The sequence below is a fragment of the Equus quagga genome, chromosome 9 (assembly GCF_021613505.1).
Source record: "Equus quagga isolate Etosha38 chromosome 9, UCLA_HA_Equagga_1.0, whole genome shotgun sequence".
NCBI classification, from domain to species: Eukaryota; Metazoa; Chordata; class Mammalia; order Perissodactyla; family Equidae; genus Equus; species Equus quagga.
In genome coordinates this window covers 91,819,989-92,108,346 of record NC_060275.1, presented here as the reverse complement: position 1 = coordinate 92,108,346, position 288,358 = coordinate 91,819,989, and the positions used below count along the sequence as shown (strand labels likewise).

The 288,358-nt window shown below is 35.5% G+C and overlaps 1 protein-coding gene and 1 pseudogene across 4 annotated transcripts; both read left to right on the top strand.

The window, feature by feature from the left end:
- Positions 1-8,234: 8,234 nt before the first annotated feature.
- LOC124244666 (MICOS complex subunit MIC27-like) lies at positions 8,235-9,155 on the top strand (annotated as a pseudogene).
- Positions 9,156-92,537: 83,382 nt separating this feature from the next.
- On the top strand, positions 92,538-287,211 carry NIPBL (NIPBL cohesin loading factor). Of its 4 annotated transcripts, none has more exons than XM_046672363.1 (47): positions 92,538-92,857; positions 177,523-177,665; positions 179,528-179,693; positions 181,569-181,696; positions 184,420-184,519; positions 185,093-185,244; positions 190,575-190,735; positions 191,671-191,767; positions 195,411-196,037; positions 202,091-203,719; positions 222,317-222,499; positions 226,975-227,172; positions 227,427-227,498; positions 227,594-227,683; positions 229,462-229,565; positions 232,332-232,418; positions 234,680-234,911; positions 235,707-235,858; positions 236,417-236,497; positions 237,223-237,323; positions 238,696-238,834; positions 240,543-240,625; positions 241,219-241,351; positions 242,220-242,363; positions 244,678-244,767; positions 245,812-246,026; positions 246,130-246,232; positions 246,850-246,948; positions 247,050-247,196; positions 249,407-249,541; positions 250,503-250,601; positions 251,425-251,478; positions 264,889-264,997; positions 266,507-266,643; positions 270,155-270,295; positions 270,399-270,492; positions 271,183-271,337; positions 271,839-271,929; positions 273,925-274,098; positions 274,507-274,697; positions 276,566-276,673; positions 277,142-277,342; positions 280,846-280,992; positions 282,667-282,941; positions 284,227-284,401; positions 285,487-285,716; positions 286,234-286,368. In XM_046672363.1, exons 2-47 carry the CDS (start codon positions 177,602-177,604, stop codon positions 286,238-286,240), a joined length of 8,100 nt encoding a protein of 2,699 aa, XP_046528319.1. In that variant the 5' UTR covers positions 92,538-92,857; positions 177,523-177,601; the 3' UTR covers positions 286,241-286,368. The 4 variants fall into 4 exon arrangements, with proteins under 4 accessions (XP_046528319.1, XP_046528316.1, XP_046528317.1 ...); XM_046672360.1 differs by having other exon boundaries at positions 92,539-92,857; positions 285,487-285,675; positions 286,234-287,211; XM_046672361.1 differs by lacking the exon at positions 226,975-227,172 and having other exon boundaries at positions 92,539-92,857; positions 285,487-285,675; positions 286,234-287,211.
- The last annotated feature ends 1,147 nt before the right edge of the window (positions 287,212-288,358 follow it).

Below are 288,358 nucleotides of genomic sequence, written 5' to 3'. Positions count from 1 at the left end.
AAGTCTCCCTACCTCAAGACTCTCTTTCTACCAATCCGTCTACACATACCACTCTCAGATTAATCTTTCTAACCCTGCTTTCACCATGAATCTACCTCTGCTCTAAAACTTTCCATGGCTCCCTGCTACCAGGAAAATATTAACTATATAACCCAGCATTCCAGGCCTTCCACAGTCTGGCCTCTTCAAGTCTGATAGCCCACTCCTCCCCTAAACATTCTGGAAAAAGCTGGAAATGAATGAATGCATGAACACAAACCCTCCATTCCATAAGATAAGTAAATCCTCTTATTTACTGTCACCTTGTAATGTGCCATGTATATGTTCATGTGCCCAGCATTTCCTCCTCCACCCATCTAAATCCAACCTTTCTTCCAGTTCCAACATCAGTCCTGCCTCCTCCATTCCTACTTTTCCTGGTTACCGAAAATATCTTATCTTACTTCACTCAACAGCACTTACTGTCTGTAGTACCCCATTTAGCACCTAAGTATGATATTTTTCACTATTTCTGTCTGTTGTCTTACTCCACAACCACATAAGCAGACACCTTGCATTATACTTCTTTGCAATCCCCATGACACATAATAATAACCAAAAACATTCATTGAGTGTTTACCACGTGCCAGGCACTGTGCTAAGTGTTTTCTACATTATCTCATTTAATTCAAATAACAATCCACCAAGGTAGGCACTATTATTACCTCCACTTTACAGATGAAGAGATTGAGGATTAGAAAGGTTAGGTAACTGGTCCAAAGTAACATAACTAGCAGAGCTAGGACTCAAACACAGGTCTGTGTGACTCAAATGTCCCTGCGAATAGCACCTTTCCAGAATAAGTGCTGAACATACGCTTGTGAATTAATTAAGGCTATGCCTGCCACCAAAGCAATTGAGGTGTGTGGCAGGCAGAATAATGGGGCCCAAAGATGTCCACACCTTGATGCTCAGGCCCATGAACATGTTACATTACACGGCAAAGGAAAATTAAGGTTGCAAATGGAAGTAAGTTGCTAATCAGAGGACCTTTAAATAGGGAGATTGTCCTGGATTATGTAGGCGGGCCCAATGTAATCACAAAAGTCCTTAAAAGTAGAAGAGGGAAGCAGAAGAGAGAGTCAGGAGTGATGCAAATGTAAGAGGAATCTGCCCTGCCACTGCTGGCTGTGAAGGTGGATGAACAGGCGTTAAGCCAAGGAATACTGGCAGCCTCTGAAAGCTAGAAGGGCAAGGAGACAGATTGTGCCCTAGACCTTGCAGCCAGGGGCGCAAATCCTGCTGACACTTTTTCACCCAGTGAACCTTGTGTCAGATTTCTAACCTAAGGAATTTGGTTGTTGTAAGCCACCAAACTTGTGGTAATTTGTTACAGCAACAATAAGAAACTAATTCGGCGTGTGTAGATTCCCAGCCAGCCCTAACTCGTCCTGATGAATGGGCAATGCCCAGGTGAAAGGTACATAGGCTGCTTTCTGTGGAACCCGATTATCTGTCTTCCATGTCCTTGGCAATTCTTCATAGGCAGAAACTGTACTACTCCCAGCATCAACTGTTTCCCGTCCTGACCCTCTCCCACCCTGTCCGTGCCCTATTCTGAAAATGGCCTTATCAAGAAGGACACGAAACTGAGTGAAAGCCACATGTTCGTGACAGAACTCTCTCAGGAAGATTATTATTACAATCAAAACATGTACTGTATCCTCTTAAAATATCATTACCTAGTGCTTTTATTTGGAAGCAGTTCCCATATAGCATCTCTGGTGTCTGTGCCAGCCCTTTAGTGTGCATAAATGGCAGTTTCCAGTGCACATCGTGGCTTTTGGATTGCAGTTTTTGAGCCAATTCCAAGAATTTTACTCCTAAGAGGCCCAAATAGCACTGCAGAAAAATGTGTTTTTTGAAATGGCAGGAAAACTAACAGTTTAGTATTTTTTGCACCGTTTTAAGTAAGCGATATGCAGCTGGCAGGTGACAGGAGACTTTAGTATAGATTCCCAGACTCATGGCCCTTTTCGCTGAGCCATCCTGACTCTGTGGTTTTACCTAGTTGGTTTGCTAGGGTCTTTAACCATGTGTAGGCTGTGGACACACTTGCAAAGGTGGTGGTGTGGACACCTGGATGGTTTGGCGCTGGGATTAACATGGCTATTCCCCATCCCCGTTGATGGATTTCCAGTCATCACCTGGACTCTCACCCGCTCTGCCACTTCCCTTGTAAATCAGTCCATTACATCTCAGCTAGGGTCAGTTTGATGTTTACGTCAGTAACGGAAACAATAACAGCTACCACCCTGCTATTTTCCAGGCACTTTACATACACATTATCAGTTAACACGTAGTTTAGCACCGTGGTTAGCGCGTGGACTTCGCAGCTAGATCCCCTTGTTTCCAATCCTAGCCCCTACCACTCACCAGCTGTGTGACCTTGGACACATTCCTTAACGTCTCTAGGACTCAGTTTTCCCATCTGTGCAATGGCAATTTAAAAAGTACTTCTTTACAAGGTTGTTGTGAGGATCGAGTGTTCAGAAGAGTCTCGTAACAGAGTCAATACCATCTAAGAGGGTTAGCACTTCACGACCTGGTGACGTAAGTATGAGAACACCGCAGCGCAGAAAAAGTATCAACTTGCCCAAGGTCACATAACTTGAACAAGAGGCAGAGACAGGATTCGGTGCCAGGTCATTTTGTCTGGAAGGCTGTGTACTTTCCACCCTGTTGCACCATCTCACTTTTGTGCCCGATTCCTTCTGAACCACCCCCGGCCCACCCTCATCCCGCCCATCCAAAGACGAAAACAGGCGGTTTCCCGCGCCCCATCTCCACCCCGGGAGCTCCCAGGAACGCTAGAGAAAACCAGGAAAATTGAAAAGTGCGCCTTCCCTCCCGCCCCAGGCGTGGCCTCAGGAGAAGCCAACAGGTCCGCCCTCCGCCCGCGTCTGCCGCCCCGGCACCTGGGCACCGGCCGTAGGCGCAGTGCCTCCCTCCCCGAGCCGCGCCCTGACGCCCGAGCTGAGCCTCGCCGGGGTGCGCGGCGCTCAGGGCGCAGGGCGCAGGGCGCGCACCGTGGGGCAGCCTCGCCGACTCCCGCCCGAGAGCTGCCTGGTGGGAATCCCTCCCCAGCTGGGGAGGAAGGCAGTTGTTTTCCTCCTGGTGGAACGTTCCACTTGAAATCGTTCCACAAGGGCTGTTCTCGCCTCCGACTCCGGGAAGAACTGTAATTAACACAGCAACAAACGCCCACGACGCTAACTGGCAAAGGGAGTGTAACACGAGCCGCTTCTCCAACCGAACTGGGCCAATTGCTTTCCCTTCTTGCCTCCCCATTTGGTCTGTTTCGGTTTCGCAGTCATCCAACTGTGGCGTTTCTTAAAACATGTCAGTGGCTGGTGTTTGTGTTTTGGGTTGAACAGTTTCACACACGTCGCTGGAGACGGTGCTCGACCAGCTGCTGCGCCGGGTCCTTGCTTTCTGCGGCTTCGGGAGCGTCAGGTAGAAAAATGAAGCGACTAGAAGAGTGGGAGGGAGGATGAGGAAGGACGCCTGCGTCCTCGATTGTCTGGAGTTGGTCGGCAGCCTCCTCCGGACGAGGACAGGTAAAACCGGTCTGCCAGGTCTCCGGGGGCAGCGTTGCAGACGTCCCGCGTGAGTCGCGTGGTCGGCTCGCGGCGGCGCTCACCTGGCGGCTGCGCTCCAACTCTGGCCCAGACGCCCGGGCAGGGGCAATGAGAGAAGGGAGAGGGGCCGGGGCCTGCAAACAGCACTGAGAGCCCAGCCAGGCGCGACCCCAGGCGCGGTAGCTTGGGGTGGGGGTGGGAGAGCGCTCTGACTTCTTTGTCTACAGTTATAAGGGTCTGATCTCTGATGTGGCCATTACAAATAACCGTGGTCCGGCCAAGTGTGGTCCAGCAAGTGTGGACTAGCAGCATTGGCATCACGTGGGAGCTTGTTCCATGCAGAATCTCAGGCCCTGCCCTAGGCCTGTTGATTCACAACGTCCGCTTTAACAAGATCCCTAGGTGATTTCTAGGCACACGAAAGTTTGTATAATGTATATACCTCTCTCTAACGTCTTTCCATCAGTGTTCTGTAGTGTCAACACATTACCGTCAAAATTTGTGGGAAAGGCATGGCCTTTGGAGAAATATAAGCCTGCCCTCAGCGAAAGGTCTCAACCAGTTTGATGCTTAGCCGCCGCTCTCTGCTAGTTACTGCTGTGCGGTAATGAGTGGAGGGAAGGCAGAGCCTGCTACACGGTCCAACCCAGAAACATTCAGAGACGAGATGGGGAGCCAAAACCCAAACAAGAAGAGCTAAATAACTGTAAGAGATAATGATTCGAGAGGTTACACAAGACAGAATAACTCTCATATGAGCAGCTTAAACAGTATGTGCTACATATTTAGTACATTCACTGGACTAAATGACTACCACCAATTTTGTAGATGTGTGCTCTATATATATACAGATTCATAGCTATATAAACATATATACGTATATGTGTGTATTATTTAAAGAGAGGCAGAGACACGGGGAGACAGAATACATATTCTAACATAGTGCCTTACACGTAGTTGATGACCAGTATTTATTGAATCAATAGCTGGATCCTGTTACAACATATTCTCCTGGAAAGAGAAGAATTTTGTGTTTTAAACCAAACCAGCATGGATCTGTTCCAAAATAAAATGTATTACCAAACCAACCGTTCATTTACTCTGTCTTTTAAAACAATTATACACATATCCACCATAGATACATGACCCCCATTTGAGCGTAATGGATTGTAGGAGCCCAGAGGGGCCCAACAGAGCTTCTTCAAGAATCCTGCTAAGTCCTCCCAGTCAGAATAGCCCAACATGCTACACGTCCATTAAGGCCTCCCAGGTCACAGTACCCTCATAGATCACAGACCGTAATCAGAGCCGTTTAAGTCTTATGAGCTATTGATCTGCAAGCCAAACATTTTCAAACTGGCTTCACTGAGTGGCCTGTACTAGCGCCAATTTATTCTGTCGAGTACTCAAAGTTCCCTAACTAGGCACTGAACCTTGTGAGTTGTGCATCTTGGGTACCAATGAGAAGCAGGAGGGGAGCATCCCCCTGTCTCTTGGTGGTTAGAAGGATCTTTACAATTTCTAAAAATCATTTATTTTTTTTTTTCTCTGCAATGGTTTGTTGGCATTGGCCCACCAAATTGGAGCTATTACAGGCCATGCAGAGGGATCTCCTTGAGATATAGGTAGAGAAGGGAAAGGATGATTCTGTCTTGCACAGTTAAGGCAGCAATTGGGAAAAAAAAACAATCTTTAATATTTACACCCTAACCAAATTAGGCTTTTCAGTTTTACAAGTTACACTTGTTTTATGATGAGAGCTCACTAGAGTTCACCAGAGCCTATGTGGATATACTATCTAACAAATACTATTGGACAAAGATGAGTTGTCAAGTGCCAATGAATAATGAAAAATCATTAGGAAGCAGTTGGCATGTACAGTGTTTACATTCTGAAAGCTTTCTTTGTCTCCACCCTTACATTAAAACAAAACTAAAATTTCTTCCCAAAACTTCCAGGAGAGCTGAGCAGCAAATATGCAAACTGGAAGAGAGTAATGCATTTCTGATGGCAGTCCATATGACTACTTTGCCTGGTATCATTTATTGTAAAACATTGGAAATCTTGACGTTGAAAGAATTCAAATCTGTTTCAAATGAGAACTCTGGGAACTGAGATTTGAAGAAATTGCCTCAGGGAATATTGTTGGTAAAGTTTACAATCAGCATTATTGATTTTCAAAAGTCACCAACGTATTGTCATGGTTTTGGTAGAGCCAGCGCTGTATCCAGAAAAAAAGACAAGACAAAAAAAAACCCTTCATCATCAGCAATCTTGAGAACCATAAAATCAATAATTAGATTTAGAGAAAAAGCCAGTGGGAGTTAAAACCATGGTGATGCAATCAGCTAATCTGGAGCTGGTTAAAATTCTGGCATAGCATGGGCACCAGTTGCTATCTTTTGCTGATACAAACTGAAGGAATAAGAAGCAAACACAAAGCCAATTGATAATAGTAAAGATGTCCATTGTTTCTCTCTCCTGGCTTTTCTGATAATTATTTTCCAAATGTGCCATGAAGAGGATTTTTAGTGCTATTAAGAGGAAATATTCTATAGAAAATGTGTAGGAAGAAAATCCGCGAGGACATTCATGAAACAACATTGAGATTAATAATGGAATTTTTTATCCCAAGCAGAATTTAATTTTTTGTAAGCAGAAAAAGTAAAGAAGATACATCTTTAAAATTAAAAACATCTAAATATTTATTCCAGGAGGAAGTATTAGGAATCAAATGCACATATTTATAGACTGTAGTTCTGCTATTGTCGTGGATGGACGTTTGCCCTTCCTTTTGGCCACCCAGCATCTGAACCTCTTTCCGTTGTCTGAAGAACATCCTTTCCCCAGTCCCATCTCCACTCCTGAGGCAGAACCCATTTCTCACTATAGAAGCTGAAATTGCCAGGCCCTGTAATTTCTCAGCCTTCCTCTGGTTCCATTCATTAGATGCATCGCCCTCAAACTTTAATTAAAGGAGGAAAGACGGTCCAAATTTATTCTGGAGATGGGTGTTGGTGGTGGCAGCAGCAATATCTGATTTTCAAAGGCAGCAATGACAACAGCTATGATGGCAGCAGCTGGTGGCACAAATGTCAGGGATCTGAGCAGTGCAAGCTGTAGGATCTGGTGCCCAGAGGAGGCACTTCTGCAGCATGATTTGGATATTGTTCTTGGCTTGTAGCTTTCTCACAGATTCTGTGAACTGCCCAATATCCTTTAAATGAAATTCTTCAGCTTCTGAAATCATCTAGGTTTCTTTGACTGGCACAATTATCAGTCACAAGACATGAGAAAACTGCAGAATGATTTGGAGCAATTATATCCATTAGAAAGAAATGAAAATGAACTTTCATCAAATCCCCTTTGAGATAAGAATATTCTAAAGGCAGTCTTTTGCCACCAAGAAAATTAAGAGAATAAACCAGGAGCGTAAACCTGTATATCCTCAAATTTAAGTATGGAAAATAGAAATGACAATTTTTATTTTTAAGCAAGTCTTTAATTCTCAGTAAGTTTTTTTTTTTTTTTTTTAAGAAAAGATTGGTACCTGAGCTAAAAACTGTTGCCAATCTTGGGGGTTTTTTTTCTGCTTTTTCTCCCAAAATCCCCCAAGTACATAGTTGTATATTTTAGATGTGGATCCTTCTAGTTGTGGCATGTGGGATGCCGCCTCAGCATGGCCTGATGAGCGGTGCCATATCTGCGCCCAAGATTCGAACCGGCGAAACCCTGGGCCGCCAAAGTGGAGCGCGCGAACTTAACCACTCGGCCCCGGGGCCGGCCCCCTCAGTAAGTTTTTTAATGACGATTAAATTTTTTTTCAAAATCTTCAAGATCAAGAATTTTTGGAGGGCCAGCCCCGTGGCCCAGCCCAGGTGCCAATCTTTAAAAATAAATTAAAAAAAAGAATTTTTTTTGTAATTGTTTAAAAAAAATGGTCAGAGAAATAGAGGAGGAGTTAGAGAATTCTAAATCCATCACTAAGTACAGTATTTCAAGCAGACCATGAAAGAGAGGCTTGAGTGAGAACCTCAAGGATGCTGTGAATGACAGCACAAAATAAGCAAAGGTCAGTTTAGTTGAATGACGTTGGACAAGATGCTTTACAGCATGAAATCCATTTGATCTCTCAAAGAAAAATTATCAAAATTGTGTCTAGAAACAGTTAAAAACCAGCCAAATGTGACACTTACTACCCAATAAATTATAGCGCGAAATAATAGTTAACACAAAAATAGCAACAGGAGAAACACTTTTCATTAGAGGATCAAGGTTTAAGCAAACATTCCCTAATTAATCCTTTCAACAGCATCAGGAAGCTATTATTTAGTATTTTCATAGATGGCACAATGTTTTCAAAGTGTTTTACCAACAATAATTAGTCGTTCTTCTCATCAATCTTTTGAAGTAGGTCAATATCATTATCCTCATTTTAAAGAAAAGCAAGATACTAAATAAACATGTCCAGAGTGTGGAGATCACCAACATAATCCTCATCTTAATTAATTCCCATTTTTCTACCACTCCCATCCTAAGCATAGGTAAAAGCACCTTTTTGAAATTGCCACATCTTAACCCCCATTAAAAACCCAGTGAAGGAGGGTCATAGATATGGCGGCCGTTAGGATGGGAGAGCTGACAACCATGCCTACAGGTCTGATGTGTGCTTCTATAAGTGTGTATGCGGCCAAAGAAGAAGAATCCAAAAAACGGCTAGTGAAACTACAGCAGCTCCCCAGATATCCTACACCACCTCTCCAGTCTAAATCTGTTAAAGAGCAGCCTGCATTTACAAATGAGCTTTGCATCCATCCGTGCTACAACTGGTCATTATATTGGCTGATGCAAGGGTGTGTACGACTTTGTCAAAAATGGGATGATGGATACAGAACAATTTGGAAAAGATGCATATGTCTATCTGAAGAATCCACCTCGAGATTTTCTTCTGAAAATTGGAGTCATTACAGTCTCAGGGTTGGCAGGCTTGGTTTCAGCAAGAAAAGGTTCTAGGTTTAAGAAAATTGCTTATCCAATGGGGCTGGCCACTTTAGGAGCATCTGCTTGCTACTCAGTTCAGTCAGTAATAATTGCGAAGGTAACTAGAAGAAAGGCATATGCTACAAGCAGCCAATTTACGAGGCAGTTAAATCATTGCAGACAAAGAACAACAAAAAAGAGCCACTTCCTGAACCTAAAGAAACAACTAAGCTAGGAAGGTCTGTTGGGATAGAAATACCTGCAAAAATGACTCACAACCTGAAACACTCAGTGCCTTTGCCAACAGAACTCAGCACTGAAACAAAGACCGAATCAGAATCCACCTCAGGTGCTACACAGTTTATGCCTGACCCCAAGCTCATGGATCACAGGCAGTCCCACCCAGAAGATGTAGATGTGTACAGCACTAGAAGCTGAAATAGTCTGCATGGAGAACTACATGATGTGTAAAGCTGCAAATAATGATGAAAACATCATGTGATGGGTAACTGTGATGCATAGAGTATAAATTAAACCAAGTTTTTCCCTCACATCTTCTAATGTACGGTTTGACCAGTCACATGGGTCATTAAAACACAAACTATGAACACAATCCAAACAATATTAAATGATTGATGAAAAGGCAGAGGTAGAAGTATTAGGATGCATTTGATGACTTTTTTTTTTATGAGGAAGATTAGTCCTGAGCTAACATCTGCCACCAATCCTCCTCTTTTTGCTGAGGAAGACTGGCCCTGAGCTAACATCCGTGCCCATCTTCCTCTGCTTTGTATGTGGGACACCTGCCACAGCATGGCTTGACAAGCATTGCATAGGTCCCCACCCGGGATCCCAACCAGCAAACTCCAGGCCGCCAAAGTGGAACGTGTGAACTTAACCACTGTGCCACAGGGTCAGCCCAGCATTTGATGACTTTTAAGGATTTTTATGAAAAAACAAAAATAGAGTAAATATATGAACACTGATGAGACTAAAATCTGAAAAAATATGTATGTGTCTATATACATATTTATACACATACACATATATGTTTGCTTTAGCTTTTCTGAATTAATGTTAGCTAAGTTAGAATGGTGTGTGGGAGGATGTGTTCCCTTCTCCCCTTTTTTTTTTTCATTTTCCAGAGCTGGAATAAAATATCTATACTTGGGGGGAGAAAAACAGTGAAGGAGGCAGAATTGCCTCCACTTTGCAGATGAAAAAACTAAGGTTTCATACATACATACCTACACACACTCCTCACATCAGAGAGGTGGCTGCCTACTTTGTCTGTGTGTAAGTCCTAACTCAATCATGGTCCCAGGGTCCAAGAGGACTGCGACAGGCAACCTCTAATTTCTAAGACAATTCTCTTTCAAAGGGAAAGAAGTTCCCAAGCATCTGTGCCACACAGTATAATGGATTTGGCAAGATCTGTTCTTACCATGAACAATTCGGAGCTTATTTTGTGAATAGCAGATCTGTGGACCCCCAATCCCCTCAGACTACTTTGAGGACCATTTTAAACAGAAAGATGGCACTTGTCACATATGAAAAGACAAGACAAAACTACCAGATTCGCTGATGGCTTTAGGAAAAGCAATCTTGTTGGGAATAATATGAGCTGATTGGTCTTTGAGAAGAGTAATTCAAAACTGGGCAATCAGATTCAAGAAAATAGTTTTGACCAAAACAGAATCAATTTAAACTTGTTTACAAAGTTTTTTGCCATATATGGTATTTCTTCACAGAAAACACAAAAATTAACCATACAAATGTATCTTTTTTTATTCTCTGTAATTACACTGGACTTCACATTTTCCTTTTATGAGAAGAAATGTCAACTGTATGTTTTATTTGTAATTTAGTTGGACTGTTTGCTAAATGTTAGCAATTATAGCAAAATATGAATAATAAAAAAGAAAAAGTTATCAGATCATAGTCTGACCTCCTTTTTTTCCCCCCACTGCATGAATTTTGACTGTATCAAAGAAAAATAAATTGGAATTAGTAACATGCTATTTTCCTTCATCTAACTGACAATTAAGCTAAGTGAAGCAAATTTAGCCTTGAAGTATATAAAATTATTCCACATTAAACAAAAAAGAGCTAGAGCCAGTCAGAGTATCTTCAGCCACTACTCTGTAAATGGTGTTTTGTTATCTCGGAAAAACTACTTTAGGAAATTTAAGTTTTAATATAGACTATTTTTAAAACTTGTCCATTCATTAGAAGCACATTATAGTAATTCTGGTCAAATGTTTATTTTCTTTAGTTATATCTTACTGAGTGCTTCATTTAAGGAAAGTACCAGTTGGAGAAGCCAAACATGAGCTATGACAGAATTCTACAAATAGAAAATGACTTAAAAGTTTACATTGGGGAAATTCCAAAAGCAAAGATATGCCAAAACCCAACAAATCAACAATACAGGAATTTCCCCTTGATACCTTCCATGAATTCTTGTTATTTAGCTTCACTTAAGAATTGAAGCCCAAGGCCTTCCATGATCCCTTTGTTAATGATTTCTTTTTCTAATTCAAGCACTCCAACTTTAAGCAGACCCATATAACTGGAAATTGCTCCCTTTGAGGGAGTTCTGAGAGCAATGCCACTCCATCCTCATCAGATTACCTTCTCTGGGCAGCTCAGTATGTTGGGCACCATTTGGGACACCATGAAAGAGCTTGGGAAGGGTTACACACCCCAGGAATGGTGAATAGTAGAAATCAACAAGAGTGAGGGGTCATGACCAAGGCGAAGGTAGCTGGATCTGTCCCCTTTCCACTGCGTCACCCTGGGGAGCAGCTGCATGTGCAGCCAGTTAATCATATCCTCAACTTTGCCTTGCTTCTCATTAAATTGTTTACACTCTGCAGACCAAGGCTTCTTGAAACAGGTGCTAAGTCAAGGTTCAAGGTTCATCTAACTCACAGAGTTGGTAAAGACAACACGATAACATGAGGCCCTCAAAAAAGGATAAAGTGCTGCTTATTTTAAGGCAGTACCATCACTATCTTAACATTCAGGGCCATTTACCCTGCTCCAGCTTGGCATGGGTACAAAGTAATAATAATAGCTAACAGTTGAGTGTGTAATGTGTCTGGTGCTACATAAATCTCGCTTAACACTTATAACACCCTAACGTAGGCATTATTCCACTTTTTACAGATCATAAAACTGAGGTATACAGGGGTTAAGTAACTACCTTGCTAGGATTGAACCTCATTTCTCTGGCCTCAGAACCCATCCCTTTAACCATATCCTAACTAAATATGCATATTGTCCTGGCCTGGGTTCCTCAGAAAGCAGAGCCTAAGGCAGAAGGCTATGTGATACCACTTTGTTAGCAGGCACAATCCAATGGAGCAGGAGTAGAGGAAAAGGGGAGGATGGCAGGGAAGTAAGGAGAACCAAAACAAGGCTGCATGATGGAGCTGGCCACCGCTAACTGCTCTTGATTGCTCAGTCTACAGAACTTTGCACCCAACGCATCATATCCACTGCATCTCATGATGAGAAAAAGGGAAAAACGTATCCACTGGCTCCTACCCTCTGTTGGTCCAAAGTTCACCACGTAGGGCACTAACTTCCCCACACCTCCAGGTTGCTCTTAGGTGGGCACAAACCCAGAGTTGGATGCTTTGATGGAATCAACAAGAGATGCCAGGGCTGGAGGTGAGAGGACTGTGCATGAGGTGAAGGTGAGGTGTTATCAGCTTGCACCTCAAATGAGAGTCTGTGCAGAGAGAGAGGATCTGAAGTAGTCGTAAGAGGGGTCTCATACACGTATATTCTATCATGAGATTGGATTTCCAAATGGAGCGAAAGTCAGAAATCACTCACACAAAAACCATTGAGCCATCTACAACTTGGAAGTCATTGATTGCTTCTGGAAGAACCACCTCGACTCTACCACAGAATTTAGAGTGGGTTAGGGCTGTATATACTCACACCAAAGTGAAATCGTCTCATATACTGATTAAATACATAATTTTACCCAATACTATTCAACTATGAAAGCAACTCAGAAATCACCCCCTCTGGGAAGTCTTCCCTAATTCCCCACTTATTACATATGGGAACAAACAAACAAAACCCCCCAAACTACCAGGTTCTCTGACAGCTTTATAAAAACCAGGGGGCCAGACCAGTGACATAGTGGTTAAGTTTGCTCCACTTCAGCAGCCCAGAGTTCACAGGTTCAAATCTAAGGGCACGGACCTACACCACTCATCAGCCATGCTCCATGCTGTGGCGGTGACCCACATACAAAGTAGAGGAAGACTGGCATAGATGTTAGCTCAGGACCAATCTTCCTCACCAAAGAAAAAAAGGAAAAACCAGTTTCACTGAGAATAATATGAACCGATTGGCCTTTGAGAACAATAATCCAAAACTGGGCAATCAGAGTCAAGAAAATAGTTTTAACTGAAAAGGAATCAGCTTAAACCTGTTTACAAAAGTTTTCTAAGTTCTGATAATGTCTTCTGCAAAGAGCTCTGCCAGTGCCCTTTTCGTCTTGTATGATAATTATCTGTTCATGTATCAGTCTTCCCCACTAGACTGTGAGATCCTTAAGGGAAGGGGCTGGTCTCATAGATCTTTGAATCCCCAGCACTGCGTTGTATGCTCTAGCACACATTAGGTACTTAAGGAATACTGTGTAAGGAAGGGGAAGGTGGAGGTGTGAGGACAGTGAAGGCCTGACATAGCCACTGTGGGGAGTGGGAAAGTGAGCAGCCAGAGAATGAGGGGACAGTGTTCAGGGGGTGCCAAGGGCCCACCTGGGGTTGGTGGTTGTGAAGCTGTGGTGGACACCATCTATTCACCTGTGTGACTTCTTCACCAGTGCCAAAGTGGAGAGGAGAGGGAGACTGGGAGCCAAGTGTCATAGATTTTGATGAGAGCCATGACCAGGAGGTCAGTAGGGAATAATCTAACAGGATGTTAAATGGTGTTTTCAGTTGTCTCAGGACTTTGGCTGAGACCCCAATCTAAGGATAATGGGTTATAAATGTTTACAGATTCCAAAGAAAGATGGTATCAGATGCCTACATCCAGGACTTGCAAAGAGGTAGGCCAAAGCTAGTCCTTCATCTCTTACCCATCTCTAGGCTACAAAAGGAAAAAGGAAGCATTTGTCAGAGAAAAATTCTTTAAAGAAAGTTGTCCTCTGGGGAAAAGCTTCATGGCACTTCACCTCACTTTTCAGGGGAAAAAGGAGGTTGACAGTTACTGCCCAAATGATGGGTCTCTCTTGGCCCACGAGCCCCACTGGGCTTGCGATTGTCAGAATTCTAAGATGACCCGTAGCCTTGTATAATGTCCCCTTGAGTGTGGATAAGACATGTAGATATGATGGAATCTCACTCCCATGATTATATTACATTATATGACAAGAGGGATTTTTGCAGATGTAATTACAGTCCCCTAGGGTCAGTCGAGTTCATCAAAGGGAAGATTATCCTGGGTGGGCCTGACCTAAGCAGTATACCCTTAAAAGGGGGTCTATGGTCCGAGATGTGCTCTTGTTGCTTTGGAAGAAAGTAAACAGCCATGTTGGGAACTGCCCATGGGAGCCACCTGGCAAAGAACTGTGTGTAGCCTCTAGAAGCTGAAAACGGTCCCTAGTTGACAGCCAGCAAGAAAATGAGGTCCTCAGTCATACAGCTGCAAGGAAATGAATTCTGCCAACAAGCAGTGAGCTTGAAAGAGGATCCCAAATCTCAGATGAGAATCACAGCCCTGGCCAACACCTTGATTTCAACCTATAAGAACCTAAGCAGAGGACTCAGCTAACAACTCCTACCTGGACTCCTGACCCATGATGACTGTGAGATGATAAATTTGTGTTGTTTGAAGCTGCTGAGCTCAGGGTGATCTGTTACACAGCAATAGGAAATGGAAACTGAGCCTAAGGAAAGTGTGGTCTAAGAATTCTTGGGAAATATTCATGTCTGTCCCCTAGAGTTGGAAAATGACAAAGGCTGGTACCTGATTCTTACCTGGAGAAGTCTGAGAGTAAATGGTTGTCTGAAACAGTTGTCTGAGATGGAATGGTGAGGAGAAGCCAGCACAGTGCAGGTTTATTCTGAGCCAAGTTGTCCCTGCAGAAGTAGCTGGGAGTGAGACTTCTCAAAGGGACTCTTCCCAAGAGAGCTGCCTGCTGGGGAAAGGCAGCCCCAGCAGCACAGGATTGAAGATGTCCATCAGAGAAAGGGGGGTGGGGTGGGGCGCGACGGTCAGGGGTCAGCCAGAGAGGGCATTCGTCTGCAAGGAATATGCAGTAGGAGGCCAGCCGAGATGTGAGATTCTGATCCTGCAGTGTCTTGGAGCAGTCCCATGAAGTCCCATCATGGCAGACAGGGGCAACTTTGAACTGAATGAGAGGTGTAAATATTGATGGGACTTTTTAATATCCAAATATGAGACTGTTCTGTTAACACGTGATCAAAAAAACTATAGGAGTCTGAGATTCCCTCAAGGGAGGGTCAGGGAAATGCAACTGAGTGTCTTTAAAGGCAGTTGGTAGAGAAACATTAAGGGATTTTCCGAGTGTATCCCACTGGGTTCAGCTAGTTTAATAAAGCTATTACAATGGTAGCAGGTTCAGAGAGAAAATGGTATAGCTGAATGGTGCAAGCCTCAAAGGAGCAGGGTGCTTTGCAAGAAGGTGGAAGTCTCTGTGAAGAATAAGGAAAATTCCCATTGCCTTGGGTCTGGTTCCCTAGAAGCAGAGCCTGAGGCAAGGATTCTTATGCAAGAGGGTCAGGAAGGGAATATGCTAAGATGGAATCCCTTCTTAGTTTCCCAGAGCTCCCGTAACAAAGTACTGCAAACTGCATGGCTCAAAACAAGAGTTTTTCTCTCATAGTTTTGGAGGCTAGAATCTAAACTCAAGACGTTGGCTGGGTTAGCTCCTTCTGAGAGCTCTGGGGGAGAATCTGTTCTATACCTCTTTCCCAGCATCTGGTGATGGCCCACAATCTTTGGCATTCCTTGGCTTATAGATGCGTCACTTCAATCTCTCCTCCATCTTCACATGGCACTCTCCCTATGTCCCTGTGTCTTCACTTTATAAGGACACCAGTCATGTTGGATTAAGAACCCAACCTACTCCAATATGACCTCATCTTAATTAATTACATTTGCAATGACCCTAGTTCCAAATAGGGTCACATTTTGAGCTACTGGGGGTTAGGACATCATCATTTCTCTTTTGGAAGGATACAATTCAATACATAACACTTCTTAGGAAACTGAGCATGCAGAATAGGGCAGAGAAGAGTTTTGGCCAAGGTATAGGTTCAGCTCAATTCCAGCCTCAGCCTGATCCCATGGGGAGCTCTGTAGCCTGAATGGCATCATGAAGTTGTTCCCTATCAATGGAAGGGGCTAGCAGACTTTTCTTCTCCATGAATCATCAGCCATTGGCTGCAGACAGCCCCTGAAAGGAAGATGTATCATCCTGGGCATTTCTGAATTGGGTCTCCATTCACCCTAAGGCAGTAGTCATCAAACTTTACTGTGCACCAGAAACATAGATGATTGGACCCCAATCCCAAGTTCCTTACTCAGTAGGTCAGGGGTGGGGCCTGAGAATTAGCATTTTTAACAAATAATCAGGTGATGCTGATGGTGCTGGTCCAGGGACCACAGTTTGAGACCCACTGATGTAGGGCAATTCTCAGAAGGGAGCAGCTGTGAGTGGTCAACAGCCCACACTTAGAGCAGCCAGGGGTGGGATGAGTGCATGGACGGGGAGGGAAATCTGGACAGGGCAGCAACTGTGTAGGAACTGTACTATCCTTTTTCACAAACCCAAGGTGTGTGAGGAGTGGGAAAATAAACCCAAAAGGGCTGTAGGGAAATACAGTGTCCTTAAGAGAGAGCCAGATTTTTGCAACAGCAAAGAAGGGAAAGAAACATCTCAGAAAAGGAGTTGTAGAAAGAGGGATGATACCACTGTAGACTGCCAAGTTGCTGGATAAGAAAGCCAGAAAAAGAAGTCTCTATGTTTTAAACAATCAGCTAGACAAGTTGGGTGTACAGTAATGATGCAGGTGATTTTAAAGATACAGAATCATTCTTGGATCTCATCTGTGTGTCTTGTGATCAAATTTTTCAATCTCTCTGGATCATTGGGCAGCCGTCAACTATGCAGCAATACCACTCAGTCATTTAGAGGACCTGAAGAATCCCATCAAGTGTGCTACAGTCTAGTTATTTAACTGGTAGAGACAAGGCTTTATGGCAGTTTTGAGCTGTGGCTGAAGCTTAACTATATGGCCCTTCTAGTCAGAGAGTCATCGAAAATTGTATAAAATTGCAGCAATTTTACTGAACCCAAGAAAATGTTCTGTGGTTAGAAAAGGAAAAGAAATTATTTCAAACGCATTATGTGAAAAACAAATTAAAACAGGCAATTTTAAAAATGGCCTAAAAATAAGTAAATGGAGTGCAGAATCAATTAGCCTTGATATCCACAGAGGTTGCTGGAAAAAGAATCTGGGAGTAAACTATGTATTAATTTAACAGCGTCAGACTGAATTATGAAAATAGATGTTTATAAAATAGCAGAATATCTTCAAGTTAGAAGCAAAGAAGATAGAGATTTTCTAAGCACTTCTTTTGATTTCAAGCTGAATAGAAAATAGATGGGAAAGTCCACATGAAACAAGAGGGGAGCTTCCTTTTGGGGAAGCATATTCGTCCAGAGATTCTGAATGTGGGACCCACATCTTTATTAGGAAGTCCCCCAACGAAGCCTTATGAGACAAAAAGTTGGAATTTTCAAATATCTTTAATGTTGTATTGGAAGGTTAGCTTTTCTATACATAAAAGGAAAATGCATCTTAGTGAAGTTACTAACATCCCTGAGCCTCATCTCATGCCTCTAAATGAATTAATATAAGCAATTAGAAAAGCATCTGGCAGGTAGTGAGTCTATATACCAGTTAGCTATTACTTATCTTAAGCAAATTCAACCTTGGGAGAGAAGGAAAGGGCAGTTCGAATCACATGAGCAATTTTGCCCATTGTTCCATTCAAAGAGCACATGCCTTGATTGAGAACAAGATGGGGAATACGAATCTGCAGTTCCCTCGGTGGAACTTGGTGCCCAGGCACTCTTGTGAAGAGTCTCATGTTTAAAGATAAATATTTTTCCTACAACATCACCTCTAAACACAAGCCAACTACTTCATCCGGCATCTCAACTGGAGAAACAATACTCTGTTCCCATGTTGGGGGAAAAATGTGCTATGTTGTTCTCTGATGTGGTACATTCTTAAGTGATTTTCAGGGGTCAATGTATCTATATGTGATTTTTGCCTTAAATTCTGATATCTAAGATGTCACTCTACTATATATCTGTATTCATGTTCTTTTGCTGCTATAAGAAATTGCTATAAAGTTGGTGGCTTAAAACCACAGGAATTGATTCTGTTACAATGCTGTAGACCAGAAGTCCAAAATCAGTTTCACTGAGCCAAAGTCAGGGTGTCAGCAGGCCTGACTTAGACCTAAGGCTCTAAGGAAGAATTCAGTCCTTGCCTCTTCCAGTTTCTGGTAGCTGCCAGCATGCCTTGGCTTGTAGCTGCATCACTACAATCTCTGCTTCCGTGGTCACCTTGCCTTCTCCTATTCAGTCTGTGTCAAATCTCCCTCTGCCTCCCTCTTATAAGGACACTTGTGATTGCATTCAGGCCCCTCTTCCTCCAGATAATTCAGAATAATCTCCCCATCTCAAGACCTTTGAATTAATCACACCTGCAAAGTCTCTTTTGCCATGTAAGGTAACACTCAAGGGTTCCAGGAATTAGAATATGAACCTATTTGGGGCCATTATTTAATCTACCAAAATACTCATTCCCATTAAAACTTTCTGTGTGTGTGTGTGAGAGAGAGAGACAGAGATACAAGGAAAGAGAGAGAATGAGTGAGAGAGAGACATCATGGATGAGACCAAAATTGTGGTTTGATTTGGGAACCATGAGCCAACCCAGCTCAGTTCATAGGTGCAAACTGATCTCCAGAGAAGAGAAATGTGTCGCTGCTTAACAGGCTTTTATAATCTGTTTTGAACACACCAGGTGAATTTTCAATTGCAACATTTCCCAAGCTTTAGCTTAACAAAGCAAGTGCTAGCTCCCCATCCTCTCCATGTGTTGTTTTCAGTAAACACACATTTGCTCCTGTGTGAATAAAGAAGATTTCTCAAGCCCTGATTCAGGATCCGTGAATCCTATCCCATTTGTCTGATTCCACCTCCCCCACTCCACCCTCGCTGGTTTTCAGATGCTTTAAGGAACAATCAGTTTTGCTGACACATGAAATCCAATTTTCCAAATTTTCTAATGAGATTAAACCCAGCCAGGAGAAGCCAGTAACTGCCTTTCATCAGAAGACAAGGATCACATGTCTCTACACATATTGTCAAGTATTCTTGAAAAAGAAAATGGAAAGGTGGAAAACTGGGTCTCAAACATATAATAATTGATCCATTTTTTTATTCCACACTCAATCAAAAGGAATAGATGCTCAATAATTGGTGCTAAATAAACAAAATAATAACAATAGTACATTTGGAGGATTATATCCAGAATATGTGCATGGAAAAGAACAGAAGTTTCTAAAATTTCCCTCTTAATATGAGTTATGCTAGTTGGAGAAAGTTCAAGAGAATTCAGGTTATAGCCCCATTTTCTTTCACTGGCCTGAGAAATAATATGAAAGAATGCAGATCTTGCAAAACTTCTGATTTATATTCATTTGAATTCAGAATTTGTTGTTTTAGAATCAGTTAGATCAAGATTGCATGTAGAAACTGAGTAGAGGAAAAGAAATGGTAGAATATGCGTAAATCAAGTTATTTCTAAGAAGTCTACAACAATAATCATAATAATCAGCATAAACAGAAAAGCTTAAAATAATACAGATAGATTAATCATAGATTGATCTAAACTACTTGTACACTTGGTAATATGATTATACTCCCTCTGCTGACCAGCCCTAACCTACCTGTCTATCCATGTCTCCTATTTGTACCTACCTTGAAACATATTAATATTAAACACCCCTCCCCCAGGAACACCCACTCCTTTTTTTCTCTCCGTTGGCCAATACCTACCCATAGTTCTAACTCTACTTCTTGTTTAAAGTCTTCCCAAATCATCCAGCTTATGTTAACTAATACACACACACACACACACAAATTGCACCTGATGGAATTCTATCAATTATTTTTATGAGTATCATACACTCCTTTGTATTATTTACTTACAAGGGTCACTAAATAGGTGATGAAGAAAAGGAAGTAAACCTTTAGCCACCATCTTAGGGTTGAGATCCCATTCATAGGCCAATTGCTTGAGAGCAGCTTCTCTTTTCAGAAACTGTGAGAAGGAGATGGACGGAGCAAGTGCATGATCTCTGGTCAAAATTTGAACCTAAAACTTTGGAAACCTTGGCAAGGAATATGGAAGCTGAAAAATTGCCATTTCAGAGCATCTAGCAGTTTGGTGTTGTGCAAAAAGTAGAGCTGCACCCATTTTTCTTTGTTCTGGAAAAACTACCTGGATAGTATATTTACAAGACCACAATCTGAAAAAATATATATATGTTTGAGACTGGACCCAAGGGATCAGGACCTAAGGCTACAGTGGATGATAACATCTGTGTGGTCGGCAGTTACAGCTCAGTAGAGTGATGTTCCCTGGAGAGAATGTATTCTTTCAAGTACACATTTGAAACTGCTCTATTGCTGGAAAGCTGTGGCTCATTGTCATGGAAGGATGTGAGTGTGGGTTAAGAAGATGCTGTCATGGGCTCAGAAACTGTGCTAGAGGCTAAAGCAGCTCTTTGCGTGAGAGAAATTGTGAGACTCTGGATCTGGGTGGAGCTGCTTTGAAGCCGAGGTCTCTTTATTATTATTAGCACTGCTCTGGTGCTCCAAGAAAGATGGCTTTGGGGAGGCAGTATCCCTGGAAAATACTGTGGGCTAACTACACAACAGAACTCCCCCCTTCTTCTCCACCAACAGAACCCCGATCTAATTTGGAGTATCAATGAGTGGAGCCCAAGGGGATGAATCCCGATGGACTAAGACAGTTATATTTATCCTGTTCCCCTTTACCAGATGACCACTTTCACAGACTTCTTTGAAGGTAGCGTGGTTCATGAGACCTAGTCCTGATCAATGAGATATAACAGGAAATCTTCTGAGTGTGTGTGTAGCAGGGGAGGAGGGTGGGTGGGTGTGTGACATCTACTGCTTCTGGAAAGAGTTTCTTCTGTGAATCAAAGAAAAGAAAGCACCTGCTTTAGATCATGCTGTCTAGAGTTGTGAAGGTCCCTTTATAGCCACTAGGTGACTTGTACAAGGACAAAGAGCCAACACACGAGGATGTCACACTAGAGAGATGCAAAGAGCCTGAGCTACAGATAACTGGTGAGCCAGTTTTAAACCTAGAACTCCTTTCCTCCAGACTTTCTCTTATGTGAGAAAACTAAATGTCTTCATTACAAAGATATTACTAGGTGGATATTCTGTTACTTGTAGCCAAATGTATCCTAAATAATAGAGAAATTCACTTTCATCACAGCAAATAGCAGCAGAGGCCATGCCCGGATGGCTTGGCCAGCAGACAGACTGAAAGAACTTGAGTGAATTTTTCCTGAACAAATATGAGACAATTTTCCAGGGACTCTCAGAAGCATAGCCAAGTTCTTATGCAGATAGTTGGGGCTCAAAGTCATCACAGTCTGGACCTAATATAAATATGATTTTAATTGGACTCACAGCCTGGCGAGTTACAGAGGGCAGACACTGACAGTCATATCTCCTGTGATGATTAGCTGATTATACCTAATCGAGTTGTCTTTCTCGGTACTACTCAAAGATCCCATCCGTGATGAGATATGGAGATTGCACCAGAATGTAGATCAATATACTGCCTCCTTCATCTAGAAGTCTTGCCACCAGAAGAAATAGAAAAGGTTTGAGCTGAAGTAAATGGTGTGCTTGGCAAAGTAGTTGATTTACATTCGGTGACAATCTCCTTATCTCTTTGCTAATTGGTAACAAACAGTTTGCAGGCGAATAGCTGGTCCACAGATCACATAGGCTAATGCATTAGAGGTCAGGCGCCTGGGTCACCTGCGTGTGATAATTTACAAGGAAAGAAACCCTATGATTCTACTCTGAAACCTACTCCAATGATGATAGTGGACGACTTGTTCAGGCTACCAAATTATGGTTCCTTTGAAATTTTCTTGAATAGTACTGAATAAGTGTATTTGTAGGCATCATCACCCACTTAAAAAAAAACAGTCTGTATCTCTCTAATTTAACTATTAAACCAATTTGAAATTTGTTCACAAATGAGAAGGTGGTAACTGTCTAGCCAAGCAGATGGTTGGAAGTAAAGAAATATCACGTACTGTGTGGCTTCCAATTAGATCTTTCAACTATACCCAGTATAGCACAGTTCTCTTTTTCATGAGATTTAAAAAAATTTACTAAATATCTAAGGTATCATTTAGAAATTACATTCAGCTATGAGAAATAGAAACTTGAAGGAAAAAAGAAAAAACCGCTACTAAACAAATTAAGAGTTTTGTTTTTCTCAGAAAAAAGAATCTCATAAAAGAATCTGGAGTTGGATGGCTCTGGGTTGGTAGAGTGGCTCTATACCAGGTCTTCTGTCTTTGCACGTGGCTATTCTTGCTCGTTGCTTCATGGTCTCAAGTTGACTACTCTACTATCAGATTCCTATTCCAGGTAGGAAGAAAGGAAAGGGCAAAAAGCAAAATGCACATGGTCACTAATTCTGACCTCTTTTAGAGAGTTTTAGCAAATGGTCCACCAAGGATTTTCCACTTTTATATCTCCTTGGCCAGAATGCAGAGGCATGGCCACCATGGTTGCAAGGAAACGGGGAAAAAAAAAGTTCTTTGTTGACCCCTTATATTAGTTTGCTGGAGATGCCACAACAAAGTACCACAGACTGGGTGGTTTGAACAACAGATACTAATTTTCTCACAATTCTGGAGGCTGGAAGTTTGAGATCAAGGTGTTGGCAAGGTTGGGTTCTTCTGAGGTCTCTCTCCTTTCATAGATGGCTGTGTTCTCTTTGTATCTTCGCATGGTCTTACTTCTGTGTCCTAATTTCCTCTTCTTATGAGGACCCCAGTCATATTGGATTAGGGCCCACTCTAGGGCCCTCATTTAACCTTAATTACATCTTTCATCACCCTATTTCCAAATATAGTTACATTATGAGGTACTAGGTGTTAGGATTTCAACATATGAATTTTAGAGGGACATAATTTAGCTCACAACACACTTCCAAACATAAACAAGGTTCTGTCAGTAAAAAAGAAGGGACAAATTGATATAGTGTAGACAGCAATGTCTGCCAAACCTACTATGTTGCTTGATTTTCTTTAAACAAACAAACAAAAACCTTGAAAATTGTCCCCAATTTAGTTTAGATATTTATAAACGTGATGCATGATGACGTCTACCTAGCTATAACAAAAGGCCTGCTTGTTTATTTAAGATATTTAATTTTTCTTATAATGAAAGACTTTCCCCAGTTGCCATGAGCTATGTTAGGAATGTGCTGAAAGATACCAGCAGGTGTCTGTTATGTTGAATAGCAGTAATCACAAATAAAGGAGAATTTGCTTCCTTGAGGATCACTATTCCTAATGTTTGCTAAGGCCTTTAAAATTCGATTTATAATTAAGCAGGGCCAATTGTTTCTCCGTAACCTTTTAGTGCCAGAAGATCTTTATTTCTCCTGATCATTAAGTGAATTAAGTACAAATCCTTGATTTTGTTGGTGGTATTTTTCTTTTATTTTTGTTAGGTTATTTATCATATTAATTAAATGAATATCAAGCTGCCTGTAATGTTGCTACATATGTGTGTCTTTCAAAGGCTTGGAGAAATGCTACATCTTGTAAAAAGTTTGAGAAATGATTTGTTAGGCAAAATTCTTTTGATATCTTGCTTTGACTTTTTTTATGTAACAGCTCTGTTGAAATATAATTCCACTTATCAAAAAATTCATTCTTTTAAAGTGTAAACTCAGTGATTTTTAGTGTATTCACAAAGTTGTGCAACCATCACTACTATCTAATTCCAGAACATTTTCATCACCTCAGAAAGAAGCTCTATTCCCATTAGTAATCACCCCCCATTCCCCTCATCCAGCCTTGGCAACCACTAATCTACTTTCTGTCTCTACATATCTGCCTATTCTGGACATTTCATACAACATGTGGTCTTTGTGCCTGAATTTTTTTCACTTAACATAATGTTTTCAGGATTCCTCCATATTGTCACATATACCAGACTTCATTCCTTTTTTGTGACTGGATGATATTCCATCGTACAAATCTTGCTTTGATTTTAAGATTTCATTACTATCAAGGATTTTGTACTAATTCTCTAATTCCCTGGAGAAGCAAAGAAAACCATCTTGAAATTCCAGTCCCAGTTCTGTTGAGTCCTTATGGACCTCAGTTGTGCCATCTACAAAATGAAATGTTTTCCCCTATATCCTTTAAGGACCCAGCTTCTAAGCATCTCCATTGAGTCCTAGGATTATTTTTTTTTCCTGTGTTAGAAGAAAATCTGCAGACATGTGCTTCAATTTTATCTAAATTAGATTTTTTTTTCCTACAAGGTGTAGAAAAATTTTGAATCTTCTTTTATTTTTCAACTGTTTTCAAAGAACTAAGCTTTCAGCGTCATCTAAATTCATGTCTGTAAATAGCCAGGCTTGGAGACAAATGAATAAAACCAGAATAGCTACGAAAAGTTTTAGTTCTCTTGGAAATTATCCATTGAAGGATAAATACGTCACCTAGTTGTGCCTGTCAAATGAAGAAAGAGGACACTGCTTTGAGTATTTCAATTTTCAGCTTTTAGTGAGGGAGGAATTTATTCACACAAACATACACGCAGTAAATGTGTGCTACTTCTGTTTGTGAACACATCTGGCTCAGGAATAGAAGAATCTAGTAGTCAGACCCACCCGAAAATTCCCCAATCTACACAAAAAAGACAAACCACACCCATCACGCCTAATAACAAATTCTTTTTGCATCTGGTTTAACTAAGCTTGAAATAGGATGCCTGTCATCATAGTGTGTATTCTCATTCCGGAATATCTCTCTTTCATTCAATTCTCAGGGGATTCTGTGGGTGGGGTTTGAGAGTGTAGATGTCAGATTGATGAACCCACCACTGTATGTTTTATAGTGAGAAAAAGATGAAGAACAGCTGGGTGAGAAGTAAATAAATGTAAGTAAATAAATATGTGTAGAATATCTGTGTATATAAATGAAAATAAAGGGGTTTGAAAAAATACATAAAATGGTTAATAGGACAGGAATGGCTTGGCAAGACACACGTAGCAGATAAATTCAGGGACCAGCTACTTCGGTGAAGTTTCTGGGAGTCCCGTAGGCTGGAACATCTCAGAATATCTCCTCAAAAAAGTGAAAGAAAAAGGGTTACAAGAGGCACAGTGCTTAATGGGCCCCTTGGGATTTGGAGACAACATATACCACATTTAGGGACATGGTTCCTGTTCATTTGCTAAGTGACCCTCGGGGCAGCCTGCTTTTACAGGAGCAGAGAGAAAGAGAAGCTCTCCTGCTGGGCTAGGCTAACATATGTCTCTCACAACAATACATCCAGTAGTTTGAAATGTCTATGGCAGATCTGAAAAGCTGCATTCAAAGAATCACCAGCCAGGCTCCTAGGGTTTCATTGGTAAAGTCATGCCCTCCTTAAAAATAGCTATTTTCCTTCTGAGAAACAGCTTTTGACTTGCTACTGTGTCCTCGTAGAGACTTAACACCAACCAGTGTTAGTTGCTGCTGTAACAAATTACCACAAACTTAGTGGTTGTAGTAGGCTGCATAATAGCCCCCCAAAGATATCAAGTCCTAATTCTGGAACCTGTGAGTGTTACCTTATAAGGAAAAAGAGTCTTTGCAGATGTGATCAAGTTAAAGATGTTGAGATGGCTTACTTGTCCTGGATTATCTAGGTGGACCCTAAATGCAATCACAAATGTCCTCGTAAGAGAGAAGCAGCAGGAGATTTGACAGAGGAGGAGAAGACACACACAGAGGAGAAGACGATGTGAAGACTAGAGCAGAGATTGGGGTGATGTGGCCACAAGCTTAAGGAATGCCAACCGCCACCAGAAGCTGGAAGAGAGGAGGGACGGATTCACCCCTGGAGCCTCCAGAAGGAGCAGGGCCCTGCCAACACCGTGATTGTAAGCCAGTGATACTAATTTGAGACTTCTGGCCTCCAGAACTGTGACAGAATACATTTCTGCTGTTTTCAGCCACGAAGTTTGTGGTAATTTGTTATAGTGGCCACAGGAAATTAATACAGTGGCTTAAAACAATGCAAATTCATTCTCTTCCAGTTCTGGAGGTCAGAAATCTGAATGAATTTCACTGGGCTAAAGTCAAGGTGTTGGCAGGAGGACTGGTTCCTTCTGGAAGCTCTGAGGGGAGGATCCATGCCTTTGGCTTTTTTTTTTTTTTTTTTTTGGCTTCTAGTGTCTGCAGCCCTTGGCTTCTAGCCCCTTTCTCCTTCTTCAAAGAGCACCACTCCAATCTCTGCTTCCATCATCACATCACCCTTTCCTCTGACTCCTGTTGGTTCTTCTTATAAAGAATGTTGTGACTGCATTGGGTCCACCCAGATAATCTAGGGTAATCTCTCCATCTCATGATTCTTAACCACATACTCAAAGTGCCTTTTGCCAATTAAGATAACATTCACTGGTTCTGGAGATTAGGATGTGGACATGTTGAAGGGCCATTGTTTAGCCTACTACACTAGCTAACCATTGGATTTCAAGTGACTATGCAACCTCATCTTCCCATCATGAGCTGAGGTGTTATCTGATGCAGCAAACCCTAAATTTGTGTGCAGCTGCACTCCATCCTCACGGAAAAAGATTAGGCTCAAGCAGGTTCTGAAGACACCAGGATTTTTCACCAACATGTGGCTTACATTCTCAATGTTCCTACTCCTGATGCACTGCCATAACCTCTTCATCTCACAACTAATCACTTATGACAGCTGCCTAAGGAATAAAAAACTTAAAGGTTTTCAGATCATTCTGCATAATATGTTGGAACTTTCTGTAAGGGGACTGCCTCAGCATTACAGGGCCACTCACAAGGGCTAGGAAGGATAATACATTTTCTTAGTGAGAAGAACTTTGAATCATACACGTATTTATCCTCTGCTGGGAAATAGAGATGCCCAAAAGTACAGGTCAACATTAATTCATGGGCAAGAGCTACCACTTTGGCTAGATGGTCAAGGTCTTGGAAGGAACAAGAATGAAAAATTAGTGATGAGGAAGTCAGGGGAAGAGGTATATGATGGTGGGGCAGATTTTTGTTTTCCAAAGGTGGCTACACCAATATATCCCATAGTACATGTACTCCTTATAATGTGACATCAACACTCTTTGAGACTGAGAGATGAGGTCTGTGTTCCCTCTCCATGAGTCTGGGCAAGTCTGTGACTATGGCAGAAGCAATGTCATGTGACTTTTAAGGCTGTCATAAAAGGCAATACAGGTTTCTACTAGTTCTCTTGGGATGCTCACCTTTGGAACCCACTGACTATGCTGTGAGGAAGACAAGAAGCCACATGGAAAAGTCACATGCAGATGTTCCAGTCTCAGCCCCAGCTGAAGACTCAGCCGATACCAGCATCCACCTCCAGCTGACAGCAGCATCCACCTCCAGATATGTGAGTGAGCAAGATTTTAGAATAACACAGCCTCCAGCCTTCAAGTCACTCACAGTGATGCTAAATAGAGCAGAGATGTGCTGTCCCTTTGAGACTTGGCTAAATAGCAGATTCATGAGCAAAATAAATGTTGTCTTCAGCCATTAAGCCTGGGATGATTTATTACACAGCAATAGATAACAGATAGATAAACTTTTAGAATTAGCTCAAAGTGTAAAATTATTTGTGCCTTTGTGAATGCTAACCAAACTCAACCACTGCAAATGAGGCTTTCAAAAACCTGGTGGACAAGTAAAACTGTTCGTGGGTATCAGTCAGACTCTTTCTCCAGCCACCCGGTACTTGTTCAATGGGCTCGTGAATAGGTAGCCATGGTGAGAGAGATGGACTTTCCCTCACCAAGGCTGACCTGACTACCCATTGCTGAGTACTTAATCTGCCAACACCAAAACCAGGAATAAGCCCATGATACAGTATCATAAACTAGTACCTAGTGGCAGGTTGCCTACACTGGAAACCTTCCATCATGGGGAAGCAGAGATTGTCCTAATGGAATAGAGATGTATTCTGGACAGAGAATATCTTTCCTATCTGTCATGTTTCTGCCAGTACTACCATCTATAGACTTACTAAATGCCCTGTTCACTCAACTACTGACCAAAGAGCTAAATGTACAGAAAAATAAGGTATGTGATGAATCGATGCCTATGGCAATCACTGATCTTACCAAATATCCCATCACCTAGAAGCAATCAGTCTTATAAAACAGTAGCATGACTTATTGAAGACTCACCTATGGTGTCACCTGGGAAAGAATACGATGTTATGTTGGAATGCTTTCCTATAGGGTGTGTTACAGGTTCTGATCAAAAAATCAAGAAGGGGCCAAGATGGAATAATAGGGACCAGATTTATGCTCCCATCCGTAACAACAATAACAAAAGGGCATAGTATTTGAAAAAACAGTTTGAAGACACTAGACATCAGGGAATGAAGGACAGAGATCCCTGAGAAACAGGAAACAAATGAGGTAAACTCTATGATTACCCTAGCTTTACTGGCTTCAGGGAGTTTCCAGGCTGTAGTTCAGGGAGGAGAAATCCAGGTGGAGCCAGATGGACTCCCTGAGTTAAGGAGACAGAACTAGGAGTCGAGGGAGACCAAGGTGATAGAATTCACACGGCAGAATACCAGATAGGAGAGAGATGCACTTATGAAAGAACCCCAGAGATCTACTCCTTTAGTATTCAGAGGAGTAATGATCAGGCCAAAAATATGTGGAAAGTACCTTAGGCAAACGACAGGATTAGAAAGAACAGTGCCTATTGCCCGCGCAGGGTCTGAAGTGGTGCCCACCAACCAGACTGGAAAACTTCATAATTCACAAAGCATCGGGTAGAGTACTTGGAAGGCTCTTGCCTCATAGTGGGAAATAACTAGCCCTAGACTAACCAAAGCTTAACAAGTCCTAAAAATCAAGACTCAAAAGAATCAAAATGTGTTCAAGTAACTTACCAGTGTTGAAGAACAAATCTCAAGAATATTTATAGAAACACAAGAATATCCGGCATCTGACAAGTATGCCTTCCCGTACTGCAGAGACTAGAAATCTATGAACAACATTTCTCAGATTCCGTAATAGCTAGAGTTCTGCAGGCAGGTTTTTATTTGGCTTTTGTTTTGTGTTATATTTTTGCCAACCAGATATATTTTCCTATGACTTGGAAGGCAGAAGTAAAGCAGAGCATTTTTCCTAGTGATTTGGTTGATTCTCCAGATGCACATACAGGTTTTATTCGGCAGCCACATTCCTCCATCCAGGTAGGAACTTTGTGGGTGTTAGAGCAGTGTCAATGGTGGCAGAGGCTTCCTGATTCATTTAGCAGAGCTCATTGAAGTCAGTAGTTCCAGTGAGAACTTCTCAATTTTTTGCTTTCCTAACAGTGGCAGACTAGCAGCTCCCCTTGCAGGTGAGTATAGTGGTATTATTCTGCAAATATGGCCTAAATACTATTCCTATAGTCCTTCCAGCTCCTTATATTAGACCTCTTTTAGATTAAAACAGCTGGAATTACTTCTTATTTCTTGAAAATAAATCTCATTATAGAAATTTGTATTAGTTATCTATTGCTGTGTAACAAATTACTCGCAAAACTTAGTGGCTTAAAATAACAAACATTTATTATCTCACAGTTTCCATGGGCCAGGAATTTGGCAGCAGATTCACTTGGTGCTTCAAGCTCAGAGCGTCTCCTGTGGTTGCAATCAAGATACCAGCCAAGGCTGGAATCATCTGAAAACTTGACTGGGGTGGAAGGATCCACTTCCAAGATGGCTCACTGACAAGGCTGTTGACAGGATGCCTCAGTTCCTTGCTTGCTATTGGTGGAAGGTGTCACTTCCTCACTGAGTGGGTCTCTCCACAGGGCTGCATGGGTGTCCTAGAAGCATAGTAGCTGGCTTCCCCCCAGAGCAAGCAATCTGAGAAAGAGAACGAAGATGAAGCCGTAGTGCCTTTTACAACCTTGTCTCCTAAATTGCATGCTCTCACTTCCACTTTATTCTATTCATTAGAAGTGATTCACTAATTCCAGGCAACACTCAAGGAGAGAGAATTTAGGCTCCACTCTGAAGGGAGGACTATCAAAGAATTTGTGAACATATTTTAAACCACCACATAATTCTCTGCAAATGTGAAAGTATGTTATTTTTGCATATTTTCTATGTAGTTTGCATATAAATCTAACATTTATAAAATACCTCTCATCATTAGTAATAATTCCAACAACCCCAAATCAGGTTATCTATTCTCTTTTGGCAACTGGTCACTTTTGTTTAATCTTTCCTCTGTCATCCTAGTTTTTCTTCTTCAAAGGTGTTTTCACGAAGGTCAGTTTGCCTCTCCTGACTAAAGGTAACGTAAAGATGAGATTTGTTCCCATAGTCACTATGAATATCATGGTTTTTCATACTAAGCAACTATCAATGACCACTGACCTATCTTTCTTATGAGTACAAAATAAAATTCTACTATTGTTTCATGGCAGGAGGCCCCAAGAGTGATTAAAATTAGGTAGGTCACTTTAAAAGTGTTAGGGTAATGGAGTAAAAAGAGCTTGAATTATCTTACTGAATTAATTGAAGAAGTGAATCAGAACATTTAAGGATCATTTGAATTCATTACATATTTTTAAAGAAGCAGTGAAATTATTTTTAAAGGGATCCCACCAAAAAAAGAATACTCTCCCTTTTATGAATGGAGACCACCCTCAAGTGACAGTAACATTTAGCAAGATATTTCAGAACCACTTGGACAGGGCAAAAGAAAAGTTCCTAACAAAACTACACTTATGTCACAGAAATGGAGATATTGCATTAACCGTTCATATTTGTTTTAATTTCTCAAATCATAATTTAAAAATGTAAAAATTTTAAATGTTAGATGTGTTACATAAACCATTTCCACAAGTCCCCACATCAGTAAAGGTGAAATAGCACTTAGTATGTTGTCCAGCAACAGGTATAATTATTGAGGTAGAGTAAGTACCCACTAAATTTCCATGCGTTAATTAATGGATTAATGTAGCTAATGAGAGCCAGATCTGGTCACCTGAAGAAGAATAGCATCAGCCTGACTGGCAGTCATCTCAAAGTTAATTAAAAATCTTCCAGGTCACTTTGCTTGATCTGACTGGTCTTCTTTTATGCCCTAGATGTGTGACCCCACAACACTTTTCAGGACTAATATGCAAGATACCACAAGATACAGCATATATCCCCACCTCCAACCTGCCTAATAAATGGAAAATACTAGAACATGAAAGATAATAGTCAATGAAGTCAGGATGCTAAATTCTAAAGATATATTCTCAGTGCAGGTATCATCAAATTCTTCTTAACCCTTGGTCTTTCCAAAGTACTTCACGCCGATCTGCCTATATTTGATTGGCTTCCTATCAGGCTGTTCTTGACTCCTCTTTACTCTAAATACATATATGTAGTTTTCATTTTAAAAGCTGTCTAAGATAAATAATGCTATAATGAAAAGCACTGTATGAAATATGAATGCATTTGACATGAGCTTTAAAGAATAGAAATGACCTCAACAGATACATGGGGACAACAGATGGCCTTCACTATAGAAGGATGAGGATAAGCAAAGTCATGGAGACTGGAAAGTGCAAAGCATTTTCAGCATCTAGATACCCTTTGATCCTAAGTAAATAATGCTACCAATTGTGAAAGGAGGTTTATTAAAACACAATTGTGGGTACACACCTGTTAATTTTGGAGAATGAAATAGCCTTGACTTATGTAAGCCACTCATCAACCAAAAAAGGGAACACCCAAGAAAATATGAGTCATGACTTATTCTTGACTGTTTAGCTGTAACGTTATTGGTCAAGCGTATTGTTTAACACACACCCACACACACCCCAATAATAAAAAGGAGCCATTTGCTTTTTTGACAAAAGGCCATTGTCAGGACTTGGACATGAAATCTGAGAAATCTGTAATAATCGTACTATGAATAATATCAATACCCGGGGAAGATACAGCAACTGGACCCACAATGTCCTCTCAAAACGGCTTCTAGAATCCAGTCTTCCCAGTAGGATGTGGGAAAACAATACACTTGACCCTAACTATAAGGAAGCTTGGAAATAGTCTACTATGTTCCAGCCACTGTGCTAGGCGATAGGGTCTGAAAGGAGAATAAAAAGGATGGATAAGACTGAATTCTTCTCTTCAAAGGAATTTACAGTCATACAAGGGAAAAACAAGGGAGGAAGAAAGCACGGGGGGAAGAAAAGTTCACCTTGTCCTCTCTGTCACTCTTTAAATGTATATTTTTTTATCTTTCTCAAAGATTCTTTGGACAAGTAGTTCTGCAAGGCTTTCCGTATCTCCTTTCATTTTCCATTTAATCAAGGCAAATGTGTCATCCTTCCAGAAGGCTCACGGAAGAGGCAGCACAGATTTCTAACATGGGGTTGATATGGACAGAGATGGTCTGTTTCTAGACTGTCCTAAAAAGGAGAGTTTGCTTGGGAATCACCATCTGGTCTAGATTTCACTAATAGAAAAAAAACCATTAATTTGTACAATACCAAACAGCAGAGTCTTACTTTCTGAATAGCATCTGGAAGGTACTGATAATCAAACACTCAGAAAATCCCCACGTAGATAATTGAGAATTGGCTCTAAGTGTATTGACATGTATCCTACAGATGACTGTAATTTCTCCTGACTCGTCCAACTCACATAGGAAGGTCATAATTTAGGAAATAAATTAGGAGTCAATCTTAAGTTAATGACATAAGCATGATACTTGTTTTGGATGTTTGAATTGATAATATGCCCTTCATCAGTAACAAAAGTATTGGTATTTTTAAGTATTAGAAATATGGACATATCTTGAGGAGAGATTTATAAACGATGTATATATTTCATATTTTATAGTATATATAAAGGTGCTACCATAGGTATTCATTTTACTTATTTTTTAAAGCTTTATTGATATACTTGAGAAATAATTCATCTTATTTATATGAAATGCATTCCATCAACTACCACCTACCTTCTTCACACCAAACATTGTGCTAGGCACTTTGCAAACACCAATCCATTTTATTATCATGACAACTCTTTGAATTAGGGATACTTGGGTCCATTTTGTTACTCAAAAAACTGAGGCTCAGACTTCTGGGATAAGATGGGAGGTTGAAACCTCTTTAAAGAAATTCTATCCTACTTCAGCTAACAGAACAATCAAAAAAATTTACTAGCAACCACCAAAAAAGAAAAGATGTTTAAGTTAATGCTGCCAACCTCAAAAATAGGTGTCGAAAGAAAGAAACAGGAGATTCTGGAGCTAACCAGAGGAGCAACTGGCTCAGCTCCTAACACGACCTCCACCACCCAGACACCGTAATGAATCCTGAAAATTCTCACTGATCTCAAGTCTGGAGAAAAGCAAGTTGAGTAGCCACCCTTGTCTTTTTCCTCTTTCTTCTTCTTTTTTTAAATCCTTCTTTTCACTAAAGAGTAATGGAAACTGGAAAAGATGAGGATTAAACAGGGGAAGTGAATGACAAGGTGGGTTTTCTTTAACAGCAGTGAAGTCCTCCATGCTTTGTGCCCCGCTGAAATGATATCACACCCTGAAGAGGTGGAGTGAAACCTGGTATTCAACAAAATCTAGATAGGACAAGGACGCCACCTCCTCCCCAGCACATACACACATTCACGCTACATTTCCTCAGCGATAGAAGAGTCGAGGGAGAACAAAACCCCCAGGCCCACATCACAATTCGGAGGGAAAAAGTAGCCTCAGATACAGCAGAAAGAGTCAAGAAATCACTTACACTATATTGGAGCAAATAGAATGTATGCCTGGACAAAGCCAGGCATGAAAAAGAATAGCATGACAACCACAAAAACCTACTCTGGAAAATTTTAGAAAAGAATGAAGAAAGAATGAAAATCAGAAAAGAGAGGAGGGGGGCCGGCCCGGCCTGCAGCGGTTAAGTTCACAGGTTTCGCTTCGGCGGCTGGGGTTCACCGCTTCAGATCCCGGGTGTGGACCTATGCACCATTTGTCAAGCCATGCTGTGGCGGGCATCCCACATATAAAGTAGAGGAAGATGGGCACAGAGGTCAGCTCAGGCCCAGTCTTCCTCAGCAAAAAGAGGAGGATTGGCAGACGTTAGCTCAGGGCTAATCTTCCTCAAAAAAAAAAAAAAAATGAATAAGAATATAAACTAAAGAAAGCAAGAGATCAAATGAAAGATCAAAGTGAAATAAAAAGAGAGCTTGCAGATCTAAGGGAAAATTGAGGACTAAAATAATATCAAAAAATAAAAATATAAGAAACAGAATAGTCTCTACTAAAAAACTAAATTACTGACATAGAGGAAAGCCCTGAGATAATCACAACACATCTTGACGAAAATGGAAAGAAGTTAACACAAACAGAGAGAAACTGAGATGGAAAATAAAGACAGTCAAATACAGGAATAATTTTTCTCTCTTAATTAGAAAATCAATGGAGCGTCCATGAAAATGCACCACTCAGATCTCCTACTGAGGGGAGTGTAACTTTTAATATTTTTCCTTCTACTATAAATGTAGGCAATAAAGCATAGTCGCATTTGCTTTACCTGTGGCTTTGTCACCGAAGGAAATTAGATATGTTCATATGATATTACAATTAGTGCACATGTGTGAAATATCCTTAATGTTAATTACTGCTTCAAAATTATAGTAGTATTAGTCCCATCACTGGATCTTATTATTTAATGCATTAATAAAGAAGCACATATATTTCTGTGTCACACATTTTTTAAATTTTTGATAATTTTTCTTTAATATAATTGGTTTCCTTTGTAATCCTGTGTGTTTTACTTTAAGCTTTTGAAAACATTATTCTGAGAAGGTGTCCATAGGCTTCACTAAACTGCCAAAGGGATCCATGACACAAGAGGTACCCCTCCAGTCATATCCCAGAAAAGCGTGCAGCTCTACTGACGTTACATCACACATGGAAAGGACCCACGTAAGTGAAGGATCCGGAAGCTGAATCTTCAGTAGTTTTTCAAAAAATTGATCACTGGTTGTAGCTGAAATAGCTGTTTCAACTGAGGGAATAGAAGCTGTGTGTTGATAAAGTCAGAGTAACAAGATAGGGCTCCTCATACCATGGAGTGGTCATACTGTCACTAGAATGCCTCTCCAGATCTCTGTGTGGGAGAGAAATTATCTTGCTTAAACTACTGTATCTGGGGTCTCTTTTTGACAGCAGCCTAATCCATTCCTTAACTAATACATCACCTTTTCAATATAACTCCCAAGAGACAGAGTAACAATTCCCCACCACTGGCAACAGAGAGATGGATAAGGAAGGAGAAAGGAGCAGAGTGTGGGGCCAAAAAGGACCTTACCAACTATCATAACTCAAAATTTAACCCAACGCACAGAGTCCTAATAAATGGTAGAACTGGAAAAGAGCTATATATTCATTAGTAGTATTTTCCTTTATAGTAGCTAATTTCCTACAAATACCTAATCTCTTACAAATACAAATATTCAAGTGAAAACTTTTTTCATATTAACTATAAGTGCAATGAAAAGTATCCACTAATTTTTTAAAATTTTCCATCAAAATAGAAAATGAAAAGGATCTTCAACCTATGTTTAGCCCCACAACAAATGTAACCCCATCACCCCCTGCAGAAAATTCTCCAAAATCTTCATTTTATAGTGATGCTTTAAGAGAGGAAAAGACTTTATATAAATCAGGGATTTTTTAGATGAAAAATCAGAGCCTGAATTCATACCTTGACCAAAGTTGTTTGATAATTGCTTTTGAAATTTGAACTCTAGGTATTCTGCTCCTTTAATCAAAATGCAATATACACATCAAGTTGATTTTGTACTTATGCTTTGACCCTCATTATTGTTTCCTGTGAGTGTTACTTTCAAATTATGCAGTTTATCCATTAAAGTCCTCAATTCACGAGAAATAAATGCCTACATTTTTAGAAGCTACACATCAGAGAAATTTTCTCAAAGAGGAGTTAACTTTAAAAAAAATGTTTTTTTCCAAAATGCTAACTTTCCAAATGGATTCTCTTTCCCCAACAGCTGTCAAGGAACTCACATGGAGTCTTTTCAAGTTCACAACCAGCCCAGCAATGTTTACTTGCCTAAAAATGGAGATCTCAAGAATCACAGCTAGGCAGAGAGGACATTGTGGTCTTTCTGCCTGAAATACCCCTGCTAGACCTCCAGCTTGGAAATCTCCTCTTTATCTTTCAGGACCTTTTTGTTCATCCATCTTCAATGGCCCCAGGTAGAATTAGCTGCTTTGTCTTCTGCTTCCGTGGCACTTCAGTTAGATTCCTATCTTAGCACTTGCCAGCTATTATTTGAATCTGTTGGTACGGCTGTCTCCTCTACTAGATTATGAGTTCCTCAAGGTTAGGGCCAGAAATGTCTGTCCTCTCAGTGAGGCAGGGATAATACAGGTATGGAATCAACAAGACAGAAACCAAGATGAACAAAGTTTGATAGAGAGACTGGAGGTAGAGCCCAGAGTTACTCCTGGAGCCAACCTTCACCTGCAGTGACTTTTCCTTTTAATGTATTCAGGGTTTTTTTTGTTTGGTTTTTTGCTGAGGAAGATTCACCCTGAGCTAACATCTGTTGCCAGTCTTCCTCTATTTTGTATGTGGGCCACTGCCACAGCATGGCCACTGATGAGCGGTGTAAGTCTGTGCCCAGGAACCGAACCAGGCTGCCAAAGTGGAGTGCATTGAATTTAACAACTAGGCCACTGGGGCTGGCCCTAATGTGTTCAATTCTAACACAGAAAGTGAAAGGAGTAGGGTTCAGGGCCAAAAAGAATCTTAACAACTATAGTAAGATCATTTTCGTGCAAGAAAATCAAGGTCACTTAAGGTTTATCTCCGACTGTGCCTTTAACCCAGGCTGACTCATCACACATTGTGTAACCAGCACAAGCGCTTAATGAAAGTGAAAGCTAAGTCCCATGTTTCCTCTTCTAGAAATTGTCTTTCACCCTTTTGCATTGCTTTTCCCACGTTTGCTCTTTGCTCCCACCACCTACCCCATACCCATCTCAGTTTGTCACACTAGGACTTCTTGACTTTTTCTGCTGGGAATCATGGGGAGGGAACCCAGGTCCATTTTGAGGCTTCACAATGCAGCTTTGAAATTGAAATCCCAGTCCCAGTGATTTGGAGGAAAGCTGAAGAGGTGGCATTGCTCTTCTCCTGCAGAATAGGTTAGGCAGAGATGGATGTCCTCACATGGAACATCAAGCCCCACTAGGAAGGCTCCATGAGTTTCCTGGTCTTATTATGTGATAAGTACAATATCTTCACCCCGATGGACGTGGTCGTCCCACTGTACAGTTGAGGAGGCAGGAACTATGACTCCAGTGCCAGGGACTCACAGGAGACTTAAAGAACAAAGCTCCCGTTATGGCTTCATTGGTGTTCTCCCAGGAGTAGACTAAAGACAAGGATTTGGTTGGAACTAATTTATTTGGGAAATGAAGACAACACCAGTAAAGAAATGAAGAAGTGATATAAATAAGGGAAGGTAAAGCAGCCAAGAGAAGAAGTACTATTAGCACAGCTGCCACAGTGGGAGCTGGAGCTCAATCCCCCTGGGCTGGAAACCCTTGGAAATAGTGCAAAACATATGTCTCAGAACTACCCCAGCTTCAAGGTGGAGAAGCTGGAGTATTTTTATGTAAAATCCTGAGTCAATGATTGAGGACTACTCAAGTGAGGCAGCAGAATGTTAACTTCTCTTTGCACTTCCAGCCTGCTGTATTTGGGCAATGTGGTTTTCCACAGTTGTAGTTGAGGGGTGGAAGGAAGAGCCCTCAGGCAAAGACACAGATGCTAGCAACAGGAAGTCCAGGAAAGCTCACTAAAAAATCCAGGGACATGGATAGGATGCTGACAACATGTGCTACACATTATCTACTACAGGCTAAATTAACCCTTCTTTGCTTAGGGGGAAGATGCAGCGATGTTGTGCTGGTGCCTTATTCGGGCTATTACATAGACGGTGATGGAGGAAACAGGCTCAACCCTACACCCTGTTATCCTGGCCTCAAAATGAGCCAGAGAGTGGAGAATATCCAGAGTAAACCTACAGATTCACATAAATAACAAATTCCAGGGCCTCAAAGAGCTTCCTGGACCAGGCTCTGGCCCAAGACAGCATCAATCTGGGTAGAGTCAATTGGGTAAAATGAACTGAGAACTCCAGCCACCTTACAACTGGGGAGAGATCCAGGCATCCGAAAGAATCTAACTGTAGTTTGTGCTACCCTTCTTGGAAGTCTCAGAACCATTCCTTGGGGTGGGCTTGGTAATGTAAACAGGCTCAGGAGGAGTCCTGTGAACAAGAGAAATGTGCTGTGCTTATGTGAACCGAAACTGTGTTGTATGCTTTCTAGGTGAGATCACTTTCCTTCTTAGGTAACTGATGAAGAAATCATGCATTGTTTTCAGGGATAGGGAGCCTCATATGGAATCAGAGCATCATCTATTTCCTCTACTTAAATGAGCAGATACCATTTCTTCCTCTTCACAGGTAAAGCCTGGGTAAAGCAGAGCAACTATCAACATCTAGTCAAACCTGAGGCCCTGCAGTCTGCATTAACAGTAAGTGCTGAACTCTCTGAACTGCTCCTTCCTCTGGGGAGGAATAGTGAATACCACCTCAGGGTCTTAAAAGAGGGGCTTGTGAGAAGAAGATCAAGGATTTGGGTAAGAAGAGAGAGTAAGGAGGAGAGAGGGCTTGGCAGAGCAAGAGCCGTCGTGTGTGATAGCCTTCTTCTGAAGGCCCAAGCCTGTGAGGGCTCCTGCCCCTTGTGGTACAAAGGAAAAGAAACATTTAAAAAGTCATAACCCCTGGTTCTCCCACACCGTTCTGTTCTGGGAGGTCTGCCTTCATCTCCATCATCATACAGCATGTGACCATCTGGGAAAGGCAGGAGCTACTCAGGAAAGGGCCATTTACTGTTTCCTGACCATCTTGCAGGGTGTATTAGTCAGAGTTCAAACAGTGAGGCAGAACTAGTATGATATATATATATATATATATATATATCTCCTTGTGTGTGTGTGTGTGTGTGTACAATTATGGAGCTGGCTAAGCAAGTGCAAAGTCTGTAGGGCAAGTAGTCAGGAAGGGAAGATCACAAACAGGCTATAACTTGGCTGTTGCTTGTTGTTCACAGGTGGTCAGGAAGGGAAGATCGTAAGCAAGCCAGAACCCCTTGGGCACAGGCCATCTCTCTCTCCCTCTCTCTCTCTCTGCCCTTCTCTTCTTCCCTCCCCAGGGAATCCCTATGCCCTCTTCTGAATTCTTCCAACTGGCTAGGTCAGATTCATCCGGAATAGTCCCCCTTTCAAGTGATTAAGTCAGGCCCACACAGGCTAATCTCCCTAACTTAAAGTCAACTGATTAGGGACTTTAACTGAATCTGCAAAAGCCCTTCACAGAAGCACTTAGATCTATGTTTGATTGAATAACTGAGAGGTTTGTGTATGCTACAAAACAGCTGGTGCTTCCCTTCATCCTCCAACTCTCACAAGAGAATATCTCTTGTAGCCCACCCTACCTTGTACTGCACTAGAAAGAGAATACTGGGAAATGTAGTTTAACCACCACAAAGCCATCATAGAGAGATCTGGCAGAGGTGGGAGGGGTACCAGTTATCCCTTTGAATTACTAGGTGGAGTAACCAGTAGGTATCACCCACCAAAGAAGTTCCCACTAGGGAGAACAACTGCAGATATGGAGACGGTAGGACTGAAGTCTCTGATTTCTACTCCTCACTCAGATTAGGGAGAAACACCCCTTCATGCTCAAACAGAGGGTCCCTACTGCAACCTTAATTAGGGGCCCTCTACTGGGTGGGCGGGTGGAATGTCATCCATGACATCAAATGCAGAGGCCTGGTTTGGGAATCATTCCAAATGATTGGTATGGTCCTTCCTACTCGTCTTTGCTTTCATCTGGTGAATCACTCAAGTTTTGGTGCACAAAACTAGATCTCTCTAGTTATTTTTTTATTTTAAAAATCTTTCTAATTGTGGTAAAATACGTATAACATAAAATTTACCATCTTAACCATTTTCAAGTGTACAGGTCAGTGGTATTACACACATTTACATTGTTGTATAACCACCAGCAACATCCATCTCCAGATCTCTTTCTATTTTGCAAAACTGAAACTCTGTACCTATTAAACAATAATTCCCCATGCTCCCTCTCTTCGGTCCTGGCAACCGCCATTCTACTCTCTGTCTCTATGAATTTGGTTACTCTAGGTACCTTATATAAATTGAATCATGAAGTATTTGTCCTTCTGTGTCTGGCTTATTTCACTTAACATGATGCCCTCTAGGTTCATCCATGTTGTAGCATATGTCAGAATTTCCTTCCTTTTAAGACTGAATAATATTCCAGAGTATGTGTATCCCACAGTTTGTTTACCCATTCATCTGTGGTTAGGTTGCTTCCACCCCTTGGCTATTGTGAATAATGCTGCTACGAACATGGGTACAAATATCTCTTCAAGACCCTACTTTCAATTCTTTTGGGTCTATACCCAAAGTGGAATTGCTGGGTCATATGGTAATTCTATTTTTAAAATTTTTGAGGAACTGCCATACTATTTTCCACAGCAGCTACACCATTTTACATTCCCACCAACAGTGCAAAAGTGTTTCAATATCGCCACATCCTTAACACTTGCTATTTGTGTTTGTTTTTCTATAGCAGCCATCCTAATGCATGTGAGGTGGTATAGTTATTTTAAGCAGGAAGAGAATTAGATACTTAAAAACTCTGTGAAGCACTGGAGCAGCCAAGTCTAGAGTGGGCTTCCAGAATGACTCCCAGAACACCATAAACTAATCCACTAGGGGAGCTATTGCATTTGTCACAATCACAAAAGGGAATCAAAAGGCTGTTATTGGAACTACTGAGTTCAATAATAAACTACGATTACTGTTGTATCAGTTACTATGGCTACAACAATGATGCCTAACAAACAACTACAAATCTTCATTAGCCTTACAACAATAGGTTTTTATTGAGCTCATGAGTTTGTGGTTGGCTGATCTAAGCTGGGCTTGTTAGGGGCAGCTCCACTGAGGCAGCTCTGCTCCATGTGTCTCTCCTCCACCTCCTGGGACCAACAGGCTTACGGAGCATGTTCATCTCATGGTGATGTCAGAAAAGTGAGTGGAACTTTAAAAAAAAAAGTGACAGAACTTAAAACACAGATTTGGACAAAAATACAATGCAAAGCAATAAATATTAACATAGCACCTGTTATGGTTAAAGGGTTCAGTAGGAACAATTTTTAAAAATTATTTTGTTTTATTTTCCAATATTTAACTATAAAATGGATAAAACACTTGAAATTTTTAGAAAGACTTTCTGGTCCTAATTTTACATTGTATTATTTAAGCATTCAATAGAAAGCTAAATTATTAATAAATTAATTTATCAAAATCAGGTTTCATAAAAGTTGCTTCTATAAATGACCTTTCTATGGAAGTATGATTCTGAAAAGAAACAAAGAAACAGGTCTAGAAATCTAGAATGAGTCTTGTTTCAGATAATGACTACTGATTGTTTCTGATAACATAAAAGATAACATTGTATATCTTAATTTGAATATTTGACCATTTTACAATAGCAGTCAAATATGCGTAACATATAAATGGTTATTAGTATCACTAATATCATCTAATATTTGGAGTGAGGAGAAACTCCTGTGCTTTCTCACATGGGCTATAGTATCTCTAAGGTCAATGCCAGCTCAAATTGTATAGTTGGAGATACTAAAAAATACACGACTGTGATCAAAAAGTTCATTAAGATATATGTTGCCCTTTGACAAGAAATGGATTTGTGTATCAGCTAAAACCCACTCTAGTACACACAAATATTGTGTCCAGAAACTATTCTTTGTTTTAAAAGAAACAGCTTTCAGACAAATTCCAGATATTGGTGAAGTTGAACACTATCTTTTAACACTTTGAAACTGGGACTTTCCTCTGGCAGCACATTTTACTTGGATTTCCATCCAAGTCCCTTCTTGGTTATATTTCACATTGAAATCAAAAAACAGATTCGAGCCTGTTTCAGAATGTAACCAGTTGATCAACACAGAAATGGCGTTCATCTCAGTACCAAGATTCTTCTGGGCAGGGAATGGATGACTGCAAAACACCTAATAGCAAGACAAACCAACATATAAAAACTGTGCTGTGTCTGGTAATTAAGATCCATTAGGTGCTCTGAGTGAGTTTCAAAGATTTATCTTCAGGAAATTACAAATAGGATAGTTTCCAGAGAAAGCCCTTCTTCACTGTATTTTCTTCCTGACTCGATTTTGCAGAAACCTGCTGGCATGACCTTCAGGGCATGGAGGAAACATGCTGCCTATAAATCTAGTTTTTAATACGTTTTAATGTAATGATCACTGCTGCTCCATTTTGAACATTATAATTATGTTATTTTAAAGCTGGCTTCAGGGGACACCAACATTATTAGCTAACCCTATAGAGTAAAGGCTATAAAACTCCAACTATATTTAGCTTAAAAACGATTTTGCCTGAACCTCTAAGACATCTTGATAAACTCTAGGTTAGTTAAAATAAGCAGAGCAGTCAACGGGATATTCTAGTATCTGGTCTCTCTCATCCACAAACTTTTGCTCATGATCATCCTAAACAGAATTCCATACAACTGTCTCTTTGCCCGATCACAAGCTAAACTTTTTTAAAGGCAACTCAAAGTGTGAACTGCATGCGTGCGTGTGTGTGCGTGTGTGTACACAGACGCACATAGTGTTCTAGCCAGGACTGAAAAACACAGATATCCAAATAAGCTACCCCCAGTGAAGATACATTTATGGAAAGTGTATAAAAGAATCTCATGAAATGTGAGGGTAGGAATACCAAGCCTGTAAAAAACTGTTACTGGGGGATGGAAAGTTAATTGGAACCAAGGCTACACTCTCTACTTCTCAGGAGCCATGTGACCTTCTCCTGGGTCCTCTGTCTCTTAAGTAGAGTCTTCAACTTATCGGAACGTGATCATCAGCCATGACTTCATAGCTTAGTTTCTCGGCTCCAGTGACCACCACCAGCTAGAATGTCCCTCTGTGTTTCTTAGTCCAGTTTCTGAGAGAGGGACTATGATTAGGTCAACAGTGTGATCTGTGATGGGCCCTCTGGAATAATCAATTAAATCAAAGAAGACATATCACAAACACGTTCACATAGGCATCATGGGCAGGACGTGCAAACACAGATATGTGCAGTATGCCATCTGTGTATATGTATCATTATTACTTGTATGGCACATTATAGCTTCACAATATTACATTTTAAAATTTATTCTTTGTCTTAATCAAAACCAACCAGAAAACAGAAAATATATTTACAGTAGGTGTTTAACACAAGAAATTGATAACATGGAAGATGTTAGAAGAGCTGAAAGCAAAACAGGAGACAGTGAGGCAACCCAGAGATTAGTAACAGCAGAAAGCTACTAGCACCCCTCACTTGAAATACAAAAGGAGGAGGAGGTGATATTACTGGAACTCAGGGCCGTACTTCCCCAGAGAAGCTAGAAGCACAGTCAGCCTAAATACATGGAGCTGAGGTCATGAAAGAGGCATAACTGCTACTGGAAATGCTGTTGAGGCAGAGAGAAGGAGAGAAATACTCTGGCTTTTTCCTTCCTCCCACTTTTTAGTCTCCTGTACCTGCCATTGGCCTGACTCTCCTGACATGGGAAACTGGTGTCTTAGTCACCTCAGGTTGCCATAACAAAATACCATAGACTGAGTGACTTGAACAACTGAAATGTGTTACTCACAGTTCTGGAGGCTGGGAAATCCAAGATCAAGGGGCCAGCATGGTCAGTTTCTGGTAAGACCTCTCCTCCTGGTTTGTAGGCAGCTGCCTTCTTGCCATGTCCTCACATGGAAGGGAGGGAGAGAAAGATAAAGAGAGACAGAGAGGCCACTGTCCTACCAGATTAGCCCCCCACTTATAACTTTATTCAACCTTAATTACTTCCTAAAGACCCTACCTCCAGATACAGTCACATTAGGGTTAGGGCTTCAACATATGAACTTGGAGGGACACAAGTCCATCCATAGCACCCAGGAACCGCAGCCACTTGCCACCCTCACTCCACTCTCATATAGAAAGGGTAAGAAATAGATCTGAGGGTAACAGGACAAGGACTGACGCACTCTTCACAACACTGCAAGGTAGATGTTATCATTCTTACTTTACAAATTAAGAAGCAGACACAAGTTAAACAAACTTGTTCAAGGTCACAAGTTGGTAAACAACAGCATCAGATTCGAATCCAGGTCTTCTAATTTCAAATCCAGCTGACAATGACTTCCATTGAAACTTCAACATGTATTTCAACTACCCTGAGCTTGTTTTGCTCTGAATTTCTATACCACTTTTATTCTTTACCTTGCAATTCATCATTGATTACTATCTTGTTTTATTTCCATCATTCTTGTGAGAAATATTCCATTATTCCATGCCTCTCTGAATGAACCAAAAGAACCTTAAGATCAGGGATCACGTAGGTCTTCAAACAGCATCCATTCCATTGCCTAGGCACACTAAATAACTACTTTGATTGATTGCTTTTCTCCCACAACATTTGCTACAGTATTATTGAGGAAGATTCTACTATTTCATGTTAATAAAATCCTTCATCTATTTTCTAAAATGCCATAGTTCTATAAACACCAAGAAAAATTTTCTGTGACTAAAGGAAATTATCTATATAAATATTGTTTATTATTTTAGACGTAATCCCATAGAATGGCCTATTGGTATGAATCAGGATTTTTAAATACTTTCCAATTTCCCTCTTAACTGAGTTATCTGTCAAGGTTATCTTTTATCTTCTCCATTATTCATCCTTATTGTGAAACTGCCATCCTCTCTTGTCATAACTGCCCTGCAAATATCTAGCTTGGTCACTATTGATCAGCAATATGTCATACCATCCTTTGCAGATAAAATTTATAGGAAAATCAGAAATTTCTTTAAAAATGCTCCTGAGGGTAAAATGATAAAGACTTCTTTCATCGTCACCCTCTATGTTATGAAATATGCCATGTATTTTGAAATCACTCAGAATATTAAAAGCATAATGAGATGTAAAACAAGACCAAACTTTATAGTACTTCTATTAAAATATCAAAATCCTCCTATCTTTTACTTTACCCTACCTCAGCTGCCAGTTCCTGGACCCTGTTGTAACTAGTAAATCTTTTCTTTAAGTCTCTAACTCCCTGATCACCAGCAATTATTCTTCCACGTTACTTCTGCACCACCGCAAAAACTCTTCACCCCTTCCAGACCACCAGTGCCATGACCCAGCCACTTTCTCCCCATCCACGACCACACGCCCAACTCCCTCTTATCTTTACTGCCTTCCTTGCCCCAAACGTTCATTTTCTGCATCTTTATTCAAGCTGCTGAACATTCTTGGAGAAAATAACATAATCAGGCTAAATGATTTCTGTGCTTTTGCCTTTTTGCGGGGAGGGAAGTTGGTTTTATTTTGTTGTGGGTTTTTTTTTGTTTTATTTTGTTTCAAGATTTTATTTTTTCCTTTTTCTCCCCCAAACCCCCCGGTATAGAGTTGTATACTTTTAGTTGTGGGTCCTTCTAGTTGTGGCATGTGGGATGCCACCTCAGCACGGCTTGATGAGCAGTGCCAGGTTCGTGCCCAGGATCCCAACCAGCGAAACCCTGGGCCGCTGAAGCAGAGCGCGCGAACTTGACCGCTCCGCCACGGGGCTGACCCCGAGGGAGGTTGTTTTGTCTTTTATTTTTGTTCTTGTTTTGAGAGTGATGAGAGCTGCAGCTTCTCCTAAGTTTTAGGAAAGGTTGATGGTTCCTGTCAGACCCAAACTATACTTAATTTTTAAAAATTTTACACTCTCCTAGTTTACAAATTCAAGTAATACGAAAGTGTGTAAAGGGCAAAATAAGTCTCCCTCCAACAGCTGATCCTCAGTACCCTGTGTCTCCTCCTCAGGGGCAACCAGAGTTTTCATTTTTCTTCCTCGCCATTGCAGAATCATATTATACTAGTCAAGATAGGCTGGGTTATGCAGCAGCAGCAAATGTAACCCCAAATCTCAGTGTGTAGACACAGCAAAGTTTTTTGTTTCTGCATCAACCTATGTGTTTAAGTTGCATCACCTTGTGACACTTCCATCTCAGCATGTGGCTTCCAGGAGGAGAGAACTGGAAGGTTGCACAGGGATTTTTCTCTCCTACTTGGACTCACACCGGACAGCTAATCACATGGTCCACTTAACAGCAAAGAGCAATCTTCTGTGTGCCCAGAAGCAGAAGAGAACCAGATATCACTAAACACTAATAATCTCTATTACATAGGGGCTTACATGTGCATTTGACACAAATGGGAGCATACTAGACACACTTTTCTTCACTTTGCTTTGCTTTTTCCACTTTACAACATATATTGAATATAGTGGTTCCCTATGTCTGGCCATGCCATAATTTATTTACCTAGTACTTAATTAATGAATATTTAGGTTGTTTCTCATCTTTTGTGGCTTTAATAAACATCCTTGTAACAGTAATAGTAATAATAACTGACATGCATCAAGACCTCACTATGTTCAAGGGACTGTTAAATGCCCATTGCATGTTTTAACTCATTTAATACTCTTAGCAACCCTATGTGAGACATGACATAATTTGACATGACAGGTGCCTCATTTACAGTGACAGAGCCTGGCCTTAAACCCAGACAGCTGGCTCCACGGTCTATCAAATCCTCATAGACATTTGCACCTATAAGCACAAATTTCTGTAGTATAAATTCCTGTAAGTGAAATTTGTGGATCCCAAAGAGTTTACGTTTTAAATCCTACCAGATATTTCCAGAAGTACTAGATACCTTTTGTGGGCCTTTTCCATTCCACTCTGCTCTGAGATGACCCATTCCACACCAAGTTCTACAAGCTTCATGCAGATGCAACCTGACAGCACCTTTTCTTGTCATTCTCAGCACTCATGCCTGGGAAATCCAGAAGCACAGGGAAGTTTAATGCCCATGGCACTACCTTGACCAATGGGAACCAACTGACAAATGCTTCTCTCTTTTTCCCCAGATTGAAACTTGTGCAATGCATTTCCGAAGGCTCCTTAGAAGATCTCACAGAACCAAGCAGCAGTTTTCCGAAGCAGCAACCAAGTGAAGAGTGCTTCTTTGCACTGACTATCCTTCCTCCTTTTGCACTCTCCAGTCCCACCATTGCTCCCTGGGATCACTTCCCAAATAGGCTATCTACAGCAAAGCATTTGTCTCCACTCTGCTTTCTCTTTAAAAGTAGTAAATGCAGTTGTGCGCCACCCAGATCTCCCCTTCCGGCCCACAGCACTCATTCCAGCTGCTGCCAGGACCCTTGCCTGCCAGTGGTTCACAACTGAGTACCTTTCATTATGTTGTCCTGGCCAAAGGGAGCTGCTTCATCCAAGCTGACAGCCCCTCCCACAGCCTAACCCAATGGCTGGTAGATTTGGGGGTAAAGTAGCCTTGCCTCAATTTTAGACATCTCTGAAGGGCAAGCTCAGCTCCAGAAACATCTAGGGGATCCACCAAACCCTTTGTTGCAGCTGCATCACAGTTCAACCTCTCCCTCTGCTTGCTCCTGCTTTCCTTACTCCCTTACAGCTGTTGTTCTCGAGAACACATCCCAATATACCTCCTGCATGTAAATATCCACCCCAGAGTACATTTCCTAGGAAATATGATCTAAGACACTTAACCAAGACAATTGGTACCAGTAGTAGCCTAAAAAACAGACCCTTAGGATGAGATTTTGGAAGAAAATCACTCACAGACAACAATAAGACCCCACTGCAATTCCTGAGACTCTCAGTTGTGAGAGGTTGAAATGAAGTGCAGGTGGAAGGTGAAGGGCTAGGAAGCAGTAGCCATGGTAGGTAATGGTGGTAAAGTTAATTATAATGATTGTAGTAGTGGCCTGAAATGTTTTTGATTTGAAAGGTTTTGTAGGGACTAAACAGGTGGATTGTGCAGAGATATGATAGGGATCTCTACTCCTGAATTCTCTAAGTGTTGATGGAGGTGATAGTCACTGCATTTTCTGTGGACTGTGGGATTACTTCTGATTCATTTTCTTAGCTGAGGGGTGAGGGGGACAGTTTCAGAGGTTTATAGAATGACTGGTCTCTCAGCACCACAACCAACACAACATTACCATTTTACAGAGACAGGGGTGTGACAGTGGGCACATGAGCACAAGATACACTAGTTTTATCACATACCTCTTTACCCCAAAGCATCTAGCTTATTAGATGGTTACATGACCTTTTATAGGTTCAGGTAACTCTCCAATTCAAGGACAACATTCTGGGAACAGGAGGGAGAGCACAGCCTCGTTATATATATATAATGGAATATTATTTACCCTTAAAAAGGAATGAAATTCTGATACATGCTACAAAATGGATGGACATAGAAGGGATTACACTAAGTGAAATAAGCCAGACATGAAAGGACAAATATTGTATGATTCCACTTATATGAGGTACCTGGAATAGGCAAGTTCATAGAGACAGAAAGTATAATAGAGGTTATCAGGGGCGAAGGGCAGGGAGAAATGGGAGTTATTATTTTAATGGATAGAAAATATAAAGTTTCTGTTTGGGATGATGAAAAAGTTCTAGAAATGGATAGTAGTGAAGCTTGCACAACGTTGTGAATATACTTAATGCCAATGAATTGTGCACTTCAAAATAGCTAAAATGGTGTTTTATGTTATGTATATATATATTTGTGTGTGTGTGTGGGTGGGTGGGTGGGTGTGTGGAAGATTGGCCCTGAGCTAACATGCGCTGCCAATCTTTCTCTTTATGCTTGAGGAAGATTGTCATTAAGCTAACATCTGTGCCAATCTTCCTCTATTTTATGTAGGGTGCTGCCACAGCCTGGCTTGACAAGTGGTGCTAGGTCCATGCCCAGGACCCAAGCCTGCAAACCCTGGGCCACCAAAGCAGAGCACACAAACTTAACCATTATGCCACCGGGCTGACCGAAATGTTACATACATTTTATCACAATAAAAAAATTAAGACAATTTACTGAAGTTTTCCATTTTTGTTCAATATTTGAGTGGCATAGTCTTCTGGAATGCAAGCTAGAATATGGTTAAAAGAATTCCACTTACCTTGCTTTATTTCTTCATATGAACACACTCCATAGTATTAGAGTAAGTAATCATGCAATTAAGGTGGAAAGTGATAACAACATTATTCACTGAACCAATGTGTATTTTATTTACTCACTAATCCAGCTATGGAAATTATACACGTCAGATAAATATGTGTTTTGCCAGTCTTGCAACTTTTAGGGCATAGGCAGTCTTGCAAGAAATTCCCATGAGTAGTTAGTTCTCTTCTGTATTCATATACAACATAATAAGTTCTTAGTCTAAGTGCATCATTATATTTCCTGGGAATCCCCTCAGAGATTGATAAAAATGATAAATTAGCCATTGATGCAAGATCTGTTACTTTTCTTTTGTGTAATTCCACAGGAAATTTCAAAATAAAACTCTGCCATATAACCTGTAATAGTAGAAAATATCCAAATGCACTCATAAATTGGAGCAGAGGATGTGTAATTAGATAAAGTGGAAGAATTGATAAACAATATAAAAAAGTAGGTTTTGTTTTTATTACTTAACTGAAAATTCACAGCGACACAATCATTGCTTTTGCAATACATGCAAGTTATTGTTTCTGTATTTAGAATTAGTATTTTCGGGCCTGAAATATTGATTATTATTTCCCCTGAGATCATATAAACCATTTTAATATGCTTATGTGGTTCATATTTCACTAAGGTAATACTTATTTCTTATGCATTTATAACTCAAATAAATCATTCTTTTTAGCATGTTGCCTTATTGTCTTATTCTGTGCAATTTACTTTAAAATTACTGCCATCCTTTGTTTTTTCTGTGATTACACTACCTTTACTTTTGACTTTTTTTTTTTAGATAAAATACATGGAATATAAAATGAAAGTGTTTCAGATGAATTCTCTACACAATAGCTTTAAAGTAAAACATATTGACTGAGGCCCACAAGACTCTTCATGCTCAAGGGTAGGACACCTGGGAACTTCTGCTTCTACATTTGAGTTTTATGCTAACCAAGAGTCAGTTGTTTATCCTCAAGTCTGTTGAGGCCAGTTGTACGAGTTATCATAATTATATAAGCTAATTAAATGTTGCATAAAATGAGAAATGTGAGTGTAAAAAAAGTTAGGCTTTGATTCTACAAAGACCAAGTCAAATGCTTGAAAATGTTTTAAAAGTGCGTTACTAAAAATATTATTACATGCAAGTGAGGCAATTGCAAAAAAATTTTTTAATTATAAAAATTTGGAAGGATTCTGCACTCAGACTGCTCTGCAATGTCTTTATGTTCTATCTTCATCTTAATGAAATGGAAACCAGAACATTGAAGATAATGCAAATGAGAGGATGATTTATGAAAAAAAATTCAAAACTCCTATTAGGGGGCTAAAACTCAAAGGAAACAACTTGGCTCCACTGAACATTTGGTGAATGAGTGCACAATATACAAGATTTAATTTTAAAACATGTTATGTATTTTTGTATTATATTTCCCTTTCAACCACTTTTTTTTTTCTTTTTGGTGAGGAAGATTGGCCCTGAGCTAACATCTGTGCCAATCTTCCTCTATTTTGTATGTTGGATGCCACCACAGCATGGCTTGATAAGCAGTGTGTAGGTCTGCAGCCGGGATCTGAAGCTGTGAACCCCAGGCCACCAAAGTGGAGCATGCGAACTTAACCACTACACCACCAGGCTGGCCCCTCAACCACTTTTTTGATTAACCAACTTAGCCCCAGCAACTAATGTGTCAGCAAAGAGTGTCTACTCTATGTCATTCTTATGACCAGTGTTCTTATAAAAAGGAGAAATTTGGAGATACACACAAACACAGAGAAGGCAATGTATGTGTTGGGGAGGGAGATGGGGCAATGGAAGAATATATAGGTAGATGTAAATTATTGCTAGTGTTTCGGTTCTTGGCTTGGGTAGGTATTCACCATACTTATTTTGGGAGGGGTGGTAAGTAAAAACGAATTTAAAAAATAAAATAAAAAGTAAAATAGGACAATAAAGAAGGATCATTCATGTACCAATGATGACTGTATTATGCCTAATTAAATTCTGCTTACCTGTGATCCAAACAAAACATATTATGTACATAGAAATCAGTAAAAGAATAGGATCAATAACTTCCAATCTACCAGAATAAAAAGAAGCAAAATTTGAGAGAGAAAAGGGAAAAAGCACCCAGAAAAATCGATTACTTTTTTCTGTTTTGGTTTGGGTTTTTTTGTATATTTCTCTTTACACTGCAGACTAGAGAAAATTTCTTCATGCACCAGTTACTGGAAACCAGTGACCTACCCTGAGCCCCCCAAAGTCCCAAAAGAGTTAGAATCTCATCACTCAACTTCACATAGTGTCCTTGAAATTGGGGCAAAGGGTTTTTATTTGTCTTCTCTGAGTCTGTATTCTGGAAAATGAAAATTCCAGTGACCATAAGTACTAATCTTATCGTGCCTTAGAAACACATGGCTTAGGATGTATGTTAGCAGAAACCAGTCTGAAGATGTCACTCAACAAAAACATTTCCAGAAGCTTAGCACTTAATTGGCCTTATTAGCACCATCTGCTCATCAGTCATGCTTGTGGAAAAGTGTTTTCATCAGATAGCAACAAGTTGAAAACAAGGCAGATCACCACACTTTGTTTTGAATTTGACACCACATCTTGCCTGCTTCTTATCACACTTTTATAGCATCACATTGAGTAAGTGAGTCGAATCATAGCACTTGCATTACATGTTGAACCCTGTTTTTCTCTGATCCCTCAGGCATGTGCTTATGTCCAGAAGTCCTTTTCTCCCCAGCCCTGCCTTCGTCAGATTGCTTAGCCAGACATTGGAGAAATCTTTTAATGGTGATATTTGAGTTAATTTGTTCACATACTCTGCTTTTTCATCCTACAAATCAGTTTGTTCTAACTCATCAGGTGCAGAGGATCTTGCAGAAATTAAAATCAGATGCTGGGTGAAGATTTGAACTAAAAATCACTCGTATTATAAAGGCATTTTGATAACTAAGCGCTAATAGTAAGAGAAGTTATCATATGGATTTCCTGCCTTCAATTTTTAATATTACTAATTTAACCATAAAAAATACTATGGTTAATCATTACAACGTTCATTTCAGAATTTGACTTGAAATTTAAAAGAAGTTAAAATTAAGTCTTCACTTCCTTAGACTTATACATCACTTTTTACATGGAAAAATGTAACAAAAAGTGATAATTTGCCAACATGCCAATTTAGCCAAAGCAAACATAAAACTATTAAGGAAGAGAATGTAAACAGAAACTTTCTTTCTTAGCCATCTTGGCTGTTGGTAGAACTGTTTATATCACACCAAATTAATGCTTTTTATTGAAAAAATAAAATGATAAATCAAAAAATTGAAACTATCCTCAGAGCTCTATCCAAAAATAAAAGACTCTGCTGGGAAAACAGCAAAAACTAGCTTTACAAATATGTAAGTTTAAGTGTATTCTTTTTTTTTTTTTTTAATAAGAAACACACACACGCATAGCCCCTTGAGTTTAGTATACACTACGGCATCAATTAGGGCAATAAAATATAGCATTTTTGTAGACTGATAAAACCAAAGGGATTTAGTATAATGACTAAAAGCTGCTTTGTTTCCAGTCTATAAAATGTTAATAATTATATCTCCCTCTTAAGGTTGTTGTGCTAATTACAGGAGATATGTGTAAAAGATCTGGCACATACTCAATAAACGGCAACCATTACTATTGTAAAGTATGCATTAAAAATATGTAAATAAGTACCGTAAATAAGCATTGAGCTATTTCAGGATATTTCCTGTTTCTATAACTAACCATTTTGGCATTTCTCACCGAACACTTTCTTAGTTTTACTCCACATTGCAGCAAAGACTTAAGACTCACTGAAAAGGGAGGCGGGCGAAAGGGATAAAGGGGCACATATGTATGGTGATTGATAAAAATTAGACTACTAGGGTGAGCATGATGAAGTGTATTCAGCAATTCATAAACAATAATGTACACCCGAAATTACACGATGTTATAAACCATAATGATCCCAATAAAATTACTTGGGGAAAAAAAAGATTTACTGAAAAGAGTTCATATTACTAGAATTTCATTATCACCTAGATGAAAATAATATAGTGCATTTATTAGTCTTGTACACTGTAAACACAAATACTTTAAACCAATTACATTCACACATTCTGGGTTGCATCATTCTTAATTTTAAATTTGTCTATGAAAATATGCAATCTGCCAATCTGCAAAGGATTTTCTTATTCATGACAATTAGTACAGTATAACAATTCAACTCATCTGCAAAGGATTTTCTTATTCATGACAATTAGTACAGTATAACAATTCAACTCATATTTAACAGTTTTGAGTAAAATTGCATTATAAGCAAAAATATATATATTTAAAATGTAAATTACTGAAATGAAACATAGTTATGGTAATACATTTATTAAGAAAATCTAATATCTGTTCAAATTAATCTTAACATCATCTATGTAGTGCTCCTACAAAAATGTTTAATGTGCATCTAATCATGACAGGAAAGATCATATTAATCTAAATTGAGGAACAGTAACAAAACAACTAGCCTGGACTCTTTTATGAGATCAATGTTGTGAAAGACTGAAAATGCTGGGGAAGTGTTCTAGATTAAAGGAGACTAAAGAGACTCGACAACTAAACGCAATGTAGGATCAGTGATTGGGTTCTGAAGCAGAGTTAAAAATGATTTACATTGGATATTATTGGGACAATTGGGATAATCTGAAAATAGACTGCATTTTAGATAATGATTATGGATCCATGTTAAATTTATTGTGTGATAATTGGATTGTTATTATGTAGGATATCTTTATTCTTGAGATATACATGCTGAAGTATCAGGATGTCTTCAAATAACTTTTAAAATAAAGCAAAAATGAAAATATATATAGAGAGAAGTAAATATGACAAAATGTCAAGTTTTAACCTATGTGAATAGTATCTGTCTGTTTATTATACTAGTTTTTCAACTTTTCTATAGGTTTAAAATTTTTCAAAATACAAAGTTGAGAGTAAAAAGAAAGCTAAACTACCTAATTTAAAAAGAATATGATATCTAACAATAAGTAGGCACTCCCTCCTCCTTTCTCACCCATGCCCTCCTGCCCACATGTCCCCTGATGGTACCAGTTGTCTATTGGTTAAATTGTCCTGTCATTGCCCAGGATTGCTGTTGCCACAAAGAAACCACTCACACAATAAATCTACTGTGGCCATAGACATGGTCTCTTTCATAAGATGGTGTTCATTCTCAAGTGTGCATGATTTATTTAGTTCAGACCATCTGCGTGCATACTTTTTTTTATCTATGACTACACACACAAGAATTTGTATGTTATTCTAATTAGAATAAAAATTTTATAAAACTCATAGGGAGGGGCTTTATTAAAAATAAAAAATTCTTGGTTTCTCAGTTTTCTATCTATAAATTAAGGGAACACTATCTGCCTCACAAAATTGCTGTGAGGATTAAATGAACAAATATATGAAAATACTAAGCCAAGAGTCTTGTATTTGGTAAACTTATTGACATTTAATAAATTGTGACAACTGTTATTACCCTAACCTTAATTTAAGGAGCAGAGTCTTATCTGTTGTTTGTGAAAAAAATAGCCAGGTACTATGCATGAGAATTCACAATTAAGTTCAAATCTATCATTTCTAGTGAGAGTAAAGCCTCATAAAATATTCTACTCTGAGCTAAATGACCTCTTGTATAGATGTTACCTGGTCAGTAGAAAGCAGGTATTATGGAAATTCACAGGTAATATTAAAGTACTGTAACTCATTGCATCTACATTCTTTAATCCTAAAATCTTTCTTGGAAAAGCCCTACCTCTGACCTGCAGAGGTAGTATGCAATGATTCTTTTTCCTTTTCATGCCTCCAGAGCTAGTAGATGCAAATAATAGATGCTCAATAACCGTTTCCAGATTGAAGTAAAGATGAGAGAACAAAATAGAATGTTTATGTGCTAATGGGAATGACCACGGAGAGAAGGAAAAATTGCTAATGTAGGAAAGAGAGGGAAGAACTCCTGGAGATGTACTTAATAGAGAAGATGAGATTGCTCTTCAAAAGGAGCCCATTCTGTTCATCTGAAAGTAACATTTCACTTGAGTGAGGATATGAGAGGAGATGTTGGAGGTTTGAGGAGAGAATCGTGTTAGATAATGAATTTTCCAGGCCTTTTTTTCCCTTTCCAAAATATAACGTCATATAACATACTTACATTTCAATAACGTTACTCAGCGAAATGATAAATATATTGCACATAAAGTAAATTTTGAAGAAAATAAGTATATGGTACACTTTAGTGCATTTCTCATTAATACTTAACTCTCAAAAGTCACTGCCTAATCTAACCTTCATTTGCTCAGACTTGATTAGAATGCTTCCTCTTAACTTAACCTCTGTCAGTTAACTTTTTATACTCTTTGATTTATGTGCTTTGGTTTTGCCAATCATTAGCCTAAATAATTTTTTAAAACTCTAGAACAAATGAGAATTAATCAATTATTTTAAATCACTTTTTAGTTCTTCAAAATCATATTTTAAATGATTATAGTTTCTCAGATCATGCACACACACACACATACATAGTCACATAGACGCATACTTAAATAGTTGTCAAAAAAAACCCAATAACTAAAATTTAGGTTGAGCTTGTTTTCCATTATAAAGCCCAGTATGCAGAATTCGATATTCTATTTCAAAACACTTAAGGTTAAGTTTTTAAAGCCTTTAATACAGATGGAATGTCTTTCATTTTTGAGAGAAAAGGAGATTAAAATCTTTACTGTTGTTTAATTGAAAAGAACATTCAAGCGAATCCCTAATATCGGGCCATTTTCCAGGATTTATTTTCCAAAGGTAAAGTTTTAATTTAAAAACACAATATTACACATTGTTGTCTCTTTCATATTTCAGGAAAGGATGATCTTGTTAAAACAGTTATTAAAGTTGAAGAGCATTGCATTGCACTAATTATTTTGAATGAATAGCAGTTTCCAATTTACTTAAATGAAATTTAACTTCCTCATAACATGTTAACATATATCTATTAAGATATTACAATGTCAGATGAACCAATATCTATTTTTCCAATAATGTTCATGTCAATAGAGCCTTTAATGTTTAAAATGTCAATAGTTATTAAATATAAACTCTATTTCTGAAATAGAAATTCAATTTTTATAAAGTAAAAATTTAAATAACCTTAAGTGTGTTGACATGTATATTAATATTCAATTTTACTCTTCTGAAATTGTTACAAAAGAAATAAAGTCCTTTGTTTCAAACAACTTTAATGAGAACAAAGTTGAAAGCAAAGTCTTCCCAATTACAATAATTTAGATTTTAATTTTGAAATAATAAACCTTGAAAGTCTAACATTAGTCTCAGAAAGGGTTAAATTCATTTTTCATCATTTTGCAATATACATAATTAAACAACAGTAACTTTGTCCTACGTAGGTGTTAGGCTGACATTTCTACTCATTATTATCTGTATGTATTATGTGCAGTCTTTTAAGCCACTTCAACTATTTTTGGAACAAAGCAAAGCATAAAATAAATAAATACATTGCATATATGGCTGACATATCTTTTTCCAATATGTCTGAATTTCCTGTGTGATCTCCAGAGGTGAAGATAAAAGCAAATGTTCTAGAGTACAATTTACCATAGTCTTTCATGTGAGTTGTAAGAAGCTGAAATAATAGTTTGTTTTATATTTAAGTAGAAGGTGGTAAGATACTAAATTATTGTGTTAAGCAATCTTTCAGGTAAGTTCTGCAAGTAACTGAAGGTTATTAGCTTACAGAAGACATTCCAAGCTTCTTGTCACTTTTATTTTATTATTCCTTGTGGGAATACAAGCTTTACAAACACTTCTAGTTCTTACCAAGGCATCCTCAACTCATGCACGACTGACCAAAATATCAAAAAAGAAATCCACTATTTCTCCACGTCATCTTTCACATACCCACTCTCACCCCGCCCACCTCTCCCCACCCCAGCACCCCACCACCATCACCAGGAGCAATTCTGACCATAGCCTCTGCTCCAATCTGCCATGTCACTCTCAGTACTTTCCCAGGATTCTGCAGACACCAAAATCCAAAGGATAATTTCAAAACCAAGGCAGATATGATTGCTTGCCTATCTATTGTCATTTCCCCAATTTTTTAGTTTATATATCAATTTAAACAACCTTCAGTTTTTTCTAGCAGTAACGTTTTCAGAGAAGGTGGCCCTTCCTCCAGACCAGGGCATGAACCATAATTGACATAAACCAAGAGTGTAATCTCACTCTCCTTTGTTAATGTTTAGTGTGATTTAGTTCTGGCTAGTTCTGATCAATGAGATATGAGGGGAGGTCTGTTGGGTGCACTTTTGGGAAGGATATTGCTCAAAGTAAGAAGATCCTTTCACTCTTCCTTGAATGTTTGGAGATGCAGCCGTCCTGTGACCATGAGATGGTAAGTCTGGAACAATAGGCCAACATTCTGAGAATAGCAAAGAGGGAGCCTGGATCACTGAGCTCAATATCTGGAATCCCCTATCTACAAGCTTCTTTTTTTGTGAGATAATTGAATGTCTTTATGAAGTATGTAATTAATGGTTGGGTAATCTGTTACTTGCAGCAGAAAATCCTCTTAACTGATTTTCTGAAAATTAAAAGATGATACCTTGCCTGTTCCACTTAACTTCAAGCACTATCTAATGCCTTTTAATGACACCCCTTTTGAAGAGAAACGTTTTCATCTTCCATTCTTTTTCCTCTTTTATACTATGCACCTATTCTCACTTCTGACAAGATTTTATTACTATTTAGGAAGCTTTAAGAAATTATAAAAGATTAAGTACCTGTAAAGTCCCCATTTTAAGTATCCTTTTCCTACCACTGTGATGTGCCAACTTTTAAAGTATTCAATCTCTTCTCAAACCCCATCATCAACATAAGAATGTGTTTTGGGGAAAAGACATTAGATAGTTATGTCCTTAGTATGATTTTAAAATTCAAGATGCTAGATGCCATTATGCAGTGATTTTTCAATGTGTATACACAGATCACCTGCATCATAATTATCTGCAGGGCTTGTTAAAAATGCAGAATCCTCAGCCCCATCCCAGAAGTGGTGAAACTGGAGTCTCTAAAGTCGAGACCCAGGAGTCTGCATTGTAACAGGCTCTCCATTAAAGATTGAGAGCCACAGGCTCAAGCTGACTTATTTTGAATAGAGTTGGATTAGAGGTAAAGGAGACTTTGAGATGGAATGCCTGAGACCCCTAAATAATCCTGAAGAAGTCGGCCAGCTGGGGGCTTCTTGGCCATTTGCTGTGTTACAATGTTTCCTTGCCAGGGAACATATGAACTTCTAAACTTTCATCAGGAGAGCACACCACAGGAAGTCTTCCTCCATCTAACGAAATTATTTATATAAATGATAACAAGGAAATAACATAGTCCAAGGACTACTAATATTTTTTGACTTACATTGAGTCGTCCTGATAGAAAATCTCTGCTAGAAGCCGCCTTTCAATGCTCCACATGAGAAAGTAAAACTCTTAATCAAAGTTCATCAGGAAGGAAGTAATGACCAGTTTGTGGATATGGCATCACACCTCGACAAATCTCTTTTCTTTCTGCCTCCCTTAAGAAAGGTGGTTGGGGTGGGAAAGAGAGTAGGGGATCTCTAATTCCTGTTTGCATCTTTGAAACAGTTCAACCATTAGGGAAAGAGACATCATCACCAGAGGGTTCAGTAACTAGTATAAGTAATATTTCGTTGTTTATTAGTATTATTTTGAGTAGATAACAAAAAGACTGTGCTGAAAAATACTTCTGAATGACATCTGAAAGTTTACTCACTGGCTTATAAAATGACCTATTATTTCCAGGGATCTAGCAAGGAAAAGGAATTTCCCCAGATCACTGGCCAAACAGTCCCCTGAAATACATGGCAGTCAAAGAATTTGGTTGAGTGGGACCAGAGACTTAACAGGTAACCTGAGTGAGTTAATCAACTTATCTCCATTGTTCTGTCCCACTTGAATCTTCAGAAGACTCAGGAGCTAAAAAGAGGAACTCTCAAAAATGAGAGACCACCTGGCCCCAGAAAATAGTGGAAGACAAGGGGCAGAGGGGTGTGATGAGTTATGGAGGTTGCCAATTCAAGGGCTCGGATGAAGACAGATATATCTATTACATGAAAGAAACTGGCAGGAGGTAACTGACCATATCAAAACAGAAAGAGTATAGACCCTCTAAAGTCCAGCCCAGTCTAAAGGTACCATGCAGGAAGATCCCTCAATGTGAACAAGTCTTTCAATTTTTTAAGGGAAGCTAGAAAACTGAATATTTATGTGAAAGTTCCTAATTTCTAAATGTTGACTCAAAAGAACTTTAAACACCGTGTGAGCCAACAAAATACATCTTTAAGGTTGAATTTGGCCTGTGAGCCTACAGTTGAAACCACAGAGTTTTACCTTCAAAGGTGAAATAGAAGAGTAAAAAGACTAATAAGATTTCCAAGTTAACTTGGAAGGGGGGGTGGGTTAGGTATAATTTGAAAATTATTAATGTGCTTTTTTTTCCTGCCTTTCTGAGCATATGGCATTGGTCCTAATCTACTTCAAACATTGAATCATCCCTTGGCCTGGGGCAAAGATTAGGAATTTTTCATAGAAAAAGTTTAAAGAGAAAGACCAAGATAATATTCAGCTTATGATATTCAAAAGTGATTTTCTTCTGTGTACTATGCCAGCAAGCAGTAAATAGCCATAGGCAGATGTGGTAACCCGATAATAGTCTTATATTCTAAATAGTTAGTCTCCCAAAGGTAAATTTAAATAAGTCATAGAGAATTCAGCATGTTTTTCCACTCGATGGAACGCCCTTCTAGTGCAGAAAAGCCTAAAGAAGTACTTGATGTCGTGTCAAGTATGTAGCAGGGCAATATTAGTTTCAAAGAACAGGCAGTGAGAAAGGCAGACAAAGGGTCCATTTCTGCAATCAGCAATTCAAGAGTTAAAGGTTCAAAGTGAACACAAGTCTAGAAACAGGAAGTCATGTCAGAGCCAAGACAAATGGCCCAGTCGTCATAGAACAAAGTAGATTGGAATCACCAAGTCTCAAAAGTCAATGGAAGTGAAATCTAAAACTTTGCTGTCCAATATGGTAGCTTTTAGCCACATGTGGCTAGTGAGAACTTGAAATGTGTCGTCTGAATTGAAATGTGCTCTAAGTGTAAAATATACACTAGATTTAGAAGACATTATGAAAAAAATAATGTAAAATATCTCATTAATAATTTTTAATTTTGATTAGGGATTGAAATGACAATATTTTAGACATATTGGGTTAAATAAAACATACTGTTAAAATTCATTGCACCTGTTCTTTCTTGGTTTATTTTTACTTTTCTTTTCTCTTTTTTTGGTAAAGATGACTGTTGCTGAGCTAACATCTGTGCTGATCGTCCTCTATTTTGTACATGGGTTGCTGTCACAGCATGGCTTGATGAGTGGTGGAGGTCCCTACCTGGGATCCAAACCCACAAACCCTGGGCCACTGAAGTGGAGCATGCAAACTTAACCACTATGCCATGGGGCTGGCCCCTGTTTTTACTTTTTTAACGTGGCTACTAAAAATTTTAAAATAACATACGTATCTCATATTACATTTGTATTGATCTAGGATGTAAAATGTGAAGGCAAGAGGAAAATGCCAAAAATCAAGATCCCAGAGTCATCTTGATGGCAAGATACAAATTCACACTCTTCTGTACTTTCTGTTGAAGTAGAGGGGAGGGAGGGCAGCTTGATGTCTTCACACACAGGTAAGGAAGTTAGAGAAATAGAGAACTCTAGTAATAACTATACTTGATTATGGTTACTAAAATGATAGGAGAGCTGAGGTAATAAGATGTTCCTAAAATTAAAAAAAATTAAAGCAACATTAAAAGAAATGTGAACACTTAAGAATAACTAGATGTTTTTAAATTATTTAATAGATTTTATTTTTTAGCTTTAGTTTCAGGTTCACAGCAATATTGAGCAGAAAGTACAGAGATGTCCCATAAACCCCTGCCCCCACACATGCCTAGCCACATCCATCATCAACATCCCACACCAGAGAGGTACGTTTGTTAAAAATGATGAACCCACATTGACACATCATAATCATCCAAATTCTGTAGTTTATATTAGGGTTCACTCTCTGTGTTGTACATATGGATTTGGACAAATCTATAATGATATGTATGCTCCATTATAGTATCATACAGAGTAGTTTCACTGCTCCCAAAATTCACTGTGTGCTGCCATTCATCCTTCCTTCTCTTGTCAACCCCTGGAAACCACTTATCTTTTCACCGTCTCCATAGTTTTGCCTTTTCCAGAATGCCATATGGTTGGAATCATACAGAATCGTAGCATTTTCAGCTTGGCTTCTTTCACTTAGTAATGTGCATTGAAGTTTCCTCCATGTCTTTTCATCGCTTGATGGCTCTTTTTTTTTCCTTTGAGGAAGATTTGCCCTGAGCTAACTACTGTCAATCCTCCTCTTTTAGCTGAGCAAGACTGGCCCTGAGCTAACATCCATGCCCATCTTCCTCTACTTTATACATGGGATGCCTGCCACAGCATGGCTTTTTGCCAAGCGGTGCCATGTCCACACCTGGGATCCAAACCGGCGAACCCTGGGCTGCCGAGAAGCGGAACGTGTGAACTTACCCACTGTGCCACCAGGCCAGCCCCATCATTTTTTTTTAGCACTGAATAATATTCCGTCGTCTGGAGGTACCACGGTTTATTTATCCATTCATCTGCTGAAGCACATTCTGGTTGCCTCCAAGTGCTGGCAATTATGAATAAAGCTGTTATAAACATCCATGTGCAGGTTTCCGTGTGGACACAAATTTTCAACTGACTTGGGTAAATACTGTCAAATACTGCCAAACTATTTTCAAAAGTGGTTGTACCATTTTTCATTCCCATCCGCAATGAATGAGAGTTCCTGTTGCTCCACACCCTTCTGGGATTTGGTATTGCGAGTGTTCTGGATTTTGACCATTCCAACAGGTGGGTAGTGCTATCTCCTTGCTGTGTAGATACTTTTTTCACCAGTCTTCTACACCACTACATCACTAGTAGATCTAACGAATCCCGAGGCTTTCATGGACTGACCTGGGAACAGCAGCTTGTCCACAGCTTATTTTGACCCCAAGATCTCTAGCCAGACTTGTTCAGTGTGAAACAAACAAAGAAACAAACAAAACCTGTTAGAACCATCCTTCTGCTGGAATTTTTGTTTCCCCAAATCTTCTCTCCAGCATAAAACATTTCTTTCCTACTATATATTATGAATGATTTCATATTTCTTCAAAAATAAAACCTAGACTTCTTATCATTGTTTACATAACTTAGTCCCTGCCTACCTCTATGACTTCATTGTCCACCACTCACTCACTATGCAACTCACATACTGGAATGAATGGCATAATCATTCCCATGCAGAAACTTTGCCCTTCCGTTTTCCTCTCCCTGGACTACTCATCTCTCAAATCTTTGTATGGTTGATTCCTTCTTGTCATTCAAGTTTCAACTCAAATGTTATCTCTTTAAAGAGGCTTTCCCTGATCGCTTTTTGTGACGTTGCTTACCACATCACTCTCTATCTCATTACTCTATTTTCTTCTTCATAATTATCACTGTCTGAAATTCTCTTATTTTTTACATATTTATTGTTAGTCCACCCACCCTTCCAAATATAAAGTCCACAAAAGCAGGAACCTACTCACTGTTGTATCTTTTTTGCAGAGTCAGCACAAAGAGTTGTACAGATTGCGCACTGCATAGTCATGTCATAGTCTACGTGTGTATGTACATGGCACCTTGCTCTCTAGGTTCTTGGCACATAGTAGGTGTTCAATCAACATTCAATAAGTGAATGAAAATCTGCTTTTATTCTTCGAAATTCCCTTCTTTTCTTTGAGCTCATCTGTTTATTTGTAACCCAGGAGAATGAGATTGAAATATTAGCATAGAAAAAATGATTTCTAGCTTAGGTGAAATTCTTTTCAAGTCTTCTTCAAATCAACAGATTCCATGGTATTTGTATTCTAAGTCTGAACCTGTTTATTCTAGTTTGGAAAAGCCTCCAGACATTACCCCCCACCTGACCCAGGATCAATAAGCTTCTCATTTTATCATCAAAAACTTCATCTTTTCATAATTGCTGTCCTTACTACATGCTGCAAGATCCTGGCAAGTTTGAACTCATAGTACTCATTATTGATATCACTCATCCGGGAAATTTTTTGTGAGCTGCCATATGAAATTTCCCCTACTTTTGTATTTATTACTATTTAGCCACTTGTGTTTACATCTAACTTTTTATAGTGTACTCCAGCCTGCCCTTCTACTACATGTCGCTGAGGAGACAGACTGATTGTTTTACTTTTAATTCTCTAGACAAGTAGTCAAAAGTCCTGCACATGGTAGGTCCTCAATATCAACACTAATTTGAGTTGATTTATGACTGGATTCTGATTTGGAATGACATCTTTAAAAGAGATGAGGCTCCCTTTCTTAAGATACATCAATGAAAACTACTTAAATATATACATCCAACTATTAACGTTGTTTATTTAGAGGTCATTGGATTATGGTGATTTTTTTCTTCTTTCTGAAGTTTTTCTAGTTTTCTAATTTTTTCATTGAGTTTTTAAAAAGTTTAATTGGAAACATTATGAAAGTACATTATGGTTTTAAAGGCAATGCAATAATTAAGCATGTTGTAACTAGATTTTGAAGACATAAGTCCTGCTCGAGACTCAGGAGGCTCTGATCCTGAGTGCCTGTGAGGGTGGTGGCACTTTGTCAGAGGGGAAAAGAGTTGGGAAGTTGTGCCAAAAGTCCAGAACCAGGAGAGATCACTGCAGGTCAGACAGAAGTTAAGCAGAGAGAGGCTGGAGAGACAGTTTGAAGTTGGAAATAAGGAGGCCATTTTACTTTATTTAAGCCATTTTATTTCATTTAATTGATTTTACTGAGCATTTACTACATGGCAGGCACTTTCAAATTCATAATCTCTCTTTAATCCTTATACTACTCCATGAGGTATTTACACACCAGTTTTCAGATGGGGCAAGTAACTTTCTCAGAAATGTGAATAGCTTGCATTATGTCCCACAGCAAATAGGTGGTAGAGACAAGATTCAAATTTCACAATGATTCCTTACAAGATTCAAGCAAGAGAAGCTTGTGGTTCAGCACTAAGGCCAAAACTGTTAAGTTTCTAGACTGACGCCGCTTGGAAAAAACCTTGTCTGGCTAAGTTCAGGCATTTTAAAGGAGCTCATGAAATCATTCATTAATTAGTTATCCACAATCTGTTCATATACTAGTAAACAAGCAGGAGATATATTTTAGGAATGCCTGGGATTCAAACCTCACAGGCCTTGCTCAGTCATCACATTTATTCATATTTGCCCAAATCATGGGGTGGAGGTGTGAGGATGAGGAACATGCAGATTTGCAAACTTCTATCTCTGCACACCTAATATAGTGCAAGGAACTGATTAAGAGCCCAATACTTAGAGTAAGGCAATCTCAATTAAATTCTCAGCTCTGTTTCCTCCTAGCTGGTTGACTCTTAGTCCAGGTACTTAACCTCTCTGAGACTTAATTTCCCTCTTTCTATAGCGCAGAAAGCAATAGTAATCATCTCATAGGTTTTAAGGATTAAATGAGACAATATTTGTAAGGCATTTAGCTTAGTGCATGACATATTTTAAGTATAAAATTCATAGTAGTCATTATGATCATATCATAACTCCCCATTATGTTCAGTCCTTGACAAGTTTCTCTTTCCGGTGATGATCAGCCAGTTTTAGTGCTCTGCCATCTCCTGAGCCAATCTACAGCTAATGCCACTGCCTCTCCAGCCCTAGATCCAGCTCAGATGTGTGAGGTGAAGAAAATTTCACCCTTGTGGTTGGCCTGAGTGCCTGAGCTGCTGCTCCTTTTCTGTTTAGTTATATCATAGGGGATGGCAAAGTCCAGGCAAAGAAAGGCTGTTTAAGATCTCAGGATCTGCAGCCAGAATCCTCAGGTTCTGCCACTTTTGTCACCTGTGTTTTTCAATTTCCTCATCTGTAAAATGGTGATAATAAGAGTAACTACTATCTTATCACTAGTTTTAGTTTGGGAGGGTTAAACGATTAATTTAGAAAACATGCTTAGTACAGTGCTGGGTGCATAGAACACCCAATAAATGATACGTACTTCTATTATTTTCAAATTAAAGATGAAGCAATTGAGATTCAGAATTACGTACCTAGTAAGTGTCAGGGCTGTGATTTGAATCCAAGCCAGTATGATGCTAAAGCCTTTGCCCCTAACCATTACTAACCGTCACCACTTCTGCAGATAAATAAAATATTTACCCATTATTTACAAATGCACAAATTTTGTTTAAATAAAATGTTTATAAGTATATGTATGAATAGATATTGTATATACATACATATGTGTATTTATGTTGTGTTAATTTTAAACAGTAGAAGTTTTTTTTTCCCAAAGTAAATCTCATAAGGAATTTCAATAATATTATAAAGCAGATAAGACGTATGTGTTTTAAAGGACAAGTAGATGCAGGCAGAAAATAGGGAGATCACGGGTGGGCCTGTGACCTTCCCCAGGCCTTTCTATCACAGCCAGAGGCACCCTCCCTAACTCTTGGGCTACATTATTAGTTTTCTACTGCTGCCATAACAAATTACCACAAATTTAGTGACAACACAAATTTATCATCTTATAGTTCCGCAGGTCAGAAGTCTGGCATGGGTCTCAGTGGGTCAAAATCAAGGTGTCAGCAGAACTGCATTCCTTTCTGGAGGCTTGAGGAGAGAATCTTTTTCCTGTCTTCTTCCAATTTCTAGAGGCTGTCTGCATTCCTGGGATCATGGCTCACTTCTGTATTCAAACCCAGTAACAGTGGGTAGAGTCCTTCTCATACCACATCTCTCTGCCCCTTCTTCTGTTGTGGACTCTCTCTCTGATCACAGCCAGAAAAGCTTCTCCAATTTTAAGGAGTCATGTGATTAGACTGGGCCATCTGGGATAACCCAAGATGATCTCTTCATCTCACAGTTCGTATTCTTAATCACATCTTCAAAGCCTGGGATTAGGGCATGAACATCTTTTGAGGAGTCGGGGGAGAACAGGATTTTGCCTACCACAGCTACACAGAACATGTTTTGAAAGCTGTTGCTTCAGGGTAAACATTGCTAAAATTTTTTCTAGTTATTGAAAGTTGATGATACTTTAGTGGTTTACAGAAAAATGAATCATACACAATTTTTTTCACATTAATATATTCTTAGAAAGATGTCACCCAATAAAAAGGAAATAAAAATAGGAATTCAGTGAAGTCCAGGTTATTAAATTAAATAAGAAAATGTTTATTTTGGCTAGCTAATTACAAAATTTATAAAAGCTAATTACAAAGAATACAAATTACATTTAGTATGATTCTATTTATTTATATTTATTTATACCTCATCTCATTCTACAAATATTATTTAAGGAAGAAATGTGATTTAGATATTAAAAGTTTGCCATTTAGCTGTGCACAATAAATTGAGCCAATAGGAGAGAAAATTGTTACCTTTAGTTAGTATTTCTATAGATAAGGAAGACATTTATAGGTTCTTTCTTTCACCAAAGAATAACGGCATAAATATTTATTCATGAAATACTAAACTGTTTATTATTTAATATTTCTCATCAACAGAGCAACAACATAAGAATGTATGATCCTCTTTCTTGTTAGCTTGAAAAAAATTTACTCCACTACATTTTACAGATATTTACCATATGTCTATAGTAAGGCTATGCCAGTGTGGCAATTCTCTCCTGCAAATAGTCTCATGAAGGAGCCGTCCTATGCTTTCAAGAGCTCCAGCGCAGATAGGCTGCAGAGTTGACCATCTCTGTCCACTTCTCCAGGGCTCTCTGTTGCCAATCATGCCCACAGCTTCTTCGCACCATTTCTACCATTTCTAACCTCTACTGTTGCTACAGTTACGCCCCTCCCTTTACTCTCCACTCTTCTTTCTTCTTCTGTTTTTCCAGTTCCTTTCATGAATCCCTTGCTTCATGGATTTAACCAACAAAAGTTAGGAAGACGGCTTTTATGGACAGGATCAATCAATCAGAGCACTGGTGGGTTTTTGTTTTATTTGTTTGTTTGTTGGTGTGGTCAACCCAACCATCGTGATGCAGAAAGCTTAAGGTTTGGTTTGACACTTTCTCTGCGATGTTTATTTTGTTTAGTTATGGGTTCGGAGTCATTCTTGAAGATTCAGAGTTGTTAGAGGATGGATGCTGAATAGGCAAGGATTTATAGTAATTGTATCAGAATAACAAAATAATTTCAGGTAAATTATTATGCTAAAAAAAGAAAGAATTGCACAAGTCCTAGTGAAAAAGTTAATTATTTGATCGCTTTCCCAATATTATTTGGCCCTAAAATATATATAAAAACAATGCACAAAGTATCAATCAGAAGCATGGCAGGCACACATTATAAGTCTAAATCTATCTTTTTCTGCCTGAATCAGTGTCAGAAAACAGTTCTTCACTGATTAGTACAGATGAACAACAAAAATAAAGGGCAGTTTAATTTTTAAGAAAAATCAATTCATTAAAAATATAGGTTAACTTATTTCCATAATTTGGTAAAATAAACTAAAATTGGATTTGAGTTTATCATAACAATTAGCTAAGTGCTACCAACAGAAGCATTCACTGAGGTATCATACAATTCTTAGAAAAATAGAGCCAGCAATGATATTCTAGACAACATAAAAAGAACGAAACTGAGGAAATATTTCTTTAAAAATGCTATAACATGGAGAGGCAGTTCTAAAAGATATTGCACCATTCACTGGATGAATTAAGGGTGTTTCCAAAATAATCAGATAAAAATTCTGGGTAGGTATTAAGATAAAAGTTACATAGCAATGGATTTTTCATATAGTCTTTCTAGACTATATGAAATTAATCGTTTAACTCTCCCAAACTAAAACTAGTGATAAGATAGTAGTTACTCTTATTATCACCATTTTACAGATGAGGAAATTTCTTTCTAGCTGCAAGAAACCTAAATCAAGCATCATTTACTTGGATCAAACGTACACGAAAACTCCTTTGTCATACGGGTCATTGTTATGTTACATGGATCTTAAGTCAAACTCCATGCCAAGAAAATTAAAACAATTTACAAATAAAGGCCAAGAAACTAAGTCAAACTAAAATGAAGCCCTATTTCCTCACATCAACATTATAATTGAGAATATTTTTATTTTTTTAAAAGCACACTGTGATATTATATAATACCATGTCACAGACACTATCATGAATATTAATGTCGGAGTATCTACCTCAAAACATTGTCATTTTGAGGATTAAATATGATTTCAGATCAGTACCTTATGGATAACGTGTCCTCAGTTCTCGGTACCGTGCCAAGCTCAACAAGTATTTGGTGAATCTGTTGCCAGGTGGTTTAATTATGAGTGTCACTCATAAGGCCAGATGCTAAATAATAGCCAAGACAAGAGAATTATTTTTCACATTTCAATCAAACCTTCACATTTAAAGAAATTTAGTTGAATGCATTCATCAAATCTATATTTATGTTATTAACAACATCTTTGAATAATTAAAATGTAAGCATTTCAAACTGAATTACACTTATAAATACATAATTCTGCCTGGATTTTTGCAAATACTCTCCTGCTGGTACTTATTTTCTTATACCCAACAGCTAATCCATTCTTAAATCCTGTCAGCTCTACTTTCAAAATATGTCCAGACTCTGACCCTTTCCACCATCTCCACTAATCCGAACACCTTTGCCTCTCATCTGGACTACCCAAGTAACTTCCTAAGAGGTCTCCCTGCTTCCACCCTGGTCCTCTAAACACAGCAGACAGAGTGATCCTTCTAGAATGTAGGTCATATCATATTACTCCTCTGCTTGTAACTATCCATTGGCACCGATCTCACTCAGAATAAATCTAAAGACCTACAAGCCCCAAGCAATTCTGCCCTTGGCTGTGAATCCACTTCATCTCCTACCTTCTTCCTCCCTGCAAACTCTTCTCCACACTCCTTGCTCTGCTTTAAGCATTTCAGGGCCTTTGCACTCACTCTTCTCCTGCCTGTGTCACTATTCCCCAGATATCTGTGTGGTTCACTCCCCCCGTTCATTGAAGGTTCTGCTCAAATGTTATCTTCTCGAAGGAGCCTTCTCTCACCACCCTATCTAAAACAGCACTCATTTCTCTCTCCTCCCCCTTCTCCTGATCTGCTCTTTCTTTCATAGCACTTATCACCACCCAACATATATTTATGTCACATTTTATTCATTTTATTTGTCTCTCTCTCCGTGGTATGATGTAAATTCCAGGAGAACAGGGATTTGTCATTTGGTTCACGCTTTCAGAAACTCTGCTCTTTCAGAAAAAATAGCCTCCTTGCTGTTCCTGGAACAGGCCAAGCTCTTACTCATCGTATACATCTTACTCATCTTTACTCTTGTTTTCCTTCTGCTTGGAAAACTGTTCCCCAGACACTCACATGGCTCACTTCTCATTTCATTCACGTCTCTCCTCAAACACTATCTCCACAGACAGGCCTTGCCCTGACCATCTGCCATCATTTTCCATCCTCTTTATTTTTCTTCTCAGCACTTATCACACTTGTATATTCAATATTTATTTGTTCTTTTATTCATTGACTGTTTTCATCCGCTAGAATATGAACTTTCTTGTTCACCACTGCATCTCTAGCATTTAAAATGCTTCCTCAATAAATGTTTGTTAGGTGTTCAATAAATATTTGTTAAGTGAATGAATGAATAACTATAAGAAATACTTTGAAAATAAATTTTTGGAACCACAAGAATAATGTATAATTGAATATTTATAAATTTAATGATGGATGCCCATTACAGATTTATTTTACTTTGAACTACAAAACAGAATAGACTTTCATTTGATATAATTTAAGCAACTGAAAAGTAAAGTAATAAAAATATTTTTTAACAGTATACAAAAACTATGCTCCTCATTATGCCCTTTGGTCCCAGGAGAGTCCAAAGACAATTGCAGATGGAGTTTGTCTTCCTCCTCTTCTCTCTCCTGTCAAGATCCTGTCTTCCTGCCTTCTGCTCAGGCTACCACCCTTATCGCCCTTCTTCTCAGCTGAATCTCTTTTTACAAGTACTGTACATGTTATAGTGAATATCTTACAACCAACCAACATCTATTAATGGCCAGAAAATTAATGTTACTGACCCTTCTCCTATCTAATCATTTAACTTCTTTTATTGGAGGATGCCATTGGCCCATCAAAATAGGTGTTTTTAAATGCAACTACTAGCCTTAAGGAAAAATGTGTTAGTTCAGGCAGAATGTATTGCTGTGGACAGCTTGTACATGGTACAGACAAGCTAACAGCCCCTAAAGAGTAGAGGAACCCATAAATTAAGTGAACAAATGATTAGGTTTGTTTGTTTGCCAACCTAGACAAAATTTGTCAATTTATTGAGATTGAACATTTACTGCTGTTGTCTCTATAAAAAGAAAAATACCAAGAAAAGTGATAACTCCTGGGTATTGCTTTAAATTTCAATTCATTTCCAGATATGTTCTGTCTTTTGATCTTTATGACCCTGTAACAGAGGCAAGGCAGGTATTATACCCAGAGATAGATTTACTGTGAAAGTTAAACTTCAGGACTCCTCATTTGCATGAGGCTTTTGGAGAGGCCTAAGCTATATGTTTCTGTATTATTTTTCTTAATGTGATCTCCGTGTAATTGTCATTTTTTTAGAAATCCTCCCTTGACCACCTACAACAAACTACACGATCTTCCAAGAGACCCCTGAAGAATGAAGATATGTTGGGTGAAGAGAGTGCAGGAAAAGTTTTAGGCAGAAGGAACAGTGTACTGGGTACTAATGATAAGAGATTTCCTGAACCAACATGACAGAAGGTCAGTATTGAGAGCAAAGGTCACATGCTGAAATAGAAGAGGGTACAGAAGTCGGATCATGGAGGGGTGGAAAAGCAATGTTTAGGATTTGGGACTTTTATTTAAACAATTTTAAGCTTCTATTTTTAAAAGATCACTCTAGCTACTATGTGAAAAACAAGTACCTTTTGGGCCCAATTCTAAATTTGATTATACATGTGAAATGCTTTCAAAGAGTAACAGAAAATGAAGACAGGGATTGAGGATAGAATGTATTATTTTGAATTTTTAACTATTTTTCTGCTCAAAGGGGTATATTTTCTTTACTTTTTAAAATGGGATTATTCCAGTTTTTCCTGCCTATTTTAAATCTCTAGAGATACAAAGCAAATTTTATCATGATTTTTAAAAATTAATGCGAAATATACACAAAAGAAAATAGAAACCTAAGGCACGTGGAAAAATAAAAGAAATACAAGTTATAACTACAATACATTTCTCTTTTATGCTTAGCAAACTAACAAAAATAATTATTAACACTCAAAACTATTAAAGTTGAAATGAAAACACAAACAATTTTAGTGGTGTTGTCCATTTGGAGAAAAATATAGTACTAAGTAACAAGAGCTATGTAAATATCCTTTGATCTAGTTATCCCACTTCTGTGATTTTTTTCAAAGACAACTTAAAGGAAGAAAAAGCTTTTTGTAAAACAATGTTCTTGGAGGTGTTATCTAAAACAGTGGCAGTCAATAGTGACTATTAATGTCTTAAGCCAATGAGGCACAGATCTGGTAATGTTTATCGTAAAAGGTTGAGAAGTTCAAAAGCTTGGTATGCTTTTCTGGAGCTGGAGGCTTCAGAGCAGGATTCTTTCCTTGGGCAGACTAGACTCTGTATGAAAGTTCTGGGTATCTGGAAAGGATGGAGTAATGTGAAAATAAACTGTCTCATTTTATGTGAGCTATCCCTTAGATGAAGGTTACTTTCTGGTTACAGTATTGTTAGGTTGTAACGCTGTAATGAAATTTTAATGGGTAGACTTTTGTAAAACTACTTTTGGGAAGGCAGAGGATAAGTCAATGAAATGAATCACCATGACATACCTCAAAAATTAGTGGAGCTGACAACCTGAGGAAAGGTATCTACTTTATAATACTTCGTAAAAAATATTTGATAATTTTAAATAAATATATGTCTAAAATACATCATAGGCAAAATTACAAGGCAGATAATGGAAAAATGTTTATATTTATTAATATAGAAAAGTTAATATTCATTATATACTGAGTTCTTACAAATAATTAAGACAGATGGCTGCCACAATAAAAATCTATGTTAATGACATGAAAAATGTCACAAGATGAAATGTAAATGGACACTAAACATAAGAAAAGATATTAGGCTTAATTAAGAATAAAAGAAATGCAAAAGAAGAAAAAGTTTCTGGATTTCCAGAGTTTAAAAGGACTTATAATACTCATTGATGTTGAGAGTGTTGAGAAATGGACATTCTCTTGTACTTGATGGGATTGTGAATATATATTTTTGGAGGGCAATTTGAATATATGTACTAAATTTTTAAATGGATATAATTTTTTGCTCCAGTAATTCCACTTCCAGAAACTTATCTAAAGGAGATAACCCAACATGTACTCAAAGATGTATATATAAGGATATTCTTATAGTATTATTTATATGCTATAAAAAAATTTGGAAACAATCTTCTTGTTCTTAAACAGGGCTTGATTAAACAACTTATTGCTAACCATATCACCCAGTCATATAAATGACACAAGAAGATGTACGCAACATGTTACGTCATTAGAAAGCAGTATGCAAATAGAATGTCCTGTTATGTAAGATTGTATGTAAATGTGTCTCTGTGCTAGTGTGTGTGTATGCATTCTAAGATGACTAAAAATTGTTTAACAAAATTTTAGCAGTGCTTATCTCTTAGTGTAGTGATGAAATTTCAGGTGATTTGACTTTTTCCTCTTTTGCCTTTGTGTATTATTTTGATTTTTTAAACGTGATCATGTATTATAAAGTCAGAAAAATGTAAAGCGATTCTCACTTGAAAACAAAACTTCAGATTTTTTCACCAACGTTAAACTCTGTATTTAATGCTTTATATTTAGAAAATTATTCATGGAATCCACTTAATTCATATCATTGTCAATTATGCACAAAGTAAAAATAAAACTGGCTCATTCTAGTAAAAATAAAACTGGTTCATTCTAGTTTGAGTATCGTAATGACAATACGATTTCTTTTTAAATATTTTCCTCCTTTTTTCATTATTTACTTTTAAAATTATTTTTATTCGAATGAGCCAACTCTTTAAACAAGAAAACTGTCTTCAGTTTACTCTAATTTACAGCCCCTTGCTCTCCTGTCCATCACACACACACACACACACACACACAGCCACCCACAAGCCAAACACAGCCAGCGAGACCCGCGGAGCCGCTGGCTGAGCTGAGCGTGGACCGCAGGGAAGGCCAGTGGACGCGTCCATTTTCCCAGAGCGGTGGGGAGATTTTCTCAGAAATAGAACTTATTTAGCCCCCTATTTAATAAAAGAACTTCACTATCCCCAGCGAAATCAAGAGGATAAATTACAGTAAACACACAGGTGCAATAAAACAAGTGAGTCTGAGGTGAATATTTGAAGTTGGTATCCTCTTTCTCTCTCCAATAGGAACTTGCCGGGAGGAATGGTTTAATCCGAGGCTTCCCGCTCAGGTAAGTGGCTTCACAGTTCGCCCCCCCCCCCCCCCCCCCCTTATTACTAATTAGATAATTCTCTAATAGCACCAAGGCCCTGTTAGTGTGTCTTCTTCCAGAAATACAAGCACTTCTCTGACCCTTTTCATGAGTTCTCCCCAAAGTATCAACAGCTAATGGCAATGCTTAGCTGTGGACCTCGTCCCTCAGGTGTGCAGAGGGACAGGGCTGGCGGGGCACGCGCACGTGCTCAGAGACTGGAAACAGACTCTGCATTTAAACTTTACACCCGAAATATTTGAGTGCCCTGACAAGGTGTCTGGGTACAAGAGGAGGAGGAAAACCATACGTCCTGGATTTACCAGGACGGCCCTGGGTGCGCGTAAATGTATTATTTTCAACGAAGGTTCCTCATTCAATGTGTAAGTAAATTAAACGTAACTTGACTTTTTCCGTCTTTTAATGTTTAAAATAAACAGAAAAATATCCACGTGCTCAGACTTCGGGTTCCTTCAGATTTTTGAAGCGAGTCCAAGGAAAAGTCGAGGTTTCCACAAGGAACAAGAGAAATGCAGGCTTGACAGGGAGATGATATTTTTTATTCAGCGCCTACGTGGGACCTTACATGCTTTATCTCACTTACTTTTCACTGAAAAAAAAAAACGAATGAAACTTCATTTGGGGAGGTTAACTTATTCGAAGCTACAGAATTAGTAGAAATCAGAGCCTGAGGATGGGAGCCCGGATGTGACGCCTGAATCCCTGCTTTTCCCGCAGGACGTGCAGCCTCTAAGGAAAAGACGTCAGCAGTTGCTTAGCTTGTCTTCCTCATTTTAAGTTGAAACAGTTCAATCAGGAAGATTAATTTAAAATGGTCGCAGTACTAGTTTGTGGTAGAGCCCAAATGAAAATGTGGACGCTGGGATTCAGGCTGCTTTCCCGCTGTCGGAGGTAGTGATTGTACCATTTTGTCTTTTGCTTTTAACCGAAGCAGAATTGAAGACGTGAAAAGTATTTTTTCAATCCTTTCTTTTAAACCAGCTAAAGTCTTAAGAATATTAGTAATCTTTCTTTTCCCAGAGCATATAATAAGCAATAACCGACAGCGGTGTAGGACAGATACTATTTCTGTGATAACTCGGGATAAGTAACTGTATGTAGTCTGGGCTTTTATTTCATGGGATGAGGACTTGAGCATTAAGATTCGAGCCACTTATTTTTGCCTTTTCAATAAATTCTCTGTGATTTGGGCCAATCATTTTCAAACACTTTATTCATCAGTGAAATTGATACAGTCTTACAGTACCTTAGTCACAGCATAGTCATATCTTAGTAAAGCGAAGGATGTTTCTTGGTTTGTAATTCTATATCATAGAAAATTTCAGAAAAATCTGTAAAAAGTTAATTGGTCATATTTTTTGGAGGAGGGGAGAGAGAGAAAGTGTTTGGTAAATTCTCGAGCGACATCTAAGGACTTTTATAAATGTTGTTTCTTCATTGCAAATTGCTGCATCAGTCCTATAAGCTGGATAGTATTTTAAAAATATGAACATTGGGTTATTTGGGGTAATTTGCCTAATATCAGAGTTAGAATTAAAACTTGAGATAGTCCAATAATCACAAACGTTTATTTAGAATTGATTATGTGTAGGCATTGTGCTAAAACTTTGCAACTATTATCTCCTTTATTTCTTACCCTTATCTGTATGAGTGAGCCACAAGTATAATTTCTAATTTATGCATGAGGGAATGGGGGTTTAGAGAGTTAAGTGACTTGGTAGTAAGAGTTAAGTGATTATCTCAAATCCTATCAATTACTTATTTAAATCTAAATTTTTAAGTTGTGTGCTTGAAGAAATTCTCTATTTTACATAGAAATTAAATTTCAAATTAATAATAGCAAAGATTAGACATAAAAATATAACATTTTAATATATAATATGTGCTTCTATTTTATGAAAATAGGCTAAAAATGGACCCATTCTTACAATATTATTTCTTCTTCCATGTAAATCCTGCCACTTCAAATTTTCAAAAAAACCTTATTGATTTTACCTGAATAAATTACTTATATTTGCACAAGTTACTTTTTAAATGTAAGCTTTAAGTTGTTAAAAAGTATTGAAAGGATAAAAGAAAATGTTAATATGTGCTGAATTATATAACAAACTTATTTATGTAACAAAAATGCATACAATCCAAGAATTGTTAAGAGAATTGGGCCTGTTTTAACCAGGTGAGCCTATTTGGTTTAGTTAGAAAACAAATTTTGAACGATATCTATTCATTTCATGCCCAAAATGTTTGTACAATTATCATCTCAATTTGGAATTAGGTAATATGGTTTTCCACAGAAAAGTACTTTAATATTAAAGATATTAATAGAAGTTGTATGAAAAAAGATTTTATGATCAAAACATTGAGTTAAACAAAAGTCAACAGGTTTCTTTATTGAGGAACTTTTCAAAACATTCAATATGTTGACATATATGGTAAATTTTCAAGAGGGTAATGTGACCAAAGAATCCTTTATTTTTGGATCATTTTGCAGGATGGATGTTCTGTGAAATAATTTGGGAAATAGTATAATGACTCAGTCTAACTGACTCATGTTAAAATAGATTTGGTACTGACAATATCATATTAACCTGTTCACAAAAAAGTTAGCGATTTGCCAAAATGTGTGATTTAGTAAGTCCTATCCCAATTAACCATCCATGGGTTTTCTCCCCAGATTTTATTCCAAACTATAGGATATTTCTTGCCCTGATAGTGTACGAGAAGGGGAAAAAAACAACAGAAACTCTTAATTTGTAATTGAAATATGATTTTTGGGGGTCGTTCACTCAACAAAAATTTATGGAATGTCTAGCCAAGCACTGTGTTGCTGCTGAAACTACAAGAATAGTTGGTAGAAAAGATACGTTTTTTAGAAAGAGTAGAATAGGGGCCGGCTCCATAGCCGAGTGGTTAATTTCGCATGCTCCGCTGCGGCGGCCCAGGGTTCGGATCCTGGGGGCGGACATGGCACTGCTCGTCAGGCCACGTTGAGGCCGCGTCCCACATCCCACAACTAGAAGGACCTGCAACTAAGATATACAACCGTATACAGGGGGGGTTTGGGGACATAAAGCAGGAAAAAAAAAAAAAAAAGGATTGGCAACAGTTGTTAGCCCAGGTGCCAATCCTTAAAAAGAGTAGAATATATTAAGAATATATTAATATATATGTGTTAAGTCTTGCACAGAATACCAAGGAACAAATGAAGAAAGTCTCTGATTTATTGCTTATTATGAAAATCTGCTTAGTTTATACCACTAGGACAAATTTTCTATTTAGAATTTAGATTATATTTGATCATTAATCCAAGAAATGTTGGATTTTTTGGCCCATAACTGTGAATGTTATAACTTAATTTATCCATATATTCTCTTTTAAAATTTTTTTCATGCTTTTTTAAGCTTTGAAATCTTTCCTCATTCAAAAATTTGGTATAAATTCCTTATATTTTCTTCAAGATTTGTACTGCTTGATTTTTAACTCTGCCTGTTTAAGGTAGGTAGAATTTGATATGTGAAGATGAACGAGACACTAAACAGATTTTTTTCAAATGTCCAGTCATTTTTCACAGCACCATTTGTTGAATAATTTCCCAACCCCACTGACTTGCTTTCCAAGATATTTTGTATGTGATGGATATTGAATCCTTTTGGGCATCTGTTGAGATGATCGTATGCATTTTCTGATTTAACTGATTGATATGATGTATTATATTAATAAGTTCACATCTTTGCAATCCTCTTATGAACATAATTGTTATGGTAGAATCTTTAAAATACTATTGAATTAAGATTTTTAGTGTTTAATTGAAGATTTTCTTTATTTCTGTTTTAAGAATTTTTTTGATCATATTTTAGTCTCAGATACTATTAGTCTAATAAAAATGAACTGGATAATTTTAAATCACTTTTAAGTTCTGAATAGATTATAAAGCATGGGAATTCACCATTCCATGAAAGTTTGATGAAATGATCTATCTGGACTCAACAATATTTCAGAGTAATTCATTAATAACTTTAAAAGTAACTATCTTTGGTTGGTTGTTCTTGGTCAATAATAAAAAGTTCGGATAAAAAAATGTATGGGGAAGAAAACTAATTACTTATTTAAACCCACCTTTTAGAGATACCATTTTGATGTATTTCTTTCTAACCAATTTTTAAATTATAAAATTGGGATTATAATATTTATATGTATACTCTGATTTTTATACTCTGTTTTGTGCTTATTCTTCTATAATCTAATATTCTTTAAAAACATGATATATATATTTTTAAAGCAAATATTCAATTGATAGACATTGAAGTTTTTATTTCTTTCATATTATAAGCTGTGTGATTCTTTTCTATAATTTCCTCCAAAATATTTATTTAAAAACTGTTCACATGCTGAGTTCTACTAATTTACCCAAGTAATCTATGCTTTTCAAAACTGGATTTACTTTGGTTTTACATTTAAAATTTAGAACTTCATCTGTAGTTTATTTTAGCAAATGTAATACGGGAATCTATTTTTCATTCATTTATTATACTCAGTTATTCATCAGTGAATATTTATCAAGCATATATTCTGTTATGTGTTGGTAAAGCAGACATGGTCCTTGCTCTAGTGGAATTTATAGTTTACATGGTAAAGACAGACATAAATCAAATAATCACACCAATGAATGTATAAATGCAAACTGATATAAGTGCCCTAAAGGAATTGTAGGGACCTTGGCAGCAGGAAGCATGAGAAAAGCATTGAGAAGACAGCCAGGGTATCTGGAGCATGGACTGCAAGGAAGAGATTAATGTGAGATGAGGCCGGAGAGGTAGGCAAGGACACACTATGCAGAGCCTTGTGCCATGTTAAGAATTTTAGTCTTTATCTTAAGAGTAATGAGAATCATTTAAGGGTTTTAAGCAGCAGGCTTACATGATCAAATTTATGTTTTCAAAAGATCACTGTGGCAGCAGGAGAAAGAGTTGGAGGAGGTCTTTGTGGATGCCAGAAGGCCAGAAGTGAGCTATTGCAGTAATAGGTGAGAAATGAGGGCAGCCACTTCTGGCTACCAGTGATAACTAACGACTAAGTTGGTGTCACTGGAGACAGAGAGAAGTGGACAGATTCAACAGATATTTCAAAGACAAAGTGAACAAGATTTGGTGTTTGATTGAATTGGCAGGGTACAGGGGATATGAAGGAGAGAGGTGTGAAGAAAGATTTCTAGGTTTCTGGCTTGAACAAAACTGGATTTAATAAAAGGCATTTCCCAACATCATTTGTTACATAGTGTATCCCTCCCTTTTGGGTTATGACGTATTGGGGTTTCTCCCAATAGTCTGTATATTCTGGGACAATTATATTGCAATTATTTTAGCTTTATAATGTACTTTAATATTTAGAGAGACAAGTTCCCTCCACCCACAACTCTTCTTTTTAAAAATATCTTTTGCTGTTTTCATCTATTATTCCATATGAATTTTAGAATCATTTTTTCAAACTTTACCAAAAAAAAACCCCTACACATTAATTTGAGAACAGTTCTCTTCTTCCGAAATTTTTAATAGCTCTCAGTATAAAGTTTTATACATTTTTTATGTAGATTCCACATATTTCTTGTTAGGATTATTTTAAGTATTTTGTTGTTACTGTTGTCATTGTGTTATTCTAAATGCAATGGATTTAGTTTATTTTAATCTAGTAAAATGGCTAGATTGTGGAAACTTGTTGAAGAGGGTTACACTGGTGCTACTTCAGATCTAAAACTTTTGGTAATTAAAGGGACTCAACTTTGAGCCTGTCTTAGTCATCTTGAGCTGTTACAACAAAATAACAGAATGGGTAGATTAAAAAGACATTTATTTCTCACAGTTTTGGAGGCTGGGAAGTCCAAGACAAGGTGCCAGCAGATTTGGTTCTTGGTAAGGGTTCTCTTCCGGGCTTGCAGATGGCTGCCTTCTTGCTGTATTCTCACATGGCAGAGAGAGAAAGCTCTGGTGTTTCTTCCTCCTCTTATAAGGACACTAATCCCATCATAGGGGCTCTACCCTCGTGACCTCATCTTAAACATAATTACCTCTCAAAGGCTCTGTCTCTTAATACCATCATATTGGGATTTGGGACTTCAATATATGAATTTTGGAGCAGGACACAAACATTCAGTCCATAACAGAACCCAAAGAGCTATGATGATTATATTTTCTGTTTGGTGTTGCAAGCAAGATATCTGAATACACTGAACTTGAGACTACAGAGAAGAAAATAAGAGAACTGATGAGTTGGTGGAGGCACTTTGGTTATTAATATTCAAACCAGAACATGGGGAGTGGGTAGATCTTACTTAGAGTGTACATTCACGTCCCATATGAGAACTGTCTTGTTTAAATGGAACCACAGAATTTGAAGAACCGCCGAGCTATTTGGTAGAAATAAAATCAGGATTTCTAAAGAAATTCACAAATTTTCATTAGCATGAATTATGCTTTAAGTTTCTGCAGCTGACTTTAGAGTGATATATTTGAATTTTTTAAGCATCTGCCTTGTTAACATGGCTATACTTAAAGGGGAACTGATTGAGTTGAAAGCTAACTATGCCCAAGAACCCACAGTATCCCTAGGCTATTCAGGCTGAATATATATACCACACACTACTATTCTGAAATTTCTGGCTCTGTGGCCAAATTCTTGCAATATATGTGTCTTCTAACTCTATTAATGTGTATTATATTTTCTTTCCTGAAACCATGAAAATCAAATTTGAGAGCTACTTTCAGTAATATAAAGCTGGAGTGGAAATTGAGATGTGCTTTGTGTATATATAATCCTTGTTTTGTTTTTTATTTACTAGCTTTATTGAGATAGAATCACATACCATACAACTCATCCATTTACAGCATACAATTAAATGATTTTAGTATATTCACAGGTATGTTCAACCATTACCACAGTCAATTTTAGAACATTTTCATCACTGCAAAAGAGAAACCCTGTACCCTTTAGCTATCATCCCTCCCATCCATTCATCTCCCACACCCCCAGCTTTAAGAAACTGCTAATTTATCTTATGTCTCTATGGATTTCCTTATTCTGGACTTTCATATGAATGGAATCACATATGAATGGAATGTCTTAGTAGAATGATTTCAGGATTCATTCATGTTGCATCATGTATCTGTACCTTGTTCCTTTTTATGACCAAATAATATACCATTGTGTGGACATAACACATTTTGTTTACATATTTGTCAGTTGGTGGACATTTAGATTGTTTCCATCTTTTGATGATTCCGAATAATGTTACTATAAACATTTGTGTACGAATTTCTGTGTGGACATGTTTTCATTTCTCTTGGGTTTATATCTAGTAGTAGAATTGCTGGGTCATATGGTAACTAGATATTTCATCATTTGAGGAACTGTCAGTCTATTTCCCAAAGTGACTGCACTATTTTACATTCCTACTAGCAGTGTATGAGGGTTCTAATAGGTCCACATCTTTGCCAGTACTTGTTGTTATCTGCCTTTTTTATTCTGGCCATCCCAGTGGGTATGAAGTGGTATCTCATTGTGGTTTTGATTTGCATTTTCCTGGTGATTAATGATGTTAAGCATCTTTTCATGTGCTTAGCAGCCATTTGTACTTGTTCTTTGGAGAAATATCTATTCAGATCTTTGCTATTTTAAAATTATTTGTTATTTTATTATTGAGTTATAAGTTATTTATACATTCTAGATACAGATTCTTTAACAGATATATGATTTGCAAATATTTTTTCCCATCCTATGGGGTTTTTTTTTCATTTTCTTTCTTGATTGTGTCTTTTGAAGAACAAGAGTTTTTAATTTTGAAATCCAAGTTACCTTCGTTTTTTGGTTGCTCACACTTTTGGTGTCATATCTAAGAATCCATTGCCAAATCCAAGGTCATAAAGATTTCCCCTTATGTTTTCTTCTAGGAGTTTTATAGCTTTTGCTCTTACATTTAGGCTATTGATCCATTTTGAGTTAATTTTTATGTATGATATGAAGTAAGGGTCCAACTTCATTCTTTTCATGTGCCTATCAATCAGTTGTCCTAGTACTATTTGTTGAACAGCCCTTGGTTCTTAAGCAAAGTCTGGTAATGACATTCTCATTGATTTTTCAAAATTGATTGAAGTCTAGTAATTGGCCCATAATTGTGCACTTTTAATCTTTTTTTTGTGTGTGAGGAAGATTTGCCCTGAGCTAACATCCATTGCCAATCTTCCTCTTTTTGTATATGAGCCACTGCCACAGCATGGCCACTAACTGACAAGTAGTATAGGTCCATGCCTGGGAACTGAACCCAGGCTGCCAAAGTGGCGTGTACCAAACTTAATCACTAGTCCACCAGGGCTGGACCTGTGCACTTATCTATGAATAAAGCTGATTAAACTATTTGGACATTCTAAATACTTTTGAATAGTTAATAGACTATAATTCCACCATTGTTATGAATTAAAATATATGTGGCCCACAGACATATGGATTTCTGATTGCTGTGGTTCACTACTGAAAAATACGGATTACTCTGGAATATGTTATGTTTTGCATAATCTTCACTTCCACCCTGTTATGCTAGTTTCTGTCTTACTACTAGGTAACAGGAAGAATAAAGACTGTGATATTACCCTTGACTTAAAAGAATCAAAATGTGTGGGGACAGTGGAAATCAATGGTGACTGGATAGATAGTACGAGAGGGTTAGTAGAGAAACAGGGGTTAAGAAGGAATGATTTAAGCAAAGCAGCAAGAATAGTCAGATAGAAGTGTGGATTAGATTAGAGTGGCACCTTGGGGCTAGTACAGACAGAAACTACTTGGAAAGTTTGGAAGCTGTAACTAAACTTTCTAGATCTGGGTTATGTAATGTTCAGAAGAATTTGCTGCTTAAAAGTAAAATGTCATTAACTTTTTTTATTATTCTCTTAGGAAGTCAACCTCTTTTTTCTCCTGTTCTCCCTTTTTCAAGTAAAATGTAAGAGAAAGAGACAGTAATTGAATAACTTTCAAGATTAGATAATATAAGATTTTACACATTACTGATTTTAGAGCTAAACATCTGTTATATTTAACTAAAGTCTTGTAAATAAAAAGTGTTCTTTTCAAATATTTTAGGGAGAAAGTGGTGGATTATTAAACCATAGCGAACTTTGGTAGCTTACTTTTTCCTTAGTGATCCTCATAATTGTTTGTTTCTTTCTCATTTTATAAATTCTCCCCAGGTTCAACTCTGTGGCTTCAACTATCACCTATATGAAGCTGAAGCTCACGTCTTTATCTCTAGCTCTGTCTCCTGAGTATCCACACATATTTTCAACTGCCTGATGCATATTTCTAACTGAGAGTCTAATAGGTAACTGAAATTTAATTTATCCCAAACCAAATTTATTCTTACTCCTCTCTGCTCTCAGCGTACACTCTCTCCTGTATGTCTCTCTCATTTAATGACACCAGAGTCCATCTAGAGAACTGAACCTGAATTGTTAGTAATACGCATGCTTGTTGAGTGAAGGATCTATAGTTTACAATAATAAAAATGTTGTGCATTCATAAGTAATGAACAACTTATTCCCCAACTTTGGATACACAAATTAAAAATTTCTTTAAGAAGCACATTATCTTCTGATAGCCTTAGAATACAACATTTCTAAAACTATAGAGAATTAGAGACTTGTTTATTCAGAGGTCATACTTAACTCTTATGATATTGAATATAATAGTTACATTGTAGTCAGAATCATATCAAATCAGTTTTCTGGTGAGTATTTCTTGAAGAACCAGATTTCACAATTATGATGTTTTTACAGCAATATTGTAGGTAGAATTAAAGCCCAAAAGACTTAATGTCAGCACAAGATTAAACGTTGTCATTATCAATTCTAAGCTCCTAGCACAAAATAGACCTTCAAAAAGTTTTACAGAAAGCCTACAAAATGTACAAGTTCTTCAAATTAAAAGCACTTTTGCAAATATGAAGTATTAATCAAGTATGACTATAGCTTTTCTAAATTCACCATGTTAGCTGTTTCCCCTTACATCAAGCAAAAGTTACATAGTTCGTGGGGCTATGATCATGAGGAATCATCTGAATATACTGGAGAAAGCTAACGAATGTTAATGGTAGAATTAGGAAGACGGCAATACTGAGAAAGCTACATCAGAGAGGCGCTTTAGAAGAGGTACAGAACTCAACAGTCTGAGACAGAAGGAAGCTGATAAATTAGAAAAATGACTATTACAACAATTTGGGGTTTGGTTCTATTTTTTTCAAAGAGAAAACAAAATATTTCAAATGTCTAAAGAGCAATATTAAAAATGGTATTCGTGTGTGCATACAAATTCCTGACTAAAATTTTGTATTTAATTTTTTTAGGGAGAGCAAAATTCTTTACTCAAACCTCCTGATTTTGTTCACTGGAAATCACTTTCTTGGTGCTTTTCCTAATCGGTCACCACTCTCTTCTCTGGAATAAGACAAGGTATGAGCTATTTTCTTTGCTTCCTTTGTTTGGTTTTGAGCTTATTGTTACAGTCAGAGACTTACATTATTAAATAAAAACTAGATAAAACAGTAAAACTTATACTACACAATTTTAGACTCTGAAATGTTGACTTTGGTGACAAAGTTAATACTTTTCACTGGACTTTGATATGAGTTAACCCATTATTATGCTTATCAATAAGGAAATGGTTCATGGCAAAGCTCTTGCCACTTTATTAATGGAATTTTTAAAAGAACAATATAGTATTTTTCTATGAGTGGAAACATTAACAAAATTAAAAATATAAGTAAAAAGTTCCAGTTGTTTATACAATTCTAATAGCCCATATTCATCATAACTTGTGTGTAAAAGAGGCACATAATTAGAAGTAGTAATAACTGGTTGAATTGCTTTTTTTTGGCATTAAAATGTCTCTGACTGATATCATTGCTGTGATTAACTGATTTGACACCAGATGCCAATATATATAATAATGTCAGTATATTATAATGTCACATTATAAAAGAACTGACCTACAGAGGTTTATAATCTACCTTCTAGTACCCAATATTAATGATTTGCTTCTAAGTACCATCTCCTTGGATCCAGTGGGTTGCATATTGAATTTCTGTGATTGTTTACATAAGATTAATGAAATTAAATCTTTCAACAAGATTTAATAATTTTGTCTAGTTCATACTGAAGTTATGTTCCATGTCTTATGCAGATAGTAAGTGTTCAAGAAATATACTTTTGGAATGAATACACACATAAGTAAACGTACCTATTGCTAAAACTTGCCTGAATCCATTGCCTTCTATGCTTTGGACAGCATGTTTCCACAAACCTTGCAATGAGTAAGTGGCTAGCATAATTTACTTTATTTAACTAAAATTGTTTGGGCCTTTACACTTTTATTTTGATGCAGTTAGCTAACACTCAGCTGTTAACAATTTTACTTCAAATAATCATTCTATCAGGCATTTTGAGGTTCTTAGAAGATATCACATAAGCTGACAGTACAATTATCACTTAGCTGTCATATTCCTCCAAACATGTCACAAAACAGGTACTACTTTTTGTTATGTTTATAAAGGATAATAGAAACAATTCTATTTTCTGTTTTTAAGGTGAAAAATCACCTCATTATATTATTTCATTATCATTTTTTATTAAAATTTATCCCTTGTTTCTTAGATTATCAAAGTCATATAAATTTAATGTGTGGTCAATCTACTTATTTGCCCCAACTTTATAATTTTAAAATGTGCTTATTTAGAGCCTAATTCAGCTTTAAATAAAAATGGAAATATTAAGAAATGGTTCACTGTTACATCTGGGTAGTAATTCATCATGGCCTTAAGGTACTGTTTCTGTGGTATTCCATCTTAGGTTATAATACTGAGACATTTCCATTTGTATATTTCTACTTGAATTTACTCTGCTTAATGGCTGATAAGCATATCATTGCTTTGTTCTGATCCACGTAAGTTTTACCACCTGTAGTAGAAGGAAAATCACTATCTTACTATTTGCATAGTTTACTTATTCAACTTTTAACATCCGGTTTTTAAAGAATTCTCTTTTATGCCACATATTCTTCCCTGGGCTGTCCTTAATTTAAGCATAACATCTTTTCTTCCAGTTTGCTTCCTGCAAGGTAATTTTGACAGTTAAAATTGTCACCCTATCCACATCTGATACATTGGTAGCCTTTCTATTCTTTTACTTGGCTTTTTGGTAGACTAAACTCAAAAGGAGAACAGCTGCTACAACAGTCAAACTCAAAACAGGAAGTCATGTGGTCTTCCTTTGTACTCCTGCTTTTCAGGCCTCACTTGGCTCCCTCTGCTGGTTAGTAGTATAATTCCTGTCTTAGTTCAATAGGGTATATTTTGCATTGGTGAATAAGCTCTGGTTCAATAATTGTTAGAGATTCTTACGTTAGTCCTCTAGAAAATTTTGTGTTTAGCTAAGGTTTTAACCAAGCTAAATATCTTAAATATCTATAACTGAAAGGGAGTTGGTATCATGTTTGAAAAAAACCTTTTATTAATGCTCTTAAATAGACTCGTCTACATTACAATACTGAAATCTATACAGAAATAAGGTGAACAGGTAAGTAATGAAAGGTTTAAATTTTATTGAAATGTATAAATTTAATTAAAACATTTCAGTATATCATAACCATTATCTTATTTTGTTTGAAATTTTAAATACCACTTACAGTATATTACCTCCCTTTCAAATTCTATCACAATTCTCTCCTTTTTATTCTGTACACAATTTTAAGTACATTTACTTAAATATGTGGAATGAGTTGGTTGGCAAGTGAAAATGGACTATTTATTTTATTATTTACTTTGGCTAGAGAGAAAAACCTTATTGAAAGTTTGTTATTTTTCAGGAGAGAGGAGTTTCTATCATTTTCAGGTAATATCTTGCTCTTATGATAATTACTCTGTGAAGGTAGTAGTTTGCTTTGCACTCCTATAACTAGTTAATAAATACCTGTTTTAAGATTGATGGAAAGATGAGAAGAAAAAGAAACAAACATACCTTTTGCCTTATATTTATTATTTTGCTGTATTGGGCATTGGAGATTAGAAAATATGCTACAACAAATCAATAAGAAAACAGCCATAGATCTAAATACACCAAATTTAGCTCTACTAGAGAAATAATTCCTTCTCACAACTTCAACAATATTTGACATTTCTACATAGTTTATTACCTACCCTTTACCTTAAGATCACCTTTCTGAAGCCAGTATCAAATCTCTAAAATATCCTAGTCCCTCCTCTAAAATTCCTCACTCCTTCATAGGCAATCAGAACTTTCTAGCATTCTTTTTCATTTTTTAAGGAGGGAATTAAGGGAAACCTGAACTGTAGATTAAAAAAACAAACCACTCTTTTTGGCCTATAACTCGTAGTAAGGAAAGTATCTTACAAGGCAACCCAGCACATGCACACACATAAATGGAATGAATGTTTATGTAAAAATAACAGACTTTACCATGTGTGATCTACTCTTAGATTTTTCTATTCTTTTCTATATTTATCTATCTAATAAAAACTGCTAGTAACAACCAGTAAATTTATTTCATGACCCATAATGGTACATGACCCAGTTTTAAAATACTGGTCTAGAGGAGATGTTTTGAAATGAGCATCATAAGCACTCTCTTCATACCTATTTTAGGTGTTAGGTTTTTAATGGATTTTGTATTTGGTAGACAAAATCATTTTTAATCGATGTTCCAGATTAGTTTTAGTATTAAAATACATGTATAGCTTAATTCTCTGGTTCACATTCAGTGTATGTGTAGGTTCCATTAAGATTTGGCTTTCATGAAGATTTAATGACTCTAATAATTTTACAGTGAAATTATATTTCAGAAATGCATTTTTTGAGGGCCCTACTCTATGCAACACACATTGAAACTTGTAGTCTAATACATAACTGGTCCCTTTGATTTAGGAACATAAGGCATAGAAACACAAAATGTTACAAAATATATAAGAAAGTCATAGGATTATAAATGGATGGCATGGATAATAAAATCTATGAATTTAGAGAAAAATCCTTAATTAGAGGTGAGAAGGATTAATGAAAGGACAAAGCTCGTTCCTGAAGGTTGAGAGGAAGAAAGAAAATCATCCAGGGGAAAAACCATTCATTTCTATCATCTTAACAAAAATGGATAAAATATGTTTAATAGTCTTCATAGACATTATCACAAACTTGATTAAGGTATCACAAACTTGATTAAGGTATTTATTTTGAAAACTTGAAATAGGAACATGTTTACAGAATGTTAAGTCATTTGATATTTTTGTAGCTCACCCTCAAATCAACAGCTATAATTAACTCTTCATCAAAGTTTCTTAAGATAAAAATCATCCTAAAGGTAACTTAATTATCCTAAATATGAAATAATTTTGGTAGAGTTTGAAATAATCTACAAAACACACATATACTACATGTCCTTTACTTCTTTTTTCTCTCTTAAAAATTTGTTCCTATAGAAGTTAATTTTATCAGTAACAAAGGATAAGAACTGGTAGGCATAAAATTGTGAGAAAATGATGTTCTAAAATTTTTGATTTCTATCATTTTACGGCAAATTGTATTTATCTTGAAGATAATTGTTTTCAATAAAAATAACAATTCATAATTTATCAATTGTACCAATTCCTACTGATGACATTCAATTGATAATACTTAAAATCCATTTTAAAATATTAAATTTTCTGCAGTTTATTGATCAAGAATATATATGGGAATATCCAGGAATATTCTTGACAAATAAAATGAGTGCAACTCAATAATACTTAAAGCAAGGGGGCAATATTAGGTCAGATTAAAAGTTTATTGGACGACCCTACAAACTAAGAACTGACAAATCAAGGATATAATAATGAAATATAAGGCCACCATAAATCAATTGATTTTGGACATAAAGATTTCAGAACGTAAAAGCAAAATAACTGGATGGTGTTAAGGAAAATAGTTATTAAGCAAAAAAAAAAAAAACAAGAAACAAGACAACGAAACCAAGAAAACACTAAGATTAGGTTAATAGATTCTACACAAGATCTCAACTTGGATACTTAAATTTAGGCAAGTAAAACACTAATTGACTTAATACAGAAATATTCTGATATTTACTGAAACAATTTAATTCTATGATCTGGAAAAAACTGATATAAACTACATACATATTAAAACCCTTAAAGGCAGAGAACGTGTCCATTTTCATTCACTAATGTATAGGAGGTGCCTATTACAAAGTTAATTAGCACCTAGGTAAGTCCTTAATAAGTAAATGAGGGAAGAAACTGAAAAAATATCTAAAATTTTTAATTAGAATAATGCCAAGACTTTTGTTACCTGGACATACAAAATTATTAGTCTACCAGTAACATTTAAGAAAGTTTAGAAGAAGATAACTGGGCTTCCTTAAGCAAATTGAAGTATTAGTATTTTGAAACTGAGTGAAAAACATATTCTGAGCCATCTGTATATTACTGAAAGCTGTTCTTAAGATTAAGGGTAAACTTAGAATTAACAAACTGTTGGATTTACTAAACAGTGTCTAATTAATTGTATTAATGGTTGCAAAATACCTATCAAGACTCTTTTCTTGTCCAAAAATTCCATACATGAAATACGATTACTTGTAATATCATAGCCAAAGGCTTATTGCATAGTTTCTAGTTTACTGGTACCCCTTCTTATTTTAATTTAAAAGGCCTATTTTTCCAGCCAGTAGGAACTAAAAATTCTCAATTTGTTTCATAGTTTTCAAAAATCATTATCAATTAATTTATTGGTATACCTAGTGCTATCATAAGGTAAGTAAATGTAACTGAACGGCAAACTAAAAGGTGAATTACAATATCCACACTAAAGCTGACCTCAGCTTTCACTGAACCTTTACTTCAGAAGGAAACTGTAAAAATAAATCTCACTAGCATTTGCTTTGCTTGACAGCATAATTGAGTAGTAACCAAAGTAGCCATATGTGGTCCTTTATATAAAGCTTCAGAAATACGCACCTTTTGAATCACTGTGCCTGGCACACATTTTGTGCCCAATAAATACTAGCTGAATGAAGTTTTCCAGTAGTGCTGGATTTGGGCTAAGCCAACCAAACTCTCACAGACTTTAATTTGGTGAAAATAGCATGTATTTTGCAAGAAAGGCAGGCAGGATGAAAGACGAAGTGTGTGATCCAGGAAGACAGCAAAGCTAATTGGCCCAGTACAAATATGATCATGTAATCTGATCGACTGTCCTCTAGCAAGCCCATTTACAGAAACCTAAAAACAAATAATTATCACTAGTTTGTGGGCTTCTGGTGTTGTGGAGGACTTCCAAACGTCTAGAGTACTGCCTTTTCTAGAACTCTGTAATAAACTTGCATTTCCCTAGGTTTTTCCAGTTTTCTCAATCTTTCAAAAGGTCTCTGTAGCACAGAAGCCTGTATATGTATATATTAAGGGAGAGAGTTAGGAAATTGGTGTGTGTGGGGGGAGTCAAGGCCTTTATAATTACCATTCATTCATTAATCAAATATTAAGACATCCACTGTGTCTCAGGCATTATTTCCTCCTCAAAACACCAGCGGAGAAACACAGAACCTCTTGCCCTCCTGGAGCTTACATTCTACCGGGGGAAAACAGATAATAAGATAAACGTGTAAGATATGCAGAATGCCTGAAGGATACATAAGAAAAAGGGGGACAGGGAACTTGCAGTTTAAAGAGTGGCCACGGAAGCCCCGAGGTGACATCTGAGCAAAATCCTGCAGGCGAGGGGGGCAAGCCTTATGGATACTTGGGGAAAGAGCCTGGCAGAGGTCCTGCTGGCAAGGATGCCAGGGCAGCTTCCCCTCACCGCATGGCGCGCACCGTCTGTAGGCCGCGGTCAAGGCTTTGGCTTTTACTCTCAGCTAGGTGCAAAGCCACTGCAGCAGAGTAAAGGAGTAACAAGGTCTGATTGAGTCCCTCGAGTGATTTTTGAGGCAAAAGGAATAACCTGTAAACAAGTCTTCCCATTTACTTTTAGCGTATTGGTACATTTACAAATACATAAATAATGTATAATTTAAATAAACTCACGAAAATAAAACACAAATTTCGTCCCGTTTGAGTAAAATTCGCTTACCTACTGCACTTCTTACATGAAGACTAGCCCCCTTTTAATTTACACAAGTAAACGTAACAGAACTGTGGAACGATAAAGCTATTTCACGTGTTACAGTAAGAGACTACAAAAGCATGGTACTGCACACACGATCGCACTTGTACTCCAGCCTTGGCCAGTACCTCACTGGTTCAAATGGAGAGGAAAACGATGTTTGAGACCGGCCGGCCCCAGGCCCACCCGTCGCCCCCAGTCCGCGGGTGGCCGGCGTCCGGGTCCGGCCGGCCGCTCTCCCCGCGCCGGGCTCCACCCACACCTCGAGCGGGGCGCGGACCCGAGCGCTCCGGGCCCGCCGCGGCCAGCTCCTCTCTCGAACAGCGTCGCCTACAGGCCTTTATCCCGACAGTTAGGCAAGAACCAAAACCACCGCCAACAAAAAGCAGACCAGAAAAGACCGCATATTTCCAGAAATAAATGCATCACAAACACGATTCCAATTCAGTCCAGCTGGGGCTCCTCTTCACCGCCAAGGGCTGCGTTCTTACTCCGCAGAAATAATGCAGAGACGGGCGTAAAGTCTGGCCTCTCAAAAGGAGAGAAGGCGTACGATACATCCATCCACCCGGCCGCAGGGACACCGTTTAAAAAATGCACCGTCGCCGTCGAATCGCGGGCGTCCTCTACGTGGCCGCCCCGAGCGCGGCTCCCTAAAGCTAATGACGACCAGCTGGGGCAGCGAGCGCGGCCTGCGAGCCGGTCCGGGCCGGAGCGCCCCCCACGCACACGACCGCCACCGAACTTGGGCCCCGCCTCGGTCGGCCTCCAGGAAAATAAAGACCGGGGAGAGGCGGCCAGCCCGCGCTGCAGCGAGCACCCCGCTCCGCAGGATCGACAATAAAAGGCAACATCCACAGCCGCCCTGAGGAGGAGAAGGGCGCAGAGGAGAGCCGCCGCCGCAGCCACCTCTCCGTCGGCCACGGCCCGGCCCCGGGAGCGGCGCAGGGCGGCGCGGTGAGGCGCGGCGCGGCAGAGGACGCGAGCCGAAGTGGCGGCGGCGGCGGCGGTGGCGGAAGTGGAGTGGGGAAGAGGGGGTGGTTGTTAGTGTTTGGCGCCGGCGGAGGGAGTCATTCCTGCAGCTGCACTTCCGGTCGGCATTTTGTTCTGAGAGGGAGAGACGGAACGAGAGAGAGACACACACAGGGCTCCTTCCCCCCCCGCCCTCCCCCCCCTCCCTCCGTCGGTACCGACTCACCCGACACCACCAAGCCGCAGGGAGGGACGCCCCAGCCGACAGGAGGATTGGTTCCCGGGCCGGCGGCGATGCCCCCCCGGTAGCTCGGGCCCCTGGTCGGGTGTTTGTGAGTGTTTCTATGTGGGAGAAGGAGGAGGAGGAGGAAGAAGAAGCAGCGATTTGTCTTCTCGGCTGGTCTCCCCCCGGCTCTACATGTTCCCCGCACTGAGGAGACGGAAGAGGAGCCGTAGCCACCCCCCCTCCCGGCCCGGATTATAGTCTCTCGCCACAGCGGCCTCGGCCTCCCCTTGGATTCAGACGCCGATTCGCCCAGGTAAATTCCTGCTCTTTATTTCGGCGGCGGCGGCGGCGGCGGCGGCGCCAGGTCCTCAGCGTCTCTCCTCCTCGCTCCCCTCCCCGCCGTTTCCTTAGCGGCCCCAGGTCTCCTCCACGGGCGAGTCTAGAGTTCGCTCCTCTCTGGTGGCAGCCGCCCTGGGTGGCGGTGGTTTTGTACCCTCTCCCGGCCGGCTCCGGTGGCGGGGACTGGGCTCCTGCCGGGCGGTCGGGGAGGCGTAGGCCCGGCGGAGAGTGCAGGCCGCGGGCCAGCGGAATCTACTTGAGCTCGGGGATTAGGAGAGCTCCGGGCTGAGCGGAGCTACTGCTGGTCGGTGACAGGCCTCGCCCGGGAGAAGAGCCGGAGCTAGTGAGGAGGCGGAAACAATACAACTAACAGCAAATGTGCCCTGATCGTCCCCATATTTACAACTTTCCTGGTCCGGGAGTGGGGAACGTCCCAGTGAAACAAACAACCCCCCTTCTTCCCCCTGTGACCCCATGAAGGGAGGAAGTAGTTTCAGTTAGTGAGACAAATGTAAATACTCAGACACGGATCCAGTGGTAATTCTTTCCCTGTGTAAAACTTGTTTGGACGTTGGAAAGTTAATAAAGACTCATTTTCTTTTTGTGAAGAATTAAATCGTCCACATCCGTATTTAATATAGGAAACCATAGTGTGGTAGACACTGCATATCCTCCCCAAAGAGCATTTATGTTGTTGTTTGACAGTGTATTGCACATGGACTTTTTATTCTAAGACAAGTATAAACTACTTGACAGGCTTACCCTGCCACTTTATATTTGTATGCGTTATATAAGGACAATTTTAACCGACTATACATGAAACACTCAGGTACTTCCTGATTCAAACGTGTAGAAGCATAAAAGGAATTTTAAATGTTTTGAGAATTGGGCTGCGATACAGGTAAAACGAATTTTCTTTAAAGGGACAGAAATTAAGTTATGCTTAAAATCCCTTGGAGGTTAAAAAAAAAATGTAGAAGGTGCCATCCTTTCGTGTCAAGGCAGATCTTCTTGAGGTCCCAGGATTGTCATTGGCTGTTTGTGCCCATGATGTTTGACTGTGTAATGAGAGAGGTGTCATTTTAATAGGTCAAATGTATCTGTAAATGCTGAAGAAAAATATCAGTTCTGTCTTAACAAATTCTAGTTCACGAGGAAGTTGTGTTTAGAGCTTGTTTATGGAGGCGTTGGTAATGTAGGTTGGTATAAGGGAAAAAAACCAATTTAAAAGTCCTCAGCCATACAAATTGCATAGAAAAATAAATGTACCTGGGTTAGACTATTTTGATACTTTGTCTGATACTCACTGAAGGAAAACTTTCATTGGTTAAAATGAAGCAACACTGATCAACAAAGTGCCTTGTTTTACTGGTGAATGTTAACATTGGTTCGAGTTTTTTGTCTCATTAAATTATTATTGTCATTGTAGAATAAGTAACTTCTCTGAAGGTTATTTTTGAGTTTAGCACTCTGCTTAAAATAAATTGTCCCAGGTTTCCTGCAAACGTATGGATAAATGTTAAAAAGAGTGAAGTTAATATAGCTGTCACGTACCAGGCATGTTTTTAATGCTATAAATCCGTGTAGTAGTCAGTAGCGTGTCCGTGATTTGTATTGGTCAGGGAGCAGTTTGAATTTTAAAAAGCCTGAAGCTCCTGCTGAGCCCCAATCCCGGCCTCCCTCCCTCCCACTAATCTCCCATTCCTGTCTTTGTGCTGCCTGCTCCTGTTAGACACTGTTTGCTACAGGGCCTCAGGCCTACACTGGGTGGGGGGTGTGCGAATGGGGGCCTGCCCGGGTCGGGGGGGATACAGAAGGGAGGCACACTTCACATCTTAAGCGGAGGATTTTGGGTTGGGGGGCGGAGTAAGGGCTTCAATATAAATGTTTAAAAGGCCCTTATATGAACCTGTGATGAACTTTTACTTCAATAAAATACTGAGACGTATGTCAAGGGATGAACATAATTCTACTAAAAGTAGTGGAAAGAGGAGTTCTGCTTGCTTAGTTTTCATCAAGGGAAGCAACTTATTTTTAGAGTTTTATACTTAAAGGGAGCTTTCTTATTTCTTACACAGATGTTTGAATCAATGCATTGGATATCTGTTTATGTGATTGATTTTTTTTTCTTGTGAGTTTGGAATTAAAGTGAATTAGTTATCAGATCTTGCTTTCCCAATTCTATTTAGTAGTCTGTAAGTAATATAGGTTGTGTGATAGCTTGCATTAAGATAGCATAAACATTTCTTCAAAGTAGATGGAAAATATTTTTTCTTTGGTTCAAACCAATTAAATAGGTTCTTTTTAAAGGAGAAAATATTGTAACAGTCGAATAAAACCTAAACTTGAACTTAAATTTTTGATAACTTGGAAGGAACAGTTTGTATTTCCCTAGAGATTGTGACTAGTCTGCTCTACCTCCCTTGTATTGGTTGAGATAGTGGTTAATCTTGTATTTCCATTATTATTATTTAATTCAGTGAAAGGAGACAACCATAAGTGTTCCAGTAATGTTATATTACTCGTTATATTATTTGGAGAAATATTTCCTAATACACCTAAAGGAAATTTCAACAGTATGGTTTACTGTTTCTTTTGAGTCTGCAGAGTTACCAATAACTTATAATAATTACTTAAAACAGTTTTAAAGCAAATAATGAAAGTCTAGTAAATCAAAGTTGAATATTAAATACTTAATTATTTTAGTGTTTTGTGAAGAGTATATGGGATGCTTCCTGCTGAAAGCCATTCAACAATTCGTTTACTAAAATTATTTGAAAGCATTTTGAACCTGTGCTATGGATCATTATAATACTGTCCGCCTTTAAGAAGAAAAAAGTTGTATCTGAAGAAAGAAAGACTGTCTATTTGAGATTCTCTTTGAGGATGAAAGTGAAAGTTTTCAGTATGGCAGTAAACCTAATTTTGGTTTTCTGCATAGTGATCATGATTAAATTTCAAAAATGTTATGAGCAAAGCTATATGAATTTAAACATAAAATTTACTTTATTTGGAGCTGGACTACCCAGCTCAAACATATATAAGGCTCCATAATTTCATATTTAATTTTTTGGTACCAAGCCATCATCAGACTGCTATAGAAACATTTAAACCCATCTATGTTATATTTTGACATACTTTATTGTGTATTTATATACTCTCTCAAAATAAACTGTAAAAGTTAATACAAGAGTAAATAAAAACTGAAGAGTTTCAGTTTTGTATAATTTTAACTTTCCCCACCCCATTGCTTAAAATGCATAATTTGTAAGTAATTCTGAAATTTTAAAATAATATTTCAGTTTTATGTATAAGTGACTGGGAAGACTGAGGTAAATAAAAATTCCTTTTAGAGAAATGTAACTTCTGTTTATCCCATTTATTTGCCATAAAACAAATAGGAAATTACTGACTAGGAACTTGATAGAAGCCTGGTAATTAACTGTTTAGTTGAAGATGTTTATTTTAGTATCCTGAGCATGCTGATTTGGCTTTGGTGGTAATTTATGGTCGTATATAGCCTTTAAAAGTCATTATATTTTTAATAGTTTTTAAGCGAAGTTTTTTTCTATTTTTAGCAGTTGTCATTTATAGTTATTCTTTGTATTTTTAAATTGGTCTTTTTTCAAGATCACCTGAGTTCATTTATAAATAGTTTCATTTCCCTGTGAGAGAAGTCACCAGCATTATTTTCATTTTTTAGTGAAGAACTTGACCCTCAGAAGCCATGTGATTTGTATACACTCATGTTGTGAGTCAGTGAGAGAATAGGGATTCCCTGACTCTTACTAGTTTTTTATTATATTATGTTTCTTTAAGAATTGTTTGAGCTGTGGTCATGAAGCTAGGTATTGTTCAGTGCTGACAGTGATACCGTTTGTGACTTTTTCAATTATCTGAGTCCAAGGTGCTTTTCCCTCTTCTCGAGAGAGATGATACCTGTCTCTTGGTTGTATTTTCTTGGTATGAAAATAGTACTTTTACGTTAGAAATCCTGACCTTGTGTGTGTATGTTTGGTGTTTGAATGATTGAGTTCACTTATATATGTCCTTCCTGAGGAATGTAAGTGAATGAACTATATTTATAGTAAACAATACATCATGACTCTTGAAAGTTTTATTTTTATACTATTTGTAAAAATTACTAGAGTGGAACTTTAGTGTTTCTAGTTGATTTAAAAGCAGTTTTAAACACGCTGTCTCTTTATTTAAGGCCATCATTGTTGTTTTGAAGAGTATTTTATGTGCTCAGATTTTTTTTGCCCAACTAAGTTAAATAATAAAAATGATTTTAGATATTTGTCTTGTGTATCATTTTGACTGGTGTAAATCTGCAGTCAGTTTTCATGAATTGAGTTTTGTCAGATTGCATTATGTTTTAAGGCATATTCCTTTTTATTCCCAAAGTGATGTTATTAGGAGAGATTATTTCTTGATGTAGCATTGCCAGCTGGATAACATTTTGAGGGCTTATTGTTTGCCAGGAATTGTGTTAAGTATGTCCCCCATAATATTATCTCATTTAATTCTTACAACAAGTTCATGAACTAGAAACAATTATCGTACACAATTTACAGATGAAGAAACTGAGGCTGGAAAGGTTAGAAAATTGCCCATTGTCTTATAATTTGTAAATGATCAGTCTGATTTATATTCTTTCTTAAGGATTTAGGATTCCACATTTCTAGTTTTAGTAAAATCTTAATATTATCCTCTGGTTTCTCAGTTGATTCAGTGCTTACTTACAAGTCATGTAGTCAAGGAAATTGTGTACTTTAGGCAAAGAACTAAAATAGAATTCAGACTATATATCCTAAATATAAAATATTTTTAAAATCAGCAAATCTTTACTACCTTATATTTTAAATTTGAGTTTGTTAAGCCATCTGTGAATTTTTAAAGTTTTTTATATTGAGTTGAACTTGTCAAAGCATTTATTTTTAGAAAGGGAAAATTCAGGGTTAGAGAGTGAGTTCATTCATAGATATGTGACCAATTGTAATATAGTAGATGAATCTATAAATTAGTATGATAGCTTTTTGAAATTCTAATATTTATATAGGCAAAGAATGTTGATCCTTTCAGAGTCATCAATGTGGGAAGTTGTGGGCTTAATGCCAGAGCTCTTGCCATTATGTATAACCTTATGGGGATTCCCTTAGTGAATACCTTTAGAACCTTTGAGATTGTCTTTTTCTTATCCTTAATGGCAAATTTTTATCTCCAGGGGTGAATTTGAGTTTTGGAGACAGTAAAAAGTAATTTAGAACTTAGTTTAGGAAAACTAAGATTTAATAAGATCTTTTTTGTGTCAGGTACAGTATTGAGTACTTTACATTTGTAATATGTAGTATTATCAAGTGATTTCCATGTACCAGGGGCTTTATATGGGTTTTCTCAATTATTCAACGTATAGTATGAGTTTGGTTCTGGTTATTATCCTAAGATACTTTAGAAAACTGAGGTATAGAATGATTAAGAACTAGCCCAAGGTCACACATCTAATAAGTGGAAGAAAGTGGAGAAGGGACTCCAGAGTCGATGCTTTGCCCCTCAACCTTAACCCTACACTATGTATCGTGATTTGAACCTCCCAACTACCCAGTGAGATTAGTGATAGTGTTCTCATTTTACAGACAAGGAAATTGAGGCTCATCATGTTTAAGAAACTTGTCCAGGGTGGCAAATCTAGCAGGTGTTAGAGATAGGATTCCAACCCAAATATGTCTAATTCTAAAACTTCTGTTCTTTCCATTCTACCACCCAGCTCTTTAAGACTTATAATACATTTTTTTGTTAAAAAGGGTAGACTTGGTTATAAAGTAGTGAGATGTTTTTTCTTGTGTGGCTTATAAGGAGATCCTAAAGATAATTTTAAAAAAGTAATTCTAAAAATGTTTTGTCAGTTACAGCCGATTCATTATTTGATGACAGTCTTCTTTAAAAATACCTTATTACTTTACATCAAGTATGATAAAATGTTTGTATGTACAAATATACACTTAAATAGGATACTGATTTTAAATAATATATATGCTATATCTATAAAATAGATAGCTTTTGAAAATGGAAAATCCACTTTATTTTCATAATAATATTGTGATTCTTAAGTTATTTTTTATAAACTAGCTTTAAAAAATTATTCCCAAGAACACATTAAACTTCCAGCATTTTATGTGTTTTGCCATCTTACAGTTGTATAACATATCATTTAACATGAATGTATCAAACTCAAAGTTTTCTTTTGTATATATTTGCCCTTTGGCAGAAAGAGAAACTTAACCGTATGCAAAAACGTGGAATCAGCAACATTAATCAATTTATTCATTAAAATTTTTTTTTTATACTTTTACCTCTCCTGAGAAATCCAGTAGCTGTGACATCACTTTGAAATACTGGATTCCTTTTTGTTGGAGTTAACATATTTGGGTTACTTCTACTTCTCAGTCCTTTGGTCTTGTCCTGCTGAAAGGCATGCTTATTTTTATATGGTACTGTTTTTAAAAAATAGTTGTTGATTCTAGATACCTTAAAAACTAACAGTGTTTGAGACACTGATGAATTATTAAAATTCAAATGTAGTTTACTCTAAAAATGTTGATCTTTATGATTGTATATTTATTTACTTTTATTTGCAAAACAAATATGTCCTTGAAATTAATCCTAGCAAGGAAATACATCACTGGGTTTTCTCAGCACTGCTACTTGTTAACCCTTTCAGGATTTTATTTTATTTTTATTTTGTTTTATTTTATTTTGGGGGAACATTAGCCCTGCCAATCCTCCTCTTTTTTCGGAGGAAGGCTGGCCCTGAGGTAACATCTGTGCCCATCTTCCTCTACTTTATATGTGGGACGCCTATGACAGCATGGCATACCACGCAGTGCCATGTCCGCACCCGGGATCCGAACTGGCAAACCCCGGGCCGCCGAGAAGCGAAACGTGCAAACTTAACCGCTGTGCCACCGGGCCAGCCCCTCATGATTTTAAAATGTGCTTATAGTTGTCTCTGTCTGGTAGAATTGTGGGTTGCCAGTTTCCACCTAAAGAAATTGATCATCTGAGTATAGGCTATATGTGATTTAATTTTTCCTTGGTAATAAGTTGAAATTTTACATGGGTGTAAATTGGGCCAAAGCCCCTTTTGTAAAAAATTACTCTTATTAGAAAATTGATGCACATGACATAATGTTTTTTTCCCCAGCGTTCTAGCTATGCCTCAGAAAGCTCTTAAGTTTCGAAAGTTGAAGTGTAATGGCCTAAAAGCTACTGTTACCATTCTTTCATCATAGTATTTATACTGTAATCTACCTTCAGGGTATCCTGAAAGACATACATATATGACATATGCTTTTTATTTAACTGTACTCATTTTTTAACTCTTTTCTCTTTCCCTTTTCTTATGTACCTCTTTCTTTCTCTGTCAATATCCAATCTTTTATCTCCCCGTAAGCAAATTTTTACATAGCATGGTGAATATAGGTGGTGATATTAATGTGGATGGTCCTATAATCTATTACTTTCCTTATGAGATCTAGAGCAGTTTGAAAGGCCTCAGATTCTATCCTCATAAGTTCAAAATATTGCTGGTGAAGAGGCATTGACATAAACTGTGAAAATAAGTATTTGTGTAGCATTCCTACTTTCTTCTGTAGACATGTGTTAACTTCTCAAAACAACTCAAGCACCAGAAATTTTTTTAAAGAGAAGGAGAAAGCATGGCTTTTTTTGTGAAAGTTTCCCTGGTCATTCCATTTTGTAGTATTTGTCAGTTTGTTACTTACATCTTTTGATAAAATAATTTGTTCCTGTGTCTGTCAACCATACTCAACCACCAGCTCTGTGAGAGCAAGGAGACTGTATTTTTTCATCTTTGTGTCTGTAACACCATCACAGTGCTTGTCCTTTGTTGTAGGTATTCAATACATTTTTGTTGAATTGATTAATCAGAATTGAGCTATATGATATTTCTTAAAGATGTAGTTCTAGATCTAAGATTAACGAGTGGCGAGTATGTTTTTGTGTTAATTTCAAAATATAATTTTTTTGGATATAGATATATCCTGAGGTTTCTTGCCTTTTGGGTAAGAACATTTTATTTACATGTATTCCTTACAGTTCATACATATCATACCTTGTGCATAGGAATAAGTCAAAGAAAAATTTAAAACGGAGTTCCTGTTTTAGCTGTTACTGAGGATTGTAAAGTATAGGAAGAGTTTTTTTGTTTTGGTCCATTGGGCAGTGGAATTGGGAGTGAGATACGGGGATTTATTTTAAGAGGGAAGATATCTAAATACTTTCTTGTTTTAAGCTTAAAAATGATTTATTTTAGTTTTTATTTTCTTTGCTAATTTAAGTATTATGTATAATAATGTAGATAAATTAATTGTAATGAGAAATACATTATAGCACATTAAAAATGCTTTTCAACTAAAATAGTGATATGATTGAGTTTTTTAAAAGTTAAGTAAGGCTTATTGAGGTATAATTTACACAGTAAAATTCACTGTTTTAGGTGTACAGTTTGATGAGTGTTGACAAACATATACAGTCTCACAACCACTATCATAATCAAGACAGAATATTCCCATCACCCCAAAAGTTCCCTTATGTACTTTTTGTAATCGGTTTCCTACCCCTACTCCAGACCCTGGCAACCAGACCTAATTTCTGTCCCTACAGTTTTTGTCTTTTCTAGAATGTCATATAAATGGAATCATACAGTAGGTAGACGTCTGTGTCACGTTTCTTTCACTTGTGTAAGGCTTTTGAGATTGATCCACGTTGTTGCATATATAGTAGTTTGTTGGTGACTGAATTTTGAAATTGATTTTAGTATACTGTTTAACTTTGGTACTACTCTGTCAAAAAATACTTTGAACAGCTTTAGATATTTCTCTGAGATCTTACAGCTGCTTTATTATTGGACATAATTTTACTTGCCCATTTTTACCTCTCACCTCCAAAATCTTGTAATTGACATTATTAAGTAGCATTTATTTATATTAGTTAATTCTGTTAGGTTAGATGCTCTACCAGTCAGGTAAAGTAGACTTTCCCCTCTTTTTTATCATAATTAAATAATGTGTTTTGAACATATATCACATAGAACCTAGAAGAAGAAATGAAACATGGTACAATAACTCACCAAAACTGAGTTTACATTTTGCTTTAAGTTTAATGTTTGTTGTTCATACTAAAAACAGAGCATAGTTGATAGTGAAGAACAGTCATTGCCTCTCTAGAAGAGAGGCTTAAAGTTAGGGAAACAGTGCTATTTACTGAAAGTTGGGGCAGATAAGGAGAAAAGGGCTATTTTCTGGTCATTTTGTTTGACTACGTCTTGTGTTTCTCCTTACTCCCTTTTTGGAACAGCTTTCTCCTTTGGGTTCAGGGCTATCAGTGTCTTCTTGTTCTGCCCCTATGTATTTGACCTCTCACGTGTACACACTTGCTAGTTCTTCCTCCTCTACTCACTCCTTAAGTATTGATGTTCCCAAGCCAGTTCGTCAGCCTTGGTTCTGTTCTCTCTTCCTATTGATCTCATCTGTTCACATGACTTTTTACATGCTTGCTACCTCTATGCTGCTAACTCACGAATCTGTCTGTAGAATATATTTCTCTTCTAAGACAGATCCAGCTGTCTGTTAGGCATCTCTGGGTATCCCATAAATAATATAAATTCAAAAGTATGTAAATCTGAACTCATCCCTCAATTCTTCCCTACTCTTACCCCTCTCCTAACCAAAAAGAAAGAAAACTATTCTTACAACTATGTGAAGTAGGTTATTGTTTCCACCATCAACTCAGTTGCCTAAACTAGAAACTTGGTAATAATGCTTGATCCTTCTTCTTTACTGTACCTCCAGTCCAGTTGTTCACTCAGGTCTGATATTTGTAACACCTCCCTGAATATCACTTGAATCCATCCCTCCTCTACTGTTCTGATTCTGAGAGTGAGCGTGTACGTACAACTTGTCAGATGGAATAATTTCTAGCATTTTTGGAAAGATTTAGAGGTAATTGTGAAAAATATATTTAGTGTTAGGATACTTTTTGTTCTTATGCTTGGGCTCTGGTGTTTAAAACTTGGGTGTAATCTTCACTAACATTCATGTTTGGTAGCCTAAATGCAACTGTCTTCTGTACACGTTTCCATCATATGTAAAATATGGGGCTTCTGACTTACGACCCAGTGTATCAACTAGAGTAGACTTTTAAGTCAGATACAGAAAGATAAAAGCTGAGTTCAAACTACTCTAGTACTACATTTCATGAATGTGTAAATTTATTTTAATACTGTGTGTTGGTGTGTTCACGAGCAGTCTGAGTTGAGAAGAAAATGGGACTGTGGGAGGAAAGGTAAAGGAAGGGCTTTTTAGTAGACTTTCCTATACTGTGGCAACATGTTCACTTGAATAACATTTTCACCTTTATTGCAGATAACAGTAAACTCAAGGAACAAATGCAGTAGGATATGATGCCATTCAATTGCTAGGCACCCACACGTTTTTAATAGCAAGAGACAGATATGTTGTAACTCACAGATATGTGAGTTTGGAAGTTGTTCATGGTTTTGTGTAACCTTACAGTGTTTCTTCTATAGAATAAGAAGTTATCCTCTTCACTCCTCAATTTGAACAGAAGGATCTGCTTAGAGTTATTGTTTTAAATAACTGAATGTTTCTTTGTGAAGAGCATCTTAAAATGTGATGCTATCTTGAAAGACAAAGTAAATGTTTTCTTCACTGTATCTAGAGTTTATAACTAAGGAAATAATAGGTGCTGTATTTTGCTCTACTGCTTATTACCGTGTTTTCAAGAAAGTGGGGTCAATCCAAAAGCAGTTTACAAAGGCTGATGGGAGAACCTATCTAATTATTGAGTCTCTGGTGGGTTGCACATAGTTAGCACTCAACAAACAATTTTTGAATAAGTGAATTTGAATTGTATTTCAGTTTTGGAATATAGGACTAATTGGAGTGACAGAAAATGGGTGGGGCTTGCTAAATATTGAACAAAATTGGATAGAAGAAAGAAAATATGAAGCCCAGAAAAGGTAGGACAGCATTTAAAGCAAAGAATTGGTATAATTTAGTTAATTACTTGTAAGTGGACGATTAGGTTTGCTTAGCTGGATAAGAGAAAGATCTATATACAGAAATGTTTTGAATTCTTTCTTTTTTATTCCCACTCCAGCTTTGCTTCTTATTACCTCTGGACTTCCATCTTCATTGCTCAGGGACAAATTAGTAGGCTCAGGGCTAAAATGACCTGCCTAATCCAGATATGCACGTTGGAATTGGGAATTGGGTTGTATTGGTGGGAAAGGGAGAGAGGTGTTATAGTTCTTGAATCTTTTCCAGTTCTTCATGGTCTGTAGTGTGTATCAAAGTGTCATTATGTGTCTCCAGTATTCTGATGAGAGGACCTAAAAACTAGAATTTAAAATGACTTGTGGGGCCAGCTCTGTAGCTGAGTGGTTAAGTTCGTGTGCTCCGCTTTGGGAGCCCAGGGTTTTGCCCGTTTGGATCCTGGGCGTGGACCTAGCCCCACTCCTCAGGCCATACTGAGGCAGTGTCCCACATAGCAGAACAAGAAGGACCTACAACTAGAATATACACCTCTGTATGGGGTTGGGGGGTGAGGGGCAGCTTTGGGGAGAAGGAGGAGGAAAAAAAAAACAAAAAAAGAGGAAGACTGGCAACAGATGTTAGCTCAGGGCCAATCTTTAAAAGAATAAAGTGACTTAGAATTTACAGCAAGCTTGTGACTGTCCTCGGATCAAGTTCAGTATCTGAATCTCTAATATGCTATTTAGCTGTTGAGCCATGTTACCACCCACACTAATTATCATATGGTTTTAGTGATTCTGATGTTTCCAAACTAGAAGACAGCCACCGGAATTTTAGTGTTCTTTATAAAAATTTCATAGTTCAGCAACTCTCCATTCCCTTACTTTTCTTAGAAACCAAAACTACTTATAGTTTTCTGGTATGTTAAATAAGGCTAAATTGTGGAATTTGAAACTTAAAAGTTTTTAAGCACTTCAAAGTTAAAGACTTCTCTCCCTCTTTTTTTTTGAATTACAGAAGCAATGTGGAAAAAAACTACATGCTATTTGGAAAATAGGAGAAATATCCAGTCTCTTGTATTTTATGTTTTTCCTACTCAGTTTTTAGTTAAAATATTTATATTAATTACATTTAATATAATTAATGTTAAATATGTATTCACAGTATAAATATATATAAATAGTCCTGTTTTCTCTTAAGGTTGTATCATAAAGATTTTTCTAATTTCTTATACAGTGTTCATAATTATTTAAAATGTTACACAATGTTTTGTCAGTGGATGAACCGTAATTTTCTTAGTCATTCTGCTGTTGGACATTTTATTTGCTTTCACTTTTTTCTGTATAAAAATGAGGCAGTGGAACATTTTTATATGTACAGTTTTTTTTCTCCCTTTGGGGGCTTTATTCACTTAGAGTAGAATATCCCGTAAATAGAAGTTGGGCCAAAAGGTTTAAGCATTTTTATGGCTCTTAATATGTATTTCCAAAAATAGTTTTACCCTTCCATAATCTTTATTTTCATTCATGTCTTAGTTCATTCAGTAAATGTATTTTTTTCATATAGAAGCACATTTCCTATTAAGATTATTCTTAGGTCATTTAAATGCTCCTATTCCCCACTGTTGTGGCTGAGATCTTTCGATGTATTTTTGAACTTTGTAATGATAAAAATTATGGGCTTTTCAAACTGGATATAGCATTTGGAGCTATTACGTAGCGAAATTAACATAGAATCTAATATAAATTAGTAACTAGCCAAGTGACACTTAGGCCAGTCATAAGCCTATTTCTTTGGTTGTCTCGGGTTCAGCTAAGAACGTGAAGGGGTTCTCAGGTTTTAGGATTTTTATTGACTAGTGAAAACACAAAGGAAAACAAAAAATAAGAATTTAGGTAAATGAAAGGAGAGACTAGTTCCTAGAGATGTAATTGCGGTTAAGGGATCATCAGTCTTTTATCTGCCAAAAAAAAAGTGGTAAGGAGATTCTAGATTGGAAAGTTCTAAGAAAGAAAAGTCAATTTTTAGGTAGATCCTATTACTTAGTCTTATTATTTGAGATATGAAACCTCTAGTGAGATGTGGACATGGCCGTGCTCTCGTAAGTCATTCTCTTGTTCATCAAACACTGAGTATTTCCTATGTCTAAGGAACTATAAGACATTAGAGGTGGTAAAATAAAAGATTCCAGCCTTGCCTTCAAGGATCTTACAGTTTAATATAGACAGATAAACAAAGATTATTTTACAATATCAAGATTAACAGAGAGGATACAGTAGAAGCACTGGGTGGGGGATCACCTAATTTAGACTAGAGATGTTATGTAAACTAAGTTTTGAAGGCCATTAGTTAGATTTGGGAGCCTGGGCCAATGGTGTGATTTTGGAAATTGCAGATGCTTAGATTATTGGAGCATAGGGCTGATAAAGGAGCGTGCCAAAAAGATTTGAAGCTACGGAGAGGGACAGGGTCCAGATTATGAAGGTATGTATATACCGTTAAGAATCTTGCATTTTATTTTAAAGGCATTGGGGAGCCAAGAAATTATTTAGTAATGAAGTGTATTTTGTATTTGAAAAATACTTTTTGGCAGCAATACACAGATTAGATAGTAGGCAGAAAAAAGGAGGCTAGGGAGGTCATTTAGGAATTGATGAGGTCCTCAAGTAAGACAGTGAGAATATGGAAGAGGAAACCCATAACAAATATTAAGGAATTAGCCTGGATACAGTTTGGTGTTTATATGTAGGTAGATTGGGTAATGGAGAATAAAGAGTCAAGGATGCCTTCTTTTTAATATAGACAGATAAACAAAGATTATTTTACAATATCAAGATTAACAGAGAGGATACAGTAGAATTAGCACATAGCTTTCAAAACCAGCATACGTTAAATGACTTTTGTCTGCCTATATGAATAAGAATACAGCCTACCAAACACTGTATCACTTTCACATTTTGGACGGAATGGGTATTGAAAATTTTGGTGGCTTGGTCAGATTGTTGTAGACACTAACAATCATTTGAAAATTACTTTCAAGTCTGACCTAGAAGATCTCTCCAGTCTCAAATCAGGGTTAAAAGTTCTATGATAGATCCTATATGTTTTTCTAAAAAAAATCTTACATGGCTTAAAATCAGAAGATAATAATGCTATTTCTTCTTGAGGCTTTGTTTTCCACTATATTCACTATATTACTATGAATTTAGAAGAACCAATTGGATGTTCTTGTATGACTATTTTCCATTGTACAAGACTGTTCCTAAGGCCGCCTTGGTGTATTTCTTTTTCCAGCCTTATTTGAACACTGCTTCTTTGGTTAGTTTTATGCTAAATCCATACACAGAGATCTTTCAGTGAGAACTGTGTTGCTTTGCTCATAAGGGGATAATCTTTACAAATATAAGTAAAGGTCTACTTTTAGAATAATTAAATTAAAAATGACAGCAAGTTTTCAGAAGTATCATATGCAGGAGTAATTATAAGGGAATCAAACTGATTTGTCAAAAATAATTGACCAGGTGTCATAATGAAAACTAGTACTTTTCCTGGGATCTAAGTACATTTAAGCAAACGGACTTTTTTGCTTTGTTTTTTTTGGTTAGAGAGATGGCACATCAGAATCACCTAGAGAATTTTTTCAAAGTATAACCCTTTTCTGGAGTATAAGTTTCTGCTTTTCTCTTTTAGCTATTCCCTTAGGCTTTTTAATCATTCCACAAGAATTAATTGAATAACTGTTCTGTGCTCAGCAATGAATTCTAGGCATTTGATGCTAGGACTTTTTTTCAACCTCCCTCCTGAGTTTTACGTGGCTGCCTAAAAGAGCCCTCTATTTTTTTCTATTCTGTAAAAAATCCTCTGTGAGTCATAAAGGAGCAAGGAACCATGGTGAGCAGAATTATTATTAGTGAATTAGAATTAAAAATACAGATAGAATGGAGAGATGTGTTCTGAAGAATGGAGGTGAGTTGCTGGATACTACAGAAGACATAGTAGAATTGAGGAAAAAAGAGTAGCAGATACTGTGAGTGAAATTGGCCAAAGAGCTGATGAGAAAATTGAAGTGAAAAAATTAAATACATATTAGCAGTAGTACTTAGAATGAAATGAAAAATTATGAACTGACTGATTTGTTCCTGTGGATGGCTTATGTTTAAAATGTTTACTCGGAAGTCAAATTGCATTATCTTGTATATGTTGAATATATACTACTTAAGAGTAACGTGTAAAGTGCTTAGAATTATGCTGTACACTTACAGTAAGACCTCAGCAAATATTTATTTTTGTTAGTTCACAGCTACTTTTCCAGTTGTGATTTGGTGAAAAGGATATCCTTGTTAAGTATATTTCTAAATGAAAATCTGCTAATTTATGAAATTTATAATGAATTATTAGGAAGGAAGATACTTGGTAAGAAGCAGAGAGAAAGTAATCAAATCAGCTCAAGTTCATCTTGTATTGAAATATAAGTACTCCTTCATAAGACAGCTTGGCTGTGTACCCCAGATCAAGTGAAATATCCCAAATAATAACTCTACTTACACAAGGAGCTTGGTTTAACTCATCTTTAATATCTAAAGTTAATATGCCTCCAAAGGTGTTGCACTATACTGTTATATATGACAGTATGCATATATATACATAATATATACAAATATATCCACTGTATTTTGATAACTCATTTTGTATTTTCCTGCTTCAGACCTTTTAATCAAAACATTTACCTCCTTTTTTCTCCATCTATTCTAATCCAACCTTCTTTCCCTCAAGATCTCATGGGTTTTTTGGTGATGGAGGGAAGGTAGCATATCAGAATCACCTAGGGTTTATTTTTTTTCAAGTTTTTAATACTGTATCCCTGCCCCAATTCATATGATCTCTTCCTCTTCTAATACATACCTGTGTGTAGGAGTTAATTGTGTAAATTATATGTTGACTCATCACATTTCCTTATTGTATATCAAGCTATGGTTTATTTTATTTCATTTTTGCATTGTTTGTATTATCTTCCCACTCAGATTATAAACTCTTTGAGGGCAGGATCTGCCTGTGGTACCTGGTAAAGTATCATGCCTAGAGCAGGCTCTTAGCAAGTATTTGCTGATAACTTATGTGGCTTTTCTGAACTAGTTTGAAAAGATTTGGAAAATATCTTACATTCTCACAAACCGTAGAATTCACTCTTTTAAAATATGCAGTGGTAAAAATTCAGTAGTTTTTAGTATGTTCACAGAGTTGTGGCCCTTTATCACTATCTAGTTGCAGAACAATTTTCATCACCCAAAAAAGAAACCCTGTAAACATTAGCTGTCACTCCCCATTCTTCACTCCTTCTAGCCCTTAGTAGCCACTAATCTACCTTTTGTTGCTGTGGATTTCCTTATCCAGCTAAGTGGAATCATACAATGTGGCTTCTTTCACTTGGTCATCCATATTGTAGCATGTGTCAGTACTTCATTCCTTTTTTCTTCTTTTTTGTTTGGTGAGGAAGATTGTTGCTGAGCTAACATGTGTGTCAGTCTTCCTCTATTTTATATGTGGGATGCCACCACAGCATGGCTTGATGAGCAGTGTGTAGGTCTGTGCCCAGGATCCAACCCACAAACCCAGGGCTGCCAAAGTGGAGTGCGTGAACTTAACCACTATGTCACCGGGCTGGCTGCCTTCATTCCTTTTTATGGCCAAATAATATTTCATTGTGTGGATATACCACATTTCACTTAACGTTCTGTTAGTTAATGGGCATTTGGGTTCTTTTTATTTTTTGGCTGTTAAGAATGATGCTGTTATAAACATTTGTGTACAAGTTTCTGTGCGGGCATATTTTTTCATGTCCCCTGGGAGTAGATACATAGGCGTGAATTCAGATCATATGCTAACTCTGTTTAACTCTTTGAGGAACTACCAGACTGTTTTCCAAAGAAGCTACATGATTTTTACATTTCCACTAACAATATTTGAGGTTTGTCCTTTATCCACATCCTCATCAATACTTGTTATTGTCTGTTTGAGTAGCCATCCTAGTGGGTGTGCAGTGGTATCTCATTATGGCTTTGATTTACATTTCCCTAATGACTAATAATACCAAGCATCTTTTCATGTGCTTGTTGGTCATTGTTATATCTCTTTTGGAGAAATCTCCAAAATTCTTCTAATCTTTTGCCCATTTTTAAACTGGATATGTCTTTTTATTCTTAAATTATAAGTTTTTAATATATTCTGGATACAAGTCCCTTATCAGATATATGATTTGCAAATATTTTCAGCCATTCTTTGGCTTATCTTTTCACTTTCTTGATAGTGTCCTTTGAAGCACAAAAGCTTTTCATTTTGCTAATGTCTGATTTATCTCTTTTTCTTTGGTTGCTTGTACTTTTGATGTCATATTTAAGAAACCTTTGCCTAATCCAAAGTCATGAAAATTTACCCATGTTTAGTTTCAAGTTAATTTTTTGCATGTGATATGAGGTAGAGATCCAACTTAATTCTTCTACATGTGACTGTCCAGTTGTGCTGTCACTATTTGTTGTAAAGACTATTCTTTTCTCATTGAATGTTCTTGGCAACCTTGTCAAAAATCACTTGAATGTAAATATAAGAGTTTATTTCTGGACTCTCACTTTGTTTCATTGATCTACATGTCTAACCTTATGCCAGTACCATACTATCTTGATTACTGTAGCTTTGTAGTAAAGTTTGAAAATGGAGAAGTATGAATCCTCCAACTTTGTTCTTTTTCAAAGTTGTTTTGGTTTTCTGATCTCTTGCATTTTCATATGAATCTTAGGATCACCTTTTCCGTTTCTGCAAAATAGGCAGCTGCAATTTTGATAGGGATTATCTTGAACCCATAGATTAATTTGGGGAGTATTGCCATCTTAACAATATTAAGTCTTCTCATCCATGAGCCTGGAATGCCTTTTCATTTTTTAGGCTTTAGATTCTTTCACTGAAAATGTTTTGTGGTTTTCAGTGTACACGTGTCATGCTTCTTTTGTTAAATTTGTTCCTAAGCATTTTTTTTGATGTAAATGGAACTGTTTTCTTAATTTCATTTTCAAATTGTTCATTGCGAGTGTATGTAAGTACAGTTGATTTTTATATATTACTCTTGTATCTTGCAACCTTACTGAACTCCTTTATTAGTTCTGATTCATACTCCTTTTTCTAGGGACAATTTATGTTCGTTCTTTTTTTTTTTAAAGATGGGCGCCTGAGCTAACATCTGTTGCTAATCTTTTTTTTAAAATTTTTCCTCCTCCTTCTCCTGAAATCCCCCCAGTACATAGTTGTGTATTCTAGTTGTGGGTCCTTCTGGTTGTGCTGTGTGGGACACCACCTTAGCATGGTTTGATGAGTGGTGCCATGTCTCTGCCCAAGATCTGAACCAGTGAAACCCTGGGCTCCGAAGTGGAGTGTGCAAACTTAACCACCCGGCCACGGGGCCGGCCCCTATGTTTATTCTTCAATATAGTTCATTCTGCCCTTCTCCAGCCTTCCAAATATTACATGCCAAGAGTAGTTACAAGATAGAATTTTTACTCTTTGTCCAATCCTCCTTTGTGACTTCAAAAACTTGTGCGTATATGAAAAGTAAGATTAGACAGTTCAGAAGAAAAATTGTGGCCACATTATGTCAAAATTTTCATTTAGTGCTATCTGGCTGTAGCATAGGATTAAAAACTGAGGAATTGTGGTCTAGTACTTAAAACAATGTGCTTTATCTGTTGTAAGGGCCATCTCAGATGTTTGTTGCAGGAATAAATAATTGCCTGTGTTAGCAATCTGTGTATATAGATGCAAAATAAATTCTGTGCGTCAGTAATTTCTAAAGTCTTTGTCTTCCAGTAGTAAATAGGTGATTTTCAGTAGCTCATCTGGAAAGCTTGAGTTGTATGGGGGAAAAAAGGGAAATAATAGCTAGGCAAAGAAGGTAAAGGGGAATTAGGAAAAGAAAGAGGGAAGAGAGGCAAGGAGGCAAGATTAATAACTTGAATTTTGTTAATACAGACAGTACTATGATTTAAATAGATATATCAGCTGATTAGGAACAAAAGAGGAAACAATGATAATGAATTATTATTTCTCAAATTCAAACTTCTTTTTTTTCATCTGAGTCAGAAGCTAAAATGGCAAATACATATATATAGAACCTAAAGTGGCAAATACATATATAAAGAGATGTTCAACCTCACTAGCAATGAGGGAAATGAAGAGGTAGACTCTAGTTTCTTTTTTTTGTTTGTTTAAAGATTGGCACCTGAGCTAACCACGCTGTTGCCAATCTTTTTTTTTTCTTTCTACTTTTTCTCCCCAAATCCCCCCAGTATATAGTTGTGTATTTTAGTGGTGGGTCCTTCTAGTTGTGGCATGTGGGATGCTGTGTCACCGTGGCCTGGCGAGCAGTGTCATGTCCACACCCAGGATCTGAACCGATGAAACCCTGGGCCACTGAAGTGGAGCATGCGAACTTAACCACTTGGCCACAGGGCTGGCCCCTACTCTAGCTTCTGACATGTTCTGTTGATCAAGGATTAAATAAGTGCAAAAAAGAAACCCTAAAAGTATCCTTATTTAATAAGTTTTAGCTTGCATTCTCATTAATGTTGTTGTTCTTAGCACTAACCTTTAGGTGTTAAAAAAGATATAAAGATGGGTAGGGTAGTTCTTCCTGCCCCCCCCCCCCCCTTTAAGCAAACATTTATTAAAAGCTTTCTATATGTTATCCATTATCATATTTAATACTCAGAAAAAAACCTCATGGGGTAGATGTTATTTGCATTTCACAGGTGAGGAAATTGAAGCTTAGGAAGTCAAGGTTACACAGCTTGAAACAGGAGGAGGGAGAATTTGAACCCAAGTTTTTCTGATTCTAAAACCTAGACTTAAACTCTGAATTGCCCTGCTAATACCGCTTCTCTCCTTCCTTTGAGGAGCTTTTCCCCATTCAGGTTGATAATATTACACATCATACTCCTTGGATCCTAAAACTATAAATAATTATTAAATAAGATTTAAAGCATAATTTTAAAATTGAACTTTTATTTTACTTCAGAAAAATCTCAAGTGTTTGCTTTTGGAAATCAAAGTATTTGCCCATTCTTTTAATGTTGCTGTATTACCCAGCTGTTGTGTTTTCAAAAATTTCCTTGGTGTCCTCACTTTGAGAAGCTGGCTCTTGAAACTCATGGAGTCTGGCTTTGGGTCCAGAAGCTTATAGATAGACTCAGTAAAAGAGGAAGTCCTGGGAGAGCTCCTTGAATAATTTTAGGACAAGAAGTTATAGCTTAAAGAGAGCGTGGGTAAAAGTTGAGAAGAGTAACATAACTCTAAGTTGTTTTCTCTTAGTCAAAGACTTCTGTTTTACCATAGATCTTACCAGCAAAAAAAAAAAAATAAAAGTGTAATGTGATTGTCTTATAGGTACTTGAAAATTAATATGTATTGTATTTTTTTCTCTCTCTCTCTCTTTTTTTCTTTTTGGTGAGGAAGATTGGCCCTGAGCTAACATCTGTTGCCATTCTTCCTTTATTTTGTACCTGGGGTGGCGCCACAGTATGGCTTGATGAGCCGTGTGTAGGTCTGTGCCCAGGATCCAAACCTGAGAACCCTAGGCCACCAAAGTGGAGCACGCAAACTTAACCACTATGCTGCTGGGCCGGCCCTATTTTATTTCTTTCTGATTGAGCCTCTGTAGAAATTTTGTATCATTTGCTTTTTTGTGTGTTATATCTTTCTTGGGGAATATCACATTCAGTGCAAACCTTTATATTGAGTTTGATTTGTTTCGTTTTGAACAGTAGGATTTCATAGAAGGACATTTAGCTTAAAGAAATCATCCAAAACTTTGGATGGTATTGTACCCTTTTAAAAATGAGTTTTTAAAGAGGTTTAAAATAACTGATAACGGACTACCTCTGAAGGATTGCTTCCTGAATCTTGGGTCAGAGACATGTTTGGCTCCTGATTTTGTGAACTTGTTCCAGTTTCAAGCCTCCATCACCCTTTCTGTGATGGTTTATTTCTTCATTTCAGGCCACCTCTTTTTTCCCTTCCTCTTGCATCGGTAACTTCAAGTCTTTTTCTTCATGCCTTTCAGAACATCCCTTCTAGTGTATATGAGCTTATTTTTAATTCTTATTTTTTATATTTGAGGCCCAAAGTGAATTAATTAAGGCTTTCTGCCTGAGTTATTGAATCTTACTTCTTTAGTACACATATACACACTTTAAAATCCTGCTAGTACTCAAATAAAATCAATCTTAGATTGTATCATCAGAGACTATGTCTGCTGATAGACACTGTTTTCAATAACCTTTTGTGGGGACGTTAAGACAGACTAGGGGTATTTAATGCCTTAGTTGATGATAACATTACCACTTTTTATACTTTGTGTATAGAATATGGAAGGAGCTAAACAGAAAGGCATCCTTTCTATTCCTTCTTTATGATTTAGAAAACAGAAGAATTCTTCCCTAAAATTTAATTGTGTTATTCTTACCAGTGATGATGATAATGGTAATAGCAGTAATGGCTAATATTTATTGAGCTCACTGTTTTGAATATTTTATTTGCATTATTTAATCCTCACTACAGTGCTTTGAGGTATACTTATAATATTATTCCCACTTTACAAATTAGGAAACTGATGCTTACAAAGAATATGACTCACCCAAGGGATAAAAGAGGGAAATCCATAAGCAATTCGTAGTTGGTGTAATAAAATGAAGTCATGCTCCCCCTAAGTTCAGTCAGACTCTAAGCTCCCTGAGGTCAGGAACTTAATAACATGTGTATTGTTTTATTTCTATTACCTAACACAGGATTTGAGTATTGCAAAAGTGCCAGACATATGGTATATGCTTAGTTTTTTTAAGTGAATAAATGAGGTTGTGAAATGCTGATTCATTAGCCTTAATGATGAACCTTCTGGAGGGAATCCACATGAATCTCATTTGCATTGCATGACTTATTCCTTTTCCTTGGACTGCCATTTCCGCTATATCTGGCAGGGTACTATTCATTCTTTAAGTTCCAACATAATTCAGTCTTTTCTGTCATGCATTCTTATTCTTTTAAGCAGAATTTGTTGTTCCCTTCTCTATCTCACTTTTTTCCTTTAACTTTTATTGTAATACCCACTGTATCGTATTATAATTATCTTCTTCCCCTAGGCTAGGAATCCTTGATAGGTCAGGAGAGGGGGCGGTGGTGTGATTGTGATTCAGTAGATCTGAGGTAGAGTTTGAGAGTCTGCATTTCTAACAAACTCCCAGGTGGTGTGATACTCCTACTCTGTGTTCCACACTTAGAATACCAAGGTTCTGGAATACTGTATTGCCTAGATAGGCTTTAGTTGTTGTGATGTCTTTATTCAGAAAGAACTTTATTCTATTCTTGGTCTCATAATAGCAAGGTACTTTGTTAGGTGAGGCCCATATACTTTTTAACCCTCACGACGCCCCCGGCAAAAGAGTAATACATGTTCATTATGAAAAATTTCAGATAAGTAATAAGAAGAAAAATAAAATTAGGTAACTGCCAGAAATGAAAAGAATACTTACTGATAGCTTTGTCTGACTCCAAGTGAAGGTTAAAGCTTTAAGAAGTGTTTTATTGTGCATTCTCCCATGTTAGGCAAAGAAAACAAAGTATTGTGGGAAGAATATGACTGAAATTAAAATGCATTTGCTCAGAAAAGACCAGAGGAAAATATACCAAAACATACTGTAGTTACGTTAGAGTGAAAGGATTATAGGAACTTTCTCCTTTTATCTGCAGTCTAAAATATTTATAATGTGCATGTATTACCTTTACAATAAAAAGAAAAAAAGCCTTAGACTGCTTAAGAATGCCTCTGAAGAAGAGGCCTGAAAGGTAATAACTAAATAAATAAGTGCTCAACAATTCATATGAAAATCATCAAGATTTCCATAGAAAGATGAGCAAAGAATAATTCACACAAATGAAAGTACAAATTGTAAATGAACAATTGGAAAAAATATATTTTTTTAATCTAAAGCAACTATGATAAGACATTTTACATGTAGCCAAGTAGGTACTTAACCTTCCCCAAAAAGAAGTGTTGTACAGCTAATATCCAATGCTGACAAGCAGGGCAAAACCAATATATTAATTCATTTCTGGTGGCATTATGCAACCTTTTGAAACGTAATATTGTTAACATGAAGAAGAATTATGTTTAATCTACTGGGAAGAGAATACAAAAATATTGTATACACTCAGCTGCCACTATGTAAAATGTTTACATGCTGAAAGACAATTTTTTGAAATAAAAGTCCTTATTTGAGCATGAAGAGATGAGATTATAGAATGCTTCAGTATTTGCTTAAAAATTCTTTAATCTTGCAAACTGTCTTTTCAACTAAAAAAAAAAATCAAGTATGTCTAAGTTAACCTTACATATGATAGCTCTCTGACTATGGGGTGAGCAAACCACGTTTTATATATTATGGATGTTTAGGTTTTGTTTTTATGTCTTTGGCTCTCTTCAGGCTATATGTCATATAGAAGTTTCCTAAATCAGAAACCAATCTTCATTGAGATTTGTTTTTAAATTTCCTAGTATTAAAGCCAATCTTTTATTTAAAATGTATTGAGCTGACCTGGTATGTGGTACAATTATTGTCCAGGTACTGTATAAGGAACATAAAATTAGGACCACAAGGAAATTAATGATTCTAAGAACTAGAAAGATATTAAAGACACTTACTTCAGAAATGACTGAAGAACTTTGGACGTCTTTTAAAAAATAATCTGGGGGCTGGCCCAGTGGCATAGTGGTTAAATTCATGCACTCAGCTTCGGCAGCCTGGGGTTCACGGGTTCAGATCCCGGGCATGGACCTACAGACTACTCATCAAAGCCATACTGTGGTGATGTTCCCACATACAAAACAGGAAGATTGGCATAGGTGTTAGCTCAGTGACAGTCTTCCTCAAGCAAAAAGAGGAAAATTGGCAACAGACGTTAGCTCAGGGCCAATCTTCCTCACCAGAAAAATAAATAAAAAATAATCTGTAAGTTCTGGTTTCACTTTCATTTTGGTGTCCAAGGTTGCATCCAAAATAGTTCAGTCACTGCCATACATGTGCATTAAATCTTAGAAAGCAAAAAGAGAAACAGTCTCTACCAGTAAGCCACAATAGTAAAAAGTTTAAGCAGAGAATTTCTGAAGTAATCAGTCACATGCGTGTTCTTTAGAAACTTGAAGCCTTACCTAGGGAATGAAGTAAAGGAAAAGAAACTTAGAATATTGCAAGTACTTCACAGAGCTATTATTTTATGTTTCCTACCCTGAAATTGTTCGTTTCCCCACTTGAACCTTGTTGATTGTCTTGCCAGACTTTTTACAACCAAAACTGAGCAGCATACCCCACTTGTCTAGTTCTGTATTTCCCCACTAGAGATGGGTGAGTACTGTTGGCATCTTGGGTGAGAAATTTCATTGTGTTGGCCTGTTCTGGAGTTTAGTGTCCCAATCACTACTCCCAGTTGCAACCCTCAGTATTATGAATACCAAAAATGCCCTCACAGTTTTCTTCGGATTGATGAATGAGTACCACTTTCTCTTGAGAATTCTTTGGTCTAGCTAGTCTCTAGAAGAATGCCAGTTGACTCTTTTAAAAATAGGTCAATTTCATGTTGTAGTGTTTAGATTGAAACTTCACATTGAACATGAGTGAAAAGGATTAGGGCCCAGTATACTAGGGAAACAAATGGGAGGGATTTGAGTTTTCTTTTTTCATTGTAACAATTGATGGCTTAGAAATGCAGGAGAGGACTTGCTACAGTCTTTTTGGAGGGTAATTTTGCACTACTGTGTCAATCAAAATTTAAAATGCACATGCCCGTTTCTCATTAACCCCACTTTAAGGACTCTAGCCTGTAGAAATCTTGAAGGGCATAAAAATTTGTGTTTTAGGATGTACGTTTGCAGGATTTTTGGTAATAGCAAAATGTAAGTAAATAGAAGTAAGAAAAACCAACAACTAACCACCAACAAAAAAAGCCACCCACCTAAGTAGATATAAATAGTGGTTAAATAGTTTATGGTACATAACATGCATTTATTTTTTTGAAAAAGAACATAGGATTCTATATACTGGATAATTTTTTTTTTTTTTTTTGCAGTTTTCACATTTCATTGTACTTACATTAAATTTCACCACTAAATAGCATAAGTATATGCTGGTCTTTAGTCCAGAAGTTTGAAATGTAAAGATAAATGGATGGATGGTTTTACAAATATGCTATATTAGACATTGTAGAATATATTAAACAGAGAATCTAGTGGTGATAAAATTCTCTCTATACACGTTTACACTTTTATTGGCACAAGTAAATGCTGTAGGAACAGGAAGACATATGTAAAACTTTGGGATGCAATTGAAGGAAAACCCCGCTTAGGTCTTAACCGAAGTCCTTGGTTGCTGACACAATCTTCCCCGGACTTCCGGCTGTAGACAAGCTAAAGAGTCTTTTTGATAGTATACAGAAATCACTGAATTGCACAAAATCCCTATTAGTTAGGAGAAACAGTAGCAACAGGATAGATTAAGGAATTAGCCCATGTCAATTTGGATGGTGGGGACTGACCAGTCTGAGGTGAACAGGGCTGGCTGGAGGTAATCCAGTTGGATGTTGCAGCTCAAGTCTGGAATCTGTAGATTAAAAAGACTGAAAACTCAGTCTAGAGGCAGAATGTTAGTGCATCTCTCAAAAATTCTTATTTTCCAAACAAGTTCCTAGGATGCTTTCCTCAAACAGGGTGGACAGATTGTTAACAAACAATATATCATTAAAGGGAAAAAAGCAAGTAAGAACAGTATGATTAATACGATCCCAGTTTTGCAATAAAAATATGTATGTCTGTGTGTGTGTGTGTGTATGTACAAGTGAAGCTTGGAAAGTGATTTTTTTATATTGTTTAAACAAATATATTAAAAAGTAGAATGAAGACTCGGAAAGGTTAAGAAAGAGACAATAATACTTTCTTTGTTCTTCCAGCACATAGTTGGTTCCCCCATCATTTACCTTCATTTCCTCCTTTAGACAACCTAGTTGCACTTAACAGAAAAGCCTGCCCCTTGAATCTCTACCCCTTGAATCTCTAAAGACAGAGCAAGATTTCGTAACTAATGGGGCCATAAGCAGCGCTATCTTTATGGGCACTGTAGGCTCAAAATTTGTCATGTTTTGACTGTTTTTTCTCTTTCCTCCTATGTTGTCTTCACTTCAGTTGTTGGGTCCAACGTTCAAAACATCTTTCCCATATATACCTTTGTTCTTATTGCTTTTACCCTAGTTCCTCTCCTCATTGCTTTATGCTTAGATTATTACAGTAGCTGATGAAACTGGTCTCTTTCTTTCAGCTTCAGCCCATCCCATTTCCATGCTAAACAGTGTCTCCAGAGCATATAATTGTCAGGGTTAGTACTGTTATCTTAAATGCACTCTCAGAAGCAGTTTTATGTTATGTATTTCCAGCTGTGGGCAGTATATCCCAATAAAAATGTTGCTTTTGTAATTTGTACCTCTTTGTAGAGAAATAAACTTTTATCTTACCTTTTCTTTTTTAGTAGTGGGGAGAGAAGATAAAAGAAAAAGGAGATGTGGAAGCTGATACTACAGTGTTTCAGTACTGGTGGTTTTTCCCTAAATAATTATTATACAGGCATAGCCTTGGAAGTATTGCGGGTTTGGTTCCAGATTGCTGCAAAGAAGCAAATATCACAGTAAAGCAAGTCACACGAATCTTTTTGGATTCCCAGTGCATATAAAAGTTATGTTTACACTATACTGTAGTCTGTTAAGTGTGCGATAGCATTATGTCTAAAAAAAAAAATGTATTAAGTGAAAAATACTTTATTGCTAAACAAATGTTAACTATCATCTGAGCCTTCAGTGAGTCATAATCTTTTTGCTGGTAGAGGGTCTTGCCTCGATGTTGATGACTGTTGACTGAAGATGGTGGTGGTTGCTGAAAATTGAGGTGGCTGTGGCAATCTCTTAAAATGTGACGACAGTGGAGTTTGCCGCATTGATTGACTTCCTTTCATGAACGGTTTCTCTGTAGCCTGCAGTGCTGTTTGATAGCATTATACCCGCAGTAGAACTTATTTCAAAGTTGGAGTCAGTCCTCCCAGACCCTGCCACTGCTTTATCAACTAAGTTTATGTAATATTCTAAATCCTCTATTGTCATTTCAACAGTCTTCACAACTTCTTCACCAGGAGTAGATTCCATCTCAAGAAACTGTTTTGTTTGCCTATCCATAAGAAGCAACTCCTCATCCATTAAAGTTTTTTTCATGAGAATGCAGTAATTCCCTCACATCTTCAGGCCCACTTCTAATTTAGTTCTATTGGTATTTCCACCACATCAGCAGTTACTTCCTCCACTGAAGTCTTGCACCCCTCAGAGTTGTCCATGAGAGTTGGAATCAACTTCTTCCAGACTCCTGGTAATGTTGATATTTTGGCCTCTTCTCATGAATCACAAATGTTCTTAATGGCATCTAGAATGGTGAATCCTTTCCAGAAGGCTTTTGATTTACTTTGCACAGATTCATTAGAGGAATCACTGTCTATGATAGCTATAGCCTTAGAAAATGTATTTCTTAAATAATAAGTCTTGAAAGTTGAAATTGCTCCTTGATCCATTGGCTGCAGAATGGGTGTGTTAGCAGGCGTGAGAACAACATTAACCTTGCTGTACATCTCCATCAGAGCTCTTGGGTGATCAGGTTCATTGTCAATGAGCACTAATATTTTGAAAGGAATCTTTTTTTCTGAGCAGTAGTTCTCAACAGTGGGCTTCAAATATTCAGTAAACTGTATTGTAAACAGATGTGGTGTCATCCAGGCTTTGTTGTTGCATATATAGAGCACAGGAAGAGTAGATTTAGCATAATTTTTAAGAGTCCTAAGATTTTCCGAATGGTAAACGAGCATTGGCTTCAACTTAAAGTCACCGGCTGCATTAGCCCCTAACAAGAGAGTCAACCTGTCCTTTGAAGCTAGGCATTGACTTCTCCTCTCTGGCTATGAAAGTGCTAGATGGCATCTTCTTCCAATATAAGGCTGTTTCATCTACACTGAAAAATCTGTTGTTTAGTTTAGCCACTTTTCATAATTATCTCAGCTAGACCTTCTGGACAACTTGCTGCAGCTTCACTATCAGCACTTTCTGCTTCAACTTGCACTTTTATGTTATGGAGACAACTTCTCTCCTTAAACCTCCTGAATCAACCTGTGCTAGTTTCAGACTTCTCCTCTGCAGCTTCCTGACCTCTGTCAGCCTTCACAGAATTGAAGAAAGTTAGGGCCTTGCTCTGGATTAAACTTTCGCTTAAGGGAATGTTGTGGCTGGTTTGATCTTCTATCCAGACCACTAAAACTTTCTCCATATTGGCCATAAGGCTGTTTTGCATTCTTATCATTCATGTGTTCACTGGAGTAGCACTTTTAATTTTGTTCAAGAGCTTTTCCTTTGCATTAACAACCTTGCCAAGAGGTGCAGGAGGCCTAGCTTTGGCCTGTCTTGGCTTTTGACATGACTTCCTCACTAAGCTTAGTCATTTCTATTTTGATTTAAAGTGGAGACATGGTACTCTTCCTTTACTTGAACACTTAGAGGCCGTTGTAGGGTTATTAATTGGCCTGGTTTCAGTATCGTGTCTCAGAGAATAAGGAGGCCAGAGGAGAGGGAGGGAGATGGGGAGGAGCCTGTCGGTGGAACAGTCAGAACACACACATTTAGCGATTAAGTTTGCCATCTTAAATGGATGCAGTTCATGGTGCCTCAAAACAATTACAATAGTAACATCAAAGATCACTGATCACAGATCACCTAACAAATATAATAATGACAAAGTGTGAAATGTTGCAAGAATTACAATTATACCAACTCACAAGACTTGTGTTTTAGGATCGGAATTCTGTAATGAATAAGCATGTCTGCTCTTGCAGTATCTTTAAGTTCTTGTTTTATTTTGTTCTTTTGCTGTCATTCATCTTCCCTTTGAGAAATTCTCAGCTAAACTAAGGAAAAAAGGATTTTGTTATTTTGATCTATGTCCAAACTAGCATTTTGTAAAGACTGTAGGACTCAGAACAAGTTTACTAGAAATTGGTCAGGTATCTTCTTGAGAACAGAGAATACCCATTTAGAGGAAGTAGCAGAGAGGGCAAAGCACCTTGAGAGCTATTTCTCGAACGACACTCATTAAATTCTGAGATGGCATCCCACTTATTACCATTCTCCTTTTGAGAATCAGTTTTGTTGCACCGTTGTTACTAAAGAAATGTGTCATATTCCTCATATGTGTAGGGTCAGAAAACTAAATTGTCTTGGAGAAAGTGAGTTGGCAATAACTGTAATTATTTCCTTCATACTTATACCCAAATCTTTCATATTCTTGAAGGCTGCCAACTGCCACCTCCTTTAGGAAATCTTCCCTGATTTCCTTCCATCCTTTCCCACTCAAAAATAATTTCTCCCTCCTTTGAACTTACTTGGATCTTGTTCATGACCCTTGTACTTTTCTACCTACCTGTAATTATATGTGTACCTTTTTAAAAAACTCTACATTCTATACTGGAAACTCTTCCTAGAGCAGGGTACATGTCTAACTTTTCTTGTGTGTCTCACAGTATTTAATACAATGCCTTGCACATAGTATAAAGGCTAAGCAAATATTTCCTGATCAAACTATTTGCTTGAAATTTGAAATTTACATAGGAGAAAGTTAATGAACATCAAATGTCATTGTTCTTCCACCCCCATGAAAATATCTTTTGCCCCAGAGGAAAACTGGCAAAAATTATGAAGATGATATCCAGTGACTGAAGTTAGGAAGGCAGTGTAACTGAAAAAAGCATCAAGTGCAAGTCAAGAAGTGACTGGAGGTGCAGATAGGCAATCAACTTTGTAAATCCTTGTAGGCGACGCTGAGTTTAACTTTATTCTGTTCTTGAAGGGGAACCATTAAAGTATTTTAAGAGGTGAGTCATTTGATCAAATTTGTATTTTAAATACATTTGTCTTAGTCTGATACAATGAGGAAGCTATATCTAAAGATGGTAAGACTGGAAGATGGGACTCAGGCTATTGCAAGAGTCTAGGAAGGAAAAAATCCTAAAATTCCAGAATAAAGGCAGTATAGTAAGAGAGAATAGAATGGATTTAAGAAATACATATTAAATTGATAGGCCTTTTTTTTCTTAAAGATTGGCACCTGAGCTAATAACTGTTGCCAATCTTTTTTTTTTTCCTCCCCAAATCCCCCCAGCACATAGTTGTGTATTTTTAGTTGTGGGTCCTCCTAGTTGTGGCATGTGGGATGCCACCTCAGCGTGGCCTGACAAGCAGTGCCGTGTCCGCGCCCAGGATCTAAACTGGCAAAACCCTGGGCCGTCTAAGCAGAGTGCATGAACTTAACCACTCAGCCACGGGGCCGGCCCCTTGCTAGACCTTCTTGATGTCTTATTTGATGTAGGGTAAGGCAGAGGGAACTGTCTTGACTAGGCCTTAGAGATTGGATGAAGTGCTGATACTTAAGTTAGAGAAGGAATATGGGAGGAAGGATCGTAGCATTAAGTTTTGTGGCTGAGATGAGTTTTGAACATGTTACATTTGAGTTGTCTGTAGGACAACCAGTTGACAACGTTCAGCAGTCGGTTGGTTATATAAGCTTCAGGCTTACCGGTCAGGACTGAGAGTCATCAGCATGCAGGTTCAAAGTTAAGAGTGGTTATTGTTTGCCCTGGAGAGTATGTATTGTAGAGTTTAAAAACCCATTCCTTCTTCACTGCTTTCTGTGTGTCCCTACTAGCCAAGATTTTTTATGGTTTACTTTCTATAACTTCTTCTTATAAAAACGCAGTCTCTTTTAACCTGAATGTAATTGTGAGGGAAAAAAACCAAAGCAATTCAAATTGAGGAAGACTATAAAACATGTGGCATTAACTCTTTAAAAATATCAGTGTCTTGAAAAATTAAAAACAGGTCGGGGAACTGTTCTAGGTTAAAGGAGACTAAAGAGACGTGATAACCAAATACAGTGTGATCCTTGATTAATTGATTGAATGATCCTAGATTGCCTCTTTAGAGGATATTATTGGGATAATTGGGGAAATTTAGATATGGGCTGTATATTAGGTAATTGTATCAGTTAAATTTAAGTGTGACAATTTATTATTGTGTAGAAGAATGTCCTTCTTAAGGTGAAGGGTGATAATGCAACTAACTCAGGTGGTTCAGTGTATAAAAAAAGTATGAGTATGTAAAGAGAAAGGGATACAACAAAAATAAAGTTTAAAACAAATGTGGGTTTGTATTATAAGATTTTTTTTAGTATTTGAAAATGCATTTTTATAAAAATGTTCAGCTTTTCTTAATATATTTTTTAGTGTGGTTGCATATTAGAACTTGAATAAGATAGTATTTATTACTTGTTTGTGCTTTCTCCATTGCTTATGGGAAATAGTTAAGACAGTAAAGCAACTAGCTTATCATGGGTTCTTCTCTTTGAAACCAAGCCTACTAAGTAAATGGGCCAGAATTATTATGATCTATTGTTAATAAACCCTGTATTAGTCAGAATAGGGTAGATTAACGTGACAGTCTTACTACAACCAAGGTTTATTCTTGCTCACCTTACCTATCCAATACACTTTGTCAGGAAAGAGATCTGCTGTACCCAGAAGCGGAAGAAACCAGACTGGTGGACTTTCTGACAGTGTGTAACTGCACGTCTGGAACATTAGACTTCCACAGTGACCACCACAGAGAGAGAGAGCTGGAGGGTCTTCCATTGACTCTTAAATATTTTAGCTGTGAAATGACATACAGGTCATTTCCACTCATAGCCCATTAATCAGAACCAGTTACATGGCCCTGCCCTATTGGTAAGGGTCTGGGACATGTGGAGAGCACATGGATATTTGGTGAGCAATAAATGTCTGTCACATTTTGTAGTTCATTTCAAGAAATAGTGAGTGTAGATGGTCTTTAATCCTGTGGATAATGGCCATTGTTGCCATAATTCTGCTTATTAAACTGTAGGAAATAATTTTACGATTTTAGTGCAAGGAGGTGGCTTATTACTTTTATATTGACTATTTCTCATATAACCCATTTTTATTTATTACCTTCAAAACTGTATAGTAAATGTAAACTGAATTTGAGGGAAGTTTAGTAGTTTGCTCAGTTACAGGGTATGTAATTTGGAGAGCTTGTGAAGTTTTGAGATTTTGTTTTACCATTTTAATTTTAATGGTAGCTACTTTTAAATACTATTTTAACCTCACTCTTTTGAGAGTTTTAAAAAGAGGTTTTCTGCAGAAAGTTTTTATTTTTCTTTTTTAAATTTACATTATTTACATTTAAAGTAGCCTTAGGTAGTGTTTTTCAGAGTGTAGTCTGTCCAACCTCTTGAATATAACCCTGTATATAATCATTCCCTTATTCTTGGGTATTTAGTTTGACATTTCTCAGAGTTATAAATTCTAATGTATTTCTGAACAAATATCCAAAATGTTTTATCTTAAACACATTTGAATTGTCCACATAGATTAATTAAACCTATATAACTTTAGTAATATTTGTATTTTTGAGGTATGGCTCAAAATCAATTTCTAATATTAAAATTTTGGATAAAACTACAAACAATAGAAAACTTCACATTGAATGTTTAATCTTAGAGTGTTTGTTTTAAATCTGTTATAGACAAAATCAGTTAACCAGACTCCTCAATTGACTTGATCCCTGAACCAACTCTTCCTACATTTTTTTAAATCAAATTAGATAAATTATAGGCCAAAGCTCTTATTAGATGAAGTTCTGAGATCAGTACAGGTTCAATACAGTCTTTTTGCCCCAATAATTCTTGATGGAAGTTTTGTTCTCAAAACAATACCCTTGTGAAAAAACACTGAAGCTATATCATAACTGTAGAATCAAAGGGAGAGAATTACATTTTAATATTAAAATATATAAAGGTTTACATGCTTGAAACAGTTTGTTAGCTCCGCAACTTTCTTTAACTTTTGTTCAATTATAGTCAAAAGAGGACTTTTAAAAAAAAATAGCTGCTCCTATTCATCACTCTCATTTAAGTTGTTTCTGACCTTTGTTTTGACATATAAAGATGATAAAAGTATTATCACATAGTAGTATGTGGTGTAACACATGCCTTAAGATCTCCAGAGCTGCCTTCATCTTTTGTGGAAGTGATGCTGACTGAACACACCAGAAATTTTTTACATTTGTGTTAAACTCCCTAAGGATACATCTGTTAGCTTATAAGTCAGTGAAATCATATTTCATTCATTTATTATCATAGACAAAAAGGAAATGCATCTGGTATCCATTTCTTTACCACATCATTATCTCCAATGGAAAAATATATGTGGAATGACTACACTCAGTTGTTGAAAATGAATTGTCATTGTCATTTCATTTTGGTAATTTTCCTTTCTTTTTCCCCAAACCATCTATTTCCTGAAGCAAAGGAAAGTTAGTGAAATTTACTTTCTCAGTATACTTTATCCAAATTTGGAAGTTTCCTAATCGAAGTAGATAATTGCCTTCTGGAAGGTTTCTTTATTACAAGTTCATTTAGATGCTTGTATTTGTTTGAATTTGTTTTTCTGATAAGTTGGATGGAAGATGACCCCCATTTTCAAAGTTATTTACTAAATTATTGCTTTAGTTGGGAAGAAACTGAAACTTTCTCTGAAACTTTAAAAAATACAAGTAAGCACCTGTCCAGAGTAAAGCCATCTCTTCCTTTTTTGTATTGGAAATGCTGGGGTGTTTAATACCAGTCTTTCCCTAAAAGCTCTAAAAATTGTGGGGCACAATTGCATCCCACAATTTTTAGAGCATTTTGTTTTTTAAGTGAATTTCACCAACCAGTTAAATTCTAATATAGGATTACCAACTTTTTATGTTGCTAAGAGGGGACATATTTAACACTCTAAGGTTAAAGTAGGAAAAATTTATAACTTCAGAATAAAAAGCAGTCCTTCCCTATGTCAGTTGACAGTATCACATTGATATATTTATATCTTGCATTATCTTTATCTCTCATGTTTTACCACATGCTTCTGTAAACTTTATTTTTATTCTTATTTGAGAAGCATGATTTTGAACATATCTTGTAATAAAGTTTACAATGCTTATTGCAATAGAAAAGGAGCTTCTAATTTTGCATGCGAAGTCTTTATGTGGCAAGTGCATGCCTGGGAAACAAGATATTTTAATTTAAGTACATTTGTTTACATAAGCAGAGAATCCTCAGCTATTTTCTAACATAGCAAATTGATCCATATGCATGATGAAAAAGCCTCTGATGACATTGACATACAGATTCTTGTTAATTACTGTGTTCACAGGAATAGAATTTTTTAAGTACCACACAAACAGGTGTCTGTAGCCATCAATACCAAGCTTAATACTCATTAAGCCAAATATAGACTTTAACAGAACTATCTTGGATATCTTCTAAAATTATCTTTCAAAACTATTGTCAGGTGTTTTAATTTATCTTACAAATTCTAAAATGGATTGTGACAGCGAGTCAGTCTAGTGTAATGATTAATGACTTCGACCCTGAAGCCAGATTTCCTGGGTTTGAATCCCAACTTTGTCAGTTACTAATTGTGAAACTTTGGGTAAAATGGATCATTATATTTGAAACCCTCTAAAGTTTTCTTTTGTACATTTGATATTAGTACTATTTTGCTATTTTAAGGATACAGGCTCTCATCATTTTTTAGCTGTTACATCGGGCATTTTTTGGGGGAGGGATGGGGATACAAATATCAAAAAAATGTAACTATTGCACATTACTCCCTTGATTTCGTAGGTGAAAAGGAGAAGTTAAGAAAGAAAGAAAAAGCTTCTCAAGTGACAGAAATGCAAATATTTTCAAAGACTAGGAAGGCATAAATTGATGATGGCAGAACTTGAAAGGTATTTAGGTTTGTTTCACTTGAGAACAATTTGTTACAAGAATCCTATCAATTCGTCCAAGCATTTCAGCAAATAGCCATTTTAAAGAAAAACATTAAGTAAATAATAGTACATAGACGGCGCTCAGATATAGTGGAATCATACAGTTAGACCTTGAATGAGTAGTGAGCAAATTGTTTTAGGACACGTGACTTTTGATACTTGACCGTATAAGTTTAGAGTTGATGCTTTAATTTTTTAGTAGGCTAAAGCTGGGAATCTATTGACTGATATTCTTTTTGGTAATAAAGAACACATTAGAACAAGAAGCGGTGTTCTCACATGGTAATTACAAGACTTTTATATCTATTCTGAAAAATGGACACAGCATATTATGTTCTTTGCTATGTTCTTTGCTACTAGTGGCTGTTAAAATGGACTTATTTTATAAATTTTTTCCAGCAAAGAGAAATGTAGCTCACTGTCATGACCACCACCACCACAGCACTCGTCATCTCTATAGCCTGGCTACCTTATTATACTTTCACTGGCATCTTTAACCTGTGTCTGGGACCTTTTTGTTAGTTTCTTATAATTGTTTCCCAAAGACTGCCTGAGCTTATTCTCTCATTTTAAAATACTTTATTGACTAGTTTTCAGCAACTCTTGAGAAAGTTTAAAGCATAATGTTTAATCATGAGGTTTAACCATAATGTTTAAATCATACTTTGAAGATAATTTCAGTCGTGCCTAGACTCAGAAGTAGAGATCTGTTTTCCCCAACCTCTTCTCTTTGTGCCACCATAGCCGCTTTGCTCTCCATTCCAGTTCTTTGCTTTGACTGCTGCAAAGTTATCCTTTGCTCTTCCTATTTTGATCTTGTCATTCAAAGCCTATAAGTTGCATTTTACCGTGGGTCAGGTTTATCTCATCTTTTAAAAAACTTTCAGATTACCTTATTCTTTCCTCAAAACTAAATAATATACCCCAATTCTCTTAGCTAATTTTTTAGTGCTTCCTACCCCTCACACTCACCAAGAGAAACTCATATCGCATTTTTACCCCTGGGCCTAAAGTACGTTATGTGTACCTTGAAAAATAAGATTTCATCTCCTGTGAAGATCACTATTGATATTTCCACGAGTACATATTGCTTCTGGTTTGAGTACTATTTTGAAAATGGAGTGAGAGATGTAAAAATCTAGGCTAAAATCTTAAAACTTGTAGCAAAATTATCATTAGAACCATAATAGTGTGATGACATTCATCTGGTTGTAGTAGTCATACCAAAGGGGAGTAAAAAGTACCCTTTTCCCCTGGTGCTATCTTGTAATACTGTACCTCCCTTCTTCCTTAGCATTCCATGAAAACATTCATTCTTCTACTCAGCATTCTTTTTCCTTATCTTCTTACCAAGTCAGAATCAAAAGTGATGATTTAGGACTTGGGAACTTATCAAGATAAGTCCATATTGTCACTAGTTTTCCAATGTTGTAGCCTCACAAAAAAAGTAGGCAAGATTTTAGTTTGCCTTCAATTAGGTAAAGGAAAACTAGTTTACCACAGAGTAAAATCCTGTAGTTTATAAAGTTGTTTCAGTGAAAATGCCAGCTTTCCATAATGGATGTCACCAGTACCGAATTGGTTGATGCTTAAAAACTTTTTATATTTTGATAAATTATAACTCATTAGTAAAGGCAGATAATTAATTTTTATTGTTGAAATAATTTTTCTTCAATATGGCTCTTAAAAGTATATTAACAGTTTCTATTACCCATTTCCGACCCTCCTGTTTTTTATGTAATGACCTTGGATTTGAGCCATTTCTTTAAAATTGAGTCTTTAGTAAAATTTCTGTACTCACAGTTGTCTCTTACCCTAAACGTTAGTTTGATTTTTGAATAAGGAAAATCATGCTATTCATAATATAGGTTAAATTTCATTTAGAGGTTACCCAATTTGGAAGCATATTTTTAATAGAAATTTTTGAGTCCATAAGAGTTGTGTGAAACAAAACTGAAGTTTGATTTTCCTTTGGCTATTAGAAAGTATTATACTTTTAACCTAATATGATCTGTGGGAAGTATCAAGCACACTTCTATCTAATTTCTCTGGGATCACTCTGGCTTTTTTGACTGTAGTTACACACAGGGGTTACTACACAGTAATATAAAACCTGTATTAGATTTTATTCCAGAAGGTCCTGGGTTTGACTTTTCTACCTACTCATTTTATGAAGTTGGGCAGGTAGCAGTCTCTCAGAGGTTCATTTTTTTTGCTTTACTCATACATCACCTCATTTATCTGATAGGGTTGTTATGCCTAGACTTGGTAATTTTATGTACTATGGCAGTTTTGTTGAGAGGATAAATGCAATGTCAAAAAGTAAACCCTTGGAAATTGGTTTACCTTTCTTTTACCTTTGATAAAGGGAATTTTAAAGTGTGACTGATGACAGAGCAGGCACTATGTTTGTAGATTTGAACTACAGCTTTCTTTTCCAACACCTTTAAGTACTTTTAAGTACTTTCCAGTAGTATCTCTGAAGACAGAGTTAAAGAAAAATATATTTTAAAGAAAAGATTTGTTGTAACTAAACCAATTAAAGCTGGCTTCTGAGATATAATTCTCTGAGGTAGAAATTTTAAGGTTTTTTTCTCCCTTTGTGAATAAATCAAAGATATTATCTTTATCTCTTAATTTGGTAACTAGGGTAATCTTTAAATTTTGTTGGTAAATAGGTTTTTTTTTAAAGCTACTTATTAAGATCCTTTGTGGAAGTGGACCAGTTTCTCACTTTCATATTCATTCTTTTTTCTGTGACCTGAAACATACGGTGTTTGATTATATTACTTTACAACTTAGGTATTCTGATAAATACTCTTAACTTGTAAAATTTCATATCCAGGAGGAACTTTTTCCGTAGGCACAGAAGTTATGTATAACTTAATTTAATCTTGACCTGTTTTGGCTTTCTGTGTAAAGTCTGTATTAGATACCAGCTGTTTGGTTTGAATATGAGTCTGAGAGGATATATGTTTATAAGTGATAAGACTCAGCTAATACTGGTAGGTGTGAAAATGTTCACTATTTGTAGAAACTTCAAATATAGTAGTATATAAGAATTACAAGTTGAGTCCTGCCAATTTCTGGTCTTATAGTGTGAAGGGTAAGAGTGTTTTATTGATCGTTTATTTCCATTCTGTAAATTCCTATTGAAGGTGGTTAAGAATTCTGTTTGCAAGTTCCAAGTTTGTTATTTGCATTCTACTAATTGTCCTATAGATGGCATTGTTATAATTTGTCTTCTCACGTTTTTGCTTTCCACAAAGATCCATTATTGTTTCATCTTTAGGATTTTTTGATCTGTTAATATGATTGTTTAAATGATTAATCAAACTAGAACAGATAATATAGAACTCTATGAATGTAGCTGTTAACTTTGGATAACAGCTATTTTTCTTCTGAACTGACATCCATATTTTTAGTCTTTTCAGAGTTACAACTGCAGTTAGCATGGAATATTACTGAATTAAAATTAAATAAAATTATTTAACTATAATAAGTTATTAAAACATTTAAATAATGTAATTGCTTTTTATGTTTCTTTAAATTTTATATGTTCATATAGTTTCATAGTTTGTCAGCATTATAAAATTAATTTTTTTATTGTGTTGAGGCAGTAAGTGGTAGTGGTTAAGAGCATAGGTTTTAGATTTGAGTCCATATCCTCTCTCGTTTCTTATTTGCAGTGTGAATTTAGGCACATTTCTTAATCTCTTTGAAAGAGGTTCAGTTTCGACAATAGTCTTCAGACTGGTTAGGGCAGGGACACTATTGTTCTCTTTATAGTTGTATTCACAATGACTGGCACCTAGTAGGTACTCAATAAATTTGTTGCCTACATTGCAAGATTGCCATGAAAATTAAATAGTAACATGAATATAAAGCAGCTAGTAATGTGCATAGCAGGCATTAGCTGTTGTTACTATGAACAGTAACAAAAATCCCCAGTCCAGCTAATATATGAAATAGATTTTTTCTTAGATTCTCATCTCTCATATTTTCTTTCAAGATTTTCTTTTCTCCTCCCCACTCCAGATGTTTTCATTTTGCTTCAGTTTTCTGTGATACTTCCTGGCAGCCTCTGCCAAAGGCCTTTTTCTTTTACTGCTTACTTCCAGTATATCAGTATCTTTATTAATGTAATTTTAAATATCTTATATCCTTAATATCATCAGGTTAAGAGACAGTAATTGCATTTTTTAAAAGAAAATATGTTACAATGCTGTTAAGCAGTTGTTTTTTCCACTTACTATAAGTATTTCATAAATGTAAAGTGGAGAAGTTAATATCTATCTGGCAAGAATCTAGTGAAGATTAGCATTTATATAAAGTAAACTAGCAAATGCCTGCGTATAGAAAGTATTCAGCAAATAGTGCTGTTTATTAATAGTATTGATATTATTTAAAACACACCCTTTTCTACTATATCATGTTGCATCTCAAAACTATTAATGTTTATTAAGTGTCTTCTACATTGATTTTACATACATTATCTCATTTAATCTCTAAAATAACTGTGAGTTGTGTACTATTATCCTCACTGTATATTTGAGGAAACCTTTAAAGAGACTTTTAACCCAAAGTCATTCAGTAGTAAGTGGTGGAATTATAATTAAAACCTTTGTCTTTGCCACTATTCCTTGTTTGAGGCCTCTTTCTTCTTGAGGCTGAGCTAAGAGAAAGTTGTACATCCTACATAACTTTTGGTTCCTGTTGTCTCTTCATTTTCCTGTGTTCCAATCACATTTTCTGCTTTCCCTTTTTTAATTCTGTTCAAATAGACCAGGAACACAGTATTCCGTACTTTATCTCCCAGACTTCCAGGTGATAAATTTGTTTTAATCTTCTGGTTTGCTCATCTTGCTAGGTATCATTTATGAATATCTTCTTCTCATTCTCATACCCATTCCTAAGTCCAGTGCATTGATGTCTTAGTTATTTCAGTAGCTTCCTCATCCCCTTTGCCTTCTTCCTGACTGTGAGAATAAACACCTTTCCTGATTTAAACCCTTCGGCTCACAAACACCTTACCACTTTTGAGCACTTGTTAAATGAATCTTTGCTGACTTTCAGTACTCAGTTTTGCAGATGAAAGTTGATTCTTTTGATTAAAATTAATTAAGATTTTATGTTGATTTTAGTTAACTACACTTTTTCCTCTGAAGATTTCACTTTTGTCAGTGACAGAGTGCTGCTTCTATAATCATCCATAATATTCCCTTTTAAAATATGTTTAATTGTTTGGTGATAAGTTACTTGTTTCTTTGTAATTTATAAACTGTTCAGTGTACAAGATTTTCTTTAAGTACAAAATGAGATTATGGGTTTTTTTTTGCTGTTTACTAAAATCTTGAAATATTTTATTACATATTGAAATTTGCTGTCATTATCACAGAAAGATGAGAGTCAAAGTAGTTATAGATAGTTGTATGTGGTAGTTATATATAGTTGTCATTTAAGTTTTAAGGAGTAAAGTGGGAAATGATTAAAATAATAAATAGATTTGGTTTCCAGAAAAAAAAGGAAAAGAAAATACAAGTTGTATTAAATCTGAAGTGAAAACTTCTTTGTTGCCAATTTAATAAAACTGTTACTAAATGTTTCACTTATCTGTTGCTATGTAACAAACTACCCCAGAATTTAGTGTGGCTTAAATTAACAACCATTTTCTTATGTCTCATGATTTTGTGGGTCAGGAATCGAGGTAGGGCTCAGTTCATGTGGTGCTGATGGAGATTACTTGGAGGTGGTTGGTCTCTATGGTCCAAGATGGCTTCACCCAGTGAGTGCCACCTTGGTGGAGATGGCCAGAAGACTGGGCTCAGCTGGGACATCAACCAGAGTGCAGAATCACAGAATGTAGAATCGCCAGCATGGCTTTTTCGTGATAGTCTGTCATTTGACATGGTGGATCAGGGCTCCCAGAGAGTATAATAATATGCTTGATGAAAGCTGCAAAGTTCCTTATGACTTACCTTTGGAAATCCCAGGTCATTTCTGCTGTATTTTATTCGTCATGAAAGTCACTGAGGTCAGCCCAGATTCAAAGGGAGGGAAATTAGACTTCACTTCAATGTGAAGACTAGCAAAGAATTTGTGGCCGTTTTTAATCTGTCACAGTGAATCACACCAGTTGTCTTAGATTGTGTAAATTCAAGTGAAAAATGAATTGGTTGTAGAGAGAGCAAATGGTTTCATGTTGTTTCTACTGTGAACAGATCTAAACAATTGTTTGTTAGAATCAGAAAAGCTGTAACTGAAGTTGATCCTTTCCTGAAACTCAAGTAAAAGTATATTGGTTTGATTTGAAAGGAGGCGTTCGTTTTGTTAACGTTAGAACTATAAACCTTTAGTGCCTCTAAATATGTATATTCTCCTTCTAATATTTGTTTTATGAGTAGCAATATAAAACCACATGCTTTCGTCTCACATCTCTTGAGTCCAAGAGTTATAGATGTATGAGATCTGAGGAGAGACAGGGAATCCTTTGCTCCATTTCTTAGCTTCTGAGCCAACATTACATCTTTCTCACCAATTTATATAATACTTAAATATTATAAATAATGTTTTCTAAAATAGTATTTTGCTGAGAGGAGAAAATGTCAAAGCAAATTTCTGGTTAAGAAATATTATAGTTCATATTCAAAACTTGTAGATCATTTTAAGAATTTTGGCTTTTATTCTGAATGAGAAAGGAAGTTATTGAAGAATTCGCTGAGAGAGGAGTGACATGATCTGCCCTATATTTTAACAGGATCTCTGGTTGCTGTGTTTAATTGCCAAGGAGTGGCAGGGGTAGAAAAGACCAATTAGGAGGCTATGAGGAAGGAAGGTGGCTTGGAAATGGTCATATCCCAGATACATTTTGAAGGTAGTCTCATGTTTCAAAAGTGAGGTGAGAAAAATAGAAGTCAACGATAATACCAAGATTTTTGGCTAAAGTACCTGGAAGAATGAGTTGTCCTTAATCAGAATGCAGAATCTTGCAGGAAGAGCTGGTATGAAGAACAACATAAGGAACTTGTTTTGAAAATAGTCAAATTGAGGTGTCAAATAGGCAGTTTGACACACCAGTTTGGAGTTCAGGATAGAGGTCTAGGCTGGAGTCATTAGCATATATGGTGTTTAAAATCCTTCAGACAGGGAAATCCACCAAGGGGGAATAAGGAAAGAAAGTGGTTGAGGAGATGAAAATAATGAGTTGGGCAAAGGATGTGAAAGTAAGTAAAAAAAGAAGACAGGAATGGCAGTATTAATGCCAAACAGGGTAGAATTTAAAGTTAAAATACTAAGTCAGGTAAAGAGAGACATTGGGGAAATGGGTAAATAAAAGGAAAGTTTGTCAAGAAAATACAACGGGCAAAAACTGTTATGAACTCAGTAAATAGCTAAGTATATAAAGCACTAATTTTGAAGTATGAAGACAACATGACAAAATACAGTTATTTAGTGTGTGGGTGTGTATAAGAGTATAAAGATTTAATACAACGGTTTTAGTACTGAACAGCTGTAGTAGACACCATAGAGAGATTAGAGGTATTGAATAGAATAGTTAACAAGCTCAATAAAGCTATACATACAGAAGTTCAAATAAAGAGTATGCTTTTTTTAAGGGAAAATCTCCCTTTTGGTCTCAGTGGAAAAGTTCAAGATTTGCTACGATCATTTACTTAATTCCATTCCTTTTTATATGATGGTAAAAAAATGAGTATTCTTTTCTTTATCAAACATTTGTTGATGCCTCTCACATGCAATGTGTGATCAGAATATAGTAATGAACAAGATATACAGTCAGCCTTCTGTAGTACTACAGGATCCCTCCGTATGTTTACGACCCCTGGTTGGTTGAGAGGATCAGTTGAATCCACGGATGCGGAACCCATGGATACAGAGGGCAGACTAAGGGACTTGAGCATCCTCAGATTTTGGCATCCAAGGGAGGTACTGGAACCAATACCCCAGATACCAAGGGATTTTCTGCCCTCTTAGAACTTGATGTCCGGAGAGGGAATTAGTTATTAAACAAGTAGTTACAGAAATGTTTATTTCATTATAGTTTTGACAAGTGCTTTTGGGAAGAGCACAGAGTACTTGAGAATATGTTTAATAGAGGACATAATCTAGACTAGAAAAGATCATGGAGTGCTTCCCTGAGGCAACGACCAGGATAGAAATTAGCTTGAGGAATTGGAGAAGGGGTAGTTTACATTTGAGGGGAAGTGGATAGCTTTCCATGCTGAAGGCCTATAAAGGCAGGGAAGCAGGAAGAAGACTTTCTGCAACTAAAAGAAAGCCAGTGTGGTTGCCTCATTTTGAAAGATAGAAAGGGTTCCAAGGATATGAGCCTGAGGAAGGAGGTGAGCAGTAGATTTAAAAAATCAAAGCAATGTTTGGATTCCTTGAACCAAACCACATAATTTGTCATTATCAGTTGAAGTTACATTCATTTTCAGAGGTTGCGAACTGATGCCCTGCAGGTCAAATCCACTCTGCACACTTGTTTTCCTTGGCACATAGGGGGTTTGTTGTTGTTTAAGAAAAAGAAAAAAAGGAAAGTGACCAAGATTTAAAATCAGGAACCAATATTAAAAAGACAAAAGGAGGAGGAAGGGCAGATTTCAGAGCTTCTCTTGAACACTTAAAGATCTAGCCACGTGACCTGAGTTCCCAAGTGCTTCAGTCAAATGGAGTTGCCACTTTGGACATTTAGTCTCCAGATTGCCACTTCCTTCTTGTTTTATTTCCACCTTTGCTTTCACTCATTTAGAGTGACTTCATGGCCACTGTGGGCATTTGAGTTTGTAATCCCTTCTTTAATATTAGTGCATCATATGCGTCAAGCATTAGGAGCTCTAAGTACAGATAACACCACAAGGAAAAGAGCTTTTCTTGATCAGATAATCTTATTTTGATAGAGAATTAGAAAAAGCCTTTTTCAGAAGTCAGTTTGGTTATGCACCTTCCATGTGTGTGGTAAAGTGCTTAGCAGGCCAGTGGTTAAACGTAACATTTATTCAGCATGTAAAACTGCCTGGTATTGTGATAGGCACTGGCAATATAAAAATAAATGATAATGTCCGTGCCATCAAGTAGTCCATAATTTAACATGAACTCAGAATTTCGTAAATAATTGCAATGTGGTGTAAATGCAAAAATAGAAGTATGCATTAGATATAGAGGTAGCGTGATATTAGACAAACAAATCTGAGTTTTAGAAGAGTAACTCAGGCAGTGGTTTTAAAGATAGAGCAGGATGATCACCTTGGCACTGTAATTGGAGTTGCCCATGAAGATCTCTGTGGAGATGTCTGGTAAATAAGTAATTGCATATATGATAATAACCCAGACAAAAATTATCAAGAGTAGATTAAAACTACATTATTAACAATTCCTTTTCCTATCTACTATAGATATAACTATAGTACAGACAGAAATAAAATTGTTGGAATCAGGTGGTTATGCCACTTAGGGAGAGGCATTCTGAAAATCAGTGGTTTTGGCTTTAGGAACTTCTTCAGTAGTCTTTTTTCCTTTCTTTCCTCCTTCATTCCTTCCTTTCTTCCTTCTGTCCTTCGTTTGTTTTTACTTCTTACCTTTATTCTTTTTTTACTGTACTTGTCTTGAGTTTTCCATGTCTATAACAGTTTGTAGTCTTCCATGTGAAGTTCGCACCCATTATTAGTACAATCACTAAGTCCATTGCAGTTTCCAGTCTTTCTTTGGAGGCCTTTCCTGACCAACTCCAGTTCTTTCCAACTTAGCTTTTGTCTCTTTCGTGTTTTGAAAATACTATAGGCATTCATTCAGGAAGATATTCATTCTTGGGTACTAGAAATACTCTTTCTTTATCTTCAGTTTGTTGTTATTTAAAAAGTTGGTCCCTGTAACCTTATAGTATAAAGTTTTGTGAAAGATATTTTAGAGATATTTTAGAACATGCATTCTTAATGGGGGGGCAACACTACCCCCAAGGGGGTGAAAATTGATTGGGAAGGGGGAATCTTAAACAACTGAGAAACACTGGTTTATAATGAAGTGGCTATGTGTCCATTTGTAAGAGAAAAAGTTTGATTAGGTATGAGAAAGATTCTAACATCTGGAAGGAATTGGACAGCCAAAGCTGAATTTGAGAAGCAAGATTTACTCTATATTGAATTGCACTTCATATTGGTAAAAGGTAATCCAAAGCCAGATCTATTTAAGCATCTTAAGCTAGATAGAAATATTTTACAGCCCACTTCTAATGAAGCGTGTTGCAGAGTCATTGAATTTTAATGAAGCATATACCGCAACCTGACTGCTACCTTCCTGGTTTCATATAACGCTGATCGACAATTGTCTCAATGATTTTTCTTCAGCTCAAAAAACAAATTTTACTTTCTGTCAACTTCAGAGATTACTTGCTGCTTTTATTAAAAAGTCAATTTTAGTATTATGGAAATATCTTGTTCTTTACCTAAGTTTTTTTCCCTACCTAAACAGTGTAAACCTTTTCACAGAAAACTTTGTCTTCTGAAAGGTTTTTCAGACTTTTCAGTCTTCTTAGTTATTTAAAAACCCTGGTTTTAAGTAAGAATGTCCAGCTTTATTGATGGAGCTATTGGAAATTTTAAGTGGATATATTTCCAATTTCAAGAGCCTGGAAATGGAAGAGAATAAGAATAGAAAAACACAAGTTTAATAGAGGAATTAATGGAATTAGAAATACAAGAATTAAAGCTTTTAAATGAGGGTAAAGTGTCAAGTATATATAGAAGAAAATTTCAGTGGAGGATGGTATTCAATTCTGGGAAAAACACAGTAGTATCTAGAATAGTGGTTTCCAAAGTGGTGTATGTGTACTGGAAAAGATGCGGTAGGGTAGGACTGGGGGTGTGCAAGATAATTTAGCTCGTTGTGCAAAGGAAGTTAGAACCTCGAGACATACTTTTTTTTATCTTATCCTTCTAAAATGTCTATTTTGTGGCTTTTCTAATAAACATAATTTGTGTTATTGGAGATGTAAGCACAAACAGTATTTATTGAAAGGAATTGTTTTGGAGATCACTGCTTTAAAGTTTCTGAAAGAAGTGTGGAAAAATGGGCATGAGCTTTGAAATCAGATAAATTTAGTTTTTAAAAATGCTGGCTTTATTATTTACAAGCTTTCTAACTATGGCAAGTTAATTATTTTGAGCCTCAGTTTCTCCAATTGTTAAATAAGGTAATTGTTTTCATGAGGATGTTTTGACTACTAAATGAGATAATGAATATGTAAAAGGCTCTCTAAAGTTTCCTTCCTTTTTTGTAGAAAATAAAAAGAATCAACAATTTGGAATAAACAAGAGATTTGTTCATAGGGTGAAAAATTAATCATTTACTTAGTGTTGCCTGGATATTTTCCGTGTGATTCTTTTTTTAAATCTCCTACCATTTTCTTCTTTCAGTAAGACTGTAGTCAGTGCACAGAAAGAGCAAGAAAGTCAGGAGACTGGGAAAGACTGGGAAACTTTGCAGTTAACTTTGAAAGTATATTCTTGAACACATCGTTTCATCTCTTTGCTTCCTCTCATATGTAGTACAAAAGGATTGGACTAGATTATTATAGGATGCCTTCCTATTCTTATATATCAGTGATTCTAGTCAAGCAAGGTAATTACAGTATAGTTGTGCATCGCATAATGGCATTTTGGTCAACAATGGATCCCAAATATGGTGGTGGTTCCATAACATTAGTACCATATAGCCTAGGTGTGTAGTAAGCTATACCATCTATGATTGTGTAGGTACACTTGATGACGAAATCACCTAATGATGCATTTCTCAGAACCTATCCCCATTATTAAACAATGCACGACTGTATATTGAATCTAACTGCCATTGTAGGGTGAGTGAAATACAGTTTAACTACATGCAGGTGACAGTGTGTGAACTTGCTTTCCTTACTTAACATGATTGCTTTCTTTACTCATCACAAGAACTTTTAGTCATGTGCAAGTTAGAGCTAATTAATACCACCAAATCATAGTGTTTGTGTTTGAATTCCCAGAAATTGTTAGTATATGGCTAATATGTATCATAAGTGTTTTTTTATTATGCATGGTTATCTTTTTTAAGAAAATAAATTGAACTATGGAAAAATGTTTATAGGTAGCTAAAAGAGAATAGTATTTCCAGTTGGATTTTTACAACTCTATTGAGGTATAATTTATATAATATAAAACTCACCTGATATATGCACACAATTCAATGGTTTTTAGTGAATTTATAGAGTTGTGTAACCATCAACACAATCTAGTTTTAGAACTTTTCCATCACCCCCAAAATTTCCCTCAAGCCTATTTTTGGTCAGCTCTCAGTTCCCATACGCGTTCTCCACCCTCAGGCCACTACTGATCTGCTTTCTTTTTCTCTTAGTTTTTCTGGACATTTCATCTAAAAGGAATCATACTATATGTAGTCTTTTGCATCTGGCTCCTTTCACTTAGCATAATGTTTCTGAGGTTCATCCATGGCATAGCATGTATCAGTATTTCCTTCCTTTTTATTGCTGAATGATGTTTCATAACATTGATATACCGTATTTTGTTTGCTCTTGCACTAAATGATAGACACTTGAATCGTTTCCACTTTTTGAGTATTATGAATAATGTTTCTTTGAACATTCAGGAACAAGTCTTTGTTTGGACATGGGGTTTTATTTCTCTTAGGTGGGTTCCTAAGAATGGACTCGCTGGATCGTATGATAAAATAACTTAAGAAAATGACAAACTGTCTTCTGAAGTGGCTGTACCATTTTACTTTCCTGACAGCAATGTATGAGTTCCAATTTCTCTACATTCTCACCAATACTTGATGTTATCTGTCTTTTTGATTATAGCCAATTTAGTCAGAATGTCATGGTATCTCATTGTGGTTTTAATTAGCATATTCCTAATGACTAATGGTGTTGAGCACTTTTTTGTACTTATAAGTCATTCATGTGTCTTCTTTCATGAAATGTCTATTCAAGCAAGTCTTTTGCCCATTTTTAAATTGGATTGTTGTCTTAGTTGTGAGAGTTCATCTGTATTCTGAATACAACGATGTTGTCAGATATATGACTTACTAATATTTTCTCCCTGTCTGTGGCTTGTCTTTTACAGTGTGAAAGTTAACTTTAATGAAGTCCAGTTTATCAGTTTTGTCTTTTATGGCTCATGCTTTTGTTTTTAAGAACTCTTTGCCTAACCCAAGGTCACAAAGATTCTCCTATATATATTTTTTTAATCAGTTTTTTTTATTGAGTTCATAATAGTGTACATCGATGTGAAATTTCAGTTCTACATTATTTCTTGTCTGTCACCACATAAGTGCTCCCCTTCACCCGCTGTGCTCACTCCCCACCCCCCTTCCTCTGGTAACTGCTGAACTGTTTTCTTTGTCCATGTGTTTGTTTATATTCCACATATGAGTGAAATCATCTGGTGGTCGTCTTTCTCAGTCTGGCTTATTTCACTTCACATAATTCCCTCCAGCTCCTTTCATGTTATTGCAAATGGGATGAATTTGTCTTTTTTTATGGGTGAATAGTATTCCATTGTGTGTGTGTGTGTGTGTGTGTGTGTGTGTGTATTTATATATATACACCACATCTTCTTTATCCAATCTTCAGTCAGTGGGCGCTGGGATTGTTTCCGTGTCTTGGCTATTGTGAATAGTGCAGCTATGAACATAGGGGTGCATATGTTACTTTGGATTGTTAATTTCAGATTGTTTGGGTAGATACCCAGTAGTGGGATAGTTGGGTTGTATGGTAGTTGTATTTTTAGTTTTTTTCAGGAATCTCCATAGTGGTTGCACCAGTTTGCATTCCCACCAGCAGTGTATGAGGGTTCCCTTTTCTCCACACCCTCTGCAACATTTGTTATTGTTAGTCTTAGTGATTATAGCCATTTTAACAGGCATAAGGTGGTATCTTAGTGTAGTTTTGATTTGCATTTCCCTGAGGATTAGTGATGTTGAACATCTTTTCCTGTGTTTACTGGCCATCTGTATATCTTCTTTGGAAAAATGTTTGTTTATATCCTCTGCCCATTTTTTGATCGGATTTTTTTTTATTGTTCAGTTGTGTGAGTTCCTTATATATAATGGAGATTAACTCCTTGTCAGATACATGATTTGCAAATATTTTCTCCCATTTGGTGGGTTGTCTCCTTGTTTTAATTCTGGTTTCTTTTGCCTAAGTTTCTCCTATATTTTAAGTGGCTTATTGTTTTAGCTCACACATTTAGGTCTTTGATCTATTTAAATTAATTTTTGTGTATGGTGTGAGATCAGGATCTAAGTTCATTTTGTTTGCATATGATATCCAGTTGTCTCAGAATCATTTGTTGAAAGGCTATCCTTTGTCCTATTGAATTACCTTGGCAGCTTTGTGAAAAGTCAAACATAGAAATAAGAATTTATTTCTGGACTCTCAGTTCTCCTCATTGAGCTAACCTTTTACTAATAACACACTGTCTTGATAAGTGTAGCTCTATACTATGTTTTGAAATTGGGTAGTATAAGTCCTGCAACTTGGTGGTTCTTTTCAAATTGTTTTGGCTATTCTAGGTCCTTTGATTTCCACATAAAATTAGGATCAGCTTATTTCTATTTAAAAAAGAAAGGCCAGCTGGTATTTTGAAAAGGATTGTGTTGAATCTATAGGTAAGTTTGAGGAAAATTGCCACATTAACAATATTCAGTCTGCTGGTCCATGAGCTTGGAATATTTCTCCATTTATTTAAATCTTTTTCTTTGAGCAGTGTTTTGTAATACTGTACAAATCTTTTACTTCTTTAAAAAAAATTTTCCTAAGTATTCCTTGTGGTGCTATTTTGAATGTAATTGTTTTCTTAATTTTATTTTCCCACTTTTGCTAGAATATAGAAATGCAATTGATTTCTGTATATTGATCTTACATCTTGTGACCTTGCTAAGCCTGCTTATTAGTTCTAGTAGTTTTTTAGTGATTCCTTAGGATTTTCCACATATAGGATAATGTCATTTGGTAATAAACAGTTTCACTTCTTTTCTAATCTGAATGCATATAATATTTTAATTTTACTTTTTAATATTATTTAATTATTTTGCATTACTGCACCAGCTAGAACCTACAGTACAACATTCAGCAGAAGTAGTAAAAACAGACATACTTGTTCCTTTGATATTTGGGGGAAAGCCTTCACCATTAAGTATGATGTTAGCCATAGACTTTTTGTAGGTGCCCTTAGAGTAAGTTGAAGAAGTTTCCTTCTATTCCTTGTTTTTTGAGCATTTTTATAATGAATGGATGTTGGATTTTGTCATATGCTTTTTCTCTTTATCTGTTGACATGATCATGTGGTTTTGCTCTTTATTCTACGAATATAATGTTTTACATTAATTGATTTTCAGATGATTAACCTTAGTGATAATGTTTAATCCTTTTTTATATGTTGCTGAATTCAGTTTGCTAAATTTTTTTAAAGGATATTTGTATATGTGTTCCTGAGGGATATTGATTTATCGTTTTCTTGTGTTATCTATGTCTGTTGGTATCAGGGTAATACTAACTTCATAGAAAGAGTTGTTTTTTATATATTTCATAAGCTTCATCAGTGAAATCATCTGTTCTTAGGCTTTTCTTAGTTTGAAGATTTTTAATATGTAATAGTTCGATGTCCTTGTTTGTTACAGATCTATTCAGATTTTGTATTTCTTGTAGTCAGTTCTGATAATTTGCATATTTCTAGGGTTTTCTTCTTTTTTTTTATTTTCAGATGTACATCATATTTTGAATTCTGTGTACATTACATCATGTTCACCACCCAAAAACTAATTATAGTCCATCCCCTCACATGTGAGCCTAATCACCCCTTTTGCCCTCCCCCATCCCCCCTTTCCCTATGGTAACCACCAATCCAATCTCCAATGCTATGTGTTTTTTTGTCGTTGTTTTTATCTTCTACTTATGAGTGAGATCATATGGTATCCAACTTTCTCTCTCTGACTTATTTCACTCAGCATAATACCCTTAAGGTCCATCCATGTTGTCGCAAATGGCCAGATTTCATCATTTCTTATGGCTGAGTAGTAGTCCATCGTGTATGAATACCACATCTTCTTTATCCATTTGTCCCTTCATGGGCACCTAGGTTGCTTCCATGTCTTGGGTATTGTGTATAATGCTGCAATGAACATAGGGGTGCAAGTATCTTTATGCCTTTGTGTTTTCAAGTTCTTTGGATAAATACCCAACAGTGAAATAGCTGGATCATATGGTAGATCTGTCCTTAATTTTCTGAGTATACTCCATACTGCTTTCCATAGTGGCTGCACCAGTTTGCACTCCCACCAGCAGTGAACAAGGGTTCCCTTCTTTCCACATCCTCTCCAACATTTGTTGTTTCTTGTCTTGTTAATTATAGCCATTCTGACCGGAGTGAGGTGGTAGCTCATTGTAGTTTTGATTTGCATTTCCCTGATAGCTAATGATGTTGAGCATCTTTTCATATGCCTGTTGGCCATCTGTATATCTTCTTTGGAGAAATCTCTGTTCAGATCTTTTGCCCATTTTATAATTGGATTGTTGGGGTTTTTTTTTTTTTTGTTGAGTTGTATGAGTTCTTTGTATATTTTGGATATTAACCCCTTATCTGATATATGGTTTGCAAATATCTTCTCCCAGTTGTTAGGTTGTCTTTTCATTTTGTTGATGGTTTCCTTTGCTGTGCAGAAGCTTTTTAGTTTGATGTAGTCCCATTTGTTCATTTTTGTCTTTTGTTTCCCTTGCCCGTTCAGACATGGGACTTGAAAATATGCTACTCAGACCAATGTGAAAGAGCGTACTGCCTATGTTTTCTTCCAGAATTCTCATGGTTTCGGGTCTTACATTCAAGTCCTTAATCCATTTTGAGTTGATTTTTGTGCATGATGTAAGGGAAGCATGTGGCTGTCCAGTTTTCACAGCACCATTTACTGAAGAGACTCTCCTTTCTCCATCGTATGCTCTTGGCTCCGTTGTTGAATATTAGCTGTCCATAAACGTGTGGGTTTACTTCTGGGCTCTCAATTCTGTTCCATTGATCTGTGTGTCTGTTTTTGTGCTGGTACCATGCTGTTTTGGTTACTATGGCTTTGTAGTATAATTTGAAATCAGGGACTGTGATACCTCCAGCTTTGTTCTTTTTTCTCAGGAATCCTTTGGCTATTCGGGGTCTTTTGTTGTTCCAAATAAAGTTTAGGATTCTTTGTTCTATTTCTGTAAAAAATGTTGTTGGAACTTTGATAGGGATTGTGTTGAATCTATAGATTGCATCTTCTTCGATTTCTTTCAACAATGTTTTATAGTTTTCAGTGTACATATCTTTCACCTCTTTGGTTAAGTTTATTGCTAGGTATTTTATTCTTTTTGTTGCAGTTGTAAATGGGATTGTATTCTTGATTTCTCTTTCTGCCACTTCGTTATTAGTGTATGGAAACACAACCGATTTTTGTATCCTGCAACTTCACTGTATTTCTTTATTATTTCTAAAAGCTTTTTAGTGGAATCTTTAGGGTTTTCTAGATATAAAATCATGTCATCTGCAAAGAGTGACAGTTTCACTTCTTCTTTTCCAATGTGTATCCTTTTTATTTCTTTTTCTTGCCTGATTGCTCTGGCTAGGACTTCCAATACTATGTTAAATAAGAGTGGTGACAGTGGGCATCCTTGTCTGGTTCCTGTTCTTAGAGGGATAGCTTTCAGTTTTTCTTCATTGAGAATGATATTTGCTGTGGGTTTGTCATATATGGATTTCATTATGTTGAGGTATTTTCCTTCTATACCCATTTTATTTAGTGTTTTTTTAATCATAAATGGATGCTGTATCTTGTCAAATGCTTTCTCTGCATTTATTGAGATGATCATGTGATTTTTATTCTTCATTTTGTTAATGTGGTGTATCATGTTGATACATTTGTGGATGTTGAACCATCCCTGCATCCCTGGAATGAAACCCACTTGATCATGATGTAAGATCTTTTTAATGTATTGTTGTATTTGATTTGCTAGTATTTTGTTGAGGATTTTTGCATCGATGTTCATCAGTGATATTGGCCTGTAATTTTCTTTTTTTGTGTTGTCCTTATCTGGTTTTGGTATCAGGCTGATATTGGCTTCGTAGAAGGAGTTAGGAAGCCTCCCCTCCTCTCCAATTTTTTGGAAGAGTTTGAAAAGGATAGGTATTAAGTCTTCTTTGAATGTTTGGTAGAATTCACCAGGGAAGCCATCTGGTCCTGGACTTTTATTTTTTGGGAGGTTTTTGATTGCTGTTTCAACCTCCTTGCTGGTGATCGGTCTATTCAAATTTTCTACATCTTCTTGGTCCAGTTTTGGAAGGTTGTATGTTTCTAAGAATTTATCCATTGCTTCTAGATTATCCGATTTGTTGGTGTGTAGCTTTTCATAGTATTCTCTTATCATCTTTTGTGTTTCTGAGGTGTCCGTTGTAATCTCTCCTCTTTCCGTTCTGAGTTTATTTATTTGAGCCTCCTCTCTTTTTTTTGTGGTGAGTCTAGCTAAGGGTTTGTCAATTTTGTTTATCTTTTCGAAGAACCAGCTCTTGGTTTCATTAATTTTTTTCTATCTTTTTTTAGTCTCTATTTCGTTTATTTCTGCTCTGATTTTTATTATTTCCTTCCTTCTGCTGACTTTGGGCTTTGTTTGTTGTTCTCTTTCCAGTACCTTTAGGTGCACTTTTAGATTGTCTCTTTGGGATTTTTCTTCTGTGTTGAGGTACGCCTGAATTGCTATAAACTTCCCTTGTAGAACCACTTTTGCTGTATCTCACAGATTTTGGCATGTCATGTTTTCATTTTCATTTGTCTCCAGGAATTTTTTGATTTCTTCTTTGATTTCTTCATTGACCCATTCGTTGTTCAGTAGCATTTTCTTCAATCTCTGCATTTTTGTGGCTTTTCTGTAGTTGATTTCCAGTTTCATACCTTTGTGGTCAGAAAAGATGCATGGTATTATTTCAATCTTCTTAAATTTATTGAGACTTCTTTTGTGGCCTAATATGTGATCAATCCTGGAGAATGTTCCATGGGCATTTGAAAAGAATGTGTATTCTTTGGTTTTTGGATGGAATGTTCTGTATATATCTACTAAGTCCATCTGGTCTAATATGTCCTTTAAGGCCAGTGTTTCCTTATTGATCTTCTGTTTGGATGATCTATCTCTTGGTATAAGTGGAGTGTTAAAGTCCCCTACTGCTATTGTGTTACTGTCTATTTCTCTTCTTTTGTCTGTTAGTAATTGATTTATATATTTAGGTGCTCCTATTTTGGGTGCATAGATATTTACCAGTGTTATATTTTCTTGTTGGATCGTTCCCTTTATCATTATGTAGTGCCCATCTTTTTCTCTTGTTACAGTTTTTGTTTTAAAGTCTGTTTTGTCTGATATAAGTATCGCTACCCCTGCTTTCTTTTATTTGCCATTTGCATGGACTATCTTTTTCCATCCTTTCACTTTCAGTTTGTGAGTGTCTTTAGGTCTGAAGTGTGTCTCTTTTATGCAGCATCTACATGGGTCTTGTTTTTTTATCCAGTTGGCCACCCTATGGCATTTGATTGGAGCATTTAGTCCATTGACATTTAAAGTAGCTATTGATAAGTATGTATTTATTGCCATTTTGTCACTTTTTTTTCTGGGTGTTTTAGTAGTTCTCTGTTCCCTTGCTCTCTTCCCTTGTGGTTTGGTGGGTATCTTTAGTAATATGTTTGATTTCTTTTGTCTTACTTTTTTTCCTACTTGTTATAGGTTTCTGATTTGTGGTTACCGTCAGGATCCTATTTACTATACTATGCATATAACAGTCTATATTGAGTAAATAGACTTTTTAGTTTGACCTCTTTCTAAAAGCTCTACTTTTTCACTCCCCTCCTCCCACATTATATGTTTTTCACATCATATATAGCCTTTTGTTTAGTGTGTGTCTATTCATTACCCTCTTATCATTGAAATAGGTGATTTTAGTACATTTGTTTTAACCTTCATATTATCTTCACAGGTAGTTGATCTGCTGCCTTTACTATATTTTTACCTTACAAGTGATTTTATTGCCTGGTTTTTTGTTGTTGTTGTTTTGTGTTTTTTTTGATAATTTTTTTTAATCTCTATTTGTGGTTATTGCTTTCCCACTTAAATAAGTCCCTTCAGCATTTCTTGCAGAACTGGTTTCTTGTGCTAAACTCCTTTAAGTTTTGCTTGTCTGGGAAGCTCTTTATCTCTCTTTCCATTCTGAATGACAACCTTGATGGATAGAGTATTCTTGACTGTAGGTTTTTTCCTTCTATCACTTTAAGTACATTGTGCCATTCTCTTCTTGCCTGTAGGGTCTCGGCTGAGAAGTCTGCTGATAGCCTGATGGGCTTCCCTTTATATGTCACTTATGGCCTTTCTCTTGCTGCTTTTAGGATTCTCTCTTTGTCTTTAATTTTGGACATTTTAATTATAATTTGTCTTGGTGTGGGCATCTTTGGGCTTATCTTGTTTGGAGCTCTCTGTGCTTCCTGAACTTGGCTGTCTGTTTCCTTCCTCAGGTTAGGAAAATTTTCATCTGTTATTTCTACAAATAAATTTTCTGTCGCTTTGTCTCTCTCTTCTCCTTCTGGGACCCCTATAATCTGAATGTTAGCATGCTTGATATTGTCCCAGAGTTCCCTTAGACTGTTCTCATTCTGTCTAATTCTTTTTTCTCTTTTCTGTTCTGCTTGGGTGATTTCCTCTAGTCTTTTGTCTAGCTCACTGATCCATTCTTCTGCTTCTTCTACTCTGCTATTGAGTCTGTCTAGTGAATTTCTCATTTCCAGTATTGTGTTCTTCATTTCTGATTTTTTTTTTATATCTTCCAGTTCTTTGCTGATGTGCCCACTGTGTTCATCCGTTCTTCTCCCCGTATCTGTGAGCATCCTCATGATATTTTGTTTGAATTCTTTGTCGAGTAGGTCACTTGTTTCTGTTTCATTTAGTCCTTTTTCTGGGGTTTTTACTATCCCCTTACTTGGAAAGTATTCCTTTGCTTCCTCATTATGCCTCTTTCTCTGTGCTTATTTCTGTGTGTTAGATGAGTTGGCTATGTCTCCTGATCTTGAAGAAGTGGCCTTATGCATGAGATGCCTTATGAGGCCCAGCAGTGTGCCTCTCTCTCGTCATCAGTCCATATGAACCAGGAGTGACTCCTTTGTGGGCTACTTGTATCCTTTTGCTGTGGCAGGGTTGCTCCCACTACAGGTACCCAGGGAGTCTAATCTTTCCTTCCCTGGCCAGCTGTTTGTAAATCCAGTTTGGGGATCCTCAGCACTGTTGGCTACAAAGTCTATCAGCACATTCCTATTGCAGTTTTCCTCTTAATTGGGTTGGTACCCAGTGTAGCTGGTTGCTAGGCTCAGGGGTGTACAATTGTGATAGGCCTCAGGCCTACAAGGCTAATGTCAGTTCTCTTAGGAGTAGAGCTGAGTGGGGTTGGCCCTTGGCACAGGGGCACTCAATTGTTTCAGGCTTTGGAAGGTGGGGCGAATCCTTTTTATGGCTATTTGTGAAGCACAGGTCTTCTGCAGCTATGCCTCACCCCCCACAGGACCACATACACCATCAACATAGTCCTGGTCCATGCACACTTCCCAACCCCATGGAGTGTACCCTGATGCCACACTGCAGAGGCCCCCACCTCTCCCCCAATGCCCCCCACAGTTCATCTGGTCCTCACACAGGCCCTGCCCCACAGAGGCAGACACCCTCACCTGCCTGTAGAGGATCAAGGCAATGCAGGCTGAAAAGTAGCTTGAGGGCTTGCTGTTAGGTGGGGCCAGCCCCCTAGGACGGGTTGCCTGCCCTGGCTGAACTTGGTTAAATCTGTGCTCTAGGGGGCATGGCAGACCCCTGGGCTAACAGCCCAAGGGATGAACCTCAACTGCCCCCACCGGTGTCCGTATCAGCACGCCTGGACCGGCTCAGAACAATGGCCCTCACCAATGTCTCAGTCTCCAGAGAGGTCCCTCCTCTCACAAAGATGCCCCCAGAGCCCACCAGGTGAGTCTCGTTTCCCCAAAGGACTGTTAGCCTTCTCTCTGGTGATTTTAGGTTGCTGCAATGAGTGAGTTTGTGCATGGGCCCTTTAAGACCCGGGTCTTTTCGGCTTTCGGCAGATAGCTCTTCTGGGGGTGTCCCTGCTGCAGTCAATACCCAGCAAAGCCAGAGAGTAAGACCCCCGTCTCAGTTGGGCTGAGTCTGAAGGATGCTTTTAGTAATATCGCCCCCACTCCGGACCTCACTCCTCCAGGGAGGGCTGCTGCATACCTTAGGGTGGCTCCCACCTGGCCAGCTGAGAAGCTCCGCTGCTCCCAAAGCTGGCTTTTTTCCTCTCCAGCAGGAATTACTGCCTCTTCTGCCTTCGTCAGGACTGTCCCTTGTTGTGGGGGTTCTTCTTATCCAGTTTTCAGTTTTCAATCCCGGGTAATTCTTCCAAAAATTGTTGTAACCTGGTTGTGTTCATGGGAGGAGACGAGTTCAACATCTGCTCACACCGCCATCTTGACGAGATCTCTCTCTTCTTTTTAATGTAAGTTCTCTAATTTGTTGGTTTAAAGTTGTTGTAAGATTCCCTTATGATCCTTTTAATTTCTAAAGGGTTAGTAGTGATTTCTTCTTTTCCGTTCCTGATTTTGGTAATTTGTGTCTCTTCTTTTATTTTCTTGGTCATTTTATCAGAGTTTGTCAATTTTGTTGATTTTTTTTTTTTTTTTTAAAGAACCAACTTTTGGGGGCCTGCCTGGTGGTGTAGTGGTTAAGTTCATGTGCTCCACTTTAGCAGCCCAGGACTCACAGGTTCAGATCCTAGGCACGGACCTACATACTGCTGGTCAAGGCATGCTGTGGTGGCATTCCACATAGAAAATAGAGGAAGATTAGCACAGATGGTAGCTCAGGGCCAATCTTTCTCAGCAAAAAAAAAAAAAAAAAAAAATAGAACCAGCTTTTGAATTTATTGATATTTCTTTTTTTATTTTCTGAGTTTTGCTTCATTCATTCTTACTCTAGTCTTTATTATTTCCTTCTTCAGATTTAATTTGCTTTTTCTAGTTTCTTAACGTGTGGAAGCTTAGATTATTGATTTGAGACTATTCTTTTCTGATATCAGCATTTAAATCTATTATTTTCCAGTAAACACTGCTTTATTTGTATCCTATAAAGTTTGGTATGTTGTGTTTTCATTTTTATTCAGTTCAAAGTATTTAATTTCCCTTTTGATGTCTTCTGTGACCCATGGGTTTCCCGAGATTTCTTTCTAAGGATTTTTAGTTTTATTCTGTTATTGTCAGGAATGTTCCTTTTTATGATTCTAAGTTTATTTAGATTTGTTTGTGGCCCAGCATGTGCTCAGTTCTGGAGAATGTTCTATGTGTGCTTAAAAGGGATGTTTTTGCTTTGTGTATTTGGCAGCTCTCTTGTTAGGTGTGAGTGAATACATTTATAAATATTATATCTTTCTGATGTGCTATTGACTCTTTTATCATTATGAAATAATCCTTTTTTGTCTTTAGTACTACTTATGTCAAAGTCTATTTCATCTGCTATTGATATGGCCACTTTAGCATTCTAATTGTTACTGTTTGAATGGAATCTCTTCCATTCTTTGACTTTCAGCCTGTTTGTATCTGTGATTTTCAAATGTGTCTTTTGTAGAAGTAATGTCAGTTGGGTCTTGATGTTTTATCCTGTATGATAATCTCTGCCTTTTGAGTGGCATGTTTAATCCATTCCCATTTAATGTGAATTGATATGATTGGATTTATGCCTGCCCTTCTTCTTTTATTGCCTTCTTTTGTGTTAAATATTCTTTTAGTGTACTGTTTAAATTCTCCTGTTGGTTTTGGTTTGTTTTATTTTGTTTTGTTACCGTTTTTAAGAGTTATTTTTTTAGAGGTTGCTTTAGGGATTACAGTATGCATCTCAGTTTATCACAATATACTTTCATAGTTGAATTTTTATCCCAATATGGTAATGGAAAATGAAAGTTAAACTATATTTGTCTAGAATGGTAATAGTAAGTTTGAAAAAAAAGTATTGTTTTCTAAATAATCATAAAGTTTTATACATTGATAATTCTGTTTATATTTCTAAGCTATGATATTGTCAGTTCTAGTGTGTTTCCCATGGTAGTTAACTATCCGTGTCAGTATTTAGTAGAATTTATATCTAGCTACATGTGGTATCACAAGCTCTGTTGTTTTGTTATTACATGAATTTCATAGTTATAAAAACTCCTGGTTTCCCTATTATACCAGCTGTTGTAATATTTCTTCCTATTACTGCTCATCAAGAGGTTTATAAATAAGCAGCATTCCTGTTTCTTATGTCAGATAGGCAAGTTGGACTAGTAACTCTAAATTTTCTTATACTTTTAAAATTCTATGATTCTATTTGGTCGAAAGTGTCTATAGGAATTATAATACTTAATTTGATACATTTGCATAGTGGTTATTCAGAACTTATTCACCCATTATTGGCTGATATCTGATCAGATAGTAGTAGAGACATTTTTCATTCCTGGGCTATGGTCTTAGAGGGGTGAGAATTTAATCTGATTTTAAGAAGGAAAAGGAAGCTTGTAAATTTAGGAGCCATAATATGCTGAAAGTACAAGTTTGTTTTTAATATCAATTTAATGGTAATCTTTGATAAAGAATTTAATTTTTTAACGTAATGTAATAATTAAATCTAAAGCTGAGCAGATTTTTAGTTATGTTTTCAGAAATCAATAGTGAAAATTACCAGTTTCCATTTAATTCAGCACAGAGAAAATACTGACTGGATTTTATTATTTAATCTTTCTTGTTCCCTCATCAGCTATACAGCATTTATGTTTGATAAGTGTGAAGTTAGTAATATTACTAGCTTTTTATGGATCTATTTTGGTTTTCATTTTAGATTTTTCCAAGGATTTTGAATTACCAATCTGTGTAAAAGTTCAAGTCTAATTTTCTACTCTTCTTAATAAGAATATTGAAAAACGGGGAAGAGATTCTAGAGTTTGATAGGTCTCTGTTAAAATGTGTTTCCCTTTGCAATAAAAATAAATATGAGGCTGGCTGCTAATATAAGCTTTTAACATGTGAAGATCATAGTTTTAAGATCACCTGATTATGTTTGCTTATGACTCCCTGATGTCATCACCTTAAATATATGGACTTGTTCAGCATCCAGATTTCAAATTCTTTTTACCCAGTGTTTGATTGCTTAGAGACTTGAGGGTGTTTTTTTTTTTCTTAAAGATTGGCACCTGAGCTAACAACTCTTAGCAATCTTTTTTTTTCCCCCTGCTTTTTCTTCCCAAATCCCCCCAGTACATAGTTGTATATTTTAGTTGTGGGTCCTTCTAGTTTTGGCATGTGGGATGCTGCCTCAACGTGGCCTGACAAGCAGTGCCATGTTCGTGCCCAGGATCCGAACCAGCAAAACCCTGGGCCGCTGAAACAGAGCTTGCAAACTTAACGACTCAGCCATGGGGCTGGCCCAAGACTTGAGTTTTTTGTGTAATACATTCTCTAGCAGTTTCCCACTGTTTTCATTTCAGTTTAACCTATTAACTATATGACCATCATTGTGCTGGGTATTATAAGAAGATGAAAAAAATAGACAAGATTTTGTACTTAGGGTGCCAATGAAATGATCAGATTGAATATAAACTGTTCATGGCCAGATCCTGACTTGTCCATGTAATGCAAGAGGCATTAAAGGAAAAGATTGTAAAATACAATTATAGAGGGAAGTTTCAAGGAAGAGGTTGAAGGATGGATAAAATTGGTTTAGGTACAGAAAAGAAAAAGAATAGCTTAAGCAAATGTATTGGTGCAAGATTTGAGGATAGTTATATTTGGGGAATAGTGAAAAGACCGATCTGGTAAGAATGGGGAGTTTATGTTGGAATAGGGAAAAATATAATTGAAGAGAAACTATAAATTATGGCAGAGATTGAATGTGGTGATAAGGGCTTTGGAATTAAGTTTGTAGATGTTGGGTTTTTTTCTAGTTAATTATGGAAGTAAATAATAAAAGCAGTTTTTTTAAGAGCAGTTCATTGCATAGCTGTATGAAGGACAGTTGAAAGTAGAAAAGTACTGAAGTTAAAAAAAGACTAGTTAATTGGTAATTGCAGTAATCCAGATGGCTTGATAGTGAGCTATTTTTATTAAGCTTAGAGCAGTAGAATAGGAAAAGAAGAATCATATAGATGATAATAGAGGGGGTTTTTTTGTTTATAATCTGAGAATTTGGATTACTAATGAATGGGAACAGTGATAGAAATTGTAAGATTATGGGAAGTGATTTTCATTTTAGAAATGTTATTTGGGGTACTAACTCTTTGAGGGAAATGATTGTTGAATGTTAGGCTTATTGACACATTGGTGTTGTGAGACTTTGTAGTGCCAATGAAGAATCAGGAATGAATTCTCACATAGTGAAACCATACAGTTCTTTCAGAAACCATGAAAATGAATGAATTTTGGAGTAAGTAGACATAGGGCTGAGTAGTTAGACTTGAGAAATGATGAAAGTTTAATAAAACCATTGGAGAAAGTGGAATCGGTGAAGAGTCAATTAGTAAGGTACAAGAGAGAAGATAGAGAAGATAGATTTACAGAAGCCAAAGAATTGAATTGTTGCAGAATGGAAGGACTTCTTCACAACACGTGTTGTTCAGTGTTGTAATACTGGTTTTCTTCACCCCAGCATCCCTATTTCTCTCCTCATATCTTAAATTCAAAAGTCAGTCATAATCACTCCCTGGCATATATCTTCAATTCCTTTTTCCCCTCTCTGTCTTGGCAAAACTACAACCATGGTTAAATCTCTCTTGCAACTGAATGAGACTGGAGAAAAGTAATAAAACCATGATGACTGGTCTCACTTTAAAATAATGATAATGTACTCTTAATGCTCCCAGCAAGTGCACCACACTTATTTGATCCTTTCACTCTCCTCCTCTCCTACATGACTGTTTCATGCTTGCTTTCTTCTCAAAACCTCCAGCATCTCCTCCTTCATCTTTAATTTTAGCTGAACTGTGAGAATATTGAAGCAATCAGAAGAGAGTTTTCATAAGTACCTAGCATCACATTTATTAACCTATCTACCTACAAGTCTCTATACCTATATATACTCTACTTTCCCCTCTGTTACTATAGATAAATTGTCCAGGTTCCTAAAGCCAGCCCTTCCACTTGTTCACTAGGGTCTAACTTCCTTCGTACTCAAAAATATCACTCTTGTAATTCTCTCTCTCCTGTATCATAATTTTTTTCTCTGATTGATCATTCATTTTCATGAGCATACAAACTATTATTTCCCCATTTCAAACGAAAAATACTTCTCTTGACCCTCTGCTACTGTACAAATTCTTAGCTCTCCTTTACAGAAGTTGTCTGTATTCACTGTCTTACTTCTTTCCTCTCATTCTTTCTTAAGCCCACCCTAAACAGATTTTTGCTATTACATTTCATCGCTTTCAAAATTGGTCTTCTTAGGATACCGGTGACTTCTGTGTTGCCAAGTCAGTGGTCAGTTCTCAGGTTTCAGTAGTAAGTGACACAGTTGATGGCTTCTTTGTCCTTGAAGACTTTTTTCACTTGTCTTCTGAGACCATATTGCATTGGAATTGCTGTATCAACACCACTGCCAACCTAAAACACACTTGATTTAGTTTCATGATTTCAGCTGTTTCTGTCCTTTGATATACCCCTAGTGTATTAGTTTCCTAGGGCTGCCATAATAATTCACTACAAATTTGATGGCTTAAAACAACAGAAATTTATTCTCTCACAGTTCTAGAGGCCAGAAATCTAAAATCAAGGTGTCAGCAGACCCATTCTCCCTCCAAAGGCTCCAGGGAGGAGTCCTTCCTTGTCTTTTCCAGCTTCTGGTGGCTCTAGGCATTCCTTGGCTGTGGCTGCATAACTCCAATCTCTGTTTTCATCTTCAAGTGGGCTTCTTCTCTGTGTGTTTCTCATTTCTGTCTTTTATAAGGACACATTCGTTGGATTTAGGGCCTACCCTAAATCCAAGATGATCTTATCTTGAGATCCTTACTTACATTTGCAAAGACCCTTTTTCCAAGTAAAGTCACATTCATAGGTTCTGGGTTGACATATTTTGGAGGGGACCACAATTCAACCCACCATACCCAGTAATGGTATACAGAGTATTGTGGTCAGAATTACTTGGATTAAATTTTTTTGTGTGATTATGTTATTATTGACAGTGTAGTTAAGTTCATCTGTTACTGTTTATGTTTGATTTTAGGATTTGCTTTTTATCCATTTGGATTTAATGTTGACTTTTGAATATGTATAATATTTACATAGTTTAGAAGTCACAACTGTATTAGGAAGTCATACTCAAAAGTCTCGCTACCGTCTCATTCCTCATTCTCTGTAGATAACCATTTCCTTACTTTCAAGTTTATCTTTCCTGATTTCTTTTTGTGATGAAACAATACCTATATGTATTCTCCTTTCTCCTTCTTCATTAGAGGGAGATTGCACTCTGTATATACTTATTTTACACCTTGCTTTTTTCACTTAGCATATCCTGGGAATTACTCCCTATTAGTTCATAGTTATTTCTCATTCATTTTTGACCTCTGCATAATATTCTACGATGTGGATGTACCACGGTTTAGTCAGTCAGTTTCCTATGCTTGGGCATTAGATTGTTTACAGAGTTTTTCTATTGCAAACAATGCTATAATGAATAATGTGCATATGTTCTACATATGGAAGGTAAATTCCCAGAAGTGGGATTACTGGGTAGGAGTCTACGTAAATGCATATATAATTTTGTTAGATATTGCTAAAGTCAACTCCATTTTGCATTCTAACCAGCAATGTATGAGAGTGCCTGGTTTTCCACAGCTTCAACTATAGAGTGTCTTAACATATCTCATTTAGCAGATTGGCCAGAGTTCAAAAGCTTGCTATCTCAGTGTAGTTTTAATTCACATTTCTCATATTAAGAGTGACATTGAGTGTCTTTTTTTATGTTTAAGAGCCATTTTTTATAACTTTTGTATCTGAATGATGACAAATCAATTTTGAATTCTGATTCCACATCTTAACTAATTATGGTACTTTGGGCAATTCATTTAAGTTTGTTCCCTTCCCATCTTTTCTTTTTTTTTTTTGAGGAAGATTAGCCCTGAGCTAACATCTGCTGCCAATCCTCCTCTTTTTGCTGAGGAAGACTGGCCCTGAGCTAACATCCATGCCCATCTTCCTCTACTTTATATGTGGGACATCTGCCAGAGCATGGCTTGCCAAGTGATGGGTGGGTGCACACCCAGGATCTGAACCAGTGAACCCTGGGCCAATGAAGCAAAACGTGCAAACTTAACCGCTGTGCCACCAGGCGGGCCCCTCCCTTGCCATCTTTAAAATAAAGATAATGAGACTTACTCTTTGGGTTATTATGAAGATTAAATAAAAAAATAAAGGGAGAGAAGAAGAATGTAAAGCAGCTAGCACAGTGCCTGGCATATAGCTGGCATGCAGGAGATAAAAATTCCTTTCTCCCCCTCTCTACCTCAGAATATAAGCCACATCCTGCCTGCAATTAGGCAACCTAGTAAATCTATATATACGTAACGTTTTCTATAAAGGAGAATTTTGGTGTGTTAAACAATGCAGGCAATATAAAGAACTGCCCAAGTAAGATATTTTATCAACTTTTCAGCTTTCAGATTCTGAAAATTGCAATGTATAGCATTTATCTATAGTTAATAGCACTGGTTTTGAAATTTGGAACCATGATCCACTCATTTATCTATGTGTTAGAGCAGAATCAGGCTCTTTTGAAGAAGATTTCTAATCTGCCTGAGGTTTCTGTTTAGAAATGGAACGTATTTTGAGTAGGCTTTTGAACTTCTACAATTATCTTCTCTTCATTTTCTTTGCCTTAATTGATTGATTGATAAAGCATTTATATTTGCCTTTAGAAACACCAAATGTGGGCCTGCCCTGTGGCATATTGGTTAAGTCTGATGCACTCCACTTTGGCGTCCTGGGACCAGTTCAGATCCCAGGCACAGACCTACACTACTCATCAAGATACATTGTGGCAGCAACCCACATAACAACATAGAGGAAGACTGGCACCAGATGTTAGCTCAGGGCTTATCTTCCTCACCAACAGAAAAAAAAAAAAAAGAAAAGAAAAGAGAAATGCCAAATGTTTGCATTCAAGCATGTAATCTGGGCCATCTCAGTTTTTCAAAAGCCCAGTTTTGAGAAAATGTATTAATGGAAGAAGGCCTAATGGGTGGCATTCTGTCCATTCCTCTGAATATTTTAAATTTTACTCTTAGATTACACAATACCATTAGAGATCTGGGTGCTTGGATTGCATTATTTTGGCCCCTTGTAGATTTGCTTTTATTGAATCGTGCATTTAAGATGTGATTTTGAAAAAGAAAAGAAATTTTGTTTTTTTTACAGATGTGTTCAAGGACATTTTCCATGATATCATCCAGAATCATCTTTATGCGGACTCACTGGTGAAATTTCTCTTAGATTACGTCTTGGAAAAGCTTTACTTCTCATGAAGAACTGATTCACTTTTATTTTACAGACACTTTGTATTTTCTTTTTTCCTTGCTAATTAGGAAGCTTAAGCCACATTTGAAGGCCAGTTCTTGGAGTTTGGGAAAGCAATATAATGTGCTTTTCTCTGTGCCATTTTTATTTATTTTCTTTATCCAAATGTATCCTTTACCCTGTATTCTTCATCTATTTATTTTTCATCCTATGTATTCTTCTGGTAAACTGCCTCAGATCCTTGTAGGATGAAGCATGATGTGATATGCGTGTTTATGAATGGATGTGTATGTGTGTGTTACACCTTTAGTTGCCGAAGTCAGAACCCGAAAGTTGTCCTAGATGCTTCTCTCTCACTTACCCACCACATCCAAGTTGTCACTAAGATTTTCTCTTTTATTTCTGTGCGTCTCTCTCTTTCTTGCTGTTACCTTGCCTTATCTTGGTTCAGGGTCTCATTGCCTCATTAGGTATATTTCCTACCTTACTGTTCTTCCTACCTACAGGATAGCATCTTCTGCTCCTCCATAGTGCTGATATAGGGCATGGATCTGTTCATATCATTTTCTCAATATAAAATTCTTCTGTGGCTTCCTGTACCATTCAATCATATTTGGACCCCTTAGCTTAGAACATAAAGCTTTTTCATGATCTGCCTTCTGCCTTTTTAACCTCCTCACTGTCCACGGGACCTTTCATTCTATTCATCCTGAAGTACTTGAAATTCCTTAAACCTGTCATGCAGTTTCACACCTTTCTCCCTTTGTGCCTGCTTTTCTCTTTGCTCACATCACCTTTCCTACTCTTCATCTGATAATTTCCACCAAGCTTTCAAAATTCATGGCAGGTGACATCTTCCTCAGAAGCCTTTCCCTGTCTCCTAGCCCAGTAGTTAACAGTGTGGTCCCTGGATCAGTAGCGTTAGCATCATCTCGGAAAAGTGTTAGAAATGCCAAATCCTTTGGTATTACTCCAGACCTACTGAATTAAATACTCTGCGGGTGAGGCCCAGTAATCTGTGGAGCCCAGTGGTTTTCAAGCTTTCAAATATCAGAATCCCTTGGAGGACCCCCATTCCTGAAAACCTTGGATTAGGTGTCTGTGATAGATTGCATTAATAGCCCCAGTTCTTTGCCCCTCCCTGTGTCAAGTCCCTGCCCTTCCCCACCCCCCACTCCCACCCTCCCCACCCCCGCTTCCTGTATCTGAGCCCTTTCTCATGTGACTCTGTAGTTCCTCCCGTTCCTAAAGAGGCAGAGAATATTTTCCTGCCCCTTAACTTTCTGTTTGGCCATAGGACATGCTTTGACCATTGGAATTAGTGGGTGTGGCATGACCAAAGTCTTGAAAAGCATTTGCAGGATTGGGCTTCTACTTTTGTGCCTCTGCCATTTCCAAGAGACCAGCATGTCCAGCGTGGCCCACTGGTTCTAGGAGGAGGTTGAGAGACTGTTGTTTTAAGCCACTGAGTTTTCTATTTGGTATATAGTCATATGTCACTTAACGAGAGGGTTACATTCTGAGAAATGCATTGTTAGGCAGTTTTGTTGTTCTCCCATCATAGAGTGTACTTATCCAAACCTAGATGGTGTAGCCTACTACACACCTAGGCTATATGATACTAATCTTATGGAACCACAGTCGTATATACTGTCTGTTGTTGACAGAAACGTTATGCGGCGCATGACTGTATACCTAGGAGTGAAACTGCAGTGCCTACAGTAATCACCTTTAGCAGATAATGTCAGTTATCCAACGAGGTTGTACCAATTTTGTATACTCCCACCAGCATTGTGTAAGAGTTCCTGTTGTTTACCATGCTCTCACTCTAACAGTTGAAATGATGAGTCTTTTTATTTTTAATGTAGTGTATCTCATTGTGGTTGTAATATGCATTTCTCTGAAGACTGATAAAGTGAAGCACCTTTTCGTATGGGAAATTGATCCAGTTTTCCATATTATGATCTAAACTCTGTGAGGGCACAAGGATTGTTGTCTCTTTTGTTCTCTGCTATATCCCTAGCCATAACAATGCATTGCCCATTGTGGGCACTCAATAAATATTGTTGAATGAATGATATAAGAGCAGGACTTGATGAACATTGAATTGAGAATTTGCTGACTTTGGCTAATAATTGACTCTGTGACCTCAGTCAAGATACATAACATTCCTAGGTCTTGGTTTTCTTGTCTTAAAATGACAGTTTAACTCTCTTATCCATAAAATATTTTTCACCTATGAAATTATGTGATTATGGAATTTCATAAATTACTTATCACATATTTATATTATTTTGGGACCTATACTTACATACTTATTTTCTCTTGATTCTCTATTTTTCATTCAATATCTTTGTTTCATTTTCGCTTTATTTTCTTTTCAAAATAAAACTTAGCCTACAATGACACAAGTAGCAGAGAGCACAACTGGCTCTGTACTTAAATACTCTTCTCCACTAAATAGAACCTGGAGCTCCTCCCTGAAGAAAAGGCTCGTTTCCACTGCTAGGGTAGGGAAAGTATGAGATGAGGTTGGAACATCTTATTGCACTGGAAAGTAAAGAATTGCTTAAAGAATGATAGGACATAACAGAAGGACAGAGAAGTCAGCTTGAATGAGCTGCAACTGTCTAAATCTGGGACAATTTGAGCATCAAAATGAATGATGATAGTAATGGATTGTGACCCATTGAATGAAAAAGAAATCCCCAAGTCTATACTGATATAAGTAAATGAATTAATTAATTAATAAATAAAGAAGAAGGAAAATGCTCCATTATAGTAGAATGCCAGTTAATAGATGTAACAGATTGATGGAAAATCATTAATGGTGTTAAAATTAGGGAATAAAAGTGTGATGGGAATCAGATATTTATGTAGGCTCAAAGTATCTCTCCACAAATTACTTATTAACTAACTGCAAAGGGTAATTAGTTATTAACTAACTGCAAAGGTAACTTTACAGTGGAGAACATGGCCCATACCACCGTAATCAAGTGATCAAAGTTAACATCAGTATTAGGAAAAAACATATCACATGCTTCCTGATATGATAATGCACTAAGAAGGACATAACATCCACCTTTGTGGTATTCCTGCCAAAAATACTTCACCTGAATCTAATCATATCAGATAAACCCAAATTGACAGATTCTACAAAAACAGTTTGCCATACTCTTAAAAACTCAAGATCATTAAATACAAAGAAAGTAGTCTAGATTCAAGAAAACTAAAGAGATATGACAACTAAATGCAGTGTGTGATCCTGGATTGGTTCCTGAACCAAGGGGAAAGAAAGCTATAAAAGGATGTTATTGGGACAATTGATAAAATAGGGGCTGTGGGTTAGATGTTATTTTATAAATGTTAAATTTCCTGATATTGATCATCGTACTGTGGTTATCTAAGAGAATGTTCTTGTTCTTAGGAAGTGCATGCTGAAGTATATGGAGGAATGGACCATGATCTCTCCAACTTGCTCTCAAATAGTCAGGGACACACACACACAGTGGGCCAGGGAGGAGAGAGAGACTGTGAATGTGAATGTTTAAACAGATAGGGCAAAATATAAACAATTGCTGAATCTGGGTAAAAGTTACGGCAGTTTCTTGTACTTGCGTGGCAGTTTTGTGTAACTTTATAACTTTTTTGTAAGTTTGAAATTATATCAAAATTAAAAGTTATCTCTTCAACCTAAAAAATTAAAAACCTTCAGAAGAAAATTTTTTAAATAACTTTTAAAAGTTTTTAAAAATAAAAATTTAAGAGAAAACTTTCTGCTTATAAATTGCTCTGCAAAGTTTCTAAATCAACTAGTCTGAACTTTTAACTTTGTTCAATAATAAAAGCCCATAATGTGAATGAACTAGGTACTGTATAGAACACACAGAGTATAATTGTTCTTTTATAATTTTTTATTTTGAAATAATTGTAGATTCACAGGAGTTGCAAAAAAAACAAAAGTGTAAGGATATCAGGTGCATCCTTAACTCAGCCACTGCCAATAGTAACGTTGTACATAACTTGACTACAGTTTCAAAACCAGGAAATTGACTTCTATACAATCCAAGAGTTAATTCAGATTTAGCTAGCTGTGCACGCACTCTGTGTGTGTGTGTATGTTTCTGTAAAGTTTTATCATATATGTAGCTGTGTGTAACCACCACCACAGGCAATGTACAGAACTGTTTCATCACCACAAGCAATACTTTCTTGTAATATTACTTCATAGCCACATACCTGCACTCTGCATCTGTAACCCCTGGCAACCAGTGATCTGCCCTTCATCTTTATAGTATTGATATTTCAAGACTGTTACACAAATGGAACCATAGAGTATGTAGCCTTTTGAGACTGGCATTTTCCACTCAGTATAATTTCCTTGAGATCCATCCAAATTGAATGTATCACTAATTTGTTTCTTTTTATTGTTATTTCATGGTATTAGATCTACCACAGTTTGTTTAACCATTCACCCACTGAAGGACATTTGGGTTGTTTCCAGGTTTTACAAATCAGGCTACCATGAACATTCATGTGCAGGTTTTTGCATGAATATGTTTCATTTCATAAATACCCGAGTGTATTTTTTTCTTAATTATCATTTAGGTTTATCCTTTAAAGTTTATTCTGAGGCAGTTATTTTCATACTTTATTTGTGACAAACCATTATTCCTTCTAATATTTTAAAGCTGTGCCTACTTCAGCAAACAGTGATTTGAATTCAAGTTAATGTTTTTAAGGAGTATATATAGCCTATATGAAAAGGCAGAAATAGATTCAAAATTAAGCAGCTATGGTTGCCATCTTCAGTAACTAAGGTAAGATTACTTTTTGTTTTTAAGTGGCATGGATTGAAATCAAAAGTCTCTTGACATGGCCTGTCAGGCTAGGTATGATCTAACTTGTGTATACCTTTTCTCCCTAATTTTGTGTCCGTTATTATGTACCAGCCACATAGTATTCTTTTTCTTGTGCTAGGCTCTGTCTTTCTTTAAGGACTTGATCATGCTAATCATTTCCTGTCTCCGTTTCTGCTTACACTTTTGCCTAACTCTTACTCAGGAGATTTCCTTTAATGAGGCATTCTGTGACTGCTCCCCTTCCCCCAATATAAACTTAGTTACCATCTTTCTTCTCTTAAAGTGCCTCGTTGTTTTCATTTAGAAAAGAGCCAGGACTCTGGAATATTAAGAGCAGGGACTCTGGAATCGGAACTTGGGCAAGTTACTTAACCTTTATATGCCTCCGTTTTTATTATTTTATTATTTATTTATTTATTTTATTTTTTGAGGAAGATTAGCCCTGAGCTAACAACCTTGCCCATCTTCCTCTACTTTATATGTTTCGCCTACCACAGCATGGTTTGCCAAGTGGTACCGTGTCTGCACCTGGGACCCGAACCGGCAAACCCGGGGCCGCCAAAGTGGAACATGTACTCTTAACCACTGTGCCACTGGGTCGGCCCCCGTTTTTATTATTTTAAAATGAAGATAATAGTAGTACCTATTTCATAGGATAAGGATTAAATGAATTAAGATATGTAAATATGAAGTAAATTAATGTAAATTAATGTGAAATTGAATATGCAAATCCCTTAGAACAACTCCAGGCATATATTAAGTGCTAAGTATCATCTGTTATTGTTTGTGTTGTTATGGAATTTATCACAATATGTAATTATATGTTACATGGGATTATTCATACTATCACTCCTACTGGATTCTCTAAGTTCCGTGAGGATATTGGATATAAACCATGTCTGTTTTTTTGTGGGTTTTTTTAACCATTTTATACTCAACAACTGTTATCTGTCAGGTCCTATTCTAAGTGTTAGAAACTAAGTGCATGATGGTGAATACATAAAGATTTGCTTATTTAAAAATCAGGAAATCAGATAAACAAGAAAAAGGAAATTAGTCACTTAAAAATTTAATCACCCAGTGATAAGCATACTTAATATTATCAGATACTCTTAAAGAGAAGCTAAACTACTTCCTTAAATCCAGGCACTTTAATATTCTGATTGAAAGTGTTCCATTTTCATTTTAAGTCGAGTTTTCTTTTGTGTTCATGTGTAATAGTTAATTGTGTTAAAACATTTGAGAAACCTATCTTTTTACATCCCTATTTTCTGCACCTCCCCCTCCCCAATTAGATTTCTTAAACAACAATAAAAGTCTCTTATAGTACAAGATAAAGTTTCTCTTAATCATTTCTAATAGGTACTTTTAAAGTCTGTCACCTATCATATATTCTGGTCATAGGAAATCACTATCTAGTTAATATCCCACAACTTTCTAAACCAAGAAACAAAGTAAAGAGAGAAAACAGTAAAAATGCTGTTTTGAGAGTTTAAGATTTAATTAAAGAGTTTTTTGCTGTTTGGAATAGTTATCTTGGAGATTATACTGTAACACACAAAGTCATTTGATTCTGTATTTCCATTAAGTTTCTACCTCAGGATGTAGTTGCTGATATATTTTCTTTTTAATAATCTGTGTTTCATAGAAAGTTAACTTTTGTGTAACTGCAATTATTAAATGTCATAAACCCCACTTAAAATTTAAAAATCCATTTCTCCTAATGAAACATTAACTGATAATGACAGAATTTAAAGAACTAAAAATTTTTTCATTTTGTATCCAGAAAGGATATCGCATTTGATGTTGTGAAAACCTACATTTTATGATTAGTTCATTGAATGTGAACTTTTTAATTTAGAAAAATATGCATCCTTAATTTGTATACTTATATCCTATCAAATGGCTTAGTGGAAGAGTCTGGTGGAAATCATAAAAAGGTTATTGTAGATAATATGAATTAGAAATCACTTTTTTGTTTATTACTTCTTTCTTTATAAAATTAACTATTTAAAATAATTTTGAAATTTAGCTCCTTAGTATGAAGCTGTTTTTTATTGGTTTAAATTGACTTTTAAAAAGTTTTTCTTCCCTGAAAAGCCATCCCAATAGCTTTTGTTCATATTCATTAGTCATGTTATTTAATGGTTATATTTGGTTCTCTTGAATCCTTTTGTGGGTTTTTTAAGCCAGTTACAGAAATAGAGCCTGAGAGAAACATGGTATCTTAGTCCATTTGGGCTGCTATAACAGAAAACCATAGACTAGATGGCTTATAAACTACAGAAATTTATTTCTCACAGTTCTGGAGGCTGGGAAGTCCAAGATCAAGGTGTGGGCAGATTCAGTGTCTTGTGAGAACCCACTTCCTGGTTCATAGTCTTCTTGCTGTCTTCACATGGCAGAAGGGGCAAGGGAGCTCTCTGGAGACTCTTTTATGAGAGCATTAATCCCATTCATGAGGACGCCACCCACCCTCGTGGCCTGATCACCTCCCAAAGGCCCCACCTCTAAAAATCATTATGTTGGGAATTAGGTTTCAACATACAGATTTTGAGGGGACACAAACATTCAGTCTGTAGCACATGATTTAGCAGTAGTGGGTCTGAAAAAAAGAAAGCTTTAATTAATATTGACCTCAGTATGAGACATGACATTTTGCACCCAACAAAAAAAAATCCCTTAAAAAACCCCAGGGGGCCAGCTGGTGGCGTGGTGGTTAAGTTGGCACACTCCACTTTAGTGGCCTGGGGTTTGTGGGTTCAGATCCCCAGCACAGACTTACATACTGCTCATCAAGCCATGCTGTGGCAGCGTCCCCCCCCCCCCCCCACAAAAAGAGGAAGATTGGCACAGATTTTAGCCCAGGGCCCCCCCCCCCCCCCGAAAAAAAAACACACCCAAAATGTTATTGAAAACTTTAAGTACATGATAGGTAAACAGAAAAGTATAATGAATGCCCAAAACCCATCACCCAGCTTCAACAATAATCAACATGTTGTCATTTTAGTTTCATCTGTTCCTCCACCCATTCTCTAACCACTGCTCAATTATTATCATTATTACTTTTACAGTTTTTTGGAGTGGTAATATATATATTGAAAAAAAGAAATCCTTACTTTACAATTTTGACAAATGGGTACACACATGTAACCAATATCCCTTCATGATATAGAACATTTTCATCACACCAGAAAGTGTCTGCATGCCCCTTTATAGTCAAACCCTACCACCACCCAACCACCACCACCACCATAAAAGAATAAATTGATAAATTGGACTTTGTCAAAATTTGAAAAGATATTTTTAAGAGAATGAAAAGACAAGCAAAAGACTAGGATAAGATATTTGCAAAATATATATCTAATAAAGAACTTTTATCTAAAGCATATAAATCATACTCTGAAAAGTCAGTAGTAAGATTGTCAACTGCTGCTCTCTAGGCCTGTACTTGCTGAGATGTTGAGTAGGCGGTTGGATGTGTGAGTCTAGTGTACAAGGGCACAAGTAAAAGTAGGAAATATAAATTGGGGAGTCATCAGCATACAGGTGCTATTTTTGAAATCATTAACTTGAATGAAAACAATAGACTGAGGACAGGAAGATGAGAAGGAACAAAAGTAGAATTCAGAAATGGCCAATGTAGTAGGAAAAACCAGGAGAATATATTATTCTGGAAAACAAAGAATTGTTCAAACAGGAAAGAATGATCAACTGTGTTGACTGCTAGGTCAAATCAGATGAGATCTGAGGCTTGTCTGTTGAATTTAGCAACGTAGATGCCATTACTAAACCATGACAAGACACCTGGTGGAACGGTGAGATTAAAACACATAGAGTGTGGTTTGAAGAGAAAGCAGGAGGGGCTGGCCCTGTGGCCTAGCAGTTAGGTCCAGCACACTCCCACTTCAGCATCCTGGGTTCGATTCCCCAGCCCAGACCTACCCCACTTGTCAGCAGCCATGCTGTGGTGATGACCCACTTACAAAACAGAGGAGGATTGGCACAGCTGTTAGCTCAGGACACATCTTCATCAAGCAAAAAGAGGAAGATTGGCAACAGATGTTAGCTCAGGGCAAATCTTCCTCAGCAAAAAAGAAAAGAAAGAAAGAAAAAAGTAGATGAAGAATTAAAGATGAATATAGACAACTGAAGGAATTTTGCTGTGAAAGGGAGCAAAAAAATTAAGCAGTTGTTGGAAAGGGATCTAGGGGTCAATATAAGGGTTTTGTTTTGTTTTTGTGGGAGTAGGGAGTAGTTACCAGCATATAGATATTTATATACTGATTGAAATGATTCAATAAGAGGGAAAATTGATGCAGGAGGAAGAGAGTTGCTGGAATGATGTCTTTGAATAGATTAGGGCAGAAAAGTGAAGATTATGCATAAGTGATCTGTTTTTGCATATCTTCTATGTATATCCTTTCTCTGTTAGTCTTTTAGGTGCTTTAAATAATGATCTTAACCTGTTGAATTGGAAGAATTTCCTAAAGTATCTGACACATTCCATTTATTCTTCTACTGAGTTGTCTTAAAGAAATCATTGTTCCTAGGGACTGTGTCACATAATGAGGATCAAGAATCAAAGTAGCCAGAGTTTCTTAAAAAGATTCTTAGGGCAGCCAAATTCCAAATAGCTAATAGAACTGAGATGGCTGGTAAGACTATTACATACATTTATAATTTAATATTAATGTAGAAGTCTTGGTGTATTCAGGCTTTTCTTATATTTTATATGAATCCCAAAAAAGTCTGCCTATGTGTGTTTCACAAAAAAAAGTTACAAACTTCAAGATCTCTTGCTTTCTAATAGTATTGAATAATCAGTACAGAAGAATCTGGCCACCCTTTGATGGACTAGTGAAAAAAATGTGAATTTCAAATTTTTACAATAGTTGAAAGTGTGCCCTCTTGTGGATTGTTCAGTAATTTTACATAAAAGCATTTTCTCTTATATTTCAGATTAATTAATTGTGTATCATCGAATGTATTATGGTCAAAAGCTGAGACCTGCATCTCACTATTACAGTTCTTTAAGACTTAACCCTCATTTAGAAAGAAATAACATTGCCATTGTTTGATTTTGCATTTCTGTTACCATTGTATGCAGTCTCCTGGTATAAGATACAGTCTCACCCTTTATTGGGAGCTTGAGATAGGCTGTTTCTTTTGCAGTGGAAAAGAAGGTGAGAAATAAAACTTTGGTGTGGAGAGGTGCACTAGGAACCCAAATAACTCATAACAGCACCTGGAAATTTCCTCCATGCCCTCTCTGTAAAAAATATAGTAATAATAATTAATAATAAAATTCCAGGGCTCAGGACTATTTTTTCGTGATGCAGCTTGCATTTTTGCATATTTTGTTATGATTAGACATTGTGTAACTACTCTCCAGGCCTCTACAAGTCAACTCAATTGTAATAATCAACTGGGACCCTTTAAAGTGATATGAACTTCTGTTAATGTTGGTTCATCTAAAAATCTGTGTGAAATAAATTGGTAAGGACAAGGAAGAAAATCAATTTTAGAGATATATAAAATTTTACTAATTGTTTTACTTCTCAGTGAACATACACATTCTATAAACTGCTTTTGAGACACCCTAAATTTCAACCTGATTTACTTATTGATGACTTTTCTTTCTCTTCATAATAGTACTCAATAATATAAATATACCCTTCTATTACATATTACATATATTCTGATATAGCTACATTATTGAAACACACACACATAACACACGTTACTGGTAGCCAGCCTGGTGGTTGCAGGGAACTCAAGGTTCTAAAAGCAAAACGTGTGTTCAAAGAGAGCTTTAGAGTTTTGTTTTATTTCGCATTTTTCTTATTTAATGGGAAATAATTTAAGACTATAGGAAAGCAGAAATATTTTAAAGAAGTGATCATTTTTCACAGTGTAGTTGATTGGGAACTGTTTGTTTTTGAGCTAGGATTTGAGGAAGATCTTTTAGAAGTGTCTGAAACAGAACGTGAAAAAATTTGTTCTTGAATAGTAGGCAGCAAAAAGGAATCTGAAGATAGCTTGAGTAAAGTGAAAGGATTCTGCTGGAGAGGTGCCACACTCTAGGGAGTCACTGTTTTACCTGTGTAAAATAGTAGATAGTACAACATAAATCAGTTATGTACTTAATTATCTAGCTTTTCAGGATTTATATTCCACCTGTTTCCCCAATGTAATTGAGGCAGCTTATATTAATAAATATAATATAAACTGAGAGAATAAAAAATACAGTTTTAAGCTTTCCCTCCTTCCCCACTGAAAAAAAAATTTAACATTACCAAGGAAGAAAAGTGTTAATTGGCTAAATATTCCACATATATAAAATTTTGTTTTTTTCAAAATAATAGTAGTAATCACACAAGGTAGCAACATAGTGTAAAGAATAGTGAACTGGAAATCCAAACATTTGTATTCTAATCTTGACTAGGTCAATTACTGGCTGTGAGACCTTGAACAAACATTTAGCTTCTCTGAGAAACAATTTCCTTCACCTTTTATTGGTTTATCTTTCTGTCAAAGCAATGTAGATGTTTTCCAGTTTTATGTCCTTCAGATATGCATGAGAATGTAAGATTTGGTTAGAAAGACTTGAGTTCAGATCCCAGCTATGCTATGTGCTATCTGTGAAGCCACAAAGCATTTAGGCTCTGAGCTTTCATTTTTGCATCTATGAAACAGAGATAATCTTCACAATCCTCCTACTTAGCTGTGGTTAAGGAATGTCCGGCACACAAGAAGTGCTAGAAATAATTTCCCCTACAATGTTACTTTGTCTCTTGCCTATCTCATATGTTATTATAATTTGACCGTTATCAATCCTCTATAGGTCACTTCCATATCTATAGCTGTAGTTCTGACCACTTTACTCGGTTCCAGAATTTCTAACTTCCTACTTTAAACATCTCTGACTAGATATTACATTGGCATTTTAATCTGAGTCCAAAATCAGACCACCATTACATGTCAGTACTGCAGTATTCTTCCAACAACCTTCTGCCTCCATTCTCTCTCTCTCCACCACTCCATCTTCCTTATCCACCTCTTACATTAGTCTTATGGAAAGCTTAAGTTCAGTGGTATCAAGGATATGAAAAAAAGTTCATCATTTCATAACAAACTCCTTTGCAGATTCCAGTTCACCTTTCTGGCCTTATGTTCTGGGCAAAGTGTTTACGAATGCATCCTGCATATTCTATTAGTCTTTAGCATCTAACACAGTGAGTGCTTTCATACAGTAGATTCTTAACATAGATTTTATACATAATTATTTAAATATCCCAGAGAAACCAGAGTACGTATAGCAGCAACTATTAGAAGACTCATTTAATGTTTTTCATTTTTATATCATTGTTTTTCTGAATCATAAAGTAGTATTCTAATAGTTTAAAAAATGCCTAAGCAATGCAGGTATAAATACTACAGTGATGAGAATTCCCTAAAATCCCAGAATAAATCCTACCCCCTAACCATTGTTAGTGGTTTAAAAATATATCCTTAAAGAACCTTTATCCATGTCTAGACTATCATTTGTATAAAAATGTATTTTAAACACAAATGGGCTTGAACTGTACACAATGATATTATTTTTAGTTAGCAATATATCTTCTATATCTTTTCGTAAATTTTAAGAATCTTTGTCATTGTTTTTTAAATAAATTTGATGCAGATTGTGGAGGGATTAAAATATGGAGTAGTAACAGTAAAATTGGGTTTAGATTTTAATTCACTGATTCTTTCCCTTTTCTCCCTGCTGGAAGACATACCCCCTTTACAACATTCCCATGGCCAAAGTCAAATTTCCAAGGGTAGGGACTATTTCCATCTTGTTAACCACTACACTTTGCTTGCCTAGCGTAGTGTCCGACACAGTGACACAAAATAAGTATTATTGGCTGCATCATCATGAAGGGCTAAATACTATAGAAATGTAGTGTGTTCTTTGGGGTATCATTTATAACTCAAGGAGTATGTATATGAGGTTGCATGAACTATTAACCTCATGTGACATTTTAAAACTTTTAATCATCAAGTAAAAGGAAAATGCTTCAGTTATGTCAAAAAAAAGATGAGGCAGATTTTTCTGGAGAACAGCACAAAGTAGAATTTAAAGGAATTTCAGTTATTAAATTAAGGCGGACTGAATAGTTGTGTTCATTTCAATTCAATAGTTGCTGAAATAGTTACATTTCGTATGCATTCATCTCATCACTGATATATTCACAAATAGAGGAAATAAGGGGTTTGTGCTTGACAAGATTTATTTATTGTTATTATGCCAATTTTGAGAAGAGAAATTATGAACTTAATATAAAAAGTACCAGAGTGTTTCCTTATTCGTTATAATCTTTTGTCCAAGACTGATTTTCTTCAAATCTGTACTACTCTATAGCCCAGATCAAGAATAGAGTAAGAGAGTACTTGAGGTACCATAGACGTGTAAACTGAGTACAAGATGTGGTTATAAAGTAGGGAGTCTGATTCCATAAAGCCATAGTCACCTTACTTTTTAGTTACATACTGTAGTTTACTGAACAGCATTCATTTAAATTCGATGTTTCACTAAAGCTGTAAAATGATATTAGAAAAAGAATGAAACATATCTGCATATATGAAAGATTTCTGAGATAACATGCATGACAAAAGCAAGATGGAGAACAGTGTATAATAGCAGCTCATATTTATTGAACCCTTCCTATATGCCCAGAACAGTTCCAAGTACATTACATGTATTAACTCATTTCATCCTTACAACACAATTAGAAAGAATAATATTACCTGCCTTGTATTTCAGAGATGGGGAAACTGAGGTACAAAAAGATTCAGTAACTTTTCCAAGGTTACATAGTAAGTAAAGAAGCTTGGATTCAAACCCAGGCAGGCTCTTCTCTTTCTTCCTTGGCTGTATATTGTGACTGTTTCCTTTCCTCACATCTGTGTTGATTGTACAACATGATTTTTAATTGATGCATAGTAATCTTTCATGGGTGTAGCATCATTTATTATACCAATAATGTTAAACAAATAATATTGGTGTACATTTTAGTTGTTATGTAAAATGTCTATGTGCCAGACAGCCTGAGTTTGACTCCTGCTGTATGACCTTAGGCAAGTTACTTATCCTCTCTGTATGTCATTTTTCCTCATAAAATAAAACTGAAGTATTAGTACCTCTGTGTCATCGAAGGATTAAATGAGAGTACATTCAAAGTGTTCATAACCACTTTTTATTACCTAGTAGTGCTAAATAAATGTTACTTATCATTTCCACTAGTTTTTCAGTACTAAAAAAGTGAAGTTGTTGAGACAAGATTATACATAATTTTTGCCTATAGAGTACAAATTGGCCGTCCAGGAAAGTTATCTACCATCAGGCTATGACAGTGCCTTTTATTCCAAATCCATCCCAATTTGAATATTATTATTAGAACTTCTACCAGTACTGTTGTATTTGCATTTCTTTTGTTTGCATGAGGAAATTATAAATTTTGGAGTGAAATTAAATGAACAAAGAATGAGAGTCTTTAAAGATCTTGGCAAGTGCTTTGAAGTTCCCTTTAGACTCATTATAATGGGCTGAAATGAGAACTTACTATAATGACTTCCACTAATTAAGCATTATTTTAATTAAACCTCAAGCTATCCTAAAATTAGTTTATAAATATCTTACTCAACTTTTTTTGTTTGATTTAATTCTTAGTATTATAACAGTTAGATTTTTTTCTGCTTTTTATTGCTGGTATTTATTTCAGCTACCTTATCATTTAAGTAATGGTAGGTGGGCATGCCAGGACTATTATACATATTCGTAATACTGTGGTGAAATATATACTGGAATTTCAAATAAAAATTTGCAATAGATCTTTCATAAGCAGGGATTATTTGTACTGAAAAGACCCCCTTTCCCTAATTGACCTATATTTCTCCTCTGTTCTCCTAAATCTTTGTTTTCCAGTTAGCAGTAGCACTGTTAACTTTCTGGATCACTTACTATTGTGCCAAGTAGTATGTCAAGTGATTTACATACACTATTTTATTTCATTCTCATCCCCACTTATGAGGTGGGCTACTTTCTTCGCTCTTCCATTTCTTTGAATCAACAACTTTTCTAACTGCTTTGCCTTGGTGACCCCCAATTAGAAAGACATTTTACCTAGACTCACAAAGTATTGTGCAATGTACCCGTATGTTTCTATTGCCTCCATCCCTTGCAGTGTTGATCTCAACCCACTAAATTTATTTTCTAATCCACTAATTGGTCCATTCACAGATTGGACTTGCCTTAAGTGACAGCTCTGAAGCACTCATAATCTTCTTTCCTATTTGGTTACTACTTCCTTCTGGATACATTGTTCCCCGGAGATAATGACTTTCAGCTTCAGTTTCTGCAGTTTCATGAAAGACAGTACTTTCACAGAGCCAGGTGGACCAAACATTGCCTAATCCAGAGCCAGAAATGCCATGTCTAATCAGTTAGGGGTGTATATATTCACTTTTAGAATTTTAAGAATGCTGTTTCTTGATGGACTCTGGTCACCTTCCAGCATAAGTCAGCAATATTTCCACAGATTATTCATATTCATCAAAATCTATGACTTTAGCTAAAATTCTAAGTCCACGTCTACCAAATTCTTCTGTTCTTCAAAATCTTGGATTCCAATGAAATCAGCATTGTTCAGCAGTGAGGTGTAAATATGTTTGTCAGTAGTCCTCTATTCAATCCATACTTAAGGCACTTTAAACCAAACAAGCTTAACTTGTTACATCACTCAGAAAAGCACAATCTTGTGGTTAGGTTTATTAATCTTCTAATTCATATGTGGTAACTAATTATGTACATCTTTTTTTTTTTTTACTTTTTATTAAGATTATGATAGTTTACAACCTTGTGAAATTTCAGTTGTATGTTATTGTCAGAAATGTAGGTGCACGACTTCACCTTTGTGCCCACCCCCCATCTCCCCTTTCCCCTGGTAACCACCAATCAGTTCTCTTTGTCTACATGTTTAACTTCCACCTGTGAGTGGAGTCATACAGAGTTCGTCTTTCTTTATCTGGCTTATTTCACTTAACATAATACCCTCAAGGTCCATCCATGTTGTTGTGAATGGGGCGGTTTTATCCTTTTTTATGGCTGAGTAGTAGTCCGGTGTGTGTGTGTGTGTGTGTGTGTGTGTGTGTGTGTGCGCGCGCGCACGTGCGTGCATGTGCCATATCTTCGTTGTGTGTGTGTGTGTATGCCATATCTTCTTTATCCAATCATCAGTTGATGGGCACTTAGGTTGTTTCCACACCTTGGCTATTGTAAATAATGGTGCAATGAACATAGGGGTGCATGGGACTTTTGGAATTGCTGATTTCAAGTTCTTTGGATAGATACCCAGTAGTGGGATGGCTGGGTCATATGGTATTTCTATTTTTAATTCTTTGAGAAATCTCCATACTGTTTTCCATAGTGGCTGCACTAGTTTGCATTGCCACCAGCAGTGTATGAGGGTTCCTTTTTCTCCACAACCTCTCCAACATTTGTCACTTTTTGTTTTGGTTATTTTTGCCATTCTAACAGGTGTAAGATGATATCTTAGTGTAGTTTTGATTTGCATTTCCCTGATGATTAGTGATCTTTTCACGTGTCTATTAGACAGATTAGATTAGATTAGAGCATCTTTTCATCTGTCTGTTGCCATCCGTATATCTTCTCTGGAGAAATGTCTGTTCATGTTGTACATCATTTTTCACTAAAAAACTCCATCCTAGGGTTGGGTCTGCTTTACATGTTACTCACCTGGGATTTACGAAAATAGAATAAAGTCAGGTAACCCACAGTAGAACCCTCTAGCATATTTTTCTTTAGGGGTTCCTAGCCCCTGAATTAAACAATTAAACATGGTCTCTTGTTAGTTAATCTGCTACTGAGTATGGCAATTTACTTGTACAACAGTGAATTGTATATGAATAACAAGGTGTTTTTGTGCTGTTCTGTACATTATTTGCATACAGTGGTTTTTTTCAACCAATTACTAAGCGTAAATGGAAACTTTCTTATTAGCCTAAAGGTAGAAAAAATGCATTGTATTTTGGTGATCTCTATCAGGTTTTAAATTCTGATTTTTGTTTTTTTAGTGCTTGATATGACTGCTAAATATGCAGTGTTTCTTTAAATTTTTTTAGTGATTGTTAAAGAATCAAATTAATAACTTCAAAGAGTAAAGTCCACAGTGTAGCAAAAGGACAAATACAGGATAGCAAATTGCATCTTTCCTATACTATTTTCTGTGCCGTTTCCTTTCATTGGGCTTCTACCAGCAAATTATGTCAGTCAGTCATCAAAGGAAAGCAGTATTTTTTCCTTGGCCGGCAGCTAGAAAAGTACATATAAAGATCTTTAAACTGTAAAGGAAAAAGAAAAAAACACCAACAAATGATTACCAGAAAGACAGGATAGTTGTTACCTCTAGATGGAACTAGAGTGCCAGCCTTCTGGATCGTGGTTCTTTGGATACTTACTTTATAACTCTGTTAAACCGTACATTACATGTTTTATGAACTTTTGTCAATATACCATATATTTATAATAAAAGTATTTGAGGAAAAAGAAAATTCTTAATTTTAACTACCTGTATACTTCTATCTTCAAAAAAAATACTTGTTTGCAAAGGTGCCTTAGGATATATGAGTAAGGGGGGTCTGGTGATATATCATTTCACTGTTTTGGAGTTTACAACCTCAAAAAAAGAAACACTTAAACTGTTTAAACTGAAAATTACAATTCAGTTTTCTATTTTAGTACTATGTCTTAGATATTTGATGTGAAGTAGACTTTTCTTTGCTGAGAAGTTTATGAAGTTATTTAATAAAGGCATATCTTTGATTAAGGTGCACATTATTAAAATGTTGTATTATATACTTCAGAAAAAGTTCTTACACAAGAACTGTTAGAGGAAAGATAAATATCCCACAAAAGCCACATGTTGAAATTAAGATGAGAAAAATTTGAGGACATTGAACAGAAAAATGGAAAAGGTGTTCAGAAATTTTGCAGAATGTGTATATAACATACACATGCACACTGAATTACATCATAATAAGAATGAGTATTTAAATCTATTAAATTGTTGTATAGGAACATTAAAATGTTAACAACACATGCCTTTCTCTGTCCTTTGTGTGGCTATGTATTGAGTATGTGATTGATTACTATTAAGAAGCAAGTCGTAATAGTTGGGAAGACAAGGTAAGTACATAAAGATTAAGTAATTATACAAGGATGAAACAAGACAAGCTTCAGAGAATATCACAAAGGAATATATAAGTATTTACAAAAGAACATTGGGCAATAAATGTTATTAGTTCAGGGTAGTTTAAGGTAGGATGGCTTTTGGCTGAATTTGTCTGAGGTTTCATAAAGTAGTGGGAACTTGCCCTAGATCTTGAAGAATTACAAGATTTGGATTAAAATACACATGGGGCTACCTAGATAGGGAAATATATAAGGCATAAATAAAAATGAGAAAACACAGGTGAATTCAAGAGAATCTGATCAGCTTGGTTGGCGAGGATGGTTAATGTAGGAGAATAGTGAGCGACAGCTAGAAAGGCAAGTTGAAGCATTTTAATGTGTTTATAATGTGGAAAAGAATTACAGTGCTTGTCAAAATTGAGTATCCCTGTCTAGTAGTACAGCCTCCTGGTTACACAGACTCTTGAACCAGATTGCTTGGGTTCTGATCTTTGCTCCACAAGTTGTTTTAAACTCCCGTAAGTTAATTTCCTCAGCAGTAAAATGCAGAAAATAATAGTACCTACCCTACTTGGTTGTTGGTGAGGAGTAAATGAATTAATACATCCAAAGTACTTTGCAGTGCCTAACATATGGTAAGTAGTGTGTGAATGGTGGCTATTATTGTTATATAGGTTTGAACAAACAAGAAAAGCAGAAAATTTTTTTTATAAGTATTTCCCTAATTATAATATATTTAACATATTTTACAAATAATTGTTTTTTGTTGCAGTGTTTGGGAAATGGGAAGTAATGACAGCTGGCACCTGAACTAAGTACTTTTATAGGCAACACCATTCCAGAACTTCAGGATGAATGGGGATATGCCCCATGTCCCCATCACTACTCTTGCGGGGATTGCTAGTCTCACAGACCGTAAGTTTGGTTAATTTATCTAATATATGTGTTATATTGTTTAAAGGTCTTACATGATAAAGGGATAAATCCAAAAGTAAGGACAAAGAAGATGAGACAAAGCATTAAGAAAACTCAAAACTGAAGAAGCATGGGTTTGCATATAGGAACTAATATAGATTATAAAACACATTTATAGAAATGGTAACTGAAACTCCCCTTCAAAGAAGAAAATTTGATAGCCCGACTTAATCTAATATCTTAGGCATGTTTATTTTGGATGTCATATTCAGTATTCTGTTGGAGTTTGTCATAGATGTCAGAAGCCTATTTTACTCTCAACACTTAACGTTTAAAGAACATTGTCCTTCTTTTGAGACTTACTTGGTGTAACACAATTTTTTAGGGACTCATTCTTTTGGTAGGCAACTCTAATCCTTAGTCCCTGGGTAATGGTGCCAAAAGGTACCCAGAATGTTAGTCCCTATGTCTTCCTACCTGAATAAATAAAGGGAAAAAAAAATAAGAGAAGGAAGGATAGAAGGTGAGGAGATGACATACTCTTCTTTGTACAGTCACAAAGTAACTTCATGATCTTGTTTGGAGTGCTGCAATTTCCTACAACATCAAAGAATCATAGAAATTCAGTATTAGAAGAGAGCATTATGGAAGATTTAGGGCTTTATAATAAAGGAGCTATGAGAACGTAACTTCAAGAAATGTTTTTATCTGTGTTCAGTGTCCCTCAAATACTATTTTTATGCTGTTATTAATTTCCAGCTAGTTTTAGTGGGGGTAAAATAGATAACAACCTGCAGCTTTGAGGGTAGGAAACTAGCATGGCTAGTTTAAGAAGTCTGAGATAATAAGAAAGTAGCTGGTCGTGTTAGGGTAGTTCAGGTAAGAAAACTTGAAACTGTCTTTAGTTTTTATCATCACTTTGTTGTCAGTAAGGCATAAACTCGTAATACGTAGGAGTGCAAAATCAGATATACTACCAGGGGTTTCTTTTTGTTTGTCCTCCTCATTATCTCAGGTGTACCTCATATTTTAAAAGTTTGTCTGCCCAGTAAACCCTATTTATTAAGTAGTAATTTATTCCCTGTGTTTTTATTAACAAAAAACTTATTACCCATTGGAGCTGAGCAGCATGATAGGTATACTGTGTAAGTGATTAGAAATTAAGCCAAAAACAAAGATTTAGATAAGTGAACACATTTCCATTATGTGAAGAGACATTAAATAGCTGAATTTAAACTACTGTAAAACATTTATGTCCTTTTGTTTCCTGTTAGAATAGAATGGAGGAGAAAACTATTTAGGAATTTGTAACTTATAGCAAAACTCTTTAGATATTCTTCTTCCTCCAGAATCCTCTTCTATGAATGTTTTCTTGCTAAAGTGAGCTTTTAATTTTTATATGTACTTAAGCTTTTAAAAAACATATTACTTGTCTATCTGGTGAAGAGTTAGGTATTGTTACTTGGTTTATGTGAGAGTACTAGTGATTCTGATAAATCTTATAAGCAAAAATAAATAAGATTAGTTAATGTATTCTCAATTCTTAGAAGTTACTTAGTTTTAACCTTACCTTTTTGGCGATTCACTAATTAAATTAGTAAAAATTTAAGATATGAAAAGTCAGCATGAATATAAAGGAGCTGAGTTTTATTCTTAGAGAGCAGTATAATTTTTTATGGTCCAAGTGATGTTTTGGGGGTTTTTAGAGTTGATTGAGGTTTGTTGAGGGAGAGGAGGAATACCTTTTAATAGTTTGTCACATTGATACTTATAACTTATTTTTAATCCCAAAATATATGTAAGCACTAAAGAGACTTCTTACAGTCACTCAATTTCTAATAATCTGATTTTATTCCAAATAGTCCTGAACCAACTGCCTCTACCATCCCCTTTACCTGCTACAACTACAAAGAGCCTTCTCTTTAATGCAAGAATAGCAGAAGAGGTGAACTGCCTTTTGGCCTGTAGGGATGATAATTTGGTTTCACAGCTTGTCCATAGCCTCAACCAGGTATCAACAGATCACATGTAAGTACAGTCTAAAATAAAGTGAAAAGCTTTGATCTTACTAAGAGAATCAGTATCCCTGGTTTAAGTTTCTATTTCAAGAAAACTTAAATACATAGTTTGTTTTTAATATATATCAATATCCAAGTGAGAATAGAGCTTTACTATGATGAGATACTAATGAAATTTAAATAGGCCCTAGCTATTTTGAGACGGTAGTTCTGACCCATGTAGTTCTATGAAGATCTTTTCAACTCTTTTGGAATAATCGTGGGATCCATCAAGATGGATCTGTTTAGAGGTTTAAAATTGTTCCTGAAGCTATCCCCCTTTTTCCTGGTATTGCTAAAATGGTTAGAATTCCTGGGCAGTAGGGACTATGCTGCTGGCTTTATTTGGAGTAGGCCCACATGCTTTTCATGAGAAGTATAACAAGAACTCAAGGGCTAACTCCATGAAAGGCTACTACAGAATTTGGGACTAATTTTTCCCAGGATATACAATCTGAATATATAAATGCGTGTTTTCACACAATAGGCTTTTAAAAATAATATAAACAAATTATATAACTTATTTAGAAAATTTTGCATGAGTAAACTTTTTAAATTTTACTTTTTAGTATAAAAGCAGTACATACTTGTTATACATTTATAACAAGTTAAATCTCTCATCCTTATCCCTTCACATCCCAGTACACAGTGGTACTCATGTATCTTTTCATTTAATTGTTTTTTTTTAATTTTAAAATTCATTATAGAGGGAAATGAGGATAAAGCACATTATCATGGAGAGGTCTTTGCCATTAAATGCAGTATATACTTTGGAAGCATTTTTAAAACTGATGACTTTAGGGTGGAATACTTACTAAATGAATTGTCTGATGGAGAAACTGAGAAACGATTGGTTAAAATAAGAATGAACTATAATGCTAATATTTTGTCACTCCGGAAATTCAACAACGTCTAAATATTACATCACTTCTTATGCCTGTACATACTTAGTCAACAGTTTTCACCAAATATTTAAAGAGATAAAGGAAATAGCACATATATAGTTATGATTTATTTTATGGAGAGCTGCTTTAAGGTTGCTCTCAGAAATTTATTGAATCTTATCATTGGACACCATCTTTATCAATCTTTCTTATTAGATTTAATGAGTGGAACAGTGACTTGTAAAATGTAAAATTAGAAACACTGCCTATATTTAATTTTATCGTTTATTTTCCATAGTTGTGAATTTACTTTGCTACTTACTTTCGAGTTTATTGAAAATGGGAACTGTCCTTAACCATTTGCTGGGTTTCTTATCCCCCTGGTGACTTTATTTGAGAAAAGCATGTAAAATGGAAAAATTATATAACCTCTGGGTCTTGTCTTAACCAATGTTGCAACAGTATTTCATTCTGAGGACATTCTCAAAAAGGCAGACTTACTTATATTTAGATGTAATGGAGAAAATATGTTCCAAGTCCAAATATCAGCTTCTGTGCATAATTATCACCTCTGTACCCTTCCATTATTTTGAATAGTTTAGAGTAGACTCTATCTTCTACCTTGAAACTAATGTGAACATTCTTAAATAAATTCATAGTTCCATAAAATAATGTTTTGGGCTTTTTTTTCTCTTTGAAATAAAATGGAAAAGAAAAGTTGTCCTTAGAAGAGCTCCCCTCTGTCATTTTTGGTATTTGCTATTTCTTCCAGTAGCATCTTCAAAAATCCATGAAATTGTTAGACATACTTGTGTGATTTATTTTTATACCATAAGTCTTCTTGATTTTCTGCCTCAGCTTTTTCTGAATTTCACTAGTGAATTGTTATCTAACTAATGTAGAATACGGAGTTCTTAGTTAATCACTATTTTAATTTTTGATATTTATTTTTTCAATGCCAGAGAGTTGAAAGATAACCTTGGCAGTGATGATCCAGAAGGCGACATACCAGTCTTGTTGCAGGCCGTCCTGGCAAGGAGTCCTAACGTTTTCAGGGAGAAAAGTATGCAGAACAGATATGTACAAAGTGGTGAGGTTCTTCATAATTGAATTTCATAGTATATTTTTTTATTTTACCTTGAGTCAAGTCAAGAACAGGAAGGAAACTAGATGGATGTTAATATTCTTATAGTTTAATATATAACTAAATTTCTTGGGAATTGGACAGAGCTTAAAGTGTATTTTGTTAGATATTTCAGAATGTATTTGTTTACTCAAAGAACTTTAAAGGAATTTTTTTTTAGAAAATCATAGAATTGATATGAAAAGTCTTTTCATTAATCAAATGATAAAAATATTTGCAGAGCTTTTCAACATGCCATACGTGTATGAATAATTATACCAGGTATTAGCTTTAGTACTGATGGTGATTACATTCATGGTTTTATAGTAATTGGTTTAATAGTTCTGTTGCCTTATCAACAGAAAAATAGGTTTATAATAAGTATTATTAAGGGGAAAAAATCCATTTATAATGAGTATCTAAAAATCATAAAAATATGATATCCAACACAGATATAATTTTTAAGTAGTGAAAGAGAACCTTTGAATTGGGAGTATTGTTCTGATCTGAAGCTTGCTGATCTGGCAAGCCCAAGTATTTACTTGGCTCTCAAGATTAAAATAGAAGGGCATAGTTTAGACAACTCAGGAAGGTCCAACTTCGTTAATGATTAACTGCATTCAAGAATATTGCCAGATTATTGGCAGTACCTCTGTTCCATTTATTTCCTAGTTTTGTTTTTTAATAGTGTTACTCTGTTGGTTTTGTGTATTTGCATGTGAATTGTGTTTTTAAAGCAGTTGCATAGTTACTATCCATTCCCCAACGTGAATCCGTGGAAATACCTATGCCCAACTCACCTTTCAGCAAATTGAAGGCAGATGTTTAGGACAAAACTGAATCATCACCAGAACTAATAAGCTAGATTGCAGTAGTAGGAGACAGATAGGAATGGGTGAAAGGAAAACTAGAATTACACATGCTCTGGAAGAATGATGGAATGAAGGAAAAGATGGAGAGATTGTTGATTGGAAGAAAGACTAATAGGATAAGAGCATTAAGTGTAGAATAATGTAAGTATAAGATTGAATAAAGCAAGTCTTCCAAGGCTATTTATACTACATTTTGTAAATTCTATTTTTAAATATTTAATTTGAGAGTGAATGACTCCAGTGAAAAACTTTGAGTACATTATTTACCTTTCAGTCAGATATTTTGTGTTTTATACTACATATACTTATTTCTTAGTACAAAATGTTTGATTTCTTCATATCCTACTTTTAAGAAATATAAACTAGCATTTAAAAATTTGATTCATTGGATGTTGTGATTTTTTTCCTAAGTATTTTTTTGCTGGTGATATCTGGCTTTAAAATTTAAAAGAGTGATTCTTGGTTGCTAAACGTAAATGTGGAGAAAATCTAATAATGTGCAAATCACTTTATTCATAGTTCTTTGGAACTTTGAGATAATCAGAAAGGACTATTAGAATTTCATTTGGCCCTTTTATTTATAAAGCCATTGCTTTCAAAGTAGAAATTCTAGCTTGTCTCAGTGATTACTGTTAATTCAGTGGGAATTTTTTTTTCTCATAGAGTATTGCCCTCCCTCTCAAAAAAAGAATCCAGCAACAATAATTATAGTATTTAAATTATTAAGCTATGGAACATATGATTTACTGTTGAATTTGAGTTGGAAGAGAAAGCTCAGAAGTTGAAATCTAGACTATATACAAGAGATAACACGCTATTAGTGTTAGACTTTGAGGTGATTTTTGAGCCCTCATCTAATTCAACCACTGTCTTAGTGCTAGAATCCCTTCTGTAGTATTCCTGACAAATGAACGTATAGCTTCTGTTTGAATGTTTCTGGTGAAACTCACTTTTCATATCAACTGCAGGAAATGAAATTTGGGAATATAATGTGATGCTTGAAGCTGCCCAAAAGATTGGCTATACATATTATAGGAAAGTTCAGGGGTAATCATAGATTTTATCTTTGATTTAAAAATGTCTAAATAACTGAATTTTTCTGCATCTCCTGTATAACAAAATGCTATTTATGTAACAATTGAAGGAACAATGTCTAGCTTGAAAAGAAATGTGAGAATCTGAAAGCTATCCTTACATTTTCATTCATTAATCAAATATTCATTTAATCCTTACTATATGTCAAAGAATTATTGTGGAAGAAAGAATAGGAACATTCTATTGTCCATCAAAAGACTTTTAGATGGAAATTGCAGCAGCTGAAACTTTGGCCCCCAAATAAAATACTTTTTAAAACCTAGGTCTGAATCACAATGAAACACATAGCACTGTAAAATTAGGCTGCTAATGACAGGAGATGTATGTGATAAAGTATTCCTTGTAATAAAAAAAAAATTACCCAAAGGCCTATTGTAGAAGGAAGTATGTATTTGGTCAGGGGTTAGATAAAATGATTTCTAAAAGTTCTTTTCAATTCTAAGGCTAAATGGTAGGACATTAAGTATAAAAGTAAAATTTAAAAGAAAATTTAATCTTTATCTCTGGTCCTGGGTTAGATATATGGTAAAAGAATGTTTTGGTAAAATTGGTGTACTTGAAATTTACAGTTAGTCTGTTTTGCTATTCAAAATGAACATGTTGGTCAAAAAAAAAAAGAACAAAACTTTTGAATTTTTGTAGAACAACAATTGATTTAAATCATCTAAATGATACTTTACAATTAAAAGAAAATCACGTTTACCATTTCTGTGTGTTGTGTAGGAATGATGATGTCTCAATATAAACTTTCTCAGAATTCCATGCACAGTAGTCCTGCATCTTCCAATTATCAACAAACCACTATCTCACATAGCCCCTCCAGGTAATATAGAAAAATTTCATTTTATTAAATATTGTTTTCTGTGATGAATATGCTTGTGAATATATAGTGTATACATACATTTAGGTAATGATGAATTATATGCAGTTAAAAAGTTGAAGTGTTTAGCCTTAAATAGTAACCCACGTGAGCATTTGCTTTAAAATGTTATGTGTGGAAATGCTCTAATTACTAATTGAAGTAGCTATCATCTTAGTAACTTAATTTCATACAGACTAAACAATGTGTTAAAATAAACAATGAGTTTGAGATAAATAAGAAAATTTATAGAGTAGAATTTAGGGAGCATGGCTTTATATATCTTAAACAGGTGGATACTTCTTTGTAAATAAAAAAAAACGAATTACCCTCAGTTTTTACAAACTGTTTAGTGTAACTCTGAGGTTATGAGTCGTGAATGACTTTTGTATGTTAAATGGCTGTTTTTCAAAATTTCTCCACATGGACTTTATTTTCTACAGATTAGAGTTTGGAGAATTTTATGACAGTGAAATTTTAAGGAATAGCATGTTTGTTTTATTTCCTGATATTGTTTATTTGGATTTTGGGTTTTAGCCGGTTTGTGCCACCACAGACAAGCTCTGGGAACAGATTTATGCCACAACAAAATAGCCCAGTGCCTAGTCCATATGCCCCACAAAGCCCTGCAGGATACATGCCATATTCCCATCCTTCAAGTTATACAACACATCCACAGATGCAGCAAGGTAAGAAAGTTATTGTTTATTTACAGGATGCCTGTAATTCCAAGAAAATTCACTTATTTTCCTTTTATAATTTTTAAAAATCAAGCTAAAATACTATACTATATACTTATTTGTCAGTAAACACTTCTTTTAAGATACGGCTTAAATCATTAAAAACATTACATTTATCTTTTGAAAGTTCATCATTTGGGAAGTAGAAGGATAGTGTCATTTGACTCTTTAGATTAGGTTATTATACACCTGAGTATATGTAGTTATGACATTAGGAACTGCTTCTTTTAATTGGGCTTTCTTCTTACAGTAGCACTAAATCAAAGAATTATGTTTAATTGGTGAAGTATATATAGTGTGAAAAATTTACTATAAAACAGGTACAGTACTAGTAGAGGAAAGTGAATAATCTTAGAAGCAAAAATTTCTCGGGTTAGATTACTAGTTCTCACTTGAAGTCAAATGTTGATAATATTATGTCTTTTTAAGGTTATATTGCCTTGGGATTATACTGTCATGACTTCTAAATTATTTATTTTTTATAACTATATATTTATTTGTATTTTTTTGAAAAATTTTACAACAAAGTGCAAAAGATAATATGACAAACATATATATGTTTTTATCCTCCATAATTAACAGCAAATTCTTAACATTTGCAGTCGGTCATTAGTTCCTATGTGTATTCTTATTTTTTATTATGCCTAGAGTCAAAACTTCCTTCGTTTAGAAACTTTTTAACTTATAAACTTTTAGCTTAGTCATCTGTCAAAGCAACCAATTTCTGGTTTCCCAAAGCTTGATAATGAAATACTAGGTTGAGACTATTTCATACACTAACTCAAGGAAAAACTAGGAGTCAAATCACACATTTGGGATGGACTTCTCCAAAATTATGGAATTTAGTGTGAGTGCTGAACATAAGCCTGTATATATATATTTAGGCTCTTGATGCTTATGAAGTATTAGTATGCTCTGGCACACAAAGATGTGAGGAACATTTTAAGTGTAATTAATAAGAGGAAAAATCTTACAAGGACACATTTGTGTCTTATGGAAATGTCCATATTTACATAAGTATATGTAGGAAAGAACGTAAAGTTCTACCCTAAATACTGTTGATGTTTTTTTAACAAGATAAACTTAACTTTTTCACAAGAATAAGTTGAATTCACAAAATCAAAAGAGAAATAGAGTTGGAGATTCTGTTTAGTAATGAGTTATTTCTTGGAAGTTCTCAGATACTTGAGGAACTGAAAACGTTGCTCAGATTAGCCCTACCAAGATTTTAAAGTTATTATAAGTAAGAAAACTTAACGTGGTGAGGAACAAATGGATAGGTAAATGGAACAGGAAAATATATATGGGAATTTAGAGTATGTGAAAGGTAACATTTAAAACATTTTTTCCAACTTCGTATTATAAAAATTTTAACCATGCAGAAAAGCTGAAAGATGGTTACAGTGAACCCATTCACCAACAGGCGTGATGACTCTTTGCCCTTAAATACACCTGCTGAGAAGAAGAAAATTCTCCTCTGTAAACATCAAATATAATAATTCACCCCTAAAAATTTAAGAATAATTTTATAGTATCATCTAATATCTAGCCTACATTCAATTTTCGCCAGTTGTCCCAATTATATCTTTCGTAATCTTTGTCTTGTTTTCAAAGCATGTTCTAATCTAGTTTATCGCATGTTTCATTTGGTTTTTACATCTCTTTTGTCTTTTTAAATCTGGAACAGTCTCATATCTTTTTTCCCCATGGCAGTAACTTTTGTTGTTTTGAAGAGTCTGTCCTACTTTTATTGTAGAAAATCCCATATTGTAGATGTCAGTGTTTCCTCATAGTGTTGTTTAATTTGCTTATATATTCCCTATCAACTGGAAGTTATCTTTAAAGCCTTTATTATTTTCTAGTTAATATTTTTGGCAACAGTGCTAGGTAAGTAATATTGTGTACTTTATATTGCATTGCATCGGAAGGAACATAATGTGAAGTAGCCCCATTATTAGTGATGTTTTGGTGGTGACCACTTCATCTCTTCATTGTAAAAGTACATATTTTTTTCCTTTGCAATTATTAAGTAATCTGTAGTGTGATACTTTGAGATCGTGTAAATATCCTGTTTCCCATTAATCTTTTACCTAAAGGATTTAGCATCCAGTAATGATTCTGATTTCATCAGTTTTTACACTGGTAATTAGAAAATGGTGATTTTCCAATTTTATCATTGTAAAGATGGCATTTTTAAATCAATATATAAAGATGGATTGTTTAATAAATCATATTGGGTTGATTGGCTAGGCATTTTGAAATTTTAGTTGGATTCCTAGATCATCTAGAGTAAAAATGTTCTAGGTAAATTATTTATGTTTGTATTTTAAGTCATAAAATTATGAGAAAATATGGGTAAACTTTTGGTAATCTTAGAGTCAAGAAGGCCTTATTTCTAAGCACCCTTAAAACCTGTATTTCAGAAATGAAAAAAACACAAATTAATTATAAATTTCTGTATAAGAGGAAAGAACATAAGGACAAGTAAATATAGGGGAAAATGTTTTCAAAATTTGTTACAAACACACTATTAATTTTTATTATTCCAAGATCTTATATAGGTTGATAAGAATAAAACAAAAATAGACTAAAGAAGTAAACAGACAATTTACTGAAAAAAACAAATTGGATACAGAAAGGTTTAATACATATTTGGAAATATAGTCAACCTGGCTAACAAGAGATGAGAATCAAAATGAAATAAAATTTGATATCTATCAGATTAGTAAACATTTTATAGTTATATGATACCTCGTATCAACAAGTGTGCAGGGAAGTTTGAACTTCCTACAGTCTTCATAGGGATATAAATTGATACAACTTTTTCAGGGAGCAGTTTGACTATGTCTATAATAATTTAAAATGCATATACCTCCCTCAGTAGTTCAAAGTTTATCTCCCTTAAAAGAAGGGGAGGGGATAAAACATGCTCAGTTAGTTTTATCCACAAATGCTACCAAGCATTCAAGGAAGAGATATTCTAATCTTAAAACATTCTGGACAAAAGAAAAACATCAGCACTCCAGTTCATCTTATAGAGATAGATAATCTCGATACCAGAATCAGGAGAGGTGAGGAAAGTATGAGAAAGGAAAATTATAAACCAATCCTCGTCTATGAACCTGGAAACAAAATTTCTAAATAAATATTACCAAACCAAATAAGTAGTGTTATCAGTCTGTATGATAAAATTGGATGTATATGACGAATACATGGATTGATTAATATTAGACAATTAATGTAATTCAAAGGATGAGGATCCTGTGTCTCTTAAAAAAGTAAAGAGGTAAAATAGGTAAAAAAGAGCATTCAAAAAAATTCAGCTTCCATTCATGATTTGCAAACTTCACTGAATGAGAGTTGATTGATGCAGCTTTATCCTGGTAAAGGCTATCCACCTAGTGGTGAAAAACTAGAAACATTCCCCTTGAAATCAAGGATAGGACATGAATGCCTATAATCGCCACTTTTATTTTTTGTAGAAGTAGATGTCTTAGTCAGTACAGGAAGGTAAGCATAAAATAAATATGTAATTATTGAAAAAGAAGAAACAAAAAGTGTCATTTTCAGGTGGTATGATTTTCTTCATAGAAAATCTACGAGAAGCTACAGACAAGATAATAGAATCACTGAAAGCATACCACACAGTTACTGGATACAAGATCATTATAATGAAATTAATTGCATTTTTATACACCTAAAATAAGCAATTATAAGTATAACGTTTTTAAATAACATTAGCATTTTCAAGGAAAACCATAAGATACCTAGGAATAAATTTAACAATGTAGAAGACCTTTGTGGAAAAAATTATAAACTTTTGAAAGAGAAAAGAAAATCTAAGAACGAGGAATTATTCCTTCTTCATAAATGGAAAGACTCAATAGGATAAAGATTGGAATTCTCCCCATATCTATAAATTCAATACAATATCAATAAAAATGCCAAGTAGGGTTTTTACGTAACTTTAGCTGCTTCTAAAAATTCATATGGAAGAATAAAAGTCCAAGAGTAGGCAAGATAATTTTGAAATGGAATGAGATGTAGAAGCTTGATCTAACAGGAATTAAGATTTATTATAATATTGGTCCAGGCATGAAAGAGTAGAACATTGGTGAAGTGCAATTTGATAAGGAGTCTAAGAACATATCCATGAACAAATGGAAACTTGATACATATGGTATTATATCTTAGTGAGGAAAGAATGGTTTCTCTACTAAATACTGCTGAGACAATTAGTCATTCTTATGGAAAAAAGTAAAATTGGATTCCTTAACTCACACTGCACATAAAAATAAATTTTACGGTAGACTAAAGACCTAAGTGTGAAAAAACAAAACTAAAACTTCTGAAAGAAAATATTTATGATTTTGTGTTAAGGAGGGAATCTGAATGGCCAATACACGAAAGATGCTTGGCTTCACTATGAATCAAGGAAATACAAATTAAAGTGACAGTCAGAGACATTTCCCATCCTTAGATTGACAAAAATTGTTGGCAAGGAAAAAGAGCTGTAGGAACACTCATACACTAGTGGTGGCATACAAATGAACATAAGTAATTTAGAAAGCTATTTGTTAATATTTAGTAAGGTTTAAAAATGGACATATACCCAGCAATTTCATTCATAGATGCAATTGTAAAAAAATCGTGTGCAAGAATATACATTATGGCATTTTTTTGACAGCAAAAATATTGAAGCCATTTAAATATCTAACATAGAATGGATAATTGTGTACATTATACAACAGAATTATGTAATAGTTTATTTAAATGAATTTAAAACTACTTGTATATAAATGGACAAATTTCAACATAATGTTGAATTAAAAAGAAAGTTAGAGAAGGATGTATACATATAAATAGTATACCATTTACATAAAATTACATCTGCGAAACAGTGCTATGTTATTATTTAGGAATCTGTTTCCTTATAACAAAGGTACAAAGATATAGGTAGAGTGACGTCTAAATTCAACATGGTAGTTCCTTTTAGGGAGTAAGAGGAGGGGAGTAGAGCAGAGGGATATGCAGATATATGGAGAGCTTCCACCTTATCTAATGTTTTACTTCTTTTCAAAAATGGATCTAAATGACATGTGATACAGTGTTAAGATTTGATCAAGCTCCGGATAGTCAGTACAAGAGTGCTCGTTATATTACTCTCTGTAATTTCTGTATGCTTAAAGTACTTCTTGTGAACAATTATTAATGTCTTCCAAGAATTTTAACAGTTTATTTTTATAAAGCTTTTTTTTTATTATTCTTATTAATTTCAGCATCGGTATCAAGTCCCATTGTTGCAGGTGGTTTGAGAAACATACATGATAATAAAGTTTCTGGTCCGTTGTCTGGCAATTCAGCTAATCATCATGCTGATAATCCTAGACATGGCTCAAGTGACGACTACCTACACATGGTGCACAGGCTAAGTAGTGATGTATGTAATATGTTAGTTATCATTAAGGTAATAAAGTAGTTAATAAAATAGTTCTAATGTTTATCTCATAACCTAGTATTTCAGTTCCACCATTTAAAGGATGTCTATTGTATGTCAAGGATTATACTAGATCTGAGAATCTAGCTATGAACAATGTGGTTCCTGTATCCACAGAGCTTAGTCTAGAGCAGGGTTGGTAAACTGGCTAGTAGTCTTACCCACAAACTAAGGATGGTTTTTACATTTTTAAAGAATTTTTAAAACAACAACAACAAAACATTATGTGACAAAAACTGTGTGCGGCCCACAAAGCCTAAAATATTTATTGTCTGTCCCTTTATAGAGACAGTTTGCCAACCTCTGGTCTAGAGGTTTATATTCTTAATGAAATATAATTTCATTTTTAAATGCTTGCTCACACAAAAATGTTCTCTTAAATAATGAACATTTGTTTAGGTACTTAGCTCTTTTACCCTCTCTAAGACTTGTAAAAAATTTTTTTCCCTGAAGTTTACTGTTGCTTTGATGTTATTAAAGTAGTTCATATACTGGAAATTTGTCTCGTTGTTGGTTTGGTATTATCACCTAAGTTACGTGTATCTAAGGTAGCAGAGGTAACATTGGATTCTGCCCTCATAACGTTCAGTCTGGTAGGGTGTTCACAGCTCCTTTGGTAGAAAATAGCAAGCAAAAATGGAGCATACTAGTAATACCAATTTTCTTATTCATTGCCATGCTTAGGCTGTTGATTCTTTTGGATACAATTTCAATTCTTCTATGATATACCATGAAGAAAACAGGAAAGTGCAGAAGAATTATGCTTTTGAATACCAACACTTTACCTGTCAGTAATTTATGTCTTTTATTGGTTCTCTTAAAGATTTCTATAAAGTCTCCCCTATCATTCTGGATATAAATTTATACTCTATTCTTAGGATGGAGATTCTTCAACAATGAGGAATGCTGCATCTTTTCCCTTGAGGTCTCCACAGCCGGTATGCTCCCCTGCTGGAAGTGATGGAACTCCTAAAGGTATTATTGTAACTAAAATTTCCCTCAGCATTTCACATTTCAAGTTGAGTAAAGAACTCAGAATTCTTAAGATACCAAAAACTATTCTCTGTTGTTTTCCATTTATTTTAGAAAAATACCTCTACTTATCCCTGTAAACTATTGATAGTATTTTCAAATGTATATGTCCTCTTTCTCACTGATAAATCCTTGGTCTTTTCAAACTACAACCTTGTTACCCTCCCTGAAACATTTGAAATTGTTGATCAGCTTTCCCCATCCTCCACACCCCTCAAAAAAACTTATTTTATATTCAGTCCACCTGTTTTCCTCCTACTTCTTGCATTGATTTTTTTTATTCATTAGCTCTTCTCTCTGCTCTTCTGTTTCTCAAGATTTTCTACCATTAGACTTTTTAATCTGCCATTGTACTTTTTTCCTTTGCTATTTACTCACTTTCGGTAACAGCATTGATTACTTTTGTGAACAAGACTCCCAAGTCAGTGTCTTTGACTCCCGTCCTGTCTCCCAGGTTGTAATTTTTCGTTTCCAGACAAAACTTCCTCATATCTAGCTGGTATTTCAAATTCATGTTCAAAATGTTCTCACTGTTCTTTCTGCCATTCCTGTTTCTCTTGATGCTATTCCAGCCCTAAATCATCTTAGTCTTCTCTCACCTCTTTTGTAGTCATTTATCAAAATCTGGCATGTTCTGTCTGACCTCTCTAAATCTCTTACATCTACTTTCATTTGTGCTTATTAAAATCCTATCTATTCTTCAAGTTCTAAGTTAAATGGGACATCTTCCATGGACCCTCCCTTAATTTCCTCAAACCATTAGTTCATATTTTTTCTAATAACTTATCCTGTACTATCTTATGGACGTGAATTTTATTTTGTTTATCTTCAAATTCACAAAGAACCTTGTGTGGCCTTCCGTGTCTAATAGATTCACAAAACTATTAATTTAAGTTCACCTTTGAGCTATTTTTAAAAATACTTAAAATTAAAGTCTGATAATTATAATTATCAGAATTTGTTGGAAGAGAATATTATATTCCACTTTAAAGAATGAGCTTTTAATTATTTGTAATATAAGCTGATAATAAATTTTCTCTATCCATGAGAATTTCTAATTATAACCATCTGAAATATGGACTGATTTGCCTCTCGTTGTAAAGATTTTTTTTTCACTGATTGTGTTCTAACTCTTTGATCAGGGACATTCTTCATGAGGTGAAAGTGCATCTTTTATGAGCCATTCTAATTCTATAATTCTGTGAATTTTCAGGGATAAAAATAACCCAGCTTCTGAAAGAGTGAGCAACTTCCAGGGTAACTCTATTTTGTAGGTGACATTGAAGTGAGGTACATATCACACAAGTGTTGTCAGGGTCAGAAATTATTCACACTGCCAAGGAGGAATAACATTGAGATAGCTGGTTGATCTAGATAACCAGCTCATTTTCCCTCTATCTCTTGAGGATGGATGGATGGATAGATAGATAACTCTAGATAAAAAGAGAAAACTTTAGAACACCCTCAGCCTCACAAACACATTACAGTCGTACATCACAACGATGGAAATACATTCTGAAAATTGGCTCATTAGGTGATTTCATTGTTGTGTGAATGTCATAGAGTGTACTTACACAAAGCTAAATTGTATAGCCTACTACACACTTAGGCTATATTATGCTTATGGGATCACCTTCATATATGGAGTTTGTTGTTGACTGAAACGTCTTTATGCGGCACGTGACTGGTATTCATCAGAAGCCTCTGCTTCTGTTCGTGAAGTTGTTTTCCAATTAGTTTTAAAGGTTGTATGCATCACCAGTTAGTCTAAGTTGATTTTTAGATGAATTGTTGGAATTTGAAGTTTGTTCTAAAATATGTATAATTTGCCACATAAATTTTAAATACATAGGCAATATAGTGTATTATAATTCAGATGTTAGACAAATCTGGGTTTAAGTTCTTCAGGCTTGCCAGTTATATAACCTGGGCAAGATGCTTAACCTCTATAAGCTTTATATTCCTTTCTGCAAAATAACGATAATACTCATCAAGATTGTTCTAAATTAATTAACTGAATTCACGTGCAAAGCACCTTGCACAAGCTCTGACACAAAATAAATGGTCCAGAAATGTTTGTTTCATTTCTTTTTAATGTCCTGTATAAGCTCTATCTAAAAATACAGTCAGTCTATTGATATCACTTCAGATTTTAACATTTGTAGTAAATTGCTCCAATAGCATCTTTATCACACTTTATCCAATAGATATGTTCTCTAAGAAGTTGTTTTTTATATATCATACTTTAAATATATTTACATTGCTAATTGAGAGTGCATGTTCATGTCTCATGGAAAAATCACAAATATGTATAGACTTACACACTGAAACCTTAATTTAAGACAAGTCTAGGGTTAAGTTCGTTCTTTTTTTTTTTTTTAGTGATTGGCTCCTGAGCCAGCAACATTGCCAATCTTTTTTTTTCTTTTTTTCCTGCTTTTTCTCCCCAAATCCCCAAGTATATAGTTTTATTTTCTTTTATTTAGTTGTGAGTCCTTCTAGTTGTGGCATGTGGGACGCTGACTCAACATGGCCTGATGAGCAGTTCTCTGTCCACACCCAGGATCTGAACCAGTGAAACCCTGGGCTGCAGAAGCGGAGCGCGAGAACTTAACCACTTGGCCACAGGGCTGGCCCCTAAGTTCTTTCTATAAAGCACCTTTGTCTTGACTAATTTTTATAATTTGTTGTGGGTTTTTAAACTTTATAAATAGTCTAATGACAAGAAATGTATTGCATACATTATTCAGATACAATTATACTTTTATTTCTGAAGCATATTCATACTATTTTCCCTCATTTAACAGATTATTGACTAGGAGAATTTTACCATTTGTTTAGCTTATTTTAATACTTTCTAGTATCATATAGCGTTTGTTAATTGAATGGGATCTAGGCTGAAGATACTTTTTTGAGCCTTGAAATTTGCTGGACTTGTATATTTTTCTAATAAAAGGAGGATTAGCAAGCTGAAGAGAGTGTATAAATGATGTTGAGTGGAGGGAGAAAGTGAAGACCATACAAAGGTACAAATCAGTACTTTATCACGAGTTTGTGAAGTATTTGAAGAATATCTAATATTTGTAGTTTTTCTCCACTTTATTTTTCTTACACCAGTAAGTATTTGTGTGACTGTGTATAGTCTCTAGGATTAATTTGTTGTTTTTTTGTAATTTGACAGACTTATTATTACTTTAGATATGTCAGTTTTCCCAGATAATCATTGAAAGCATACCTAAAATATTTGTGTTGTATCAGCTTTAGAAACGTTGAGTTCTTTTTGCCATTTTCAAGCTAAATATTTATATTTTATAGGCACAAAAATAGGTATAATACTGGTTTGGAAGATGGAATACTTGTACTTCAATTCAAACTACAGTCGTCTACCAGCAAGCTAAAAGACCATGGGGGACAGGTCTTGAGGCTTTCTTTTTGTATTTTGTAAATAAGTAGCTTGGATTAGATAATTCATTATTTTTTTATTAATTTTTTTTAGCGTTACTACATTGTCACTTAATATTTCTATCAGAGTGCAAGAAAATGTAAAACTAGCACAACTGTTCATTCTTGCTGAATTGTTTTCTAGGATCAAGACCAACTTTAATCCTACAATCTCAGCCTCTACCTTGTTCATCACCTCGAGATGTTCCACCAGACATCTTGCTAGATTCTCCAGAAAGAAAACAAAAGAAGCAAAAGAAAATGAAATTAGGCAAGGATGAAAAAGACCAGAGTGAGAAAGCTGCAATGTATGATATCATTAGTTCTCCATCCAAGGACTCTACTAAACTTACATTAAGACTTTCTCGTGTAAGGTCTTCAGACATGGACCAGCAAGAGGATATACTTTCTGGTATGGAAAATAGCAATGTTTCAGAAAATGATATTCCTTTTAATGTGCAGTACCCGGGACAGACTTCAAAAACACCCATTACTCCACAGGATGTAAACCGCCCACTAAATGCTGCTCAGTGTTTGTCGCAGCAAGAACAAACAGCATTCCTTCCAGCAAATCAAGTGCCTGTTTTACAACAGAACACTTCACTTGCTGCAAAACAGCCCCAGACTTCTGTGGTACAGAATCAGCAACAGGTATCACAACAGGGACCTATATATGATGAAGTGGAATTGGATGCTTTGGCTGAAATTGAGCGAATAGAGAGAGAATCAGCTATTGAAAGGGAGCGCTTTTCAAAAGAAGTTCAAGATAAAGGTAAAATAATCTCTTTACTACCACTTCATACTCTGGAAAAATATGTAATTATAATGTCAAAAAGTTTTTTTAAGTTACTTCTCTTTTTTCTCATATTTTATAATTCTTTGTCTGTCCTAAGTTATATTTTTATTACTAATGCTCATACTTCAGAAGTTAAATTCCTGATTTCATTTTTTTATCTGAAACAACTATCTGGGATTTGATAATTCTGTATCACAAGTCTGTTACCTATTATGTACCTAGCAATTTATCTGTGCTGTCTATTAAAGTGAGCATTAGCATTTCTACATCACTTCCATTTACCACAAGTTATGTTAAGATAGTTTTGCATCTTCACCGTTTTTCTGCCAAAACAAGGTTAACTGCTATAGAATTATTTTGAATCAGTACATTTAAGAAAAGTTTTTGTGTATGCTTATTATGCAATTAGATTTTTTACTTGGTTTCCAATCCTGCTGCCTCTTAATAATATGATTTTTTTCTAGTAAAACAAATTATGGAAAGAATTTTAAGTTAATATTAAATAGCAAACCTTAAGGATCAAGGATCTTTTGTGCGTGAATACAGTTGTGTTCCCTTTTGTCCGACTAGTGTATTAGGATGGAGTTTCAAGACACTTGTTCTATGAGTTTATGGGCTTTTTTTGTGCTTTATATAATACTATAATCAAATAAAAGTAAGTCCCTATTAAGTTCTTGATTATTTGGTGAAAACTGTGTACAAAATCTCTTGAAAATTTTAAGTGAGACTGATGAATCAGTGATTGAAATTAGTAATATAATTTATGAATTTCGTGTCTTTACAGATGCACATACACATTTGACTATGCAAACCAAATCATGCCTTATGATTTAATTTTATAGTTAAATTTTCTAGATTGATTTACAGTTCTTATATTTCCTTTTTGGATAATATATAAGACAGAACGTCTTGATGTTGGGTAGATCTCATTTTTATATATGATCTTGTTCGTTATATGACAGGATCATTTCTGGATAATTGTCTTCCTATGCTAAGAAACATGCTGAAGATTCGTATTATATTTCCTGTCTATCGTGATGGCTCTTTTTAACATTACTGAAAAAACAGACTGTATTTAGTCATCGTTGTACTGCGGTGTTTGCTAAGTGCACAAATCACAGATAAATGCAAATAAAGAGATTGCTAATGATCTTCGTTTTATTAGCCAGGGAATTGGGTTTTGTTTTGTTTTGTTTTTTAACTAGTAAATCAATGTTAAGGATGAAATAAAGTGTTGTTTGGTTTTTTCCTCTTTGTTTAGTAGTGTAGGGTTCAGGAAATAAGTAACTATAGGGGTTCCAAAATATATCTCCTCCTCTAACCTCTTATAAAAACCAAATGAAGAGAGCACTGTTATTCAAATTCTCTTGATAATATTAACCAGCCCCAGATTCCTGAATTCTATGACAGTTTTGCAAGAAACATAAAATTGTAATTTCTTGGGCAAGAAATATTAATTGCCTTGAGAACTGAATTTTTACATGACATTTTAATCTGTGCTTTGGAAAACTGTCTTCTTAGAAAGGAGTGTAATTTTTTAAATTGTTAGTAGGAATGAAAACAGAGGAAATGGTGAACTTTTTTTTTTACTTTCCTGAAATTTTGTTGTATCATATTTGTTGAAACCAAAGTTTTTACTTTTAAAAACTGAATGAAAATAAAGATAGTAAATAGGACTAATTGCGTATTAGCAAATTTATTTTAGACTACTAACTTTTCTATGAGAGATTAAAACAAAATCAATGAACAAGATACTGTTATTTCAGAAACTTGTAATATATCTTTTACTTTTAATTATCCAATTGTCTCTCTAATCTGTGATAGTGTGTCTGTAAAAAAAATAATTGAAAAGTTGAATGAGCAGAGTTGACTTAGAATTTTCAACTCTGTAAGTTGACTTACAGAGGTATCTGGTGCTATAAGAATTAAAGGAAAAAGATGTTCATTTGAGCTATCTCATTTTTAGTTTGATTTAGATGATTTAATATGTGTATTTTCCCAAGTTCATTACATTGATTTTGCTGACCTCATTAGTGCTATCATTTCTAACTTGTTTCCTGAAAGCCATGTTCCCATTATTTCATGGTTTTATTTGAAAACCTTTGGAATATAGGTGCCACCGAACATCTTTGTTTTGAACCTTGTCATTTTGTATTCAATTTCTGCATTGGGTGATGGGATAGTGTTTTATATATAAGCAGTTATCTTGAGATTTTAGAAAGATTAAAGGTTTGGTATGTTGCTCCAAGATTGTAGGTGAGGTCATAAATAAAAGCAAAATTTTCTGAAGTGGTAGTTTTATAGTCAGCCCTTGAGAGATGAAAAAGTCTTTGAAATGAATTTATTACTAGTTACCCCTACATTTTTAGGACTAAACTGTAAAATTGATATTTACCTGTTCTAAGGTTTGGCACTGAGAACTGTTTTATAACTATTGTATTGGTTGGTTGTGGTAAGGAGCAAACAAGACTACTTGTCTGGTCTATGTGGTTTTACTGAAAGCTCTACTCTAGGGTCTGAGCTTGTTTCCCATTATATTCATTTGTTTTAAGAGAAGCATTCCCTTGAATAGACCAGAAATCAAAAAACTATACCTTGTAAATAGGATTGACAAAGTTCAACAAACAATGTTGTTTGATAATTATGAAATTCAAGAAAAGGAATAGAGTACTTTAAGGAAATATTTTACCTAGGCTGTAGTAGAACCTAATGTACCTCTGTTCCACACATAGAAGACACTTTTCTGGCTGCTAGATATTTATGTCCCTTTGGCCTGTTCTCCTTTCTTTGGATGGTTTGATTTACACTGATAGGTTAACTCTCTGTGACCTAATATTTTATAATATTCCTAAAGGACCTCTTTCTCAATCTTTTGCTCATACTTTTAACATATATAATTACAGAAATTAATTTTAAAAGGCTCTTTATCTTTGCTTCTGGGATGACCTATTATAGACATTAATATCTCGTTCATGTGCTGAAAATTCCTGCTTTCTTTTGACAAAGAGGGGCTTTCTTTGTTCATCTTTGCCCATTTCATCTTTTCCCAAGGTCCACTTTCCATGTTAGCAAGTATAAGGAATGGCCTAGCTTCACTAATGTTTTTTATAATGTTACAATATTCTTACACTGTAACCCTTTTAAGAAGTAAATTATTACCTACTGTCATTTGGAATAAGAGACTAGAAGTTTGGACAGGAATAGGACAATTAGCCACTTAGCCTGTGTCCTGTGGTTTAGGGGTGGGATGTTTTCATTTTTCATAATTGGTTACTATATGTACAGTTGTTGTGCTTTCTTCTCTGTTTTCAGTTATCACTTATAGTAGATTTAAGCAGGTGATATAATTTGTTTCTTATAAGCATAATCAAGTTCAGAATTTCTCTCAGGGCTGGATTTTGTTTTCAAAATATCAGCATCTGGATTACAAGTGGTGTTGGTTTTGAAATTATATCTTTTTGGATGCATTTTCTTCAGGACTATGTGCATTCTGATAGCTAATCTTATGGTTCCCACAGCTGAAGAGGGCTTAAAGGTAGTCAGTGTCCCAAATTTTAAAATTATTCTTCATAGAGATGGCTTTCCATCATTAGGTGAAGGTTCTGATGTAATGGAGACGGATAACAAAAGTCACTAGACAAAAGTGACCTGTGCAGATTCAGAGCCATTTTACAGGAATAAGTTCATGGTGGAACTGAATCAGATCAAATGAATCAGAACCTGCATGCTCTTAACATATTCAAGAACCCTTGCTGCAGTAATGGAATCTTCTGGGTTTCGCAGAAGATGTGAAGTACTTTTCAATAGTTGAAAAATTAAAACTTCGTATTTAGCAATATTTTATGCATAGTGGAAAAAAATAGTAAGATCTTTCCTAATCTTAATATATCAGTCATGTGCAGATGCTTTCATACATTTTTATTATAAATAATCGTAGCATCTATAGTTTCAGATAACTAAGTCGAACATGATAATTTCTTTGAAATTAAACTGTTTGCTAAATTTCCATTTTAATAATGAAAGATAAATTGAAATGAAGTTTTAATGATCTATAAACTCTTAAGTACTTCGTAATCCTTTAAAATTTGCCCTTCAAGATACTTTAATGTTTTTCTGAAAGACAGATTGCTCATATTGGTAAAACTGAGCCACAGATTTCTTAAGAGAAATCTTCAGGTTTCTGAGATCTATGTCATTATAGTTCTTAAGTATGCTTAGGTTACCCTTTTAATGACTTTCACAAAGCATAATTTCATTGAAAAATATGAAAATCTTAGATCATACTATTTAAATCTCTAGATTCTTATCATAAAGGTTTAAAGGATAAGCATAAGGTGATAAAGCATCCTATTTATGAGGTAGTAATTATTTGGTGTGCCCTATGGCAAGATATAAAGATTATTTTGTGTGGCAGAACATTTAAAACTAAAATTCTTTAAACATAAATTTAACATTTTGAGTGCTTTTTTCCCTTAGATATTGAGGCAGAAAGCTTCGTGTAAGTTCTTACCAGGTTAGTTTTAACTAGGGAGAACAGTCTAATGATAATATACTTTATTATTATTATCATGTAGTTGTTTTGTAAATGGAGCATATGGGATGATAGATTTGACTTCTGAATAACTGAAGATACAGAGTGATTTAGTTCTATAAAAATTACTAGCAAATACCTGAAGTAAATTTTAGTAATTGATTAGATTTTTAAGCTGGAATGAACTGCTACTTCTCTCACTTTGAAAACTAAATGGTGTAACTTTGGTGTATAAAAGCAGCATTACCATTAAAACATTTTTTTCAGAACTTGGTTTCCTATCTAAGAGGCTGGTTTTTAGTGCTCAGTATGACTTTTAACTTTGTGATATTGTTTTCCTTAAAAGCTATTGTATCATATTAAGGAATATTATGAGAGAATCTTGAAGTTCTCCTGTAAAAAGGATTCAAAATGACTTTGAAATCATAGCCAGGCAATTCAGCAAGTAAATGCTAAAGCAGTCAAAACCTCAAGGTGCTATAATGTAATTATTCCTAAGAACTAACTGGAAGTTCAGTTTATAGAAAATGACCTAGCGCCTCTTGAGTCAAGTGGAATCATGCATAGAAATACATGGCTGTTAAAAATACCTTGACATTTTATTGTGGTGGTAGATTTGTGTTTGTGTATATTTTTGTCTTTATATTTCAGAATACTGTTAATTATTTCTTACTGAGACCAGTATATAGACTCCTAGAACTTTATGTTGAAGAGCTGAAGCATTTTTCTTCAGTGGAAGTTGTTAAGAAAGGACTTATCTAAAAGATCCTTATATGCTTTTCATTTTTATATTTATAATATATGTGTTTTCTTATTTTAAATATACTTCTAGTTGTGTGTTAGCTTTTAAATTCCATTTGTGCTGTTGACACCTTGAAGAATTTGAATCCTGGATCAGAGGTTAATGACAAACTATTTTAAATTCATTTCTTTTTTCTTACTCTCCTCATTTACCTGTTTTTCAGTGGCATGATTTCTATTTTCTTTCGGGTTTTATTCTTTTCCATACTTTTCTTATGTGTAAAAGCTTGTATTTCACATTTAGTATGTTGGCAGATTTGGGGTTCTGTGTAGTTTTTGGTTAATGGTTAAAATAATCTTAAATGAGACTATATAACTGGTTGCCTTATTCCTATATAAAGAATCTGGTTTATCTGTAACATATACAAACATAAATATATGTTTGTATTAAATATATTGTAAGTTCTGTTTATTTTATATTCTTGGGCATATTTATATACTCAAAGCGTATGCTGTTAAATTCTTTTTACTGTAGTCACTAATATTTATTGAGGTGCAGCAAGCCTGAATATTTACTTAAACCTTGGTTTAGAAGTATTATGTCATTCATGCCTACTATTTTATATATGCATGTTGACATTTGCGTTCACCACATTAAAAAAAATTGACTTTAAAAATAGTCAAAATCCATATGATTTTTAATAAGTTAAGAATATATGTCTATTACTGATACTGAATATTTATCTTTAAATTTCAGATAAGCCTTTGAAAAAAAGAAAACAAGATTCTTACCCACAGGAGGCTGGGGGTGCTACAGGAGGTAATAGACCAGCTTCTCAGGAGACGGGTTCTACGGGAAATGGGTCAAGGCCAGCATTAATGGTTAGCATTGATCTTCATCAGGCAGGAAGAGTGGACTCTCAGGCTTCTATAACTCAGGATTCAGACTCCATAAAAAAGCCTGAAGAAATCAAACAATGTAATGATGCACCTATTTCTGTTCTTCAGGAAGATATTATTGGAAATCTTAAATCTACACCAGAAAACCATCCTGAGAATCCTAAAAAAAAGTCTGATCCTGAGCTTTCAAAGAGTGAAATGAAACAAAATGAAAGTAGATTGGCAGAATCTAAACCAAATGAAAACAGATTGGTGGAGACAAAATCAAGTGAAAGTAAGTTAGAAACTAAAATTGAGACACAAACAGAAGAACCTAAACAGAATGAGAGTAGAACGACCGAATCCAAACAAAATGAGAGCACCACAGCTGAGCCTAAACAGAATGAAAATAGACTGTCTGACATAAAACCAAATGACAACAAACAAAATAACGGCAGATCAGAAACAACAAAGTCAAGACCTGAAACCCCAAAGCAGCAAAAGGGTGAAAGCCGGCCTGAAACTCCAAAACAAAAGAGTGATGGGCGTCCTGAAACTCCAAAACAAAAAGGTGATGGACGGCCTGAAACTCCAAAGCAGAAAGGTGAGAACCGACCTGAGACTCCAAAGCAAAAAAATGAAGGTCGGCCTGAAACACCAAAACATAGGCATGAAAATAGGAGAGATTCTGGAAAGCCATCAGCAGAGAAAAAACCTGAAGTGTCTAAACATAAGCAGGATATTAAATCTGATTCACCTCGGTTAAAATCAGAACGAGCTGAAGCCTTAAAGCAGAGACCTGACGGGCGATCTATTCCTGAGTCACTAAGACGTGACCATGATAGTAAACAAAAATCAGATGACAGGAATGAATCAGAAAGACATCGGGGGGATCAGTCTAGGGTTCGAAGACCAGAAACATTGAGATCCTCTAGTAGAAACGAACATGGCATTAAATCTGATGGTTCAAAACCTGATAAACTAGAACGAAAACACAGACATGAATCAGGGGACTCAAGAGAAAGACCATCTTCTGGGGAGCAAAAATCAAGGCCTGACAGTCCTCGTGTTAAACAAGGTGATCCTAATAAATCAAGACCTGATAAGCCTGGTTTTAAATCACCAAATAGTAAAGATGACAAAAGGACAGAGGGTAATAAGAGTAAAGTAGACAGTAATAAAGCACACCTTGACAATAAGGCAGAATTTCCAAGTTATTTGTTGGGGGGCAGGTCTGGTGCATTGAAAAATTTTGTCATTCCAAAAATCAAGAGGGATAAAGATGGCAATATTACTCAGGAGACAAAGAAAATGGAAATGAAAGGAGAGCAGAAAGACAAAGTAGAAAAAATGGGATTAGTTGAAGACCTAAATAAAGGAGCTAAGCCTGTAGTTGTCCTGCAGAAACTGTCTTTGGATGATGTTCAGAAACTTATTAAGGATAGAGAGGATAAATCAAGAAGTTCCCTTAAACCTATCAAGAATAAACCATCAAAGTCAAATAAAGGTAAGAATACTTATACTGATGTCATTTGTATTCTAATCAATTTTCTTTTAAATTTTAGGGTTACTAAGGATAAGTGGAAATTTACAAAATTGAAATACTACTACATGAAAATATAACATTCATATAAAACAGCAGTGAATTGTTTTCAGTAATATAAAAAGTTCTCAATGAAAATTCTTTTTCTCTCACCCCTACTTGACCTACTCACAGTAGTCATGATTTTTACTATTCAATACACAGATAAGTTCTTTTGCTATTTCATTATTTCGGGTATTTTTGAAAGTTGCTTGTTAATTAAGTGAATGATTAGAATGGATGTATTTAACAACTTTCTAAAAAGTTATTTTGAGTGTGTTCCATTCTACAATGAGGAATTGACTAAATTTCAATTGCTCACATCTCAGTAAAACTATATGGTATATGAAAATCAATATTATAAACTCTAAGTGTCTCATAATACTGTTTTCTTATGGACCTACCTCTAAGTTAATTATTGATGAATAGTTTGAATTTATATAGTTTAGAAAGTTGCATAAAAGATTATTTCCCCTTTTTGTGGGGGAGGTGGTTAGTTACAAATGTTTTATTTTAAAAAATATTTGGTTTTGCCCTTTGCTATGGAAAAGTAATAAGGACTAATATTTACCCCTAACTTAGGTTAAATCATTGGTTTGTGAGTTTTTTCAGTGTTTTGGTTTTTTTTTTTTTTTTTTGCATGATTGCTGAGTTTAATTCTTTTGTTACTTGAGGAGTAGTATTTCCAGGGGAAAAAAGTCTTAAGTGCTGAAAATACAATGGCAGTTTGTGCAGAAAATATAATTTTGTGTTCCTTTGTATACTGCTTCATATATATATGTATATATATCTACAGTTTGATGATCTTGTAGCAAGACCTATTTAGCCCATAAAATACAGATTGAGATATAGTTTTTAAGGCAGTAGAGGTGAAATTTTGATTTTTAAGTTCTCTGTGAATGACGTTCATTAATAACTTAGATTTATATTTACTTAGAAACAAATATATGAAACTCTAGAATTGTCCTGTCCAATGTGATAGTCACTAGCCTCTTCAGGCTATTTAAATTGAAATTAGTTTAAACTAAATAATATTGAAAAATGCATATCCTCAATAGCCATGTGTAGCAAGTGGCTACTGTATTAAAACAGAACATTTGCATCATCGCAGCAAGTTATATTGTATAGCACAGCAATGTATTAGGAGATATGGAAGGTATGATGCTTACTGTTTTTGTAAAATGCTGTGGTACCTTGTCTATCGAAAAAAGCTCACTGAAAACATAGTACACTACTAAGAATTCTTTATTCAAAGAAATGTCTTTCAGCTCACTGAAAACATAGTACACTACTAGGAACTCTTTATTCAAAGAAATGACTAATTTTTTTATTCCTACTTCATCAAAATTTTACTTTTTCACTGTTATTTGGTTTTTGTCTTTCAAAAATGAAAAAAGATTGCCTCTGAATCACTAATATTTGTATTCTTTTAATGAAGCTTTCAGATTTTAAATTATGGTAATCAGACCTACAAAAAATTAAGACTTCAGCTTTAATTAATAGTCTTTATTTAAGTAATGCGTCTTTTCAAAATTACTTGTTATGTAAAAGAGATTGTTAGAACCTAGTATCAAGCACTAGAATTGTTTTCTTTTAGATAAAGATTATCTTTAAAAGTTTTCACTGACACTTTGGGAGTGGCTTATTTATATAAACTGAAGAGTATAGTTACACAATTTTAGAAGAGTCAGATGGAAAGATGGAAAGATGGAAAGTGGTACCCTCTTGTCCCCTTGATCTGGACCATCTTTTTCTCCCCTGCCCTCTGTCAGCTTATGCTAGCCTTGCTTTCTAAGCTCTGTTCTAACAAAGAATCTCTACAACTGAATGTCAAGAAATGAATATAGCACCTAATTATTAACTGCTGTATTATTTCCCATGGTTTTTTCACATGTAATTTTATTGCCTATGAATGTAAACTTTTAGTACTAATGCATATTTCTCCTAAGTATACTTTTAACACGAATGTATATACTTGATACGTTTATGTTAGTGAGTAAGTAGGCCGTCTGGGTGTGTCTGCCTGTTAGAGTAGGGTGTTTGTGTGTGCATGTGCATGTATGTAGTATATACATACATATTAATATATCTGGAGTTAAAGTAAGTGGACCTTTTCATCAAAAAATATTATTTCACTTCTTAGATTTATTTCAGGATCCCGAGTAGATATGTTTCGGCTTTATTTATACCTAAGAATTAATATTTATTACTTTTTAGTAATGTACTAATTTTGGTTTTATTTTATCTCTGCTGCTAAGTTAGCAATAGCAGAATTACACAATTGTGGATATTTTTAATTACATGCATAGGAAGCACAGTTGTGGATTACTGACCTTCTGTAGTACACATTACTTGGAAGTTTCTTTGGAGAGTCACAGAAAATCACATATTCTGACATATTGGTGTTTCTCAGAATAAAGAAATTAGACCTAATATTGCTGGTTGATTTCTAGACCCAAAATTCTTAGTAAGTTTTCCTTTCTTGGGAGAGCCATAAAATTCCATCTTTTAAATATTTTTTACCTGATGTCCATATTTAAAATATTCATTCTTTAGGGTCATTTGAAATTCCTTGAATAAGCATTAAGCTGATAAATTCTGAATAGTAGGAGTGTAGATTTAGGATTCTTAGTATAGATTACTTACTTTTGTCTTTTGTGTAAACATATTAGATCTAAAGTGACATGGTTCTGTTTGATTTGATCTCTGTGGGGATATATGTGTATCCCTAGTACCAAGCATAATACCTAGTATATGATAAGAGCATGTTAAATGCCTGTTGAATGAATAGAGACTGTATTGCCACCATGTTCAGGAAAGCCTTTTGTGTGCAGATTAAAATTGTGTATTCATCTTTTATTGTTCCCTCCAGTAGACCCTAACTCAAGAGCTACATAATTTTCAACTTCCTGTTCCCTAAGCTTTGTAATAACTCTTTTTGCCCTGTCAACTACCTAGTTTTTGTTAAGATCCAAAGACCTCCTCATATTCATGTCTGTTTAATTTACCATTTACCTTTATTTTGCTCTGTAGCTGTTATGAGATTGGCTCAATGTAGTTCTGTTCTCAGCCAGCTTCTGTCATCTTCCCAGTCTTTTTACCATCACCTTGTTTCTTCCTTGCCAAGTGGTGGGGTGGGGGTGGGGAACCAACATAACCTTTGTAAAACCTTTTAAATTTTTTAAATATTTTCTATTAAAACATACTTCAGTCAGTATATTAAATGCCAAAAGTAATATCTTTATTGTTAAAATATTTTTACTCAGAATATTATCCTAATATATGCTAACATATAATATGTCTTCAAATTAAAATAAAGTTATGAGATCTCTAAAATAAAGTATGATCATCAACAAACATGCCTTAATGTGTTATTAACAGTTTAGTATCAATAGTTATACATGTTAACAATTTGATTTTGGTTTTTTATGATACCAGAGTGTCTCAAAATATCTTAACTTTATATCCAAGGAAACCAGTTTTCTTCTTCGTCCCCCTACTTCCTTCCAACTAATGTATCCTTTTCCATCACTTGCCATCACTGCTTTCAAGAAACATCCCATACCATCTGTTATTTGAGATCATGGCCTTTAAACTAAAGAGTAAAACAGTTACTGAAAATGGTCTACGCTGGGTATGTGTACTTATCTAGCAGCTCTGATAGTCTACAGTGTTTAAACTCTAGTGCTCATTTGATTAGCTAATGATTGCAGTCATTGTTGGGGGCAGTTATTTCACCTCAGTTATTACAGTAGTAGTTACACTACTGAATGTTGATCACTAAAATACATTGGCTGTTTGCCTTTTTACATAGCATTGAACAATCTAGTTGGATTGTATTTAGGACTCTAGGCTTCTGTAAGTTTGAGAGAAAGCACTGTTTCTGAGAGTGAATTTTTGCATGGTTTATGAATTCCTAAGTTGAGAAATTCTTGGTGTAGTAGCTATGATTGTAATATTCAGAATCCTTAATAATGCTGCAGTGGAAATTTATTTTGGTTCATTTGAACAGTTTTATAAAATACTTTTCTGAGAAAAACTCAAATTTTCAGTTTATGTAAAGACTTTACTAACAGTGATATCTTTAGGAGGTGTTTGGAGAATATTTATTATAGAAGTTGGCATAATATATACCTAGAGTTTATTGAGTGTGATTTTAGTGCAATATTTTGAAAACTTTTATCCATGATTTCTGCTCACAGAATTTTTTTGGTCCAAATTTTGCTTAGTAGATAATTGATATTAATATTGATTTAAAGAGCTTCATTAAATAGAAATTTTTTCATAAAAACTAAATGTATTAAAGTTTGCTGGTGGTGTTCTCTCTCCTTCGCATTCTGTATCTCAAGCCAGCCTAAGGACATAGCTTCTAGAAGGTTTTCCTACCAGTGGAAATGGGTGTGTGATTAAGGGATGAGAAGATAGCAGATAATTAGTTCTGAAAGAACCTGCTCCTTCTGATGAAGAAATAGTCATTACTCTAACATTCCCTCTTACTCTAATAAAAAGTTATTGAAACCCTCCCTTACAAGAACGTGATATAGATCTTAAGATAGTGAATACCTATTTGATATTATATAATAATATATAGTATTATACATCATAATATAATATTAAATAGTTAATATAGTAATAAATATTTTATAATATAATTATAGTTATATAGTATAATGTCTCATATATAATACATAGTATAATATATCATAGTATAGTATAATATTTATATATATATATACACCACATTTTCTTTATCCATTTATCTGTCAATGGACTAAACCACAGGTTGTTTCCGTGTTTTGGCTATTGTAAATAATGCTGCAGTGGACATGGGGTTGCAGATATCTCTTCAAGAGAGTGATTTCGTTTCCTTCAAATATATACTCAGAAGTGGAATTGCTCAATCATGTGGTAGTTTTATCTTTAACTTTTTGAGGAACCTCCATTCTGTTTTTTCATAGTGGCTGCACCAGTTTACATTCCCACCAACAGTGTACAAGGGTTCCCTTTTCTCCACATCCTCACCAACACTTGTTATTTATTTTCTTTTTGATAATAGCCATTCTAACAGATGTGAGGTGATATCTTGTTATGGTTTTGATTTGTATTTCCCTGGTGATTAGTGATGTTGAGCATCTTGTCTACTTGTTTGCCGTCTATATGTCTTCTTTGGAAAGATATCTATTCATATCCTCTGCCCATTTGTTAATTGGATTGTTTGGTTTTTTGCTATTGCGTTGTATGAGTTCTTTTTGTTTTGAGTATTAACCTGTTATGAGATAAAGTATTTCCAAATACTTTCTCCCATTCTGTAGGTTGCCTTTTCATTTTGTTGATGGTTTCCATTCCTTTGCAGAGGCTTTTTAGTTTGATGTAGTTCTACCTGTTTATTTTTGCTTTTGTTGCCTTTGCTTTTGGTGTCAAATTAAAAAATTCATTGCCAAGACCAATGTCAAGTCGCTTACCACCTATGATTTTTGTCTAGGAGTTTTATGGTTTCAAGTCTTACACTCAAGTCTTTAATCCATTTTATGTTGATTTTTGTCTGTGGTGTAAGATAGTGTTCCAGTTTCATTCTTTTGCATGTGGCTATCCAGTTTTCCCAACACTGTTGAAATGACTATCCTTTCCCTTGGCTCCTTTTTTGTACATTAATTGACTATATATGCATGGGTTTATTTCTGGAGTCTATATTCTGTCCCATTGATTTATGTGTCTGTTTTTATGCCAATACCACACTGTTTTGACTACTATAGCTTTGTAATATAGTTTGAAATCAGGAAGTATGATACCCCCACCTTTGTTCCTCTTTCTCAGAATTGATTTGGCTATTTTGTAGTTCTATACAAATTTTAGGATTGTCTGTCCTATTTCTGTGGAAAATGCCATTGGAAGTTTGATAGGATTTCATTGAATCTGTAGATTGCTTTGGGTGGTTGGCACATTTTAACAATATTAGTTCTTCCAATCATGAGTGTGGAATATCTTTACATTTATTTGTGTCTTCATCAGTTTTTTCCATTGGTATCTTATGGTTTTCAGTGTACAGATCTTTCACCTACTTGGTTAAATTTATTCATAGATATTTTCTTCTTTTTGTTGCAATTGTAAATGGGATTGTTTTCTTAATTTCTCTTTCTGATAGTTCATTGTTAGTATGTCAAAATACAACTGTTTTATATATTGATTTTTGTATCCTGCAACTTTACTGAGTTAGTTTATTCTAACAGTTTTATGGTGGAGTCTTTAGGATTTTCTATATATTGTATCATGTCATCTGCAAATAGAGACAGTTTATTTCTTCCTTCTGATTTGGATGCCTTTTATTTCTTGCCTAATTGCTCTGGCTAGAACTTTCAGTACTATGTTGAATGAGTGTGGCGAGAGTGGGTTTCCTTATCTTGTTTCTGGTCATAGAGGAAGAAAACTTTCATCTTTTCACCATTGAGTATGACGTTAGCTGTGGCTTGTCACGTATGGCCTTTATTATGTTGAGGTACGTTCCCTCTATATCCAGTTTATTGAGAGTTTTTATCATGAATGGATGCTGAATTTTGTCAAATGCTTTTTCTATATCTACTGAAATGATCATATGATTTTTTGTTTGTTTGGTTGGTGTTTTGTGGGAGGGGAGGGGTTTGAGGAAGATTGGCCCTAAGCTAACATCTGTGCCCGCCTTCCTGTGCTTTATATGTGAGATGCTGCCACAGCATGGCCTGACAGGCAGTGCGTAGGTCTGCACCTGGGATCCAAACTGGTGAACCCCGGGCCGCTGAAGTGGAACATGCAAACTTAACCACTGCACCACCGGGCTGGCCCCGATGATCATATGATTTTTATCTCTCGTTTTGTCAATGTGGTGTATCACGTTGATTTGCAGATGTTGAACCATCCTTGTATCCCTGCAATAAATTCCACTTGATCCTGGTATATGATCCTTCTAATATATTGTATTTTGTTTTTTTGTAAAGATTTTATTTTTCCTTTTTCTCCCCAAAGCCCCCTAGTACATAGTTGTGTATTTTTAGTTGTGGATCCTTCTAGTTGTGGCAAGTGGGACACCACCGAAGCAGAGCACACAAACTTAACCACTCGGCCACGGGGCCGGCCCCCTAATATATTGTTGAATTCAGTTTGCTAATATTTTATTGGGGACTTTTGGATCTGTGTTCATCAGGAGTATTGTCCTGTAGTTTTCTTTTCTTGTGGTGTCCTTGTCTGCTTTTAGTATCAGGATAATGCTAGCTTTGTAAAGTGAGTTTAGAAGTGTTCGCTTCTCTTCTATTTTTGGAAGAGTTTGGGAAGAATTGGTATTAATTCTTCTTTAAATGTTTGGTAGAATTCATCAGTGAAGCCATATGGTCCTGGGCTTTTCTTTGTTAGGAGGTTTTTGATTACTGATCTAATCTCATGGTAATTGGTCTGTTCACATTTTCCATTTCATCATGATTCAGTATTGGTAGATTGTATTTTTCTAGGAATTTATTTCTTCTAGATTGTTCAATTTTTTGGTGGATAATTGCTCATAGTAGTCTGTTATGATGCTTTGTATTTGGGTGATACCAGTTATGTCTCTTTCATTTATAATTTTCAGTCCTTTTTTTCTTGGTATATCTAGCTAAAGATTTGTCTCTTCTGTTCATCTTTTCAAAAAAACAGCCCTTAGTTTCATTGATCTTTCCTATTCTCTTTTCAGTCTCTGTTTAATTTGTTTCTACTCTAATCTTTTGTTATTTCCTTCCTTCTACTAACTTTGGGCTTATTTTGTTTTTCTTTTTCTAGTTCCTTGAGGTGTAAAGTTAGCTTGTGCATCTACCATTTATTTTTTTCACTGTGTATACATATCAAGGAAAGGATCATTTGATTCCTGCTTCCGACTTTCTATATTGAGTAGTAATAAATAACAAATGTTATGTCTTTTACATAATAAACTTCCTAGAAAGCATGTTTGTTTTTATAGTTCTTCTTCATAGTAATTTGATAGCTGCATGTCAATGAAATATTTGTAGTGCTAGTGTCAATATCAAAACTATGATGCTTAAAACCAGATATTTCTTAAAATTTTTTCTTCTGCCTGCTTAATTTGTGATAGTGTTCCTTCAGTTGCTACAAACCAACTCCTTGGTATTTTATCTTCATTAAATAAACCAATTTGCAGTGACCTAAACTGTACAGAATATAACTATATAGTGACTATACTTGCAAGGTGTGTATCACTTTGTTCTATTTTGAATAAAGTATGATGTAGATCAAGGGTCAGCAAACTTTTTCTGTAAAGGCCCAGATAGTTAATATTTTAGGCTGTCTGGGCCACTTATCTCTAACATTGTAGTACAAAAGCAGTCATAGACAGTATGTAAATGATTGTGTGTCACTGTGTTTTAATAAAACTTTATGTACAAAAACAGGTAATGGGGCAGATTGACCCTGCAAGCTCTAGTTTGCTGAGCCTGATTTAGATATAAAATGGAAATTTTATATAGGTGATAACTAGACTGTTTATTCTGTAGCAAATGAGACCTAAAATTTGCATTTCCAACTGCTACTTGAGTATTTTTATATGTATATAAAAAGACTGATCTAGACAGAGTTTTGCATTATTTTTCCAGTTCTTATCCAATATTTATAAATGTAGGATGAAATTAACCAAATACTTTTAGCAGAATATTTAATATTTGTGAGTACTTATTTTCATGTAATGGGGTTATAGATATTAATAATGCATTAATGTATAATGTATTAAATATAAATATGTAACAAGTATATGCAGACTTAAATTGCCTAAAAATATTTTATACTTGTTGCATGTCAATGGTGAAATCTTTACTTATCTTTTCACTTTGTGAGTAAACTTCTCTTAAATTATCAGTATAAAACAACTAAGAACTGCTTTTGGGATTTAAAAAAGAATTTTCAGCTGGAAAAATTTTTTGGAGGACCACAAGTTTGTTGTAATTATTACAGTAAGCAGGCAATAAATATTTCTGGCCATCAGACAGAAGATGTTTAGCATACATTCATTGAGAGTCTACAGTGTAGAAAAAGTCCTGCTTGTAGCTCTTTAGTATCTTCATTACAACTGACTTTTAAAACCTTGCTGTTGAGTGTAGAGACGGGCTCTCACAAGGATGTGATGAAGGACTATAGATTAGCTAGATGCTGCAAACACAACAGTGTATGACTTTATCAAGCTTCTGGTCTCATATAGGACATGGACAACTAAAGATACAGTGTCAGTGTAGTATTTTTAAGGAAAAGGATGCTGTGTGAATACAAAGGAATAGTGGATCATGTGTTTTTAGCACAAGGACAGAAGGAAAAGCAGAAGTTAATTTAGAGTACAATGTGGAAGAAGTAAGGTGAGACTAGTTAAAGTTAAACATTGTTTTACAGCCATTGGTAATAAGAACATAATCAGAAAATATGTTATTCCTAGCATTGTTAGAAATGTTTTTCTAGAATATTATAAAATATTGCTAAAATTCTCTACATTCAACATAATGTAATAGTCAAATAGCTAATATAATATAGTACTTGATCAGATTGATTAAAATACTTATATAACAAATATCAACTTGTGAATTTTGTTGTCCTTGATTCCATATTTTCTGGTTTCTATATATAATCTTAACATGTTAAATAGTTAATACTATTTTGAACTAAATATCCCTTCATAAAGTGTGATGTGCTAAGTACATAATAGTAACACAAAAATGGTTAAATTCCTGGTATCTACTTAGTATTTTCCCATACCTTTCACATAGACACATCAGATAGCTCTTAGAAGGTTTCCCTTCTAATGTTTCCCCCTTCCAATCCATCCCAGAGATTACTACTAGAGTAACATTTCTGAAATACATTCCAATTCTATCACTCCTCGAAAAGACTGTAATATCTGAACCTTACCTATTTTTACAGGTTTACCTACTTTTTGTCCCTACTGAATATCTTGCTCTGTCCAGAGCAGACTGCTCAAACTTCCTCAAATTTATTCCTCCTGGAATGCTCTGAAACCACCACCAACTCCTACTTCTCTGCTCCTGTCCTCCATCCTCCACTCTTCCCATCTCACTCCGTCTCATCTCTGTTCAAAACCCACTGTGTTCATGAATTATCTTCTAATTCCTCACAAATAATCATTGACCTTTTTCTTGTTTCCTTAAAAATAACTTGTATTTCTTTAGGAAAATTCATCTCAAGTCAGTATAATATTTATATTTATTTCCTTTAACTCCTGTTACAAATACCTTTTACATAGATACAACATGGTATACCTGTCATTTTGCGTTCTGGTTTTTTTTACATTTACCATCTACCAACATTGTTCATAATTATCCTTAATGTGATCTCTTGTTACACTGTGTTCCCCTATTGTTGGACATTTTGATGTTACAATAGATAAAACTGATCTAAATATCTTTCTTCATAGAGTTTTTTTGTTTTGTATAAATTTCCTTGGGATAAATTTCCACAAATGGTATAAATGGGTTAAAGTGTTTGAACACCATTTGCCATGTGTTATATTTTCTACACTGTTAGCAGAGTCTGTGTTTACGTTTTAGCAAATTACAAGCAGACCAGAAGAACTTAGAAACAAAGCCTGGATCATTTTTCTCAAACAGCCTTATGCACAGTGGTTAACTCCTAAGGGCATCGCCATGTAAAACACAGTGGAAAACTTGATGTTTTCAATAATAATCATGAGTCAAGAAGTTAAAAAAGAGATGGATACAGTGCTTTTTAGAAAGATTTATATCAAACATAATTAAAAGTAATTTTTGAGTAATCCAAAGTTTTATTGTAACAGGGCTTCAAAAATGTAACATTGGCAACTTATAGATCAGAATTATACGTGTAGGTAATTAAGCTCTCTGATACGAGGTAGTCAGTATTCTGTGAACTTAAAATGAGTAAAATCAATTTGATTAATTTTGAGTATCTTATTTGAATTATTATTTTTCTTTGATCCTGTAGCTTAAGAAACATTGGGCTAAACCTACACATTGGATTATATTAACCTAGAAGGACCTTTTCAATCTGAATTGACTCTCCTATCTTGAATGAGATGGCAACCATAAAGCTTAAAAAGATTTCTTCTTTTTTGATTGTGACCTAAGATAAATAAAATGCATGTTGTGACCTAATACACTCATACATATACATGTTAACAATATACCTACCCTTAACTTAGGCAAAACACTGATATTTTCTCTTGCATCTTAAACACAACTGCTGGTCAAGACCCACAAAACTGATTTTACAACTTGCTTATGGGTTACAACCTGTAGCTTGAAAATTGCTGGCTAAAATTAAAAAGGAGACTTAACCAGTTCTTAGGTTATGACATTCTTTATGTAGTGATTATATAATGAATCTTTGCATTAGTTTCAGGAGTATTTCTCAAAGACCATCAGAAAGAGAATAGCTACAGATTTAACTCTGACCATCCCTCCCTAGACACAGATAAATAACCACATATGCAAACCACAGATGAGAGTCTTCCCTTTTTAAATTCTCTGTCTGTTTTTGTTTTTTGGTTTTTGGGGTTTTTTTTTAATTTTTATTTTTTTCAGATGTACATCATATTTTGAATTCTGTATACATTACATCATGTTCACCACCCTAACACTAATAATAGTGCATCCCCACACATGTGACCCTAATCACCCTTTTTCCCCTCCCCCTTCCCCAGTGGTAACCACCAGTCCAATCTCCAATGCTATGTGTTTGTTTGTTTGTTTTTGTCATTTTTATCTTCTACTTATGAGTGAGATCATATGGTATTTGACTTTCTCCTTCTGACTTATTTCACTCAGCATAATACCCTCAAGGTCCATCCATGTTGTCACAAATGGCCGGATTTCGTGATTTCTTGTGGCTGAGTAGTAGTCTATCGTGTATAAATACCACATCTTCTTTATCCATTTGTCCCTTCATGGGCACCTAGGTTGCTTCCACGTCTTGGCTATTGTGTATAATGCCGCAGTGAACATAGGGGTGCAAGTATCTTTATGCCTTTGTGTTTTCAAGTTCTTTGGATAAATACCCAGCAGTGAAATAGCTAGATCATATGGTAGATCTATCCTTAATTTTCTGAGGATACTCCAAACTGCTTTCCATAGTGGCTGCACCAGTTTGCACTCCTACCAGCAGTGAACAAGAGTTCCCTTCTCTCCACATCCTCTCCAACATTTGTTGTTTCATGTCTTGTTAATTATAGCCATTCTGACTGGAGTAAGGTAACACCTCATTGTAGTTTTGATTTGCATTTCCCTGATAGCTAATGATGTTGAGCATCTTTTCATATGCCTGTTGGCCATCTGTATATCTTCTTTGGAGAAATCTCTGTTCAGATCTTTTGCCCATTTTCTAATTGGATTGTTGGTTTTTTTGTTGTTGAGCTGCATGAGTTCTTTGTATATTTTGGATATTAACCCCTTATCTGATATGTGGTTTGCAAATATCTTCTCCCAATTGTTAGGTTGTCTTTTTGTTTTGTTGATGGTTTCCTTCACTATGCAGAAACTTTTTAGTTTGATGTAGTCTCATTTGTTCATTTTTTCTTTTGTTTCCCTTGCCCGGTCAGACATGGAACTTGAAAATATGCTGCTCAGACCGATGTCAAAGAGTGTACTGCCTATGTTTTCTTCCAGAAGTCTCATGGTTTTGGGTCTTACATTCAAGTTTTTAATCCATTTTGAGTTGATTTTTGTGCATGGTGTAAGGGAATGGTCTACTTTCATTCTTTTGCATGTGGCTGTCCAGTTTTCCCAACACCATTTATTGAAGAGACTCTCCTTTCTCCATTGTATGCTCTTGGCTCCCTTGTCGAATATTAGCTGTCCATAAACATGTGGGTTTACTTCTGGACTCTCAATTTTGTTCCATTGATCAGTGTGTCTGTTTTTGTGCTGGTACCATGCTGTTTTGGTTACTATGGCTTTGTAGTATAATTTGAAATCAGGGACTGTGATACCTCCAGCTTTGTTCTTTTTTCTCAGGAATCCTTTGGCTATTCGGGGTCTTTTGTTGTTCCAAATAAAGTTTAGGATTCTTTGTTCTATTTCTGTAAAAAATGTTGTTGGAACTTTGATAGGGATTGCGTTGAATCTATAGATTGCTTTAGGAAGTATGGACGTTTTAACAATGTTAATTCTTCCAATCCAAGAGCACGGAATATCTTTCCATTTCTTTGTGTCTTTGATTTCTTTCAACAATGTTTTATAGTTTTCGGTGTACAGATCTTTCACCTCTTTGGTTAAGTTTATTCCTAGGTATTTATTCTTTTTGTTGCAATTGTAAATGGGATTGTATTCTTAATTTCTCTTTCTGCTACTTCGTTGTTAGTGTATAGAAACGCAACCGATTTTTGTACATTGATTTTGTATCCCGCAACTTGACTGTATTCCTTTATTATTTCTAAAAGATTTTTAGTGGACTCTTTAGGGTTTTCTAGATATAAAATCATGTCATCTGCAAAGAGTGACAGTTTCACTTCTTCTTTTCCAGTCTGGATCCCTTTTATTTCTTTTTCTTGCCTGATTGCTCTGGCTAGGACTTCCAATACTATGTTAAATAAGAGTGGTGACAGTGGGCATCCTTGTCTGGTTCCTGTTCTTAGAGGGATAGCTTTCAGTTTTTCTCCATTGAGAATGATATTTGCTGTGGGTTTGTCATATATGGCCTTTATTATGTTGAGGTATTTTCCTTCTATACCCATTTCATTTAGAGTTTTTATCATAAATGGATGCTGTATCTTGTCAAATGCTTTCTCTGCATGTATTGAGAAGATTGTGTGATTTTTATTCTTCATTTTGTTAATGTGGTGTATCACGTTGATAGATTTGCGGATGTTGAACCATGTTTTTGTTTTTTGTGTGGGTTTTTGTTTTTGAGGAAGATTAGCCCTGAGCTAACATCTGCCCCAATCCTCCTCTTTTTGCTGAGGAAGATTGGCCCTGTGCTAACATCCATGCCCATCTTCTTCTGTTTTATATGTGGGACACCTACCACATCATGGCTGGATAAGGATTGTGTAGGTCTGCACCCGGGATTGGAACCGGCACATCCCTGGCCGCCAAAGTGGAACATGCAAACTTAACTGCTGCGCCACCAGGCTGGACCCCCCACAAAATCTTTTTATATTTTTTGTAGTCCTGAACAAGCATTGTTAGACTTCTAGCCAGTGTCTGGGGTCTCTGCCTCTTTACAAAAATTAAGGTAACTTTATACCAGACTATCTCATTATGCATCACTTCCATTTATCCTAAACTATCACAAAAAAAGCAAACCCCTCTATTTCCTGACCCTTATCTTGTAGAGGATGTAGTCTACCTGATCTTCTCTTCCCTTAAACTAAGACTTCCTCCTCAGTTATAAACAGATTCCCCATTCTTATTACCCTGATGACTGTTAACATCTACCCTAGAAGCTGTAAATTTCACTGCCCTCATTTTCACTCAGTCAAGGAGCCTTATCACCAAAACATGCTATCTCCTCTCATAACTTGCTATTGCTCCTTGCAAATAATTGCTAAAATAAACATGTCAGAGTTCTTCCTCCGAAGTCAGTGTTTTGTGACCTCAAAACTTTTTGCCAATCTTCCATGTCCCTACTTCCGCTGCAGATTTTGGTCTCTAGTGTGCAGTCTTCCTCTTTACCTCTAGTTTTGCATCAGGTTACCTTGCATCAGGTTAACCTTGGGGTCCCTATGGAAGGGACATTTAATGTCCTGGTCTCATGGTTGAAACCTACATTTTTTCAGTTTCTCTTCAGGTTGTCTTCTTTTGTTTCTGCCTCCCAAATGTTACTGGTTTTCAGGGCTATGTCATCAGTAGTTCATACTCCTTCAATGCACTTCCTATCAGTAGCTTCAAATAAAGAAGTTTGCTTGCATTTAGAAACCATTTGCACCAAAAAATTCATATATTCAAACAATATAGACTCACTTAGGGTCACAAGAGGGGCAGATTGACAACCTGCCCTACTGAATTTTTTTTCTTTTTGCCCCTAATTGAAGTTAAAGATGGACTTGATGCTACTCATCTGTAATATGGGTAGATAACTGGAAGAATTGTCATTGAACTACATTGTGTGTGCTTAAATATTCTTTATGAATTGTAAAATTTGTAGGTTTATGTTAGTTTCTTGGTTTGTTTCTGAACATAACTGATTTTTGTTGTCTGAAGCTTCAGTCCTAAAGATTTCATTAATTGAGGTGGTTTATTTTAATCTCAGAGTTGTTTTTCCATTTAAAAACCCAAACAAAACACATGGCTAGTTATCAAATCAGTGACTCTTTGAGACTCTTAAATCGTTTGATGGCTTCTGGTTTTAATAATTTGGTAAATGTGCTAGTATGAGTGATTTATACTAGAAATCCAAGATTGCTAAAATGTAGTACATCTAGAAGTAGATGTATTCTTTAGCCTTATTAGAGCCAGAAAATAGAGGTGTATGATATCTGATGGAATATGTATCTGCAAAAGCTGAAAGTGTGATTGATACCTCACAAAATTGTGACTAAAAGATATCATGCCTGAAGCGAATGACTTAAAATTTTATGGTAATTCCAACTCCTAATTTAAAGAATAAAGTAGTTGGCATTGGAGAAGTGAAGTGAGAAAGATAATCACAAATAGTAGCAATCTGAAGTTTTTAAGAACAAATAGTTCAGCAAACAATTTCTAAAATTGTCAATGTATTAAGAAATAGTGAGACATTATATTTGCATTTAAAGGATTATTTCATAATTCAGGGAAAAGAACATAACCAAATATGTCATAGGGATCATTTGAAGTACTTGCTGTTTATTCATTTCTATTGAAACTGAGTCAGTTATCTGATCCTTGATGATGTATTTAAAGATCCTGACTGTGAGTATAGGAAAGTCAGGCATTTTACTTCTTACCCTTTGTAATCAAGGGACCGGGCTGAGTCAGTTTATAGAGTACTTTATAAAAAGGAAGAAAGGATTTGGTTAATTAAGAAAATGCATAAACCTGTGGAATAGACATTTCTATTCAAAAGGAAACGCTTCACCTTTGGAGGACAGAATATTGAGAGACGTTAACCATTTCTGGATATTTTTTTTTAAGTTGGGTCTTCATAAATGAAACATTTGGTCTTCGAATAATGTTGCTGTAACTTTCAGAGTTATACAGAGGTTAAAATGATCTACAGGATAATAGAACTCTTAAATCTGATAGTATTCTTTTTTTAATTTAGGGAATAAGAGACAGTAAACTACAATGAATAAACTTTGATGCCTGCTTTATCAAATATAAGACATAAGTTTTCTGTGTTTGGCTATCGTGAGGACTTTTTTTTTTTAAAGAGAGAAAGAAGGGAATAGAGTCCTTGTTTTGAGGATATAATAAACCATTGTAAAGAGAGTACAAGTACCAATACATATCTTAACCCTTGATTATCTATTGTATGTTTATCTGCAGGATAATTTTAATTCTGGGATATTAGTATCAAGTCAGTATGTCTTTGTGAATGGGAATTTAAGCAGAACATAATCACTTAGGTAAATCTGCTTTTTAAAAAAATTTCATGATAGACTGAAGGCCACATACTTTGGATTATCCATATTTATAAACCCAAAAAGATTATAATGTTTCAGGTAGTACAATAAAGAATTTCCACTTAAAAATATTTTGGAAATGTCTTAATTTGTCAATAAAGTATAGCAATTCAGAAACTATACAGGAAGTACTCTATAAGTGAACATAAGAAATTGTGAAGCACAGAGTGCGGCAGTCAGAACCACATTTATATACATGACCACCTATATATACATACTTAATATTGTAGGTTATGTGAAAAGGGGAAGATACATACTAGAAGACATGATCCTTCCATCAAAAAGCCACATATTTAATTAGAGGTGTTTAAAGCATTAAAGACTTTTAAATGAGATGCAGTGTGTGTTTGCCTTGGGGCCCAAGATACTGACAATCCAAAGCTAAAGTTGATTTCTTTTACCTCTACCAGTATTCTAAAAACCAGACCTCACTGAGAAAATACAGTTAAATTAAGAAAGCCAGTACAAGGGAAATGTTACATGATTTGAAAATGACACTAAGTTAAACTCAACATTAGTATGTCAGGAGTCTCAGCAATGAAGTCCTTGAAATATTACTAACCATGTGTATTACATCTTTGTTGGGTAAAAGTGTTGCTATCCATGTCCTTAGCAAAATGGAAGGCTAAAAGTTAATGAAATAACTCCTTCATGATGTTGAATAAAAGTTTCATGAAGAATAAAAAAGATTATTCTTCCATTGAGATAATAATTTACTTTTATATTCTTAAATTATTTGTATTGTATATTCTTGAGGCTTTGAAATTGTCTTAATCGATACCCGTTTATTTTTGTCATGGTTTATTTTTACTTTTTATATAAGCACTATTATCAGTTAAATGTTATGGTGTTAATGTTGATTGTAGTTATGAGTATTCCCTGGTATAAACCACTAAGGTACTCTTTGCTCCCAATTCCTAAAATGTAGCAGGTAAGACATCATTTTTATACTTTCACTCAAAGATTTACATGGGTAAGTAAAGTAAGTTAAAATTGTCATCTTTAGTAGTCATCCAGGACAAATTAACCTGAATAAACAGCTTTTGCTACTTCTACTTTAAGCTCTCAACAGGATGTTTGAAATTTATTTCTTCATAGCTACTGTTGGTGTGTTTGTGTATATACGTGTAGGATTAGGTACTAAGTATTATGTAAGTAGTTCTTATTGTATCATGTTGATATATTTGTATCCTATCTTTACTCTTTAATGGGAAAATATAAACTTATTTCATAACAGACTTGAATTTACTGTTTTCAGTTATAGACATTTATATTTTAAAATATTTTTGTTCTATTCTGCCTTTCATTTTTCTGTTATCTTCAGTTAAGTGCATATATTGGTTTATCTGTTTGAGGAAATTCTCCATAATACTAAAGGCATTACCATGCCTCTCAAATGCAATGATAGGTAAAAGCATATTAAACTTTTGTCCCAGCCACCATACACAACCACCAGGATCATAGAGGAAGAGAAGGAGATGATATCCTCCATCTCTTCTCATTTGTCCTGAAGGATAGCATTACTTTCAAACTGCTCCAGACCTCTTTAAAACAAATTTGAGTGCTGCCAAGAATGTGAGATGTACATCTTGCTACAAATATGCTTGATAATGCCAATGGATCGCTAGTTTTGGAAAGTTTTTAGTCAGTGCAGACAAATGAAGGCATTATGTCAAAAATTCATGATATAACAACCCTTCATTACTGGGATGATCGTGATATTTTTAAAGTTGTTATATAATGATATATGTATAAAAACTGCATTATCAGTTTAGAGTTAAGACTACTATAGTTGTAAATATGAATGTTTTATTAAAATACAAAAGTGACTTAGAAAACATACATAAATACTAATATTTCATTTTCATTGTGCTTATTTAGTTCAAATTTCCCTTTTATCTTCAGATTTAAATTTTTTTCTCACCTTTCATTAATAGGTAGTATAGATCAATCAGTGTTAAAAGAATTGCCCCCTGAGCTCCTGGCAGAAATTGAATCCACCATGCCACTTTGTGAACGTGTGAAAATGAATAAACGCAAGCGTAGCACAGTTAATGAAAAGCCAAAATATGCTGAAATCAGTTCAGATGAAGATAATGATAGTGATGAAGCTTTTGAATGTAAGTATCACATAACTTTATTATTACTTTAGAATTAAAAAGTAGATTGATGTGTTGGTCTTATTCATAACTTTTTGGGTTAGCAAGAGTACAGTGATCTTAATTCTTAATAATGTAGTATATCAAGTTTTTTCTTTATACTTAAAAAATATGCAAAAGATGAGATCAGTTGGCACCAAGAAAAAAATTTTAATGAACTATAATTAGTGTCAAATAACACAGATGTGTCTGTATGCATTTAGCAAACATTTATTGAGTTCCTACTGTATGCTAAGCACTGAGAATAAAAATATAAATAAGATGTGGCCCCTGTCTTTGAAAAACCTTCAGTCTAACGGGGGAAATTTTTAAAGAATTATAGTACAGTAAGAAAAGTACAATGATAATAGAAAGTGCAGAGTGCTGTGGGAGCACACTGGATTAGCATCAGAATCATACTGGGGGTTCAGGGAACGCTTACTGGAAGAGGTGACACTTGAGTTGAGTCTTGAAGGACACGTAGGAGATAGCCAGGTGAAGAAATATTTAAAACCATACTATCACTAAATTATGAATGAATTAGCCACATTGCCAATTATCTGTGTGGTTTGGACCTGGCTTCTCCTTTTTGCCCAGCTGTGTCCTGGAATTCCTCCCTTGTTTCACTGTTTTCCAGAGCTGGCTTCTTCACTACACAGCTACCTCTCTACAACACTGTGATCACCTGTCTTTGCACTAGACTTGCTATACCTCGCCTGTCTTCCTACTGGTCCACTGAAAAGTTCTTCTCTTTTATCCCTATCTTCCTTCTTCTGGAGCAAGAGAATTGAGCCTAGCCAAGAGGGGTCAGCAACCTTGTTTGACTTAAACGGCATTCAGTGGAAACAGACTATGGGAGATCTTCACTTGTGTGCCAACTGACTTAGTAATTATGACCAAAAGAAGTGGGAAGACCACCAGTGTGTTCTACTTTTTTCCACCTAGTGTCCATAGATTGAGGTGTGACAAGCAAGGGCAGGAAGGACAGATGCATGCTGCTATTTTTAAATGTATATTGCTGTTGGAAGCCCTTCACCTCCTCCAAAGTTTTTAATCAATGTTCATTTACTCTGATCTTAAAATTGTGAGCTCTTGAGCTATGAGCAGTAGCCTATGAATGCTGAACAAATCTGAACAGTTTTAAAGTTGAAATAAAATAATAGCAAAGTTAATCTGATATTTATATGTATAACTGTTATAATTTGTATTATCATGAAATGTATTTACATGCAGTATATTTCAATGGCTAAAGTTAATGCTTTTTTATTATAATTAAACATTTTGATCATATGGGACCACATGCTCTGGAAAGGGAAGAGAAAAGAGATCTGGTGGCCCAGGAACTCACTCCCCTTTATATATATGCCTTTCCTTCACTCTCCCTCCCTCCCTCTCCCTAATACATCACTCATTTCTAAAGGGAATAGCTAAGAAGGAGGAGTTCCTTACTTGCAGACTGATTTCAAATCACACTCCAGTTGCTTGAGAGTGGCTGCCTGCCTTGCTAAGCTGATGAGAATTCTGAAGCTACCTCACAGTCAAGTAGAAAAAATTAACATACTCAGAAATGCCCACCAAGTGTAAAATAATGGGGGGAGCCACACATGCCTCATGTTTGTGATCACTGCAGGCACTATTATTTTCCTTACTTTTTATGATGAGGGCTATTGTCTTATAAGAGCACATATTTCATCTTAAAGCCATGGATCCCGTTATATCTATGCCCAAGTATATTGAAAACTAATATTAGTTAGAGAACCTGAGCTTCAAGCTGAAGGGGAAATTTTTCTGGGTTTTTCAGGAGAAATTTCTCTGGGTTTTTCAGGAGAAAAATTCTTCAAGATCAGAGTGGCTTCCTGTTTTTTGTGATTTATTTCTATACAAGTAACTAGAAAAGTCAGTCCTGGGGCCACTGATTTAAGTGATGAAAGAATCCAATTGGTAGTTGATATAAACAACCAAGTTGTCATTATACCACAACAAAAACAATGTAGTGAAAATATAGTACAATACAAAAGGTAGAAGTATTATGAGAATATAAGTAACAAGTATTATGCTCCTTTGAGAAAGATAGACTTTTTGAAACTTAAAGTTTTACTGCATTTTAATTAAATAGGTTTCCTAAAAGTCTAAAACTAAGGAAATAATTTTGTTGAAGGATAGAGGAAGGATTGAGAGGTAACTTTGAAAGTTGGGCCACACAGATTTGCATAGCCATAGCACAAATATAAGATGATTGGATTGCTGGGGAAGAAGAAGGGAAGATATAAGAAGCTAGAGAAAGATATGGGTGAAATTTGGAAAGGGAGGGTAGAAAACACCCAAGTCATATTTTACATACCTCTCTATTGAGCTCCTCCCCTACTTCTTCCAAGGTAATGAGAGAAATAGAGAACGAACCAGCTAGTCATAATGTATTGAGGTCCTCTTAGCCTTATTGCAACACAATGTATCATAGAAATTGGGGGGGTTTCCTAATTTGCCATCTCATTTTTATCCGGATTGTCTAAAATTTAATGAATATGAAAGAAAAATCTCCAAGGCCTGTAAAAATGACCACCAATACAGTATATTGTATGTACTTGCTAACAACTAAGATTTTTCAAGCGTTTTCTACTCATAGGATTGAGTGCTTGAAATGGATTTCTTTATGAAATTAATTAAAATCCAGAAAGACTAAGGTCATACTTGAAATCATAGAATACTACTTTATGAACAAGATTTCTTGTTAGTTGTCATTCCTCATATTTGGTAGATATTTTAGTACTTGTTGAAAAAACATTTAGTGAATGCTATATGTAAATGACCTGTTTCTCTGACACACAGATACCAACTTATATTAGTATATGAGGCAGCCCCTCACTAAGAGAATGTACCAGGGCATCCTCTAATCAAAAAGGGGGAAAATCTTACCTCTTCCTTATATAGTTCATAGTCAAATGTATGCCTGTTTTTGAAGAAAATCATTGAAGATTCAAATACATCCATTTATATTTGTCCTTTTTTATAAACTGTCTTGCTGTGCCAAGCCTGTGACCACAAAGAAGAGGAAACAAAATTGTCTTTCTCTGCCATGCTGTCAGTAGATTGGACAGAAGGTTTCAAAACCAGAAACCGCATTTGATTCTTGAATAGGAATAGCTAGGGCCAAATGTAAGAGTAAGATTAGCCAGGGTATAGACATTGACTACCCACACATAAGGGCACCAGCACAAGCATAGATAGAGTACGTGAGCCAAAGGTTGACATCCTTAAATCTAAGCCAGATAGGGAACCAAGTATGAGTTTTATCTTAAGTATTTGGGTATTGATCATAGTTAGGAATTCAGAGTAGAAGCCAGTCGCAAGAAAGCAAGGGAGTCAAATTTAGATTAACAGACTAGAAAGTATTTCATTGTCAGCAACAAGTAGTCACTACCACAACCAGTGTATGATCCCAAGATGTAGGACACATCAGTCTTCTATCCTGGTCTTAACTTGGTGGTGCTACACCCTAGAGCAGGTATGGTAAATATTTGTCACTTGTACTGCCCTCCAGCTCTCACTGGACAGACATTTCTAATTAGTCTTTCTGGCTCAAATATGATGCGTTGTCTCAGGGTTCACTAAGAATTATTCTCAACATAGTGCTCTAGGCAGCTATTTCCAGTTGATCAGAGTTGATGTGTCAGATGAAATCTGTTTGCCACTTCTGCCTAGAGGCTCCTGTTGGTACTGGTGATTTTAGCAGAATGCTTAGACCTCTGGAAGGATGAGGAAAGGATTGAAGGTAACATACATAAATATGCTTATGTAGCATACATAAGCTTAAAAGCTTTTCTCCTTGGGTTTAAGCAATCGTATTGTTGGAAAACTGAATTCAGTATATGAGTATTTACAGCCATTTAGGTTTATTCTGTCTCTGTAGGGTTGTGATGTTAGGTTATCAGAGTCTGTTAAATTTATAGCTAGGGTGTGGGCTTAACTTGCCTGTTAATTGATGGTATATATGGTTCCCCATATTCTGTAACACTTCTCAAAAGGTTACTTTTCCTTCAAACCCCACACCCCATCAATAATCCAAATGTTTTAAGGCGTTTCTGTTTTTCATCCGAATCCTAGGTGAAGATTGTTTTACATGCCTTAATTAATCCTTAAGTTTAGATACTATCCTTACTGACTCACTGGATACCTTTCTTTGAAATAAGCACTGTGGTTTAATTTCCAGAACCTTCCTATCTATATTTGTTAGCAAACCAAGTTCATGTAAAAATCTTTGCATCTAGATAGTTAATGCTAAAATAAGTGATACCATTTCTATACTGTAATTTATATTTCTGGTTAAACAGAATGACTCAGAATATCCAAGACCCACACAATCAACATTTTTTTCTCCCATGTGGTTCATTTTTGTAAAGTACAAGTTTTTATAGTCTTGTAAATGAGGTAAATTATTTGTCATGGGGATTTGCTTCTAGCCTCTAGGAAACGACATAAAAAAGATGATGATAAAGCTTGGGAATATGAAGAGCGTGACAGAAGAAGCTCTGGGGATCATAGGAGAAGTGGCCACTCTCATGAAGGAAGAAGGAGTTCGGGTGGTGGTCGTTATCGAAACCGAAGTCCATCAGATTCTGACATGGAAGATTATTCTCCTCCTCCCAGCCTTAGTGAGGGTAATTCATCAGTGTCAACGGATTTCTTACATAAGCCAATTTAAATTTAGGGCTTTAACTTTGAAGAATATTTGATACCCTTCTATGAGTTAATTAACAATTCCTAATTGTTTAATAAAGACAAAAGTATGTATTTAGTTTGACTTGGCAGTGATTATTGTTTAAGTATTTAATGTTCAGGAAGAAACTAGAAACAAAAGTACAAATATTTAAAGTTCTCATTCCTGCATTTCAGTATATCCTTTTCATTTTAGTTGCTAGAAAAATGAAGAAAAAAGAAAAACAGAAGAAGAGGAAAGCTTATGAACCAAAACTAACACCTGAAGGTAACGCTTTAGTTTATTTGTCTTTATTCATAGTCTTCAACTTCAGTTTTCTACTTGGAATGTGGACGTAATGTTTTTCTTTTTCTCTGTTGCAGAAATGATGGATTCTTCAACTTTTAAGAGATTCACAGCCTCAATAGAGAATATTTTGGATAATTTAGAAGACATGGATTTTACTGCATTTGGTAAAATCATTTTAACATATATTTACTTATCTATAAATATAAAATCAATTTAAAATATATTTACATATTTACCTGTGTCTGGCTTTTTGCCGTTTACTCTAGTGAATACAGAGGCATGGTCTGTGGTCTTGAGAAACTTGAAATCTAGTTGTGGAGTCAAGTCTAGTCTATGAAATCAAGAAACTGAAAACTTTAGTATAAAAATCAAGTATTAAATTAGTTAAGTATTGATGATGTCTTAAGAATCCTGAGAGTGCAGCTACCACAGTAGGTTAGAGTAATTAAGGAAGTCTTTATGCAGATGAGACTTGAGTAGGCCCTAAATAAGGAGAGTACTAATATGAACAAAGATGCGGAAATAGGAATCCATCCATCTGTTCATTTATTCTAATAGCCAATATTTATCGAATACTTAGTGTTTGTCAGTAGTATGTTAAGTACTAGAGATGCAAAGATAAATACCTCAGCCCCTGGCCTTAAGTAATACAGTATCTGATATGGGAAACAAAATAGTAAACCAATTAGAATACAATAAGATTAATGTTATATTCATATACTAATTCTACAATAATATGTAAAGATCATTTCTATAAATATAAAACTGTTAGGTTTATAAAAACACTGCTTATGGAGCCAGCCCAGTGGTGTAGTGGTTAAGTTTGCACGCTCTGCTTTGGCGGCCCAGGGTTCGCCGGTTCAAACCCTATCAAGCCATGCTATAGCGGCATCCCATATACAAAGTGGAGGAAGACTGGCACGCTTGTTAGCTCAGGGACAATATTCCTCACCAAAAAAAACCCCAAAAAACAAAAAGCAGAAATGCCATTTACAGTATTTAGAGCTACTCTCAGCAATTTTATGCCTTCATAAAAGTTTGTACCTCCAGCTGGTACAAACACTAATGCCTAATTTATACAAAAGCCATATGGCAAACAATAATTCTGATATGAGTTCATCTGTTTGAAAATGCGTTAAAATGTATATTAGCCTTTATTTTAAAAGTATTTGCTTTGTGACTTTGGTACTTACTTGCCTAAGTATCATTAATGTGTTTCCCCATTATTTGGAGTATCAGTTTCATCATTTCCAAAACTTTTCAATTCTGTGCTGAGAAACTGTCTTTCACATCATTTAAGATCCCAACAGGAAGACAGATGGTTTTCTCAAATTAGGATAATTTGAGGAGTTGTTTACAAATAAACTCATTACAAAGGTGGGAGCAGAATACTGCCAGAAACCAGGGTTAACAGCCGTGGAACTGTTACCATCCCTACATCCAAAGGAACAAGAGTAAAGTCACCAAAACTCACTCAGTAGGAAAAGGAAAAAGTTGTAGAGTAGGCTGCCTTGAAAAAAGCAGTGACCTTTTGGTCAGAGGACATAGGCAGCCTGAGGAGACCTTGCAAGAAAGGAGTCAGGGATATAAATACCCTGACTCCACTCTTCTTCTCTTTGATCTACAGACAGAGCACCCTACTGTCTGAACCCAACCAGAAGCCAGAGGGCATGGGAGACTGTTGACATAGTCTATACACATCCAAAGTAGTAAAGATAAGATAGCTATCTCCTTCTTCCCACTTTAGTCAGAGCTCTAATTTTAATCCCTGTCATCTTTCTTTCAGGGTTTGCTTGATGTTTACAGAGGCCTTTTACGTTGTTACTTGTTTAGTTTGTTTACATCTGTTTGTGTGTTCAGAGATTTTATTAAAAAGTTAAGCTTACTACTTTAAGCTCTTTCTTTTACCTAAACTGTGTGTTTGGTTGGTTTGGTTTTTCAGGTGATGATGATGAAATTCCTCAGGAGCTGCTCTTAGGAAAACATCAGCTTAATGAACTTGGCAGTGAATCTGCTAAAATTAAAGCAATGGGTATAATGGATAAGGTATCTCACTAAAGTAAAATTTATAAATTTACTTAATATCTAATGTTTGAAATTGAAGTTTTCAAGGTAAATTACAAAATTTACATAAAGTAAATAGTAAGGAAAAAATTCATGGCTGCCTTCTGAGAGTCTAACTGAATTATTTCTTAAAAATAATGAATCAAAGAAATATTCTACAAATTATTCCAAAGAAAATCATATTATTGCATTGGAAGGCATGGGCCTGGATTTTTTCACTTTTTAAAATTTTTTCATTGTCTCAAATATTTAGATTATTTAAATGCAGAAACACACACTAAATTTTTCTTTGATATTTTCTTTAGTCATTTACAGTGATGAAAGAGTAAATCTATGATTTCGACACATTAATTGTTAATAAGTATGTAGCCTCATTGCTATAGGCTTCATAATTGCTGTGAATTGTCTCTCCTATGGGCTGTCTGTTGCTAAGTAGTCTCATTGCACTAATGGACTAACAGAATATTTTTTCATTGATAACTTCAAACAGTAGTGACAGCATCAAGGAGTGACTTCCCATAATCTTTATGAGCCACCATTCACCCTCTAAACTACTGCTTGATTATTATGCAAATACAATTTCAAGACAATCCTCTCTCCTCCTCTTCTAACCAGGCTCTGTCTTATACAGAATTCTCTACTCTGTCTTAAGTTTCCTAGTCTATAATGTAGAGATAATGATTTGTTCTTCAAGAATAGCAAAAGAATTAAGAAAAGATTGTTTGCCTATAGAGTTTATTCTAGACAATTTACATTTATTTACTTAGTTTTTTCAATTGATAATTTTAAAGTAGACTGGAAATGTTTAGGTCTTTTTACAAAGTTATAATCAACTATTTTTTATTCGTTTATACATTGCCTTTATTCAAAACAGTAAATGTGCCATGAATTTAATTTTTTTATTGAGATATATCTGATGTATAACATTATACTAGTTTTACATGTACAGCATGATTCAATATTTGTATATATTGCGAAATGATCATAACAATAAATCTAGTTAACATCCACCATTACACATAATTACAAATTTTTTTTTCTTGTGATGAGAACTTTTAAGTTCTACTCTCTTAATCACCATGCTGTACATTACACCCACAGAACTTAATTGTCTTATAACTGGAAATCTGTACCTTTTGACCACCTTCACCCATTTTGCTCAGCCCCACCCCTTACCTCTGGCAACCACCAATCTATTCTCTGTATCTATGAGTTCTGTTCTTTGTTTGTTGTTGTTTTTTAGATTCCACATGTAAGTGAGAATCTACAGCATTTGTCTTTCTTGGTCTGACTTATTTCTCCTTAGCATAATGCTCTCAAGTTTCATATCCATGTTGTAAATGGCAAGATTTCCTTCTTTTTTATGGCTGAATAATATTCCATTGTGTGTATATACACCTCATTTTCTTTATTTCATCGAACGATGAACACTTTGATTGCTTCCATGTCTTGGGTACTGTAAATAATGCTGCAGGGAAATTGGAGGAGGATATATCTTTGTGAGTTTTTGAGTTTTGAGGTTTTTTCATTTCCTTCAGATATATACACAGAAGTAGAATTGCTGGATTATATGATAGTTCTATTATAAATTTTCTGGGGAACTTCCATACTGTTTTCCATAGTGGCTGTACCAATTTACTTTCCTAATAGTGTACAAGGATTCCCATGAGTTTGATTTTTAAAGCCAGACAAACATACCACATAGTTAACCAAGAATTAATGTGCTGTTAGTTCACATTAATATTACTGTGTGCAATAAGGAATATATTGATTTATTTTGTATATAGGACTATGGCATCAGTCTTTTGAGGTGTCTGTGCAGTCTTAGGTTATATTGCATAAGTTCCATAATTACATGTAGCTGATATTTCTATTTCAAAAAGTGAGTTTGCTGAGTATTTTCAAAGCATGAACGATTTACCAAAAGTCTCAGTAGTTTAATCTGTTATGAAATTATCTAAAGCAATATTTGGGGGAACTTGTTTTTATACTCCAACATGAATAATCAAAATGTACTTAATGTCAGTTACTCTGTTGTAACCATTTGACTCTTCTGGCTGATTTGGTTGAGGGTCCTAGCTGCATGCTGCATTCACTCAAGAGAATATGAGTAACAGCTGCCACCTGGCAGAACCTCTAATCCGACACTAATTTTTTGAATAGAGAAAGCGTCCTTTGTAAGAAATGAAATAGGAGATATTTTTTAAAAAATAAGCAAGATTTCTACTAAAATAAAGCGTTATTATTTCACTTTTGTAACATCATTCACAATTATGTAACATTATTCAACATTATGCTTCTGTTATTCAAAATGCTACCTCGGATTTTAAGACACCTGCTGAATGACATTGTAATATGGAAGCCATGTTATAATTAAATCAACAGGTGAAATCTTTAGTGCGAGTGTGTGTTCATATGTATGTTCAGTGTCACTGCCACAAGAGCAAAGGGCCAGGCATCAGAACAAATTCTGTCTTGACTAGCTATATGGTAATAATTGAGTTAGTAACGTGCATATGTGCCCATTCTGTGTTTGCTCTTCTGTCTTTCAGAATCAAGTGATTAGTTCTCTCCATAATTCAGATTTGGGTAGAGAATCTAAGTGGGAAACTTTTCTTTTCCCACTCTTCAAAAGGGTGGTAATATTATATATTCCATAGCCCAAAGAAGATAATTGTACAGAATGTTTCTTGAATAATTTATCACTTTTACCAATGATTGAAAGAAGAATTTATGTTGCTATTTTAGCTTTCCACTGACAAAACTGTGAAAGTCCTAAATATCTTGGAGAAGAACATTCAAGATGGGTCAAAGCTTTCTACTTTGTTAAATCATGTAAGTTTAAGATCCATATTGTTAATTTTACCCTTACTATTGTTAAGATATAAATTTTTTCATAAGGAACTTTGATTTATAGAGAAAATTCCAAATTTCATTAATTTGAGCTTGTTACCACCATTTACTAGTTACATTCATTAGCATTGCTGCTAGAATTGCACTTTTAGTAATTCAAAGTTAATGTTACACATTGCTAATTCCCAGCTTTGACAAAAAGTAAGAATATTGAGAACGTACATTTTTTTCAATTTAAAGGACTGTTCTTTAATCTCACAGTATGCTCTTCCTTGTGTAAGTGTATGAATATATTTAAAATGTCCTTTCATTTATGAAATGAGAGTAGGTAGTAATTCTTTTTCTCAGCCTTCCCTAGAGAAATACTTTGAAACCTTATGCTGATTTTCTAAAGTATCCTAAAACATTAATCTTTATATACCATTTTTATGCCTAGCTCAAATGTTGTTGAGAGGATTAAATAAATTTGTGTAAAGTGCTTAACAGTGTTTGGCATGTTGTAAGTTCTCAATAAATGTTAACTGCAGCTGTTACTACATTTTAGTATGTTTGTATCAAAAGCAGTAGCAACATGATATAATGGTTTATGAACTGATAAAGGTAAATTGCCTAGACTGGTAGCAGACTTTCAAAATCATACGTGCATTCGAATTGATCTTGATATCTCTATAATTAATGAATACCAACTCTAATGCTTATAGGCATTTAATATAAAAGATAAAAATTTAGGAAGGTTTTGAGCTAATGAATTCTCTTTATTCTTAAAAGCTGATTACAAAACTAATGTTTATTGTAGAAAATTTCCAAAACACAAAAAGGGTCGTATTCTCATCCAACAATAACCACTGTTAACACTTTTGATATGTATACTCCCATTCTTATATGTACATACATACTATATATATTTAATACATGCACTGGATTTTATTTCATGAGGGAAATGTTCTTGATGTTTTCAGTAGCCACAGGATTGCTAAGTGATCTACATGGAATAAAAAATGTAGAAAAGTAATCTCAGATGGTATTTCTGTGACTTATTAATATATATTTTTCCAATGCCCTCTTTAAATTAGTTTTTGAATCAGAAACAGAGGGCTTAGAGAAACCTAATGGAAATCTACTGCATCTTTAGTCTACAGGTTTTATTTAAAATACTTTGACAAAAAACTGATAAATATTATCAGGAATCTAGAATTGTAGAGAGCTGGCTGACTCAGTCTTACTGAAATTATTTTCATTCCTGAAAACCTCAGCACTACTTAATATGTTGCAGATAGCTTTAACCTTTGACCTGAATGACTCTTCCAAACAGCAATTTTAATATCAGAGAAAAGCTGCTTTATCTTACTTTTTTAAGTAGGTATGTAAGCAGTAAAATGGAAGAAAGCTAAAGAGTTAGGAAAAAGGCAATTGAGTTTTTAGGCATTAGTAATTGGAAAGCCCCTCTCTGCTTTGCATATATTATGCTTTTATTTGTTCTTTTTCCCGATGTATAAGCTTTGAATAGCAAGCATAGGAAAGTATTCCTAGAATATAAAGTTGATACATCATAACTAAGGATGTAATAGAAGGATTTTCACTTTCAGTGTAAAATTAAAAGCACTTCTCCCCAATTGTAATGCATTTTGCTGATGTGTAAATTAAAATACAGTCTTCTGTCAGTTGTTGAGTTATCCATTTTTAGAAAATAAATTATATTTTCAATAGTCTGCATAATCACCGCTTTTTAATCTTAGTTTCAAAAATACAGTATTATTGAAAAACAGGTATTAGGAATGCTTGAGTCAATAACATTTTACTATTTTTAAATAGGGCTCTACCTTTTGTTGTTGTTAATTTTTGCTTTCTTCTCACAACAGCCAGCAGAACTTATAAAGTTTTTTGACTATCATAATATTTATACCCTAAGCACAAAATTATTTATGTGCAATTATAGTCTTTAGCTAAAATCTTGGATTTGGGTAAAGTACACAGAAGATACAAGTAACTATAACTTTGTCATTAGAGTGTCATCTAGTGGTGAAATTAGGAGATTGAGTATGTTATGTTTGAAAACTTTGAAACAAAAATCTTACTTAAAGTAGTGTCAGAATTTGTACTTCATTTCTAATATTCTTTGAAGAATGTGCACACATCAAAGCTCTTACCATGTTTTCCACCAGTGAAAATCAAATATAGTTTTTTTATATTTTAACCTGAAAATGTGTTTATTTTCATTTTGTTAATGATATGCTATTTTATAGAATAACGACACTGAAGAAGAAGAAAGGTTATGGAGAGACCTTATTATGGAGAGAGTTACAAAATCAGCAGATGCCTGTCTTACAACTATCAACATTATGACATCCCCTAACATGCCAAAAGCTGTATATATTGAGGATGTAATTGAAAGAGTTATACAGTACACTAAATTTCATTTGCAGAATACACTTTATCCTCAGTATGATCCTGTTTACAGATTAGATCCTCATGGAGGTTAGTTTGCCCCTTTATATTGATAGTTTTTGAGTATGTCAAAATTACCTGTCATAATTTTAGCATATTGGAAGGGTCAGAATGCAGTGACTTAAAATGGCACCAAAATTATTAGAGTATATAAATTGTAATAAACACGGGCTTTGATTTGACTAGAATATAGAACTTTTAGTTAATTTAGTACTTGTTCAATTATAATTTCTTTAGCAACTATTTACATATAGTAGAAGTGATTTCTACTGGTCACAGAAAGTCCCAGATAATATTAGCTTCTGGTTCCATTGATCACTTGCTGCTAATTTTACCCAAAATATTAGTTATCTACAAAATGGTTTGATTTAAGATGTATATTCTTTCTCTTATTTATAACCTTTATAAATTAGCAAAGAAAATGGTTAATGTGTACACTTGAAGAGAGGAAGATAAACTTAGTTCATGAATAATCTACATTTAATTATTGTTTGATAATTGCAAGTTAAAGAGAAATATAATCTTACAATATTGGTCCAATGGAAAAAAAATAGAAATAAAGGTAAAGTAATATTTTAGATGTAAGAAATGAATAGGCACTGAAATGTCATAGATTATCTGTTATAAGAAAGTTTATTTTTCTAACTAAATGTCCCTAGAGAATAATTTTCTCTTTTAATAAACACCCAGCTTTATTTGCCAGGTTGTATTTTCATGTAGCAAAAAAAAAAATATATGCTCTCTTAATTCAGAAAACAGTTTTATTGCATTTATTAAAGATTACTAAAAGTTGATATATTCCTTGTTTTATTTTTTTCATTTTAGGAGGCTTATTAAGTTCAAAGGCAAAACGGGCTAAATGTTCTACCCATAAGCAGAGAGTAATAGTAATGCTTTATAATAAAGTTTGTGACATTGTTAGCAGCTTATCAGAATTGCTAGAGATACAGCTTCTTACAGACACAACAATTCTTCAGGTAAGTGTTTTTGAAGCATTTTGTATATTTCTGGACCACTTTAAAAATGGAGGGTCTATTTGAGTTCAGTGTAATCTTGCTCACTCGATAATAATACCAGCCCTCTGTTAATTTTTTCCATTCAGAGTATGTTATATCTAAATTGAAGAAATAAAAGTTCAGGGAAGTTTTGAAAAGAAACGTTTTGGGCAGAAGACAGGTACATGTAGAATAAATTCTAAACTCTAAATTCTCTGAAAGAAATTGTTTCATTTAAAATATGTCAGGATATTTTCATCCAGAACAGCAAAATGTTTTTAGTTTCTTTATATTCCTATGACATTTGTCACTCCAAAAGGTGAAGATTAGAAGAATGGCAGCTATGAAGGAAGCTGTGTGTTGATGTGTTTGAGGATGAAAGGGAATAGAAAAAGAACTAGATCTTGGTTGATGAGGGAAAAGAAGGTGCCCTCTCAGTGTTTTCCAGTAGATTTATGAATGCTTTGGAGTTTAGTAAGGTAGAATGTTGCTGAAATCAACTAGAGATGTATACAAGTTACTCTTTCTGTGTTTGTGCAGGTATCATCAATGGGAATAACACCCTTTTTTGTGGAAAATGTCAGTGAACTGCAATTGTGTGCCATTAAGTTAGTCACTGCAGTAAGTATAATCAGTTTGTGTTTTTAGGTATCCCTCTAGAAAAATAATATTGATATTCTTTAATCCACTTTTGCAAAAATTAATACAGATTCAGGTTTTCCATAGATTGATTTCAACATAAGGACTATTTTAGTGTGTCTTAGATTTTAAACCTTTTTTTTTTGAGGAAGATTAGCCCTGAGCTAACTACTGCTAGTCCTCCTCTTTTTGCTGAGGAAGGCTGGCCCTGAGCTATCATCCGTGCCCATCTTCCTCTACTTTATATATGGGATGCCTACCACCTACCACAGCATGGCTTGCCAAGTGGTGCCATGTCCGCATCCAGGATCCAAACTGGCGAACCCTGGGCCGCCAAGAAGTGGAATGTGTGAACTTAACCACTGCGCCACCAGGCTGGCCCCTAAACATTTCTAAATATTTCAGTTAATAATTCCTTAATATTTGCAATAAAATCAGAATTGTTTTAAAATCATTTAAATCTTATCTTACTTTCCATACCCAAGATATCATACTTCTAAATGAAACCAGTATACTCTGACTTCTACAAGACTGTTATGATGGATGGCAAACTTAAGCAGGTTATGGAAGTCATTGCCATTGAAGGTGTTGAAAACATTTTCATTCTAAATGTCAGATAATATTTTTTATTACATGATGCAGTATTTTTGTTTTGTTTTCAAATAATTATAACAAACTTAATTTGGAATCTTATACTTACTAAACAGGTATTCTCAAGATATGAAAAACATAGGCAGTTAATTTTGGAAGAAATTTTTACTTCACTTGCAAGATTACCAACCAGCAAGAGGAGTTTAAGGAACTTCAGGTAACTAATTATAGCAAAGGCCAAGTATAACCAAGAAGAACTCGATTATATTGTAGCCGACATATATTTATTCTTCATCATTTCTATCTGATTTTCATTTTAATGAGCAAATAAAACAGAGGCAATTCAGTCAGAATAGCATGAAGAATAGCTTAGATGTGTGAAATAGCAATGCACATCTCGGGGACTTAAAGAAGTTCAGTGATTCTCAGGTGTAAAGATCTGTGGCAAGGTTTTTCATTCTAAGTACTATTGACATTTTGGGCCAGATAATACTTTGTTGTGCGGGGCTGTCCTGTACATTGTCACATGCTCAGTAGCATTCCTAACTTCTACATACCAGATGCCAAGAGAAACTCCCTGCTTCCTATCATGACAAGCAAAATTTTCTCCAAATATTGGCAAATGTCCCCTGAGGGGCAAAATCATCCCTGGTTAAGAACCATTGATCTATGAGAAGAGCAATAGGAAATACAGCTTAAAAGAGTTAGAGCCAGTTCAAGGATTTTATAAGCCATACTAAAGAACTTAGACTTAATCCTTTATACAGTACAGAGTCATTAAATATTTTTAAAAGAGAGCTGAAAGATTATTCTAACAGCAGAATAGAGAATAACATGAAAATTAAATGCTTTTAAATCACTAAGCATAGAGTAACTAAAGAATGTTATCCACTCCTGTGGTCAGGATTATTGTGTTTGTTGTCATCATTAATCATCATCATTATCTTAACTATCATTATAATATTCTTGAATGATTAAATATGTTGACCTGGCATATAGGGTAATATTTAGATTGCTTTGAAGGCTATCTTCTGTAAAATAATTATTTTTGTCTTTATTTTTTGGACTAATTGTGTATTGATAAATATCTATTGTCTGTTAAACCTGAAGAAAAACTATCAGCATATAAAAGAATTTTTACACTTTTAGAGTGTCTTTACAATAATAATTCAGAATTTGTTTTTCCGTATTCTGTGCCATTGACCTCATACTTTAGCTGACCGTGCGGCAGATTTTAATAAGAAAATGAATACTAGAATGCATGGGCATTTGGAAATCTTGAAGACTTCTCGTTTTAAAAATGATTTCAAGAAATGTTGGATATTTTTTCATTATAAATTTTTTATCTGCAGTGCATATAAAGTATAGAAATTTTTATTAAATATTGCATTTTTCCTTTGGCTATTTAATTATCTAAGTATGCATAGGCATTTAGTTGGTATTTTTTCCTAATTTATTAAAAATAATTAGACTAAGGACACTATTATAAGCACTAAAGATAATGCTTAGAAATATTGGTAAAGAAAGCATGAAACTTTCAGATGATAGATGACATGTAAAATGAAATTTAATTATTTTCTTCACTAAAGGTTAAACAGTAGTGATATGGATGGAGAGCCTATGTATATTCAGATGGTTACAGCACTAGTTTTACAACTAATTCAATGTGTAGTACACTTACCATCCTCAGAGAAAGACTCTAATTCAGAAGAGGACTCAAATAAAAAAGTAAGTAATCTTTTATGAGTTTTATAACTTTGTACTTTTATAGAAAAAGCACTTATATTCTATACCATTCTTATAAAACTGGATTTCTTAGTTAGGGTTTCATGGCTAGGCTTTAGGTTCCTTGTAGAGCACTAGACTGGGTTTTATGGGAGCCTTTGAGTTCTGGTTCTGACTATTATATCTACCAATCATGAAACATACAAATCATTTTAATCTGAGTTTGTTTCTTCAGCTTGTAAAATGGGGATGATAATATTTGACAAGCCTACCATACCGAGTTGTAAGACTCAAATGAGATATTGAATGTGAAAGTGAATATTATAATTGTAATATGTAATATCTGTACTAATGCATAGCATGTAATAATGTGGAATTCATGCAGAAAATGAGTTTATGCCATCACTGTTGAATAACTCGTAACTAAGATTTGCTTTTGGTTTTGTAGCTTTTACCTATCAATGCTTATAACTTTTGCAAGTTCTGCAGTATTACCTCAAAAAACTTCAAAAGAAACAAATAATTTTATTTTTTTATTCTGTTATAGCCAGATATATGTGTCTGTAATACTAAACATATAATTAAGTAAAAAATGCATATCAAAAAAGCTGAGGTCCCTGTTGTTTCTTCCCCCTCTCCATTGTTCTCTCTCCAGTCTTCCCTTCCTTACCATTGATGACCAGTATCATGAGAATGTTTATCTCCTTACATTTATTTATCTGCATAAATTTGATATAGAATTGGTTTTTTTATTTACATAAATAATATAGTAACATATTTATAGCTAATTATTTTCACTCGACATTGCTTTTAATACTTATAACTAATACCTGATCTCTTTGACTTGCGTTAAACACATTATATAACTGCATCACAGTGTAAAGCAAGAGTTTCTCTAGATGTACTTAGAAGTAGAATATTAAATCATACTATACGTGCATTTTTTTTTTTTAAGATTTTATTTTTCCTTTTTCTCCCCAAAGCCCCCTAGTACATAGTTGCATACTTTTTAGTCGTGAGTCCTTCTAGTTGTGGCATGTGGGATGCCACCTCATCATGGCTTGATGAGTGGTGCCATGTCCGCACCCAGGATTCGAACCAGCGAAACCCTGGGCTGCCAAAGCAGCCGCTCAGCCCCGGAGCCGGCCCCTATACATGCATTTTTCACTTTACTGGATCTTGTCAGTTTGCTTAACAAAGTGGTATTCTAGTTTACATTCTAATTTTTTATTTTATCTAGTCTGATCAGTGTGAAATGATAGCGTATTTTATTTTGTATTTTTCTGCTGACTAGTAAGCTTTTTCATGTATCTATTTGCCTTTTGGGTTTCCACAACTTTGGATTGACTGTTTATGTCCTAGTCTTTAAATTTCTAGTGAAGGAGTTGAATTTTCTTTTGTATTATATTCCAGTGTTTGATAAACTTAGAGCTTATAAGCAACTATTGATATTTCATTTGTTAACCACATTTGTCACTCTTACATATTTTAATAAATTAAAATGAACTCAATATTTTTATTTAGTTTTTATAAAGTATTGAAATATGTTTAGTATGCTAATTGTAGCTTTTCTCTTTATATATAAGAATAGTTAGCATTTTAGTATTTAAGTGTATTACCCCTATTTAGCAATAACATGGCAATAGCGACTGAACTAACTTGTTTGTTGGTTATCTCTTATATCTGTATAAATTCATTTTTCTCAATCTAGGTTGATCAAGATGTTGTCATTACCAACTCTTATGAAACAGCCATGCGAACAGCCCAAAACTTCCTTTCCATCTTTCTTAAAAAGTAAGTAAAATTAACGTAATCTGACTTTCATTTTCCCCAGTATAGAGAAGAGTTCATTTATTTTAAGTAAAAGATTAATCCAATTTCCTGTTATAATTTGAACTTTGAATATGTGTCCCTGGCCCTTGATTTCCTGATCTTTAAAATGAGGCAATGGGAATATTAAAAATCTAAAATTTTGTAAACTTCCTTGTATGTTGGGCTCCAAAAGTAAGGTTTAGATTATAGATTGAAATTCTATAATTTTTCTTCAGTAAATTTTGAGGCATTCTAATTAAATAGGAAAGTTTGTAGAGAGAGGTTTACTTAGCCTTCATAAGAATTTATGGTAATCTCATAGAGGGAAAAACAGTCATCATTTTTAAATGTGTTATCGTTGCCAGAAAGTAATATTAATATTAGTCAATAAATGAATTCCCTATAATAGAGGAAAAGATGAAGTTTGAGAAGTATATTTGTTTTAAACCATGTTTCATTTAATGTGTTCTCTTAAAACTTCTTATAAGATACAGTGAAAACTTAACAAAATTTCAGTCATATTGGTGGGTATGTCACCTAAGTTAATGACCTTTTTATTATTTATCTTTGCACAGATGTGGTAGTAAGCAAGGTGAAGAAGATTACAGACCACTCTTTGAAAATTTTGTTCAGGACCTTCTTTCAACAGTCAATAAGCCTGAATGGCCAGCTGCTGAACTACTCCTTAGTTTGTTAGGGAGACTGTTGGTAAGAGTATAGCATTTAAAGATTATTAGATTACTAGAAGACAACATAATGAGGATGTACTCTGATTCACAGATGATGAATTCTTTAAAAATGTGTAAGGAAATACGACCATTGCATCTCTATTTCTGCATGTGCATAACTGTACACAATATCGTCCGTACCTTGTAGAAAACTTTGAAATGTTGTGACTTTTGGTGCTTTCATTTCATTACATAAGATAACAGTGCTTTAAAACTTTCTTTTTGGTTTGGAAGTATTATATTGTTAGTTAAAAGCATCTCAACACTGAGTCATAAGTTACTGTAATTAATCCATTTCAAAGCATGAAACTGATTACTGTGAACTTTGTCATTTTTAAGAGTATTTCTAAAAAGGTGACCTCATGTAATACAATAGGGAAATACGAACAAATATTACTGTGATTTCTCTTTTTATTTTTAAGCTGCATTTGGATTCTGCAATACAAATTGTAACAAAGCTTTTGGGGACCTTACTTTCTGTGAACTGGAAAGTATATTAATACTATTTTGAAATCAAGATAATTAATGTTTCATAGGCATCAGAATTCCAGCCTAAGAAATTCTTTTTCAGTAATATCCTATTTTTAACAAATAAACAATTTAGCCTACGTTTAAAGAGAGTGTATTCTTAGGGAGGTTTAATCTATAGTTTTTTTTTTTAATGAAACTGTTCAGTTTCCAGAAACTCAAAAGGCAATCACTTTATGGAACAATATCACAAGAAAAGAAAAAGTTTAAATTTCAAATGATACAACATAGATTTGGAATTCATATGATAAATTACTATTAAAGATGTACTGTTATAAATTGATTGAATTAAATCAAAATTACTTTGTTTTGATGTTTAGGTTCATCAATTCAGTAACAAATCAACAGAGATGGCTTTAAGAGTAGCGTCTCTTGATTACCTTGGAACTGTTGCTGCACGACTAAGGAAAGATGCTGTTACAAGCAAAATGGATCAAGGGTCTATAGAACGAATTTTAAAACAGGTACTGAGATAAAGGATTAAAATTATGGGGTAAATAATAGGTAAACACTTATCTTTAGGTATTCTTATATTACTGTTGCATTTCATTTTGTAGATTGAAAATAAGACTTATACTTCTAAAAGTCGGCTTTTCAAAAGCCCTACAGAGAAAGTACCTTAGGGTGAATTATAATGTCTAACAGGAACTTTTAAATGATTTGTATAAGTCCTTAGTTTACTTTCTTTTTGCAAACTATTGTTATGAATATATGATGCTGTTTTCTATTTGGTTTAATGTAATTTTTATTTAAATCTTTAGTTTCTTGAGATGATAATTTAGCATGCCCAAATTGTTTTGTATCTTTGAATGTTGTGTATCTTTTTATATTGGGGAAGGATGAGAAGGGCTTCTTTTCATTTTATTATATTAGAGAGTTTTCATGGGAAAAACTTATTTCTTCACTTATTCTTTTTTTTTTAAGTATGGTTGAGGTGATAGTAATACTAAAAGTTAACTTAAGAAAATTGGTACATAAATGATCCCTAATCCTACCATACACAACTGTTCTCATTTTCTTTCTATTCTTTTTTTATGTCCATAAGCATATCCATGCTGGCCATTAGAAATGCATCTAATTCTTTTTTTTTTTTTTTTTTACTACACTTTGTATTTTGAAATAATTTAAAGCTTACAGAAAGGTTAGAAGAATAGTAGAAAGAGCTCCCGTAAACCTTTCAGCCAAATTCCTTAGTTGTTGACAATTTACAACATTTGCTTTATCATTCTTATATGCATGTCTGTATATGCTCTCCCCCACCACCCCCAACCATTTAAGTAGATATGCCCCGCATTAACCTTGAATTTCAAAGTGTGATTCACTGGACAAGTAGCACCAACATTAATGTCACCAGGCACTTGTTAGAAATGCAGATTCTCAGGACTCTCTCTGTACCTACTAAATCAGAAACTCTGGGGGTGGGGACCAGCAGTCTGTGTTTTAACAAACCCTCCAGGTGATCCTAATGAATGCTGAAGTTTGAGAACCGCTGCTTAGTGTGTGTTTTCTACAAACAAGAACTCTCACTTAAATATCCACAGTAAAACTATCGAAAGCAAGATATTACCATTAATATAATAGTACCATCTAATACATTACTACCGTTCGTATTCTATTTAATAGGTTATAATTTGTTGCTTTCATTATTTTAATGCTCAAACTGTCCTAGATTTGACCACTGAGAGCTCCTTTAAGCTGGCTTTTGTATCTTTTTGATATGTTCCCATCTTTCTTTGATACTTCGTGACACAAGATGTTTGAGGCTTATCTTTTACTTTGCTTGCCCCAGCCCTGAAATCAGCCATTTCTCCAATTACTGCTGGTTTCTTTTATTGGAGAATGGTAATTTAGAAACGAAGATCTAGGTACTAGGTGACTTTCAGTATTTCTTAGAGGAGACCGAGGACCTCTTATTCGCCACATATGGCCATGTAGGTTGTACACTGTAAAACTCAAGGAGAGGGGTCATTCATGAATATTTTTATGGCTCTCAACATACTTCCAAATTGCTTTTGGAAGTTTACAGCGTAGTAATTTACAGTGCTATGACAAATTTCTGAATGTATCCATTTTGCCACAGTCCTAGAATATGGGTTATTCTAATCTTTGTTTTCTACTTAGATATATTCTAAACCATGTGTTTGGCATTTCACGTGGTAAAGCTAGCATATAAGTTATAGACATGAATGTCAACTCAGTTAATTTCTGACTCTGTATTGTTCTTGACAGGACCTAAAAATTCAGTCCATTTCTGCTCCTAGAACAAGTGAACAGCCCACCTACTGTATATTTAATATCCTACTTGAAATAAAGTACTGTTTTTTAATTAATTATAAATAAAAGTATTTTCCTTCCAGAATTTTCTTTTTAGATAATATCCCACAGAAACCTATAACACATAATAATAAGAGTAATAAGTTTCTATTTACTAGATTAAAAGTTTGGAGTTGTCTCTTTTTTTTCCAAACAGGAAACCAGTGCTAGGACCTTCGTACCTCTGAAGATAAAGCACATTGTTCTGATAATTTTTATGTCAGCTACCTGTGTCCTCCTTCAAATAAAATGATGTGTAGTTCATAAAAATAGAGGCCAACCTTAGCTATCAATGTATCTTTTTCAGAAATAGTGTTCTTCTGTTTCTTCCTTTTAGTTGCTGTATATATATTTTTTCATTTGTATTATTTATCGTTTTTTCCCTCAGATTTGCATTTACAAGAGGATGATTTGTTAAAGTACTTTAGTAATATCTTTTTTGTTCTTACTCGGTTTATTTTGTAGGTTTCAGGAGGAGAAGATGAAATCCAGCAATTGCAAAAAGCGTTGCTTGATTACTTGGATGAAAACACTGAAACTGATCCTTCATTAGTGGTAGGTTTCTTTTCTCCTTTTTTTTTGGAGATATCACTTGTTTATTCAGATGGGATCTGAAAGAAAATTGGGAAGTGTCATGAAGAGGAAAGTTATTTGGAGTATTGATTTTTGAAACAAAGGGATACTTGATAATCTAAGCAGAAAAGAATGGTTATGGATTGATTTGTCTTATGTGGGATCCTGGTACAGATATTATAGTATACAAAAGTTGTGTGACACAAAAAATATTTGGAAATCTTTCCATAGGTTATCTTTGAGACTGGGCTGAATCATTGGTCCTCACAGTTGGCATGGCCCAGGTGGTGCATGAGATGATCAATTAGTGTATAAAAAGAAACTGTTAAAATTTTACATGTATATTTATTTTCAAACTCTGTTTTTATGTGTTATGTATCCAAAATATTAGTGTAATAGGTTCATATGTAAAATTTGTAAACTGTATTAAACAGTGTACATATATTGGGATACTTTTTAATTTTAATTTTTTTTTTACTGATGGGATATGCAATCTTAAAGAGGTTGGAGATAACTTAGCTATTCAGCCAAGTACTGCAGATTTTCAATCTGTATTGAAAGGAACAGATTATAGGTGCACCTTGGTGTTAAAATATTTCAATAATAATTGACTGTATATTTCTTGAAGGAGTAAGGTGAAATTTTTAAAAATAACTGGAGTCTTCTACCTTCAACATTTTATCCATTTATTCTAAACTTTTCTAGTTCACCCATCATCTGTCTAATTTTACTGACTTATTGGGTGCTAAAGTTAGGTAGCTGCTAGTATTCCAGATTTAATACAGTTGTAATTATCATATTGTCTTTCGATACATTAATATATGTGTTAAGACAAAGTAAAATAATGTTTTCTATCACTCAAATATTCTAAACATTCTAGGTTTTTTAAAATCTGTTTTTATCTGATAGAAGTTGTTTTAAAGTAAACCTTAATATTTGTATTTCTGATTGTGAACATTTTATCAATGCATTGGAAATTTTGTAACTAATTTCATCAAATTCAAGTCTTATCTAATTTCTTTCCAGTTTTCTCGTAAATTCTATATAGCCCAGTGGTTCCGTGACACAACTCTGGAAACAGAAAAAGCAATGAAATCACAAAAAGATGAAGAATCCTCTGAAGGAACACATCACTCGAAGGAAATTGAGACAACTGGTCAAATTATGCATCGAGCTGAAAACCGGAAAAAGTTTCTTAGAAGCATTATCAAAACTACACCTTCTCAGTTTAGCACATTAAAGTAAGATTCAGAGAGAAATCATCTTTACTTTTTCAGTTATCTGTTTGATATCATTTTACCTACTATACAAAAAAGTTAAAAATGTAATGACTTTTTGTTGCAGGATGAACTCTGATACTGTGGACTATGATGATGCTTGTTTGATTGTTCGATACTTGGCCTCTATGAGGCCGTTTGCCCAGAGCTTTGATATTTATTTGACACAGGTAAACTGGACCAGGATTCCTTATACAATGATACTGATTTTTCTAATTCTTGATACTTATGGGGTTGTGTACGATGTCTATTTATTGTTGAGAACAGATATTTTAAAAGATCATGAAAGTATCATTTGTTTCTATCTTCCATATTTGATAAAATGTCTGTGTTCTACATGCCTTTTGTATATTGATTCCAGTTTTATAGATAAATGGATATATATCTGTATGAATATATATGCATATGGTATAGGTAGAATGATGTTATAAAAATAAATTATTCAATTACCAAGTTATTATTTACATAATAGTAAATATCCTTGATTAAAGTTACACATAGTAAGGTAGAGTGAGACTACAGGTCCTTTCAAATGAAGCATAGCAATAAAAACCAGGTTTAATTGAGAATGCCAGGACCAAGTGTAGAATGCCTCCCTTATCGTGTATACTGACCTTTAAGTTAAAGCTTTTGATCAGTAAGATAACAGATCTTTTGCTCACTTATATAAAAATTAAAGAGAAGTAAATGTGATATTTACTTTCATTTCTTTTGCATGTGTCATGCTGTATTTTGTTAAATATTATGTGTTCCAAAATTTATGAAAATATCAATGTTTGCTTCGCAGATCCTTCGAGTTCTTGGTGAAAATGCAATTGCCGTTCGAACAAAAGCCATGAAGTGTTTATCTGAGGTTGTTGCTGTAGACCCCAGTATTCTAGCAAGGGTAAAGAGGAGCACAAATGATTCTTCCTATTTGAGTGTTCTGTTCAAATTAAAATATTAGCTTTATTTAGTATAAATTATATTTTGTTTATTTTTCTTTAGCTTGATATGCAGCGAGGAGTTCATGGACGATTGATGGATAACTCCACTAGTGTCCGAGAGGCAGCAGTAGAATTGCTAGGTCGATTTGTCCTTTGTCGACCTCAGCTTGCAGAGCAGTATTATGATATGCTGATTGAAAGAATATTGGTATGTTTGTTTTGTCATTTTTATTGTGATTCGTGAATATAATTTTGCCTTTCTAGTGTTCTGTTTTTCAAAATGTTAATCCAGGAAAGTAAATATCAATTATATATTTATATTGCCTGATCTGTGAACTATAGCAACTTTCTGAAGAGCATATTTCAAGAGGAGGGCTGTTCAGTATTGTAAAACCAATCTTTGGTGAAAATTGGATTACTTTTTTCAGTTATCATTGCCTTTTGATTATGCCATTTTACAATGAGTAAATATAGGAACTACATGGCATAGTTAAATATTTTGGACAGTAATCTAGAGTAATTATATATCTATGTATATAAATAGGAAGAATTAGTAAGAGTTAAGTGCAGAACTTTGGTGTCTGACACTATTTTTGGATCCTTTATGAGTATGTGCATGTTTCCTTAAAGCTGAATGATGACAAGCTCGCGTACCTGCAAGTTAAACCAGAAAGTCATTTGAGTCTTAAGAACAAACTTAAGCAATACTATTCCAATATATTCTTTTCTTGTATGTCATGGAATTCTCTCACCCTGAAGCACTTTCCTGGAAAGTAAAAGGAAACGTTGGCATTACAAAATATCTGTGAAATCTCCACATCACCCACTGCAGGCATATTGACTTCTGTAACTCAACAGGGATGCGTTAGGTACAAGATTAGGTATTCCCACAATGGCAAGAGTTTACTTTATCACCTTTAGCCTAGTCTCAGAATACTGTGTGACTGAGAGTTATAATTTCAGCTTCAAGTAGCATAAAATCTTGATTTAAGAAAAGAGTAGAAAAGTTTTTTTCTCTTTTACTGCCTCAGCCTTTTCAAGAGTGAAGGGAAATATTAGCAGGATTCTCAAATCTAATGATCTCTGGCAGCAACATATCCTAAAATATTTTCTTGACTGCTAAATTGTATAATGGAAATAATTTTGCACAATAAATGTTTGATGCTTTTTATTTCTGAAACTTTTTAATTATGAAAATTTATAAAGTTGAAAAGTAGTACAGTGAGCCACCCATGTGTCCACCACCATATTTCATCTGTATTTTTTGCTAATTTAGTTTAAATTAAATTTCAAACATTTTGCTACTTCTCCTGTGGATGCTTTAGCTTACCTTTCCAGAAAGTAAGGATGTTGTCCTTGTAAACAAAAAACCATTATCTCATTCAAACAAATTAACACTCCCTAAATTCAAATTTAACACTCCATATTCAAATTCTTTAACTCTCTCAAAAATTGGATGAAAAAATTCTTTCACAGATTTTTCTTTTTTTTTTAAACAGAATCCAGTCAAAAGTCATATTTTGCATTTGGTGGTCATGTTTTAAAATTTAGAGTATTCTCTTTACACACTTTCCTTGTGAAACTGACTAAAACCACCAGGGCAATCTTTTTCCTCATGGTTTTGTTTAATTTAATTTGTTCCTTTGTTTCTTGTATTTCCTATAAAGTGTAAGATAGTGACAATAATTTGTTTTGATTTAGGTTAAAATTCTTGTTACAGGGGGCTGCCTGGTAACATAGTTAAGTTCGCACGCCCCGCTTTGGCAGCCTGGGGTTTGCCAGTTCAGATCCCGGGCACTCCCCTACACACTGCTCATTAAACCATGCTGTGGCAGCATCCCAAATCCAAAATAGAGACAGCACAACCAGAAGGACCTACAACTAGAATATGCAACTATGTACTCGGGGGCTTTGGGGAGAAGAAAGGAAAAAAAAGATTGACGACAGATGTTAGCTCAGCTGCCAATCTTAAAAAAAAAAGCACTACTGTCTTTAAACAAACAAAACAAAATAGAGGAAGATTGACACAGATGTTAGCTCACCAAAAAAAAATTTTGTTACAAATACTTCATATGCTGTTTAAGTACCAGACGTTATTCTAAAAGTTTTGTGTTTGTTATCCCATTTAATTTTGGCAAGCTTATACTCCAGTGTTGTGTTCAGTAGTTTAATATTTTTCTATGTATTGGATATCTATTTGAAAAGTAAAGACAATATAATAAAATAACCCATATTTATAGTAACATTAACGAGAAAGAAAATAAAGAGGAATTATATAGACCATCTTTATCATGTTAATAAATAGTGAATATACCACTTGTTGGTGTTTACTTTGTAATTTCATTTGTCAAGTTTAATGCATGCTCGCACCTAAGCATCTTGATTTTCTGACATTTAAAAATACCTTTCTGTTTTTAGGATACTGGTATCAGTGTCAGAAAAAGAGTAATAAAGATTCTAAGAGACATCTGTATTGAACAACCCACATTTCCAAAAATTACAGAAATGTGTGTAAAAATGATTCGCAGAGTCAATGATGAAGAGGGCATTAAGGTAAGATATAACGTTGACTATTTGAAAATTTACTTTTCATTAATGTTTTAAATAATTTAAGTATGTATTGTATCAAAATTTTGTTGATTTAAATATATATATAAAAACTTTACAAGTGAATCAACATTTTTAGATTGAAGATATACTTTGATATATTTATTTCTAGATTTTATATTAATAAAATCTGATCTTTCCCAACCAATTCAGCATTATAATATTTAATGTCATTGTAGAGATTGCATTATATACAGGAAGTTGATTATCAAATTCAAGTTATTTTGATATTCAAATGGTATGTGCTTGGTTTTCTAAATTAGTAAATGCCTTATTGAAAGTTTAATCCTGAGTTCATTAGTGAATTTACATATATATGATTGTCCCTGTATTTTTTTTTAACAACTTCTCTCCAAAAGTGGTAAAAATATTTTTTAGTTTGATCAAAAACGTTTGAGGAGCTGGCCCCGTGGTCAGTGGTTAATTTCGCCCGCTCTACTTTGGTGGCCAGGGATTTCACTGGTTGGGATCCTAGACGCAGACATGGCACCACTCATCAGGCCATGCTGAGGCAGCGTCCCACATAGCACAGCCAGAAAGACCTACAACTAGAATATACAACTATGAACCTGGGGGGCTTTGGGGAGAAGGAAAAAAAAAATGAAAACGACTGGCAACAGTTGTTAGCTCAAGCGCCAATCTTGGAAGAAAAAAAAAGAAGCTATCTTGAAAAAAAAATTTGAGTGTTTACTATGCAGAACTTTTGGAATGTCTTTACCAAATTGAAAAAATTTTTAATTTTGAGAAATTGATTTTTTTTTTAAACTGAGGAATTCATACCAATGATTCCCAGTAGTTTGTGTTTTCATTAGTTATTTATAGCTTTGTTTGGGGCTTTAATGAGAATTTGGGACTGAGAATTTTGCCATGTTTGTTGTAGTTACTTTGAAATTTTTCTTTCTTCTAGAAATTAGTAAATGAAACATTCCAAAAACTCTGGTTTACTCCAACTCCACACAATGACAAAGAAGCAATGACGAGGAAAATTTTAAACATCACTGATGTGGTAAGAGGGACTGGAACAAGGATGTGATTCCTGTGGGTGCAAACCTAGTTGAGGCATAGTCTGTCTTAAAAAGGAAGAGACAATGATGAGGTCAATCTCAACATTTAGTACTACTTCCTTTACTTTATATGTCTGGAAATACTCAAGGGATGCAAGTAAGATGAGACTGATGTTTCTACATAGCCCCACTTTTTTGGCATTCGCTGATTTAAGCACTCATGTTGAAATTCTTCAGATTCCTCCAATGATTGAAAACTGAGAGAAAGGAAAGGAGAAGTAGATGAATAGACGCAATAGCCGAGGGATAGCAACCTGAGATAGTAATTCCTACCTTTTTCAAAAGAGATGATTTAGTTTCATTATGTTTAATTATACACATAAGCTGTAAGTTTTTTTCACACAGATTACTTTTCATGTGTTGAACATAAGAAATTTTATATTATTGACTACCTGATCATCTGTTTCGCTGTCTTTAAATCTATTTTCTAGAAGGAAAATAAGAAGCAAACATTTCCTTTTTTTATTGTTTAGACCTTACAGATTTTTCTGACAGTGTGTAATTTAAATTATTGTTAAAAATTTAATACCATATTTAATTTCACTAATTTCTTGAATGTCTTCTAAGATATTTTTGGAATAAAATTCTTTAACATTGGTAAATTATTGGCTTACTGAAAAAAATAGTTCATTTTAAAAATAAGTTTTCAGTTCAGAACATTGAGATATTTATATACTTCAGGCTAACGCATAGCTAAAGTTTATTTTATTCGTGTTTTTAAGTAATTTTCTAACTTTGATAGTTTGACCATATTTTCCCCTTTAGGTTGCAGCATGCAGAGATACAGGGTATGACTGGTTTGAGCAACTCCTTCAAAACGTGAGTGTTATTTTGACTCCTGATAATAGCTAACATGAAATTTATTAGAAGGTCAGTCAGTTCTTTGTAGGCTTTATGATTTAAAAAGAAGCTTTTCAGTCATTTTTTTAAGTATTTGCCTTTTGTTAGGGAAAATTTATTTCAACATATTAGGCTGAATGTTTTGGTTAATGTCTCTGTTTAATTGATTATTCACTTGCTTGTTATAAGTGAGTTTTCTGAATCACTAATTGAAATTCTATCTTCTTTTCCTTCTAGATAATTGTTTTTTTCTTATCCCTTTAATCTAGATGATAGACATGAGATCTATAAATAGATATACAGATTACATTAAATATATATTTACATTATTTGTCATGTTATAAAATATGTAGAATTTCCTATGGTAGAGCAGAATTAAGCCACAATTAGTATTCTTGAAAAATTTCATAAATAGAAATATCTTACTATGAATTTTTTTATTTCAGAACTTTTCGAATAGATAGAAGTACCACCATCACCCAGCTTCAAAATTTTTAAGCATTTTCCCGATCTTGTTTTATCTCTATGCCTCCCCCATCTTTTTGTTTGTTTGTTTGTTTTCTGGTTTTTTTGGATATGATACTTTTAAAGCAAATCCCATATTTTATATCATTTCACCCATAAATACTTTAGTATCTATCTCTAACAGAAATGGCTTTTAAAAAATAACCAGAGGGGCTGGCCCAGTGGTGCAGCGGTTAAGTGTGCACGTTCCACTTCGGCGGCCCAGGGTTCGCTGGTTGGGATCCCAGGTGTGGACATGGTACTGCTTGACAAGCCATGCTGTAGTAGGCGTCCCACATATAAAGTGGAGGACGATGGGCATGGATGTTAGCTCAGGGCCAGTCTTCCTCAGCAAAAAGAGGAGGATTGGCAGCAGATGTCAGCTCGGGGCTAATCTTCCTTAAAAAAAAATAAATAAATAACCAGAATATCTTTATCATCTATATCAAAGTAAATATTAATAAATTATCCCCTAATATCTAATACCTAGTCAGTGTTCACATTTCCTAGATTGTCTCAAAATGTATTTTTATAGTTAGTTTGCAGTTGCTTTGGTTGATATGGATCTTAAGTCTCTTAATCTGTAATAGTCAGCCCTTCACCCCTCCTTTTTTCAGGCCACTTACGTGTTCTTTTGTAGAACGTCCCACCTTCTGGGTTTCATAGATCTCTTCCTTCTGGTGTCATTTAAGTTGTTCCTCTATCCACCATGTTTTTCTGTAAACTCTTGGAGGCTTAATAATATTGAAGTTCAGTTTTGGGAGTAGGGGATAAGAATACTTCATAGATGTTGCTGAATATTATTGCATCACATGAGGAGACACATAATGTCTGGTTATCCCATTTCAGTGATCTTTGAGTTTAGGTGTTGTCAGCCTGGTGCATCTATTACAAGGATTTTTTATAATATATATATATATAACCATCTGTTATCTAATATATAATATACAACCATCTATTATCAAGATTAGGTTGAAATGATTATCACCTAGATTTATTACTTCCATTAGAAGTAGCAGAATACTGATATTTTTCTAATTTTTTTCCTTCTGTATTAATTAACTGGAAATCTTTAGAGAGGAAATTTGTTCTGATTAACTGTTTGGTTACCATGAAATACAGTTTGTTTAGGAAAGACAGGGGAAATGCTTGATTCTTTTTCATTACTTAGTTTTCAGAATGAGTTTTCCTGTTAACCTTCAAAGGTGATGAATGAATTTGTTCATTTTCTAATAAATGCATTCCAATCATAATTCCTCAAATTGTCTCTTCTTTGCCCAGTAGTAGTCCCTTCAAGTTGGTCTTGTATACTTTTAATATAACCTCATTATTCTTTTGTAGCCTGGTTACTTTCTGCCTCTAAAGATGCCCCAGACTCATCTTGTACATTCCTGCCCCAAACCTGAAGTCAGCCATTTTTCCAAAAAGCCTTTGTGGGAATAATCTGGGTGCTGTGGATGTTCATTGCTAATGGGTTATCATAGTTTTGGGCCTTCTCAGAAGATGTTAATTTACTATCTACTTAAGTCCAGTTATTTCTGTTTGTGTTTTATTTTTAGTAATAAAGTAGGATTTTGTTGTATTTTTAACAGTCAACCAAAATTGTTTCTTTGAGGCATAATTTACATGCAAAAATCTTCATTAATTTTAGGTGTATAGTTCAATTAATTTTAATTGTATACAGTGACATAACCTCTAGCACAATCAAGATATAGAATATCACTCTTAAAAGCTTCCCTGTTGGGGCAAGCCCTGTGGCCTAGTGGGTTGAGTAAGGTGCGCTCTGCTTTGGCAGCCTGGGTTCAGTTCTTGGGCACCAACCTACACCATTTGTTGGCAGCCATGCTGAGGTGGCGACCCACATACAAAATAGAGGTAGATTGGCATGGATGTTAACTTATGGTTGAATCTTCCTTGGCAAAAAAAAAAAAAAAAAAGCTTACCTTTGCCTCTGTGTAGTTGATCCTCTCCCCCTGGCCCTAGGAAACCACTAATCCACCTTTTGTAGAATTTCAAATCAATGGAATCATACAGTATGTAGTCTTTTTCATTTTACTTCTTTTAATTAGCAGAATGTTGCTGGTATATTAATATTTTATTTCTTCTTGTTGCTGAGTAGTATCAGTAGTGTGTGTATCATAACTTATTAATTTGCAAATTTATTGACTTCTGGGTCCAGTTTGGGCTCTTATGAATATTTGTGGGCCAGTTTTTGTGTAGATGTGCATTTTCATTTCTTTTGGGTAAATTCCTGTGAGTGCGATTGCTGGATCATGTGGTGAGTAGGAAACTGCCAAACTGTTTTTCCAAAATGGCTGAACTACTTTGCATTTCCACCAGCAATGTTCCTCTTGCTCCACATTCTCACCAGTACTTAGTATTGTGAGTCTTTTTAATGTTAGCCATTCTGGTGATGTGTAATGGTGTGTTACTTTTAAAAGTTTTTTAAGATGCCTGTTTTAAACACCTTCATGGTGTTTGTTTATGTTATCCAATCTGTAGTATCTTAGACTCTCTTCATAAATCATCTTCCATTTCATAATTTTGTGATATGTAGCATCATTTCCCTCCTAAATACATAATTAGCTCTATATTATAAAGCCTTATGCCCATCTTAGCCATTCCAAAGGGAATATGATAATTTCTAGAAGAATCTACAACTAGATGTTTCATCTGATAATTATAATAAATGATTAAGTAAGAATTAAGGGTAACTATGAGAAATGTCATTATTTAGTATTACTAAAAAGAATCTAAGATAATATCTCTATGTATTATTGGCAAGTTAGAAGCAGAAAGGAGATGACTAGATTTATAATCTCTTAGCAATAGTAGTTTTATATTCTTTATATCTTTATTCTCTAGTCCTCTTTAGTTAATTGTCCATTCAATCCTTTCTCCCTATTCTGTGCTGTTTTTTAGTTACTGCCAACAGTTTAGTTTACCAATGACATTGTGATTTTATGATACAGTTATTAGACTAGCAGAGTTTAGTTAATGAAAGAAATAAAGCTGAAAAATATTTGTATAAATACATGTGACAAAGACCTAACCACTCTTAGCAGTTATAACAACACATAGGCATAAATTTTGAGAGAAGCTAGGAAAGATGGGGAGAGTAGACTACTGGAATTATTGGGAATTCTTGAGTCATGAATAATTAGCACACTTACTGTTTCTACATGAGCTCATATACACACATTCCATTCCATCCAATTTCAGATATTTATTTTTATTATTTTTGTATTGGGTCGGTTTCTTATAGATGAGCGATTGCCCATTCACACATACATCAAACTCTGTTTACTGACTAAATAATTTTGTTAGTATGTCTCTCTCTCTCTCTCTCTCTCTCTTTCTCTCTCTCTCTCTCACACACACACACTTTTTAAATGTATGGAGATTCATTTCCTCTTAACCTTTAATGAATTCATGGTTTTTTGTCATTTTCCGGTAATATAGGAAAGAGACAGTTTTATCATGAAGGTCCTTAAATTTTTTTTTACTTCTAAAAAGTGGTCCAATTAGTTTAAACCATCATTATAGCCCTATGATAGGTACACAAAAATTGAATTGATTTTACAGTGCCACTCATTTTTATTGCTTATGATCCAGGACTATGGCCCTTTTTTAGTTTATGAGAAAATACAGACAATGAAAAACTTGAATGACCTGTATTTCATCTGTTCCTAGCCCTTGTAATCCAAAACAAGATCTCCTTCTTGAAGTTTACAATCAAATACTCTTTCTCCATCAGCCAGTGAATGAGCAAGAAAAACTAATATATCTGTACAATTTAATGGTACTCCACATTATAAACATAGATGAATAATAAAAACATTATTCAGGGTGAAGAAAGCCTTACACAGAAGAGTACATATTCTGATTCCATTTATATGAAGTTCTAGAGAGGCAAAACTAATCGATATTGCAAAAAAAATCAGAGGAGTGGTTGTAGGGGGCCAGAGAGTGACTCGGAAGGGCCATGTGTTAGTCAGGGTTCTCCAGAGAAACAGACACAAGAGGATACTGAGAAGAGGAGAAAGAAAAAGATTTATTATAAGGAATTGGCTCATGTGATTAGAAGGCTCTTAAGTCCCACAATCTGCTGTCTACAAGCTGGAGGCCCAGAAAAGCCACTGGTGTAGTGCAGCCTGTGTCTGAAGGCCTGAACCAGGGGAAGCCAATGGTGTGAATCCCAGCCTGCGAGTACAAGAGGAGACTGATGTCTCAGCTCAAGTAGTCAGACAGAATGGTCAAATTCTCCCTTTCTCCACTTTTTGTTCTGTTCAGGCCCTGGACAGATTGTATGTTACCCACTCACTTTGGAGAGGGCAATCTGCTTTACTAAGTTCATCAATGCAAATGCTAATCTCATCTAAAAACACCCTCCCCAGCACACCCAGAAATAATATTTAACCAGATAACTGGGCATCCCTTGGCTCAGTCAAGTTTGACACATAAAATTAACCATCACAAATTCACTGTTTGTCAACTTGGCACCCATATACATCTCCTTAAACCATACTTAATCTCCAAATAAAGATAATGACAAGGTCATAATTCCACCTAACATGATAAAGCTATCCTGCATACACTGAAAACACACTAACCCTTTCCCCAGAAGAAGTAGTAAAGTCCTTAAGTGGTGTTTACTCTTCTTCCTGGTATCCGGTAACTTAAATACTACGATATCAGATTAACAACACTTAAATACCATGATATGAGGTCAGTACATCTTATGTTACATGGTAAGGGAATAAGAGAGAAAAAAAACAAAGACAGTTGCAGGCATGCGCTTGTTCTCTCTCTCCCTCCCTCCCTCCGCCCCCCCCTTTTCCTCTCTTTCTCTCTCCCTCCCTCACTTCTTCCCTCCCTCCCTCCCTCCCTCTCCCATTCACACACATACAAATGTATTCATAACAAGTAGGAAATACTCATGATAATTAAAGTCCTTGTTTCTATAACTGATCATGTAATCATAGCTGGTATTTATAACTATCTTCTCTCACTGCCCACTCTATATTCCCTTTGCCTTCAGCTGGCACCTCAGCTGGTCGTGGTTCTTTCTGGTGGAGTGACCCATACCTTCATTCCTGAAGGGTCTGAGCCATTTGTAGTCCTGCCTGGATTGGGTTGTTGTAGTATTCCATTGACCTCAATCACAGGGCATAGTAATACTAAGAGACGCCCTAGGGATCTATATTCCAGACATACTCTTCCTTACCTCCATTGTGGAGTAGTGGTTCAATTTCTCCTTGGTAGTCAGGATCAGTCACTCCAGCCAGCACCCTAACTCTCTTCTTTGCCTGTTGATTCAGAGGTATGAGGAGCCCAAAGTAGTTGGGTGGCAGTCTTCCAGTTCAATGGGATTATTGTTTTGTCTTCTAGTGTAAGCATTCTTCCCTCTGAAACTAAGATCTCTAGGACAGCAGAGCATAAAGTTGCTGGAATAAGAAGCAAGAGTTTTCCTAGTGGGTCACCAGGGGTAATAATAAGTGATGCCACTCCCATTTCTACCTCTTGATTCCTGGACCATGAATCCTGGCTGTGGACTAAACCACACCATATATTGGATGCTGGTTCAGAGCATATAGAGGCTTCTGGAGAATCTTGCCCCAGCCATGTAAGATATTGCCACCTATCTGGTGCTGTAACTCAGTCTTCAAAAGGTCATTCCACGTTCTGTCAGGCCAGCTGCTTCAAGATGGTGGGGAACATAAAATAGTAAGTCTGGGCGTGAGTCTCTTGCTGCATTTCTTTTTGTGAAGTGAATTTCTTGACCAAAAGCAATGTTATGTGGAATACCATGATTGTGCATAAGGCATTGTGTAAGTCCACAGGTGGTAATTTTGGCAGAAGTATTGCATGCGGGAAGGCAAATCTGTATCCAGAATAAGTGTCTATTCCAATGAGAACAAAATGCTGCCCCTTCCATGATAGCAGCAGTCCAGTGTAATCAACCTGCCACGAGGTAGCTGGCTGATCACTCGGAGAATGGTTCCGTGTCAGGGACTTAGTGTTGGTCTCTACTGCTGGCAGATTGAGCACTCAGCAACAGCCATAGTCAAGTCAACCTTGGTGATGAGAAGTCCATGTTGCTAAACCCATGCATAACCTCCATCCCTGCCACCATGGACAGTTTGTTCATGAGCCCATTGGGTAATGAATAACAGGTGTGGCTGAGAAAAGAGGCTGATATCCTCAGAGAAGCTATCTACAGATAGTCGTCCTATCTACTTGATTATTAAAATCTTCCTCTTTGGGGCTGGCCTCATGGCCTAGTTGTTAAGTTCAGCATACTCCACTTTGGCGGCCCAGCCTTGGACCTCTACCACTCATCAGTGGCCATGTTGCGGTGGCAACCCACATACAAAATAGAGGCAGGTTGGCACAGATGTTAGCTAAGGGTGAATCTTCCTCAACAGCAACAACAACAAAAATTTCCTCTGCTGGGGTTACCCTTTGGTGAACATTCACATAGGACATAAATGTCTTCACATTTTTTGCACATTCAGAAATGTCTGTCCACATGCCTCTTCCCCAGATTTCCTTGTCACCAACTTACCCGTCATGTTCCTTCCAAATCCCTGACCATCCACACAAACCATTAGCCACAGTCCATGAGTCAACATATAATTACACATCTGATTATTTCTTCTTCCAAGCAAAGTGAACAACTAAGTGCACTGCTTGAAGTTCTGCTCAGTGAGAGAATTTCCCTTCACCACTGTCCTTCAGGGATGTTCCAGAAAGGTGTTATAGTGCTGCAGCTGTCCACTTTCAGATGGTGCCTGTATATTGTGCAGAACCATCTGTAAAGCAGACCCAAGTCTTCTCTTCCTTTTTCAGCTGATCAGAGGGAATTTCCCATGAGGCCATAGGTACAGACCGGGAGAAAGAAGACAGTGTAGCGGAAGTGGGAACTATAGGCATTTGAGCCACTTCTTCATGTAACATACTTGTGCTCTTAGGCCTGCTCTGGCCCAATCACATATACGCTACTTTCATTTGATAATGGAGTGCTGTTGTGCACACTCAACTTTATGGCTTGCTGTGTCAGATAACACCCAGTTCATGATGGGCAACTCAGATTGCATGGTGATTTGGTGGCCCATGGCTGGGCATTCAGTATCTACTAAGGCCTAGGAGCAGCCCAAGAGCTGTTTCTCAAAAGGAGAATAGTTATCCACAGAGGATGGCAGGGCTTTGCTCCAGAATCCTAAGGGCCTGTACTGCAATTCATCTATAGGGACCTTCCAAAGGCTCCAAACAGCATCCCTACCTGCCACTGACACTTGAAGCACCATTGAAGCTGCTGGATCATATGGCCCAAGTGGCAGAGCAGCTTACACAGCAGCCTGAACCTGTGGCAGAGCCTTCCTTTCTTCTGGGCCCCACTCAACACTGGCAGCTTCTTGGGTCACTCTTTAAATGGGCCAGAGTAATACACCCAAATGAGGAATTTGTTGCCTCCAAAATCCAAAGAAGCCTACCAGGCACTGTACCTCTTTTTTGGTCGTAGAAGGGACCAGATGCAACAACTTGTCTTTCACTTTAGAAGGGATATCTCATGCCCACACCACTAAGTCCCTAGGAATTTTGCTGAAGTAGAAGACCCCTGAATTTTTGTTGGATTTATTTCCCAACCTCTGACACACACATCTTACCAATAAGTCTAGAGTACTTGCTTCATTTTGCTAAATGCAATCAGCATAATGTCATCAATGTAATGTGATAATCTTGTTAAAGGGAAAGGTAATCAAGATCCTACAAACTAAATTATAAAATAGGGCTGGAGAGTTTATATACCCCTGAGGTAGGACAGTGCAATGTATTGCTGGCCTTACCAACTGAAAGCAAACTGCTTCTGGTGGGCTTTTGACAGGGCTGGAGAAAAAGGCATCTGCCAGATCAATAGCTGCATATTAGGGACCAGGGGATGTGTTAATTTGCTCAAGCAATAATACCTCATCTGGTACATCAGCTTCATTTGGGGTCACCACCTGGTTAAGCCTATGCTAATCCACTGTCATTCTCCCAGATCCTTCTGTCTTCTGCACAGGCCAACAGGCAAGATTGAATGAGGATGTGGTGAGAATCACCACTCCTGCATCCTTCAAGTCTTTGGTGGTAGCACTAATCTCAGTAATCCCTCCAGTAATACAGTGTTGCTTTTGATTTACTGTTTTCCTAGGTAGAAGCAGTCCTAGTGGCTTCCACTTGGCCTTTCCGGCTGTTATAGCCCTCACTCTAAGATGAAAGAACTATTGTGGGTATTCTGTCAGCTGCTGAATATATCTATTTCAATTATGCATTGTGGAACTGGGGAAATAACCACAAGATGGGTTTGGGGACCCACCAGACTCCCTGTGAAACAGACCTGAACTAAACCTCCATTGATGAGCTAACCTCTGTAAGCCCCTACTCTGATTGGTGGGCCAAAGTGATGATTTGGGTCTCCTGGAATTATCAGTTCAGAGTCAGTGTCTATTAATCCCTAATAGGTCTGATAATTTCCTTTTCCCCAGTGGACAGTTGGGAAGAAGATTAACAGTATAAATTTTCAGTAGTATGTGGGAGTCTTTGCTCAAGAAGACAGCCATCTGCAAGCTAGGAAGAGGATCTTCACTAGAAACCAACCATGCTGGCATGTTCATTTCGGTCTTCCAAGCCTCCAGAACTATGAAAAATAAATTTCTGTTGTTTAAGCCACCTAGTCTGTGGTATTTGTTATAGCAGCCCAAGATGACTAAGAAAGAAATTGGCACCAAGAAGTGGTGTGCTGCTGAAACAAATACCTGAAAATGTGAAAGTGGCTTTGCAATTGGGTAATCAGTAGAGACTGGAAGAGTTTTGAGGTGCACACTGGAAAAAGCTGACATTACTGTGAAGAGATATTTAAAGGCAATTCTGGTGAGGGCTCAGAAAGAAAAGTGGAGAACTGAGGAGAGAAAGCTTCAGTCTTCTTAGAGAACACATATAATCATGTACAGAATGTTTGTAGAAATATGGATGGTAAAGGCCATTCTGATGAGATCTCAGACAGAAATGAGAAACATACTACTGGACAACAGAGAAAAGGTAGTTCTTGTTATAAAGTGTCAAAGAATTCGGCTGAATTATGTTCTTATTCTAGTATTTTGTAAAAGGTAGAAGTTCAAGTGATGAAATTGAATATTTAGCTAAGGAGATTTCTAAGCAAAGTGTTGAAGGAGCATCTTGGTTTCTCCTGCCTGAGTTTACAATCAAATACTGTCTCTCTCTCCATCAACAAGTGAATGGGTAAAAAAAAAATGGTATATCCATACAATTTAATAGTATTCCACACCATGAAAGAACAAACTGCTGATGCATAACAGCAACACAAGTGAGCAGTAAAAGCATGTGGAGTGAAGGAAGCCTTACACAGGAGAGTACATATGATTCCATTTATATGAAGGTCTAGGAGAGGTAGAACTAATCTGTGTTAGAAAAAAATCGAAAGAGTGTTTGCAGGGGGCCAGGGATTGACTGGGAGGGAACCTGAGGGAACTTTCAGGGGTGATGGTACTAGTCTATAACGGTGGTTCTAAAAGTTATCAAGATTACCTGTGACTTGTTAGAAATGCAGGTTCTAAAGCTTTACCCCAGACTTAATTAATCAGTAACTCTGAAAGTAGGGCCCATCATGTTATATTTTAACAGTCTCTCCAGATGATTTTGGTAGAAGCTAGAGCTTGAGAACTGCTGTTCTATGTCTTGGTAGGAGTTTGAGTTATAATGGTGAATGCACTCAACAAAACTGAGCAAATGTAGAATGCAGATTTGTACATTTTATTTCATGTAAGTTTTATCTCAAAAGGAAAAAAGATGAAGTATACTGAGGTCTACAGTTTACTTTGAAATGCATGAAAAATAAGATGGATAGAGATGTGTGCATGTATAAATATACATATGCATACATATATACATACACATGTACACGCGTATCGTGAGTGCAAGGCTGATTTAACATCAGCATCTGTGTGTGTATGATTTATCATCAAAGAGGAAATAAGTAATCATTTCAGAGTACACAGGAAAAAATTTTGATAAAATTTAATACCCTTGAATGATAACTTCTAATAAACTAGAAATAAAACAAAATCTGGCAGAGAATAAAGTCTAAAACCTAAAATGAAAACACGCAAAATGGGAAAATGTTAAAAGAGATTTCATCAAAATCAAGAACAAAAAATTTCATCAAACATGTCAAAGTGATTATAAAATGTATATGGAAAAGCAAAGAACTAAAAATAATTGTCACTTCTGAAAATTTGGGGCACTAACTTGTCTTACCAAATATCAGGACTTATTTTTAAAGATACAGTGATTAAGATAGTATGGTACTAAATAGACCAGTGGAACAGTATAGAGAGCCCAGAAATAAAGCTCATTATTATATAGGATATACTTACTATAGGATATACTTACTATAAAATAGAAGTGATACTGCGGTTAATGGAGGAAGGATGGACTTTTCAGGAAATGGGGCTATGATAATTGGGCTGTCCATAAGGAATTTTTTTTTAAAAAATTGATTCCTACTTCAACTCAACAATCAACTCCATATAGATTAAAAGAAATCTTTAAAACTTTCTGTAGAGAAGGATTTCTTGAACAAGTCACAAAAACCATTAACCTTAAAAGATTGATAAATTTCACTACCTTAAAAGGAAGAACATTTATGAATCAAAAGACATCTTAAAGAAAGTGAAATCACAAGTCACAAATTGGGAAAAGATATTTGATGCACATATAACTGACAAAGGATCATTATTAAGAATATATAAAGAACTCTTCTCCTAAAACCAATATAAGGTTAGAGTCCCAGTAGGAAGATAGGTAAAAGTTATGAATAGGCTTTTCATAGAGGAAGTAACACATATGACTTATAAGGTATTCAATCTGATTAGTATTATGGGAAATACAAATCAAGACTGCATTTTACACCCATTTGATTAGCAAAAATTGAAAAGTCAGATGATAACAGATGATGGAGAAGAGATGGATTAAATAGTATCTCTTAAACACTGCTGCTAATTGAGAAAATATAACCAATTTGAAAAAAAATTAGTATTTAATAAAGCTGAACATTCATGTATCCTATGCCCCAGCAGTTTCACTCTGAGGTATATACCCAAGAGAATCTTGCATGTGTGCTCCAGGATATAATTAAAAGAATGCTCATTATACTCCTAGAATTGTAATTAACCTATCTTTAGAAAAATGGGTAGATGAATTGCAGTAGAGAGACACAAAGGCCTTTTGTTGTATAGCAGTGAAAATGAATAAAATACAGCTACATGCAACAACTTGAATTACAACTAGTAACATAATGTTGAGTGAAAGAGGCAATTCCCAAACACTTACATCCGGTATGATACCTTTTAGAAAGTTGAAAATCAAGCAAAACTATAAACAGTATACAACCTACACAATTTTTTAAAGCAAAGAAATGATAAAATTCCTGGTAGTGGTTACCTTGAAAGTGAAACAGGAAGATAGGATAAGGGAAGGAGCACATTGGGAAATATAAGATATTGGAAATACTTGTGTTCTTGAATTGGGTTCACGGTGCATCATTATTACTTATGAGTAAATAAAAGAGGGCACATACCAATACTGATGGTGTCATGAACCAAAATTTATGATTAATGCTGTTGTATATACTTAATGTCTTAGAGAGGAAAAAGAAAAAACAGGAATGAGGGGATTGTTTCCTGCTCTTGCCTCAAAAAGAACAGGCTAGCATGTGATTTTAATAGCTGCTTAAGGAATTGAGTTACAGAGCAGGACAAGGAGAATTTGCTGATCAGAGTTGAAACTAGGTAAATTGAAGTTTTCTGCTTTGCTTTATTTCTTTAAATTGGAGAGTGGGAGCAATGTATGTGTTATGTTGTTCTGATTGCTGTTAGTTGTTTTAATATCATCCATGCCTCTTAACGTGAAGGTTTAACCTTGTGTTGTCCAATACTAGCCACATGTTTTTTTATTTAAATTAATGTGAATTTTTATTTTTATTTAATTTTAATTCCTCAGTCATACTAGCCACATTTCAAGTGTTTAGTAGCTGCATATGACTCGTGGCAACCATTATTGAACAGCACGGATATAAAATATTTCCATCATTGCAGAAAGTTATATTGGACAGCACTGGAACTCTTCACAGAAATCAATACACATTTCAACTTTAAATCCCTGTAATTGTGTTAGCTCGTTTTTATTAACAAAACAGATACGCCTGTTTTGTTATATGGTGAATGACTTTACCATTGACCTATGATTATGAAAGATTGGATTGGTTTTATTTTTTGGCTACATTTAGACTGATCTCTTTTCCTCATCTCATCATTCATAATATTTTTTTAACATTGTTTATTAATAATTTGGCAAACAACACAGAAGAAGTCTAATCTTACGTTTTATAATTACAAAATTTAAGGGGCAATTCAGATGTAGTTACAGTTAGATAAAAGATGTAATTAACCTCTAATATTCTTTTTTGAGACATCAAAGGACTTGAAATAACGAGGAATGGAATTCTAATTCTTTAAAATAATTCACCTAGCATTGAGTGGTACTCTTAAGATCACCTTTCTCATTTCTCTCATATCCTATATAAGGTCCTACACACAGCAGTTTAAATACTTAATACTAAAATTGTTTGAAATATTTATAAATTACTGGTTTATAAGATATTTTAAAACATTTGCTATATATTTTTATTAATTTGCATTTTCAGTATTAAGTTGTTAATGACAAATTGAGAAGCTTATTATGGACATATTTAATGCATTTATATTATTATTGCCTAATGAATAATTATACTGGGATTTTTTTTTTATATATACACATATATAGTTGTTGAAGTCCGAAGAGGATTCCTCATATAAACCTGTGAAGAAAGCTTGTACTCAACTTGTTGATAACCTAGTTGAGCACATTCTTAAATATGAGGAATCTCTAGCTGGTAAGACATTTTATATATTGGTCATTAAGTTGATTTTATAAGATATTTTAAAATACTTTGAGCACGTTTCTCATTTTTGCCTCTGGCTCTGCTTAGCCTAATAATTAACTACTTCACTTTTAAATGAAATCTGTTTTTTGTTTGATGATGTATCTTAGATTGTATTGTTAAGGTTGACTAAGATTATCTAGAGCAGTGTAATAAAAGCATAGACCTCATCTCTTCCACATATCTTTCAATAGCAAATAATTGTAGATATCATATTGAACAAGCATGAAAGTAAGGCAGGGACTAATATGTATTTAGCTAGTTGTGCTCGTCCAAAAACTGTTTGATCTTAAATCACATAAAATTTTCTCTCAAAACGAAATTGCTTTAACTGTTATAAAATCTTTTTAAAAGATTTTAGTACATTTGTAATATCATTTATAATTGTATAAAATGTGCTTAATCTTGAGCTAGAAAGCTGTTAATATTTTTAAAATTGACAAATTCCTTAAATAGTTAATATTTTATATTATCTATCACATTATTTATCAGCCACAAATATGAAGTTATTAATCAAAATATAAATAATTATATAAAACCATAAAAGTAGTCATTGATATCTATTGCTTAAAGCACACAAGACTAGCATTACTTCCCATCTCCTAATGTACATTCATGTGGAACAATAGTCAACCTTGGTCATTCTCCAGAACTGGGGACCAGTTGCCCCTTACAGAGGTACCATTTATGGCACCTAAGGAAATTGTTGATATCCTTTATATTTTTTATACAGTTTATTTTCTTTAATTTTTTTTCATTTTCCATGTCTACCTCTTTTTCTTTTTATCTCCTTGTTCTGTTTCCCCTATTTTTCCCTATCCTAGATTTTAAGGGTGATACTGTTGTCACTTAATGTTAAAAAGTTGCTCATCTCCTCTAAGAACTAATTAATTTACCTCCTGAGAACCAATGTGTGTCCTAAGTAGCATCATTTTCCTCTCACAGGAACAGCATTTTGTTTACCTTTCTAGTGTAGCACTGATCCAACTTCTTAATTTATTACTTCATCTTTTAACATTCTTCTACCACAGCAGCATTTCTTTTTTCCGAGTACCCTTAAACACAGTATCACCTCAGCTAAATTGTTTTTGTCTCCCTTGGCTAATATTCTTCCCCATATTCACATCTATCCATTTTTAGATATAATCAACATCATGTTTATTCCGAAAAGCCCATCTCTAAACTTCCCAACTTCCTTTCTACTCTTTAACTTCAGTCCTACTCCTATCAGTGTAAAACTTGCCTTCCATAGCCTAGCCTCTTTGTCCTTTATTGTAATTTACATAATAAAGAAAAAAAGGAATGCAAAAAGTCTAGTATCATAAGAAATGCTAATCTGTTATGTTGAGGCATGTACTGAATCTATTCAGGGGATAATATTGAATAATTTAAATAATTTTCTGTATAATTTCCACTGCCTTCTCATATTTTAGTGTCTTATTTCTCTGTTTGTTTTTCCAGACTCTGACAATAAAGGTGTGAATTCTGGAAGATTGGTAGCTTGCATAACCACTTTGTTCTTATTCAGCAAAATAAGACCCCAGCTCATGGTTAAACATGCCATGACTATGCAACCATACCTTACCACTAAATGTAGTGTAAGTATAGAGCTGGCCTGTTTTTTTGTTTTACATAAACCTTGCAGTAAGTATTTTAAATTTAGAATTCACATTGTGTCGTCCACATTTTCACTGAGAGAGTACTGTCATTTTCACTGACAGATCAACTGTGTCATATACTCAAATATCTTTTCTAATATTTGTGGCAAGTTACCTACAAACATCATTTTTCTGATGTATTATAAATAAAGTTCAGGCTCCATTTCTCTGTAAGCTTCTCAAGCCACATCTTCAGTAAATGTTTAATAAATGTTATAACTATGTTAAGACCTCAAAAGTGAACAAGGCAGAGTTTCTGTCATTTTGAAAGTTACTGTCTCTTGGATTCTGAATTTGCTTTTCATTTGTCATTTTTTGTATATTTTATTATAAATATATTTTATTTTTATAGCAATATATTGAATATGGAAAATCTAGTATTATGTCAGAGATGTTAAGCTGTTAATATTTTGATTTTAAGTTAATAGTATGCATACTCTGTTTTCCTAAAATCAAATGTGAAAATTAAATTAAAAATTTCTTAAGTAAAATAATCCAGCAAGTTACCTGACAGTACGGTGAGTTAGTGGCCTATTACAAAAATAGAAAAATTATAAGACAGCCTGGTGAGTTAAGTGGCTTATTACAAACACTAAATTTTAAAATACTCTAAAAACTTAAAAATTCCTAAGTTCCCAGTGTTCCTGAGGAGATAATTTTAAGTGTTTTCTCTACTAAACAACTTCTACTACTATCGTCAGTTTTTTTGGTGATCTAATTAACCTAAGTTCTAAGTGAAAACCTCAGGACATCCTGAGAAATTTTAAGAACCAAGGAAAGTAGCAGAAGATAAATACGTAAAAACAACGCATAATACTTCTGAGACCCAATTTTATCTTCAGGGCTTGTATTTGATCCAGAAATAAATTGATTAACATGTAATCTATGGCTAATAATAATAGCTAATATTTATTAAGCACAGTGCCAGGCACTTCGAAGAATTTTACATGCATTATCTTATTTACTTCGTGAACTAGGTACTGTTATCTCAATTTTACAGATAAGGAAACTAAAACTTATAGAATATAAATAACTTGCCAATGTCACACAGCTAACCAGTCCCACAGCTAGAGTTCAATCCCATGTCTGTTTGCCTCTAGAGTCTACACTATAATGTAACTTGTATAAATAGTCCTCATTTGAACCAATATTTTTTGAAAGCAAGGTTACTTTGAAAACATTTTGTACAATTAGATACACACACACCAGATGTAAAGTTTTATATAAATAAGGCTATCTCATATATAATAGACACCTTTAAAAAATGTTTCGTTTTTTATGTCCTACCCCCATCTTTATTCCTCCTTGTCTCAGGAGAAGTAACCTGGAATAGCCTTACATACTTTATCTCTGCTTCTATAATTGTGGACACACACATATATAAATGATTGACCAGGTTTTTAAAAAAATCACGTCATGTTATATACGTATCTGTTAGGCATTTTTACTAATTTCAGATCACCTGATATATATCTGATTCATTCTTTTGAATGACTGCATATTATCCATTTTATGGATGTCCTATGATTTATTTAACAGTTTCCCATTTTGGCAGGTATTTACATTGTTTCCTGTTAATGATAGCCACTACAAACAGTTCCTTAATAAACATTCCTATTCATATACTTTTAAATACTGGTGGTTTTTTTTTATTTGGGAAAGATTCTGAGGAATGGACTTGCTAGGTTGAAAGACTGTTTTTTGGGTTCTGGTTTGGTTTTTAATAGATGTTGCCAGATTGCTGGTGGACATGTTTTATGGCCTCTTTGGAAACCAGTACATGACCATCTGTGTCATTTTTGTACTCTGCTAGTCTAACAAGTGTAAAGGAGTAGTTCATTGTTGCTTCACTGTCCTTTCCTTGATTTCCAAGAGAATTGATAGAAACCAATTCCAAGAGTTTTTTATGATATAAACCAATTAGACTTGATATTCTGTAACTTAACTGTTCGTATCATTTGCCCATTTTACTTGTGGACTTTTTTTTTCTCTTTTTGAAAACTCTTTAATCTCGGTGTTTTAGATATTGAACCATCTTATGTTACATTCATTTCACATATTTCTTTTTAGTGTTCTGTTCTTTTCCTTCATAATTTCTATCTTTCTTTAAAATTTTCTTCTAGAGTTTGAGGATATTTCTTTTACTTCATTTTCCAGGCCAGTAATATTAAGAGTGGTTTTAAAAAATGTTATTACATTTTTTAAAAAAAAATTTTATAAGTGATTCTCAAATGAATTTATCTTACTTGACAAAAACTGTTCTATCCCTAGACACCCACTTTAACTCATCCCCTGTTGCTTAAAGGAAGTGAGAGTAGAAGATGGCAAGGGAACAACAGGATTTCTGTGTTACTTAGAAAGAAGTATTCATTTTGCCTATTTTTTAAAATTTAATCCTATGGGTATTCTGAAAGGAAGGATGAACACAGGATGGGAAAGTTTTTAACCAGTGAGGTAATGAGCTCAAAGAGTCCAAAATGAGTTGTCAATAACCTGTTGCTAAGAATAGGGAATGATAGCTTGGCTAGATAAGAACATAATGCTGAAAGCCTCACTGTATGCACACACACAAAAATGAGAAACTTGGTTGCCTTTGGGCAGGAAAACTAGGTAACTGAAAGACAAGGGAGTGGGAAAGAGACTTTTGTAAATCCTTTCATTTCTTTTGATTTGTTTTTTTTAATGCTCTGTTTTTTTAAAAAGAAAAACTGCTTAGTTTCTTAAGTTTAAAAACTTTTTTTAACTTAAAAAAATTTAATATAATATTTGAAATTTTAAAGTAAAGAATCCTTGTACCTAGTTCTGGGATTCTACATTTTCATCTATCATAAAAAGGATTAACACAGGGCTTCTCAAACTTAGCACTTTTGACATTTAGAACCAGGTCATTCTCTGTTGTCAACAAGTCTTCTGAGCATTGTAGGATGTTTGGCAGCACCCCTGGCCTCTATCCACTGGATGCCAGTATTACCCCCCTACACCCCTGATGTGACAACCAAAAATGTCTATAGATATTGCCAAATATTCCTTGAGGGACAAATTCACCCCCAATTGAGAACTACTAGGTTAACGTACCCCAGTTTGAAAAATGCTAAATCTTAAAAACTGTATCAGTCTTGGTAAAATACTTGGTAAAAAACAAAATACCTTTGTTCAGAATTGACTTGTGTTGTATTTTAAGGAAAAAAAGAATAACTATAGCATTGTGGTTAAGTGACCCAAAGGTCACATAGTAAGTTAATGGCAGAGCTAGAATCCAGGCTCCTGGCACTATCTGGTGCTCTTTCTTCCATACCTTAAAATTAAGTTCTTTTCTAATAGTTTTTTGTTTGTTTGTTTGTTTTTAAATGAAACTTTACATAGATAATACCTCAATCCCTAAATACGTAAAGCTATATATAGTTTCTTTTCAGATTTTGATATTCATAAAACACCAATTTTATTCTTACAGACACAGAATGATTTCATGGTTATCTGTAATGTTGCAAAAATCCTAGAACTGGTTGTACCACTGATGGAGCATCCAAGTGAAACTTTCCTTGCCACCATTGAAGAAGATCTAATGAAGCTTATCATCAAATATGGCATGACTGTAAGCATTCAGTTTACCATCTCTGTATTGATTAGTCTATAATTTGCAAGTGATATTTGTCTTTAACTTTTGTCTAAACAGTAACATTTTCTATATCTTTTAGGTAGTACAACATTGTGTGAGCTGTCTTGGGGCAGTTGTAAATAAAGTGACACAGAATTTTAAGTTTGTTTGGGCCTGTTTCAATAGATACTATGGTAAGTTCAGTGCCTGGGCTTTAAAATTATTCTGCTAGATCCTGCAGTGTGTCTGGCTCCTTTTTAACACTTCTGATAAAGGGTAGCATTGAGGGAATTGTAAGAGGTATGATTGTCCTCTGTGGTCCACTCTCAGAAACAGTATTTTCTACTATTCAAAAGATAATCTTTTTATTCCCATAGTAACCCAGTATGATTACTTCAGAAATTTATCTCTTCATAAGTAAGTGTTGGTGAGTTTTCTGCCACTATGTAAAATTTAAATATCATTTTTTCTTATGTTAATTCTTTCAGGCTCTAAGGAGTGCCCTCATAATTCTAGATATATTTAATACTTAGAACCATTAGTAAAATTTAATTGTAATTCATTAGCAGTAATTATTTAAACATAACAATTCAAAGATAAAGGGCAGGGCTGGTCCAGTGGCACAGCAGTGAAGTTCACACGTTCCATATCTTGGTGGCCTGGGGTTCGCCGGTTCAGATCCCGGGTGAGGACATGGCACCGCTTGGCAAAAGCCATGCTATGGGAGGCATCCCACATATAAAGCAGAGGAAGATGGGCATGGATGTTAGCTCAGGGCCAGTCTTCCTCAGTGCAAAGAGGATTGGCAGTAGTAGCTCAGGGCTAATCTTCCTCAAAAAAAGATAAAGGGCTTATTATAAATAAATATTTCTTATCTTTGTTAGGTGCCATTTCGAAATTAAAAAGTCAGCACCAGGAGGACCCGAATAACACTTCACTTCTAACAAACAAACCAGCACTTCTTAGATCTCTTTTCACTGTTGGAGCACTATGTCGGCATTTTGATTTCGATCTGGAAGATTTTAAAGGCAACAGTAAGGTAAAGATCCTGATATTAATTACTTAGTATCCTGTAAAAAATAGAACTCTGTGACTTTGTGAACTGAAAATGACTGTAATGACCCAAGATGAAGGCGGCATTAGAGTAGTCTGGTTTAATGAGAATTCTGAAACAGTGCTACATAAAACGTAGTCCTCCAACTGATCCATGAACTGTGGTCTGTAACAATATAAGAAGTTTACGCAAGTTATATCAGCTTTCTTAACAGTAGGCACACTGTTTAGGTCAGCAGCTTTTTTTTTTTTTAACTTTTTCGATGAAGGAGCAGTACCTTGGTTTATATTCTGGCACAAGCTTCTTTGTCATATACTTTTATTTTGAATGCCACGGTTCTAAAATTTATTGGTGGTTTATTCTTTAGTAAAGTTCACATTTAGAAGTTCTTACTGTTGGCTTTTAGGCATTCTTTTCCTTTATAGTGGAAAACTGATCTAAGTTACTCTTCTTTATACACTTTAATGTGGTTTTCTTCCCCTTTAGGTTAACATAAAGGATAAAGTACTTGAACTATTGATGTATTTTACAAAACATTCAGATGAAGAAGTACAAACAAAAGCTATCATTGGTCTAGGTAAGTTAAGTCTAAATTTCTTTATGGTTTTTTTGTTGTTTGAGAAGTTGAGCAAGTTTTAAAATATTGTCAGTCTAAACTGTTGATTTATTTAAGTATGTTTCTGTTCACAGAGGATCTGTTGTATAGAATATAGGACTGGGGGTTAAAACGCCTGGGTTCCATTCTTGCTCAGCCAGTGATGTCCTAGGTAACCTTGAGCAAGTCACGTAGCTTCTTTCAGTTTCCTCATTAGTAAAATAGAGATGACAATACTGTCTCCTCCCCATACTTCATGGTGTTTTATAAGAACAGTCATTAAAACACTTTGATAAAGAAAGATGATGTAGAAGAATTTTGTGCTTTTCCATATTTTTTAACTTGTTCTTTTTCTTTGCAATGCTTTGTCATTACATGTATCTACTGCTTCTAGTTAAAACAATGGGCAGTCTACACAGACTTATTTACGTGGAAGCACATAGGAACTAACCCAAAAGGAACAATTTGGATATGCATCTGTCCCATATTATTTTTCCAGGAGCATTGATGTAATACATATGTCTTTGCAGAGGGTTGGGTCTTTGTGGCTTATCTGGAAAAATTTTGGAATATGGGAGAAATATGAGAAGGATAATACTAAAGTACCTGAATTGAATACACTTTAAAAAAATACAAGAACAGCACTCTGTCTAGGTTCTTGTTTTGTTATTGTTGTTGTTTGTTTTTATTTTGTGCAAATACACATAGAGCTACTCAATAAGCTAGTCAATTAATAACTTATTTGGAAACTTTATTTCGGTAGCATTAACAAGGTTTATAATTTAATGTGCATGGATAATTATTTATATTAGTCTTTTGAATAAAAATGAGTAATAAAATATTCTATGTTACTCAAACCTCATTAAATGATTACTAATTTCTTGAAATTTAAATTTTATCATCTTATTCTTCCTTCATCCCTTTCAGAAAATTACATATAGCAAATATAGTAAAAATTCAGATATCACTTACTAGGGAGTTACATTGTTGCAGTATTTCCTTCAAGCCAAATGTATACCTTTGAATATTTAGTCTGGACATAAGTTGTATAAAGTGGCAAACCTAATACTGTTGTATCTAATTCAGAAAACAAGTATTGTAAATTTTAACTTAAAGAAGCAGCACTATCCAGAAAATAGTGCCTCTACACCAGTTAATAAAAGACATCTTGCCTGGGCCATAGTTATCCTGTGTGACCTTGGGCTAGTTATGTGATCACTCTATGCTTTGAGTTTAGTTTGTTATTTGGCATCAATAATACTTGCTGTCATCAAAGATCTTCGTTTTATCTCACATCAACATTTTATATAAATAAACATAGATATTATTTTGCTAGTTATTAACTTGTGGTTATAGAAACAACATTGTGGCTTCATTATAATGCCATATGAGAAATAAATGGAAGATACTCTTATCTTTAGTTTATTTTAGAATTATTTGGTTTCATCAAATGGATAGTTTTCAATATATATTTTTATTAATAATGCCAATGTAGTACTTTCTGCTAGGGATCTAAAAAATGTTTACAGACATTACCTCTTAAATCCTGAAAATATCCCTTTGAGGTAGGTGGGTGGTAAATATTATTGTCCCCGTTTTACAGATGGAGAATTGAGGCACAGAGAGATTATGTGACTCACCCAAGGTCACACTACAAGTCAGTGGTGGAGCCAGGAATAGAACCCAAGACTCCTGACTCCTAATCCACTCCCCTAGCCACTAGGCCCTGCTCCCTCCTCAAGGTTTCCTCTTGTGTGAAATTCTCCTTTGAAATGCAATTTCTTGTTTTTAATTCATGGGGAAAGAAGTGCCTGCTCTAATACTTCTCTAGGTAAGGCCACCAGCATATTATTCCAGTCATTTTAAGTTTTAATTTTTGAAATAAGGAGCTCTTTATATAATTTATCAACATTTTCATTGTGTTATATTTAATTTTAATGTGAGTATATCAAGATATTTTTTTTCTCTCTTCTTTAGGATTTGCCTTTATTCAGCATCCAAGTCTAATGTTTGAGCAAGAGGTGAAAAACCTATATAATAATATTTTATCTGATAAGAACTCCTCAGTAAATTTAAAAATACAAGTGTTAAAAAACCTCCAGACCTACCTACAAGAAGAGGATACACGTATGCAGCAGGCAGATAGAGACTGTAAGTGAAAATATATTTTTAAATTTCATGGTGCGGCTACAATTAGGATACTCTCTGACTCGTTTTTAATCCAGATATCTAAATATCCTTGTCTATTAGATGAAGGAATTCAGTTAAAGAGGAGTCTTTAAGTCCATAGCTAGGCTTTAAGGTATTCATAAACTTCCTAAAATAGTTTGTAAAATTTAATGTATGTGCAAACATTAACATTTTAAGAAAGGAAAGGAGCATAGTTCTTACCAGGTTCTCAAAGGAGCCTCTGAAAAACACACACAACAGAAAAAAAGACTAAGAACCATTGAGCCAGAGCACTGGCTCTAACATTTTTGTCCTTTGCACTATGGCCTAATTTGGTGTATTTAGTAAAGTTAATATACATGTTGTTAATATGTTTGCCTCTTTTTGTAGGGAAGAAAGTTGCAAAACAGGAAGATTTAAAAGAAATGGGTGATGTTTCCTCAGGGATGAGTAGTTCCATCATGCAGCTTTACCTCAAACAGGTGCTTGAGGCTTTTTTTCACACCCAATCAAGTGTACGCCACTTTGCCCTAAATGTCATCGCATTGACTCTAAACCAAGGTCTTATTCATCCAGTTCAGGTAAGTATGTTTCGTAGCATCAGCACTTACTAAAAGAGCCAGATTTGTTGTTTGATAACACTGTGATTAGAGAATAAGTAGCTTTTTATTCCTCTTAGTTAATTTTATTTTTGTTCTAAATTCTTAAGCATCCAAGTTTTAGTCCATCTCTTAGGTTGTCATTACTGCAAAATACACATATATTCATAAAGTTTCCTCTATTAAACAAACTTCCAAATTATATTGGTAGACCATGTGCTTGGAATCATTTTTCTAAGTAGGGATCATAGACTTGTTTTAATCTTCATTGACTGTTATCCCTAAGAACCGACAGCTTGCATGTCAAGAGAGTTAACTAGGGTTAAGAGTATAATCTGACTGGTAAACAGGGTAGATTTTAGTCCAAAGAAAAGTAAATTATATCGTCTGATCTCAATTCCTTCCTTTGTAAATTGGAGATAATGTCAACTACCCAGCATCTCAAAGGACTAAATGACGTAATAAAGCCATAATAGTATTACTCCGGATTGGCAGCTAATGCCAGTGTAGTAGTATACACCATCTGATGTGTTCAGGAGAGTGCCATAGGCCACAGAAGTGAACTTAGTAGATAGCCAAAGCCTGTACCCTTCAAGATTTTTATTTTGGCTTTTTCTAAAGTATGCTGTGTGTAAGTATATTGTGTTCTTTTCTGTGTCCTGAAGCACAGCACACTAGTGAATATTTAGGCTCTTCTTCATGACTCAGGGTTATCCTCATCAAGATCACTTAATAAAATGTACAGTAGTTTATTGAGACTCTCAAATTATTGACATACTTAGGGCTCTTTCCTGGTACTCTAAAATGGCCTCAGGTGGTTGTGCTTTTTTAAACATTTTTTTTAACTTTACACTTGAAAAAAACTGCAAGAGTATGCAGTGAACTCCTTCATACTCTTCACCTGTATTCACCATTTGTTAATATTTTGCCACATTTGCTTTCTCTCTCTTCATACATATATTTTTTTCTGAATCATTTGGTAGTAAGTTTCAGATACCATAGTTCTTCACCTCAAAACACTTCAGCATATATTTTCTAAGAATGAGAACTTTTTTTTATAAAACCATAAGGCAGTCATCAAATTTAGAAAGTTTAACATTGATACAGTATTATTGAATATACAGTCCATTTTCAAATTTTGCCATTTAAGCCGATAGCATTCTGTATGGACTCCCTCCTCCCTACCCCGCCACTGAGAATTTAATCCATGATCACCCATTTCACTTAGTGCCATGTCTACTTTTTTAAAGTTGTTTTTTATATTTGTTGTTTTCCTGGCCTCCATCACTGCTATCTGATTCAGATTCACTTAACACAGTGATGATGTTTCTTGACTTTAGAAGTACAATGAATATGACTATTACCAAAATACTAGCTATCCAGCTGATCATTGAAGGCATATCTAAAATCAGCTTTGTGGGAAAGAAGTCTATTTTCCTAGTTTTGAGTATGGAAGACAAATTATTTTTTGCCCTATATTATCTTTACTAGCAGATTAAGTCAAGTTTGAAAAATTATTGGATTATACATTTGCAGTATGTATCATAATCTTAAGTGGATATTCTTAGTGTGGGAGCTCTTTATGTTTAAAGAACCTTAAATTCACACTGAAATTGTTTAAATTGCACCACATCAGTATTTTTACTGATGTTCCAGTCCTTTTTTGCTTTAAACTAAATCTAAGGGAAGAGTAATTATTTTTAAAATAATACTAAACATGGCATTTATAGGAAGGCCTATAAAGCTAAATTCATATATCCCAGATATACAGCAAGTGTTAACATATGTCTAGATACATATAGGGCTTTTACTACTGTGATGTCTTATAAATCCTTTATTTTTATTTCCAGTGTGTACCATATTTAATTGCTATGGGCACAGATCCAGAACCAGCTATGCGGAACAAGGCTGATCAGCAGCTTGTGGAAATAGACAAAAAATATGCTGGATTCATTCATGTATGTATTTTTAAATTGTATAACCTAAATTTAAACATCTTTCTTTGGTAACCCATTTCTTTGGTAAATATCCTGCCCATGTTCATATTAGAATAAAATATTTTGTTTAGTACTTCTAAACATGCAACTAAGTTTGTCCTCCAAAGTGTTTGTTCTTATTTAAAATTAACTCTTAAGATTGAGCTAGAGGTGACAGTCCAGCAAGCACACTGGATTAAAAATCAGATTGCATAGGTTTTAGTCCCTTCTGTGTGATCTTGGCAGTAGTAATGGCTCTTCTGAGTCTCTATTTTTTTCCTTCTGTAAAAGAGGATGTTGTCATAAATGATCTCTGATGTTCCTTCCAGCAATTGCATTTTATGATTTTATTTTAAATAAGAAAATCAAATAATGAAGTTAGCCTTGGATTATAATGCTCAAAGTATATTTTTTATTTGATTCTTTTAATGAGGCTTTTATTGATTGCAGATGAAAGCAGTGGCTGGTATGAAGATGTCTTACCAGGTACAACAGGCAATCAACACATGCCTAAAAGATCCTGTAAGGGGTTTCAGACAAGATGAGTCGTCTAGTGCTTTGTGTTCACATCTTTACTCCATGATCCGTGGAAACCGCCAACACAGACGAGCCTTTCTAATTTCTTTACTCAACCTCTTTGATGACACAGCAGTAAGCATAAAAACCTTACTATTTTAAGAAAAATGTTCTGTAAATCTTATGCCTAAAGTAGTCACTATTTTTTAAATATTACCATTTTAGTAAACAATAACGACGATATTAAATGTGTTTCTTTAAGTCTTCCATGTTAATTACAAGGCATACGGTCAAAATCGAAGGGAAAATTTTGTATGAGAATAAATATAATGAGGGACAAAGTATGCAGTTGTCCTTTGATATCCACGGGGAATTGGTTCCAGGACTCCCCTATGGATACCAACATCCGAGGATGCTCAAGTCCCTTACGTTAAATGGCGTAGCGTTTGCATATAACCTACGCACATCCTCCTGTATATTTTAAATCATCTCTAGATTACTTATAATACCTAATATAGTGTAATGCTATGTAGATAGTTATTATCTGTATTGTTTAGGGAAAAATGACCCAAGAAGTCTATACATGTTCAGTGCAGACTCAACCATCATAGACCTTTCAATTCATAGTTGGTTGAATCCGTGGATGTGGAGCCTGCTGATACAGAGCGCCAACTGTAATTGTGTCTACAAACAGAGTATCTTACAAACTTTGATAACGGTTCCTTTAAGCATATCTTTAAATAAGCTATATCACTAAACTATCACTTTGACAGATAGATTACTTAAGTAAGTAAATAAGGTAAAATTTCACTCATTTCTGTCTGACTTAAATATTCTTAGAATAATTGTTTCAAGTTTTTGGCTGGTGAGATCCGTATTTGTTCAACTTGATTTCCTTAATGAAGAATCCACTTTTGTGTAATTATAATTTTGACCCTTTGGGCTGTTGTATAATTGGGTCGGCCAGGACAATAAGCCAAGAAGACAGAACATCCTATTCTTTACACTTCCCTCTTGATTTATTCATTCATTTTTATACAAATATTTATTCAGCACCACCTGCTATGTGGTAGCCATTGTGCCAGGAGATGAAGATAAAATAGCAAATAGGTCAGATGTGGTATCTGCCCACATAGAGCTTACCGATCAGTCTATGTGCATAAAACTTCAAGAAGAACAAAAGAAACATTTTTTTCTTATTTTAATAGCTTCATAGCTTGACTTTGTTGCTCTTCCAATACCAGATTTTTTCAACATAGCAAAATTAAAATTACCAGAATGTAGAAACCTTACTAGATCTCTTTTTTTTTAAGTACTGCAGGAAATTTTTGGATATATGATCTAGCAAATAAATACTATAAACGTCTAGTTCCGCAATACTTGGAATATACTTTAATCATCTCCACCACCATCATCATCATCATATTATCATCAATATTAAGTGAAGCTTTCATTGTGTGTAGGATATTGTGCTAGGAGTACAAAATGGCCTGATATAGTGCTCTTGCCCTCATTGGATCTTACCTCCTGTTGGGGGTGATAGGACACAAAATAAAGGAAATTTAGTTAAGGTTAGCATATCCTTAGTGCTAAGTGGTTTGTATCAGTGATACTGCTCTGGTCCTCATCTCTCTCCTGAGCCTCATTCCTACGTGGTTTTACTGTCTGTTCTGTGTCATTAGCTTGATGTTCTGTCAACTCAGCATGTGAAATGCTAAACTGGAAATCCAGTTCTCATAATGCAGTAATTTCTTCTGACTAACTCCAACAAAGGATGTCAGAGAAGGAACAAATTACTGAAGGCCTAGGGAGATAAGATGAGATGGATCTACTATTTAAGGCAGGTGTGAAAACATGAATAAAGGTACAAAGATAAGAATGTGTGAGAAATAATGAATAGATTGTTGTTTGACTAGGGCAGAAAGGTCATAGTGAGGTATGGTTTATGGAAGATCTTATAAACAGTAGGAAACCATTGAAAGTGTTTGAATAAAGTGATGAGGACAGGTGCCACAGAGCATTTTAAGAGCACACATTTTTTTAGCATTGTGTTCACAGTGGAGATAATAAGGGATTGATCTATTTTGACAATAGGAAAGAAAAGAATGGACAGTAGGAAAGGAAAGAAGAAATGTTGTGAGGAAGGAATAAATTAAGTGAGACTGTGAGAAGAATAGCCAAAGGATAACTGGAGTATTTTGTCCTGAGCACCTGAGAGAATAACAGGATTGTTGCCAAAAATAGTTTGAAAAGGAGTTGGCTTAAGAACATAGAAGAGGAATAGTCAAAGAGCTAGGAAGAAGATTTCAGGAAGGAAAGGGTAGATAATAGCATCCGATGCTACTGAGAAGTCAAGGAGAATAAGAAGTAAAAAAATAGAGTGGAATATTTGGTGGACAGAAACAGTCAAGCAGTGATGGACGAAAAAATGATTTTAACTAATTAAAGAGTAGTGGGGAAGATATGGGCAAAACAGCTCTAGACTATTCTTTTAAGAAGTTCGATTTTTGAAAAAAATAAGAGCAATTTAGGAGTTCTTTATAACCAAAGTAGAAGAATTTCAGAGTTTTAGAAAGGTTTATTCAGAGTAGTCCTGAATTTCCAGTTTTAAGAGAAAAAATATGTATAAATTACAGTGTTACAACTAATAGATGAAGTAAGATTCTGTGTCAACATTTCCCCAACTTTAACATGTATGTGTTGATACATATTTAAAAATAGAAAATAGAGTGAGAGTGCCCTGAATACTATGAGCAAGTTTATTCCATCTGTTTTGGTTGTTGCTTACTGCTGCTGCGCCTGAGTTTTAAGTTTGGACAGCAGGATAAGGAAGATGGTAGGAGGGGGTCTTTTTTGATTGCTTTGTTTTTTTTTTTAAGCTGTGTAAAATGTTTTAAAAGAATTTAAATATTAACGTGTCTTTCTGTTTATGTTCTGTATGATCATGAAATGCTCAAAGTCTCCGTTTGTAACTTCTTTTAAATTTTACTTCTTTTTTTCCCTTAAATTTTGCCTACCTCAGAGTTTTTATAGTGTGAAACTGGTAGCACTGTCAGAACGATTCTGATATTCTAAATTACCTATACCTAGGAAACTGACAAATGCCTTATAAGTACATGAATTTTTTTTTAACTCTCATATTAGTACTATAATTACCACGTATTTTTGAGGGCAGAATAGTAACTGTGTGTAACTGATCTCCAGTGTATTAAACTCTTAGAAGCACAATGACAAATAATTATGAATGCATATGTATACTTTCTGATGTGGTATGGATTTATCATAAAGATTCCATATACTCTGTAAGAAAACTTCAGGGAATTCCACTTGGGTGCACTAAGAAATTTCACCTCTTCCCTTCTTGAGGTACCACAGTATAAGTCATTATGAAATCTCTTTAAATGGGTATAAGATTATTTTATAAAATCCATTTCTGTTCACCCTCCTCCCTTTTTCTTACCTCCATGCCTCCCTTCCTCCTCTGCCTCCTTCCCTCCCTGCTTCCCTCTCCCTCTGTCTCTCTCTTTCTGAAACAATTAACTGAGGTGAAAGTGCCCTGTAATATTTTTTCTGAAAAGACTTTTTGGATGGATTTCTAGATTATCCACTAAACGTGTACCTTTTTTTAAAATTTACAGAAAACAGAAGTGAATATGCTCTTGTATATAGCAGACAATCTAGCCTGTTTTCCATACCAGACACAGGAAGAGCCGTTGTTTATAATGCATCATATAGACATTACACTCTCAGTTTCTGGTAGTAACCTACTGCAGTCATTCAAGGAGGTAAGTTACACACATTACTATTCTTAACATATCTGTCAAAGTGCAGGCATGCTATTTTCACTGTTTTGTTTCTCATTGTTCTTTTTATTCTTTTCACAGGTATATAAAATCTTTCTAAATGAATTTATTGAAATCTGGGCAGTGCTTGAATTGGGGAGAGAAAATGGGTTGCCATTTCATTTTTATTAAGAAAGACCTAAGACCATTCCATTCCAGATCATTTAGATGGATTTTATTTATATATACATGTATATGTGTGTGCGTGTGTATATATGGATATGGATTGTTCTTTGATAAGCCATCCCACTTCTTTATTTCTCTCACTTTAAGCACTGACCTTAAGTGTTTGGTATCCATTCATATATTCATTGAAATCTCATTTTAAAGCATCTTGCTGTTCTGTAAATCTGGTAATGCTGTAGATCACAATAGTAAACTTGAGGAGATGTGGATATGGATATAGATATAGATAGCCTACTTAGAAAGAAACACAGAACATTTATAGTAACTATTGATTTCCTTGTCCCTGAACACTGGCATCATATTATGTACAAGTTGGCATATTGTGTGCCCAAAATGTTTACTAAATTTTTTGTTATAAATCTTATATCTTTTATTTTGTGGTTTTTAGGAGGAGATATAATTGGTTTAATTGTAAAAGCACTCGATGTAGCAGTGGGCACATAATAGGCACTCAGTAAATTCTTTATGAATTAATTGGCATATTTTCATGTGCCTGATGATACAAGTAGATCTTATTTTGCAAAATCGTAGTGCTCAAAACTCAGCCTGGTCAAACTAGTAAATCAGGGAGATTATTTTAATACCTAAAGATTAGAATTACAGAGGTATCCAAATCCTTGCTACTTGAAGAGTGGACCAAGACCAGCAGCACTGGCCTCCCCAGAGAGCTTGTTAGAACTGCAGAACCTCAGGCCCCCCCTAGACCTGCTGAAACATAGTCTGCTTTTTAACAGAATCCCTAGGTGTTTAATATGCACACTAAAATTTGAAAAGTTAATAATTTCCCAGGAACTTTAGCCATCATTTTATCTTATTTTACTTTACTTACTATTGTGGACATACTTGTGAATGTTTCTCCTGTCTTATTTCTTAAGTTACCTTTTGAATAATTGCTTTGTGATCTGACCTACCCCCCTCTTAAACCCAACTGACTTTCTTTTTAAGAGCTAACAGTTTATAAAGTACAAAGAAACAGAATTTAAGTATTAAGAAAAGTTGCATATTATCTTGCTGAAAAGTTCTTGAGAGTTTGATATAAACTGGACGTGTTCAAGCCTATTGTAGTCTCAGTTAAATTATAATTACTGCTTTTCCTTTATAATGGGTTATCTATGTACCAAATTGATACTTTTATAACTAATTTATCTCCTGTCATGATCCTCTAAGAAAATTGTTTCCCTTTGAATGGTTTTTGAGGGGGGATGAGAAGGGGAGGAGGAGTGGATTATAAATGATTTTATTTGGTTTTGGAACTTAATTTTTCCCACAAGGGTTACATCTCCAGTTGTTTATGGAAAGTCAGAGGGTTTTAATGCATAAAATGTTAATTTAAGGATGCTTTTTGAAGCTGTTGAATGGATCATATGTATATTTGTTAGTGGTATTTTGTTTTTATCGTTTTTCAAACAGAATAATTTCTTCTTTTTGCAGTCAATGGTAAAAGACAAAAGGAAAGAGAGAAAATCATCACCCAGTAAGGAAAATGAGTCAAGCGAGAGTGAAGAAGAAGTTTCCAGGCCTCGGAAGTCACGGAAACGTGTGGATTCAGATTCAGATTCAGATTCAGAAGATGATATAAATTCGGTGATGAAATGTTTGCCAGAAAATTCAGCTCCTTTAATTGAGTTTGCAAATGTCTCCCAGGGTATTTTATTACTTCTGATGTTAAAACAACATTTGAAGAATCTCTGTGGATTTTCTGATAGGTAAGCTTACATAAGCAGTGAGAGCAAAAAAGCGTTACTTTGTTCAAATAATAAAGAAATATGAAACCCAGTTTTGACTGTATTCTTACTTTAATATTTAAAATGCTCCTTTTGAAAAAGGACTTTCTTCCTTTTTAGTGCTAGATAATATTTTGTTGTATGATATACCATAATTTGTCCATCATATTATTGAAGAGAGAAAAAATGTATTCCCTTACTTGGGGATAAAGCATTATAAATTAAAGGACTTATTTTGTTGATTTTCTTAAAAAGATCTCAGTAAAGAATTAGGCTAATCTTAAAATAAATTGCAAATTTAACTTTTTAAAGAGCTGTGAATGAAGAATAGGTGCAAACTAACTACACTGAACTCTAACAGAATCCAAATAGTCTTTAATGTGCTCTATAAAGTAAGAAGTAGAAAAGTACTAATTATTTTGAGTGCCCCATAATTTTATCCACCATTAGTCACTATAGGTATCTTTCTTCTGCCTGTACCCATCGAATTTTGATCGTTTTCCGCATTCATTGAAACCTTACATTAGGAATCACGAAGTTAAATGTATGTAGGGAACAGATAAATGAAATGAGTAAAGTGGACCTGGTAGAAGGTCAGTGGCAAACAGGAAAGAGCATGTTTCATCTAAAGGGGTCAGATGTTCATCAGTTTGTTGCCACAGAAGAGGGTAGCCACACTGTGGCCAGAACTTCTACTTTTTTGCTTTCACTTTTTCAAGAAGTTAGATAATTCAGATTTTTATGACAAATATGTTGATGTTAAATGTTGGCAGCCAATTCAAAATAATTTAAAACCTCATAAGGTTTTGGGACAGTGTTACATAGTTGGAAAATCTTTTAAGCAGAATTGGTAATAATATGAAACAGGTTTGTAAATAGTCATTCTGGCCGCTGTGTAGAGAATGAATAATTGGGAGCAAAAAAGCAGAAGGAGGTAAACCTGTTAGGTGGTGTTGAGTAACTGTATTAAAACTGTCCTGCAATCACAATCATGGTATTAAAAAATAGACATGAGAAACTGCTTCCATTTAAATGATGCCTCTATTCAAGACAAATACTGATGGAAACAAGAAAATATTGTTCTTTTAATCTTTGCCTTCATGCTTTTACTTCCCTTTTTTAAAATTATTTGTATCTTGTGTACAAGTTCATTGAAATCTTTATGACAAAAAGTTTAACTATTAGTAAATAAAATTTAACTAGAATCAGTGTAAATGTAAATGCCTGAAAAAATTTTTAAGTTAATGGTTTTGTTTTCCCAAAACAGTAAAATTCAGAAATATTCTCCATCTGAATCTGCAAAAGTATATGATAAAGCGATAAACCGAAAAACAGGAGTTCATTTTCATCCCAAACAAACACTGGACTTCCTGCGGAGTGATATGGCTAATTCCAAAATCACTGAAGATGTGAAGAGGAGTATAGTAAAACAGTATCTAGATGTGAGTAGTAAAACCAAAATATATTTCCTTCTAATTAATGACTTTTTTGAAAAATAAATTCTTTTTGGGGGAGATAGCTGCCTCCTTTACAAGTAAGCTTCATGAAATATCAACATCATTTTTCTCTGTGTGGTTTTGAGTTACTTTAAGCTTGCCTTTCCCATTTTACCCATTGCATTGTAATTACTTTTTCCTAGGAAATACCAGCCCACCACCAATTTCATTTTAGCAAAAATGGGAGTTTTCAGGCAAGTTTTAGGAAAAACCTATGCCTGTGTATGTATTTTTTTAACTCAATAGATTACATATTTATATTTCATAAAAGGGAAAACTGTGAAAAATCATCCTCCTACCCTCTTCAGCCATTCTGTTCCTCTCCTTTCTGGCAACCAATATTACTATTTCTTCATGTATTCTTACAGAAGTAATACAAGTATATATATTTGTATATCTCTTACATATATACTCATCAAGTGTGTGGGGGTATGTGTATATAAAATGCCCTTTTAAAATGGCTCTAAGAATAGGCAAATTCATAAAGACAGAAAATAGAATAAAGGTTACCAGGGGCTGGAGGAAGGGAGGAATGGTAAGTTATTGTTTAGTGGGTACAGAATGAATTTCTGTTTGGGATGATGAAAAAGTTTTAGAAATGACAGTGGTGATGGTTGCACAACGTTGTAAATATACTTAATGCCAATCAGTTGAACACTTTAAAATAATTAAAATAGTAAATTTTATGTTTTGTGTATTTTACCACAAAATTTTCTTAATGTTGAAGAAAATGTTTTGAGAGACTCCTAATATATTGTCTGTATCTGCTTTCAGACTACAATGGCAGAGTTGAGTAGTTATAACAGAGACTATATGGCCTGCAAAGCCAAAAATATTTACTTTCTGGCTCTGTACAGAAAATGTTTGCCCATCCCTGACTTGGACAATAGCTAAAGTCTTTTTTCACCCACACTAAACTACTGCCACAGAAAACATTTAGGAAAAAAAATTAGAGTGAAAAGAAAGCATTTAGAGATTTGACAGTCTTGTTTGAAATATTTACTGAAAACTCTAATATCTAATTTTTGTAGTTCAAACTTCTCATGGAACATCTGGACCCTGATGAAGAGGAGGAAGAAGGGGAGGTGTCAGCTAGCACAAATGCTCGGAACAAAGCAATTACCTCGCTGCTTGGAGGAGGCAGCCCTAAAAATAATGCAGCAGCAGAGACAGAAGATGATGAAAGTGATGGGGAGGATAGAGGAGGAGGCACTTCAGGGGTGAGGCGGAGGAGGAGTCAACGTATTTCGCAGCGTATTACGTAAAATGATTTTTATGTGCTTATATATGTCAGTCTATTAAATGTACACCAAGTAATGTAATACTTATGAGAGAAAACATTTTGTAGATAGAGATTCTCTACTTAACCATTTATACATCCTTTTGTAGAAAGTTTAACATAAAAGACAATAAAAAAGAAAAAAACAGAAATGAGATTTATCCAGCATAAAGGATTATTAATTTTCTTTGGATTGTATTAATGTGTGTTATCCTTTTTATTGTTGCTAAGTTTTATGTAGCTTTATGGTTCATATGTATATATAATTTTATATATCAATAAGAGTAAAGACACGGGTACAAATTAAGAGTTTTATGGTTTTACAAGTATGTTAACCCCTTGGCGCTGGCGGTCACGGTGCGTCTCATTGCCGGCAATGGAAGTGTGCTGGGAAATCCCAACACCCGGCGTCAAGGGATTAAAAGCAATAAAAACAATAATTTCACTAAAATTCTTTTGTGTAACACTTGGTCTTTTTTCCCCCCTCCCAATGTTTTAGTCATTGAGAAGGTCAAAACGAAATTCAGACTCTACGGAGTTGGCAGCACAGATGAATGAAAGTGTTGACGTCATGGATGTCATCGCTATTTGCTGTCCAAAGTACAAAGATCGACCACAAATTGCAAGAGTAGTACAGAAAACCAGCAATGGCTTCAGTGTTCAGTGGATGGCAGGCTCCTACAGTGGCTCCTGGACTGAGGCTAAGCGCCGTGATGGCCGCAAACTGGTGCCTTGGGTAGACACTATTAAAGAGTCAGACATTATTTACAAAAAAATTGCTCTAACGAGTGCTAATAAGCTGACTAATAAAGTTGTTCAGACTTTACGATCCCTGTATGCCGCCAAGGATGGGACTTCCAGCTAATGAATTTGTACATGCAGCCAAATTTACAGGAATTTTTTTAAAAGGCAGAAAAACTTGAAATATCAACATTCTGGCAAAAAAAAAAAATCAGTTTTATGAAGAGTAAGAATGGAACCTGGGATGCAGGAACAAAAGAAGGAAATGTTGGGCAAACATTTTTGTGGGAGCTCCCTTCGCTGTTGTGCAGCAGAAACAGATTCTCAGTTCATTTTTACTCCCACTGTATTATAGTTTAACAAAAATTGTTTATATCTTGGAAAAAACTTTCTGTTTAAAAAATAAACAAGTGAATGTTGGAAATTAGTCTGTTAATGTTCTTAATAAAGTGTTCTTGGAGTTTAACCTAGCAGCGGATGGCTTTCTTTAGCTTAGCCCAGTTTCCAGGGAAGCATTGTTTTTTCCAGGCTGTAAAATGGCAGAATCTCCTGGATATATAATTTATTCTGTTGAAAAAAAAAAAGCATGCAGTATCTATGACCTATCTGCAGAAGGAGTTTTTGTAAATGTAGATTTTGATGTATTAGGTCACCCTGAAAACAATACAAGAAAAGGGATCCCCAGGCAATCTGGTGGAGCGAATACTGCAATAAATTTTTTTACTTCTCTTTGTTACTTGTCTGTTTCCATTTGAATTTCTTATTGTAAAGATCTGTTTAAATCCATTTATATTATTTTACAGTCTTTTATGTAAAATTTATTATATCACTGGTTTTCAAAGCAAAACATAAAATATTGTTTATACAGTTTGTATAGGCTGACTTCTGAATAATTGGTATCTATTATTTTCATTCCCATAAGAGGGTGTAAACAATTAACTCCAGGGTTTTATTGTATCCTGCAATATTTAGTATTAACTATTATGATTTAGCACTGTGCCAAACACATTTTCAAGAGTACATTTTGATATAAAAAGAAACTATAGTTTATTCCTTGTATGCTTCAATTTCTTTCTAGTGATGTCATGATGGTAATATTTATTTTTTAAACCTCGGGAAAAGATAACAGTCTTGGGGAAAGATAATCATGCTATTTTGGGAAACTAGCATTTCTCTTAGTTAAAATATGCCGTGTGTTATTTTAGAAATAGAGATGAGTATGACACTTCGTAATTACATTACATTTTTCACAAGTTATTTTTTAATGCTGAAAAAGGAGTAATTTTATTAGTTGAGATGTTTATTCATTTTCTATTCTAAACGTTTTATACATCTTTTGGGAGCAGTTGTTTACTTGTTATTCCAAATGGGGATGTGGGTATTTAATCAGTTGATTTGCGTAGTTGATGCTTAGAAATAGTAATGCCTGAAATTTACAGGAGATGAGGTCTGTTTCAGATTTAACTCAAAAATTGTGTACTTAAGTCAGTTTTTAAAATTGACCTCTAGAATGTTAAGTTTTATGAAAGTGGCCAATAAATGAAGATATTCAATTTGTGAGGAAGAGTGACAGTGCCACAGAATACCTTTTTGTGAACACCTATTAAACCACGATGAAAATAACTTTTCAGGATCTATTTCCTATGTGGAATTCTTTCAGAACATTTTCTTGAAGGAAATGTTGTCTCATTCTTCTTTTTCTTCCACTTAATTGCATGTTTCCTCTTCCTTTTTACTTTAAACTCTGTGGGTCAAAACTAGATTGAGTTTTTTCCCCCTTGGAGTTTGTTTTATTAACAAAGAATTTCAGGTGGTTTATGAAAACAATAATGATTTATCAATAAATGTAAAATACCAGTTAGAAAAAAAATGAGTATAAAAGT

What these genes read in the sequence shown, in the direction of transcription:
- NIPBL (XM_046672360.1), top strand. Translation starts at nt 177,602, where the DNA reads ATGAATGGGGATATGCCCCATGTCCCCATCACTACTCTTGCGGGGATT. An exon ending in TCCTCCCAGCCTTAGTGAGG is followed by an intron (nt 227,173 to 227,426) that starts GTAATTCATCAG and finishes TTTTCATTTTAG; the next exon opens with TTGCTAGAAAAATGAAGAAA. An exon ending in AAGAGGACTCAAATAAAAAA is followed by an intron (nt 238,835 to 240,542) that starts GTAAGTAATCTT and finishes TTCTCAATCTAG; the next exon opens with GTTGATCAAGATGTTGTCAT.